The sequence below is a fragment of the Microtus pennsylvanicus genome, chromosome 13 (genome assembly GCF_037038515.1).
Source record: "Microtus pennsylvanicus isolate mMicPen1 chromosome 13, mMicPen1.hap1, whole genome shotgun sequence".
NCBI lineage: Eukaryota > Metazoa > Chordata > Mammalia > Rodentia > Cricetidae > Microtus > Microtus pennsylvanicus.
The window spans coordinates 45185187-45473544 of record NC_134591.1 but is presented as its reverse complement, the minus strand read 5'-3'; the positions used below and the strand labels follow the sequence as shown (position 1 = coordinate 45473544).

The following is a 288358-nucleotide window of genomic DNA, read 5'->3' as shown; positions in this document are numbered from 1 at the left end:
GGCGCTGCCCACATTCAGGGTGGCTCTTTGCACATCCATCAAGGCAATCGGGACACTTCTTCAGGTAAGGTTCCCGGCTTAGGCGATGATAATTTGTGGCAAATTGGCATTAAAACCAACCATATTAAAAACTGACTCCCAAAAGTTATTCTCTAACTGTGAGTGGACACATCAGCATCACCATATATAATTTACATTTATTTTATGTTCATTAGTGTTTTGCCTGCATTACGTCTGTGCGAGGGTGTCGGGTCTTCTGGAACTGGAGTTACAGACAGGTGTGTGCTGCCATGTAGGTGTTGGGAATTGAAGCTGGGTCCTGTGGAAGAGCAGCTAGTGCTCTTAACTACTGAGTCATCTCTCCAGCCTGGTAGTCTAATTTTAATATTGCTCTTTTGCTTGTTGAAATGCTTTAGTAAATTGACACTTCTCCACTTCTGTTACTTGGTCACCCAATGGTGCAGAATATGTTTAGAAAAGACACTATAATTCTTGACCTTCCAAAGCAACACAAATATCTCCTATCATTGAATGTGGGCCATGTTTTATCATTGTCAATTCATGAAATTCAGTGGAGTTGAGATTTGGGGGATTATAAATCTCACTGAAACGCAGTTCATCACATCTGGGAAAGTGAAAACCATGTCACATCCAGGTCTGTGTCCTTTTAACTCTAGAACTCATTGCTAGCTTCCTTGCTAAACAGACAGGCAGGATAGCACAGTCTATGGACTGTGCGTTGACCACTTAGAAGCCCTGGTTTCTTTAGGCAGCAAATGTCGTTGAAGACCACCGTCTCAGTTTCTGGCTGTGATGGTTGCCAATTCTTAGTTTGGAGGGCAGAGCTAAGATACACACATACATACATGATACATCAAAAGTTCATGCTAGTATCCTGAATTCAAACTGAACTCATATGCCCAACATGTGTGCAATTACAGGCTGTTAAAAAGCATTGGACATTGGCAATACTCAATCCAGTCCACCAAACCCAGTAGCTTAGCGACATAGCACACTATAGAGGATTGGCTGACAGAAAGCTACAGTTCATGGCTGCTGCCCAGTACATGAGACTATCGCATCTCCTATCACCAGCCTGGCCAAGATCAAAATACAGTTCCTAATGAATGCAATCAGTTTTGGGGCATTGTAGTAAAAAAAGAAAATCATTGTGTCAAACTACTACAAGTCAGGGATCACCTTTCCGAGCTTTTTATAAGGCCCCTTCAGTCTTCTGTATCGTTTCTCCACTTCCTTTCTTTCCTGCTGAGAATCCTGGCTTCTAAAAATACAGCAGATCTTCCCAGGAGTAACAGGAAACTTTAACGTAATTTGTCAGTAACTGATAAATTCCTGATAAAATACAATAGTATCAAATATTTACACATGGATTGACTAAATTAGCAAGGTTGACTTAATAGGGGTACTTAAAACATTGATTGCATCTTAGACTAAAAACTTGACCTTATTAGTCAGGGTCTCAGTAGAAAACAGCTGGTACATTTGACAGACGATAAATCAACGGGGCTTATTATCAAGGAATACTTACTCATAAGCTGAATAATAAGGACACCACAAGAGATGGTTCTGGGTTTAATAGCAGCAAAACTGTCATCATCCTGGGCCCAAAGACCCAGTGGAAGGAGAGAGGTCATTTGAAAAGACAGAAATAGACGGAATTGGTGACATTGGGCGGAACAATGACCTGTTGATGTAGAGATACATCCGGGTGGGGACACGGGACAATCTAAGGCAGATCTTGTAGTAATAAGGAGAGGGCGGGCTGCGTCCCCAACCCCCAGCCGCCTGCCCAGCTAGCTTATGCCCCGAAATAATTACACAGACACTGTATTCATTTAAACACTGCTTGGCTCATTTCTACCTAGCATCTTCTAGGCTAACACTCCCACCTGGACTAGCCCATTTCTTATCATCTGTATAGCACCGGTCTTACCGGGAAGATTCTAGCCTAAGTCCATCCTGGGTCAGAGCTTCATAGCGTGCGTCTTCCCTGGAGCAGGTAGCATGGCGTCTCTCTCTGAGGTGTCTGCTCTGGAGAGGAGAGCTGCGGAGTCTGACCTCACTTCCTCTTCCTCCCAGCGTTTTGTTCTATTTACTCCTCCCACCTATCTCCTAACCAATGAGAGCCAAGCAGCTTCTTTTTATTTAACCAATGACCTTCCTCCATCATTTCCCCTTTTTCGGTTTAAACAAAAAAAGGCTTTAACTTTAACATAGCAAAATTACATATAACAAAACAGTTATCAAGTAAAAGTTACATCAGAAACATTTATACATATAACAAAATTGACCGTAAATCTCTATCAATAAAGCAAAATCTATACTAATGCAAATTATTCATATCTATATCATATCCCCCTTTAAATGTAAAAGAACATTTATAAACCATATTTGGGAACATGGGCGCAGTTTTTTCTCTCCAAACTGCTTCCTGCTGAATGGGGGCGTCGATAATTAGGTCTTTCATGGTATAACCTGTGTGCCAGGGTCATCTCAGTTGGCAGTTGAGCGAAGCAATTTTCTGAAGATGTTCACAGCAACCCTTCAGGAGGACGTGGTCCATCATACCAAATCGGGATAGAAGAAATCCAAAGGGTCTGGTCCTCTGTGAAAACAAAAGAAGACCTTCTCCAAAGCATCATATCCTTAGACCCAAATCCTGAAATCATGCCCTCATGATATCCGTTCTGGTTCCACTTGGCAGCCCATATAATGAAATGTCTCTCTGTACTTAGCTCCTTCACAGTCAAAAATTTTAAAGAAAACACAATGTACATAATCCAGACTCTCTGTGAATTTTCCATTTTTACGTGGCTTATTTTTATTTATATCTATAACTATCTGTACTCTGTCTCTTTAAAGACTTTACCTTTTACTTTTTTCTTTTTAAACCATTAACTTTATTCTCTATATTCTTTTTCTTCTCTCTCCCAAGCCAACGTACATTCATCCAACAGTGTGACTCATTTAGTGGTCTGAATCTGTCCTATTGTGAATCTGCAATTTTTTACTATCCAGGAGCACTTTTGATTTGCGCCTTTAAATTACTAGGTGCTTAAGAATCTAAGCTGTGACATTCCTATATTTTTTTCCTATATTCCTTTTTGCTTTCTGAGCGTATATCTTTGACCTGGAATAGCTCTGTAGACCAGGCTGTCTTTGAACTCTCAGAGGTCCGCCTGTCTCTGCCTCCCAGGCATTGGGATTAAAGGTTTTTGCTACTACACCTTGAACTCACAGAGATCTGTTTGTCTCTGCCTTTTAGGTACTGGGATTAAAGGCGTGTGCTACCACACCTTGAAGTCACAGAGGTTTACTTTAAGAATTTTAACTTTTAGTCTGCATATATTTTAACACTGTAAATCATTTAAAATTTTTCTTTGTCTTTGACGTTCTCTCTTTACTGTATATCTCTCTTTTTCTGACCACATGAGTCTTTAATTTACCAAGCAATATCAGTAGGACTAAAGGCGTGGCTTTGCCAGCTAGATCCAGTCCGTTCCTTAGCTTTCCAGCCTCATGGTGGATATACAGGCTGCAGCCATATTTATAGCCACACCTCTACGGCGTTTCAAGGTCCCTGCCAGCCAGCAAGCTACACAGACAACACTCAAATCCTCTCTCGGTAGCCGGCCCTCCTGCCTCAAACAGTCAGAGTTTGCCCTGGCAGGATGGCCCAGAAAGCCGGCATTTTTAAACGGCACAGCTTTTTTCCTGCTACGGCTGAAAACCGAAAAGCATGTGTTCAGCTTTTCATCAACATTGTTTAAGTGTTTCGTGGCAGGACCTCTTAATGAGCTGCAGGCTTTGCAGCTGAAGCTGAGTCAGGAAGCCTCTCTTAGATGAGGCGCTTGCTTGCCTCTGGCAAGCAGAGTAGACCCAAGAGATTGCCACAAGAAACATGCTTTACTCTATTCTTTTCCAAGCTTTCTCAGGCTTTCTGTGGACTCAGTTAGCCACACGTCTGGGCGTCATTTGTTGTAATATGGAAGCGGCGGCGGGGCTGCATCCCCAACACCCCAGCCACCTGCCCAGCGAGCTTATGCCCCGAAATAATTACACAGACACTGTATTCATTTAAACACTGCTTGGCTCATTTCTACCTAGCATCTTCTAGGCTAACTCTCCCACCTGGACTAGCCCATTTCTTATCATCTGTATAGCACCGGTCTTACCGGGAAGATTCTAGCCTAAGTCCATCCTGGGTCGGAGCTTCATAGCGTGCGTCTTCCCTGGAGCAGGTAGCATGGCGTCTCTCTCTGAGGTGTCTGCTCTGGAGAGGAGAGCTGCGGAGTCTGACCTCACTTCCTCTTCCTCCCAGCGTTTTGTTCTGTTTACTCCTCCCACCTATCTCCTAACCAATGAGAGCCAAGCAGCTTCTTTTTATTTAACCAATGACCTTCCTCCATCAAGATCTTAGCATGAACTCAGTCTCCCTGCAATCTCCTGCTGATTTTCACCCAGCTTACTTGATGCAATAACCTCCTAATGGTGTCTATGTGTCTTCTCATGCTGTTTTCCAATGCTCCGAAAACAGTAGTAGCTAAGGCGACCTTATTAAAACACAGGGCATAGAAGGTCATCCTCTCAGTCTCCTCCAGTGATTTCCAGTTTGCTCACACTGAAAGTCTATGGGAGAAAATGCAGGCGTGATCTGCCGATCAGCCTACTTGGCACACTTCTAAATAAGAAGCAGGGCACACCATACCACAGAAGTCAGAACACGGAGTTCTGAAGTAGCATGAGTAGCCGGTGGCTGGCCTGCGAACTAGGCTGCACGCTCCACGTCTCCTTTAATGTGCTTCTTCCGCGTGGAGACCTGGCGGCAAGGGTCTCACTATCTAATCCGAGGCAATGTGCTAACCAACCACAGTCAATAGGTGTCCGCGGAACAAGTGGTCGTTCGCGTGCGCTAAAGCAGACGCCAGTCCCTGAAACAGTCGCTGCAGCGGTTTATCTCCTCGCCCCTTACCAACCCACCGGCATTGCAGTCTTGCCAGGGGACACTCCAGCCACGCAGCAAAAGCCAGAGCCCTTAGTAAGATTCTCAAGGCTCTTCAGGTTAGAGACACTCTCATTATCCTCTTACTAGCCCTTCTCCCAAATTCTGTCCTCGTCAGGCAGCCTTAAAGCCTCAGCTCTCCACGTCTTCCTACGACATCTGTGGGGCTCCGTCTCAGTCTTCTCTCTGGTACAGCTTTCTCTTGCCACCCTTTTCTAAATTGCAGAAATTCCCACACCCTTTCTACCCCCATTCACCAGTCAACTTTTCTACCCAGCAATTACCAATCAAGGTGCAATCTATCTTACCGGTGGTTATTTATCTAATTGTTTCCTTTTCCAACAAGAAAGTAAACTTCATAATGAGAACTTTCGTTCACAAAAGGAAGGAGCTAACAAACATTTATTGGATTCAAGAATGAAATGATAAGATTTAAGAAGCAATAAAGTTAATGTGTCTTCCATATTCATTCAAAATGTTCATGTATTTTCATCGGTTTGTATGTTTTCCTAACAGAATGGTTATTAATGCCAGACTCAGGCTGTTCTACTACATATTGTCTGTGGCTAAGTAAATTTGGAGGCAAAGGTCAGAAATAAAGGAAAAGGGACATGGGCCTAGGCCCACGGAATCAGACCTGGATTTGTATCCGGAAGATCCCACTTGATAGTGCATGCAATTTAACCACCATGTGTTTCTACTATTGGAAAGACTGCTACCCAGTGGAAAGAACAAGTGGCTTAGGATGCCCATCTAGCTATGACTCTAGGCAAGCTATTTATTGCTCAGTCTTGATTTCCTCACCGATGAAAGAGACTACTCCTTTACAGAGTTCCTGTAAAATGTGTAGTAAAGCATCTGAAACAGAATTCATCAGACTGTCCCTTTCTGTCCCTAATACAGGGCAGTCCTGAATTCCCTAAGATAACCCTGTTATTTGCTAAGGTATCTACTTGAGAAAAAATGTTTTCTCGTGACTACTGCCGTCTTAAAGATGCTGGGGGTAGTTGTGTTTCAATAGTACTGATGATTCATATCACTAGATGACAAAACCAGAAACATATTCCTATTAGCAAGATTTCACCCATGGCTACAGATTCCTGAGGTGTAGCGGCGTAAACGAATGCAGACAGATTGTAACAATATATATAGCTTTAATGTCGAAATAGACTTACAGAACCACCGTTCCAGCGGAGACCAGGAAAGCAGAAGCAAGGCTGGGAGCATGCTCGCCAAATTTATAGGCAAACATTAGCCCGAGGCGAACACGCCCCCCCAAGGGGCGGGACTTATCCCTACATCTCCCCTTTTTGTCTAAATAAGACAGAACCAAACCAAATACAACTATATACAATAACAACAAATAATAAATATAACAAACAATATTGAGAACAAAAGCTTTGCTAAACATTCTATCTCAAGGAGTCCAAATAATGTAGAGAGTAACTACAATTATATAATCTTCAACTCCGTCAAAGATCTGAGAAGGGAATAAACACTACTCAACAAACGAGATATATCCAAAATGTGCAACAATTGACAGAGACAACTGACTACCTGGGCAATCACCCAAAGTCTCATTTGCAATGTTGAGTCAACCAACTTTGGCTAAGGCCTAACATAACTGACATACCATTATTAAAGGCAAGGAACTTTTCAAAACTATCTTACCCTATCTTGGCAGGATATGACAGTCCTGTTTTATCCATTGATGCATGCTCTGTATCTCTGTCAGTGGTTGAGGTATGGGCATTTCTTTGCCCAAAGGCCAGTTCTGCCAAATAGAAAGGCTCCAGATGGAGTGTCTTTGGTGCTCAACATTCTCTCGGGAATAGAGCGGTGTTGCCAGGAGCAATTGTGTCTCACTATCACGAAACTCTGAGTTAGATTAAAGGCCATTTTCTACAGCTCTTTGAAGAGGTCAAAGATTATCTATCTATACTGAGTATAATCTCTATATATCTAGAGAACCTGATTAGTCTAATTATAAATGACAAACTTAGATGACTATTTATCTATATAATTCTCAATATCTATCTAACTTAAAGACTAAGACAATAAACAACTGTGTAACAAATGAGGATAATGACCTCCAAATATAAACACTGTACAAATATACATTGCAATATGGTAAATATATATCAATACACAAACATTATATAAGTATCTTAATCAGAGGTAGAAATGTACACTGCAATATGGTACCAATACCATACCAATACCGTCACACGCTGCCTCCTCCCCAAAGCTTTCCCAGCTCCCTCTAACCGTAATCACGCTGTACCTGTGTTTCTGCTTGTGCTGAACCTGAGCCGCAGCATTTAACAGCGTCCTGTACGGATAATTGTCTGCCTTGTTCCATCTTTCCCTCCACCCAAGACTGTGAGCTCAGACATTAGGACAAAGAATGATTCTATTTTTATGTCCAGCACCCAGCCTAGATCCCAAGACATGGTTGATGTTTAGTGAATGGAATCTAATGTATACGTGAAGTGATTTGCTCAGATTGAACATTTTACCTTATCTGAGTGCTCCTTGAGGGCAAAAAGCATTATTTAATGTTCTCAAGATTTGGTACATGGATGCTCACTGTTACACGTTGGTTGAAAAAACAATTACTTACCGAAATTAATGTCAAAGTTGATGAGACCAAAGCCACCTGTTTAACCCCTTATTTCTCCCAGGACTTTAATGCACACACAAAGTGATTGCATGCGTCTAAAATACTCTGTGAATAGCAGTGACCAAAATATGCCTGTGCTCCAGGAACCCAGTCTAGAGCTCCTCACTTTGGCCATTAATTAAATCACCTAGGAGAGACAAGGGTGACATTCCCAGGGCAGGGCCTTGGAAGGACTGGGTCTGATGAGCTGCCAAAGAAGGTTATCCAGAACCTGAGCCCAGACAGCGAACTGAAACAGGGCTAAGAGAAGGAGAAAAGGGACCGTGGCCAACCATTCCCCAGAAACAAGAGTTTCCGGTCTGAAACCCAGGTTTCCGGCCCATAAGAACTGGCTTTAGCCTCTTGCTAGCCCTGGCATTTCCTCCCTGGATTGCATCTTCACCCCTTCAGCCAGCTGCCGGTGCAAGGCTCTGGCTGATTTTCAGTCGGTCTTGAATGCACTGCCAAGTTATAAATGTGTTCAACTCTGACGCCCTTCTGATTGTCCTGGTTATCTTCCCAGCACCCCGCCCTGCCCACTCCAGTCCTTCTTTCTCCTTTTCTGCTGCCCCAGGAAGCTTCAAACTCTCTGGGGGAGCAGGGGAGACTCTGTTTCCTTTTCTCTGGTGGAGTCTGGCCACTCCAGGGTCTCCTGACAGGTCGAAGGTAACCATAGAGCACCATTTGGCACTCCCGCTTTCTCAACTCCCTTTCCATGAGTCCACTGGTTTGGGGGTTTTGAGGTCAGTGACTCTCCTCTTCCCCAGAGTTCCTGGAAGAACTAACAAATGCAACTCCTCTCTCTCTCTCTCTCTCTCTCTCTCTCTCTCTCTCTCTCTCTCTCTCTCTCTCTCCTTCCCTCCCTCCCTTCCTTCCTCTTTCTCCTCCCCTCTCTCCTTTCTTTCCTTTGTGTATGTGTGTGTTCATGCATGTGTGTGGGAGCCTGAAGTCGAAGTTGGGTTTCTTCCTGTAGTTTATTGATGCCGGATCTTTTCCTGAACCCAAAGCTTGCCAGTTCAGGCTAATCTGGTTAGCCGGCTTGTCCAGGGAATCCTCTGTCTCTGAATATTGAGTTCTAGAATTATAGACAGCCTGACTCTTTATGTAAGTTTTGGGGATCTGTTCTCCAATCCTCACGTTTGTTCAGCCAGCACCTTATCGGAGCAATAGCCCTAGACCCCTGCGGGTTTTTTTTTTTTATTGTTTCCAATAGACCATAGTAAGACATTATTCTTTTTTAAAAAAGAAAAATCTATGAAGCACTCTGATAAACTGGGGATATAAAAGACTGACTTAAAATCTCCCATTTGGGATAGTCACAACTGAGGCCAGGCATAAGTAAGACATTAAACACCTAAAGTGCCGCCATAGTTACTTCCCTCATTGCGGTGACAGAATAACTGACAGAAGCCGCTCACAGTATCAGAGGCTACAGTCCACCCTGGTGAGGGGGGCACAGCACTGAGAGCTCGTCTGTAACACGGGCGCACAGGATGGCAGCTCTCACATCTTAGCAGATGAGCAAGATGGTGGAGCTGGAGCAGAAGCGGGTAGGGCTTTCAAGGCCCACTCCGGGAGCTCATTTCTGCCAGGCCACACACAGGCCAAAGATGTCTGCGCCCTTCTGGAAACAGAAGCACCAGGTAGGGGCTGAATTTCAGACATGTGAGATTGGAGGTGGGGTCCATTCAAACCATAGCAAATATATGTTGTTATTATGACAGAGGCGGCCCAGGGTCTGGAAGAAGTAAATAGAAGGTGACCACTGTTGACCTTGAGAGTCGAGAACAAACACTTCCGGGGGAAACGGTACCTAAGCATAGGGGGTGTCTAATAAAGTAGAATCGGTTTGGAAGAAGGCAGAGCAGACTGTGTACAGTGGAGAAAGAAGTGTGTGTGTGTGTGTGTGTGTGTGTGTGTGTGTATGCATGTGCAGGTGTGTATGTGCAAGCAGTAATTTGGGGAGATAACTTTTCATTCTTTATTTTGTGTTATATAGATGTTTTGAGAGTAAAATGCAAAAAAAAAGAAAAAGAAAAATGTAGGCCAGGAGGTGGTGGAGCACACCCCTTCAATCCCAGCATTTGGGAGGCAGAGGCAGGCAGTGAGGCCAGCCTGGTCCACAGAACGAGTCTCAGGACAGCCAGGACTGTTATATAGAAAAACTGTGTTAGGAAGGAAGGAAGGGAAGGAGGGAGAGAGGGAGGGAGGGAGGGAGGGAGGGAGGGAGGGAGGGAGGGAGGAAGGAAGGAAGGAAGGAAGGAAGGAAGGAAGGGAAGGAGGGAGAGAGGGAGGGAGGGAGGAAGGAAAGAAGGAAGGAAGGATAAAGACCAGCACAGGAAGGAGAGGGGGCTACGGTTTCAGGGTGCCGGCATGCACAGCGCTCCTCAGCTCCTCATGCACACCGTCCCACCAACCCCTCAGACTGCACGACTTAGCAAGGACTCAATGGCTTCCATTTGAGGAGACGGTGTTTTGCAACCTTTCCCTAATTAAGCTAACAGAATCAGGCTTTCGTAAAAATGATAAATTTTACATGTAGTTAATTTCCTTATACATGGTTTAGATTTTTTTCCAATATTTTTACTATTTCTTCAGATTAAGAAAAATAATAACTGGGCACAGTGGTGCACACCTTTAATCCCAGCAACCAGGAGGCAGAGGCAAGTGGATCTCTATAGTTTGAGGCTGGCCTCATCTACATAGCAAGATCCAGGATAGTCATGGCTGCATAGTGAGACTGTATCTAAAAAAAAACCTTTTCCTAAAAGAGATGTAGAGAGATGGATCATCCATTAAGAACACATGCTGCTCTTCCATAGGACCAGAGTTGAGTTCCCAAAGCTCACATGGTAGCTCACAATCATCTGTACCTCCAGTTCCAGGGGATCTGACTCTTCTGGCCTCTGTTGGCATGTGATGCAAATACATATATGCAGACATATATATATAAATTTTAATCATTTTTTACTTATATAAATAAATAATTTTCAAATGGAGGAGAACTGGAGAGATGGTTCAATGGTTGATAGCACTAACCAGGTCCTCTGGAAGAGCAGCCAGTGCTCTTAACTGCTGAGCCTCTCTCCAGCCTGACAGTCTGATTTCATGTCTATTTCTTGTTCATAGTTAAGACCCAGGTGCAATACAGAGTGCCTACCGTGGCTCAGTACAGTTTGTAACTCCAGGGAGTCCGACACCCTCTTCTGGCCTCAAACTGAAGTACACATGTGGTACACAGATTCACATGCAGGCAAAACACCCACACGCATAAAACAAAATAAAAAACAAATTTAAAAAATTCAAGGGCTGGAGAGATGGCTCAGTGGTTAAGAGCATTGACTACTCTTCTAGAGGTCCTGAGTTCAATTTCCAGCAACCATATGGTGACTCACAACCACCGGTAATAAGATCTGGTGCCAACTTCTGTCTGCAGGGACACATGCAGGCAGACCATTGTATACATAATAAATAAATAAATTTTTAAAAATTCAAATAAATAATATAATAATAATTATTTAGTATTGAAAGCAAGATGATTTAAAACATCAACTTTGTTATGTTATGGTTCTGTTTTATAATAATTTTCATAACAAATAAAAGGGACTAATAATCAGAGTTAAGCTGAATTACTTATATGTTGGTTAGCTACTATTCAAAGCAGACCACTCTTCAAAGATTAAATTCTTTTAAGGTTGGGAGACGATTTTATTAGAACAGGTGGGGATTGGAACACAAAATATGAGATAAAGTAAAGAATTGTTAACAAAACCTTTCCCTAGAAATAGTTTAGAAACTGGAAAGCAAACAAAAAAATACCAATGAAAACATCTGTTTCCAGAGCCAGATGGAATGATGAACTCCTGTGATCCCATCTCTCAGGAGGCTGAGGCAGGAGCATGAAAGGCAAGCCTGCTCTGGGAAGGAAGACCTGTCTCAAACAAACAAACAAACAAACAAATGCATATTTACAAAAAATAAACAAATAAAAATCTTAATTCTCCTTTAATCATAAAAAAGGTAATATAAAAAGTGATGGAACATAAAGTTATCAAATTACATGTTACAAAACAGTGTCGTGTGTGCTTGCAACCACAGCAGTTTCTGGGTGGATGCAAGAGGATCCAGAGTTCAAGGCTCAGCCTGGTCAGTCTAGACTAGAGTGAGTTCCAGGAAAGTCGGGGCTATGTAGAGAGACCTGTCTTAAAAAAATTAATAATGTCTTTGTAAAAGAAGGTGGTTGACAACAATATCTGCTGAACATACTTTAATAGATATCGACAGTATGACCTTGTGGATGTGTTTAGAAAAGTCTTTACAAATAAAAAGGGATCCACAAATCTCTCAGCATTAAATTTAGCCGACTCTTTTCTTTATCACGTTTATTTCTTTCCCTGAGTGCAGGTATGTAAGCATACCACAGACAGGTGTGGAGGTCAGAGGGCAGGTGTGTGAGCATACCACAGACACGCTTGGCGATTAGAGGCAGCTTGTGGGATTAGGCTCTTCCTTTCACCACATGGCTTCCAAAGACTGGACTCATCAGGCTTGGCACCAACTGTCTTCATTCATGGAGCCAATTTTTCCAGAATGTCAGAAACAATTATTTCAAACCTACAGTGAAAAATAAATAGCTTTGTTTTCAGCTAACATTTTTTTAACTCAAATTCAGGGGTGTTTGAGAGCATTAAAAACTTATGATCTACCCAGTCACTTCCCTCAAAACCGTTTTACGTGTTAAACGGGGAAATAAAGGGGGTAGCTCGCAATGTTTTATATAAACATGTCATGAAGGGCTGTGCTCTTTACCGTTTGAGGCGATGGGAGTCGCGCCATGGTCACCCAAGGTCCCACCCGCACGAGTGTATTCCTCAATGTGTCGCTGTTGCTGCTTCCGCTGTGACAAAGCCCCTGGGAGAGTTATTTAAAAGAAGGAAGACTTAGTTTGCCTGTCTTCTTCAGAGATGTCGGTCTGTGGTCACTCTGTCACTACTTAGCACTGTGACTTACGGGCCCAAGCATCCTGACGCAGAAGAAGGAGGCAGGGAGGCAGAGGAAGCATCAGGGGAACACACCCTGGTGACCTGCTTCCTCCACTGCAGTCCGTTTAGCTAAGAATTCATGAATAGAGCATCAATGGATTAAATCACTGGTGAAGACAGAAGCGTAATGATCCAGTCACCCTTCACTGGCACCAAGGGCTGGGGATCCTCTCCAACACACACAGCTTTGCAAGGGACACTTCTCATCCAGCACCAAGCCAGCCCTCTGCCGCCCTGTAAGTAGCTTAATGGAAGAAACGCCTGACAAATTGTCACAGAAAAATAAAATTACCAAAGTTGACTTCCAAAATGCAAATATTACTGAATGTCCTTCAGTCCTCCTGACCTCTATGGACAAAACATCAACAAAAACTCGAGTCAAATTACACAGGATGCAGACTTGCTTGTTAGTAGGAAAAGAACTCAGGGATAAAGTAAGCTCATTGGAATGGTTACTCAACTTATTTTAGAGACTGAAAGAAAGCAGCACCTTCAGAATTTATTCAGGCAACACTACAAGCCTTATGCCTTTGAACCTGATTTTCAACCAGCAGAGAATGAGACTGAACCTCAGCCGTGTGACGGACTCCAGAACATTTTGGGTTTTTTGTTTGTTTGTTTGTTTGTTTTGTTTTATTTGTTTTAAAAGATTTATTTATTTATTATGTATACAACATTCTGCCTCGATGTATGACCGAATGCCAGAGGAGGGCACCAGATCTCAGTACTGATGGTTGTGAGCCACCATGTGGCTGCTGGGAATTGAACTCAGGACCTCTGGAAGAGCAGCCAATGCTCTTAACCTCTGAGCCATTTCTCCAGCCCTCCAGAACATTTTGTAAGCGCTCCAACTAGCTACCTAACATAGTTGTTAAAGCCAAAACGCTGGAAAAGAATCAGAAGTTGCCTGTGAAATGTTGAAACTGATAACTGGTGGAGTTTCGAAAAGAGATGCCTGGATTTTAATTGAAATTTAAACAAAATACACAGGTATAAATCTCTACGGTCAGCATCATATTCAAGCTATTATATCAGATTCAAATAATATAAGCTGGCATTGCATTTACGTGAAAATACCACCCCCTCTTTCCCTCTCCCCACCTCACCCACCTCACCCACCTCACTCCCACCTCACCCACCTCACTCCCATCTCACTCCCACCCACTGGGCAGTTTCATTCTGCCACATCCTGGTGCCTTGGTGCCCTGGAGTGGTGCAGGGCTACAGCCATGGCCCCAGTCAGTGACTCAAGGACCCTGAAATGAGGTGAAAACACAGTCCCCCCTCAATTCCTTCCTCTCGAGTATCTGTGACAGTGACTAGAGCTAGCTCACACACCTAGGTGATGGAGGAAGGTCATTGGCTAATAAAGGAACTGCCTTGGCCCATTTTAATGGTTAGAACATAGGTAGGAGGAGTAAACAGAACAGAACGCTGGGAGGAAGAGGAAGTAAGCTCAGACTCCACAGCTCTCCTCTCCGGAGCAGACGTCTCAGAGAGACGCCATGCCCCAGCTCCGACCCAGGATGGACTTAGGCTAGAATCTTCCTGGTAAGACCGGTGCTCACAGATTATTAGAGATGGGTTGATCAGGATATCAGAATTAGCCAGTAAGGGCTAGAGTTAATGGGCCAAGCAGTGATTAAATGAATACAGTTTGTGTGTTGTTATTTTGGGCATAAGCTAGCAGGCGGCCAGGGTGCTGGGAACGCAGCCCCGCCGCTCCTATTACTACACCTAGGTTTCTAGAGACATTACTTTCCTGTTCCTAGCCCAGAGCACCATGAGAACAATAGGAGCACTGCCTCTCCTGCGGGAAAAGTGATGGAAGTGTTTCCTCCTGCCCAAACTTCTTTCAGGTAGACTCATGATTCCTGACAGGGCTGTAAATGGTAGAGACTCCTTGAAGTAAGAGTTTGAGCAAGCAGCTTGCAAGGGACTCTCGTTGTGGGATTCATCCACGTCGTTCTTTCGGCATCATATTGTGGAATATCCTTAACTGTTTCCCCTTCACCACGTCAAATTACAGTTTCCACGACAAGTACACTACAGTTTCCTAAAGATGTCAAACCACAGTCTTTACCGACTCTCCTGCCCTAAGGAAGAAATAATTTTATTTTTTTCTCAAATATTTTTTATTTTTGAATATTAAAACAAAAACATAACAAAACCAACAAACCCTAGTGAGATGCCTCTGCAGAGCAAAGCACTTGCTTCTGAGCCAGATGACTTGAATCTGATACCCAGGACCTTCAAGGTGGAGAGAACAGACCCCTACAGGTGGTCCTCTGACCTCCACGCCTGAGCTAAAGAATGCACTGACCACCCCCTCAAACACACACACACAAATGTAACTTTAAGAAAAAATTAAATCAGCACCTACAGTAAAGGTTAAACTTCTGTCAATAACACTCATCTGCCATGTGACCAGGCTCACAGGCTTCTCCGCAGGGTACATTTTAAATCCTTTTCAATGCTAAAATGGTGCTTGCCTCCCTTGCTTTCGAATAAATAGCAAACCCATCGCGGCTGACTCTGCTTTAGCACGCACACATTCACGCTAGCCTCCTCCTATGCTTGAGGGGATTTTGTTTTTCCTTGAACACAGCATTTCTGGTGCAATCTGGACACCGTGGAGGACACAGAGCCGCACCTCGGAACACCTTTACCACTTGCGGGCGAGATCATCACGGCTGGGAAAACTCCTCATTTCCTCACGGGAAGGGAGTGTAAGAGTAAACATTCCGACTGCTGCGAGGTTTTGTGGATTCTCCCTGAAGCCCTGTCCACCGAGCAAGCTGTGCCGTGAGTTTTAGACTGTGTGTTTATATAGGAGGTTTTGGGAGGAGGCCAGCTGGAATTAAGGGAGAAGCGACCAGACTGCCTCTCACGCTGCCAGGGCCTTTCAGGTTCCAGTTCTGGTTTTCTGTGACTCTGTGAGGAGCTGGTACTCAGAGATAGGGTGATGGCGCCTGAGATAAGCTGTAGAGATGGGAAGGGGAGAGGCTGAATTAATTCCAACTGTTTAAACTGGGGTAGCTTTGTAGAGAAGGTAGCGTTTGACCACAACCTTAAAAACAGGCGCTCTTTCACGAAGGAGGACCGGGTGGAAGGCATTTTAGAAGGATACCATTCGGTAAACAGTAACCCAACTGAAAAGTTGAGCCACCTGGGCCAGAGCGTTTCCAGTTTAAGCTCAGCCTTGACTACATAGCCAGAGCCTGCTGAAGAGAGACAGAGACAGAGACAGGCAGAGAGACAGGGATGGGGAGGGGCTGGGGAGGAGGGGAGGGAACGTAGGGAAAGGGGGAAGGGGGAGAACAGTGGAGTATTAAAGTCATCATTATTGCTGTGTTGGGGTTAATCTGTAACTTCATATTAGTAGTGTTTGTCTTATAAAATTGGATGCAGCCATGTTCAGGGCATACATATTTAGAACTGTAATGTCCTCTTGATGGGTTGTTCCCTACATTGGATGACCTTTTTCTCTTCTGAGAACTTTTGGCTTGAAGTCTATGTTGACAGAGAGCAGAAAAGCGATGCCTGCTTATTTCCTAGTTTCGTTTGCTCGGAACTCCCTTTCCCATATCTCTGCAGACAGGGATGACTTGACATCTGCAAATCGGATGAGTGGACTGAAGGATAGAAGTCTCACCATCGTCTTAATGGATGCAAGAAAAGCCTTTCACAAAATACAACATCTCTCCATCACAATAAAAGTCCCGAAGAGACCCAGAATATTGGGGAAACACCTCAACATAAGAAAGGCCGTACACAACAAACCTGTAGAAAACATCATGCTGAATCAAGACCACGTAGCCTGTGTAATGGGCAGTAATCAGTAATACTGTACCACTGAAACTATGTACCAGGATTCTCTTCATGGTTGGCCTCACGTACCTCAGGCACTGCAGAGACTTCTTTTTTTAATTTATTAGATTTTTTTAAAAATACCAGTCCAAGTTCCCACTCCTTCCCCTCCTCCCATTCCCTCCACACACACTCCCACCCCACCCCTGCCAATCCTCAGAGAAGGTAAAGCACAGCACATTGCTTCGTGGAAGGTCCAAGGCCCTCCCTACTATATCTAGGCTGAGCAAGGTATACATCCAAAGAGAATAGGATCCCGAAAAACCAATACATGCAGTAGGGATAGATCCTGGTGCCACTGCCAGTGGCCCCTCAGTCTGCCCCAGCCATGCAACTGTCAACCACATTCAGAGGGACCAGTTTGGTCCTATGCTTGTTCCTTCCCAGTCCAGCTGGAGTTGGTGAGCTTCCATTAGCTCAGGTATACTGTTTCAGTGGGTGTCCCCATCAAGGTCGTGACCTCTTTGCTCATATTCTCATTCCTCCCACTCTTCAACTGTCTCTTTGGCAGCTCAGTCCAGTGCTCCGATGCAGGTCTTGCAGAGTCTTCTTTATGGGATAAATTAACAATTATCCCACTCCCCTTCCATATACAAAAATGTTTCCTTTGGCACATAGCCATAACCTTCCCTTTTCCCAAAGATCTATTTGTTTTTATCTTATGTGTGTGGGAGTTTTGCCTGCATGTGTGTCTGGGTGCCATGTGCATGTATGGTACCCACCGAGGCTAAAAGAGGGTGTCGGGTCCTTGGGATTGGAGTTACAGACAGCTGCGAGCCACCATACGGGTGACAGGAATGGAGCCAGGGTCCTCTGAAAGAGCAGCCAGTGCTTTTAACCACTGAGCCATGCCTCCAGCCCCACCTTGCTGTCTCGAAACAGTGGCGAGCTACCCTCCAGTTCTGCTCTCTGCCCTCTGGATCTAAAAAGATGAGGTGAGCTGGAGGGCCATCGGAAACGGTATGTTTTCAAGTTGTACATTATATCCTTTCTGTTTCCTTTCTTTTTTGTCTCTTGCCATTCCCCTTCTTACACAGTATGTCTATTAAATAGTTTACTGGTTACGTATATGTTCGTGTAACATAGAGTTCCTTATCACTTTGAATATGCTTATTAGTCTTCGCTCTCTAGTTCTGAGGGGGCAATGAAGCAGTAGAACACAGTACTAACGCTGCTTTCATTTTGCTAAATTCTCACCACTAAAGATTCTAGTCTCCCTTGGAAATATGTACTTTTAGTTAAAAAAAAATAAATATTTGTCTTATTTTAGGTGCATGAGTATATACTTACATACTTATAGGTATATGCATAGGTGGATGAGTATATACTTACATACTTATAGGTATGTATGTGTACCATGTGCTTAGAGATACATGAAGAAGGGGGTGTTGGATCCCTAGAACTGGAGTTATAGACAGTTGTGAGCAGCTGTGTAGGTGCTGGGAACTAAACCTGGGTCCTCTGAAAGAGCAGCAAGCACTCTCAAGCACTGAGCCATCTCTGCAGCCACTGCCTTGAAAATGTTTTAATTATTTTTCTATTTATTAGCATTTCAACACTATAAAGGGGGCTGGAGAGATGGCTCAGAGGTTAAGAGCATTGCCTGCTCTTCCAAAGGTTCTGAGTTCAATTCCCAGCAACCGCATGGTGGCTCACAACCATCTTTAATGAGGTCTGGTGCCCTCTTCTGGCCAACAGATATACACACAGACAGGATATTGTATACATAATAAATAAATAAATATTTTAAAAAAACACTTAAAGTATTAGATTCATGATCATACTTGTTAAGGTGATTATAGTAAAGCAATCAATCATAAATATGTACCTTATTGCCTTTGAACTCTCAGAGTATTTGAGAAATTTTAATTTAAACAATGGACCTTACTAAAGTATACTTTGCTTAAGGTCCTGCTAGAAGTAAATCAGAACATATTGATAACTCTAGCACTTGAAAAGTTGAGGTGAGCACATGCACTGATTGGAGGAAGACCCCAGCAGAGGCCCCCGGAGACACAGGCTCCACCTGCACCAATTGGAGGAAGAATCAATATCTGTACCTATAACTACCCCAAACCCAGATGTTGACGAAGTGTAAGAATACATTCAACAACATAAAGAGCAGTATGGTACCACTAGAACATAGTGGTTCTACAACAAAGAGACCCCACACAGATGAAGCAGAAGAAAACAACCTTAAAATAACTTTATGAAGATGATAGAGGCCCTAAAAGAGGCAATGAAAAATTTCCTTAAGGAAATCAAGGAAAAAACAAACAAAAAATTGGAAGAAATCAACAAATCCCTTAAGGAAAGCCAAGAAAAAAAATCAAACAAGTGAAGGAAACAGTCCAAGACTTGAAAATTGAAAAAGAGGCAATAAAGAAAACAAAAACTGAGAGAATTCTGGAAATGGAAAGTCTGGGTAAACAAACAGGGACTATAGATGCAAGCATACCAACAGGATACAAGAGATGGAAGAGAGAATTTCAGGCGTTGAAGATACAATAGAGGAAATAGATTCATTGGTCAAAGAAAATGTTAAACCCAACAAAGTCTTAACACAAAATATCCAGGAAATCTGGAACACCGTGAAAAGACCAAGCTTAGGAATAATGGGGATAGAAGAAGGAGAAGAATCCCAGCTCAAAGGCACAGAAAATATATTCAACAAAATCATAGAAGAAAATTTTCCTAACCAAAAGAAGGACATGCCTAGGAAAGTACAAGAAGCTTACAGAACTCCAAATAGACTGGACAAAAAAAAAGAAAGTCCTCTCACCATATAATAATCAAAAACTAAACATTCGGAATAAAGAAATGTAGCATGACTAATAAAAACCCAGAGACAAATATTGGGGTTCAAGCTGAAGATCAGAAAAGCAAAGCAACCAAGCTACTAGAGAGTTCTTACCTCTACCAAGGTTTAAACAGACAAAGGGGCAATCCTAACCTCAGCCTGACTGCAGACTGCAATGCTCTCCACCAGACCTCAGACTGCCATGAGCTCCTGGCTCCTCCTGCCTTATATTCCTCTCTCTGTTCAACCGTATCTCTCCTGTCTCCATCTCCCTAGTGCTGGCATGTGAGTTCTCTTTCTCTTTTTATACAGAGTCAATCTTGTGTAGCCCAGGATGGCCTTGAGTACTAGGATTAAAGGTGTGTGCCACCACTCCCTGGCCTCTACTGGCTTAACTCTGCATTCCAATCTTCAAGCAAGCTTTATTTATTAAAACACAATTAAACTACTACTTTAAAGAAAGAATATTGAGGCAGGCAGTGGTGGTGCACGCCTTCAATCCCAGCACTTGGGAGGCAGAGGCAGGCAGATCTCTGTGAGGCCAGAGCTAGTTCCCGGACAGGCACCAAAGCTACAGAGAAACCATGTCTTGAAAAAACCAAAAGAAACAAGAAAAGAAAGAAAAAAAGAAAAAAAGAAAGAATATTAAGAGCTGCAAAGGAAAAAGGCCAAGTAACATATAAGACAGATGTTTTGCAGACACTAAGAGAACATGGATGCCATCCCAAACTACTATATCCACCAAAACTTTCAATAACCACAGACGGAGAAAACAAGATATTCCATGACAAAGCCAGATCTAAACAACACCTATCCACAAATCCAGCTCTACAGAAAGTACTAGAAGGAAAACTCCAACTCAACGAAGTTAGCTGTGCCCACACAAACTCAGGCAATAGGTAATCCCACACCAGCAAATCCCAAAGAAGGGAAACACACACACACACACCAAAAACAACAAAACCAAATAATATTAGGAATTTAAAATCATTGGTCATTAATATCTCTTAATATCGATGGATTCAATTAGCCTATTAAAAAGTCACAGGCTAACAGAATGGATATGAAAAGAGCATTCGTCCTTCTGCTGCATCCAAGAGAAGCTAAGGCAGAAGGATCTCAAGTTCTAGGCCGGAGACAGAGTCTGGCAGACATAGAGAAAAGGACATTTAAGAGGGATGGGAAATAGAATCTGGAAGAAGCTGGACAGGTGGCAGGCTGCAGTAGGCCCAGAGGAAGAGGAGACCTTGAGTTTACTATTCCCAGTACAAATCCCACACTGAGGGTGGCCTCCAGAACTGGTCTATTGATGAATCTTTCCACTGAGCTATTCAGTTTGGTTTTCTTCAATATTTCTATCTCCTTTCTGAATTATAAATACTTTCTTATTTGGTTCAGCCGTTTGTATTCTCACAGAATTAATTTAGGAGTTTATTTGTGTGCTCTGGTTTCTTTGAACACATAACCATTCGTTCGGATTTTTAGTCAGGGATTTTGTTTATGTCATTCTCTTGGGAGCCATTACTGTTGGATAGCTCAATTTTGAGAGAGATTTGTTTTTTCATGCTTCTTGTGTTTTTGTGTTGTGATTGTGCATCTGGAGTTTGATCATTGATGTAATTTGGTTTTTATTTAGATCACCTTTCTTTTCTCAACAGAAGTGTTTGCAATGTTCAGGAGGGACTAGGTTGAAGTAAGATTATGGTGTTGTTTTTTTTCTCAGTTAGACTGGTCTTCAGTGCACCAGGCTCCACCCTTATCATTCCCCTGTCTGTGTATTAGTTACTCTTTCTATTGCTGCGATAAAACATCATGCCCACAATAACATATAGAAGAGGAGTCTGTTCGGAGTTACCATCCCAGAAGACTTGGGGTCCACAATGGCAAAGACAACATGGCATGGCAGCAGGCAGCAGACATAGCTGCTGGAGCAGGAAGCTAAGATCCGAGAGCTCACACCGCCAACCATGATGATTCAAGGCTATGAAACTTCAAATCCTGCCCCCAAGTGATGTACTTCCTCCAGCAAGACCACACTCCCTAAACCTCCCAAAACAGTGCCAAATAGTGAAATACATTTCTTGCCAACAAATAACAACTGGCCCTTGTTTTCTAATCCATTTACTCAGTCTGTGTCATTTAATGGAGAGTGAAGGCTGTTTAGATTTAAGTTGCCATTGAGAGGCTTGCTAATTCCTGTAAGTGTGCAGAGTGTTTTGTTGTTGTTTTCTGCTTGATTCAAACACTTTGTTCTGGGGGCCGGAGAAATGGCTCAGCGATTAAGAGCACTGACTGCTCTTCCAGAGGACCTGGATTCGATTCCCAGCACCCACATGGCAGCTCACAACTGTCTGAAAATCCAGTTTCAGGGGATCTGACACCTTCACACCAATGCACATAAAATAAAAATAAATAAATCATAAAAAAGTCTCCCCTTTGCAATCATAAGGGAGCTTTAAGAAAAAAACACTTTGTTCTTTCTTCCTTACTTGCCTTAGGAGTTTCCTGTGTTACTGTGTTGAACTTTCTAATTCGGTTATTTCATAGTTCCAAGTTGTTCATACTTTCTTCTTGTGAAATTTACTCTTTAGGGAAGCCACCTGCTTGTGACTATCTCTCTTCTTCATCTGTGTGAATTCCTTTACATATCTTCTGCAATATCATTAATTGATTTATTTTGTGATTATCCTAGGAGTTCTTTACTTTTCTGTTGATTTGAAGAATAACTTCCCTGGATACAGAAACTTTTGTTCATAATTGTTTACTTTCTGTGCTTAAACTATTATTCTATGTTTTATGACTTTTAGGGTTTTTTCTGGGAGTCTCCTGTAATTCTGATGAATTTTCCTTTTATAGTTTATTTGGCATTTTTAAGTTATTTTTATCAATAGAATTTCTTTGCTCTGTACTCTTGGTAGCTTAGCTAAAATGTGACATGAAGTTATTTTCTAGTTATATCTATTTAGGATTCTAAATGTCTCATGTACTTGGATGACCATGTCCTTTCCTAGATTTGGGGAAATTTCTGCTATAATTACATTGAAAAGATTTTCTTGCCCTTAGGATTTATATTACTCCTGTTTCTACTTCATAGGTTCCTAGGTTAGTGTCCATGATTTCTTGAAAGTTGTTGTATAATTGTTTTTCTTTGTATTGCTGTCTGAACTATTTGATCTTTTCTTCAACCCTCGTTATTCTTTCTTCATCTTAATATGATATGTTGTGATCTCTACTGTCCCTTTAAATTTTTAATTTGTTGAATTTTTATTTCTAAAATTTTTAGAAGGGGTTCCCCAGAATCTCAGATTCCTTACTGAACTGCTCATCCATGTTGTTGGATTTCTCATCTGGCTCTTAAAAGAAAAACATTATCTTTGTGTATGTATGATGTGGAGGGGCATACATGAGGCAAGAATCTTTGCCTGTCGGAGCATCTTGACACTGTACTGGCTAGTTCTGTGTGTCAGCTTGACACAAGCAAGCATAAGAGAGGATGGAGCCTCAGTTGAGGAAAAGCCTCCATGAGATCCAGCTGTAAGGCATTTTCTCAATTAGGGATCAATGGGGGAGGGCCCAGCCCATGGTGGGCAGTGCCATGGACTAACAGTTCTGGGTTATATAAGAAAGTAGTCTAAAAAAAAAAAAAAAAAAAGAAGGTAGTCTGAGCAAGTCATGATGAGCAAGTCAGTAAGCAGCACCCTTCCATGGCCTCTGCATCAGCTCCTGCCACCAGGTTCCAAGCCTGCTTGAGTTCTTGTTCTGACTATGTTTTGTTTTTTTGTTTTGTTTTTTTAAATATTTATTTATTTATTTATTTATTTATTTATTTATTTATTCTGTATACAATATTCTGTCTGTGTGTATGCCTGCAGGCCAGAAGAGGGCACCAGACCCCATTACAGATGGTTGTGAGCCACCATGTGGTTGCTGGGAATTGAACTCAGGACCTTTGGAAGAGCAGGCAATGCTCTTAACCTCTGAGCCATCTCTCCAGCCCTCTGACTATGTTTTAAAAGTGTAATCCAAATAAACCCTTTCCTCCCCAACCTGCTTTTTGGTTATGGTGTTTCATTGCAGCAACAGACACCTAACTAAGACAATTACCTCTCATCTAACTCCTTTTTAAATTAATTTATCTATTGTTTATTATTTTTACATGTTTGGGTATTTTGTCTGCACAATGTGCAATGCTCTTGAAGTGCCCATGGAGGCCAAAAGAGGACACTGGATCTCCTGGAACAGGAGTTAGATGATTGTGTGATGCTATGTGTGCTGGGAATTAAACCTGGGTCCTCTGAAAGAATGGCTAGTGCTCTTAACTGATGAGCCATCTCTCCAGCCCCAGCCTAATTTAACTCTTAAGTGGACTTCCTTACCTCATTTATCTGCCTGTTTGAATACTCTTTGAGATAGCCTTTCATTATTTTAAAATCTAGACTTTGTTTTGTCCAACCATTTCAACATCTCTTTTTTCCCTCAAATCATTAAAGTTTATTGTACTTTAAAGCTGTTACAATGATATGTGTGAGGTTTTCTATTATACATTATTCATATATGAAGAATGAATGAGTGGAAATGTTAATTGACTTTAATTGTGATGATTTTTTCTCAATATGTACATATATTACAACATTGTATTATACATCTTAAACATGACCCACAAAATATTGCATAATATAGTTTTTATTGTTTTTATTGAGCTATCCTTTTTTCTCCCCTCCATCCCTCCCCTCTCCTATTCTACCCTCTCCCATGACCCCCATGCTCCAAATTTACTCATGAGATCTTGTCTTTTTCTCCTTCCTATATAGATCCATGTATGTCTTTCTTAGGGTCCCCTTTGTTGTCTAGGTTCTCTGCTGTTGTGGACTGTAGGCTGTTTTTCTTTGCTTTATATCTAAAAGCCACTTATGAGTGAGTACATACTATATTTGTCTTTCTGATTCTGTGTTACCTCACTCAATATGGTATTTTTTTTCTGGATCCATCCAATTGCCTGCAAATTTTAAGATTTTTTTTTTTAACCACTGAGTAGTACTCCATTGTGTAAATGTTCAACGTGTCTTTTTAAATTTGGTTACTGAGGTTGTGGAGGAGTCCTATTTCTTTACCTTTTGCACTCCTTGCATCTCACATTGTGGTTCCATCTGTTGGGATGATATCAGTTTATTTTAGGAGGGTCTCCTTAGTGGGCAGCATTTTCTTGGAGTCACAATCCTCACAGCAACTCAGAGGAAAGAAAGCACACATCAGCAATAAAAACTAATTCAAAAGCAAACTAGATAGTTAAAAGTAGTAAAAAAAAAATAGAAACATGAACTTCATCCCCAGTAAGGTTAGAAAAGAGAATACTTATAAACAAAATGTTTAAAAATTATTCAAACTAAAGATGTTAATAATTAATAAGAACAGATGTTGGGAAAGAAAAGAGAAACAAGAAAGAGGGGACCAGCGAGATGGCTTAGTAGGTAAAGGTGCTTGCTGCCAAGCCTGCCAGCCGTGGTTAAATACCCAGGAACTATGTGGTAGAAGGTAAGAACTGACTTCTGCAAGCTGTCCCCTGTTGGAGGAAGCGGCTAGTTAGTTCCCTGTTGCTCAGCCCCAAAATAATCACACAGAAACTATTAATTAAATCACTGCTTGGCCCATTCGCTCTAGCTTCTTATTGGCTAACTCTTACATATTAATTTAACCCATTTCTATGAATCTGTATCTCACCATGAGGTCATGGGCTACCAGGAAAGTTTCAGCAGGGCTATCTCAGGCAGCGGCTCCATGGTGTCTAACTCTGCCCTTCTTTTTCCCAGCAAACACCCTAGCTTTCCCTATCAACCTAAGTTCTGTTCTTCGCTGCCATAGGCTCAAAGCGGTTCTTTATTCATTAACCAATAAAAGCAACACATAGACAGAAGGACCTCCCACACCAGTCCCCTGACCGCCACACATACGCCACACGCCACGGCAGGCGCCTGAACCCTTCTCCCACCCCTCAGGAATAAAATAACGGAAAGCAGAGCTGGAGAATCGGCAGCGTGCTTGAGAGCACTTGTTTTCTTTCAGAGGAGCCACGTTTGGTTCCCAGCACCCACGCGGCCACTCAAAACCTCCTGTTCCTTCAGTCCCAGGGCATTTGAAATCCTCTTCGAACTTTCCCTGGCACTAAACACGGACATGGTGCACATATATATACATGCAGGCAAAAATGCTCCTACACTAGAATAAATCTAAAAATAATTTTAAATAAAACAAATGGATATAATAAAAAAAGATAAAGATGGTAGAAATAATGAGAAAGAAAACAAATTTAGACAGAAAGAAAACACAAAAGTCATTATTTCTTCTTTGCTGAAGAAACGTTTTGTCTCCGCCTCCACCCCAGTCCTGTCCTTAAGCACTTTACTGGGAGTCAGAGCCGGCAGCTGTTTTCTCTCTGATGTCCATCCAAATGGATCACGCCACTAAGGAATATTTGCAGGGAAAGCTCTGGCCTGCTGCAGGGTCATGCCACCGGTGCCAGTGTCTAGGCTAAATTCCTGAGTGTTTCTCCGTGTGCGGTCCTGCAGAAACAGGGCAAACAGTGGCTCCTCTCCACTGCTCCCACCAGCTGAGACTAAAGCTCACGTTGCCTCCTGGATGCCCCCTCCCACCAGCCAGCACGTGTTTGACCCCAGAAAGCCCAGAGCAGCAGCTCCTTCCACCAAGTCTCTCGGGCCCTCTGAGAATATAGAAAGTAGCAAGGCGGTCCCATCTATGCCAGAGGGTCAAGAGTAATTTGCGGGCCCTAGCCCCATGCAGTCCCCGCGGCCATCATCTCTCCTTCTGCCACAACTTGAACAAAAGTTGCCCTGACATAATCACCCCTAGTTTCCCTCTTCAGAAAGACTCACATTTTCAGCCCAAGTAGATCTGCCTGGGGGGAAAAGGGGGGTGTAAATCAGAGTACTGGTGGCATCCAGGCTCCGAGTGATCACTCCTTTAGCTGGGGGTCCGGAACTATTGTCCTGCTTTCTCTGACCAAAAGCCAGGAGTGTAAGAATGATCGCCTTCCAGGGCAGTAGTGGGCAAAACTGGGAGATGCAGGGCCTCTCTCTCCAGAGCTTGCTGCGCCTGGTCGATGTCCTTTCTTGACCTGCGTTTCTGCAGAGCTGTCTGGCTTGTGCCCCTGTGGAGCCTAGGGAGGTTTATCTGCTCCTCTCACTTCCCCACTACCGTGCTGCGGGGGCCAGCATGTCTGGATTTCACCTGTCTCTGTCTGTTGTTTCCTGCCGTCCTGCCTCTTTCCACGCCACCCTTGCCTCGCCGCAGTCGAGTACCTGAGATTTTATTTCAGATTCTGGAGACCTAGGAAAGTTCTGGCATCTCTAATCTACCATCTTCTCCCCACCCCCAGAGTCATTTCTTTAGAAAGAGAAATCTATTGTCATACTAATGCGCTTTCTAGAGGGTCATTTACTGCTTGTAATATTTACTTATTGCGCAGTTAACACTTCAGATTTCATTTGCCCGCACTGACTTCAAAGGGTCGGATAGCCATCCGTTTAAGGCAATGATCTGGCAAGGATACAAAGTCACTTATTTCTCAAAGGAACTCAGTATATTTTACATGGAACATGCACAGGTAATAAAGTGGGTGTTCTACTTTGAGAATTAAGAAAGTTGGGTTTTATTCTCACTGGATTAATAGCAAAATATTTAATAGCTCTTTCAAGATTTAATTATTTTAACTCATTAGGTCTAAGCATCTCCCCAAGGTAGATGTCAAGATGCAGAGTCAGAATGCAGTCCAGTACATATTCCACTAATATTTGCCTCTTCTGGGGGGAAGAAATGAGTCTCTGGAGGCGCTTCAATGACCGCTACATTTTCTTTTGACCAGAGGACTTTCTCTTTGTAGTTTTGTTTATTGCAGCTAGTGTTTGGGTATTGAACATGGAATATAGTGTCTTTGCCTGGACTTTCATTTTATGGCAAAGAGTTATTGTTAGGTCTTGACATCTGTTACAAGACTTGCTTGTACTGAAATGCAACGCCATGTCCAAATTGACGCCTTAGGATGAGTTAGCTATGCAGCTTAGAATTGAAAACATGGGTCTAAAGAAAGAAACTGTTACATGGTCCATTTGGAAAATGGATAGTATTTTCTGTAACTAGAAATGTTAATTTGGTCATAATAAATATTGAGCTCTTCTTTCTGGTTTATGATGGTGAAGGTAGCACATTGTCTTTGACACATATGACATTTTTTTTGCATGGTTGTATGTGTGCATATGTGAGTCTAGGTGTATATGCACGAGTGTGTGAGTGAGTGTGTGCGCGCATGTGTGTGCATACGCATGTGTGTGTGTGCGTACACGTGTGTATGCATGTGCATGTGTGTGCATGCATGTGTGTGCGTACGCATGTGTGTGCATGTGTGTGCGTGCGCATGTGTGTGCATGCATGCTTGCATGTGTGCATGTGTGTGTATGCGTGTGTGTGTGCGTGTATGTGCGTTGTGTGTGCACGTATGCATGTGTGTGTGCATGCGTGCGTGTGTGTGCATGTGTGTGTGCGTGTGTGTGTGCGTATGCATGTGTGTGCATGCGTGCGTGTGTGCGTGCATGTGTGTGCTGTGCATGTGTGTGTGCACGTGTGTGTGCGTACGCATGTGTGTGTGCATGCGTGTGTGTGCATGCGTGTGTGTGCGTGCATGCGTGTGTGTGTGCATGCGTGTGTGCGTACGCATGTGTGTGTGCATGAGTGTGTGTGCATGCACACATGCAGAGGTCAGATGTTGATGTGAAGAGTCTTCCTCAGTTACTACCCACATGAATTTTTGAAGTATGGTCTCTCACTAAACCCAGAGCTTGTTTGCTGGCTAACCTGGTTGGCCAACAAGCCCAGGGAGTCCGTCTCTGCCACCACCATGCTGAAATGACATGTACATATTGTGGAACTCTACTTTTGTCATGGTTGCTGGACTCCAAACCCAGGCTTTTCTGCCCTATGTAATGAGCACTTTACTGACTGAGCCATCTCCCCACTCACCAATACTTCTTATGTCTGGAATGTAACCAATCTTAAAGAAGACATTTAAAAATACAGTAAGAACTCAAGATGAATAATTGGCATAACAATTTATAAAACAGAAAATTCTACAGATGTTTCAAGTAAAACTTCACTCTCAGTCTCCTACCAGGCAAAATGTGGAAGGAAACATGCTGACCACCTCTTCCACTTCTCCCTTGGAGACAGGGTCTCGCTATGTAGTCCTGGCTCACCTGAAATTCACTATGTAGACAAGACTGGCCTTGAACTCAAAGAGTTCTGACTACATTTAAAGGACTAAAGGCCTGGACCATCATGTTCAGACAACACATTCTTCTTGTTCAAAAATTATTTTACTCATTCCTCATGAAGAATTTTATTGAGGAACAATTTGGTGAACTGGAAAGATGCATCCCCTATGAAAATCTTAGTGTTGCCTATAAGTTCAGGCAGTTGTTCCCAAGTTATTGAAGAATCGTTTTAAGAGGGAAGGAAGGTTCAGATATCTACTTCTATAATAATTTGAGGATAAGTTTACCCAGCCAATGTAACTATAAGATTTGTAGAATTGGGGGTCTGGAGAGATGAGGTGGGAACACTTGCTACTTTTGCAAGAGAACCTAGATTTCCCAGCACCTACATCCTATGGCCTACAGCCACCTGTAACTCCAGCTCCAGGGAAATCAATCTGACACCCTTATCTGGCTTGTAAGCACCTGCACACATGTTGACAGAGGTTTCTGTCCAGTCCCATAGCCATTCAGTCCCAAAGAAACACACAGAGGTCCACATTAATTGTAAACTGGTTGGCCTATTAGCTCAGGCTTCTTATTAACTCTTTTAACTTATATTAGCCCATAGTTCTTGTCTGTGTTAGCCACGTAGGCTTGGTACCTTTTATCAGCAAAGCATTCTCATCTTGCTTCCTCTGTGTCTAGATGACAGCTGTAGACTGAGCCTCTGGTCACCCCGCCTATACTTCCTGCCTTGCTACTGGCCAGTCGGCATTTTATTAAACCAGTAAAGCTTGTTAGGAAAAAATCCTAAGACAGGTGGCTCTGCTGGCACAAAGAAATCCAATTAGGTCAAATCAAACCAAATTAAAATGCCCATCATTTTATTAAATACAGAAATCTTTACAGGGTACAAGACCATTGTCCCACAGCACATCCACATGGTACACTGTCAAGAAGCAGCCTCAGCAAAAACATCTCTTGCCAGGGTAAGGCTGTGGGAATTTAGAAATATAAGTAAAGAATACAAAGACGCATGAAAAATAATAAAGCAGAAACCATAGAATAGTACTAGGAAGGCATTCCAGTGAATATTGAAATCATCCGTGTTTAATTTTCCGTATGCTTTTATACCCTAATACAAAAGGGGAAGAAGGCAACAAAAAACTTCTTTAACATGATTCAAAGGACAACTAAAACAGTTAATTGCTTTAACACTTGTGAGACATCAAGTCATTAGCATTTTGTTGTTTAGACAGTAAAGTTACCCTAGACCAAGTATCCTGAAGGCAGTCACTTCCCAGGCATTCATAATTACAAAAGAAGGAACAGAAGTACATTTGCATATCCTGACCATCTGTCAAGATGGAATGGATCTCCTTGTATGAGCCATCTTAATGTCAAAAGAACCAGGTAATCACACCCTGAGTCGGTACCTGCAGCTATGCTTGTCAACCACTTTGAGCAACCTCCAAACTCTCAGACCATCAGACAAGATGGAAGTAGGCTCACATTTTTGGGCCTCCATAGTACACATGTGTAAATTATGGCCCATGAATAGTCACATAATTTTGAAAAAATTACTTTAAAAATATTTTTAACCAGGCTTGATGGAAAACACCTTTAGTTCCACCACTCTGGTGTCCAAGTAGATCTCTGTGATTCTGAGGCCAGCCTGGTCCACATAGAAAGAGTTCCAGGCCAACTAGAGTTTCACAGTGAGACACTATCTCAAAAAGTAAAGAAAGAAAAGAAAAAAGAAGAGACTGATAGCATTTTCAGATGCAAACAGAGGCACATAATTTGAGAGCATGCGATAATTCTGAAATTAGAAATAGTAAGTAGATGGCATTGAAAACTTTATAGTCACAGAAATATTCACAGGGAATAGCAGAAGGGGCTCACTGAGTGGTTATGTAATTCATTTGAGTTCATTCACTTGAAAAACAGGCAAAGGCGGCTGGGTGGTGGTGGTGCACAACTTTGATCACAGGACTCAGGAGGCAGAGGCAGGCAGATCTCTGAGTTCAAGGCCAGCCTGTTCTACAGAGCAAGTTCCAGGACAGCCAGGACTACACAGAGAAAGCCTATCTCAAAAAGAAAAAAGAAGGGAGGAAAAAAACTAGGCAAAGCAGATGTCACCAAAGAACTAATGGTTTATTTTTCGAGTTTGTCTCACATAAATTATTAGACTATGGGTTCTATAATTCACCAAGAATAAAACTCTAATCTTTTTCCCCATAAAATATACTAATGGAAAGATACCTTCTTTTTTTTTTTTGGTTTTTGGTTTTTGGTCTTTTTTGGTTTTGGAGACAGGGTTTCTCTGTGCAACATCCTGGCTGCACTTTGTAGACCAGGCTGGTGTCCAATTCACAGAGACCTGTCTGCCTCCACCTCCTGAGTACTGGGATTAAAGGTACGTACCACCACCACCAGACTTAACATCATATTTTCTTTATACTCATTAAAAATATTTTCTCTGTCTCCTTAAAATTTCTTTCTTTTTTTTTTTTAAAGGTTTATTTATTTATTATGGATACAGTGTTCTATCTGCATGGATGCCACCAGACCAGAAGAGGGCACCAGATCTCATTATAGATGGTTGTGAGCCACCAAGTGGTTGCTGGGAATTGAACTCAGGACCTTTGGAAGAACAGGCAGTGCTCTTAACCTCTGAGCCATCTCTCCAGCACTCCTTAAAATTTCTTGTTGCCCATAGGTTGTTCCAAAATGTATCATTTCCATTTACTGACTTTCAACTGTTTCTCTATATTCTACATTGAAGAACACAGAACATGCCCCTGCAAAGAATATGAAATTTTGGGAGGCTGAATGATGGTGGTCAGATCCAGTAGACTGATGGAGGTGCTATCGACCTGCAACTTCCACGGTTCCCTTGGAGATCACCTTGTCCACCAAGAAGGAGCTGCAGAAGGTTTTTATGACATCATTGCCCTCCACATCCATTGGTCAGAACTCTGTCATACTGTTTCACCTAATGGTATGGGAAGCTGAGACAGACTAGTTTTACACACACAGAAGAAAATGTGTTTGGAGAAACAGCCAGCAATGTCTTTCTGTTCTCTGGAAGAACTTGTATAAGATAAGAAATACTAACATGGGTATACAGTAGAAATTGTAACCTTTTGGGGACCACCAGTTTCTTTGGGGGAAGTTTGTAACTGTTGAGTCCGTGTAATGAACTTGTGTTCCCTTGGGTTTTCTGTGACTTCTTTCTTTTTTAATTCCCTTTCTTCTTATTTTGAGTAAAAGCTCCTGATGTTATTGTCTTCCTAACAAAGTCATCTTAGAACTGGATTCCTTTCTCTTAGCCTCCGGTTCACAGGGCTCCCATCTCTTACTCGCCAGTGCTCTCATAGACCTGCAGACAGGCTCAGCACAATCTTCGTGCGGTTTTTCTGCGAACATAGTCTTAGTCTGTCCATCGCAGCCACTCAGTTTCTGATCATAACGCCTTTCCCGCGGCATACAAGAATCGTCGCCCTTCTTGTGTTGCGTCGCTTTTGTGGGGCTGGTACTAGCCGCATTTCAATCAGAAAGTCCACAGGACTCGGGAACATTCCCTGTTGGAGCGCTGACCAGCAGGTTCTGTCACTTCTTCATTCGCTTTGTAGAAATCATTTTCTGGGGGGGGATATTTCTATATTTTAAGTAAACTTTATTAGTGTTTATTATTGATAGCATTTTCTTATTTCCCACTTTTGCTGTGTTTGTAACTGTGTTCTTCTCTTTTTTTTTTTTTTTTTTGGTATTTCAAGACAGGGTTTCTCTGTGGTTTTGGAGCCTGTCCTTGAACTAGCTCTTGTAGACCAGGCTGGCCTCGAACTCACAGAGATCCACCTACCTCTGCCTCTCAAGTGCTGGGATTAAAGGTGTGTGCCGCCACCGCCCGACTTCTTTCTTCATTTTTAATATATTAATTTATGCTTCAATTTTTTCACTTGGCTATAAGATTACTATAAACTTGTCAATTTTATTACTTTTCCCCTGAGTCTCAATTTTTTTTCTATTGCTGGAGATTGTCCCAGGACCTTACTTATACTAGGCAAGCCCTCTGCCACTGGAAGAAATTCGATAGTATAGAAAAGTTCCTATAAGCCTGTTCCCAGTAACAGCCCATTGATATTTTTCCTTATATAAATATTTTCTTTTTATTTCAAAATTTAGAACATCCTATTTTTATACTTTCTAAATAGTAGAGAAAAAATCAAATGAATAAAGTAGAAAAAAAGACAATAACAAATACCCATGCAATCTCCTAAATGAACATTTTTATCATAGCAACTGTGTTTCATTTGAAGGATAGAACACTGAAAAATCAGTGTGTATTTCTCCTGCTCACCCACAGATAATGCCCATCATAAATTTGATATGTTGCTAAGTATTGAGTGCTGAGGTTGCTGAAGTCTCGATACGTGTGTGTGTGTGTGTGTGTGTGTGTGTGTGTGTGTGTACGTGAACGTGTGTGTGCATGTGTGTGTGTGTGTACGTGCACGTGTGTGTGTGTGTGTGTGTGCTCATACCTAAGTCAAGAAACAGAACACACTCAGCATTGCCTCGCTTCCTTTGATATCTGTGTCTGAATGTTTGTTGCTGCCCAGAGTTTTGCCTGTGAAGTTTATCTTGCTGTGCACGGTTATAGTTCATTCTTTCCCCATTGTCCTGGGATATTTGTTTCTTTTCATCAATTCTGTCTTTAAGTTTATCCATTCGGCCACTGACATTTTTTTTTTGTGCATTTCCTAAATGTGTTGGATTACCTCCAATCACCCTGCTCTAAACCCCCGCTACAGATTTCATTGGCACATATGTGGACTTGAGTTGTGTGTGCGCCCATTGGAGGAAATGCTGAATTGCCAGCTGTGCACCTGTTCAGCTTGCTAATGGAGCCAGTTTCCCAGAGCTTCCCCAAATCGTATTCCCTCCAGCACTGAACGAGACTTCAGATCCCCGTTCCCCTGTCAACAGTTTTATTATTTTTCATTTTCCTTATTATTTTTTATTTTAATCATAATATTCTAATTTATTCCTTGAGAACCCGTCACCAAACCCACTAAATAAATAAATACATGTAAACTTCAAGTTTTTAAATTTTATTTTATTGAGACAGGGTGTCTCTACATAATGCTGGCTGTCCTGGAACTCACTATGTAAACCAGGCTGGCCTCAAACTCACAGAGAGTGGCCTGCCTCTGCCTGCTGAGTTCTGGGATTAAAGATATGTCCCACCATACCCAGCCCTAAAAGAAATAATGTTTTTTTTAAAGGTTTATTTTTCTCTTTTCTATCTAGATGTGTGTGTTCCTACCTGTGGGTATGTGCAGGTGCAACAGGTAGCTTTGGAGGCCAGATGCACAGGACCTTTTGAGCTGGAGTTTACAGATGGTTGTGAGCTGCCTGGGGAGTGCTGGGAGATGTTTGCTAGCAAAGAAAATAGAAAACCATCAGAACATTGGTGTCAATTGCTGTACAGCTCTGGTTCCGTTACCTCTGTTGCATGGGCTTCAATTTTGCCACCTCTAAAGTGAGATTCCCTGCAGGTTTTCCCAGTTGTACTTACGATGCGTCCTGTGTTGTTTTCTAACTCTGGGTCTTCCTGTTTACTTGGATTGTATAGGACAAGAATTCAGATTCCCCGATTTCTTTGTCAGTCTTAATATTACATATGTTATATCATTGTAACTATCACCTCATTTATTTACCTAGAGATCTGAGATGTGTACATGAAATGATATTTTACCATTTATTTGTATAGGTTTTATTAACTTCTTAACCTATTTTCTGGCTGCTGGTGCCATTAGTCTGGGAATTGGTTTCTTAGCTTTGTCATCTGCTTTGTGGTTCCTGATTTGCAAACGAAGGTAAGGTTTACTAGAAGGTTTGTCTAAGTCTTTTGTTGTTGTTAAAAATTCAGTTAAGGGCTTTCCACGGCTATTAAATTTAAATCATTATGATGGAATTGATTCTATAATCTGGGGCTTGGTTAGACCCTGTGGCTGGGAAAGTGTATATTATTGAAGGACCAGAGCAATACAACAGTGCTCTTTGTGCACTGAGAAATTTGAGGAATAACAAGTCCTATTTTACTTACTGGAACACATGGGTCTGATTACAATCTAAAGCTAGAAATTAAGGGGGACCCTTCCAGTTTGGAGGTTAAGACAAGACTGAAGAGCAAAAACCCCCTTTCTAGGAGCTAAGAGAACTGACACAATGGCCTGATGTGGTCTGAAAATGCTCTCCCCCCAGGAACCCACAAAAGACAAACTAATGCCTTCTTATTTTCAGCTCTAAACTTTAGTGTTCCTACTTAATTAACCAGCTCAGAATTTGCATTCTGGTATTTTAAAAGTATAAATTGTAAGATCACTTCCCACATTTTTCTCCCAGGGATCTGACCTCAGCGGCTGTCTTTCCACCATGTTCAAGTCAGAAAGTGTTCATTTCTTCATTGTTTCAACAAATAGTCAATATATGCACAATAAAACGTAAATAATAAAGGGAAATATTTGTTAGCGATCTTCTACTGTTATTGGAATTGAGGGTACAACTGTAAACAAGGCAGAAAGGGTTCTTTTTTCCAAGACTTGACAGGAGACAGATTAATAAGCAAACATATAAAGTCTACAAGGGAGGCATGTGCCAGGAACTTTTGTTTAGTCTGAGGCTTGAGTTAAAAGAATAAGACTGGGCCAGGCAGTGGTGGCGCACACCTTTAATCCCAGCACTTGGGAGACAGAGGCAGGTGAATCTCTGAATTTGAGGTCAACCTGATCTACAAAGAGACTTCTGGAACAGCCTGAGCTACACAGAGAAACCCTGTCTCAAAACAATTGAAAGAAAAGAAAGAAAGAGGAAAAAGACAGAAAAAAGAAAAGACTAATTAGCAATGAAGTTGATTATCTCATAACCAAAAGGAAGTATATAAGTAACTCAGCAATATTCAAACCGTAAATGCTAACTTTCTATAATTAGCTAGTTTATACTTTATGGCAAGTAGACATAATGAAATCAGATCTATGTTAAGTGTAAAAACTGCTATTTTTAAAGGTCTACAACATGCTGATTTCAAACTCCTATGTATAATGTTAGAGACAATATCTCAGTAAGCATATATAATCATATAATCTGATTCCTGTGTTATAATGTTTTCTGTACAATGTTTTCCAGGGAATTATTTCGAAGTCCCAACATTAAATCAATTGATGAAAAGCTGAAACAAAGACTATACAAACGGAAAGCTAAACCTCAGTCTGTTTTCATTTCCCGAAACTTTCACACTGGCCAACCTCAACCACAGGTAGACTGTCGTGTTTTAAAGTAGTCTCCTTGGAGATCCGTGGACCATGTTACCAGCAAGTTATCTTTCTTTTAGGAGGCTAATATATCTACTGTTATGTTTTAGTTTAAGATACAAAAGCATGAGGCCGGGCCGTGGTGGTGCACGCCTTTAATCCCAGCACTCGGGAGGCAGAGGCAGGCGGATCTCTGGGAGTTCGAGGCCAGCCTGGTCTACAAGAGCTAGTTCCAGGACAGGCTCCAAAGCTACAGAGAAACCCTGTCTCAAAAGAAAAAAAAATCCTGGCACCAAATTTTAAATTACCCAAACCAAAAGTTCATACAATAAGAGAGCTGGTTTTCTTTTATATTTTGAAGGGTGATGAAGTTTTTAAAAGAACAGAAAAATTGGGCTGGAGAGATGGCTCAGTGGTTAAGAGCACTGCCTGTTCTTCAAAAGGTCCTGAGTTCGGTCCCAAGCAACCACATGGTGCCTCACAACCATCTGTAACGAGATCTGGTACCCTCTTCTGGCCTGCAGGGATACATGCAGGCAGAATCCCAAGAATACTATATACATAATAAATAAATAGATTTTAAAACAAAGAACAGAAAAATTAAATGAAAATAAACTCTGTCTCCAGCTGCTTTTATATACCTTTCAGGGGGGGGAAAAAACTACACTCTCCATAGTGGCTTAGAAGAGGAATGAAGATAATGACATGTTGGGGGGGGGGTGCCTGCAAAATTCTCAGAACTACAAAAAGGAAAAGAAATTTGGAGATAAGAAATGCTCAGATAACCAGATAGCCGGTTCAAACCAGTTAAGTGTAATTTAATTCAATTTGGTAAAGATCTACTAATCCAAATTAATTTGAAGATCTTGCCCCTCCCCTGTTGGGAAGATTAAGATATTGTCCCTTCTTTCAAGGTGCTTTGTATGGTATTGATGAGCAAAGCAGACCACAACTACAATGTCATGTGTCAAAAGATCATCATAAGGACAAAGCCGAGCATGGCAAAGTCTAGTAGAAACTGAAAAAATTACTGGGTTAAATCAATCAATCAATGGTCTTACAGCATTCAGAGATAAAGACCGGGGACAGATAGGACGGCAGGCCTTTGTTACTTAAATTCAAGTTGAACTCAGCAGCCATGTGCCTAGTTCACCACACATCCGCATCAGCACTGGCTGCTGTCGCTGTGTTTAGGTTCCCATTGTAAGAGATGCCGAGAGACCACTCACTGTCGGCACAGTTCGCTAAGGACCTATGGTGCTGAATTTGTGTCTAGGTCTACTGGGACCCATTAAACGGTGGGCTCTGATCTCTGTTTACCATGATTTGTGCTGGTGCTGAGGAGCCTGTGCTGTGCAAATGTCTGATGTCAACCAGGGCCGTCTGCACATCAGCGGTGTTCCTTTCTCAGTCTGCGAGCTGCACAGAGTCTCCCACCATCCCCAGAGTCCCCAGTTCATACCCTCTAGACTGGTGAATGTTCTAGCTGACTACTTTCTTTCTGCCTGTTTCATCAGAGGTAGGGGTAGCACCCATAACACTGAGCTCCACATAGGCAAACCTGTCTCCATCTTCTCAAAATCCCTTTAGCAGGGTTGGAGAGATGGCTCAGAGAACATGATGCTATTGTAAATTAAACCTTTGTGTGTGCGTGGTGACACACATATGTGTGTTCTTAGCCAGAGGATTCAAGTCCTCTGAAGTTGGAGTTACAGGCGGTTACTGAGTCGCTTGACTTGGGAACCTGGGTCCTCTAGAGAAGTGGTAGCTGTAATTCCAAAGCGCCCCCTACTGTACAGCAGTTACCCTCGCAGCAGAGAGGTGACTCCAGGAGTTGGTTCACCCGCTGACTTCAAAGTTCTATCAAGGACACCAGCTCCCGGGGATCAATGGTGGAGCTAGCCGACGCCTGCACTTGGGGCTTCTCCATGTGCGTACCCCCCACACTCTACGGTTGTCTCTCAGGCTGGGGCTGTGACAGGTTGAATTCAGGCTGGCTGACATAATTAGACCCCACGGCAGTTCGGTTTTAAATAGTTCGTCCTCTCTAAAGATGACACCAGCCTCAACCCTCCAAGGCAGGGAAATTCCTTCCCATTGCTGGCCCATCCCATAAAAGAAGCCTCCAGTTTTGAGGTTTGTGGGCGCTGTGGGTGTGGCCTGTGAGTAGGGAAGCCAGTGGCTTTTCAGCAGGACCCCTGGGTGACTGTGTTGGATTTGGCCTTGTTGTTGCTGCCTCCTCCTCCTGGTTCTCTGCCCTCCACTGCTGTGCTAGCTCTCCTCTTGTGGGTTTCTGAAGCTCTTCCCTCACCTCCCGTCTTTGGAACACACTGTGTTTACACATCACGATTCTTCTTCACTTGGTCACACTGAGGCAGCTTCTAGTCCTCTATCTATAACCCAGAATCTCTCCAAAGTGGCTTCTTGAGATGGGGATTACTTCTGAGGTAGAGGCTATGAGCATTGTTGAAACCACAACAAAGAATCCAGAATATTATATAAACTTAGATGACAAAGTAGCAACAAGGTAAAGTTCTCCGTGCTACATGAAAAGATGAGTCAATCTACAAGGTCCAACACGGTCGTGGAGGGGGTGGCCGTGCACGCTCGAGCACGCGTATGTTCAGTGCTGATCTAGCACCTTGCACATGCTCAGCAAACATTCCACCACTCAGCCCCTTCATTATCTTACCCTAAGAAATTCTGGGCTAGTAAGATGGCTCAGTGGGCAATAATGCTTGCAAGCCAGTCTGGTGACCTTAGTTCTATCCCCAGGATACACACAGTGAAAGGAGAGAATCAAGTCCCAAAAGGTGTCCTCTACAGGTGTACAGTTGCACACACATACACACACACACACACACACACACACACACACGCCAAATGTAATAAGAATAAAAGAGAAAAGCCTCCACAACCACCCCAGCCTTTGGCAGCCACCACCCTGGTCAGTCAGAAGTGGTCCGCACCAAGGCAAGATCCACATCCTTCTCATATAAGACAACAAAGTATGTTTCAATTTAATCTCCCAGGAAATGGTTTTGTATACCTTTTCATATTTTTATTTACCATCTATACTCTTAGTAAAACATCTCTTTAAATCTGTTATATTTTCTAATTGGATTGTTTTCTTAACATTGAACTGAAGTATTCTTCATATATTGTGGATGCAAGTCCTTTGTTGGTTATGTGCTTTTCCATTTTCATTGCTTTTTTGAGACAGGGTCTTTCTTTGGGTGGGTGGGGGGGTGAGACAGGGTTTCTCTGTAGCTTTGGAGCTTGTCCTGGAACTAGCTCTTATAGATCAGGCTGGCCTTGGACTCACAGAGATCCACCTACCTCTGCCTCCCAAGTGCTGGGATTAAAGGCACGGACCACCACCACCCAGCTGAGACAGGGTCTTTCTATGTAGCCCTGGCTGTTCTGGAACTCACTATATAGACCAGGCTGTCCTTGAATTTTGGAGTTCATAAATATTCACCTACCTCTGCCTCCAGAATGCTGGGATTAAAAGCGTACACCACACCTGGCCTGCTTTTCAGTTTTTAAATCTCACTTGGTGAGTTTTTCACCCTTGTAACAGAGTTTCATAAAAGTTTTCAATATTGGCTAAGTATAATTTCTGTTGTTATTTCTTGGGTCATATTGTTGAGAAAATGTTCCAAAATTTTTCCTAAACAATAGAACTCAAGGATCATATCTACTTTCTCTTTGAAAAGCTTTATTTTCAGTACACCTTTGTTTTGCATGTAACAGCTTAATGGAGATGCAGTTGAGCTGCTGCCGACGTTTAGATGTGGCCTGCCGCCCAAAGGCTCATGGGCTGGAAGACTGGCCCTCCGGGGACAGCCCTGAGGTGGCAGAAGCCTTAGGAGGTGGAGCTCCCACAGGAGCCTCACCCTCATGAGTGGACGATGCAGTCTCTTTCCCCTGCCCTCGGGTTTTCTTTTCCATACTGTAGAAAGAAACATTTTTATCAAAACGTATAATATTGCAGTTCTTACTAGTATAAATGTATAAATATAAAAACTATACAAATTTCCTTCATTTTTAAATAATGCAAATGACTTTTTTATGTAGGTGGAGCACAGAGAAAGGGAAGCAGCACAAATGAAAGGTACTTTCCTCTTCTATAAATTGTTGGAAGTATTTGTGTAGCAAATGTTTTCTTAAATCTTAAAACATCAAGGAGATTCTTTCATGGAATGTTATTTATTTTATATTTTATGAAAATTTAAAAGAAATATCAATATAGTAGTATGTGAATTGGCATATCTTTTTTTTTTTTTTTTGGATTTTTCGAGACAGGGTTTCTCCGTAGTTCTTGGTTCCTGTCCTGGAACTAGCTCTTGTAGATCAGGCTGGCCTCGAATTCACAGAGATCCTCCTGCCTCTGCCTCCCGAGTGCTGGGATTAAAGGCGTGCGCCACCACCGCCCGGCTAGCATATCTTTTTTAAGAAGAAAATGTAATAACCTGTCTTAAAATGTGAAATTATTTTTTTCTTTATTGAATTCAAAGGCATTGTAATGGTGACCGTGCGGTGATGCCAAGGTTTGGGATGGGTCAGGTTATGGGAGAAAAATCTTGAGCATTTTTAGCCATTTATATGTGCATGCCATATCCTTATGTCTCAAAACTTGTCCTACACAGTTTTAGAAATGAATGTAAAATTTTGAATATAATACGTAAAGTATAAAAGTTAACATGTAAAGTATTATAAAATGTATTTTAAGAATTTTGTGGCATTTTTAAAACCCTAACTTTTTGGTTTAAGGGGCTTTACTTGTTTTTTATGTTGTTTTCCATTTGGGGTTTGTTTGTCTTGTTTTGGAACAGAATCTCACTATTTAACCCTAACTGGCCTGGAGTGATGGCCTCAAACTCTGTTCTCCCTTGGCCTCCCAAGGGCAGGGACTGCAGCATGCACCGACACACCTGGCAACAAACATCATTTTAAAGTGTCCACCGTGTAGTCTAATATGAAAAGCATGAGCTTCCTGAATGAAATGAAATGAATGCCCTGGCAATGCTGAAGCAGGCATGGGAAGCCTGCGAGGGAAGCATGTATGGGAAGCAGGCATGGGCAGCCCATATATGGCAGCTCTCTTGAACTTGTCCATATTGGGACATGGTCTAGGTTGATGAGGATGACTGACCAGGTCTCTTCCTCAAGAGGGCACCAGATCTCATTACAGATGGTTGTGAGACACCATGTGGTTTCCTGGGAATTGAACTTAGGACTTTTGGAAGAGCAGGCAGTGCTCTTAACCATTGAAATACACCTTGTGTCTAATTGATGGGGGGGGGGGGTTTCTCTGTGTAGCTGTGTGCTTGTTTGTAAAGTGTCACCAGCAATAACTACCCTAAAGAATTGTTGAGATAATAATCTCTGTGAGTTCAAGGCTGGTCTACAGAGCTAGTTCCAGGACAGGCTCCAAAGTTACAGAGAAACCCTGTCTCGAAAAACCAAAAAAAAAAAAATGGTCATGGTGGCACACTCCTTTAATACCAGGTCTCAGGAGGCAAAGACAGGAGGATCTCTGTCAGTTCAAGGCCAGCCTGGTTTATATAGTGAGATACAGGACAGTCACAGCTATGTAGAGAGACTCTGTCTCATAATTAATTAATTAAAAAATGCCTTCTACTGTTATTGGCAGAAAACCATCTTGTGCTTGGGCTCTTGCCACTCTCTGTGGACCAAATGCTTTGTTCTTGTTGTTGTTGTTGTTGTTGTTGTTTATGATCCTGCTCGTCAATTTTTTAAAAATAATGTAATATTCAACTAAAAATCATTAAAAAAATTTTTTTAACTGTGAAAATTTTTTTTTACCTGGAGCCATGGAGACATCCGGCATGGGCCACTGCCTAGGGCCATGTCTGGGTCCTGAGGTGGTGTCCAGGGCTCCAGTTGACACCAAGGACTCTGTGAATGCCTGGAGTCTGGCCAGCCACCTGGTACCATGTTAATGCCCAGTGACCATGCTGCTGCTGGGGGAAGAGAGCGTGCTGCCACCGAGGTCATGATGGCATCTGGACCCAAGCTGCTGCCCAAGGCCATGTCTGGGTCTGTGGTAATTTTCATGGCCAGTGTTAGCACGGAGTCATAGGACACATGTGCTGAGCCAGCCCTGCCCTTCCCCGGTCCTGGGACGGCTGGTTCTGACCTCCACAGGATACTGCCGCGGGAGAGCTGGTCTAACCCCTCAGGAAAGAGCTAGCACCTGCACTGGGAAAGATGGCCCCGCCCCTCACTGTAGGCCTGCACCTCACTAGAGGGAAGCACACTAGAGCTGACCCTTTGGTCGGGGACACAGATGAGTCAACTCTGAGGGCAGGAGATCAGGAGAGCTGACCCCACCCCACCCTGTCTGCCATGTGGTGACAAGGGTGAGGGAGAGATGCCCTCCCCACCCACCCACCCACTGCCACCCACGGCAGGTGAGAGAGCTGGTCCTGGGGTCACAGGAGTCAGAGTGCTAGCCCTGTCCCTCACTTGGCTGCAGTGCACGAGAAAGAAGCCTCTGTTTCCTGTCTGGGCAGCACGCTAGAGCTAGCCCTGTTGCTGGGGACACAAGTGAGAACTGGGGAGCTGATCCCATCCCTCCATGCAGTGGCATGGGTGAGGGGAAGATGTCCTCCTCCCTCTGACCCTTGTTCCCTGTGGCTCTCATGAGAGAGCTGGCCCTTCGGTCATGGGAGTGAGAAAACTAGCACCCAGGAGAGCAGGCCCTGCACCCTGCCTGGACACCACATTAGAGCTGATTCTGTTGCAGGTGAGCCAGCCCTGAGGGCATTAGAGGTGACCCCACCCCTCCGTCATATGCTCCCTACAGCAATCTGGAGAGAGGGCCCTGCACCTTGCCTGGGCAAAACAGTAGTCTGGTCCTGGTGATGTGAATGTGGGGGACCCCGATCTGAGGGCCCAAGAGCAACAGAACTGGGCCAGCTCCTTACTGTAGGCTGCCTTGGGTGAGCCAGCCTGGGCAGTGCTGGAGAGCTCATTTGGGTAGTGACAAGAGAAAAAGCTGGCAGGCTGACCAACCCAGCTACCACCTAGGCCCAGGGCTATGGGTTGGCTTACCCCCAGCATCAACCAAAATCCAGGAACTGTCAGAGCATGTGAAAGGGACAGACCTACAAATCCAAAACAGCAGGATTTCCATGACACAGGACAACAGGCTATCCGAGAGGAGCCCCAGTGAGAGCCCATTATAGGTGGTGTAGCAGAAGCCAGAGGCCTCGAGCCAGAACGATGACCCGTGGCAATGAACACTTACAAGAAAAGATGAATGGACTAGAGCAACTGTGTCTCAACCGGCCATGTTATAGCTTCCATGACAAGATTCTTCTTCTTGTTTGTTTTTGTTTTTATTTTGTTACTTAGTTTTGTTTGGTTTGGGGTTTTTCTTTTAAATTTAGTGTTCTTGGGTTGGGGAGGTTGCAAGGACAGAGAGCAAATGTGAGGGGACAGGGAGATGAGTGGGATCAGAAGGCACGGGGTGAAATCCACAAAGAATCAATAAAAGTTAAAAAATAAATAAATAAATAAGCCAGGCTTGTGGCACATGCCTTTAATCCTAGCTACCCTGGGAGGAAGACAAGATGATCTCTCTGAGTTAGAGGTCAGAATGGTCTACGTAGTTAAAGCCCAGTGTCACCCCAAAACACATAGAGAGACGCTTTCTCAAAAAAAAATTAATGGGGAGAGGGAGGGGGATGTGAGTAAGTTCAGTTGCCCAAGGAGTCCAGAAGGTGTTAAATGCCCTAGAGCTGGAGTTGCAGGTGGGGGTAAGCCACATAACAAGAGTGTCCTCGAACAGACTTGGGTCCTCTACAAGAGCAAGGGGTGCTCTTAGCCACTACGCCATAGTTATATTTCTCCCTTCCCTTTCCTCTCTCCAAATTCTCCTGTATACCTCTCCTCGATTTCCTTCAAATTCATGACCTCTTTTTCTTTGTTATTGCAAGCAAATGTGTGTGTGTGTGTGTGTGTGTGTGTGTGTATAGTCCTAAATACAGCCTGTTCAGTCCCTCTAACATTACTTGTATGTATGTTTCCAGGGCTGACCATTTGATATTGGGACAACCAATGTGTGCTCTTCCTTGGGAAAGCCCTTGCTGCTTCTCCCAGCTTTTCTCGATTTCCAATAGTTCTTTAGTAGGGTTGAGGCCTTGTGGGGCTTTCCTCTGGTTTTGGCAATCTTTCCATTCCCTTTCCCACAGTGTTCCCTGAGCCTTGGGTCTTCGGAAGTTTTATAGATGTATCCACTGGGCCTGCGCTCCACAACTCTGGTTTTCTACAGTGGTATAAGAAACTTTTTTCTTTTCTTTCTTTCTTTCTTTCTTTCTTTTTTTTTTTTTTTTTGGTTTTTCATGACATGGTTTCTCTGTGTAACCGCGCTGGCTGTTCTGGAACCCACTCTGTAGACCAGGCTGGCCTCAGACTTGGAGATCCACCTGCTTCTGCCTCCCAAACGCTGGGATTAAAAGCTTGTGCCACCACCACTCAGCTTCAAGAAACTTTTAAAAGTATATTGTAGAACTGAGATTTCCAACCTAATTAGAATATGTTCCTGGACTAGAATATTTAAATACCATATATTTAAAATTGTAAAGATGATAGTGATTTGGTGTTTTCTCTCCCAGCATTGTCTTACCCATGATAGCCCTAAAAAGACTCTTAATTAAGACTTGGCTTATCCGTTGGGCATGGCGGCACATACCTATAATCCCAGTACTAGAAGAGGCAGAGGCAAGTGGACCTCTGAGTTTGAGACCAGCTTGGTCTACAGAACTAGTTCCAGGAAAGCCAGATCTACACAGGGACGCCTTGTCTCAAAAAAAGCAAAATAAGTAAGTAAATAGATAAACAGACAAATGCATAGTAATTCTGAAAAAGTCACACATTGTGGTCCACACCTTTAATCCCAGATCCCGAGAGGCAGAGGCAATCTCTGAGTTCGAGGTCAGTCTGGTGTACGGAGCTAGTTCTGGGACAGACAGGGCTACACAAAGAAACCCTGTCTCAAAGAAACAGAAGACTTGTCAATATGTAATATTCACAGTAGACTTTTTTTTTTTTCTTAACAGCAGTCAGCTCTAAAGATGAACTCTGCCTTCCGGACCTGGTGGACAGAGAGTCCCCTGACATGCTCTCAGTAGAAAACAGCAACAGTGTGACAGTGAGCTTGTCAACGTCCGTCCCTAGTTCTTACTGTAGCCTAAGCGTGGAAGCAGCCGATGAGTGGTTCTCGAATGACTCTCTAGAAGCCAAGACTCCCCCAGAGCCTTTACTTGGGGAACCTCTAGCAGAAAAGGTGTTAGCATACCTGTCAAGCATCTCAGTAGAAGAATGGCCTAGAAACACAATGAACATGACGTTTTGTGGCATTCAAAAAGACGAAAACACTAAGAAAATGTTTTCACAAAGAAACACAGAGGCTGGCATACACAACCTTCCATGTGATACTGAATAAATCTTTTCTCTTGAAGCCTACTATACAGTAAAATCGGAAGTTAAAGCTGACTTACGAGCTTCTAGTCTCCTACCAAGTCCTTACTAATCTTGCTTTTCTTGTTTTTACCATAAAGTGGTTTTAGCCCTTACTGGCTTTTTTTTTTTAAGATTTATTTTATTATGAGTACAATGTTCCTCCTGCTTGTACACCTCTATGCCAGAAGAGGACACCAGACCTCATTACAGATGGTTATGAGCCATTATGTGGTTGCTGGGAATTGAACTCGGGACCTCTGGAAGAACAGCCAGTGTTCTTAACCTCTGAGCCATCTCTCCAGCCCTGGCTTTTATTTTTTATTATTTATTTTTATTGTATATGCATTTGTGTTTTGCCTGCATGCGTGTCTGTGTAAGGGTGTTAGATCCCCTGGAAATGAAGTTACAGGCAGTTGTGAGCTGCCATATGGGTGTTGGGAATTGAACTGGGTCCTCTGGAAGAGCAGCCGGTGCTCTTAACCACTGGGCCATCTCTCCTGCCCATTTATTTTTTTCCTCAGTGTCTCGGCTTCAGAACTTAAGGCAAGGACAGCACACAATAGACATATACATGCAGAATTCCCTTGAGGGTTCAGAATTGGTGCGTCTCTACCCTTGGATACACCGATTTGTTATTCTGTTTCTGTGTTGTCTGCTGCTCCCATCTGTGTCCTCCCTCTTGCCTAGATGACTGCAGGCCTCATCACCTTCTCTCTGCTTCTTTAACAGCTTACTCTATGCAATAACCACAGTCGTATTTTGAAACAAAGTTACCACAGCCTCCTCTTATGGCATCTTCCTAGTTGGCTAGAGCACTACTAAGCATCTTTGCTCTGTCGTAGGTAGTTTCATTTTCAGCCTTTCCTTGCTGATGGGTTGACGTCACTGCAAGAGGACACACCAGAGACAGTCCTATTTTGAGTAATGTAGAGCTATCACCAGAGTGTCCTGGTATTTTATGTGGTTGTCTGATCAGCTCATGTCCTTAGAAAAGAAGAGACGAGAGGGAGAGAGGGAAGGCGATCACTGTGTCAGCATGGAAGGCTTTTTATTGTGTTGTTGCTTGTAAGGGCTTTTTAAAAACTATATTAGTTATATATGTGTGTGTAGTATATGCACACTATTATATGTGTGTAAATTATGTAATACACACACACTCATTTACACACACTATTTTAAAATACCTGTAACTTAACATTATCCCTTTGCAACTAACATCATCTTTCAAGAAACAGATGCCAGGGCTGGAGAGAGGGCTCAGTGGTTAAGAACCCTGGCTATTCTTCTTGGGGGCCCAGGTTAAATTCCCAGCACTTACATGGTATCTAACAGCTGTGTGTAACTCTAGTCAGGGTTTCCCACACCCTCTTCTGGTCTTTGAGGGCACCGGGCACACATTGGGCACACAAGCATACATAAACACAAAACACTCATTTTTTTTACATAAAATAAGTAAATAAAAAAACGTAAAAATGAAAAAAAAATAATATAAAGAGAAGAAAGGGGGAAAAGATTCCTGATTCCCAGCACAATGTAAATCCAACCTACCTGAAACTTGATCCCTTCTATTCTGTCTGTTCCCTCCTTCCAAGGCAGTTGGCCACCTTCAAGTCTGTAGGGGCAGCCTTAGGTTTGCAGCAACGGGCTCCCTCTGCTGGCGATGCAGCAGCACAGAGCAGCCATTTGGTTCTCACGGAGGCATGAGAGTATTTCTTTGTATCTTCATAATAGTCGTTCTTAAGAAGAAAGGAGGGTACAAGACCAGACATGACTGACAGTGGAGTTAGGTTTTTGATGACCTCCCTTACTGTGCTCATCAGCACTTGGTCAGGAGTCCAGGTTAGTATGCGAAGCCAGGAGTACTATTTTCTTTTCTTTTTTTTTTTTTTTTTTTTTTTTTTTTGGAGACAGGGTTTCTCTGTGGTTTTGGAGCCTGTCCTGGAACTAGCTCTTGTAGACCAGGCTGGTCTCGAACTCACAGAGATCCGCCTGCCTCTGCCTCCCGAGTGCTGGGATTAAAGGCGTGCACCACCACCGCCCGGCTGCCAGGAGTACTATTATTATTGTGTTAGCAACAGTTGCATTAACTATTTCAGAAAAATTACTGCCTTTAAGAAGAAGAAGAAGAAAAAAGCTGGGTGGTGGTGGCGCACGCCTTTAATCCCAGCATTCAGGAGACAGAGGCAGGCAGATCTTTGTGAGTTCGAGGACAGCCTGGTCTAGAGCTAGTTCCGGGACAGGCTCCAAAGCTACAGGAAAACCCTGTCTCGAAAAACCAAAAAACAAAATGAAACAAAACCCAAAGCCCTCAAACTATGTTCATATCCATAATTGACATCCAGATTGGCTTTATGTGTGCATTTGGAAAATTTGCAACACAAACTAGCATAAGAACTCCTTATTCTGATGATGCACTTTTATGTATTTTTTTATTAGAAGGTAGAACCAACTTTAGATTTTCAGCTTAATGCATTTTCAATTTTTTTCCCAAAGAATTTTCTTTACAATTAGTCCTTAAATTGGATACCTTGTGCTGTGGTGTACTGCTCTGCCTCAGAGAGGACCGAGGACACCTAGCTCCGTCCTTAAGAGCAGTTGTGACCCTTAGGGTAAATTGTCAATGCTAAGGTATACTTTGGACACTGAAAGAAGAATTAAGAGATACTTGGTTTGGATGGGGTTATGACTAAGACATATATATATTTCTTTTTTATCTATAGAGTTGTTTTATAGCGCATACAAGCCAGCGGTCAGGCAGCAGTGCGATCCTTGAGCTTTCTGAAGCTCTCTGTTCTTTTGCCTTCAGTCTGTTATCTTCAAAACGACAAAAGCGCTTCCTCTTCCCCTTTTTGCTATTCTTTTCCCCTTTTGCTTGTATGTTCAAGGTAAGGCTTATTACACAGAAACCAGAATCCAGCCAGTGTTTTCCTAAGCCATGACATGAAATCGGTGACCCTGTGCTACGTGGCACAGAAACTAATTTTGGTCCCATGGCTGGAACTTGAGAATGACTGAAAGCCAGACCTATGAAGCATCTCCCAAGGACTGCCATTTGATCTTTAAGAGGACTTTTGTACCAAAAAAATATAAATAAAAATTTAAAAAATTAAAAAACAAAAAATAAGTTGTTCTTTTTTGCTTTGTTTTTTAAGAGGCAGATGGATCTCTATGAGTTCGAGACCAGCCTGGTCTACAGAGCTAGTTCCAGGACAGGCTCCAAAGCCACAGAGAAACCCTGTCTCGAAAAACCAAAAACAAAAAAAAGAGTTAGGTATATAGTTCAGTGGTAAAATGCTTGTGAGAGGCCTAGATTCAGATGATCCTCAGTACTAAACAAAAATTTCAGTAACAAAACAGGATAGCTATATATTTATAGTCCATACTAGAATTTTTCAGATATTTATCTGTGCCAGCAGCCAGATAAATAAACTTTGTTGGCATTTGATGAAATTATTCATTAAGACCATAAATTTTAATATGAAGGTATTGTTTTATGTGCATGTGGTGTATATGTGTGTGCTGTGTGTGCAGGTGCATACTCTCAATGGCATGCATATGGAATCAGAGAACATCCTTGGAAGTGGTCCTGCCTCCGGTTTCCTGGAGGGAAAAAGATCTTACCTATCATTGATTACCGTATTCTGGTAATAAAGGGCTAAAGGAGGGAGCATAGCTAGATGCTGTGCTCCTCTGAGACAACTTTCCATCAAGAGAGTTCACAAATAACTAGACAATCATAAGCAAGCAGATAGTGATACACATGTCCCTACGGCCACAATATCTCTAATAAGGGAGTAGAGGATGACTGTAGTGAGCCGGACAGGATCGCCATTACAAGATGGCGCCGACATCCTGTCTTGTTGGAAATAAACAACTCCATATTTGGCTGTGCCTTTGAGAGCTGCATGTCCCCCGCTTCCCGCATGTGCGGTGGATGAGGATCCTTGAGCCTATCCCGATGCGGTCTGATGTCAGCTGTTGGTGGCAGCCAATCACAGGGCGACCGTGTGCCAATTCCCTATTTAAGCAGCTGCCTCAGTGCCCTTCACCCCCTTCGCTTCATGCTCTCTCTCCCCTTCGCTCCCTGCCCTTCCCTTCCTCTCCCTCGTTTCCTGCCCCCTCCTCTCCTGCTCCCCATCAATCAAGGGCACTCCAGTAAAGCGTGTTCTGAGTGGAATCCTGGTGTGGTGGTGGTTCTTTCTCGCTGGTCGAGAGGTTCGCCACAGATGACCAAGATGGGATGGCCTTTTTAAATTGGTCTAGGAGTCTTTAACAGTTTTTAGCTGCATTAAAATCCAAATTTGTCTTATTAAACATATCTAATGTAGGACTCATTGACATCATGTATCATTTTTCTCGGATAAGCTCTAACCATTTTCTAACAAGCAGCATCTCCATGGTGATCCAAAGTAGTTACAAACATTAACAGGTCCATACCATAATATTCTAGTATGAAAATTAATAATAAATACACAATGTGTCAAGTTACAATTCTCATAAATTCATTCCAATCAAAAAACAAGAAAAGGTTTCTGTGATGGGTGAGCTATGAGTCATGTTTTCTCTCCTATAGTCCAATTGCATTGCTGCTCCTAACTTTTGAAGATAAGTTCAAACTGTCCCTGTTATGATTTCAGCCACAATAGGCTGACACTTCCAGGTTCTAGGGCCATGCATGTGCGTTCAAGCCCTCAGGCAGAAGTGCCTAATGGCCCCAGGGATGTTAAAGGGCCCCGTGTGACCCAGGTGCTGTGTGGTTGCATCATCCACAGAGGACTCAGCTAAGCCCTTGTGTACATCTGTGTGTGACATAGTCCCGTCAACCCCCTGTGTATGCGCTATAGGCAGCTTTTAAAAGCTGGATGCACGTCCCTCTCTCTTTTAAGTTGTTGGAATTCCTTTAAGAAGAGCATAAACTATTTTTTTTTTTATTTAAAGGATCGTTGATTCCTGGAGTAATTTGTTTTGAAATTAGAAGTTGTTAAGTACATTTATGTTGTAGTAAACTGTAGTGTGGGGTTTAAATCAGGTTTCCAGCAGGTTTCCGAGCAGATCTGCTATGTACACCCACACGCTCGCTTACGTCAGGGAGCACACCGGAGAGTACTTATTCCCACATGACCTGTGTCCTTGGATCAGACTCAGAATGTGAAACCTGGTCTGGATTTGTTTGAAAATGTTCAATAAAGATCACAAATGTTGCCGGGCGATGGTGGCGCACGCCTTTAATCCCAGCACTCGGGAGGCAGAGGCAGGCGGATCTCTGTGAGTTCAAGACCAGCCTGGTCTACAGAGCTAGTTCCAGGACAGGCTCCAAAGCCACAGAGAAACCCTGTCTCAAAAAACCAAAAAAAAAAAAAACCAAAAAACAAAAAACAACAAAAAAAAAGATCACAAATGTTTCTTAAAAAAAAATCCTATAGTGCCTTCTGGTAAAGGTCCATAAACCCCAATGGGAGAGCCAAGAATTAAAACTGTGTAGATGGAAGAGCTGAGATGAGCCCGCACAGCCTTGGGGTGCTCTGCAAAGGTCCTGAACGGATTTTCTTGTAGGGGAACAGACTGCTGGGTCGCCCCACTTGGGCCCCTCTGCTCCTTTCCCAGCAGGGGGGTTCCCTTGGGCATCTCTCTTTGATCTGCAGTCATTAGTCCAACGTTTCACTCCCTGGCATCTCTAGCATAATGCCCCTTCCTCGTTCCTGGGCTTACTCTATCTGGACACTGCCTGATCTGAGGTCCCCTAAGACCACACCCAAGGCAGCTTCCAGAAGGCCCTGCAGCCCACCTTCTCCCTGAAGTCGTGGCCCACCGCTGTCTGCTAGGCTAGGGCAGCTAGCTGCATTCTTCACCTCTAGGCCATCTTGCCAGGAAACAGGGATCTTGGCTGGCAGCTGTCTGCTGGGCCGCGCGGGGCACAGTCCACTCTCTGCAGCTCAGCGGTATGGTTGCAGACTGAAGACTGACTGTAGCTGTGGCCGCAGCTCCTGGAGACCTCGGAAGTCTCACTGGAGGCCAGAGGTGGCGGCAGCTTCTTGGAAAGTCAGCCACAGTGCGGGCACACCACTCTACCCTCTCTGAGCCCAGGAGCAGCCTGAAAATGGCCACAGCTGCGCCGCCAGCGTGGGGGAGGGAAATGGACAAAATCTACAAAATCTAAAAATCTCTGCCTTTATTTCGGCTCCACCCCTGTTCCTCTGGCTATCAAAATATACCCAAGTAAGTGTACATACAGTTCTCTACTCTTTCCTTGTCCCATAGCTACAAATTTTTATTTACAATTTTTTTTTACTCCTCATATTTTTCTCTGCTTTTTTTTTTTTTTTTTTTTTTTTTGGTTTTTCGAGACAGGGTTTCTCTGTGGCTTTGCAGCCTGTCCTAGAACTAGCTCTGTAGACCAGGCTGGTCTCGAACTCACAGAGATCCGCCTGCCTCTGCCTCCCGAGTGCTGGGATTAAAGGCATGCGCCACCATCGCCCGGCTTTCTCTCTGCTTTTCTACTTTATCTATTTGAGCACTCACTTCTCACCTCTACACCTGTGGTGAGATATTCATGCGCGGGATCCATCATATTCTCCACCATTGTATCCCTGACCACACATCCGGCGCCATCTGTCAGGGTCCAGCCTCAATTCGTTTGTACGGTCCAGGGTAAAGGCGAGTGGATTAGAAACGTTCGGCAGACCAAACAGAGATACAAAAGAAGTAAACAGAGGCACAGAACAGTCAGGAGCGCAACCAGTGAATTAAGAATTTGCCGGGATTTATTTTCCGTTTGCTTGATATATCCCACTCCAAAAGGGGAGTGGGGAGGCAAAAGACTTCTTTACCAGATACAAAGAACAAACACAGAAATTACCTCTTTGATACCTAAAATATCTTGAGTTGAGAGTATTTGTTGTTTAGGCAGGATGTGCAGCAACCACACCCTAGGCCAAGCGTCCTATAGGCAGCCACACCCTGGGTCAAATCTCCTGTTGTAACCTTGCAGGAGCAAGAATAGGCTCGAACTCTGACCAGATTCGCAGTGATGGGCTCTGACTAGACTGTCACCTCCTGGCTCTTCTCTAACCTGCTCTGTCTGGAGAAAGATGGCCAACACATCTCCTAAACCCAAAAGCCTGGTAGTTTAGTGGAGGAGACACTGACATCTGAGATGTCTACGTTGCTGAAGATAAAATAAATGTAATTACAGTGCTACAACATGCCACAAAAGCCAAAGGAATTTTTAAATCGATTGAGATCATTTATTTATTTATTTAGATTTATTGAGATCATATTCGGGCGGACGTCTTCAGGAAAGCACCATTTGTCCCTAGTTAGTAGTTGGACATGGTTCAAGAACAGAATCGTGTGAGAACAATTATGAATGCTTGTGAGAAAACTCCAAGAAAACAAGAATCTTGTGACCTCAGTTTCCTCAAAAGCACAGAGTTGCTCTTGGAATGTGTTTTCCTATTCCTCCCAAGTGTATGAGGTAGAAGTGGGTTTACTTCAGCTGTTATCCATAGGCCTCTGTGGGAAAAGCGTGTTTTCCCCATGTGCAGCTTGTCCTTGTGACTGTAGACCCCACTCCAAAAGGGAGTGGTATGTAAAATGAGAAAGAATTGCGTTCTTTAAAAAAAAACAAATCAATTAAAAAGTAAATAAATAATAAAAATAAAAGTGGGCCTGGTGTCTGGAAATGTTGGCACACACCTTTAATCCCAACACTTTGGAAGCAGAGGCCTGAGGATTTCTGTGGGTTCAAGGATAGCCTGATCTACATTGTAAGTTCTAAGCCATCCAGGACTACAGAGTGAGAGCCGGTTTCAAAAGTTAAAAAATAAGGAAGGGCTCTGGTGGGAGTGGAGAGATCCTCAGTGGTTAAGAGCACTTTCTGCTCCTCCATGGACTCAAGTTCCGTTCCCAGTACCATGTCAGGGGGTTCACAAGCACCTGTAACTCTAGTTCTAGGGGACTCCAATGCCTCTGACCTCTGAAGGCACCTACAAAGAAACACAGATAAACATATTCTAAAATAAAATAATATTTTAATCTGCAGAGTGAGTTCCAGGACTGCAGGGATACAAAGAGAGACACTGTCTCAAAAAAAATTAAAGTATTTTAAAAAGGAACCTGGTAGTATAAAACTATAACAAGCTACTAGGAAGGCTGAGGCAGGAGGATTTCAAATTCAAAGCCTGCCTGCATGGGTGACAGAGTTAGTTCAAGGACAACATTGGCAACTTAGTAAGACCTGATCTCAAAATAATTTGTATATATAACAAATTAATCAAGTCAGGCATAGTGGTGTTTGCTTGTAACCCCAACAATCAGGAAGCTAAGGAGGCAGGGGAATTACCACAAGTTTGAGGCTAGTCCTGGGTACAGATAAATCTCGTCTCAAACTGCAACAAATTAATTAAAAACCTTAAAAGGGGGCTATTCAATTAGCTCAGTAGGTAAAGTCACTTGCCACCAATTTGTTGGTCTGAATTTGATCCCCAAAACTCATGTTGGAGAGAACCAACTCCCACAAGTTGTTCTGTGACCTACACATGTGCACTGTAGCACACCCATTCCCCTGATCCTCACTAATAAATAAATAAATGTAATTTAAATTTTTAAATGGTTGAGGATGAAGCCCAATGGTAGGAGGCTTGCATAGAATGCTCAAAGCCCTTGGTGCAATTCTAGCACCATAGAAAGAAAGAGGAGGAAGCAAGAGGGAAGGTGTCTTAGTTAGGGTTCTATTGCTGTAAAAGGACACCATGATCACAGCATCTCTTACAAAGGAAAACATTTAATTGTGCTGTCTTACAATTCAGAGGTTTAGTCCATTATCCGCATGGCAGGAAGCATGGCGGCATGCATGGTGCTGGAGAGGTAGCTGAGAGTTCCACATCTGGATCTACAGGTGGCAGGAAGTGACTGTGGCACACTGACACACTGGCTTGAGCTTCTGAGACCTCAAAGCCCACCCCCCTAGTGACAGTCACACCTACTCCAACAAGACCACACCTCCTAATAGTGCCACTCCCCACTCCCTATGGGCCTATGGGGGCCATTTTATTCAAAGCTCCAGACTCCACTCCCTGGCCCCCACAGGCTTGAATCCATACCATAATGCAAAATGCATTTAGTCCAACTTTAAAAGTCCCCATAGTCTATAACAGTCTCAAACTTGTTTAAAAGTCTAAAATTCAAAGTCTCTTCTGCGATTCATGCAATCTTTTAACTGTAATCCTCTGTAAAATAAAAATAAAAAACCCAGATCACATACTTCCAATGTATAATGGCATTGCCATTCCAAAGCGTAAGAAAGGGAGCATAGTGAGGAAATACTGGACCAAAGCAGGACCAAAAGCCAGCCGGGCAAACTCCAAACTCTGCGTCCCCATGTCAACTTGCTCTTCAGATCTCCAACTCCTTCCAGCTTTGTTGACTCTAACACACTTCTTTCTCTTGGGCTGCTTCCACTCCTTGTTAGCAGCTCTCCTCAGCAGGTGTCCCAGGGCTCTGACCTCCCTGACATTTCCCCTTCTCCAAGGCAATTCAGGCTTCACCCTCACACAGTGGCCTCTCTTGACCTCCATGCAGGGGCACCCCTGATACATGTGTGCCCGGCCTTAGTGGCTTTCCTTATTCTCAAGGGAGATTCCATAAAACCTTTCTTCTATTATTGACTCTAAACTCAGAACCATGTGGACAAAGCTGCCAAGTTAAACTGCTTGCCGGGGTTGAAACATGACCCCTTATTCATATACATTTTCACAAGCTTTCTGTTTTCAATGGTTCACTGCCTAAGTTTGGTTGTCCTAAAACTGGATCTTTAGACCTGGCTGGCATGGAACTTGGAGGTCTGCCTGCCTCTGCATCTGGAGTGCTGGGATTAAATGCATACACCATCACACCAAACTCTAAGCTTTTCTTTAATTCCTTTTCATGAGTTGGAAACTTAGCCTAGTGGAATCATGCCCTGAAGTCACCACTTCGTTTATTCCATCTATTGTCAGGATTCTCTTTAAATTTGTTTGTCTCTTTGAACACAGGACTTAGCTCCACCTCACTTTCTAGAAACGGGGAGCAAAAGGGAAAAGGGAAGTTGAAACATAGTCATCGTATACATCTGTATTTCAAATTAGGATCCATTCTGTTGCAAGTAATAGAAAATGAATTCGAATTAGGTTAATCAACGAAAGACTCTTTTGGCAAATGCAATTGAAAGCATGAACCCTAGAGCAGTTCAATCAGGGCTTCTCTAGTGCTCCTCAGGTGTGCGAATCTATATAAATATTGACTATATCCTTGGGCTGCCTTCCCAGGGGGCACATACTATCTGCTAGCAGATAGGAGATCCACAGACTTTCTCGTTTGCACGTCGGGGAATAAAGCAGCATTTCTCAAAATCAGAGGATAAAGGTCCCAGTCTTGGGCTGGAGAAATGACTCAGCAGCTAATAGAGAAGGTTGTTCTTGCAGAGGACTGGGTTTCAGTTACCAGCCTTCATAACAGGTGGCTCACAACCAACTGTAACTCCAGTTTCAAGGAATTCTCTTCTGGCCTCCAGTTGCCCCCTCCCCCACATTCATAATAAAAGTATAGTTTTAAAAAGCAGGTTATACATTATTGATAATATATCATACTTTGTTTATGGGTGTTTTAATATACTTCTTTTATATGTATGGGAGTTTTACCTGTATGTGTGTCTGTGTGTGTACCATGAGGGTGTCTGATGCCCAAGGGGATTAAAGGCGTGCACCACCACCGCCTGGCCCAAGAAGTTCAAAAAGGGGTGTTGGATAGCTCTGGAGCTGCCATGTGGGTCCTGAGAACCGAACCTTGGTCCTCAGAAAGAGGATTCGGTGCTCTCAACTACTGAGCCATCTTTCTAGCCACCAGTTTGTGTTTTTAAAAATTTATTATTATGCACACATGAAGGCCAGAAACAACTTATGAGGAGTACATCCTCTCCCTCCTTCCCCGTTGTGGGTCCCAGGATCAAAACCAGCTGTCAAGTTCCAAGACAGGTGTCCTTACTTGCTGAGCTATATGACCAGTCCTTTGGTTTGTGGTTTTGTTTTGTTTTGTTTCTTTTTCTTCTTTTGAAATACCACGCAAAACACAGGTATGTTGATTTCATGACTTTTTGCTTGCAGTGCCAAATGTGACGAAATACAAAATACTGGTTAAGTGAGCACTGGTTCACATCTGTAAGGCAGCAACTAAAGGTTAGGTTTCAATTAGGAGCTTTTAACCACCTTCCAAGCAATTAGTAGCCGGGCAGTGGTGGCTCACGCCTTTAATCCCAGCACTAGGGAGGCAGAGGCAGGTGGATCTCTGTGAGTTCGAGGCCAGCCTGGTCTACAATTGCTAGTGCCAGGACAGGCTCCAAAGCTACAGAGAAACCCTGTCTTGAAAAACTAAAAAAAAAAAAAACAAAAAAACAAGCAATTAGTATTAGTCATTTTTTTAAGTAGTCTTTTTTTTTTTTTTTTAAGAGAGAGAGTTGCAAGACGTAGCCCTGAGCAGTCTGGAATTCACTCTGTGGATCAAGGGTCTCAAACGCACAAGAGCTGCCTGTTCCTTAGCACAAGAGTGCTAAGGTTAAAGGCGCACCCAGTCTGCCCGCCAGCTTTACATCTTAATACGCCATCAAGGCAACTTTTTTCAATAGTGAAAAAAGTTTAAATAAAAGCTATTACTTGTAAACTTTTATGCACAATATAATTCTCCAAGTAGAAATAAAAATTAAATTTTGAGCAGGTGTGGTTTTGCACCGTTTAACCCCAGCACTCGGGAGGGGCAGAGGCAGGCGGATCTCTGTGAGCTCAAGGCCTTAAACTCAGAGATCTACCTGCCTCTGCCTCCCCAGTACTGGGAATAAAACTCTACCATTCATAGCTTATATTCTTTTCTTTTCTTTTTCCTTTGAAAGATTTAAGAGGCTGGAAAAGTGGCTCAATGGTTAAAAGCACTGGCTGGGAAGACCCAAATTTCCAGCACCCATATGATGGGTCACAACCACAATAACTTCAGTTCAGTTCAGTTCTTGTGACTTCTGCAGATACTAGGCATACACAGGCGCACATACTACATACACACAGGCAAAACACTCATACACATTAATGATTAAATAAATAAAATTTTATTTTATTTTGTTTGCTTTTTTCGAGACAGGGTTTCTCTGTGGTTTTGGAGCCTGTCCTGGAACTAGCTCTTGTAGACCAGGCTGGTCTTGAACTCACAGAGATATGCCTGCCTCTGCCTCCCAAGTGCTGGGATAAATAAAATTTTAAAAAACATGTCCTTTTTAAAAGGAGAAAGTAGAGAGGCAAAAGTCAGGCATAACTATACCTACAATTTTTTTTTTTTGAGATGATGTCTTATCTACAGCCCAGGCTGGCCTCCAATTTGAGTGTTCCTCCTTCCTCAGCTCCCCAAATGCTGGGATTACAGGCATGTGCCACCACATCAAGATATCAGACGTTGGGATCGACAGGGTTAAACTCTGCCTCTGTTCTTCCTGGTTGTGACTTGAGACAAGATATGTAACTTCTCCCTTTCTTCGGTGGGGAAATGGAGCTCAAAATGCCACCGAGGGCGGCAGTGGGAGAGTCAGTGGACACAAAGCCCAGGCCCTCTGACCTCCAATAGCTCGGAGAATCGTGGGAATGGCATCCCCTAAAGAGCGGGAGCCATGACTATCAGTACTGATGGAACCATGGTGTCTTATGGTCAGAGAATGTTCCTAGCGTCTACAGTAGGAAGACTTTGTTGGGGAAGAGAAGCAATGAAAAGTCAGCAGGAGCCACAGGACAAAGGATTAAATCCTCTAGGTAATGAAGACAATCAAAGACTTAGGTACATTCATGGCTAAAAGCAAATTCTAGACGGCGTTGTGAGCATCATGAAAAAGGCCAGGGCAGCTGTGTGGGGCCATGCTAGCGAGTCGTTGAACATTATGGAAACTGACATGGGTTATACACTCAGGCTATAGCTACAGAATGTCAGCCTTTCAGATGGAAATGGAAAACTTCAGTGGAACATCTGGTTGTTTAGTCTACCCGACATCAAAGCAAGGCTGTTCTGGGGCTCTCAGATGTTCTCATCTTCATCTAAGGGGCCTGGGAGACATAACCGCTATGATCTTTGTCAGATTTAGGCTTGAGGGGTCTCTTTTCTTTCTTTCTCTCTTAATTATAAAAACATTTCTTCTGACAACATAAAAGAATTTTTTTTTAAAGAAAAGCAAAAATAATTTAACTTTATCTCTCTGACACAACTGGTTTTCCTTTTGCATACTTTATAAGCAAGTAAAGCTAACATTGCTAACCCACAGTGAACATGTGTTAGTGTGTTCATGTCCTTTCCATTGCACCAATTGTTACATTTTATTTTTAAAGCATTGCACATTCTAAAATAATTACTGTATAATATCCCCAACTGGATATGCTAGAATCTAAGTTCAGCAATTTGGGGTTGTTGGAAGTTTTGTAACTAATTTTTTTTTGTAAAATGAATAATGGATTTTGTTTATTGATATTTCCCTCCAAATAATTTATTTGAGGGGCTGGAGAGATGGCTTGGTGGTTAAGAGCACTGACTACTCTTTCAGAGGACCAGGGTTCAATTCCCAGAACCCACATGGTAGCTCACAACTGTCTGTAAATCCAGTTCCAGGGGATCTGACACCTTCACACCAACGCACATAAAATAAAGTTAAATAAATCATAAAAATTCTTTTAAAAAATTTAATTGATCCTCCCCCCTCCGTCCATATCTAGGAAGGTGAACATCCAAACTGGCTAGGCTCCCACAAAGCCAGCACATTACATAGGATCAAAACCCCGTGCCATTGTCCTTGGCTTCTCATCCAGCCCTCATTGTTCGCCATGTTCAGAGAGTCCAGTTTTATCCCATGCTTTTTCAGTCACAGTCCAGCTGGCCTTGGTGAGCTCCCAAAAGATCAGCTCCACTGTCTCAGTGGGTGGGTGTACCCCTCGTGGTCCCGACTTCTTTGCTCATGTTCTCCCTCCTTTACCACAGGGCAGAAAACCCTGACTGCTCTTTGGACTGGAGAGGGAGGGGGAAAGGAGTGGGGGGAGGGGGAGGGAAATGGGAGGCTGGGAGGAGGTGGAAACTTGTTTGTTTTTTTTCTCCTTTTCTCAATAAAAAAAAAATTTAATTGAGCATCCAGTTAAGAATGAAAGCATTTTTATGTCTCAATTAAGATTTCTATACTCAAGAAGGATTATACTAGTATCCACTGATACTGACATTGTACGGCTTCCCACAGAAGGTTCTACCACAACTTCTCATTTCTAATACTGGAGTTTGAACTGGCAGTCTCCCAAGCTAGGCAAGCACTCTACCAGTGAGCTATAGCCCAGCCGTCTTGTATTTGTTTATTGTTTATTCGGAGAGCATCTTATTCTGCAGCCTAGACTGTCCTAGAACATACTATATAGCCAAAGCTGGCCTTGAACTCACAGCATCCTACTGCCTTGTCCTCCTAAGTACTAGGATTAAAGATCAGCACCATGCCCATGTTCTATATTTCATTTTGAGACGTACACCAACGTGCCCTGTCTTGTCTTAATTTAGGTGTGTGTGTTGAGGAGATTTGTGTACATGAATTCAGTGCCCTAGGAGGTCAGAAGACATCAAATGCCCAGGGACTGGAAGTTACAGGCTGTTGGCAGCCACCAGACATGAGTACTGGGATCAGAACTCCAGTCCTCTTCAAGATCATGTGCTCTTAATAGCTGAGCTATCTCTTTAGCCCCAGGATTCCGCTTTTATCTTAAGTATTATTATATGTGAAAATGTTACTTTGATATTTACTTTTTAATTTTAAGAATATATTTTATGTGTATGGGTATTTTGTCTACATGTGTGTCTGTGCACTACATGTATTTGTGGAGCCTGCGGAAGTCAAAGAAGGCATTGGATCCCTCGGGACTGAGTTACAGATGTTTGTGAGCCACCAGCTGGGAATTGAACTCAGATCCTCTGGAAGAATGACCAGGACTAAGCCATCTCTCCAGCCCCTAATGATATTTATAAACTTTGTCAGATTTTTTTTTTGAAACAAGTTGTCAGGTTGGCCCCAAATTTTCTATGCAGCCCAGGCTGGCCTCCATCCCTCCTGCTTCATCCTTCCAAGTCCTGGGATCGATTACACATGAGTTCCACAACCTCCAGCTGAGAAACAGTACATCTTTCCCTTAAAATAATTTGTATTACCTGCAGGAGAGAAAAACTAGCAACCAAGTAGTTACTGAAGAGTTGTCAACTACTCTAAAACAGATGGTAACACAGTAGCAAAAGGCAGGCCTGTCTGGCTTTTCCTTGAGATAGATCTAATAGGTCTGTCTGCTAGATGAAGGGGCCATTACCTCAGCCCCTAAACAACTCTTACAGAGAGTTTCTAGGGAAATTGATTTGATGTAAACAGTTTGAAGATGTCAACAAGTTTCTTTTTCTCAGGTTCTCAGGTTTGTTTTGTTTTTGAAGCTCGAAACCATGTGATGTGGGATTAGAAGCAAATGCAACAGGTTTGCAGCCTGAAGAGGGCAAAGTCAAAGTGAGGAGAGCCAAGACTTGAAAGTGCAGAAATGTGCTTCCAAGAGCAGACAAGGAGAGCCGGGATTTTTCCAAAGCAACGCTCTCCCTAACAAAGGAAGCATGGGCCTTTTATTCGGGGACCTATAAATTCATATAGGGTTAGCCCACTCCCAAACTTGTCTGTTTACAGTCATGGAGAGTAGAGTGATGGGCAGACGTACCTCTGGGCATGCTCTGACTGCACGATCTACTCTGACGGTGTGTCAACCCAGGGATCTGCATAACGGCTAACATTGTTTGTCTTAGCCTTTGCTCTGTTCTATTTGGGTCAGGCACAGTTTTCTGGTCTCCCATGGACTTCTTTTTTTTTTTTTTTTTTTTTTTGTGGTTTTTCGAGACAGGGTTTCTCTGTGGTTTTGGAGCCTGTCCTGGAACTAGCTCTTGTAGCCCAGGCTGGTCTCGAACTCACATAGATCCGCGTGCCTCTGCCTCCCAAGTGCTGGGATTAAAGGCGTGCGACTTCTTTTAAAATTTATTTTCAGAGACAGGGTCTTGTCATGCTGCCCCAGATGGCCTAGAAGTCCTGCATTCCAGTGATCCTCCTGTCTCAGCCTCCAGAGTAGTTGGAACTACAAGTTGGTATCAAGACACCTGATCTCTGAACCTTAAAACAAATCCATCTTGAAAGCGAAGCTGAGAGGGATCTGGAGAGATGGATCATGCAGTGGTAAGAGCATCTGTTGCTCTTTCAGAGGATCCAGGCTCAGTTCCTATACCAATATGGTGACTCACAACTACCTGTGGCTCCAGAGAGTGTGATATCTCTTCTGACCTTTGTAGGCACCATGGCTGTGTGTGGTACGTGTGTGTGCAGGCAAAAGACTCATGTAACATTAAGTAAATAAATCTAAAAAGAGCTTTTAAACACATCTGAGTCTAGCTTTGATTTAGGAATAATGGAATTGCCTACGGAAGCCCCCTTGTGACAAATATAAGGCTATGAAAACACAGAAGGATTAAAACTAGTAAAGTATGTTTCTTTACTGGCCTTGGTGTGTCTGATTTCCCCCATATCCTGGTTAGTTGTTGTTGCTGTCACCTTGACCCAGCCAAGCTAGAGATATTTGAGAAGATGACTTTTGGCTGAGAAAAAGCCTCCATCAAGTGTCTGTCAGGCATTTTCTTGGTTAATGACCGATGTGGGAGAACCCAGCCTACTGAGCGCAGTGGTACTTGCTCCTGAGCAGGTGGTCCTGAGTGGGATGAGAAAGCAGACTGAGCTGGGCTGCGGGAGCGCACGCCTTTAACCCTAGTACTCAGGAGGCAGAGGCAGGAGGATCTCTGTGAGTTCAAGGCCAGCCTGACCAGCCTGATCTACAGAGTGAGTTCCAGGACAGGCTCCAAAAGCTACAAAGAAACCCTGTCTCAAAAAAAGAAAGAAAGAAAGAAAGAAAGAAAGAAAGAAAGAAAGAAAGAAAGAAAGAAAGAAAGAAAAAAGAAAAAGTGGACTGAGCAAGCCAGTAAGCAACACTCTTCTGTGGTCTCTGCCGGGTGCCTTGCTTGAGTTCCTGCCTCGGCTTTTCTTTATGATGGACTTCAACCTGTAAGCCAAAGATACTCTTTCTTCCCCAGTTGCTTTTGGTCACAGTGTTTTATCACAGCAACAGAAAGCAAACTGAGATGCTCTATGAGAATACTGAGTTACAAGCAGGACATCTGACCACCCAGCTGTGGAAAATGAGCCTTCTGAGCCAGGCCTGGAATCCCAGAACGCAGGAGGCTGAAAGTTTAGAAGAAGACTACAGACAGTTAAGGCCACCCTGGGCTAACACAGTGAGTTCCAGGTCATTGAGCTTTAATAAGTTACTCAGTCTTCAGAAGGTGTTTTGTGTAAGGTGTTGTCTCCTTCCAGGGACTTTAGTTGGCATCTGTAAATCCAACATTAAGGAGAGGGAGGCAGAAAGATCAAAGGGTAAAAGCTTACGTGGGATACATACAAAGACGCTGTCCAAAAAAGCACACTATAGAAATTATGTTGTATGGGGTGGTCCTTGGACTTCCCACAGGGCGGGGAACCCTGATTGCTCTTTGGGCTGACGAGGAAGGGGGACTTGACTGGGGGAGGGGGAGGGAAATGGGAGGCGGTGGCGGGGAAGAGACAGAAATCTTTAATAAATAAATAAATAAGAAATTATGTTGTATGATATTTTGTTTGCGTTCTGACAAATAAAGCTTCCCTGGAGATCAGAGGGTGGAGTTAACCTTAGAAGGTGGGCAGTGGTGGTTCATGGGAGATGGCGAGAGGAAGTAATAAGATGGACGGAGACAGGATCTGAGGCCTTTCCAACCAGGAGCGAGGAAGGAAGCAACTGGTGGTTGCTCCTGGTTCTTTAGTTCTTTAATCTTTCAGGTTTTTAATCCTGATATCTGTCTGAGTCTTGTTTTTTATTGATAAGACTAATTAGGTTCACACTTCAAAAATAGATGTTGGGCCAGGTGGTGGTGGTTCATGCCTTTTAATCCCAGCATTTGGGAGGCAGAGGCAGGCGGATCTCTGTGAGTTTGAAGCCAGCCTGCGAGTTCCAGGACAGGCTCCATAGCTACAGAGAAACCCTGTCTCAAAAACCATAAAAAGAAAGAACGAAAGAAAGAAAGGAAGAGAGAAAGAAAGAAAGAAAGAAAGAAAGAAAGAAAGAAAGAAAGAGAAAAAAAGAAATAGATATTAGATATGAAAATAAGCTTGAATCTTATAGTCTTTGGCTAACGTTTCCCCATCCTGGCCATCAGCATCCCTATCCAAGCCTCCCTATGAAGTCGCTGTGGCCCAGTTCTAACTACCTCGTCCTGCCTCCAATCTCTTCCACTGATCTGTTTTCCCTTGCCACCAGATGGTCCTTTTCAGTATATACACCTGTGTCACTCCTGATGAAAAACACAGAGGAAAAGGAAACCTGTTTCAGTGGCTCCCACTGCCACCTGGCTCCCTACTGTCACCTGGACCACGTCCAAACTATGTTTCCCAGCATTCAGGTCCTTGGCCCCGAACTACATGTCCAACACCCCACGACTATGGTCATCTCTCACCCTCTTGCCCCCCACTCGCGCCCACTCACACAACGCTCCCTAGATTCTAGCTTCTCTGAATACTATTCTTAGAGCACAGGGAACTCTCAAATCCTCCAATATTTGCATATAGGGTTTGTTCTGGTTTTCCCTTGAAAATAGCCTTTGGCCTACATTTTATTTTTGTTTTTCAAGACAGGGTTTCTCTGTGTAGCCCTGGCTGTCCTGGAACTCGCTCTGTAGACCAGGCTGGCCTCGAATTTAGAGATCCATCTGTCTCTGCCTCTAGAGGGCTGGGATTAAAGGAGTGCACTACCTATCACCTCCCAACTACAGATCTTTTTTTTTTTTTCAGATCTTTCTTATAGAACCAGTTTGACTGTCTCTGCTATGCCTAAAAATCATGACATCTAGTCCAACCGGGTCCAATTAAGCTTTGCTAAATTAAGGAGTCGCCTCAAACAAATTACCCAGGCCCTTCACCTCCTCCTTTGAGGTTTGGTTTTGTTTGTTGTTTGGCCTTCTTGCAACAGGGCTTCTGGTAGCCCTGACTGGGCTTGAATTTGCTAGTCACTAAGGATGACCTTGAACTCTGATCCTCCTGCTTCCACCTCCCACAGAACTAGACTTAGAGGCCTGCACTACTTCAAGCTGTTTGAATAAATTATGAGTTTGAAATATGAATCAAAGCTTACAAAAGAAACAACTAAGTTTTAAAATATAGCCTGGTGGTGGTGGTGGTGCATACCTTTTAATCCCAGTACTTGTGAGGTAGAGGCAGGAGGATCTCTGTGAGTTCGAGGCCAGCCTGGTCTACAGAGTGAGTTCCAGGACAGGCACCAAAGCTACAGAGAAACCCTATCTCGAAAAGAAAGAAAGAAAGAAAGAGAGAGAGAGAGAGAGAGAGAGAGAGAGAGAGAGAATCAAAGCTAAGAAAGTAGAAGCAAAGGGAAGGGACACCCAAGGAGGTATAAACAGAGAAGACCAGAAAGGTAAGGTAGCAAAAACTCATCTGTGGGCAGACAAGGATACATGGTTATGGGTTTTTTTTTTTAATTGAGAGTGTTTCTGTTTAAACTTTGTTTTTATTTAGGTCTTTTCCTCCTTATATGTATGCAGTTTCCCCTTCTATTTATTTTGGGCTGGGTCTCTCTGTGTTGTCTAGTCTAGTCTTGAAATCCAGAGGACAAGCAATCCTTCTACCTCAACTTCCTGAGTAGCTTGGACCACAGGTGTGTGCTACCATACCCAATTCTCTTTTTTGAAACCCACAATGAAAAAAAAATTAGTAGAACTAAAGGACAGGAAAAGAAAAGTCTATTTTTTTAAAGAAAATAAAAGAGTAATTTAAAAAATATGTCTATTTAACAGTTTGACATTTTCCCCTTTGATTAGGCCAACATTTATATCCTAGAAATGAAATGGTATTGAATTGTGAGCACAGTATAAATACCACTATACCCATCACTAGTCCCACAGAAAAATACTGTGGAATAATCATTCTATACACTGTGTGAATACATGTTGCTATGATTGGTTTAATAAACAAGCTTACTGACCAATAGCTGAACAGGATACAGTTAGGCGGGAAAGCCAAACTAAGAATTATGGGATGAGGAAAGACAGAATTAGAAGACTAGCCAACCAGCTGGAGAAAAAGTCAGACACACAAAATGGGATAGAGGTAAAAGCCACAAGACTCCTGGCAGCACATAGATCAATAGAAATGAGTTAAGCTGTAAGGGCTAGTTAGTAATAAGCCTGAGCTATTGGCTGAACATTTATAATTTATATTAATCTTCTGAGTGATTATTTGGGAGAGACCTGGATTCAATTCCCAGCATCCACATGACCACACACAATGGTCTGTAACTCCAGTTCCTTGGGATTGAACTCCCTCTTCTGTCCTCCATGGACACTGAGAGTGCACACAGTACATAGGCATGCACACAGGCAAACATCTATCATATTACATAGCAATAGATATTTTTAAATGCATTGGATATCCTTTCAAGCCTTACACAACAACCAGTTTATCGATCAAATTAGGCTTATATTCACAAGCAGACAAATCAGAACACATCATAGACATGCAGCATAGGGACGGCTGTGAACAAAGAGTTTGACACAGCACTGTCTCTGTTTCCAACACTCAAGTTCCCTCTTACAGAGTCATTCAAATGGACGGGAAAACAAAAGACTTTTTCCATAGACAGAGTTTTCCTGTCCTGACCACCTGCTCCCCTGCTCCCAAATAATCACTCATGGTTATGGGTTTTATGTTTTACCTTTGACTATGGGAAATACTGGATGCAAAAGTATCAATTCAATCTTCCATTTGCCCAGAATTGGAATATTTTATGGGGCAGAAGCGAAGGCTCAGCAATTAAGAGCATGGTGTGCTTTTCTAGAGGACCCAGACTTGATTCCCAGGACCTACCTGGGTGTTCACACCTGTCTATCTCCAGTTACAGGGGGTCTGACTTTCACCTCAGTAGGCACTGCACACACGTGCATAGACACACATGTAAGCAAAACACCCATACACATAAAATTAAAAAAAATAAATATTTTTAAAATGCAGGGTATAGTGGCACACACCTTTGATCCTAGAACTTGAGAGGCAAAGGCAAGTGGATCTCTGTGGGTTCCAGGCCAGTCTGGTCTATACACAGAGTTCCAGGACAGCCAGAGATTGAATATATATATTCAATCTCCAATTGAAGTCAACGGGGACACAGGGAGTCCTCTTAAAGAGACACTAAGCTCCAATTCAGTGTCTGTCTGACATTGTTCTGAGTGTCTCATGTATTATTATTTTATACCTCAACAGTATAAACCAGGCTTTTTTATATATTTAGTAAACTGATGAGAACATAGATGTACATACTCTGCTAGATCAGGCCAAAAGCTGAGAAACAAATTCTTCACATAAAGGAGGAACTGGATGTAAAGCTGAACCACATGACCTATTTCAGAAACATGCATTGCAATTGGACCTGGAAGCACATACCTGCTATCTCAATGCTTTGGGTAAAGAGGCAGAGGAGTACTGAGTTTGAGATCAGCCTTGGCTATGGAGTGAGATCCTGTCTCAAACAAAAGAAAAATAAAACTGAGTTCTTAGTTATGCATATTCCTGTCATCCGAGAAATGTCCAGATGCATTGAACTGTAGACCAAAGCTAGGAAGTCCCTCAGAAGGTAGGTGCTGTGCTCAACGTGGAGGCAGAGGCGGAAGAGGGCTGCAGAATGAGCTACAGGCTTGCCTGGGCTAGCTGCACCACAGTAACCTATCTCAAAAACAAGATAAGATGACCCACAAGGTCACCAACTTCCCTTTATGGTGCCCAATCTGGGGAAATAGCCCTAGAATGGAAACAGACCCAGGGTTCTTAAGCAACAAAGATTAAGTTTGATAGACTGATGTGCTCAGACAGATTTCCAGTGATCGGCTCCTCTAACACTGACCGTTCTCAACAGGGGAAGCTGAGACGGATCTATGGAACCTTCAGAACAAGGGCTGTTCTTTATGGAGTTTAGACGGTAGTGGGCTCTCTGAGCTTGGGGGTGGGTCAGGAATTCAGTGAACTAGGTGAATCAACTATGAAGTCAACAGGGACACAGGGAGTCCTCTTAAAGAGACCCAACAACAACCCACCGCTCTCTCCCCGTGTACTCAATATGTTGTTCCCTCCAAAACAGTCAAGATGTTATGGGGTCACTCCGTGTCATTTATTCCATAGTATCTCTTTGCTTTGCACGGGGGCAGAAATAACTAGGAAACCGGCTTTATTTGGCCCCCTCCTCTCCATACATGTAGTTTTAATGGGACCTGCAGAAGAGTGCAATGGTTCAGGGCTCTCAGGAAGTAGAAGTCCCTGGATTATTTGAGAGTGGACTGTCCAGCCACGCATAACCACCCAGAATCAAGGGTAGGAGAGAAAACTCTAAGTAGTGGCCCATGCCTTTAATCTCAGCACTTGGGAGATGAAGGCAAGAGCATCTACAGTTAAAGGCTAGCCTCGGCCCCATAGCAAGTGAGAGGCTAACCTGGGTTACATGAGACTCTGTCAAAAACAGAAAAGAGGTGTGGGGGGGGAGATACATGGTCCCAACTTGCCCAACGTCCTGCTATCTTTCATGTTTCATCACTTCCGCCTTCTACCCACACGTTATCACATTATTTATGTAACTTTCACAAGCAAAGCTCACTCAGCTCAGAAGGCCCACCCAGTAGACCCAGACAGTTACAGCAGAAGACTCAGGGCTCAGGTCTTTAGCTTACCATGTGGGCTAGGGTCCAGACACAGCTCCTAAAATCGTACTTGGTGAGTATGATCCCTTTCAGCTAGAAGACTGAACTAAAGAGATGCTACCTCTCTTTACACACTAAACTACAGTTCTGAGATAGAGGTAAGATAAAAGGTAATTAACTCTCCGGTTCAAGAGGGTAGTGGAAGAAAACACAAACTTTAACTAGTAAAGAGTACTTGCTGCTCTTCCCAATAGCCATGCGTTGGTGGCTCACAACCGCTCATTACTCCAGCTCCAGATGGTCTGACTAATGCCCTCTTCTGGCTCTGTGGACCCCTGCAAATGCACGAGCGTGTGCACACACACACACACTAAAAAGAATTTAAAAATTTAAAGTACATTAACACTCAGCAGACTTTCCTTAATCTATTGCTAGAAATGGTGGTACACATCTATAATCTCAGCACAAGGGAGAGGGTGTCAGGAGGATTTCATCAAGTTCAAAAAGTTCAAAGGCCTTCTGACCTGCCCAGTGAGTTCTACACTGATAGCCTGCTTCCAAAACAAACTTAGGCAAACAAAAAGATGACTCAGCGGGTAAGGGTGTTGCTGCCAAGCTTGATGACCTGAGTTCAGTCCTCAGAACCCACATGGTGGAAAGAGAACCAGCTCCTGCAAGTTGTCTTCTGAACACACACACACACACACACACACACACACACACACACACACACTGCTTTTTTAAAAAACAATTTTTTATTATTATTTTTTTAAAAATAGGGGTTGGGGAGTTAGCTTAGTGGTAGAGCTAGCTAGCCTAGAAGGCACAAGGTCCTGGGTTTAGTCCTGGGCACTGAAAAGATGGAAACAAATTAAGTAAATTTAAACAAAGAAACAAGACATTCTGAAGTCTGGCCAGATCTGCTGGCTGGCTCTTTAATTACAGCGGCTCTCCGCTCTCTAAGAATAAGCCTTTGTGACTGGACTTGGCTCTGTGAGTCGCTCACCATTCCCTTAAGAAACAGCCCGTTTTTGTCACTGAGTACTTCTGCAGTCTGTTTTGGCCATGGTAGGTGGGGATCCAGAAAACTCTTTGTTTTGTATTGTGTCTGTGGGTCTCAGAGGGAACTAATGAATTCTTTTTAAAAATCGGGGAGTTTCTGCATATCAATATACTCCACTCCACTAGCTTGGGGGGGGAAATACCATCAATGTCTTTTATAGTCTCAATATGGGCCCTGTGAAGCTGATGTGGGGACACACCTAGGAGATGCCAGGTCGCTTAGCAGGAAGGGTCTCTAAAGCACATAAAACCTTACACTATTCCCTTGGAATTGGTTTAGAAATGATCTTTACTTGTTTGGGGACTGGATCTTACTCTATAGCCCAGGATAGTCTCACACTTCACAGCGATCCCCCTGTTTAGGTATCACGGGCACGAGTCACAGTCTTCTTCAGCTTTGCTTTTAGTACCCCTAAGGTCTTAGAAGGTTTTCTTTTGCTTGATTGGTGTGTGTGTTTGAAACAGGGTCTTGAATGAAAAAAAAGTAAAGGACATGACTGCCCCTAGGTATGGTGGAGGAGGAAGTTTATTGTAGCTTTATAAAGGGAGAACAGAGATAGACACTGGGACGTCTGGGAGTCGAAAGGGGATGTGACCAGGCTGAGGAGGGCCATGTGGGGAGACAGAGAGGGGAAGGGAACCAGGTACAGCAGTCTGGAGGCCAAAGGTACAAAAAGGGGCAGGAAACCAAGGTCTGGATTATTTAGGGAAGAGCTCCTGAGCTGGAGAGTTCATGGTAGAGAAGGGATTTGCAGCCACACCCTGTAACAGTTAGGACTGAGGGGTGCTGGGAGAACCTGGCAGCCAGGTACGCTTTGATACGTTAAGTAGTTACCTCAGCTGTTTGTCCCGCGTTTGAAACTTAACACTAATAAATAAACTAAACAATAATAAATGGCAAAGGGTTTGATTCATCTGTGACTACTTCCTTGATGACATTGGGGTGTCATTGTTAGGGAACCAAACAGCTGGAGTGATGGTCAAGTCCAGGAAAGGCAGGCTGTTTCTCTTGCTGTCCAGGCTCTGCAGGACCATCTGGGGCTAGGGATATGCAGGCTGCAATCAAAAATCTGCCGGAACATGTGTTAGGGACAGGAAGTAAAGTTGAGGAGTTTAGGGGAATAGTTTCTTAGGTGCACATTTGAAACTTTTAGCCCATGCTCCTGGTAGTTGGGGAAGGGAGTCCCAGAACTAAGAAAGGAGGAGATCCCACCCTCGGGAATAGGTAGGTAGAAAACAGGCTGTTGTTGATGGGCAGTACTTATCTGGAGTCCATATGATCTGTGAGAGATGGATTCAAGCCAATTCCCTGAAGCTTACAGGAATTTGGTTGTTTTTTTGTTTTTGTTTTTGAGACAGGGTTTCTCTGTAGCTTTGGAGTCTGTCCTGGAACTAGCTCTGGTAGCCCAGGCTGGCCTCGAACTCACAGAGATCCGCCTGCCTCTGCCTCCTGAGTGCTGGGATTGAAGGCGTACCACCCACCACTGCTACACTTTTCCTTTTTTATATACCTTAAGTCACTTTCTTATACCTTTAGAATTACATAAACTTTAAACTTTTTCTATTCCAGTTACTATTTGCCATGAGACAGAGGTGGCTGATCACTGACAGCAGCCACAGTAAAGCAAGTTCCTCTAAATGAATAGTAAAGAGTTACTCTGAAACCAGTTTTGTGAGTTTATCTCTTTTTAGAGTCTGGTAGCAAGGTAAACTGTGTCTTTCTCAGCTGGAGGTCTAGAAAAGTGAGACTTGAGCCCTGATTCTTACACATGAAGAGAATGAGAAGGCAGCTGAAGCCTCGGCTGCTGCTGTCAAACTGACAAAGCTATCTTTGCCTGGTCATCAACACCATCAGAGATCTGAGAAGGAGAAATTTCACCTCAGTAAGCAGGAAATACAGACCAAGTAAGTCCTGAAACTATTAAAAGTGACAGAGACAGCCGGGTAATGGTGGCATACGCCTTTAATCCCAGCACTCGGGAGGCAGAGGCAGGCGGATCTCTGTGAGTTCAAGGCCAGCCTGGTCTATAGAGCAAGGTCCAGGACTGGCTCCATAGCTATAGAGAAACCCTGCCTCGAAAAACCAAAGAAGAAAAAAAATGACAGAGACTTGGTAGTTACCTGGACAATCACCCTAGGTACCTCAATTGTCATTGGGGGCAGGGTCACAGCAGGGTCAATCTTTGCCCACCAGGCCTAACAGACTTTCCTGTGGAGGAGGAATTTGGGGGACTGGCCTACACCTTGTCTAGACACAGTATGGCAATCAACTCCGCAGTGTCCTGCTTATCCACAGTTTAGACAGGGTCCTGGCAGCAGGCAAGGTGAGGGCAGTTTTCACCCAGTGGCCAGCTTTGCCACACTTAAAGCAAGGCTGCCAGGTGCTTCTCTCTATCGTGGGAAGCTTGTGGGTTTTTTGGTTTTTGAGACAGGGTTTCTTTGTGTAGCCCTGGCTGTCCTGGATCTAGCTCTGTAGACCAGACTGGCCTGGACTTTAAGCTTTTTTATTAAACCTTTTAAATGCTATATTCAGCAGTTTGAAGATCATCTACATATTAAATATACCTGATTTAATTATTAGCTTTAGGCCTAACTCTGAAAGTATATGTAGCAGACTAAATAAAGCTTATTCTTCTAATTAATTATATTAGTACTTAGCCTAACTACAAGTACAGTTCTGAACACATTAAAGAATTTGATCATTTGTATGGTGGCTACTAACTTGCATGTTCTCTTTAACAGTTTACAATAAACTAGTAGATTTTATAAGATTAAGAGTTTTCTGCTTTTTTTTTTCAAGACAAGGTTTCTCTGTAGCTTTGGGGCCTGTCATGGAACTAGCTCTTGTAGACTAGGCTGGCCTCGAACTCACAGAGATTCTCCTGCCACCACCACCGGGCTAAGATTTTTCAGCTTTATCTGTGAGGTTTATCCTTTAAAAAAAAAACAAACGTGCCAGGAGGTTGTGGCACACGCCTATGTATATGTTTTAACTGTAAGCCTTTTGTTATAAGTTTTATGTCAAATCAAATTTTGTTACAGATTTTATAGATTCTTTAACCACATCCATTGAATTTACAAATCCTGAGATAAAGACTGTTTACACCATAGTCTTAAAAGATTTTTTTTTTGAGCCAGGTGGTGGTGGTACATGCCTTTAATCCCAACACTCAGGTGGCAGAGGCAGGTTGATCTCTGTGAGTTGGAGGCCAGCCTGGTCTACAAGAGCTAGTTCCAGGACAGGCTCCAAAGCTACAGAGAAACCCTGTCTTGGAAAACAAAAACAAAGCCAACTGATACTTCTGCTTGGAAACTCAACAGAAAGATCTACAACTTCATTTAGTGCTGTGGAATAATCCTTCTGTACACTGTGAAGATGTGTTGCTCTTGTTGTTAATAAAAAGCTGATTGGCTCCTAGCTAGGCAGGATTTTCAGGGCAGAGAGAATATTGAGAAGGAGTGAGGAGTCAGAGAAGTCTTGAGTCAGACTCAGAAGAAGCAACAGGGGGCGTTCATAGATGAGGTAAAGGAGCCTCAGGGCAGCACACAGATGAATAGAAATGGGTTGATTTAAGTTGTAAGAGCTGGCTGGAAACAAGCACAAGCTATCAGCCAAGTGTTTATATTTAATACTAAGTCTCTGTGGTTGTTTGGGAGCCGGCAGTCCCAATGAAAAACTACGCCTACAATCTGGTGCTCGTGTGTTATTAAACTCCTCCAGCTGCCCAAAACAATTCCTTGGTGGAGCCGGGCGGTGGTGGCGCACGCCTTTAATCCCAGCACTCAGGAGGCAGAGGCAGGCGGATCTCTATGAGTTCGAGACCAGCCTGGTCTACAAGAGCTAGTTCCAGGACAGGCTCCAAAACCACAGAGAAACCCTGTCTCGAAAAACCACAAAAAAAAGAAAAAAGAAAAAAAAAACAATTCCTTGGTGGTGAATCCTCACCAATAACCCCCAGGCCTTGTCAGCTTTCACTAAAGAATTCAAGCCAGGACTGCAATCCAAGCACCTGGGAGGCTGAGGCAAGAGGATCACCATGACCTTTGTAGCCCTGGCAGGCCTGGGAACTTGCTAATGTAGATCAGGCTGGCTTCCAAATCACAGAGATCTGCCTGCCTCTGCTTCCCACCTGCTGGGATTAAAGGTGGGTGGGTGACACCTTTCCCATCCTCTGCCACATTTTGTTAGTCAAAACCACAGAATCTGGTCAAATTCAAGCAGAATGGCTACCAGAAACAGCCAGTCTAGAAAAGTCAGTAGACACAGTAGACATGGTCACCATCATGTTCCAAATACTAAGGGGGTACAGAGGACATAAAATATCTGTCGATAAAGAAATATCAGAGCAGGCTTCCCAGAGAACTGAGCTTCATCTTTTAAATTATTTCCTTTATTTTTTGAGATTATAATTACATTATTTCTCCCTTTCCTTTCCTCCCCAGTTTCATCTTTTTTTAGCAGAGTTTTCTTTTAAAGAAATATTTTTATTGTTATGTGTATAGTGTTTTGCCTATATATGTATATGCGCACCATGTGGGGGCCTGGTGCCCTCAGAGGTCAGAAGAGGCTGTTAGATCCCTTGAAACTGGACTCCCAGAGAGTTGTGAGCCTCCGTGTAAGTTCTGGAAACCAATCCTGTGAGGCAAAGCATTCAGCTGATGAACTATTCTCCATTCCCCAGGTTTCTTTCTTTTTTTTCTTTAAAGTACATTTGGTTTTTCGTTTGTTGATTTATGATTTTTGAGGCAGGGTCTCATAATATAGCCTTTGACTCTTCTGGAACTCACTCTGTAGACCAAGCCAACCTCAAACTCATAGAGATCCACCTGTCTCTGCCTCCCAAATGTTGGGATTAAAGATGTGTACCTCCACACCTGGCTTTTAATTACATTTTCATTGTGTGGGGGGACACAAGCAAGTCATGGCACATAGGCGGAAGTCAACCCCTCTGCCATATGGGCCTTAGGGATCAAGATCAGGTTGCTAGGTATTGGCATAAGAACAGACAGGAGGACCAATGGAACCGAATAGAAAACCTGGATATCAATCCACACATCTTCGAACACCTGATATTTGATAAAGAAGCAAAAAAATTACTAAATGAAAAAAGAAAGCATATTTAACAAGTTGTGCTGGCATAACTGGATATCAACATGTAGAAAAATGGAAATAGACCCATATCTATCATCATGCACAAAACTCAAATCCAAATGGATGAAAGACCTCAGCATAAATCCAGCCACACTGAACCGTATAGAAGAGAAAGTGGGAAGTACACTTGAACGCGTTGGCACAGGGAACCACTTCCTAAATAGAACCCCAGCAGCACAGACACTGAGAGAAACAATTAATAAATGGGACCTCCTGAAACTGAAAACCTTCTGTAAAGCAAAGGACACGGTCAACAAGACAAAACAACAGCCTACAGAATGGGAAAAGATCTTCACTAACCCCACATCAGACAGAGGTCTGATCTTCAAAATATACAAAGAACTCAAGAAATTGGACACCAAAAGATCACATAATCCAATAAAAAATGGAGTACAGACCTACACAGAGAACTCTCAACAGAGGAATCTAAAATGGCTGAAAGATACTTAAGGAAATGTAAAGAAATGCAAATCTAAACAACTCTGAGATTCCATCTTACACCTGTAAAAATGGCCAAGATCAAAAACACTGATGACAACTTATGCTGGAGAGGTTGTGGGGGAAAGGGAACATTTCTTTTCTTTTTTTTTTTTAAATATGGAACGCTTCACGAATTTGCGTGTCATCCTTGCGCAGAGGCCATGCTAATCTTCTCTGTATCGTTCCAATTTTAGTATATGTGCTGCCGAAGCGAGCACAAAAGGGAACATTTCTGCATTGCTGGTGGGAATGCAAGCTGGTACATCCCCTTTGGATATCAGTGTGGCAACTTCTCAGAAAATTAGGAAACAACCTTCCTCAAGACCCAGTAATACCACTTTGGGGTATATATCCAAAGGATGCTCAATCATGCCACAAGGACATGTGCTCAGCTATGTTCATAGCAGCTTTGTTTGTCATAGCCAGAACCTGGAAACAACCTAAATGCCCCTCAATTGAAGAATGGATAAGGAAAATGTGGTACATTTATACAATGGAGTATTACACAGCAGAAAAAATTAATGACAGCTTGAATGTTGCAGGAAAATGGATGGAGCTAGAAAACATTGAGTGAGGTAACCCAGACACAGAAAGACAATTATCACATGTACTCACTCATAGGTGGTTTTTAAACATAAAGCAAAGAAAGCCAGACTACAAACCACAATCCCAGAGAACTTAGACAACAATGCGGACACTAAGAGAGACATACATAGATCTAATCTACATGGGAAGAAGAAAGTAGAAAAAGACAAGCTCTCTTGAGTAAATTGGGAGCATGGGTGGAGGGGAGAGGTAGGAGGGGAGCAGAGAAAAATGTAGAGCTCAATAAATATCAATTAAATAAAAAAGATTAAAAAAGAAGCTCAAGAACTGTGTTTTAAAGGGAGGAGAAAATTGCTGTAATGCAGATAGAGTTCTGACATGTAGCGCTGGGGGAAAATAATGCTGAGTTCAGTCTTCAGCAAAAACAAAGAAAATCCCCTAACTTATGAGAACTTCCAGGCATGAAGGCAGAGGTGCTGAGAGCTTGGTGTGCTCTAGACACACTGATTTCTGGTGACTCGTGTGGTGTGTGAGGAGGACAAATTCCTTAGAAATTATTTTCATCATTTTCCCAAGTCAGAGATAAGGAAGAGTGATTGAAAAAAATCTCATATCTACCCTTTGGCGATTTTTTATGGCCCCAATGTTTCCGATTCCATGTTCCTTATTTTGAAGTCATGTGTGTGTGTGATCTATTGGGTGTGTAAGTGTCACAGTCCATTTGTAGGGGTCTTAGAAAAACTTGTGTAAGTAGCTTCTCTCCCTTCATCAAATCTTGACAGTAGGATTAGAGGAAGATAAGGTCATGAACTGTCCTGTGTGTGTACCAACACCCAAAGCGCTATCTTTCAACAATATGAGCAAGGCTAGAAAATAGGCTGTGTATGACATGTATTAGTCATAGCTTTTCATGTGGTTCTGTCAAGGCAACATGTTGAGTCTGACTCTAGTGCTCCTGGAGAAAAAGACTTCTGTGGCCGCTAAGGGGTTAGACCCCAACACACTAATGAGCGGCCTGCCCCATTACCCACGGCAGGATCTCTGCCATATTCTGCAATGCCTTTGTAGAAACAGGAACAGCGTGCAGTGGGCACATGGGCAGACTCCGCCCTCTGGGCAGTCTCAGGAGTCTGGAGAATAACTTCTGAATTGCAGCTGCCTCTCGTTCCCCGAGCCAGGCACCTTTACAGCACATACAAACTGTGCAGCTCAACCTGCTGGCGTGCCTCATTGTTAGTGTTCCCTTAATAAACTCGGAGCAGAGCCTGTGGACGCAGGCAAGAGGCTGTTTTCCATTTCTTCTCCCCACATCTTGTCTTTCTAATGTGTTTTGTTACTTACTGCTCAAACACTAAGCAAATCATTCTGCATCTTGAGCTTATTTCTTGTCTGAAAGCTTCGAGGACTGTTGCTTCCCGTCTTGAAATACAGAGGCCCATTTGTCAGGAACGAGTTTGGCAAGCAAACATAATGTTCCACCCATACCTGCATCATGACTTTTTAATGTTTTTGTCATTGCACAACACATTTTGAACCCATAATCCTTGGGAGGAGGGTTCACAGTGCTAGCAATTCGGCTCCCTATCAGATAAGCCTTTTTTGTTTCCTTCCATTGTTTTGTTGACTGTTCTCTGTAAGTTCTTAAATCCCAGTCTCTGTGAACATGTATGTGTCCTTTCCTTAATGTTTCAATGAGAGAAAGAACAAACACATAGCATTTCCTTTTCTTAATTCTTTGAATAAGTACATCCTAGGGCTGGAGAGATGGCTTAGAGGTTAACTGGCCACACTCTTCCAGAGGACTCAAGTTCAGTTCCCAGAACCTACGTGCCAGCTCACGGTATTCTGTAACTCCAGTTCCAGAAGACCCAGTGTCCTCTTCTGGCCTCTATAGGCACCAGGCACACAAGTGGTGCACAGATGTACATACAGGGAAATACTCATACACATAAAACATAATAAAATTTAATAAACACATCCAAAGATATTCTTGTTTTGTTCATACATAACAGTATCTACAGTTATAACGATGCTAGACACTATTTGCAAGACAGAGTAATGAATAAGTCAAAGCCCTTGCCCAGTCAAATTATAGTGTTACAGAGCCCAGTCCCGATGGATATACTCTTACGTCTAAGGCTCAGGGAACATTGTAGAAGAGTTGTGGTAAAGACTAGAGGCAGGGGTTTAGGGAATTTGCTGTGAGTCTGTGTCTCCTAGGAATGTCCGACACTATACTCAAAGTATCACCGTGACTGCCTAAACAGGAGCTGAACCAGGACAACAATAGACATTCCAAAGTGGGTGGGGTGGGATGGGGAGCCCACGAGTCCATGTGAGTCCCTACACAAAGAACTACAAGCAACTAAGGAATGCTGAGAGTGGGCAAAATGGGGAAGAGCACACCAATTAATGGTCAACCCTGCAAACATACACGAATAACATGATACAAACCGAGCAGGTTACATTTAGAAATATATGTGTATATACATATACGTGTGTAACTACAATTAATGAAAAAAAGAGGTCATGAATTAGGAAGAGAGAAAGAAGGGGCATATGGGAGGACTTGAGCGGGGACAGGGGAAGTGAGAATTGCTGTAATTATAATCTCAACAATAAAAGAGAAAATCTTTCCATATCAGGGTCCATATTACTTTGTTATTCCTGCGGGGCTGGAGACAGAACCTTAAGCACGCTAGACAAGTGTTTTACCACTAGGCTATATCCACAGTCTTCATTTTGAAGCGATTCTTGAGGAGATCACTCAAGTCTACAAGGCTTCCTCTCAACTCTTCTCTGAGTTTTCTTGGGACTTGTCTTTTTCTGACATTCACTTTTCCCCTTCCCATCTGCGGCTGTGTTCCTGTTCCTGTCAACTCCCATACCAGTTGCTAAGAAACCTCTCCTGGGAGCTCAGCGTCATCCTCATCAAGAGTTTACAAACACTGCTGCCTCCTCACCCTTGGTGAGTCCTCTGTAGTCCTGGATGAACCTCCTGAGTGTCTTATTCCAGATACCATGCATTCATACCTCAGTGACCTCACCCGGCCACAGACCAAGTTCCGGGTACAGTCAGAGATGTCACAATGCTTCCAGAATTGCATCAGCATCTTTCCAGCATCCCCCTCCACTGCAGCAAAAGCCCAGGCAAGGGTCCTCCTTGAGCCACAGGCCTCTCTAAAAGTTACTACAACTCCTGATCTATGGTTAGATAAAAGAGGTAGTCTGGGTGGAGAAACAGCAGCTTTGGTACTGGAAAAAACATCACTCATAGAAGAATTTATTAGAATAGTCTCAATAGAAAGCAAAAAGTATGTGACTGTATGTATGTGTGTGTGTGGGGGGGGGGTTCTAATACCTGCTAACCCACCTCTGAGCTGTACCTCCAGCCGCCTTGTTTGAGGTAGGATCTTACGTAGCCCAGGCTGTATAGCTGAGGATGACCTTGGTCCTATCTCCACTTCCTAGTGTGTACACCACGGGTAGGGCTTGTTGTTTGTTTTGTCGTTGTTGTTGTTTTAACAGAAAAGCAGAGTTTACTGAGGAAGAGAAGCAGCTTCCTGAGGCCAGAGAGAGTGCCACAGGGAGCCAACCTCAAAGTGGGTTGCCCCAGACTTGATTATTTTTAGATGGGCTTTCTTTCAGTGCCTTGGTCAGGCTATCCTTGAACTCACGGTCACAGCACAGACGGGGCTTCAACTTGTAATCCTCCTGCCTCAACCACTGAGTAGCTAGACTCACACGGCTGCTCCAACAGACCCAGCTAATAACCAAGCTCTTGAAATGTGCATTTTAAACAACAGTCCCTCCTTCTCACAAGCATAGCAATTCAGAAGATATCAGAGGAGCTGGCTCAAGATTTCTTGTGGCTCCTGATGTACCTGGGCATTGTGTACTCATCGATACGCTTGGAGACCCTGGGTTTTTCTCTAAGCAGTTCTCAAAGACTTTCCACATGCAACTGCGACACTGCTCCCAAGCAAGCCTGCAGCTCCATCCTGAAAAGCCTCGAGACTCAGCACTGACACCTGTTCGTTCCCAGAACAGGAATGCTTCCCCATACTGAAGATTCGCTCTGGTAGGTAATTTTCTTCCTCAGTCAGCTCACGTGAGGCTCCCCCAGATGGTCCTGCTGTTTTCACATAGCCCGTTAAGACTGGCTGTTTCCTTTTTTGTCATTTTGTTTTTGTCGTTATTTGGCTTTTGAGGAAACAAGATCTCACACTGTATCCCAGGTTTGCCTAGAACTTCCTATGTAGCCCAGGGTAGGCCAATATTTCTCTTTGACCACAACCTCATGAGTGCTGAGATTGTAGGTATGAACCAAAACAATTCTCTTGGGTTGTTTTGTTTTGAGACGGGGGTCTCAAATAGCCCAGGAAGGCCTCATGTTCACTATGAAGCTGGAACGGCCTATAAGCCTCCTAAGTGCCACACCTGGCATTTGTTTGTCAAAGCAGAGTCCCAGTGCTTCCCAGGATGGTCTCCAAATTATTATTATTATTATTATTTTAGTTTTTCGAGACAGGGTTTCTCTGTAGCTTTGGAGCCTGTCCTAGGACCAGGCTGGCCTCAAATTCACAAAGATCCACCTGCCTCTGCCTCCCAAGTGCTGGAATTAAAGGTGTGCGCCACCACCGCCTGGAGAAAATAAATATAATTTTAAAAGTCTAAAGATGTAGCTCAATGGTGGAGAGCTTGCCCAGCATACACAAGACCCTAGGTGTAATCCATAGTTCTGCAAAGAAACAACATTTTCTATAGCTAATATAGGGTCTTTTTTTTTTCTTTGGTTTTGGTTAAGTGTCATTGCCTTCAGTGAAGCAGATCTGTAATTGATTTCCACCCCTTTGTTCTACTCCAAGATCACAGCTGTCCTGGCAGCTATGCAGAAACAGGACTGACCTGATTAGTAAGCAGTAGCTGCCTTTGACTTTTGCACCTTTACAGTCCTTGGTCATGTTTTAAATGGAAGCCTTGCTGAGTTTTCTAGGCTGGCCAGGATTTCCTAAGCCGGAGCAGCTCTCTTGACTCAGCTTTCCCAATAGCTAGGACTAAAGGTGTGCGTCACTCATGCATGCCCAGCCTCTTAATCAGAGCGCACTCACTTCTAGGTCACTCGGTGACGGCTGGTAACATTTGGGATGGGTTTTGTGTGCTTGAACAACAGGAGATTAAGGCAAGAGGGAGAGAAAATTATGAAATCGAGGGATGTAGTAATCATGAAATCATGAGCTGTATGAGGCTGTAGCTGGTGTGGTACCGCACATTAGCCTGGTGTGTGTGTACATGCTATGGTGGAGGTGGAGGTCAGAGGACAGCCTGTGGGGGTTGGTTTTCTCTTTCTACCACATGGGCTCTGGGGATCGGTTTTGGTGGCAGGCACCTTACCAGCTGAACCATCTCACAGGCCAACTGTTTTGAATAATAAAGATCGCAGGTCTGGTAGAGATGCTCTGGATGGATCTGAGGTGAGTGCTTAATAAAGCCAACAGTGGAAGAGGAGGAAGCTGGGAGAGGAGATCTGACCACAAGCTACCTGTAGAACAAGGAAACTTTCTGTATTTACAGACTTTAGAGGGTAGTGTTTTCTGAGTTTAGAAGTGTGGTGGAGAGCTAGAGAGATGGCTCAGTGGTTAAGAGTACTGATTGTTCTTCCAGAGGTCCTGAGTTCAATTCCCAGCAACCACATGGTGGCTCACAACCACCTATAAAATGAGATCTGGAACCCTCTTCTGGCCTGCAGGCAGAACATTGTATACATAATAAATAAATAAATCTGGAAAAAGAAGCACTGTGGAACATTCCTTTATACTGTGATTGGGTTAATAAAAAGCTAACCTGGCCAGGGCAGTGGTGGCACATGCCTTTAATTCCAGCACTCTGGAGGCGAGGCAGAGACAGGCAGATCTCTGTGGGTTTGAGGCCAGCCTGGTCTACAAAGCGAGTTCCAGAGAAGCTAGGGCTGATATACAGAGAAATCCTGCCTCGAAAAACCAAAAACAAACAAAAAAAGCTAACTGATCATTAGCCATTAGCTAGGCAGGAGGTATAGTGGGAACTTCTGGACAAAGAGAACTCTGGGAAGAAAGATGGAGTTGCCAGCCAGACAGGGAAGAAATAGGATGGGCAAATGGAGATGAGGTAACGAGCGCATGGAAGAACGTAGGTTAAAAAAAAATATGGACTAATTTAAGTTATAAGAGTTAGTTAGGGGCGGTGGTGGCACACGCCTTTAATCCCAGCACTTGGGAGGCAGAGGCAGGCGGATGTCTGTGAGTTCGAGACCAGCCTGGTCTACAAGAACTAGTTCTAGGACAGGCTCCAAAAGCTACAGAGAAACCCTGTCTTGAAAAACAAACAAAAAAAAAGTTAGTTAGAAACAAACCTAAGGGGGCTGGAGAGATGGCTCAGTGGTTAAGAGCATTGCCTGCTCTTCCAAAGGTCCTGAGTTCAATTCCCAGCAACCACATGGTGGCTCACAACCATCTGTAATGAGGTCTGGTACCCTCTTCTGGCCTGCAGACATACACACAGACAGAATATTGTATACATAATATAAATAAATAAAATATTAAAAAAAGAAACAAACCTAAGCTAAGCTAAGGCCAAGCTTTCATAATTAATAATAAGTAATAAGTCTCCATGTCATTCTTAGTGAGCTGGTTGCCCACTATGTAGAGGAGTTAGTATCTCTAAATTTAGCAGATTAGTGAAGGAAGTTTAGATGGGATATAAAACACCAATTTAGGGAGTTAATCCCATTGTCCCACCCGACTTGGAGGCTATGCACATGGGGAGTTTAACACATTAGGGCAGACATTAGGTAGGCTGTCCTGGAACTTGCTCTGTAAACCAGGCTGGGATTAAAGGCGTGCCTCGAACTCACAGAGATCCACCTGCCTCTGCCTCCTGAGTGCTGGGATTAAAGGTGTGCTCCACCACTGCCTGGCAGTATTTTCTAAAATAACAAAAAGAAGAAAAACTATAAGAGATGCAAAGACCCACCCATAACCTAGCTGCTAGTTTGAAGTACCGTGTAGAGCGCGTGGCGCTGCCCTAGAGGACGGACAACACAGTAGGAGATAACACACAGCATTATCACAAATGCAGCCTTTATGTGCTGTGCTGTGACCTTACAATGGCTGTGACCTCATGGAGGCGAAAGGAATTTCCAACCCCGTTCTGGTCTTAAGGGATCATCGTGGAATATGCAGCGTATTACCAACATCAATAACCACTCAGTTTTTTAAAAAAAAAATTATTTTTAAGCTGTATATATAAGCTGTTGAAGAGGCACTCTGAAAGGCTGTACACCTGAAGTAAAAGATGAGGTTGTTACCAAGTGGTGCTGGCACACACCTTTAATCCCAGCATTCAGGAGGCTGAGGAAGAAAAATCTCTGGGAGTTTGAGGCCAGCCTGGACTACAGAGAGTGTTCCAGTATAGCCAAGGCCACACAGAGAAACCCTGTCTTGGGGGAAAAAATCGTGTCTGTGTCTGACGGGTGAGACACGACACAGCGATCCTGCAGAAACCGGAGGACAAGTTTCGGGAGTCCGGTCTTGCTTCCCACCTGGCTGAGGCAGGTTCCTCCTTCTCATGGCCGCCAGGCTGCATACCCCAGCTTCCTTGTTGTCCCGTCTCTGCTGCTCATCTCATTGTAGGAGTGCTGGGTTTACACCACTGAATCTCTGCATCTGGCTTTTATGTGGATTCCAGAGATAGAACCCGGGTTGTCAAGCTTGCGAAGCTAGTTCTTTCTCCCTCTCCCCCTTCTTTCTTCCCTTTCTGAGATTGGGTGTCCTTATGTAGCCCAGGCTTGCCATAAACTCATAGCAATCCCGACTATCAGGATTTAGGTCTGCACCATACACCAGGCTTACATTTCTTTTTCTTTTCCTATAGGTGCTGTTGCTGTTGCAAAATCATCCTCTCTATGGTGGTTTACAAGTAACAAACACCTGTCTTGAACTTCTGCCAAGTGAGAGGGTGACTAATATTTTAGTACTGTTCTCTAATTGAAATGGTAGTAGGCTCAAGGAAACACACACCAGTTTTCTCACCAGACACATGGGCCTAAAACTGTACCTTTATGAAGAAGTGAGTATATATTTATAGATCACATATATGGCATATGATGCATATATTTATATATATATACACACACACAAACACACACACAAACTCGTAGGAACAAGGTAAGAAACACATAGACTAAAGACAAAGAGTGTTGGATGTAAGGCCACACATCTATAATCCCAGGATTTGGGGAGGCTAAAAGGCAAAACAATGTGAAATTTCAGGCCAGCCTGAGCTACTTACTTAGTGAGACTATCTTTTGGTGGGGATGAGTTACTGACCAAAGGCTCTCATGTAGCTCAGTCTGGCCTGGGATTCATTATGAATCAGAAGGTGAGCTTGAATCTATTTCCATCTCCCAAGTGCTGGAATAACAGGCATGTGTCATCATGCCCAGCTCATGGTTCCGTCTTTAAAACAAACTGGTCAGAAGCCAGGTGTGGCCATGCACACCTTTAAGCCTAGCACTTGGGAGGCAGAAACAGGTGGATCTCTTGAGTTCAAGGGCAGCCTGTTCTAGGTAGGGAGATCCAGGACAGCCAGAGCTACATAGTGAGACTCTGTCTCCCAAAATAAAAAAAAAAAAATGCTAAATTGAAATACAGAAATTTTTTTAAGGCAGGATTTTCTTGTTAAGTAGCACTGGCTAACCTTGAACAGGCCATCCTCCTGCCTTGTCCCTCTGAATGCTTGAATTACAGGCATTCAATTCTATGCTGTTAACATAGAATCTGCGTGCACTTTGAGTTAGTGATTTTTGTAGAGTTAGGATTGAAAGTAAAAGGGTAGTACCTCTCAAAATCCTTCCTGACCTTTGCTCGCCCAAATGACATCATTGGACAGACTTCCCTTCAAACCTCAGGGGAGGGGTTTATTTGTTGTTCTTGATGAACCTGGCTTTATCAGACACGAGCCAGGTTTTACAAATCAGTTGTGCTGGCCTAGGGCCTGACAAAAAGAATAATAATAAATCAATAAAGGTGAATTGAAACAGGTCAAGGTCAACCCTTGCCTTCTTGTTGAAAGAACAACTGTGGAGAACACCCTCATCTGTCTTCTTTGCAAGTGCTGAAGAGTCTGCAGAGGCAACAAGCCAGGCCTTACCCAGGGAAGGGACAGATAATTCAGTTTGATCCACCTGACAAAAAGCACAGAGACTGTGAACTCAGGAGACAACTAACCCAGATTGGAGGGTCAGAAAAAGCTTCCCAAGGGAAATGAAATTGAGTTCGGGAAGCATGTATGGGAATAATGATTAGCCCAATGAGAGGTAGACGGGCAGGAGTAGTTTATCTGTGGAAACCCCAGCCAGAGGGAGCAGTCTTTGGTATAATTAAAAGCACGTTGGCCATCTTGGAATTTATCAAAGAGGGGGAAATACTGCTAATGAGATAGATATTTCTTTGTTCATTTGTTTTCAAGACAGGGTTTCTCTTGTGTAGCCCTGGCTGTCCTGGAGCTCACTCTGTAGTCCAGGCTGGCCTGGGTCTTTGAACTCAAGAGATCTACCTCCCTCTACTTCCTAAATGCTGGGATTAAAGACCTGTGCCACCACTGCCTGGGGAGATAGAGATTTCTTGAGATTATTCTGTGGGCAGTACTGAGAAGCCATCCGAGATTTTATTATTTTATTTTATTTTATTTCAAGACAAGGTTTCTTTGTGTAACAGCCCTAGCTGTCCTGGAACTAGCTCTTGTAGACCAGGCTGGCCTTGAACTCTCCAAGATCCGCCTGCCTCTGCCCCCCGAGTGCTGGGATTAAAGGACTGCGCCACCACCGCCCAGCAAGATTGTATATTTCAAATGCAATTATATGGCATTCAAAAACAAAAACCACCTCAAACGTTCAAAGGGTGGGGTGGGAGCAATGATGAATGCGGGGAAACAGAAGTGTTGGGATAGCTCAGTTTAGGGTGGTGGGATGGGAAAGAAACGGAACAATCGGAGAATCTCTTGGCTGTGTGATGCTGGGAGGATAAAAAAAAGATAGGAAAGTAGGGTGTGCCATTAATGAGTGTGGACTTTATTCTGAAAGGGTAAAGGAGAAGCTATTTTTTTCAGTAGCTAAGGAGCCAGTCCTCCAACTTGCTCTGGTAAACCAAGCTAGCCTTGAACTCACAGAGATCCGCCTGCCTCTGCCCCCGGGGTGCTGGGATTAAAGGCGTGCACTTCCAGGAGAAGCCCGGCACGAGAAGCTATTTAAACACTTCAGCTACCGGCCTGATCCATTGAGCTGCGGGCATAGAAACGTCACCTGGCAGGCAGGGGGAAGAGTCTCTGAGGACGCTGCGCAGGTGAGGGAGCGACCTCAGGCCGCCGAGCGGGGCTCAGGCAGGATGCCAAAGGGACGCCGAAGGAGCCGGAGCCGGGCAGGTACCCAGTCAGGACCTTAAACTCACAGCCCCGCTGGGGGCGGGGCGCGCGGAGCCCTGGGCGGGGCCGGAGCACGCACGGCGGCGTGACGTAGGCCCGGCTGGCCTCGTTCTGGCTGCTGCCGCCGCGCTGAGGCGGAGTAGGATGAGGCCCCGGGCCGCGGCTCCAGCGTCGGCAGGGGCAACAACAGCTGAGGCAGCAGCTGAGGCAGCCGCGACTGCCGCGCCCCCCGCTCCTGACCTGGATTAGGCCCAGCAGCCCCGTGGCCGCCGCCGCCCCGCGGGGGGCGGGGTGGGGGAAGCGCTCGGTCTCCCCGCCCCCGCCCCCCTCAGGCTCCCGGCACGACCCCTGCGCAGCCCGCGGCCTAGCCTCGCGCCCCCTGCCCCGGGGGCTGGCATGAGCGGCCCCTCGGCGGCGCCGGGGCGCGGGGGAGCCGCCGCCTGAGCCCCCGGGCCTGCCGCCTCGGACCCCGCGGCGCCGAGCTCGCTGGCCGCTGAGTGTGCGAGAGACCGGGTCCCAGCTTTCTTCCTCCCCCCAGGTCGCACGCACACACCCCAGCCCCGGAAGATGGGGAACTGCCTCAAATCCCCGACCTCGGATGACATCTCCCTGCTTCACGAGTCTCAGTCCGACCGGGCTAGCTTTGGCGAGGGGACGGAGCCAGATCAGGAGCCGCCGCCGCCATATCAGGTAGGGGAGGGTGTATGTCGCGGCGGGAGGGGAGGTGGCTCAGGCCCTCTGCCCTTGGCCTCCGCGGCCTAGCCTGGGGGGGGGGGGGGCAGTGACCCCTTCGGGGCTGGCCTTGGGTGTCTGCTGCCCAGTCCTCGGACCGACAGCGAGCGGTCTCGCCTTCCCCTTGGGCACCGTTTGGGGACGGTATTCTGTCCTTGAGTTGGGGAATCGCGTCTGTAATCATATCCCCCTTGGCCGGTGTCTGGTAGTTAGCTTCTGGAGTTAAGGATGACATGGTTTTCCTGCCTTTATGTCTGAGTTGTGTGATTTCCTCAAGAGACTGCCAAAAGGATTATGGGTTGTTGGGTAGGTTGTCACCCCCCCCCCCCTTTATATTTGTGTCTTCTGTGTAATCCTCCCCTCTCCCACCCTATCTGTCTTTGAGAATTGGTTCTGGTAGGACGTCTTTTTACCATCTACTTGAGAGGTAGAATTTCAAGTGGGGATTTTAGCCTTCGCTTCATGAAGAGTTACTTGTTTATATATACATATGTGGTAATTTTTAAGCCCCTCCTCTTTTGCTCCACCCCTGTGACACACCTTTTAAGTAAGTTGACTTAATAAAACCTTGATTATCTTGAACATTAGAGACCTTTCAGCACGACTTGGAAAACGCCATCTGTTACTTAAGGCCTTCTCTTTGATAAAGACTCTTGAATGGGTCTTTCTAAATGATACTCAGTAAACTCCCAGGTGGGCTTGAATGCAATTCTTTAGTATTTTCCTGAAGAGAGGCCAGTTTTCTAACTGGGTAGTCGCCTTTTGATTTTATGTGGTGACATCATTAGTTTTCTTTTCTCAATTCTGTGTAAAGCAGTTTCTCATCATGTGGGGGAAAAAGGATCATATATGCTGATTTCCTGACCCCCTTTAGGGCTCTTTGGTTAGTCCGGTCTTCATTGTAGCCTTGCAGAAGCCTCTGTATTTCAGGCTTACCAAACCAGGCTGTTGACAATTTTGTCTTCACACCAGGTGATCTTTCCGCTAGGATCCTTTTCCCCAAGGTTGCTCAGGTGAACATCTAATCCTCTTTAAGGACTCAGCTCAGTATCTGAAGTCCTGACATTCCCCTCCTTCCTCCCTAGATTTCCTGGATATGTCCCCCACGAACCTTCTGCACTTAAAGAAGCAATACCGTGCCTATAATAATTTAGTATCTTTGTTTAGGTAATGTTGTCTCATCCTTGAAATATGCGTTCCCCTCCCCTTGTATAAGCTGAGTTTTTTTTTTTTTTGATAGCTACATCTCTTGGTGAATCTACTCCTTTGCCATTATTTTTTTGTTTTTTGTTATAAGCTGAATTTGAGACATTTCCAGGTGCTTTTTTATACCCCAGCATCAGATTCATTGTAGATACTCGAACTGAGATAAATGAAGAATAAAAGCTTCGTTCTCAATGTTTCATGCAATTTCTGTCACATAAAAATGCAATATTTACTATATTTATGTACCCTGTTTCTCCCAGCTTGTTTAAGTTGCTCCAGGAGCAGATTCTATTTTATCAGTAGCAGGAATTGAACTGAGAGCCCTGTACATGCTAGCAAAGCACTACTACAGAGCTATGACTCCAGTCTCCCCGCCCCCTTTTTAAAAGTTTTATTGTCAGTGTCTCACAGAATCACCCAGATAGGTCTTGAACTTTGTCCTACTGCCTCAGCCTCTAGAGTTGCTGGAATTACAGGCGTATAACCACCAGACCTCTCTTTCACGTATCTGTCCATAACTTGCTGTTTCTCCCTGTACGATAGCTACTCAACAGATATATTTATTTAGGTGTCATAAGCAAACTTCCCCCCAAAGTCTATACTTAGCTTCTTTCTAGGAAAATTGAAATCTGACTTGTTCCTTTCTCTGTTACCACTACCATAATTTTAGAGTTTATGGGAACTATATTTTTGTCCTTTCCAAAGGGACAAAAACAGTACTTTTTTTTTTTGGAATGTGTTATTTTTGCCTGGAAATTATTGTGGTCGCCTTTTCCTGAAGTGAATGACCCAGCAGATACTGATCTGCAAAGTTAGTATGAATCGGAAGAAAATGGTTACCTTAAAAGGTGAGAACATAAAAAAAATTTTTAGTCTGACGTGGTAGTTCATGCCTGTCATCCTAGTACTTGGAAGGAGGGCTGAGGCGGGAAGATTGCTGACAGTCAGCTCTACATAGTGAGTTCTATTTGAGGTCAGCAATACATGGTGCATTCTATGCTGGTCTGGGCTAAAGAATGAGACCCTTTCTCTAGGTTAAAATTCTTTTAAAATAAAGCTGTAGAAATAATGTCCCCTTGAAGTCTTACTAATACTTGTTTTTACATGATTTGGGAAAGTAGCAGTCCAAAGTAAATTATTTATATCTGGACTTTTTAAAAGAATAGTATATTATTAACATAATAGCTACAGTGATGTTAACTTTTTTACAGAATAGCTTCAGACTGGCCATGGTGGCATACATCTTTAAATCCCAGCAGCAGGGAGTCAGAGCTGGGGCAGAAGTGGTGGATCTTGAGTTCCAGGCCAACCTGATTGACTATCAAGTTCCAGGCCAGCCAGGGATAAATAGTGGGACCTTGTCTCAAAAAAAAAAAGAAAAAGAAAAAACAAAGAATAGACTCAGTTGCAATAGGTCTTTAAGTGGGAAATACCTGATAATAACATTAAAAGAGCATATGTTTGTTCTCCTGTGACAAGTACTTAAAACATAGTTTTTTTTATTAAGGTTGTACAGTATATAGCTATGTCAAGGTAACAGTAACTGACAGACTTTATTTGAGCTTGACATCCTGGGTTGCATGTGTAGCTTAGTGGTAGAAATGTGCTTAGTATGTGAGACCCTGGGTTTTATATGTGCACCAAACAAACGAAGCATAGTTCAAAATAAAATAAAACAAATTATGCACCATTATGACCAGCATTTGCATGGAGCCCTTGTTTCTTGGGTGTTTGTTTCTCAATTTTTTTGTTGCTGATTTCGTTTTGTATTTTTATTTCACTTGTATTTTGAGACAAGGTGTCACTCTGAGACTTAAGCTCCTGACTCAGCCTCCTCAGTGATTGCAGGGGTGAGCATCATACCAGGTTCTGTAACCTATCTAGTTCTGGTTTCACCCTCTTCTCCTATACCGTGTTCTCAACCTAGCAGCTAGGGTAATGGGATCACAGTACTCTACTAAACTCTTTAATGGATCCATATTTGATTTTAGAAAAATTTCCTAAGTCCTAGTCCAGCTCTTCCCCTGGCCTTCTGACTGTACTAAGATAGTCTAGGTCTCAGACCTTTGTCCTGTTTGTTCTCTGACTGGATAACTCCCTGGGTTTCACCGTGAATGCATGACTGATTCCCTGACCACCTTCAAGTTTTTATTTTTTGTTTTTGGTAGTGAGGGAAATTTTGGATGAGGGACTGCACTGGAGATCAAACACAGGGTCTTAGACATGCTAGGCCAATACTGTACTACATTCCTGAACTTTAAAAGGCAGGGTCTCATGTAGCCTAGGCTGGCTCACAACTGACTATAGCCAAGGATGATCTTTAAATGCCTGATAATCAAATGCAAGCCAGTAACACCTGTAATCTCAAAAGATTAGGAGTTCAGGGTCAGCCTAGGCTGTCTGAGGTGTTTTTTTTTTAAAATATTTATTTATTATATATACAGTATTCTGTCTACACGCATGCCTGCAGGACAGAAGAAGCCACCAGACCTCATTACAGATGGTTGTGAGTCACCATGTGGTTGCTGGGAACTGAATTTAGGACCTTTGGAAGAACAGGCAGCGCTCTTAACCACTGAGCCATCTCTCCAGCCCCATCTGAGATTTTTGTCTCCAGGAAAAAATAAGCATACCTAAAAAGCCAAATGCCATTAATAGTAAATATAAGAATTGGTTTAAAAGTTATTGATTAAAATAATTTCACTTTTTTTTGCCTTACATAATTATTGGCTGCCACAATAAAGTATGCATTTTATGGGAGAATGCTTGAAATCTCTATCCAGAGTGTTAAGGATTACATTCTGTTCGGGAGCTTAGTGAATATATGTAGATTGGTGTGTCTCAATTTTACAGTATTTATAGATTATCCTGACTTGTTGGTTTCATCTCAACAGATTCATGGTGTATTAAAAGTAATAGATGATAGTCTATACTTTGAATTTTTATTTTTTTCCTATATTGGTATAGAGGAGATTTTTGATTTTTGTTTGTTCTGAGACAAGATCTTTATATGTAGTCCAAGCTTGCTCAGAATAAACTATATAGTCTTAGCTGACCTTGACTTCCTTCAGCAGCTTCCCAAGTGCTGGGATTACAAGCTTGCATCACCAGACCCTACTTTGTTACTTTTTAATGCTAGGCAACAAACAGTCTTCAGCTCTCCTTTAGCCAGGGTATCACAAGGATACTTTTGAACTCTACTACACAAATGTAGGCACAATCAACTTTTTATTTTTTTGAAAAGTCCAGGTGTGTCCTTAAGTTACAAAAAGTAACTTCTCTTTAAAAATCTAGACCAGCAGGACTGGAGAGGTGACTCAGCAATTAAAAGCACTTGCTCTGCTGGAGACCCATATTCCGTGCCACCATCCATACCAGTCTCTGGTTTTCTGCATGTGTGTGGGTCACATGCATAAAATAGATTTTTCTAAGTTGCCCTTGCTTGTCTGAAACTGGTTATGTAGAGCAGATAGCAATCCAGAAGGTGTGTGCTACCATACCTAGTTTAGCTGTTGGGTAATTTCGTAATTTTTGGTTTCCAGATTAACTTCCTCAAATGAGAATGATATATTAAACTTTTTATTGATGTACAGCACTGTAAATATTGTAGACATGCAGGAGGTGGAGGCAGAAGTTCAAGGCCAGCCTGCATGACATCAGACCTTGTTTGAAAGATAAATCAAAATATTGACACCTAGTGACTATTTGGCTAGCATAGAAGTATGCCTTTTCTGTGTTGTCATCAACTTAATTGAGATTCTCATTAATTCCTGCGACAATAGCTTAATTGATGTCTTCTCTACCCTTTCCCTTCTACCTTGCCCCAGATCAGATCCTTTGTGGATTAATCCTTAGTGGTTCTTTGACTAATGTTGATCTCTAAGTACTCTTTGTGTGGTTTTAACTCTGTGCCTTTCAGGCCTTTGTAGCCCTATATTTTCTCTGTCCAACTAGACTGAACAGTTTTGCCTTCTGTGTTGTTTTGTTTTGTATGTGTGTGTGTGTGCCTGACTGCTGAGGTACAGAAGTTCACCTGCCTCTCTGCTGGGATTAAAAAGACTTTGACCATTACTCCATTTTGTTTTGTTTAATGAAAATTGTGTGTGTGCACACTTGCACATGCTTACTCACACAACTTCGAGTGCACTTGTGTTATGGCATAGGTGTGATAATGAGAGAGGATCACTTTGCAGGTGTCTTCCATTTTCATGGGAATTTAAGGATCAAACTGAGATCTTCAGGCGCATATGTTTGGTCCCAAGTGTCATTACCTGCAAGCCATCTCATAGACCCCTGACTTTTTTTTTTTTTTTTTTTTTTTTTTTTGGTTTTTCGAGACAGGGTTTCTCTGGTTTTGGAGCCTGTCCTGGAACTAGCTCTTGTAGACCAGGCTGGTCCCGAACTCACAGAGATCCATCTGCCTCTACCTCCCAAGTGCTGGGATTAGAGGCGTGCGCCACCACCGCCCGGCGACCCCTGACTTTCATTTGTGACAATTGTTGAAATTTTTGTGGTTTGTGTCTGACTTTGAACTGAGTCTTTGAATTAAATGTTATTAAGGATGCCTGTTCCAGTCTGTGTCAACAGTTTAATTCTAGAACTAATTATAGAGTCACATGAGAAGATGGGCAATGAGATGAGAGTTACTTGGTATAAAAAAATCTGAACTTGATTTTCCTAATTTTTAGATAAAACTTGGTTTTAGATCTCAATTTCATAAAACAGAATACTTGCTATAGGACAGATTCTTTGGTGTTTTGAGACAAAGTTTCTCTGTATGACCCTGGCTGTATTGGAATTAACTTTATAGACCAGGCTGGCCTCAAATTAAGATTTACCTTGCCTCCCAGTGCTGAGATTAAAGGCATTTGAGAAATTTTAGATTTGTTTGTTTCTGTGCTTATTCATGACAGGGTCTGAAGTAGCTCAGGCTGGACTTGAACTTGAAATGTAATTGGGAATGAAAGGCATATGCCATCATACCCAGCATGATTCTGTTTTTCAGGGCTTTCTTTCTTCTTTTTTTTTTTTTTTTGGTTTTTCGAGACAGGGTTTCTCTGGTTTTGGAGCTTGTCCTGGAACTAGCTCTGTAGACCAGGCTGGCCTCGAACTCACAGAGATCTGCCTGCCTCTACCTCCCGAGTGCTGGGATTAAAGGCGTGTGCCACCATCGCCCGGCTTCAGGGCCTTATTTCTAAATGGAAAAAATTTTTACAGATGGCTACTATAAATGTTTTCTTCAACCCCCCCCCTCCAAAACCATGTGCCATTTCTTTGCTTTCCTTTTCTTTAGTTACTTTTTGTTGTTGTTGTTGTTCTTCACTAAATTTTAACCAGGGTCAATTCCAGAAATGGGGATAATAATTGGAGGGTACTCATAGATATAATCAGAAAACAGTCTTACTATATGGGCCTGGTTGACCAGGAACTTGCTGTGTAGGACAGGCTGACCTTAAACTTAAGAGCTATCTGACTGTCGCTTTCCAACTGCTGGAATTAAAGGTGTGCAACACACACACACACACACACACACACACACACACACACGTGCATGCATGAACGCACCCCTGCCCCTAGGAAGAAATGGTACATATTTTGCTGTTTTAAGTATGTGTCTTCCAAGTATTGCCTTCAGATACATGGTTAAAAATGATAGGTTTCTATTCTGTATAGCACAAATTCTATTTGGTATTAATAATAAAAACCCAGAGTCTGATATAAGGGTTAATGCTGAAGATCAGAGAAGCAAAGTGGCCAGCCACTAGAGAGTTCTTTTACCTCTCCCAATGCTCAGACCAAAGGAGTGATCCTGTCCTCAGATTGTCTCCTCAGACTTGTCATCCTCAGATTACAACTGTCTCCACCCAACCTTAGACTGCACTGAGCTCCTGTCTCTTCCTGCCTTATAGTCCTCTCTTTACCCAACCATATCACTCCCATCTCTACCTCCCTAGTTCTGGGATGGATTAAAGGTGTGGGATCCCAAGTGCTGGAATCACCTTTGTGTGAGCTGTTTCTCTTAGACAGATTTAATCTTGTGTAGCCCAGGGTGACCTTAACTAACAGATTCCTCTGCCTTTGTCTCTCTTTTTTCTAAAATAAAATAAAAACAGCTCTAACTAATATAAGAAACTATATCAATAAGTACAATAATTGTATAATAATTGTATAATATAAATATAATTGTATAATAATTGTATGATATAATATGTCAACAATGTCTAGTCCATTGACAAATTCAGAGAAAGTACTCTGTCCTTTGTGTTGTACAAATCTGTATTCAAATAAATTATCAAGTAAACGAGTTACTAGTAGGTGTTTTGACATTATGATGCCATCTGCAAATGTGTTAGACCCATATAGCTATCCTATGAAATGTGACCATGGGATACAGGTTGAACATGCGGATTGCTTGGTTTAGTAGATAGACAATTGAGTTTTAGAGGTAGATATGGGTAATGATTATATGTAATAGTACTGAGCTATAAACTTAAGTAATATTAAAGTGGTAAATCTCATGTATTTTAACAAAATGGGAAAATTGTGCCATAAAAATCTAGATGTTTCTTTATCATATTATTTAATGTTAGGTTGCAAGTATAGGATTTTTAGATTAATTTTTCTTTTGTGTGTGCCTGCATGCATGCGTGCGTGCGTGCGTGCGTGCGTGTGTGTGTGTTAGTGCCCACGGAGTCTAGAAGAGATCAGATCCTTTACAGCTGGAGTTAAGCAGTGTGTGTAAGCTCTTAAATACTGTGCCATATCTCCAGTCTTATAAACATATCTTTTAATTAAATAACCAGCCTGATGTGTGCTCTCAGGAGCTAGATAAGTAATTTTCTTGTTATTAACTAGAAAGCATACAGTAAAGAATCTGAAAGTGTGGAAATCCAAATATGTTTCTCAGTAGAAATTCTTTAAATTTCTAAATATTCAAAAATCAGTCTTCAAATTTATTTATGTGGTTTAGGGGTTCTCTCCTATGTGGGTCTTAGGGATCAAACTTAGGTCATCATGCTTTCTTATCCACCGAGGCTTCCTGTATCCTCTTTCAATATGTGTTATACACCAAGGAGAAAGGAGAAGTGATGAATCCCTTACTTTCAAGGAACTAGCTGGTTCAGGAGATAAAACTAGTATGAAATTATTAGTACTAGTTTATGGGCTTTTAGGTTTTTTTAAATTTTGCTCTGTATGAACGTATTGCCTGCATGCATATGTGTACATCAAATGCATACTTGTTTGATCCCCTGGAACTGGGTTTACAAGTGTTTAAGCCACCATGTGGGTGCTAGGAATAGAACCTGGGTCCTTTGCAAGAGCAACAAGTGCTCTTAGCTTATCTCTAGTCCCTAATACAGACTTTTGAAGTCTGTTACTGTATGATAGTGTAATGAATCATGAACTTGCCATTTAGTTGATGAGGGCTTCCTGTGAAATCTTACATGGAGCCTTACTAAAAAAGTGAGTAAAAACAATTGAGATGTTCTGGTTAGATAAGTTTACAGTTGGAAGAGTTATCAATAGGAAGAAGACATGAGTTATCGAGTTCAGGGAGGTATGGAATCTTGTACGGTTAAAGTAACACACAAATGGGGATGTGGCTCAGATTGACTGCTTACCTGGCACAGAGCCGCTGGGTTCTATCTCTGGCATCACATCTCAAGCGTGCTGGTACTATTTTGACCACTTAACCACACATACTTAAATGTAATATAAATATACATATATTTTATTTATTTATATAATTTGTAAGCATTTGAGACATCTTATTTTGCTAATAAAAACAATAGCAATTGTTCTCTATATAATACTAAGATAAAGGAAAGCCTGAGAGAGTATATTAAGATCTAGAACATAAAGATAATTCTTTTCCTGCTCTTACCACACTTGTAAATATGGCCAACATTCGCTGGTTGTTTGTGGTACATGGGATTGAATCCTAGGGCTTTGTGAATGCCAGGCAAGCACTACTGCTAAGCTGCCATTGTACTGTTAAAACATTTGAAGTAAAAATTTTCTTGGGAATTACTAGATTTGGTTTTTGGTTTTTTTGTTTTCTTCCAGACAGGGTTTCTCTGTGGCTTTGGAGTCTGTCCTGGAACTAGCTCTTATAGACCAGGCTGGTCTCGAACTCACAGAGATCCGCCTGCCTCTGCCTCCTGAGTGCTGGGATTGAAGGCGTGGGCCACCACCGCCCAGCTGTTTTGTTTTTTGATACAGGGTTTTTCCGGAACAATTCCTGGCTGTTTACTCTGTAGATTAGGCTGGCCTTGAACTCAGATCCACCTGCAGCTGCCTCCTGAGTGCTGGGATCAAAAGGTGTACAGCCACCAGCTGTGACTGGATTTATAAAATTCTTTTTTACATTTATTTATTTACTTATTGGGAGAAGTGGCATGTCACAGTACACATGTGGAGTTCAAGGTAACTTGCTGGTATTCTCTTTCCTCCATGTGTGTTCTAGAGCTCAAACTCAGGCTTAAGTTGTTTAGGAAAGACTAGGTATGGTGACACTTAATCCCAGCCTTTGGGAGGCAGAGCCAGATGGGTTTTTTAGTGAACTCCTGGACAGCAAGGGCTGTGTAGTGAGACCCCGTCAAAAAATATTTTTTAATTAAAAATTTAAAAAAATATTTTAAAAACTCTTTAAGATAATTGTACTTAGTTGTACAGTTTTGACCACACTAGCTTCAAACTCACAGAGGTCCACCTGCATCTGCCTCCTGAGTGCTGGGATTAAAGGCGTGCGCCACCGCTGCCTGGCTATTCGATTTGTTTTAATGAATTGAAAATACCCATAGCCACACGTGGTGGCACACCTTTAATACCAACACTCAAGAGGCAGAGACAGGTTTATCTTTATGAGTTCTTTGTAACCAGTCTCGTTTACATAATGAGTTCCAGGACAGCCAGGGCTAGAGAGACCCTGTCTCCAAAAAAATTAATAAAAGGGGGGAAAAGAATAAGAAATGACCATATGTTTAAGTCTACTTTGTCATTTGTATGTATACATGCATGCATCTGCATGTGAGTGCACACACCACCTAACGAGCGCTCAACATTTTATAACTTTCTTTCCTATGTTGTCCCACAAACCAGGGATACAATTTTTAAAACCTTGAAATATTCTATTAAATTGATAAATTTTTTGTTCATTTAGATCATTTTATTAATCTAATAAATTTTATGGTGGTAAAACTAGTGGTAGTAAAGATGGTAGAATGTTTCCCATCTTTGCCATTGAGCATTTTAAGAATCGTGCAAGCAGTTTCCATTTGACAATAATCACCGGTTTGTGGTTACACCATGTATAATCTAGGACTGGATAGGTAGGCAGGAGAGGCCAACTCAGCCAACCTGTGCTTGACTACTCTGGACTACATGATAGACTGTCTCGAATTAGAAACAAAACAAAAATCCTTAAAATAAATGGCAAATGGGCAGATGTCTTTACTGTAAACAGCTTTACATTTGCATTCCAGAGTTGTGTGAGCTTTAGTCTTACCTACATTTAGTCTTACCTACATTTAGTCTTGCCTAATTTGTTCTCAGAACAGGATGAGATGATTTTGACAGGGGGACTGGATTCCAAACCTTGCAGCATGTTGGCCAGGAACCCTGCTACTGACTGAACTATATGCCTCTGAAAATACAAGTTTTTAGTTTTAGCCATGTCAACTTATTTCATCATTTGAGCTTTTAGTTTTGACTAACCCTAGGTCATTTGGAACTGCTCTTGTAATTTTCTAAAGAGTTTTGCATTTTTTGACATGATCTCACCAACCCAGGCTATTCTGGAACTTACTATTTGGAGCTTTACCACTGAGCTGTACCCTCATGCCCCTGAGGAAAACTCCGAAAGAAAGTCAAAATCCAAATTTTCACTTGAGGACTTACAGAAACTGACATGGTAAAATGGAATTGTGTAACAGAAAGTACCTGCAGTACACTGTGTAGTACAATCTCAGCATTGAAATCCAATGCATTTCTATTGTGTAGGATAAAACAGGAACCACCTGCGTAGATTGTACGTACATCTGAATAGAAAGTATAAAACAATCTAGCTAGTTAGTCTAATTTTAAGTGACCTTGAGAAACTCAGGGTTTTAGGTGAGTATACTAGATCCATCTTTAAACCTTAATCTAAAATATTTCACTGGGGTTTAGGAAATGTTAATCATTTTAGTAAGTTTTTTTAAATGATTTAATTAAAATATATCATCCTTCCAGTTCCTCCCATGTCTTCCTCCTGCTCCATCTCAAATTCATAGCCTCTTTGTTTTTGTTATATATGTTCTTCCTTTTTTTTTTTTTTTGGTTTTTCGAGACAGGGTTTCTCTGTAGCTTTGGTGCCTGTCCCGGAACTAGCTCTTGTAGACCAGGTTAGCTGTTACATATGTTCTACATATAAATACAAACATGTAAATACAAACCCTCAGTCTTCTGTTCAGTGTTGCACATGAACATATGTGTGTATATATATATATACATATATATACGTATATATATATGTATATATATACATATATATATACGTATATATATGTGTGTATATATATACACACATATATATATGTATATATATATGTGTGTGTGTGTGTGTGTGTGTATATATTATATATATGCATATGTAAATGATCTTAGGGCAGACCGTTTGGAGTTGGATAACCAATTAGGGGGCTCGTCTTGTTGAAGACATCCTTATCAGTTGTCACACGTTGCATATAATTCTTTGTTAAGGGGTGAGGCTTGGTGAGAATTCTTTCTTCTGTGTTAGTTAGCATGTCTTCCCCCCCCCCAAAAAAATTTTTCAATATGCACATGTCAACCTAAAATAAAACTTTCCTTTTCTCTATCATAAAAATTAATGCCTCATGTACCTAAATGGGCTGCATTCTAAGCTGTGCAATATTGGTGGTGAGTATGCCGGGGAGGGGTTGTTGATGTGAATTTCCATACAGACTCTGGGCTACAGAAAATCAAAACCAAACTAAAAACAAAACAGTATAAATCAGAAAATATCCTCACGGCTTTGGGTTAGACAAAATTTTTTTAGATCTGATGCCAAAAGTTCAAGTGACCAAAAAATCAGTTTGTCTCATTAAAATTAAAAACATGTGCCTTGCCAGCTGGAGGTATAGCTCAGTGGCATGTTCAAAGCCCTAGGGAAGATGCCTGGCACTTTCAGCAAAAGTAAAAGGAAATGTACTAAGTGACTTTTACTGTTTTATTAAAAAAATAAAACCCAGGAATTAAATATTAGGGATAGGGAATAAACCTGAGAGATCCACGGAGCGATGGAGAAACAATCACATGCTTTCTTCTCCACCTTCCGGATTCGAAAAGCCTCGTCTTCTCCTTCCTCGTCTACTCCTTATTCCTCCTTTGTGTCTCTCTAGCTTCTTCTGAGTCCACCAGAAAACTCTGGTCAGCTCCGCCAGCTGAATGTGTACTCTGCCCTCCAAACCAAGGTCCAACTCCATTAACAGTATTGGAGCGCTAACACAGACAAATTTCCCACAACATACTACAAAAGAACAGTAGGTAAAAGATCCATAGAAGACAGGAAAATGTATGCAAGAAATGTCATTTCTCTAGACGGCGGTATTTGTTCTATAAAACACATGGACCTAATTTTAAAAAAAGCAGCCAGCAAACCATTCCATACCTACTGGAGTGGTTAAAATAAGACGACAGTTTTAGTGATGAGGAGGAGAAAATTGGGACTATCAGCCATTCGTTCCTAGTGTAAATTCAAAGTGGTACTGGTGCTTTGGAAATTGGCAGTTGTTCAAAAGCTTGTGGAGAGTTTCACTCCTGAGTAAGTACCAGAGAAATGTTAAGTGAATTTCTGTAATAGTGTGACTTTATGATAGCATCTAAATCAAAACAACCCAAATTCTGGTATATTCAGAGGGTAAAATAGCAAAACAAAACAAAACAAAAACCACCCTGGAGAGTAGGAGTTGGTGAAAGCATTCTGAGTGAAATAATAAACACAGAAATGGTTGTTACCCCTGCCCCTTTGAGACAGTATCTCTTACTGTAGCCCAAGTTAGCATAGGATTCACTGTGTTCTGGCAGGCCACGAACTCAATTCATTGCCTCAGGCTTCTGGAATAGAAGGCTTGAGCCACTACACCAGGCAACAGGTCATATAATGATACAATTCTGTCCCCAGGAAATGCTTAAAATAGGCAAATCTATAGACAGGTAATAAATGCAGAATTTCTGTTAAAGGTAGGACAAAATTCTCTAAAATTGACTGATAATTGCATAATTTTATAAATATGAAAGCCTACAAAATTAGTATTTAATTTTATCTAGGGGAGAAAGATGCCTAAGTACACATTTTCTTTTGTGTGGAGGGGAATGGAAGATGGCGGGGAGGGGAGTAGTGTGCTATGGTCAATGGCCAATGTGTGGACAGCGTTTAGAAGTAAGTCCTCTCCTTTACCAAATGGTTCCTGGGTACTCTGACTGGGTTTGACAGGCTTAGTGACAAGTTCCTTTAGCTGTTGAGCCATCTCTTTAGCTCTGAAATGAATTTCAACAGGATCTTGCTGTGCATCTTTGCTCTAGAACTCACTATGTAGACCAGGCTGCTCTTAAACTCACAGATCTGTCTGGGTCTGCTTCCCAAGCACTGGGAAAGGCATACACCATCATGCATGACTACAGTTTATTTCTTAATAATCCGTATCTGTGTGGGTATGTACGCAGAGTACAAGTACCCACAGAGGTCAAAAAGAGAGCATCATAGCCTCTGGAGTTGCAGGCAGTTGTGAGCTCCCCCAAATGGATGTTGGGAACTGAACTTGAATCCTTTGCATGTACTCAGAGTGTTAACTGTTGAACCATCTCTCTAGCCCCTTAAATTTAATAAAAAACAGGACTGAGGTTAGAGTTGAGTTCTTGTTTGCTTAACCTAAGTGAAGATTGGGATGTGAGAATGTGTTGGACACTAATCATAATCCTATAGGTATAGCATATAGCTAATTTCAACAACCCAGAATATAGAAGCAGGAGAATCAGAAGTTCATCCCTGGCTACTAAACAATAGTCTAGGCTACATGAGATCTGCCTTAAACAAAAAATACCAGCCTGCCTCCTTTGTTGGAGTACTCTTTTTCAAATATGCAGGCCATTTTGGCTTATACCATTAAATGTAATGTTTCAGTATCATAGATCTGCAGACCTTTTTTTCTCCATATATGTATCATTGGGAAACTACATATAAATGTAATTTGTTTTTTGGGGGGTTGTCCCTCACCCTTTTATGGTCAAAATTAATGAATCATCTGAACTTAAAACACATGCCGAGACCAACTATTCCAAATCTTACTTTTTATGGCCTTAAGTGTAAGTCTGGCAAAATTTAGGGAAAACATTCCCCGTAAGAGACTGCAGCTGGAGAGGAGGTGGTGCCAACAGCAGCGTGTAAGGAGAAAAATCAAGAGTGAGCTCTCATTTCCTACGGGCTGAAATATACAGCTGTTGGTGACAGACTGCATTCTTTAGTAGTGACTTTATTTTTCCTTCACCACAAGCCAGACTTGTACTATTTCCAGCCTTGGATATTATTTAGGCATGCCCCCATTGCATTGTGTTAGTTTCAGAAATTGTATCGTTCTCTAACTTGAAAAACAATTTTTGAGAGAGGATGACCTTGAACTTTTGATTCTCTTGCCTCCACCTGAATTGCTGGGGCTCCAGGTATACTCTACTACCATGCTGGAATTGAATCCTGATTGATAGTGCAGACACATTTTCTTTCTTGAGAGGTGGGAATGTAGACAAGGCTTGACACAGGGTCTCTCTGTGTAGGCCTGGCTGTTGTGGAATATACTGTGGCCTCAAACTCAGACCCTTCTGCCTCTGCCTCCCAAGTGCTAGAATTAAAACCACATTTTACATTTTCATTTGTTTCTTTCTGCATTTGCTGTCCAGCACAACAACAAATGTTATATAAATTTTTTTTTAGTGTGCCAGAACTTCTTTTTGTTTTTTGAGGAGGAAGAGGTGGGTATCTAACCCAACCATTTTCCTTTGCCCTGTGTGAGCATATTTAATCACCATATTTTACTACTTCCTGTTCATTTTATATTGTTTTCTGTACTGCTGCATGTTTGTTTTTCATGACAATGTTTCTTTGTACAGTGTTGACTGTCCTGGAACTCTCACACTGTAGACAAGGCTGGCCTTGAACTCACAAACTTGGAGGAACATTTTAATTTAAAATTATCTTTTGAGGGCAAATACTTTCCAAACCCCTCCTACAATGCAGATTCATGTGAGAAACCAAGTAAAGCCTTAAGGAAAATATTGTTTTGAAATTTATTTGCTTCTCCAGTTGTGAATATCATTATCTCAATTTGTGTTTGTAGAACAAATGTGTCGTTCTATCAATGATGGTTGGATAAGACTCTAATACATTGCTTGGGAAGCTAAAACAATAGGCCAGCCTGGGTTTACATATGCAAGACCTTGTCTCAAAAATAGGGGAGTTGGGCATGAGATGGCTGAGTTCAATCCCCTGAATCCCCACATATTGGAAGAAGAAGCCCAACTCACTCAATTTGTTCTCTGACCTCAAACACAAACACTAAATACAGAAATATAAGTAAAGGGGAAAAACAGAATAAAGGGAAAGGAGGAAGAGGAATGAGAGATGAGCTAGCCACCTTGAGTGACTAAACGAGGTCATCGTAGAGTGGACTAGAAACTGAGTTCTGTACTATTTGTGCTCTCTTTACCTCTTGTTTATCTTTATTTACTTGAGTTAGATCACACTATGTATCCCTGGCTAACTTGGCATATAGATCAGGCTGGTCTTAAGTTGGAAGAAATCTTGGCTCTACTTCCCCTGTGCTAGGATTATGTGTAGGTACCTCACCACTTGCCACTATAACATTCTTTTTGTTTGTTTGTTTGTTTTTTGTTTGTTTTTCGAGACAGGGTTTCTCCGTGGCTTTGGAGCTTGTCCTGGAACTAGCTCTGTAGACCAGGCTGGTCTGGAACTCACAGAGATCCGCCTGCCTCTGCCTCCCGAGTGCTGGGATTAAAGGCGTGCGCCACCATTACCCGGGCTATAACATTCTTTAAAAGGTGGGGAGAGGAGGACCTAAGGTTCAGAGGTCTTAAATAATAATTTGGAAATTCTCAGTTGAGAAGGTTATAGAAAAAACAGAAATATAGTTTGTTTTTGGACCCAAGTTAAATCTAAAGCAGTAAGCTAAGTATTGTCACTTGTAAAAGAAATGCTGATTGCAATTTACATATAGTTTTCTTTTTCCTTTATTGCTCCATAGTCTAAGACATTAATTTTTTATAACATTTTGTAAAATTCTGATGTTACATGATACAGATTACAGAAATATGAGTACCTTAAATTTTCAATTTTGTTTTGTTTTTGTTTTTTAGTTTCTCTGAATTCCTGGCTGTCCTGGAACTCATTTGTAGACCAGGCTAGCCTGGAACTCAAAGAGATCTGCTTGCCTCTACCTCCCGAATACTGGGATTAAAGGTGTACCACCACTGCCCAGCAGATTTTCAATAATGTATCTTGCGATGTTTGAGTTGGAATTATATGCCTGGGGTGCAGATTACTGTGTTAGTCCGAATGCAAAGTATTCTTTTGTATTCTTAGAAATGGTTATGTGGAGATATGAACCCAAGGGCCTTTCCATTGAGTACCAGCCAGTCTGCCCGTTTGTTTTCACAAATTACCCTACTGATACTTTATGCAGACTTTTGAAGGCCAGTGTTTCTACTAATTAGTGATTTAGATTTCATAAACTGATAATTATCTTTTTGTGCTGTTTCCTTGTATATAGGAAATGATTTATTGGTAAATATTTAAGGGTTATACTTTTTGAGGTAGGAGAAGGTGGCAAAAGTGAGCAGTAGAACCTATACAGGGTAGAGTTTACCTTTAATCCCAGCAGAGACAAGTGAAGTTGGCCACGTAGAGAAACCTTGGATTAAGCCAAAAAAGATGAAAAGAAACAGAAGCAAATATAGACATAGCCCTTGTCAGGTTTTATAAATTTACTTTCGCTATATTTTGTCAAAATCTCAAGTATAGCCCTGGCTGGCCTTGCTTCTTCAATCTCTGTTGGGATTAAAGGTGTGTGAAACCATATCTGGCTCCAGTACATCTTTGTTGATTTCGAAATGCTATTCTGCAGTTCAGAGCAGAAGTGTCTAAGGTCAGTGAGATACAGTTAAAACTGTTGCATGATTTATCCAGCCTCCTACTTTTCTCAGGGCCCATTTTCCTTCTTTAGCTAAGTAATTTAATATACCCTAGAAAATGGGTTTTAAAATAATTTTTTCCTGCACTTTTCATATTTAGGAACAAGTTCCCGTTCCTGTCTATCATCCAACACCTAGCCAGACTCGGCTAGCAACTCAACTGACTGAAGAGGAACAAATTAGAATAGCTCAAAGAATAGGCCTTATACAACATCTGCCTAAAGGAGTTTATGACCCTGGAAGAGACGGATCAGAAAAAAAGATCCGAGAGTAAGTAGTGAATTTATATTTTGAAGATTTGTGTAGCTTTTTTCTTTTTGATGATACTGGAGATTGGACCTAGGTGTCCACCACTAAGCAGTGTCAGTGGTAGGAGAGAATTCTTTCATAACTTCTGAAAGGAATTTTTTCAAGCCTAATGAGGAATTTCACTGTCTTGAGATTTAATAGGGACAGCGATTTTGAGGAATATCAACAGAGATCATGCAATTTACTGTGTTAATGTTTGTCTGTATAGCACCATTTAATTAATACCGGTACTTAAAAGCAAAATCTGCCTAGAGCACTGGCTTTGAGCTAGTACTCTAGAGTAGAACTGGATTTCTTCTTAGACTATAGAAAGTGTTAAGACAGTTTTAACTTAGAGCATCAATGTGAGTAGACCAGAATTAGTCATTCTGTTTTTGCTTTGTTTTTGAGTCAGTCTTTTACTATATAGCCCTGACTGGCCAAACTCACAAGAGATTCTTGCTTCTGTCTTCAAAGTACTGGAATTATAAGCGTGCACCACCACCACAGGCCCAGTCATTCTCTTTTTACATATAATGAAACTGTTGACTTGATTTCCTACCTAAAGCATCATAGTAGATGTGTCCTGTAATGTAACTGTTTTCAGGCACAAAATGAGTTTGACCCTTAATGTAGTTCTCTTTGCTCAGTTAGTTGCTCTCAAGGCTTATAAATTAACAAGAGATCAAAACAAAAGACTTATTGATGGATCAGTGCATGTTAGGAAAATTTCAGTTTGCATGCTTTGGTAATGAGTTAACGGGGTAGCTTTAAAATTTTTAAAGATTTATTTATATTTTGGTTTGCATTTTGCTTGTATATGTGTGTGTGCATTTGGGTTAACCCTGTCTTTGTAAAGAATTCTGGAATAGGCTACTTAATGAAAATTTCTGATTTCTTCCTTGTCCCCACAGGTGTGTGATCTGTATGATGGACTTTGTTTATGGGGACCCAATTCGATTTCTGCCGTGCATGCACATCTATCACCTGGACTGTATAGATGACTGGTTGATGAGATCCTTCACGTGCCCCTCCTGCATGGAGCCAGTTGATGCAGCACTGCTTTCATCCTATGAGACTAATTGAGCCAGGGTCTCTCGTCTGACTTCAAGTGAACCATCACTTTTGGTGGTTTTGATCTTTTGTCACTGAGCCCAAAGAGCCAGGGATTAGGAATTAAGATCATGCACAAAAGTTTCCTAAAAATTCCTGGATGGCTGCAGATGTTGAGGAAAGTATGTGATATTTTAGAAACTTACGGGGGAAAGTAGGATGGATCGTATTTTTATGTAAAGCCTTGACCCAGTGTTTATAATTGTTATTAGACCTTGTTCTTGCTCCACTACATAGGAATTGTGTAAAGTGTAACAGCAATTGTACATGTTTAAATTGTGTGTGTTGAAGATTAGGAAAAAGATAGTTGTTATTTTTCCTAAATGAGATAAGTTTGTTTTCCCTTCCATCCAAATTCTTTTCTGAAGAGTTACTGGCATTTGGGTCAAGGTTTTATTAAAAGCTACATTTTATAACACTGGCACAAAAAAAAAAGTAGTTTTAAGCTTGTTTGCACAGTTCTTTTTTTCCATTGGAAATGGAATTCATTGCCTTAGGTCTTTTTAAATAGTGTATTATTATCGTTGGGGCTGGCTCTATGCTTGAAAACCAGTTTATTTATAACCTGTTGTAAGTGCTATATTCTGTTTGCAGTTAGGAAATGCAGAATTCAAAGTGATCTCCTAGCTTGTAAGCAAACTGAGATGCACTATCCCTTTTCTATTAAAAATGAGCTGATGTGTCAGGAAATCAACGCAAGCAAAGTGGATTTGATATCCCCTTCCTTGTGTGACTTATTGTTTTGGTTGTTTATATGGTAATAATTGAAATTCAAGTTGAAATTTAAATATTAATATTTCTGATTTGTCGAGCTTTGAACTATGCCACCATGCTTATGTAAAAATGAAGGTGGCACCATGGTGAAACTTAACAAGAAGTAGTGTTTCAGCTCTTATCAGTTTTGATTCTCTTTCCTGTGACCTCTTTCTGGGCTGTCTGGAACCATAGCAAAAGGATACTGCATCTCTTGTTACTGTATTGCCGAGGTTATTGAAGTTACAGAAACATATCCAGTCTGTTTCTTAGAAAGGTGTCTGTTAAGTCTTGCTAGGTGACTGACAAGAAAAGTAAATGTGTTTCATGTTTCGCACACCAATGCAGCAGGATTTGTATAACCATATGACTTCATAGTTGTGATCTCAAAGGAACTTCTTCCCTTTTTCTTGCAATTAATGTAAGAATACTCTAAGTCTCTAAACTTCTGAAATGTTAGAGGTAGAGATGGTCTAGTAAAGATGTAATGTTTATCCATTTAGCATGTGTTTATTTCTCCTTCTGTTCTCAAGGTGATTTGTTCCTTCAGCTCAGTGATGCCGTAGTCAAAAATGATGAGCAGCAGTGCTCTCCACCTAACAAATCAAATGATTCTTTTATATTGTGTTGAGTATTTAACTAACACTTTTTTACATTGAAAAGGTTCTTGAAGGTTCTTCATAATTGCATCATAGAAGAAATTGTGTCATAAGTAGTCAATTGACATCCAGCTGAAGTATTCATATGTTGCTTAATTTCCCAACAAACCCCATGATGGAAAGACTTAAAAATGAACTTGGAAAATACTGAAATTAGATTTATCAGGTTCTGTTAAATTGTTACATATGTCTTGCTTAATTTCTGTTTATTAATTTATATCCACCCAATTATAAAGTAAATTTGGAGGAAACAGCTGAAGTTGTGCTATATTTTCAGTGATCATTCTTTTTAATCCTTATTTTCTAATTATACACATTTGTGTCATATATATATTATAGTCAGACTTTTTTCCTAGCTTCTCAGAGTTAGTAAATGAACTTTTCCCAGTTGTCTTTCATGATGCAGTCTTAGGTTGAAGAAAACAAAAACAAACTGCCACCTCTGGTGCTCTAATTCCTCTGGTGCTCAGCTCTGGTGCTGCACATTCCTTGTTAAGAACCATCAATTTTGGAGTCTACTAAATTGTTAAACTTTATAATATAGCCATGAAGGGCCTTAAGTTCAGACTAGTTACATGTTTCCCAGAATATCTAATTTAAAAAAAAATTACACGTAAGTATAAACTACTTTTAAGTTTATGTATATTTTTTTGAGAAATCTCCCCCCCCCTCCAATTTTTTTCTTTGCTTTACCAAAGTAGGTTTTTGTTCTGTATTTCTGTGTGTGTCAGGCAAAATAGGCAGGTCAGCTTAGGGTCAGCCTTTATATAATTTTCAGGCTTCATCCTGAATCATTTTCTTTATATATCAGTTTAAAGCTTAGAGAAATAGTTTTCATTGCTTTGTATTTTCTACCATCTAATCACATGCGTAGCAACTGGATAGCTTTGAAGCTTCCTAACTAAGTAGGTGTAACTGTATAGAAATGGGCAAGCTATGTTCCATCTTGGCTACAGGATTTGAAATGTCTGGGAAGCCTAACCAGAAAATGGGGGAGGGGAACTTACACAAGTAAAATGCTTGGTAAGTTGTGTTTCCATTCTTATAAGTCCACTCTTCAGTTGGTACTGGAAGACTTACCCCACCCTGTGTGTCTGTGTGTTATCTCACAGAGCACAGGACCTTAAGGCTCTTTACATAAAGTTCCTTATTAGGGAAAAGGCATCTTTAAATTTTTATTTCTGTGTATCGATATTTTGCCTGCATGTATGTCTGTTGTAACACCTTTGTTCCTGGTGCCTGTGGAGGCCAGAAGAGGGTGTTGGATCCCTCGGAACTGGAGTTACAGACAGTTGTGAGCCTCTATATGCGTGCTGGGAGTTGAGTCCTCTGGGAGAGCAGCCAGTACTGAGCCATCTCACCAGCCCCATAAAGAAGCATTTTCAAAAACAGCTTGTTAAGCCAGAGGTACCTGTGGTCTTGACTGAAAGTGGTAATGAGGAAAGAAGGTGAGTTTCTTAGATGGGCAGAACACCTCCCTACCTCACTAGAAGCCCTGAGTTCAACCCCAGGACCAACCACAACAAAAAGTAGTCTAGTTACCTAGGGAAAAAAACAATGGTACAGTCTGTCCTAGTGTTACAGTATAGTCCAGGTAGGTTTGTGGCAATCCTCCTGTCTTGGCTGCCTCAGCACTGGGATTTTGGGTATCAGCTACCATTTATAGCAGTAGCAATCATTTCTTAGTCACCTGCTTGCACCTGAATGCAGATGTATCTTAACCAAAATAATAAACTCAATTAACCTTTAGTTATGCACAAAAGGAAAGTTGGCTTTTTTACCTAATAACTCTGAAGTAATATTAAATTTACTTACTTGAATTTAATTATCTACTCTTCTGGGTTGGAGGAAAGAAACAGCAAAAAAAAAAATCAATATATGGTCCCTGTTCTGTTTATCTCAAGACTCTTAGGTATTAATTTTATGTTTAAAATACAAATTGCGCCGGGCGGTGGTGGCGCACTCCTTTAATCCCAGCACTTGGGAGGCAGAGGCAGGCAGATCTCTGAGTTCGAGGCCAGCCTGGTCTACAAGAGCTAGTTCCAGGACAGGCCCCAAAACCACAGAGAAACCCTGTCTCGAAAAAAGTAAAATAAAATAAAATAAATAAATAAAATACAAATTGCATTGTACCAGTCACTGATGGACCCACATGATATACAGAGCAGTATCAAAAGTGGTCCCTGAAAGAATTGTCACTGCTTTTCAGAGGCCTAAATATTTGGTACGGTAGCACATGCTTGTGACCTCAGTAATTGGGAGGTAAAGGCAAGAGGTAAAGGGTCAGGTCAGTTACTTCTGTGTAGGGCCTGAATTTAACAACACAGACTCTCAGCCCTTTAGTTGCAGAGGGAAAATAATAATATTTATCCTCTGAACCAAACTACACCCGTTTGTTTTTACTCTATGGCTAATTCTTTTTTTAACTTATTTATTGATGTATTTGAGTGCTCTCTGTATATACACCTACAAAACTCACAGCCTTTTCAGGCAGCCTATTTTTTTTTTGTTTTTTTTTCGAGACAGGGTTTCTCTGTGGCTTTGGAGCCTGTCCTGGAACTAGCTCTGTAGACCAGGCTGGCCTCGAACTCACAGAGATCCGCCTGCCTCTGCCTCCCAAGTGCTGGGATTGTAGGTGCGGGCTGCCGCCGCCAACCCCACCACCACCACTCCCACCACCACCGTGCGCCGTCAGTATTCTTAACCACTGAGCCATCTCTCCACATTATTAACCAATTCTTTGTGTTTTTATCTCTTCCTTATCAGAATAATGATACTTCTTTTGTAAATAAGAGGAACTTTAAGGGATCTGAGCGTTTCTGATAGGGATGGAGGTCTCTTAAAGAATTTGAAGCCAGACACAGGGGCACTTGGAAACTAAAGGCAGTTCTAGGTCAGCCAACAGCTAACAAGGATTAGGAGGTGGCAAGAAGGAACAGCAGCAGCGAATCTCTTGAATTTACCGTTTTTTTCATGAGCCCAGTTTCTTAGCCAGGGCCTCAGGAACTTGAGTGTGCATCAGATTCACCTGGAAGACTTTCTGGGCCTTAAGCCTACAATTTCTAGGTCTGTGAATTTCCTTAAGTTCACAGATGATGCCAATAGTGGTCAGAAACTTATACTTTGAACTTCTTGCCTGAGTGATAGACATTGAGCCAGGCTAAATTTTGTGCCTCCCTGCATTTTGTGTACTGGAGTTAGAAGACACCCTTTGTGCCACTTGTCATAAACTGTTTAGGATAGGAGCCCTGGAGTGCCATTCACCTTTCATGTACAAAAGCCACTTAAGAATGCTAAATACAGAAGCAAAGCCAAAAATCGTAGTAGCCTTAATGGTCTTCTCTTAGGGAACTGTGCTGTGTGGCTTATTTACATAATTTTGATCCTTGGTAACATTAGGAGACACTTGGAAGGCACGTGGAGGGCAGAGGATAACTTTGGGAATCAGTTCTCTTCACTGTGGACGCCAAGTATCAAACGCAGGTGGTCAGGCCTGCATGCCAAACTGAACATTGAACTATCTTGTTGGCCCCTGAGGACTTTTTTTCTTTAATAGATTCTGACCTGTGGATCATTTGAACTGGTAGGTGTTATGTGTTTGCTTAAGCAAGCATGCCTAGTGTTTGTTTTAACAATGAAAACGGGTGCCCCGTGGTGCACAGAAGTCAGCCTCTGAGTTTGAGGTCAGCCAAGGCTATGTAGTGAGATCCTGTCTCAGAACGAACAAAAAACACTAGGTCAGTCTTATTCTTTAGCCCAGGATTGCCTTGTACTCCTGAGCTATCCTACTTTGGCCTCCCAAATGCTGGAATTATAGGCAGGAGGCTACCATACCCAACTAAAAAACAATTATAATTGGGACCCAGAGAGAGCGCGAGCAGCTGTTTATTTAGCATATATACACATATATGTACTTATATATTACTATATATATTAAATTATTAATAGTTTAAATAATATATATGTTAAATTTCCAGCATTCACTTCAGTCAGCTCACTGTTTCTGTAACTCCAGCTCCACGGTATCTAATGTCTTCCTACATGTACTCGTGCAAGCCAACACAAGCACACAATAAAAGTGACGTCAATTTTATTAATCTTTGTGTGTGTATGTGTGCATGCACACACGCATGAGTATTTGCTGGTAGAACCATCAGATACCCCTGGAGCTGGATGGACCTGAAGATGGTAGTGGGCCACATAGCATGGCTGCTGGGAACTAAACTCTGGAAAAGCAGGAAGTGCTCTTAAACCTCTGAACTATCTCCCTAGCCCTAAAAATTAATTCTCTTAAGGTTTGACTGTCTAGCAATATATACATCCCTTACTGTTCCTATTTCCTACTGTAAACCGTCTCTAGCATATGTTGTAGCCTTGCCTTCCCAACCGTACAGGTGAATCTGAATTATCTGCCCAGATGGGGATCAATTTCCTCCATCATGCCTCAATGACTTTCATGAACAAGTATGTGTGTGTGTAATTTATAGGTCAGAATCTTTTTTTTTCTTTTTTTTTTTTTTGAGCTCCAAGGATCCACCTCCCTTGCCTCCATGGCGTTCAATTCCAGATGTGTACTTGTGTGTCTAGTTTGTTTTTGTTTTGTTATTTTTTTACATGGATGCTAAGGACCTGAATTCATGTATTCATATTTGTCAGCAAGTAACTTTACCCATTAAGCCTTCTTCAACCCCAACTATTTGGATGGTTCTTTTTGGCTTTGGTTTTTTGTTGTTGTTTTGTTGGTATCTCATGGTGTCGTCCATGTCTTACATTCTACATGTGTTAACAAAGATTTCCAAAGCTGGAATTAGTTATCCAGTGCTGCTTCCATCTTTAATTTTCCCAGGGCTCAGTGTGCGTCGGCCAACAATTTAGCAAAGTAGGCTTTAGAATTCAGCTGCCTGGCTTCAAATCTTTTTGATAGCTGCATGATGGTTCTATAATCCTAGGCAAGTTATTTAGCCTATTTTAAGTTTTCTCATCTTGAAAGCAGCCAGTCCCTACCGCATAGGCTACTTATCAGGATTACAACTAATTTGACAGCAACTAACAGATAGTGAGCACTTAATAGTATTGTCTGTAGAATACAGGTTTTCTTTTGGTGGGCAGGGATTCAAGACAGGGTTCTTTGTAGCTCTGGGGCCTGTCCTGGAACTCGCTCTGTGGACCAGGCTGGCTTTGAACTCAGAGATCCACCTGCCTCTGCTTCCTTAGTGCTGGAATTACCATTACTCCCAGCTCAACAAAAACTGACCTGATTTTTCCCCCATTTCAATGATTGAGTTGAATTCAGTACGTAGCAGTGTAGCACATGTTCTTTATTTTATTTATTTATTTGAGGCAGGGTTTCTCTGTAGACCAGGCTGGTCTTGAACTCAGATTCACCTGCCTCTGCCTCCTGAGTGCTAGGATTAAAGGCATGTGCCACTATCTCCCAGCATGATTCTTAATCTTCCTGCTACCACCTGTCAAGCACTGGGATTACAGGTATGTGTCACCACGCCTAGATGGATGGCCAGTATTGTGAAGTGTTCCTTACTGTGAAGGAAAACAGCCCTTCCCAGTTGTTTGCAAGGTGGTAGCTATGATGCCTCTGACTGAATGTCTGCTTATCAACTTAGCGACTGTAGGCCTTTAAAGAGCTCTTTCTCTCTTAACTGGCTTATGCACTGGAAACAATTATAGTTGCTCATTTAGGAATAAACTTTCAAGTTCCCAAATGAGGTTGGTTGTGGGTGTACACTGTTGGTCAGTACTGAACTGTTCACCTTATTCTAGAGAAGTTGTGCTAGCCCCAGCAGAATGGATGAGATGTTCCCATTTACCACTTGGATCAGAACCCATTCTTCTCAATTAACTGATTGTTATAAGGACATTAGGAAATTGTTGAAGAGGAACTCTGAAAAGCTGTATAATTGAAATAAAAGATGAGATTGTTGCCAGGCAGTGGTGGTGCATGCAGGCGAATCGCTGAGTTCTGAGGACAGCTAGAGCTACACAGAGAAACCCTGTCTCAAACACCTCCCCCAAAAAGGAGAATTAGAGAATTAAAGAACCTCAATAATTATAAGAGCAGTGGATTTATAGGTTCATTTGTTAAGTGGTCCCAGTGTGCCGTGCCCTTTTTGAAGGGCTCTTCTCATGTTGACAGTTCTTGCTGGGAATCTCCCACCTGGACCTGAGCCAAACCTTTTAGGGGCCTCGCTTTGGTATCAGGTTGTGACTTTTTGCTGTGGATGGTGATAGCTGTATTGGAAACACTTTCGCTCTGACTCAAGAGATGATATGGAACCCTGCCAAGGTATGGGAACGCTGATAGGGACCAGCCTACTGCCAACCACCCTGCAGACCATGTGAGCATCTGAGCTAGACAGCATTGCCAAGGGACCTTTCAGGTCCTGTGCTTCCCTGGCAGCTGTTCATATGGGGCACAGCATTTGGATCACTTGCCCTCTGGACTAACCAGCTGTCACAGTCTCCTCCTAGGCAGAGGTGCTATGAAAGTCTGCTCTAGAGAAGATGTGACCCAGAAAGACTCAGGACATGGAGCAGCTTAGGATAGGATTCCACCTTCAAGCTCCCCTACTTGAGGACAGGATTTAGAAGTCCGGTGTTCTTTTTCACAGATGAGCTCAGAAAGCTACAGGTGGATACAAGAAGCTTTCCATTAAACTCACTAGCCATACTGCAGCCAGGGCAGCTGAGGTAAATGCAGGCTAGTTAATGAAGCCCAGCAGGAGGAACACAGCAGCAGCATCTCTGGGTGTTGCAAGCAAGTCATCTGACCTTTTAAAATGGAAACAAAAGCACTTGAAGCTCAGTCTGGTAAGCTGCTGTTTTACAAAGCATGGTGGTGTCATGTGATGGGTGGCTTCGGTATACTGGCAGTCTCAAGGGCTCACAACCGCTGCTCTAATCACCACCCCCTCAACACTGCCAGGTTGGTTTCAGCATCTATGCTTTAGAAAAGAACAGATTTGTAAAGGACTTGTCTGGAAAGATCCTTCTGTGTAGTTCTGGAAAAAGCAGTACTAAGTATGAAAAGGGATCGTGAATAAAGGATTTTGTTTGGCCTTTTCCTTATTAGACTCCCAAGGCTTCATGCTGAATCACTTTTGAGAACAGGGTCTACCGTCTCATCTGGCTTCAGAGCCTCCAAGAATGACCGAACTGATTCTCCCGTCTTTCATTTTTTCAATTAGAAGACAAAATCCAAATATGAAAATTTATTTTTAAATGCTAGCAACTTAATTTGGTTGTTTTTTTTTTCTAGACAGTTCTGGCTGTCCTGGAATTCGGTATTAGAACTTTGAAGCCAAAAGCTCAGATGCTAGGAACTCCCCCTGTGCTACAAAAAAGGTCTGAGACAACTGAGACATCGCTGAGATTTGAAAAGCAGTTTGGCCTTGGCAGCATGTAGAGATTTACTTCCACTTTGTCCGAGTGAAAACAGATTTACAGGCAATTTTTTGGTTTAGTTTTTTTTTTAAACGCCAACTATAATCCCATCAGTATATTCTAAAGAAATGTAAACTGTTCATACATTCTCTTAAACATCACAGTGTAAAACAAGTACCCGTATGTGTGATAGAGGGCTCCACCTGCTCTGCCCTTGGCAAAGGCCTTGGCCAAACAGGTAAAATATTGTGTGCCATTCCACTGGAGCACCACCGGGTGGACCCCACAGAAAGGCAGCAAGAGGGGGATCTTTTGAAATGTTTCCAGGAGCTCTGTCCACCTAGCTGTGTGTTGTCTTCCAGCCCAGGAGCACAAAGCTACAAGGACACTGATGATACCGCAGAGCTGTTGCCATCTAGGGAAGACCTGGCCTGGAGTGTGGCTGCCTGGATTCGGAAATGTGTCCTTGACTCCATGGAGTAGTTCTTGTAGTTTTGTCTAAAGGGAAGCAAAGGATCAGACACAAGAAGCTTGGCCATTCTGGAAAATTAGGTGAGACACCACCACCATTACCACCCTCATCCATACATAATCTGAAACCTGAGCTTTTAGGACATTGAAGGGATCCAAGACGAAAAGCTGAGCCCTAGTGGTGTCACCTGCCACTACTGCCGTGCCTTCTGGCCCATTCCTGGTCCCACTGGCCCTTGAAATCAGGAGACTTGGGTCTATATACCAGCTTTGTAGGCTCACTGCTGCCTGGACACCTGTTCTGAGGGAACACAGGTAGAAAACATGGGGTTGACCAAGCCTTACTTGGCAGAATCAAGGAGTTTGATGGCCTCTTCGTTTCTGCCTTGCTCCATGAACAGCAGGGCCAACTCCAGCAGGGCATTTGGAATCAGGTAGTGGTCATATTTAATCTTCTTTTCACTGCAGAAGAGAAGCAGACATCCTTCAGGTCCTCTTCACTGCCTTCTTGGAAAAGCCGGATCCTCACACTGTGGGTCCTGTCATAGCCTCAGCTCACCTCCCTGTTTGTCGCAGCCGTGCTTTCTCCATGTTGAATGACTTTTAAACTGGGAAGCCTGTTCCTATCTGGCACCTCTGACCCATGCTCCATACTGTCCTGGAGACAAACTCCTGTGCATCCTTTCCTAACTCCATGTGTGGGGTAGCCTTCCTCATAGTTCTCACCAGGCAGGAAAGGTCCTCACCGTGTGCCCTGTCTCCAGACACTCTCCTCTTAAACTCTTCTCCTTTGATTTTTTTTTTCCTACCTGCTAAACTTCCAAGTTTATGTTTTGGTCTCAAACTCCAAGTGCTGGAATTAAGTGTGCACCATAAACATCCAAATTAAACGTTAGGCCTCTGGTATCTCACTTCAGCACCTGTGTGGTGGACGAGTTGGCTGGAGTGCGGTGGGGGATGAGCAGCCAGAAGCACTTACCTGGCAGAGATGCTCCTGAAATTTTCCTCTGCCTCCTGGATGCGGCCCAGGTATTTCAGGCACAGGCCTTTCAGCAGTTTGACCAAGCAGTCGTCATCTGTTGAGTACTCATTCTCTGAGAACAGGGGTGTGGGGGAAGAAGGTAGGCTTGCTCACTTCTGCAACAGTTACTCAGGGAGCCCCTCTGTGGAACCCAGGACACAGGTGAATCAGACAATTCACCTCAGGGGACTCACATCTGAGAAGAAAAGACAGATACTGAGATAATGGCTCCAGAGAGAGTTAGGAGTAACTGGAGGAATCTCAAGAGGAGGCCTGGACAAGGAAACAAGGGACACTTGCTTAGAGGAGCTAATACTGGTCTTCTAAAAGACTGGCTACTGGGATAGAGGACAAGAAAGGACATTTTTGGCAGAGGAAACTTTAAGACCTGACAGCCTGGCAGGTTCAAGAGCCTGAGGGTAATCACCTGGGCCCATAGCCAGGGTCTCTTCAGCCTTGGTGATGACCTCAAGCATCTCGTCAGTGAGTTTCGGCTGCTTCCCAATCACAGCGTAGCCGTTCCAGATGTACATCATTTCCTGAGAGCGAGTGGGGCAAGTCAGTCCTGATCTCTGCCTCGGCAGGGCTTCAGTTTTCCCATCTGTCAAACAGGCAGCTCAGCTCAAAGGTCTGAGGCCTTGCATCCCTGATCTTCCAGAGTCCAAGCCGATGGAGGTGTAAGGCTGAGGGCATTATGGAGGCAGCCCCACCAGGGATTTGTTACTGAGAGCTCCTGTGTTCCATGAGGATTTCGGGTGGCCTGACTACCAATAGGTTTCAGCTACCTTTCCTGCTGTGGCCACTATGGTTGCTATCATGCCCTCTCTATCCAAAGCAACCCTTCCTGAGGACTGGGCCATGCCCAAACTGTCCGGGAAGCCCTCTCTGCTCCAGCGGGCAGGACCTCCATACTGGAGGAAACTATTAAGCATCTCAAGACAGTGGAGCCTCAGACGGTCACTTCTCCCCAGCAGGAGTGGGCTCAAGGATGGTGGCCTCTCCACGGATATTAGAAACCACCCTGACTGACACTGAAAATGAAAATTTAATATCTGGGTTTCCTGTTAGAGTCACATTTCCTAAGTCATCAAGCCAGGTAATGGATAGGAATGCATTTATATAAAATTGTTACACAGATTCTTGTTACAGTGCACATTTAGGTCAGTGTTCTTTAAGTTGCTCTGTGGTCTCAAGATAACTAACTGTAAAGGCTCTAGGAAAAATCAGCAGTCTATATCCTGGTTTGGGCCTGTCCCTCCCAGTGTACTCAATCATGGACCACTTTCTACAGAAGTAGCATTTAAATTGTGGGTTAAGTCACATCTGTCCTTCCCATAATACCCTCTTCCTCATTCAATAGTAATAACTTTATTGTACATTTTAAACTAATTTTTTTTTGAGACAGGGTCTCATGTATCCCAAGCTGGCCTCGAACTCACTATGTAGGTTGCTAACCCTCCTGCCTGCACCTTCCAAATGCTGGGCTTACAGTGTGTGCTACCGTAGTCACTCTGTAAAATACTTCAGAACTTCGAGGATACACTTACACGTTCTAAACAGAACAAGTAGAAAAAGGTCAGCTTAGGAAGTATTTACACAAGTCACCAGTGGATTTTCACACCTCTGCAGGAGCTGGGCCAGGTGCCAATGGAGACGCTTTTTCACAGTAGAAGGCCCCTAAGCCTTTGCCACCATTACCCGGGGCAGCTGGGTCTACAGTTTGTCCAGCAAGCAGAGCAGGGCTCTCTACTCTTCTAGACTCAGCTTATCTGATGCCAGCTCCAACTATGCGTGGAATTAGCCTAACAGTGGCCCTGAGTTCTAATCTTGAGGCTCCACCTGTGTGGGCCTTCTCTCTACTGACCTGCTTTAAGCCTTACACCCCCTGCCCCCTGCCATGCAGGCTTTCTTCAGTCAAACATAACTGGCTGAAACGCTACCCTTGCCTCAGAAAAGGTTGATCTAATGAAGGCTACAGTAAATAGTGATTAGAATCCTGTCGCAGCAGAACCGTCATCCTAGGAACAAGACAGCCAGGTGATCCTTGGCTGATGCTTGGGGCTGGAGTGTTGTCTAGTACTTAGGAGAGTGGTTCTTCCTGCCTCGAGGTATCTGCAGCCTGCTGACACGTCTTCCCACCCTGGTGACTTGTGAAACCCTCTCCAGTCCATCCATCCACCTGCCCCAGAGGTTGTCTTCCTACTCACCAGAGCAGGGATCGGCAACGAGATGGGGTTGGGAGAGAGGTAGCGTCTGGACTTCCGGATGGCAAACTTCTCGGTGGGTAGAGATTTCCCAGCAATCTTGAGCTTCAAGCCTGGCACAGCCCTGAAAAAGAAATGGGGAAAGAAAGGCTAAGGCTCAGCAGACATGTTCAGTTCTCCAGCAGCAACAGGAGCAGGAGTATAGGGAGAACGGTGCAGGTCTCGAGCCTCAGTTTCCACACAGTGTGGTGAGGGAATTTAACCAAAAAGCATTTCAAGGTGTGAGCCAGCCTGTGGTTATGGTCTCATTTCAAAGCTTGCAAAGGCTCCAGAGCTGGCAGTGTGAAAATGTGCCTAGATATCCCTCAGGCCTGCCTCCTACTATCTCCCCTCGACGCCCAGGCCTTCCTGGGAGGGTCCACAAAAGTCTAATCCCAGTTTCACAGGCAAGACCAACACCCGGGGAAAGGGAGGGACCTGCACAAACAGCTCAAACCCTTAATTAGCTCCAGCCTCCTGAGATAGGGCCTCAGCTGTTTCAAGGATAGAATAAAATGCACACAGCTAGGCTTGCCTCGGCTGGAGCCTCACCCATGACCAGCTGCTGCCTGGCCACTGGGTGTGGCTGGGATCTCAGACCAGGAGCCGTGTGGGCTCAGGAAACAACTGGATGGGTGAGGCCACCCCAGATTCCTTGCTGCTTATTTATTGCAGAACCTCTCTCGGTCAGTTTTCCAATCTCAGACGCGTAGCTCATACCACCTCTCGAGCTTTCTGGGGGAATTCTGTGAGCTGGGACCACAGAGTTGGCTGCACTGCAGCAGGCACTCTGCGGGTAAGTGCTCCCCAGCACTAACCAAGGTCTGCCTCATATTCGTGGAGCAAGGCTCTAGAGTCCTTCCCCCAACTCCAGGCTGGCTTGCTAACACTGACTCTTCACAAACGGCAAGTAAGTGATGCAGAGAGCAACGAGAATAGCGGCACTCTGGGGACAGCCCTGTAGGCCCCAAGTTCTGCTCCGGGATCTTCAGATACATTCCCAACTGAAAACTATAGTTTGTTATCCCTCTCATAGGAATTGTCCAAGGTGTCCCAGCTGGGAAGTAGATTTAGTTCTGGGCTGTGCTTCTGGGGCTCTAGCTAACTCTCCGGACCTCAGTCTGCGGGCTTATATGAGAATGTCCCACATGGGCTCAGGCATTTGAGCTCCTGGTTCCCAGTTGGTGCTGTTTTGGGGGAGGTTTAGGAGGTGTGACCGTGCTAGAGGAAGCATGTCACGGGGCGCAGGCTTCACTCTCCCTGCAGCTTTGCTCTTGCTGCACCATGCCTGGCGCTTGTCACCCTGCCACTCTCCCGTGCACCTCACACCTCACCCCTGCCACCACGGACTCACCCTCTGGAGACATAAGCCAAAATAAACTGCCTTCCGTAAGTGACCTTGGTCCTGATATTTCATCAGGCACCGGAAGGGAAGTGTCCCCATCTGTCCTAGTGACCAGATGAGAGAGATGAGTGCTAGAAGCTTCTGACAAAACACATTCACAGGGTTCTAACCAGCAGCGACACTGGCATGGAGTGGTGGCTGGAGAGGAGTAAGGGCACAGGGCACTTGGAGCTGGGAGTGCCTTTCCTATCACTACAGAACCTGACTGATCTGCTAACAGGAAGGCCTGCAACAGGAGCACCGTGGTGGGGCCAACCTGAATAACTCCACCTCGTCATCCCCGAATGGCTTGTAGTCTTCCTTCCCAAACATGCTGAGGTAGGCAGCCTTCATGTAGATGTAGGTGGCCTGTGGGAGACAGCAGCAGGAAGATAAAGCAACCCTCCTTCTGATCACAAGTACCATGGCTGGCCCTCAATGGGGTCCAGAGGAGAGATGTATGGTCACCAAGTCCCCAGGGGAGGTCGCTGAAGCAGCTGCGGAATTGTGAGTTGTGGCTCGCCCCCTAACTCCATCAAGAGAAAGACCTGACTGACCCATGCAGGCCTGTTGAGACAGGGAAGAGGTGGGGTGAGCACGGAGGGGTGCTGCTGGGAAGTGGTGACCACAGGTGGTGCCCTTGAAGGATGATGGGAAGATCCACAGACTCATAGGTACCCATCTGAGTGGTATGCACGGGACTCAGGTGGCTTGCAGTAGGGACTTTCTATGTCAGAAGAGTGAACAGGGCCCTGGCAGGGCTCAGTGGGAGACCTGCGTTGCTCACTTTTACACCTTCCCCTCAATCCAGCCTAAAGAAAGTATCTAGAAGGACCCTGCCTGCTAGGTCCAAAGGCCACCTGATGGGACGTGGGGAGCTCTGCTTGAACTGCAGGCATCTGCACACAGCAGCACAAGCAAGGCTCTGGGGTGAGGGTTAGAGGCGTTCGGTTTTGTGCTGCCCTCAAGTGGCCAAGTTTGGAAAAGCCTGCCTCCTAGGGCAACTGCGGAGGAAAATACTTGCCAAAGGCCGAGTAGTGCATGGAGAAGGAGAGGGAATCCTGGAATCTCCTCCCGCACCATCCATGCTGGAACACAGAGGTGACCAACCCTTCAACCGGCGTCCAGGCTGGTCTTTGTGGGTGTATAATGGAGTCTCCTCATGGAACCTTGAACGTGTCACTTGTCCTCCATCTGCCCCTGACATTCCAGGGACGGTCCCTCTTGTCTAACCTTTTCCTTTTAGATTGAATACCTGAGATAGCGTCTGAATATAATAAAGAAATGGTGGTGGTACATATGTACCAGTCTAGCCAATGTCATAAGCAATGGAGAGTCCACAGCTTTCTCACTGGGGTGCAGCCCCAAATACAGCTTACTCAGGGTTTTGAGCTAAGAATTTAAAGCTGACAGAAGTTCTCTCCTTATGAAATAACCAGGTGAAAAACCTTGTGATGTCTGGGGAAAAAAAACTTAAAAAGGTTTGTCTCATTGGGTGGTGGCGGTGCACATCTTTAATCCCAGCACCCAGGAGGCAGAGGTAGGCCATCTCTGAGTTTGAGGCCAGTCAAGATTTCCAGGACAGCTAGAGCTACACTGAGAAGCCCCGTCTCAAAAAAAAAAAGTTAGGTGATGCATGTTTCAGACATGGTGGGCAAGTACATCATGAGTTCAAGTTCATCCTTCACTGTAAGTTTGAGGCCAGCCTAAACTGAGACCTTACACACACACACAGAGTAAAAAGAAGTAAAAACACAGGGTCATTCTAGATGGTAGAGTGGTCGCTTCACAAATGTGACAACCCGAGTTCAACCCAGGAACCCACACAAGGATAAAACAGGGAACAGATTCCACTAGTCCTCTGACCGCATACATCCCGGGACACACACCCACAACCACACACAATAATAATTAAAATACAAAACCGTTCTCAAAACAAGAGGTACAGGGGCTGGAGAGATGGCTCAGAGGTTAAGAGCACTGGCTGTTCTTCCAGAGGTCCTGAGTTCAATTCCCAGCAACCACATGGTGGCTCACAACCATCTAGAATGAGATCTGGTGCCCTCTTCTGGCCTGCAGGCAAACACACAGGCAGAACACTGTACTTAAATAAGTCTTGAAAAAGAGAGGTACAAATAGACAATAAATAAATGGGAAAATGTTCAATATCCTTAGCCATAATGTGGAAATGCAAATCAAAGCTACATTCAAGAAACGCAATGACAACAAATGCTGGAGAGAATGTGGGGAAGAGGAGCCCCTGCAGACGGCTGGTAAGAGTGTAAATTGGTGCAAAGCAGCGTGGAAATCGGTATGGTTATCCTTCAGAGATGAAAATAGAGCTTTTGTATGACTGAGCGATACACCCCTGAGCACACATCTAAAGGAGTAAGCTTCAACGTCTACCAAGGCCTCACTCTCTCCAGTGGTCTATCCTGGCCTCTCAGTGTCAAGCCCCAGCTGCTGTTCGTGACTCCCTCGTGCCTTCCAACCCAGTAGCATCTGGTGACCTACACATTATCAAGTTCAGCTGCAAGGGACAAACTTGGTGGCCTCTGGAGCACAGCCCGTGTGTGCTGACTGTGAAGAAACACTTCCCAGAAGGCTTCACCTCATGGATGCTGTCTTTTCTATCACCTCTGTAAGTGAAGGTTTCCCTTCAGTGATTCTGGTCTTACTCATCATCACTGATTCTCTGGCCCCAGCTAACCAGAACCACAGATTCTCAACTCAACAGATGGTCCTAATAGTCTTTAAGTGGCCTTAAACTTCCCTTTGGAACTTCATAAACCAGGCCTCCATCATCTACGTTCCTCTAAATTCTTACCTTCCTGGTGCCCACAGAACAGCTCACCAAGCTTTGAACATTCAGTGGCTTTTCTAGCCCCAAATTCCAAAGTCCTTCCACAATTCTCTCAAAAGCAATCAGGTCTGTCATAGCAATACCCCATGATCCTGATACCAATTTGTCTTAGTTAGGGTTACTACTGCTGTAATGAAACACTGTGACCAAAAGCGATTTGGGGAGGAAAGGGTTTATTTCACCCACACTTCCATATAACACTTCATCACAGCAACAAGGGCAGGAACTCAAACAGGCAGGAGCCTGGCAGCAGGAGCTAATAGAGACCATGGAGAGGTGCTGCTTACTGGCTTGAACATCACTACTTACTCTCCAGAACCACCAACCCAGGGTGGCACCACTAACAAGGGTGCCTGCCTCATGCCACAGGAAAGATTCTGCAGTCATATTTAATTCGGAAAGGTTCCTTAAGGCTTTGTTCTTGTTGGGAGTGGGGACAAGGAGGAATGGATGTGGCCCAGAGTTAGGCCCTAAGAATGGACCTTCAACAGCAGGAAGGCCTCAAGGAAAACCCTCTGCTCAGAAGGAAGTGAGCAGTTAGGAGAAAAGCAGCTCCCCGTGAATGACCCCAAATCCACTGTGTACCCCAACAACAGAGTTGGTCCCTTCTACCTTAGGGGGTACGGTGAAAAAGGAAGACAAACACTAGAGACACAGGGATTACTGGGGAACCTGCTTCCTCGGAGCTCCGTCAGCCCCAGGATTTCACTTCAGCTTGGTCTCAGTGCCCAGTAAAGTCCAGAAGAGCCACAAGCATGCACAGGCAGAGTGAGAGAGAGAGGAGATGCAGGTCTCATGATGTGTGTCAGGGCAGAGCTGCTCTAACAACCACCTGCAGTTCAAGTGGCTTCAAAGGTCCTGGAGGATGCTAGGGTTGATTAGCAATGTCTGCTTTGGACAAGGGATAAAGTCGCGGAGGTAGGTGTGCTATGTAGCAGGAGGGACACGGCAGACACTCGCTTCAGAGCTCTGCATTGCCCTCACTGTTACAGGCACAGCGCTGGCACTGTCTGCACTGACTCTAAGTCTGGCTGTCTGTGTTGGGCGGATAGATGCCTTGTTTGTTTTATTTTGCCTCCGTGGCAGATCTGTAATATTATAACTTCCTCCCCACCTTTTTCTCTCACCCCTTCCAGTCACACCGCCTCATTCTTCTTCTGAAAACACACTTCTCCCTCCTACTCTCTGGGAGGGAACCTTCTCCCCCCGCTCCAGATGCTGACCCAGATCTATGAGGCTTAACGACAGGCTCTGGTGGAAACTAAGAGGGAGATGTAATTTGGGGGCAGCCCCTGGCCACCTTGCCTGTCGTGTGAAGAGAAGCTGCCTGAAACACAGCCGTCAGAGGAGAGAACCCAACTGCGGGTGGGGTGGCTAAGCCGGATGATACAGTTTGAATCCCTGGCGTCGGGTGAGGCCCAGTTACTTGAATTATACAAGCCGCTGGTATTTTAGATCTGTTTGATTCCAGCGACCACCAGACCCACTGGGGCTATGTGATTAAACATAAATAAAATGTAACCATTCAGTGTCTCGGCTGTGCTGGACACCTTCCATGTGTCTTTGTGGCTGGCATGCTTGGCGGTGCCAAAGAAAAAAATCCCTGCCGTAGTGGGCAATTCTGTTGGACAGTACGTGCTTAGACAGGTGACCACACAGCTATACGGACACAGGAGAGTTGAAGGGACAGAGTAGCTTGGTGACAAGGAGGATGCTTAGAATGATGGACAGGGCCCGGATTCAGTGCCCAGCACCCAGTCAGCCTCTCTGCTTGGCCCAGCTTTCAGCTCCTCCCAACCCTGAGTCCTCCTCAAACATTTGGTTCCATTTAGAACCCAGCAGACACATCCGTGCTCGGTCGGGATCTGGCCCATCTGAGGGACCCCTGGCCACCCAACGCCCTGACCCACAGTGTCAGCCCACCTTGGACCAGGAGTTCTCCTTGCTCAGCAGATCGGCGTAGAAGTAGGCCATCTTCCACTGGCCCTTGTAGGTGAAGCACCACATAAGCTCCCAGTAGCACATGTGGTGGAACTGCTTCCAGTGCTGCTGGGCCTCGCAACATTCCTCGAACCGCCGGATGGCCTGTGAGCAGCTGTGGGTCAGCCTACCGAGAGTCTGCCGGGCCCCAACACCCTCTGCCCCCCTTAACTCCACAGCAGGGAGGCCTCCCCCCAAGGCATGATGGTCCTGAACTGGGCCAGGTCAAGGCGGAGTCTGGGAAGCCAGGGAACCTCGGCTTCCTGTCCTGGTTTCTGACTGTAGGGATTTGGTCATGAAATGAAAGCATGGGACAGAGTGCATTGGTGTGTGTTGGGGGGTGGGGGGACGGATAGGGCAGGGCGCACAAGGTGTTAATACTGCAATGTTTGCATTGGTGTGTGTTGGGGGGTGGGGGAGGCAGATAGGGCAGGGAGCACAAGGTGTTAATACTGCAATGTTGGCATTGGTGTGCTTATGTCGATGGATGTAGAGGCGGCCAAGGGTCAACCTCGTGTCTTTCTTCAGGAGCTGTCATCTTAGGGTTTCTCTGGAACCTGGGGCTCCCCAGTTATGCTAAGTTGGCTGGCTAGCAAACCTCAGGGATCCATTGCTTCCCCCACCCCCCTCCCCAGGACTGGGATTATAAACACAGGTCACCATGTCTGACTTTTTCACATGGGTGCTGGGGACTAAACTCAGGTCGCCTCTTACTGTGCCATCTACCCAGCCCCAGAGAGTGTCAATATTATACTGATATAATAGTCTGTGCCTCAGAGAAAACGCCCAAGACTCTAGTGGTTTCCATGGTTACCCCCACCTGGGGATTTACCCCAGCAGGACTAGCAGGAAGCTTCCAAGACCCTACAATGTAGTCTTCTGCATTGGCGTAGTGCCCTGGACTTGGCCCTGACTGTGACTTCCCTGTCTAGTGTCTTCTGTGGTTCTTTCCCCTCCGACATCACTACCCTCACCCACATTCACCTCATCCAGCCTAGTCACCATGCCCCAGACAGCTTTTCCTGACTAGGAATGCCACAAGCCCGCACCTCTCTATCAAAAGCCTACAGCACCAACGCCACCCCCTCCATCTCCCCAGACCACCCCAGTCAGGAGTGCTCCTCCCAGCCCTGCTCTTTCATGGGGTCCCCCTACCCCCAAGAATGCTCCTATGTGTCTAACTTCTCGCTGGGCCGGGACATCCCAAGGAGACCTCCACATCACTCACAGCATCAATATTTCCTTTGATAGCTTCAATCCGCCCGGCAAAGAACAGGAAGATGGCACCCTGCAATGACAGTCGTGAGGATGGAGTGTCCACCGGGTACAGGTGGGATGGGGTGACCAGCGGAGGTTGGTCTCACCTTGGGGTATCGGTTCAGGTAGGGCTTCAACAGCTTCTCTGCTTCCTCGATGTTGACATTTCCAGTACCTGCGGGTGGCAGGGAGACGCGCTGCTCAGGTTCCCACTGCGGGGGCCTGCGCTCCTCCTAGCAACCTGCCATGGCCTTCTTGGGGCCTCCGTCTTCCCTCTGTGAAATGGCACGATTCTCCCTATCTCCAGGGTGACAGGGTAACAGGGTGACTATCCAGGGACATCACAGGCTCACTATAACCTGGGGGCCATTTCTGAGTCTACAGCTGTCATCTTCACACCTTCCACAAGGTGGCACACTCACCCTCATTTCACAGAGGGAACCTGCGCAGACAGGCCAGGAGCAACAGGCCCAGTGGACCTGGTTCTGCCCAGTCCTGGGTGCCTGAGCAGGGTCAGCCTTTCTCGCACCCAGGAGCCCGCGGTCTCCTACCGAGCACGAAGGTGAGGAAGGTGTGGTAACACAGCAGGAGCATGACACACAGCACTGCTCGGAAGCTGTGCCCTGTCGCGCCCTCCTCCAGCTGCAGCAGCCCGTAGTCCTGCGGGGGACAAAAAGACAGGCTGGGGTTCCCAGAGAGTCACGGGGTCCAGGTGGGCAGTTATGAGCAAGTCTCTGCAGTTGTGAGAGAGTCTGTTCTCCGGAGCCAGGAACGGTGGCACCAGAATGGTGACCCTGAGTCAAGGGCTGCCCTCCCCCCAATCTCCCCATCTGCACCTACTCTTGACCCTATCAAGGGCATGAAAGCCAGCAGTGCAGTCTGCTTGGGAAGATGAACGACCTGACAACAATGACCCTAACTGCAAGTTGGTGCGGATGGTGCCGAGAAGCCTGGGGCCCAGAAAAGCTTCCTGGGGGAGAAGGTTCCAGAACCTCACTGGGACCAGCACCAACCTGTGTGTGTAGTCTCTGCTCCCGTCTACCTTCCTCAGTATCCATGCCCTTTCTCAAATACAGGCCTGGCGTGCCTCAAACCCTCCACAGCTGCCCTGGTTTGGAGCAGGCTCCACCCAAGCTGCAGCTGCGGGTGAAGGTGGACCTTCCTACCTCAGCCTTCCTTCCTGAGACCACCAATCCAACTGCCCGCTCCAGGGAGCAACCCACCACCTGGAGCCGTCAGCTGTGGACCCCAGACAGGGGACATCCCAGGGCCAAGCGTGGGCCTTATGGGGCCCTGAGCCTTGTGGCCTGTTTCCCTCCTTTGTGCTCCGTCCTTTTGGTGATGCCCTGGGAAAGCCCCCACACACCTCAGCCTTCACCCACAAAGGGAAGCTTCACACTCAGCCGTGGCCACCCCTCATCTATTTCTGATGACTTATGTGACTCTCTTTAGGTTTGTTTGCTGAGACAGGGTCTCGTATCGCTTACTGTCCTAAAACCCACCATATAGACCAGGCTTTGAACTCAGAGATCCTCCTGCCTCTGCCTCCGCACCCTGAGTGCTGAGGACCATCACGCCTGGCTCTCTATAGCACTCTTAATGCTTTTTTCATGATTAACAAAGATAGATTTGCCGGGCAGTAGTGGCGCATGCCTTTGATCCCAGCACTCGGGAAGCAGAGGCAGGCGGATCTCTGAGTCTGAGGCCAGCGTGGTCTACAGAGCTAGTTCCAGGACAGCCAGGGCTACATAGAGAAACCCTGTCTTAAAAAACAAACAAACAAAGCAAAGATGGATTTTGTGTAATAACATTTCCTTTTTAAAATGATGTCATTGGGCTGGAGAGATGGCTCAGAGGTTGGGAGCACTGGCTGCTCTTCCAGAGGTCCTGAGTTCAATTCGCAGCAACTACATACATGGTGGCTCACAACCACCTAGAATGAGATCTGGTGCCCTCTACTGGCATACATGCAGGCAGAACACTACATACATATAAATAAATAAATCTTAAAAAAATAAAAATGTCATTTTGGGAGAAATGACAGGTAAACCAAAAACCAGTGGTTCATATACGTGTCGGGTATCAGGGAGGGCCACAGAGAACACACACATCAGGACAAGGTGAAGCCTCTTATGTTCACAGAAAGGGGACTCATGGGAGAAAGGGAATTAATTGTCTAGGGCTACAGGGAGGAGGGAAGGAGGTGGGGTTGTTTCATGTCTTCCTGGACAGTGTTCCTTCTACTGCACTGGTGACCTGCTCAAGGGGACCTCCTCAGTCTGCTCCCTCCAGCCCCTGCTGGAGTGCAAGGCCTCGGCCTCAGTGAGTCCCCTGATTCCTCTCCAGGTCTGATGTACAGGGCTCTCTGAACACTCACAGATGAAATAGGAGCACCAAAAGATGACCCTGGACGAAAGGACTGGCTCAAGGCCTTGAAGTGAGCAGGTGACCAAGTGGGAGAGAAGACCAGGATCCTGATACAAGTCACGGAAGGACAGGATGTTGTGGCCTCTGATCCCTCCAGGGCTGTCCTCACATCTACCCTCTATCCTGCGCGGGACTGGGAGAGATCTGTGGCCTCAGAAATCCTGAGGGAAGGCTAAGGCTCAGAGAGGTCTAGACTCTCCCCAGGGTCACACACAACGGGAGCTAAGCCAGGATTGGCACCAGGCCCCATGGTCCCTCAGCCCCACTATGTCAAGCCCAGCTCCAGCCCTGGACTGGGCGGACAGAGGGCACCCAAAGGCTGGCAGTTACCTTGTTTCCTGAAAACCCAACGAACTCCAGCAGCCTCAGGATCCTGGTGGGAAGCATGGACAGCGTCTGTGGGATCAGAGGCAGTGGGTGTGTGGAGGGAAAGTCAGAGGGCCCCACCCATGACTTGCCCGTTACCCAGGCAACAGACTGGCCACCTCTCCCAGACCTGTACCAGCCTTTGTACCATCTCCCAGGACCAGCTCCTTTCTCCACAGCAGGCTCAGCATTTCCCCTGCTGCTCCTCTGCCTGGAACACCCTTCCCTGCCTGGAACTCTGGGAGGATCTAAGAGTCAGCTCAAAGCTCATCTCCCTCCCCTAGAGCTCTCTCCAGTGGCCCAAAGAGAACTTAGATCCCATCCCTGTCCCCTGTGGGTTACAGCTGTTTTCAGGTCTCTCCGTTCTGACCCCTGGTAATGTTTAACAGCTACCCGTCCGGAGCAGAAGCAGTCTGAGTTTCTGGGTTGCCAATATATATAGCTATAGTTACCCCACTCGGGGGTTCAAGCTGCCAAGTAGGCACACCGATACACACTTAGACTCTCTAGAGATGTCACCCTCTATGACACCCCAGTTTGAAACCCTGGTAATATTTAAGAATCATTTCTAGGTCCCATGCCTAGCACACAGCCAGGCACAGTGGCACACAGGGCTAACCTTGTGTGAGACAAGGCCATGCAGGGAAGCTACATCTGGCCCAGGTACTAAAGAAATGAGGGGTTCCCACTCACCAGGTTGAAGGCTCCTACACCAAGCTTCACCCCTCCTTCAAAGTGACTATGGCTCTCTCCCTTGCAGTATTGTGAGGACTGGACGAGGCTATCCAGCTCCCTGTGGGAAGGAAGGGTGGGGCTGAGTCATATCCCCAGGTCTCCCTCACAGGGTGAGCTCAGAACCCAGAGAGCTGATACCCAGTGAATTTCCATTGTTCCAGTAGTCACCTCCAGCTCTCTGTGCTAGGCACTAGAGGGCAGCAGGGAGCACAGTAACACACACACACACACACACACACACACACACACACACACACACACACACACTCTGTCCCCACCAATCATTTGAAAGGAGGAGAAGGCTGTATCTGGACTTAGTCTGGGGATAAAGGGGGTTTCTCCGATGGTATTTAAGTAGAGAGGTGACATGTAAGCTAGAACCTGGGTGGAGACAGATGATCTAGAACCTAGGTGGAGACAGATGATCTAGAACCTAGGTGGAGACAGATGATCTAGAACCTGGGTGGTGACATGTGAGCTTAGAACCTGGGAGGAGGCAGATGATCTAGAACCTGGGTGGTGACGTGTGAGCTTAGAACCTGGGAGGAGGCAGATGATCTAGAACCTGGGTGGTGACGTGTGAGCTTAGAACCTGGGAGGAAGCATATAATCTAGAACCTGGGTGGTGACGTGTGAGCTTAGAACCTGGGAGGAGGCAGATGATCTAGAACCTGGGTGGTGACGTGTGAGCTTAGAACCTGGGAGGAGGCAGATGATCTAGAACCTGGGTGGTGACATGTGAGCTTAGAACCTGGGAGGAGGCAGATGATCTAGAACCTGGGTGGTGACATGTGAGCTTAGAACCTGGGAGGAGGCAGATGATCTAGAACCTGGGTGGTGACATGTGAGCTTAGAACCTGGGAGGAGGCATATAATCTAGAACCTGGGAGTTGAGTTGGAACCAGCCCCGTGCAAACTGTTCTGACAGAAGCATGTCAGAAAGCTGTGGGGCACAGACCAGTTTGGCATATTTGAAGAGCCTAGAGCAGGCCTACTGGTCTTCAGCAGAGTCATGTGGGAGGAGCAGCAAAGATGGGGGAGGGGAGCTCACGGGCTGAATGAACCCAGGGCTCCACTCTGTAAGCGAGAGGGGCCTCTGGAGTTGGGAGGGGTGGCCTGACCAGGTGTGTGCTCTGCTGTCACCATCCTGGAAGCTGGCAGGACATTGGGGGGACTGAAGCACTTGTCTGGCTGTCCCTGAATAATCTAGCACAGGCCTTTAGGTGTCCTGTGCAGGGAACAGTCACCCTGGTCAGGGAGAAAAGACAGCAAGTGTTCTCAAAAGTGTAACGGGAAATAAGTTCTAACGTATAACTCCGGGGAGGGAGGGCGGGGTTCTCAGAGCTTTATCTGATTTCCGACTTGTAGACAAGGGACTGCAGTACCACACTGGGTAAAAAGGCTGCGGACTAAGTCTTCAGGCTTTTAGCCATTAGTACAGCTGTCCCCGGCCCAGAGAACTTTTGTCAGGGACCCAGACATACTGTGGAAATGATTCTGGCACAAAAGGAACTATTAGAAGGTGTGGCTTTGTTGACAGAGTAGGTATGGCCTTGTTGTAGGAAGTGTGTCCTTGTGGGAGGAGCTTTGAGGTCTCACATATGCTCAAGCCACACCCACTTCCTGTTGCCTCCAGGTCAAAATGTAGGACCACCATGTCACACCATGATGATACTGAACTAAACCTCTGAAAATGTAAGTTACTCCAATTAAATGTTTTTCTTTATAAAGAGTTGCCATGGTCATGGTGTCTCTTCACAGCAACAGAAACCCTAAGACAGGGAGCATGCATCTCTGTGTATGTGTGTCTATGTCTGTACACACACATGCCATTCCTGTATGTTAAAAAAAAAAAGGTCAAGGAAGAAACCGGGCGGTGGTAGTGTGTGCCTTTAATCCCAGCACTCAGGAGGCAGAGGCAGGCGGATCTCTGTGAGTTCGAGGCCAGCCTGGTCTACAAGAGCTAGTTCTAGGACAGGCTCCAAAGCTACAGAGAAACCCTGTCTTGAAAAAAAAAAGCTGCTGTTCCTTAAAGTCCTCTGTCCATCTGCCCCCTGCCCACCAGCACAGGCTGTTTGTGCAGACCTTGGGTCAGTTTCTTCCCCAGCAGACAAGACATTCAAAAAGCCAAACACACAAGTATAGCCAGAAAACCAGGAGAACATTGTTCCAGAAAATGGAGATTCCGGGGAGGTACAGAAATCTGTCTGAGTTCTCAGTTTTCTAGACCTTGGGCCTCCCACAATGCAGTCTGAGGGGACGGGTAATAGAGTCCTTGGCCCCAGGCTGGACCCACTTACTTGTAGGTCTGGTAGCTGTTTCGAACTTTGATGCCACCCTTGATGAAGCTCACCATGTTCTCGTCCTGTGGTGGGGAGAGACGAAGAGAACTGAGTCCAAGGCAGGTAACTGTAGGCTGCAGGGTCACACACGGCTGTGGGCCTTGACAGCCTTCCACCCTGTTCCCAGACATATGACAGATGAAGCGGGAGTGGTCAGCGGTCACCCAGAGCAGGCTGCCACAACCTCCCTTCTCAGACAGACAGACACACACACACACACAGTCAACTGCGTGCCCCTCTGGGTAGAAGGACCATGCCAGATAAGGAAGGTTGCTCATTTTTGGAACGTCAAAGGTAATTACTGTAAAGAATTATTTAAAGTCCCAGCAATCCCTAGCCTGTCTGGTGCCCCAGTCCTGGGTGTCCCCTCAGAAATGAATGGACGCAGGCTTAAAGGCATTATCTGGAATGTCCACAGCATCAGTGTCCATGAAACCAAAACCAAATGCAACCAAGGCTCACCATGGAAGCTAGGTAAACCAAGGCATGTTTACATAAGAGACATTATCCAGTCACTCAAAGATGGAGAACCCACGCTCCACACACCTGGAAGCCCCTGTGACACAAGAGCAGCCAAAGCAACAATATGCTGTTTAGACACAAAACGGGATCACCAGTGCAGGGTCGATGAGGAGAGTGATAGCTTCTGCGGGAAAGAGGCTGAGACAGTGTCAGGGGTGGAGGGATGAGTCTTGCTATGTAGGCTCAGCCTCCAGCAGAATCAGGGTATGTGTATGATAATAATATATAATAAAATCCAAATAAAATAAAATGCCATTCTTGTCCTAGTGATTAGGATCTGTTCAACTCCGTCATCTGAGAGCCAAAAAGATTTTAAAACCTAAGGATACCTGCCTGCCGTGCACCGCACCCCTGTGTCTGCGCTCTGTGTGCTAGAACCCAGTTCGTGAGCTTCGGGCAAGGGGCTGGAGGTTGAGAACACAGGCACAGAGACGGACCGACACGCAGACCTTTTAACACTGATACCAAAAGCCCCTCTTTAATAGCACCATGGAGGCTTAAATACACTGCAGTCAAAGGTCAACAGGTGATAATCTCATCTTCTGATCCTCTAACTAGGCCCAGCTTCTAGTAACTTATATTAGAAGGTTCTAGGAGGGAAAAGCAGCTGAAGGCCAGGACTCATTAATCCCAACACCTGCCCATGACGACGAGGAACCACAGCAGTGACACGGCCTAAGGCACACTAACGGCATGCATACCTTGGCAGTAACCAATAGCTCCATGATTGGACTGAAGACCCACTCAGTAAAAGGGACAGCACGCCTATTATTGGAAACCTAGCCATCTACGAGTGCCATTAAAGCCCTAAGTATGGCAGGAGAAGCCAGACCCACTGACTTCCTAAACCAGCCTAATCCCTGACAACAACTAGAAACATCTGTCTCTATACCCACAGATGTGTAGTCTTCACCCCTCATCAAGGCAGCGTTTTGCAACAGATGGAGACCATTACAGAAAACCCCAACCAACCAAAACACAGAGTGGTGGCAGCTAGTCCCATTGGCTACATCTACAGAACACTCCCACACCTAAGGCTCAGGGAACATTGGAAAGAGGGGGACAAAGATTGTAAGAGCCAGAGGGTCAGGGAGTTGGCTGAGATTGTGTCTCCTAGGATGTCTGAAGCCATTCCCTAAAGTCTCATCACCATGGCTACCCAACAGTGAGTTGACCAAGGATGACACCAATGGACACGCCAAAGTGGTCAGGGGATAGCCTGTGAGGCCTCAACCTACACACAGAACTACTGGCAACTGAGGAAATCTGGAGTGGGCGGGGTGGTCTTCTCCAGGAAAGAGCACAGCATTGGTTATCCAGTGCCAACTCAGCCCTGGAAACACAGATACAAGTAACAGTATACAGACTAAACAAGTTATATCTAGGAACATTTGTATATGCATATGTATCGTATATACATACATTTATTGCATGCAATAGCAATTAGTGAAAAAAAAGGTCACAAATTTGAAGGAGAGGTATATATGAGAGGGTTGAGAAGAAAGGGAAGGGGAAAATGTTGTAATTAAATTATAATTTTTAAAAAAGAGCTAGCCAGGGGGTGGTGCGCACCTTTAATCCCAGCACTTGAGAGGCAGAGGCAGAGGTATCTCTGAGCTCGGGGCCAGCATAGTCTCCAGAGCAAGTTCCAGAACAACCAGGGCTACACAGAGAAACTCCATCTCAGGAAGGAAGGGAAAAAAAGAAAAGAAAACATACATACACATACATACAAGTAATATTATATGGAGTGATACACTGGTTCATTGGCTGTCCTTCCAGAGGGCCTAGGTTCAATTCCCAGACCTACATGGTGGTTCACAACTGTCTTTAACTTCAGCTCTAGAGAATCCAAATGCCCTCTTCTGGTCTTTGAGGGCACCAGGCAAGCATATAATACACAAGACATGCATGCAGGCAAAACACCCACACACAAAAAATACAATAATGTTTTTTAAAATTAAAAAGAGCTAATGAAGCCAAGGCATGGTGGTACATGCCTTCCACCATAGCACTTGGAAGGCAGAGGCAGCTGGATTGCTGTGAGTTCAAGGCCGGTTTAGTCTACAGAGTGAGCTCCAGATCAGTTAGAGTTGTATAATGAGACCCTGTCTAAAAAGAATAAGAAAACAACAACAACAACAACAACAAAAAGCTAAAGAAAATAAACAGCACCCAACGCTAAAATGCATTTACCCTCCTCCAACACACGCACACACACATGCGTGCACACACACACACCAAACACACACATACACACACGTGCAGTAACAATGTGCATAATTCCCGCTGCGTAGGAACTTGGCCAGACGCAAATTCAAATTCCAGTTCTCTATTTGCTAATCCTGTGACCTTAGACCGTAGACCCCTCTAAGACTGCTTTGGTTTCTGTGAGGGCTTCAGTAACAAGTGTAAACACATCAGAGAGGACCTTGGGCTATGGGAGTTCTGCAAACAGGGCATCTCCAGGGACTAGGGTGATGGAGGAAGGTCACTGATTAATAAAGAAACTTCCTTGGCCCCATTTGAGGCCAGCCCTTAGGTGGGTGGAGTAGACAGAACAGAATGCTGGGAGGAAGAGGAAAGTGAGGCAGACATCATTTCCTCTCCTGTCCGGGGCCGATGCAATGCAGCCAGCCACCAGGTCACACATGCTAAATCTTTCCTGGTAAGCACACCTCGTGGTGCTACACAGATTATTAGAAATGGGCTAAATTAATACGTGAGAATTAGCCTAGAAGAGGCTAGATATAATGGGCCAAGCAGTGTTTTGTTGAATACAATTTGCGTGTTGTTATTTTGGGGCATAAGCTAGCCAGGCAGCCGGGAGCTGGGTGGCAGGAAGCGGACCGCAGCTCCTTCAACACTAGGGAGACACACAAGCCTACAGACAGAATTTGATCCTTGGAGCCCATGTGCCAAGCCAGATGCAGCGGAGTGCATCATAATCCCTACCAGACAACGGAGGCAGAGACTGAGAATCATCTGGAAGCTTTGAGGTCAGCGAGCCTGGAGTACACAGCTCAGCAGCAGAAATAAGGAGAGCCTCTGCCTCAAAAACAAAGTAGGAGAGAACCAATTCCCAGAAAGTTCTCCTCTGGCCTCCACACATCTATGGCATGCTTTTCCCCTCCCTGTCACAGGCACACATGTATACACACAGACACACACTCACACACACACACACACACACATGCATGCGCACACGTGCACACACACGCACACATACACACGTGCACAAAATACGTTAAAAGGTGGCGAGTGAGAGGAAGACACCTGATAACCTCTGCCCTCCATGAACACACACCACACACACAGGCAAAATGACAGATCTATAGACCCACAGAAGCCCACTATATCATTTGCTACAAGTATTTGTTGTATAAATCAAGCAAAGCAGCTCTGTGGCAATGCCTGTGTCCACGTGACTCTTGACAGGAGCAGCAGCACCGCTGTGAGAACATGGGGTGGGGGAGGAGGAAACACCTGCCCTCCTCATCCACCTTGCCCAGGGTTGGGTTGCTGAGCCTCAGGCCTTGCCACCTCTGAGGAGGCAAGTCTTGCTTGAACTCCTGGACTGACCCAAAATTCCAAGGCTCTCTGCACACCTCTGGTGTGATCTGGGATGAGGGAGCTTCCTTACCTGCAGGAAGGTCAGGGCCGCTCTCTGCAGCAGGCACTCCGCATAGCAGACCTCCGCGTGGATCTCCTCTGCCGGAAAAAAGTAAAGGCGGGAGGCTCAAGTAAAGCCATGTTCCCTCTGGGGCACATGAAGTCCCAGAGGCCCTTTCTACACAGTCCCAGGCCTGCGGAGCACAGCCACATTTTTCAGGCTTCCAGGTGCTTAGCTGATAATGTTGTTGGGGGTCTGGGCTTCTCCTATTCTATCCCTTCCACCAAAGGCCCCAGGCCATAGCTTAGCCTCCATGGGGACACGTGAATGAAGAACTTTTCTCTCCTCCCCTCTACCTTCCCCTCCTCTCCACACTGCCCTCCCCTCTCTGGGCCATCAGAGCCCATGCTTGGAAAGGCATCTCCGAAGCCCCACCTTCTGTGAACTGGTCCATGGTGGGACGGTGTACCAGGTTGCTGAAAGAGTCCGACACAGAAGACTTCCTCCGATGCCTGGAGAAGGAAAAGGGGCTTCGGTGATTCCTGAGGTTCAAAGAGGGGCCGGCCTAGGTCCTACTTGTCTTTACATAGACACCCTTTGCTAGGCTTTCAAATACTTGAAGGCTTGTAGGCACCTCCCACAGGCCCCTCCAGACTCCGGTCCACAGCTCTCCCAATCCAGGGCGGACTTGCCGGGATCCTTCCTCCCTTCTTCACCCTGCTGAGGTCCAAACTCAGAGCACCCCATATGCTAGACAGGAGTTCTACCAACTGAGTCACAAGCCGAAGCCCTAGTCCAGGCCTAAAGATTTCCTGGATCACGAGGGTCTGGGCCAACACAGAGGTGTGTGCCCCAGTGGCCAGCGACTGCACCGATGCACACGTTAACACTCCGGGACAGTTAGTTCACTCATAGACTGCTAAACAGCAGGCCCTGCCACTAGGTCACCAGGGCAACCCCGTTGACACACGCCCCTTTTAGAAATGAAGAAAGTTGAGTTCTGAGAGGGGCCTGACCAAGACAGAGTGAAAAAGTGGTAGACAGAATCCATTTACTCCCCAGCGATGGGCTCCGACAAGGCTCTACAGCAGTGCCAACAGGGCCAGCTCTCGGCACTGGAGGACACATGACCTCGGCGGTGGCAGCAGCAGCACTTAGCCGACACACCAGGCCCGTGGGCAGGAAGGAGACGGTGGGGTGGGCCTCGCTACCCTATCCTGCACCAGGCCCGTGGGCAGGAAGGAGACGGTGGGGTGGGCCTCGCTACCCTATCCTGCACCAGGCCCGTGGGCAGGAAGGAGACGGTGGGGTGGGCCTCGCTACCCTACCCCTGCCCCCACGGCTCCCACCTCTGACACAGCGACTGTGCTTCCTTCATCATGTTGCCAGCAAGCAGGATGTCCTGGGGGTCGAAGGTCATCATGGCCTGCATCTCCAGGATGGTGGCATACGTCAGTGAGTGGTACATGCTCTCCTTGGTTCTGCAGGACAAAGCGGACACTGAGAGCACCAGAGGTGGCTGGCTGGCTGCAGGGGACACAGACCCTTTCATGGCATCTCAAATGACCTCCATCTAATGAGGGAAGGGGAAGAGCAGGGCTGGGAGTGAGAGGAGGTAATGGGGGAGGGGGCCAATGTGGTAACGGATGCATTACAGACAAGCAGGAAACTGCCAAGGGTTTAAAAGCTAACAAGTTGAAGATCAAAGCCAAGAAAGGGAAAGGACCAATGTCAGGTTGCTGGAGAGCCTCTGGCCTTACCTGATTCCTGAAGGAGGCTTCTCTCCCTCGGGCCCAAAATAGTGCCTTTTGTCTTCCTGCAGATTTGTCAATCACACCCTGCCTCTGCCCTCTCAAGTCCACACCAAGTGCCCAAAGCGGGGTGGGACAAGGGATGCTGGGAAGCTTGAGCCTCCCCACAGAGGGATCTGATTCCCAGCACCCCATTTTGTTCTCCCCACCCTGATACCTGTTACTAAGAAAGGAATAAAATGACCTCACATCTTTTTCTCAATTAAAAAAAAAAATCTTGGTCCAGTTCCCAGCTCTTCTTCTTCCTGCTGAGTGACCCCAAGTGACCTTCCTGGGGAGGAGCCACAGGTCCTGGTGCTGGCCCGAGGCTGTTCTTCCCACACACCTGGTACCTGCCTCTTGCCTTCTACCCCACCTCCTCTGTCCTGCCTGTCCCCAGCACCATCTAGACCAGTCACCACCGGTTCCCCATCTCATCTGACCTACAGCTCCAGCTGAATCTCTCAGCACTCAAGAGTGCAACCCTGGGGTCAGCGAGGTGGCTCAGCAGGCAAAGGCACTTGCCACCAAACCCGACAACCAAACCCCGACACTTTCCTCTTCTGGGCCCTTGCCCAGGCTGCTCCTCCAGCTTGATCTGTCTTTCTGACTCAGTCACCACAGCCTTCAGGATCCCTGGGAATCCAGGTTTCTCCTAGGGAACCACATGCCTCTGACAGGGCACAGACCACACTTGGCCCACAAACACAAGTTTAACTCTCCTCTGCAGACTGTGGGGACCGTTGGGCAGGGCTTGGTGTGACTCACTTCTGTGGTCTGATGTGGCAGAGTTGCACCAAGCCAGCCTCAGAAAGCCCTCACCTCCTGCCTCCCCGAGCCTCCACTGACCCAAGCTTCTAAACTAAGGAGTATCCCACGGTATGAGGGGCAGATTTAGCCCAATGTGGAGACAGCAGTGGGCAGTAATAGCTGGAAAAATGCCAGTTCCTCATTGTACTTGAAGGGACCCCTTAGCAGCCTGGAAGTTGGCTATTACCCCAGCAACAGGGGGTGATGGTGCTGGAGGGCTGGGGCCGCTGAGGCTGGGGTCACTGAGGCTGGGGCCGCTGAGGCTGGGGCCGCTGAGGCTGGGGTCACTGAGGCTGGGGCCGCTGAGGCTGGGGTCGCTGAGGCTGGGGTCGCTGAGGCTGGGGTCGCTGAGGCTGGGGCCGCTGAGGCTGGGGTCGCTGAGGCTGGCAGGGGAACAGCTTGCCTGCCACAGCAGAAGCCTGCACGGTTTCGGTCCCTTCCCCAAGTGCCTTGGTCAATTATTTTCTAAACTCCTTAGTACCACGCCAATGCCGGGAACGTCAGAGGAGAGATGGCGAGGTTTCATAAAGGGTTTTATGGTTAGATCACGTGACTTTGGCCATCTTCCTTTCTAATTAAACTAGCAAAGCCTGTAGACATTACTCTTCTCCTTCTGGGTAACCCTCAGAGGTGAGGTTTTTGGTTTATTTTGTTTTGTTTTGAGGCAGGGTCTTAGAATTCACTAAACAGATCTCCCTTGCTTCCCCAGTGCTGGGATTAGAGGCATGCACCATTATCTACCTGCTATAGGTCAGAATTCTTGAGGACCAAAGGAACAGAAAACTGGATTTCTCCCAGTCCTGCCGGTTCCCAGCACCTTCCAGCCATGACTGTGTAGGAATAGTGGCCAATGGAAAGGATCTGGCTGCCTGTTGCTGGGGATACGGGTGCTGAACCTGGACTTTAGAGTCCCTCAGACACAGGCTGGAATCTTGGCTGTGACAGTCACCTGACTCTGGTAGGTCTCTTGGCCTCTCTGAGTCTCAGGATTCCCCTCTGTAGAAAAACAAATACGGCTGGGCATGGTGGAGCACACCTTTAATCCCAGCACTCGGGAGACAGAGGCAGGTGGATCTCTGTAAATTTGAGGCTATCCTGGTCGAAACGGCAAGTTCCAGGCCAGCCAGAGACCACACACATACACAGAAAATGGGGAGTGGGGGAGGAAGGAAGGGAAGAAACAAAGGAAAGAAAGGGATAAATGAATACAATGATCTTTCTGTTCGGGAGCTTCTTGGGTGACTGAAATTGTTTTCAGCTCTCAGGTCACACCACCCCTGCTCAGTAGATGTGAGTCCCTCTTCCCCCAGCGTCCAGAGTCATTTCCTTGAGGGGCTTCCCTAGCAGGACCACCAGCATCTATCAGAACATCCCCAGCTTCCCAGCCTCTTTCCCAGGGTCTCTCCCTGCTTCTCTCTCCCTCCCTCTTCCTTTGCATCCTGAGTCCCAGGACTCAACCCTACCCTCCCAGCCACACCTGCTGGGCCCGGAAGGAGGAAGCCCTGCCCAGGCAGCTGGCAGACAAAGTGGAATTTCTAGTCTGAGACCCAAGGCCCCAACATGTACCTGTGGCCAGGAATCCTGGCCCTCACCAGCCCACCACCTGGAATACTCCAACCTGGATTGGGAAATGGGATGCAGAGGTATGGTGACTCCCCGAGTTCAGACACCCAGAGTTTTCTGTATGCCTCACAACCTCTTGTTTGTACATGTGGCACTTGGACCCCTGAGCTGAACTCAGCTCTGTGAAAAGAGGCTCCTGGAATCCCACCTCCTAGGGCCCAAACCAGCTGTCATGATGGGGAGAGTGCAGAGGGTGAGCCCCCTCTTACTCCACTAGCAATCAAGACTGAGGCCATGTCAAATCCTTGCCAGCCCTCCTTCCCCACCTCAGCCTCAACATCTGGGGTCCCCCATCCAGAGCCCTCAGACCTTCTGCTGGACCCAGTTGGGAACCCTAGGCCAGGGCCACATAACTGCCCACTCCCCAAACTGCCCTGAGCAAGGTTGCAGGGAACCGCCCTGCAGACAGGTGACTTCTGAGCTGAGTCAGCCTCCGCTGAGACCGTCATCCTTCTCAGAGAGCAATTTCCTCTCCTTGCCATCTCCTCAGAACTACCTGGCCCGTCTCAAAGAAACTCCAAGACATGGCATGGCCATACCCTGAACTTCCTGTACCGGGAACTCACCTACCTCTCTCGGTGCATGCCCTTTTCCACAGCCTCCCTCCTCTCTGGGAGGAAGCCACATGAGGCCCTTCCAAGCAAGGTGACCATGCCACCCTGCATGAGACCTGGGAGAGCCCAGCAGTCAGAATGCAGCCTGCAGCACAGGGTGGGCCTGGATTTGCATCCAAGCTCTGCCACTGACAAGCCATGATCACTTATTCAACAGGAAAAATTACTGGAGTTGCCTCCGTGTTCCAGACAGTGCCCGGGGACAGTGCTGAGAATCATAAGCCAGCAGGACAGACACCCTTATTCAGAGATGTGGCATCTGGATAGCAGAGGCAGAGAAGGAAGGGACTGTGGCAAACCCTGTTAAGCCCAAGGAGCACAGAAAGGTGCTACCCACCTCACTAGGGGCAAAACGGCCAAGCAGACCCGTGTTCAGCATGGAATCAGGAATGGCTGTGGATCCAGCCTTCTCTGAAGTTATAAATGAGACCGGGGACCTGTGGCTGTTACTGGTGACCACCACTCTAGAGCCGTGGTTCTCAGGGAAGGTGATGAGGGGCTTCTGTCTCTGCTCTGCAGAAGGAAATCTGACAGTTTCTGGAAAGAGTCTTTGGTTGTCATGGGTGGGGTTTGACTTTACTTCCCTGAGACATATGATAATTTTGGTTGCCCTAAGGTGAGGTGCAGGGAGTGTGCTACTGACCCTCCAGACTGGCACAGGGAAACAGCTTGTTCTACAAGTGGGGCAGGCATCCTGGGCTCCAGGTGTGGTGGCACACACCTGCAATCCCAGAAATGGGCAACCTGAGGTAGGAGGATCTCAAGTTTGGGATCTGGACTAAATAGTAAGATTTTTGTCTCCAATAAAAGGAGATGATGGCTGGATATATGACTCAGTAGTTAAAGGCATTCACCTCGCTAAGAACCCAGGTTCAATTCCCAGCACCCACATGATGGTTCACAACTTTTTTAAACTCCACTTCCAGGGGGTCTGAATCGCTCTTCCGGTTCTTTGCCTGGGCACCAGGCACACACATGATGTACAGACACACATGCAGGCAAACACCAACATGCATAAAATACAAGTAAAAATATAAAGGGGGACTGGAAAAACAGCTCAGCAGTTAAAACAGTTGCAGTCTGAGTACGGGGACTGGAAGATCCCCAGAGCCCCACATAAATTCTGGGTGGCGTGGTAGCCCACCTGGGATTCTACCCCAAGGATGTGGAGATCGGGGACCCCTCAGAGCAAGCTGGGTAGCAAGACTAGCCACACGAACAGGCTGTGAGCTTGATTCCAAGACCCTGCCTCAACCGATGGGGTAGGAGAGCAATCAAGGATGAGTCCACCATCAGCCTTGGGCCCCCACATGCCTGCACACACACATTTACACAAACCCTGACATATGCACATCACACACATGTACAAGAGTAAAAAAAAACAGAAAGAAAAAATAGATATTAAGGACCAAAAAGAATATGCAGAGAAACAGTGAGCACTTAGGAAATTACTCATGGCATCATGGAGGAAACAAAGTCAAGAAACGAACTTAATGACACTCCAAGGGAAAAGGCGGAAATGCAAGGGAGGGCTCAGCAAGATGGCTCAGTGAGTAAAGGCACTTGCTCCAAAGCCTGAAGACCTGAGTTTAATCCCTGAGTCCACATGGTAGAGGGAGAGAACAGACTCCTGAAAGTTGTGCTCTGACCTCAACATGTGTGCAGTGCCCTCCACGCGCGTGCATGTGCACACACACACATACACATGCGCTCACACACAAACACACTCTTGCACACATGCATACACGCACACACATGCATACATGCATGATGGAGGAAGGTCATTGGCTAATAAAGAAACTGCCTTGGCCCATCTGATAGGGCAGAATTTAGATAGGCGGAGTAAACAGAACAGAATGCTGGGAGGAAGAGGAAGTGAGCTCAGAAATCCTGCAGCTCCTCTCAGAGCCAGAGGCGATGAAGCTCTGACCAAGGATGGAGGTAGGCTAGAATCTTCCTGGTAAGCGCACCTTGGGGTGCTACACACATTAATAGAAATGGGTAATCAAGATGTAAGAATTAGCCAGTAAGAAGCTAGAGCAAATGGGCCAGGCAGTGTTTAAATGAATACAATTTGTGTGTTGTTATTTTGGGGCATAAGCTAGCCAGGCGGCCGGGAGCTGGGCGGCAGGAACGCAGCCTGCAGCTCCTTAAACACATGCATACACGTACACAGATGCATACATGCACACATGTGCATACACACAGGCACACACACATGAATACACACACACATATATGCACGTGAGTGCACACACACAAACACACACACATGCATACACGCATACACACACATACACGCACACACACACATACACACATGCATACATGCGCACACACGCACACACCTTTGAAAAGACACGTAAAGGAGAAGGGAGGGAAGGCGAAGCTTAGAGAAGGCTCACCTGGGAAGGCCAACACCTGGCTGAAGGAAAGGGAACAGAAGAATAAGGAAACTTCCTAGAACAGAAAGAGTCGATTACAAAACTACAGAATAAAAGAGACCTTTGTCCCAGCCCACTGCTCCGAAACCTGGACAGACAGGAAGAGTAGAAGACCTGAAACAGCTCTGAGAAGGCACACACAGATCACACTGGAGGAGGAACCAGGATTAGGGTCACTTTTGCTGTGACGAACACCATGACCAAAGCGACTCGGGGAGGAAAGGCTTTGTTAGGCTTACACTTCCACATCACTCTTCATCACGGAAGGAGTCAGGACAGGAACTCAACCAGGGCAGGATCCTGGGGGCAGGAGGTGATGTAGGGGCCATGGAGGGTGCTGCTTACTGGCTTGCTCTGCCTGCTTTCTCTAAAGAGCCCAGGACCACCTGCCCAGGGATGGCCCCACCCACAGTGGACTAGGCTCTTCCACATCAAAGTAATCTAATTAAGAAAATGCCCAACAAGCTTGCCTACAGCCTGAAATTCTGGAGGCTTTTTCCCAAATGAGGCTCCCTCCTCACAGATGACCCTAGCTTGTGTCAAGCTAACAGAAAACTAGCCAGCACAACAGCTATGGTAGATTCGCTCGCAGTTCACGTGGTATGTTTGAATATCTGGGGTCATCCTGTGGAGGGGGTAAAAGACATCACACCAGGAGATAAGGAGCTAAGACCACTAACAAGTCCAGCAAGGAAACGCCATCCAAGCTCATCAAACACACAAGTCATCCTGACAGTGAACGATAATAACGAAGGAAAACTCCTGAAATGAGAGACTGGAATGTCTCGGGTCCAACAGGCTAGTTACCTTATCTAGGGCTCCAGCCATTCCTGGCTCACGCCTGTGCTGGAACTAACACGGAATCTATGACCTCAGTGAACCACCAGCTCCCACCAATCCAGAAGCTAAGACTGCCGTAAGAGCATCCTGAGACTGTAGCAAGGCCTCCCTCATCTTGTTCTGTCTCTCTGATGTACCCACCAATGTATTGTGCACTTGCCTTGATTTACGATTTTATCTGTTCTGGAAAACTATGAAAAATTTTCATGAGACTGCTTCCATACTGGAACATGGAATTTGGGGTAACCTCAATCTGTGCTCCCAGGATACGGTCACTCAAAATGGGCGCCAGAATAAACTCTCTCCTGTTCCGTTTAGGATGAGAGCTGTGGGTTTGGTTTTGAGGTGTGTGTGTGTGTGTGTACTGACAAAGATGAGATGCAATGATTATGAAGGTATAATAATCTCAATTAGTAATTTGGTTAAATATTGTAATACAGTAAGGGGACGAGGGAAACAACGTGGGGCCTGTGGGTAAGAATTCTTTTGTTTTTACTTTTCAGGGTAAAGAGCTCATGTAGCCCAGGCTGGCCTTGAATTTGTTCTCTAACAGAGGATGACTTTGAACTCAAGAACTTTCTGTCTCTGTCTTCCAAGTTCTGGGGTGAAGGGCACCATCATATCCAGGTAAGAAAGCTAAATTCTCTTCTTTTTAGAAAGGATCTTTCTGTGTTACCCTGGCTGTCCTGAAACTCACTACATAGACCAGGCCTAGCCTCGAACTCACAGAGATCCACCTGCCTCTGCCTCCAAGTACTGGGAGTAGAGGTGTGCACTACACACCCAGTGACAACTACAGTCGTGTCTACTAAGAGATGAGTTTTTAAAGTGACAAAGTGGTGAATTTTGGGATAATGAGATCGCTCAGCTTTATGCAGGCCTGAAAGACCAAGTTTAATCCCAGGGCCACATAAGGTGGCAGCAAGAGACCTGACTCCCTAGAGTTATCCTCTAGCCTACACACACACACACACACACACATGCATGCACACAAATTTTTTTATTAAAAGTGAATTTTATGGTATCTGAATTATACCTCAGCTTTAAAAACAGAAAAGATGTGGGAGATTGGGATTAGGAAAGAAACCCTGCACGCGCATATTATTTAGAAACAGTTTGCCAGGCCTGGTGGTACATGCTGGGAATCCTAGCCCTTGGGAGGCGGAGGCAAGAGAATCTCAAGTCAGAGGTTGGCTCGGGAGACCCTGTCTCAAAACCAAACAAACAAACCAAGAGCAAACACTGGAGAAATGCCTCAAAGCGCAGCCCTTGTCACTACCCAAAGGCCCAGGGAACAGTCCTAACGGGGGAAGGAGCAGTTCAGACTGGCTGGAAAAGGGAACAGGAAATCACCTGCAGTGGATTCAATGGGCTAGGAAGTCACCAGCCCTCAATGACTGTGCAAACCACCTGGCTGCTCACAGGCTGTGGGAGAGGGGTGCCTGGGCCATTTGGATAAAACTTTTCAGGGGTCAGTGTGACGTATTCACGGGGTTCCCCCACCCATGTCCGTCCCTATGTGGGCACCTGCATGTGTGCACACCCACCCCTTGAGCTCACCTGGGTTTGAGGTAGCTGAGTGCTTCTGAGAACTGATTGGTGAGGAAGAGGTCCAGGGCTGTCATGCACTGGTCCAGGGCCTCATGGAGGCTGCTCACGGGAGACCTGAGAGAAGAAACAGACACGTGACTGATGGGGTCTTTGGCCTCTCCTCACCGGCTTGGTTGAGCTGACAACTAAGCCTCTTCTGGGCTGAGACATCCTCTTCCGTGCTAAACACAGGGACCTCTCAGCGTCCCCAATGGTGGAAGACGTCAGGGTGTCATCTGGGACTCAATGGCAGGGTAGGAACGGGATTGAGGATGGGGGGCAAGGAAGCCATAAGAAGGGATACTTCTTACCCTTCACAAGTGTAAAGGGAGTCCTTGTGGCCCTTCTGACCCATTGGGCGTTGCTGACCCCCGGAAGGGCACCACCCAACATGGATTCCACGTTGTCCCTCTCAAGGTATTTCTTTCGCCAGGTTCTTACTGACATCAGGCCTATACTCTAGAACTGACCCTGTCACAATAGGCCGTGGAGGGCAATGGTTCTATATGAGCATTCCAGAGCCTTCCATACTTAAGTCACCTTCCTGATGCTATCTCCTACATACCTGGCCCTCTTCTGGTCCTCAAGTTCCCCTATAGCTCTACCTACATATTTAAATTATTGTCTGTCTCCTGCCACTAAAATACAAGCTTCTAAAAAGCAGGAATCTTGCTTCTACCCCTTCTGTGTCCCCAGCTCTAGTGTCTGGCACAAAGCAGGCTCCTAACAAACTCATGAGGGAGTGAGGAATGAATGAATGAATGAATGAATGAATGAATGAATGAAGTTCAAGGCCGGGACTTTCCTGGGTCTCAACTTTCCCTTCAGAAAAATGAAAATGCCACTTCTCCAGGAGTCTAATTTGAATGAAAGAAGTCTTGTTAGTTTTTTGAGACAGGGTCTTTCTATGTAGCCCCTGGCTATCCTGGAACCCTTTCTATAGGTCAGGATAGCCTGGAACTCACAGAGATTCACCCGCCTGGGTACTGGGATTAAAGGTGTACACTAGAAGGAGGTTTTTATAGAAGCTTGCCGCACCGCTGGAGAAAATCCTGATCTTCAAACCCCAGTGAAAAGAAGTTCTCCACTTAGGCCAAGTCTCACACCTACCCTGAGGCCTGGCAGCGGATCCTCCCAGGCAAACTGAGAAGCAGTCAAAGCTTGCCTCTTGCACCTTCTCTCTAGCCTGTTCCCTCTCAGCCTTGCCACTTTAATGAGTAACACACCTCCACCCAGTTTCTCATGCCAGAAGTCTGATAGCCATCTTTGACCCACCCCTCTCCCTGGGATTCATCCTCACCTACCTGTCTCTACATCTGCATCTGCGGGCCTCTGGGCCAAGCTGCTGTCATGGTGACCCAATTCTGCCAGGAAAGCTCCCCTCTCCTCTTCTATGACCTCCTTACCCAGTCTTAGCCCCTTTCATACCACATTTCATGTTCCATAAGGTACCCTTCCTCCATCTCTCTTAGGTTCTGCACCCATTTATCGGTGGTGGGTTTTGGTACTTGTATTTTAAATAATAAAAACCCTTTCCAAGTTGATAGAGAGATACGCCATGTGTGGAGACCACCTGACAACCTTTGGGAGACAATCGTCTCCTTCCCTGTATGTCACAGGCATCGAACTCAGATCCTCAAGCTTGGCAGCAAGCCTCTTTACCTGCTGAGTCATCTTGCCGGCCCTTGTCTTTTAAGACAGGGTCTTACTATGTAGCTCTGGTAGTTTGGATGTGAAATGTCACGTATGGGCTCTTATATGAACACTCAGTTCCCAGCTAGTGGTGCTGGTTAGGGAGGTTGTGAATCCATTAGGAAACGGGGTTTTCCTGAGGGAAGTGGACCACTAGGGGTGGCCTTCAGGCTCTACGGTCCAGCTCTAGGGGTGACCTTCAGGCCCTATAGTCCAGCTCTAGGGGTGACCTTCAGGCACTATAGTCCAGCTCTAGGGGTGACCTTCAGGCCCTATAGTCCAGCTCTAGGGGTGACCTTCAGGCCCTAGAGTCCAGCTCTAGGGGTGGCCTTCAGGCTCTACAGCCCAGCTCTAGGGGTGACCTTCAGACTCTACAGTCCAGCTCTAGGAGTGGCCTTCAGGCTCTATAGACCAGGTCTAGGAATGGCCTTCAGGCTCTATAGTCCAGCTCTGCTTCCAGTCCATTCTTTTGCTTCCTAAGTGTGGATGTGATGTGGGCAGCCAGCTTCCTGCTACCACACTTTCCCCAGCATGACCGGCAGCAAACCTCAGGAACTGCAAACCCAGAATAATCCCTTTCTTTCTTAAACTGCTCTTATCAGAGTTATTTTATCGCAACAACAGGAAAAGAAACAGGAAAAGAAAAGATAGGGCGGGGAGAGGTAGCTCAGCAGTTTATAGCACTTGCTGCTCTAGGGGAGGACCACGGTTCAATTCCCAGCACCCGCATGATGGCTCATGACCATCCATAACTTCACTTCCAGGGGGAAGAGGCCCCCTTCTGACTTCTGCAGGCTTTAGGCACACATGTGACACACACAGATACATGTCAGCAAGACTTTGTTTAGAGAAAATGAGTAAACCTAAAAGAAGAAAGAGACTAAGACAGCGATCCAAACTGGCCTCAAACACTCACTCAGCTCAGCCCTCCTGCCCCAGTCTCCCAAGAACTGGGGTTACAGGCTGAGCACTTCCTTTAGGGATCCCCTTAACACACAGCTCCCCACTCCCTTTGCAGGGCATTCTTGTGCTGGCTCCTCTTTGGGTGTGGAACTTGCTAGTTGCTTGCTGGGTTCTTCATGTTGATTGTGGTCTTCATTTCCAGGGATGCCACTAGACCCTTATTTCAAATCTGGTCGGTTATTTTAGACAGCCACTGACTGGTTCCCAGCTTATTGTTTCCGATTCAGCTTCAACTTCACATATCATAAACACAACTAATTGTATATTAATTTAGCATTTTAGATCCTCAGAGAAAATAATGTTGCTAATTATTGTTTCTGGCGCCTGTCACTCGCAGTAGCTTGTTTCCTTGTGTGTTTTGTACTTTTATTGGTAACTCACATTTGAGTAATTCCAAAAGGGACCTTGGGATGAGGACCCATCCCTTCAGAAAGGGCTCTGTTGACTTTGGCCAGGTTCCCTGGGTGCTGCCACCCTGACACTGTAAAAATAAAAATCACTATTTTACTTTAGGATTCTAGGTCCTCAAAGGTAACGTGGATTTCCAGCTCTTGCAGGAAAATCAACCAATGTTTGTCATTTTTAGGGAAATACTTTCTCCACTGGCAGATTCTTCCCAGCCACGCCCCCTCCTGTTCACTGAGGCTGGAACTCCAGGGGCCCCTATTTAAGTGCAGAGGAAGGAGGTTGGGTTTTGAGTCTTCATGCAGTGCAAGCTCCAAACCTCCCCTCCCCTGCCTTGAGTGACCACCAGAGGTTCCTGAGTCTCAAAGGTGCAGTGACCACAGCTTGTTTCCAGTCACCCTCCAGCTCCCACCACTAGGGAGGACCTGTGGCTGTCAAGGGGTTCAGGAGGGCATCTTAGAGGGTGCCTAGTGTAACCCACCCAGCCCCCAGGAAATCGTTCCGAAGGCAGAATTTAGGAAACACTCACCCTTCTAACTCAACCCTGTCTTAACTGCCATGGATACCTTCTGAAAGCACAGATCTGACCATGTTAATTCAAATCCATCATGGCTCCTCATGTCTCTGAGAGCGAAGACCCACTCACTTCCTTTCCACGGTCATAAAAGGCCCCACCCAAAGCAGGCTGACCTTCCTCTCATGGAGCCTGGCAGGCCTGTCTTCCTTTGTGTTCAGGGCCCAGCCTAGCAACCAGTGTCCAACCCATTCATCTCTGCTGTGTGAATTAACTAGGAAGCTGCAAGCATCGTGCTACGAGTGCTCAATGGCATTCTTCATTTGTACCCTCGAAGTGCTTTGTGATATGGGGCTATGCACACTGCAGATGAGAAAACAGAGCCACAGAGGCCAAGTTGACTTGGCCGAGACCACAGAGTCAAGGGTTGGGCTCTCAGTTTCTGCCTATGTCAGTATCCATCGGCTGAGCCTCATGGATCAAGAGGCTCACATCCACCAAGTGCAGAGGCAAAAGCCTCCCTCTCATTTTTGCCAACATCCTACCCCTCACCACATCCCAAGGAGAAGTGGGAAAGACACACAGCACCTCTTTGTCCTAACTGAAGTGAGGAAGGTCTACAGTGACTCCCCCCCCGCCCCCAGAAATAACCTTGAACCCATTTTTCCTCTGTCTTCCCTCCCACCACACTGACTGAGCTCTCTCTCTTAGTTGCTGCTCAGTCTGGGCTCTGGGAACAGAGTGGCCCCAGACTGGAACCTTGCCCTTGAGGAGCTCAGTCTTCTGAGAAGGTCCTGAGCTACCAGAGCAGTGACGGCCACAGTTAACAGGGCTGTGGCTGTAGAAAGCATTGGGACTGAAGAGGCCCTAACTCAGCTTGGGCACAAGAAGGTATCTCAGCCAGATGGCACCGCACTGAACCCAGGGCACAGAAAGAAATCCATGAAGGGAATGGAGCGGGTAAAGGTGGCAGTACCACAAGGTGGTTCGGAGGCCAGGCAGGCTCGACAGGCTGAAGACAGTCCAGAAAGCCTACTGGGTGGAGAGATGAGGCAGGGCCTGGCCGGGGAGCCCAGGAAGACTCCTATGGGATTAATAGCACAGACAGCCGCTCCATCCACCAAGAGATCACTCAAGCTTTATCTAAATTAGCTGCAGGATGATTTCCCTCAATCCTCCTCCCAGCTGAGCTGTTATCTGCCTTTGACAGATAAGCACAAAGACACAGCAGCCTGGACAACTCCTCCCAGGGCTTCTACAGGGGCAAAGCACAGGGTTTTCCCCAGGCTTCCCCTGCCCTGGCTAGGAAGGAGGCCCCAAGTCCTTTCTGTTCCAGGATACCTTGTTCTGCCAACTTACATCCTTGTGGTGATGGTGGCCTCTCTGCTGTGCCTTAAGGACATTCAGGCACGGGTAAAGGATGGGGATGCGTGGGCACTGAGTTGGAGAGCTCCATGGGGTGTTAGGCACAAGGATGTCCCATTCAGATACATACGCGTTCACCCCCTCCCCCCAACCCCCCTTCCCCCAACCCCCTTCCCCCCACATACATGCACACACAGAAGGCCACAGTGAGAAGCAAGCTGCGGGGTGGGGGTGGGAGGTAGGAGAGAGCCAGGCAGCTGGGGCCACTCTATTCCTCTTCCCTTCCCATCTTCCTGTGTCATGGGCTTGGGCTGGCGACAAAGTCCTGGGAGACCGACCCTAACCTCAGCCAGGACAGTCACTCAGGGAGTAGACTAGAGCCAGGCCTGGATTTTTATCTCTGTTCTGCCCTTTTGTGGTGCAGGACTCTCTAGAAGTGAGTATCCACAGGGGGTTGTGGCTCTGAATTGACCTTTCTAAGCTTCCAGTACAGTCAAGAGGTTTCATTCAAAGCCCCACACTCCTGCGGCCCTTAGCTACACACAGCCTGTACTCCAAGGCATGACTTAACATGCCAAGGTCTCTTAGAGCTTTGAAAGCAGACAGCCTTGGTCTGGCCAATGTAGCTCTGCAGTCTCTTGATCACCCTGTAAAGGCTTTGTGTTTTCAGTCTTTTGAGACTGGACTGGGTCTCTTATATCGAAGGCCAGCCTGGAACTCACTATGTAGCCAAGAATGAGCTTGATCCTCTTGCCTCCGCCTCCCATGTACTAGGATTGCAGGCATGTTCCGTCATGCCCAGCTTTATTCTGTGCTAGGGGATCAAACCCAGGGCTCTGTACATCTAGACACGTACCATACAACTGAGCCTCACCTCAGCCAGCAGAAAGTTCTTTAGCCTTACAAGCCTTTATTTCCTTGTCAATACAATGGGCCTAATGGTCCCTACACTCCAGGGTTGTGAGGAAGGACAGAGGTGGGAAGTACTCATGAACTATTACTGGTTATTCTTTTTTTGTTTGTTTTTGTTTTTCAAGACAGGGTTTCTTTGTGTAACAGCTCTGGCTGTCCAGGTACTCACTTTGTAGACCAAGCTGGCCTCAAACTGACAGAGATCCACCTGCCTAAATGGGTGCGCCATTGCCACCCCTGTATGGTTATTCTTTTCCATTGCTGTCAATTCTCTCCCAAGCACTGATTTTGTAAAGGAAGAAGCCAGGTGTGGTGGCGCACTCCTACGGTCCCGGCACTTAGGAACGCTGAGGCAGAAGGATCTGGAGTCTGAAGCCAGACAAGGACCACACATTGAGATCCTAACAGAAGGAAATAAAGAGGGGCGGGGGAAGAGGAAGAAGGGGATGAGGGAGGCGGTGCTAGAGTGTGTACCAGTAACCCTTGAGGGCCACCACAGAGGCAAAAGACAGCCATACAGGAATATTCTGTGTTTGAATAGCAGGACACAAGGAACCACCCCAATGTCTAACAAGGGGAGTAAACACGTGGAGTCTTTACACAGGGTGATGAAGCAGGTATAGGGTGACAGAGACCAGCCTGTGGGACCGAGAAGGCAAAACCTCACAAACCCAAACTTTAAAGAAGTAAACAAACAAAAAGCGCACACCTTTAATCCCAGCACTTGGGAGGCAGAGGCAGGTGAATCTTTTTGGGTTCAAGACCAGCCTGGTCTACAGAGCGAGTTCCAGGACGGCCAAAGATACACAGAGAAACCCTGTCTCAGGAAAACAAACAAACAAACAAAAATACTCCCCATCCCCAAACTGGATGTTTTTTGATTTTCCTATACTCAGCAGGAGGATAAAAATGGGAAATGATAAACCACGATTCCGGCTGGCAGTTACCTCTGGAGAGGGAAGGCAGGAGGGGGGCTCCATGAGGGCTTTGTGACGCTAACAAGACTTCTCTCTTAAATACAGAATAAAGTGTGTGGGCACAGGGTTAATGTCTGGCAACACAGCATGACAAGAACATGGGGTCAGCTTTATGATTATTGTTGTTGTTTATTTTCGAGACAGGGTTTCTCTGTGTAACAGCCCTGGCTATCCTGGAACTCGCTCTGCAGACTAGGCTGGCCTCAAACTCACAGAGATCCACCTGCCGCTATTTCCCAAGTGCTGAAAATAAAGGTGTGTGCCACCACCACCTGGCTTCCATTTTATTATTTACCATAGGGACTAGGGAGATGGCTTAGTGATTATGAATGTGTGCCATCCTCACAGAGGACCAGAGTTTGGTTCCAGGACCCACATAGGTGGCTCATAACTGCCTGTAACTACAGGCACAGGGGCTCTGATGCCCTCTTCTGGACTTTCTCTTTATACATATACACACGTGCACGCACGCGCGCGCGCGCACACACACACACAGACACACACACAAAACAAACTATCCTTAAAAATTATTTATCATATCCTCTGAAGCCTTAAAAACATTTCACAACTTTTTATCTGGGCATGGTAGCATAGGCCTGTAGTCCCACCTGGGTGGGAGGTAGAGATGGGGACATCAGGAGTTCAGGGTCATCCCCAGCTACATAGAGAATGCAAGGGTAGCCTGGACTACATGAGACTGTCTCAACCCACCCATTACCACTACCAAGAAATTATTGTTATATGGTGGAAATCTGAGACTTGACCATTCTTTCCCAGAGTTAGACCTAGACGAGGTCTGACTGTTTGCTGAGTGACTAAGTAGGTAAATGTCTGTGGTGGAGATGGAGATGCTTCTGCTTTGGCCCTCTTCTGCTCAAACCCCGCGAGGATAACACTGACAGGGACAGGGGAATGGACAGATGAACCTGTTTGGCATCAAAGAGTGGGCCCTCAGGCATACAAGAAGACAGTTGTTCTGTTTGTGCTAGAGATTTGTGCTGTCTGGAAGCTTAGAGCAGGGCTGGAGAAGCCCAGGGTCATTCCAGGGACTCAAGCATAGACGTGGGTGTGTGAGCCAGAGGGATCAGGGTGGCTTCCAGCCTGGAAGTCTGGGATTCGTGGATGGAAGCCTTGCTCTGTGTCTACCTTATGAAAAATGGGGTTGTGCAGAAAAGTACCCGGCCAAGCTCCAGATGTGAGGCCTTCAGTCCTCGGCAGGGAGGGCACAGCTAGCCCAGCCTCTTTGTGTTTTCCAAAGGAGGGGCCAGGAGTCAGGGAGGTGAAGGCCTTGACCAAAGTTATACAACAGAAATGAGGAAGGGAAAACTTAGCCTTCCTACAGGCCACCATATCCCCGGCACCAAACTTCCAAGCACTCAGACCCATACTACCATAGCGGGCCCTGGGGAGGCTTCCAGCTGTCCTGTGGCACCAGGCTCCTTTTCTCCTTGCTCACCTGTCAGGCCTCAGGCCCTTGGCAAATATTGTCCCTGTTCTGATCTCCAAGTAGGGCGGGCACCCCTCCCAGCTCACCTGAGCAGGATCTGCCCAGCAACCTCCCACAGCCAGGGAGACTCGCCTCAAGCACTGAGACCCAGGAACAGCAGAGCTGCTGATTGTCTCCAGACAGCTGCTGGCAGTGCCTGGGGACAATGTAGGGGGTCTGACCCGGACTTCGGCGGGGTGGGGGTGGGGCCGACCAAGATAGCCACGTTGATAGTGACAATACCCACCTTGACAGCCAAGGTTCCTGCTACACCCAATATTCCGGGCCGGAGCACACCGCTTAGAGCCCTTCAAACACCTTAAACAACCCTAAAGGGGATGCAGTGTTCAAATTTCACTCCCCACTCTTACCTCCTGGATAATGGAGGGCAAGTCACTTAAGTACTATGCCTCAGTTTCCTCATCTGTAAGGAGGGTTGATCGTAACAAGGCCCACCCCATGGGTGCACACTCCACAAGGAGGGAGAGAAAGTTGGGACCCAGAGGGACAGTTGACTGAGCCAGGGTCCCTGGGAGGCAGCGGGGCGCGGGCTGCCCAGCGGCTGGAGCCGCAGTGCGGTCCTGGGGCTCCTCCTGGGAGGTCCCGCGGCATCCACCCCGCACGGCCCGCGCCCCGGGGCTGCCTCGGCCACTCACCCCGCGGGCAGGGCTCCCGGGCCACCGGCCGTGGTCATCGCTGCGCGCGCCTGACGCCAGGCACGGCCCAGGTGCTGCGGCCGGATCCCCGCGACGCGGCGGCAGGGGAGGGGCGCGCCGGGGGGCGGGGAAGGCGGCGGGGCCGGGCCGGTCTCGGGCTGCCCACCCGCGCAGTGGGGCCATGGCCGCGCCCTGGCTGCGCAGCGCCCGCCCTCTCCACCCCCCCCCCCATCCCATCCCTCCAACCCCAGGTGGGACTCTGGCGCTCAAGGTCGGCGCGGCCGGGGCTTTAGAGCTGTGGCGCAGACAACAACTACGGAAACTGCGGGCGCCTCCACCCGTGGGGCCGGGAACATTCTCCGCCTCTTCTCCGCCTCCCCTAGGCCACAGCTCCCGGTCCCCGCGCGCCCCGCACCTGAGCTCTCGCGGTCCAGCCGCATTGCCCAGCTATCTGAGCAGAGAAAGTCTAGCTTCTGCAGTCAGGCGTGAACATTCATTCATTCTAACCACTTGTCCAACGGGAGGAGCGGAGGGGATACGCGGGGGGGGGGGGGGGGGGGCGGCAGTGTTTTGCCAGAGACCAGAAGGCAGGAAATTATGCGGGTTAGCGCTCACCGCTAGCAGGCGGCTTCACACTCGTCCTCTCAAACAATCCCTACAATTGCCATTGTCCAGATGTGGCAACGGGGCCAGTCGCGTCCATGTGACCTGTGTTGAGCCACTCCAATAAGTGGCAAGCAGGAACTGCAACTCAGCCCTCCTAACTCCAGAGCTCATACTCAGTCCCTTCTCCCTTCGGTCTCCTCCCCTCTCACTCTTAGAGGGCAGTCCCCAGATGCCCACTATGCACCCAGACCTGGGGTGGCTTTGCAGACTCCGAGGAAGCCTACAAGATCTAGCAGAGAGTCCTGGCCCATTAAGAGTTAACGGGCCACCACCCTGGGCCCCAGATGCTCTTAACTGTGACTCATCATAACACGTGGCTACCATTAGATTAGAGCTGTCCCTTCACAAAGGCAAGGGACAGGAGGACAATTCCAATTGCCTGGATTGGCCCTGAGCTCCAGGATGTCACAAGAGGAAGCAAGAGAGGACAGCCTTCAGATGCAGCAGGGGTGGGAAGGACTTGGACCAGATCCCAAAGGAGACAGGCAGGTTCACATTAGGAGCAGGGAGAAGTGAGGGGGGGGGGGTTGGGGGGGGATTGCTGTTCACATCAAAATAGGCCGCCTGGGGCCAAGCGGTGGTGGTGCACACCTTTAATCCCAGCACTCGGGAAGCAGAGGTAGGTGGATCTCTGTGAGTTCAAGGCAAGCCTGGTCTACAAGAGCTAGTTCCAGGACAGGCTCCAAAGCTACAGAGAAACCCTGTCTCAAACAACAACAAAGATAGGCTGCCTGAAAAGGCTGTGAGTTTTGTTTTGAATTGTTTATTTTTATTTTATGTGTATTGGTGTTTTGCCTGCATGTGTATCTTTATGAAGGTCTTGGGAACTCCTGGAGCTGGAATTATCGACAATGCCATGTGGGTGCTGGGAATTGAACCCTGGTCCTTGGAAGAGCAGCCAGTGCTCTTAGCTACTGAGTCATCCCTCCCCGACCCGACTGTGAGTTCTTATGCTGCCCTGTGTGAGCTGAGGCCAGAAGCTGCATTGTGAAAATCAGCCCAGATCTGGTAGCCTCACATAGAAGCTGGCCATAATGACCTCTGTTGACAGCAACTGTTATATAAGGAATCCAGGTGAGGGTGTGTGTGTGTGTGTGTGTGTTTGTGTATGTACACATGTATGCACATGCGCACACACATATGTGGAGTGAGGGTTTCTCTGGAGCAGATGGGAAACAGCTGAGCCTTGACAGGTGGGTTATTAATGAAGTAGGGAGCGGGTGTGTTAGATGAGGGACCAGTGTAGACAAAGGCATGGGAGTGTGCAGGGGCACACTGAGGATAGCTGGAGTTTGTGGTTCTGGGGTGAGGGGGGGGTGAAAGGGCACACTGAGGATAGCTGGAGCTTGTGGTTCTGGGGTGAGGGGGAGAGAGAGAAAGAGAGAGTGAGAGAGTGAGAGAGTGAGAGAGAGAGAGAGAGAGAGAGAGAGAGAGAGAGAGAGAGAGAGAGAGAGGAGTGTGCAGGGGCACACTGAGGATGGCTGGAGTTTGTGGTTCTGGGGTGAGGGGGGGGGGTGAAAGGGCACACTGATGATAGCTGGAGTTTGTGGTTCTGGGGTGAGAGAGGGGGAGGTGAAAGGGCACACTGATGATAGCTGGAGTTTGTGGTTCTGGGGGGAGAGAGAGAGAGAGAGAGAGAGAGAGAGAAGAGAAGAGAAGAGAAGAGAAGAGAAGAGAAGAGAAGAGAAGAGAAGAGAAGAGAAGAGAAGAGAAGAGAAGAGACAAGTCCTGGATGAAGCCCTGCCACATCCCTGCAGTCCTGTCCCCAGGCCTGGGCATGTGCTGTTCCTTTTGCCCAGAACACACTCCATTCATCCGTGTAACCAGGGATGGAGCTAGGAGTTTATCATTGAGAGGTTGCTTTTCAAATAAAAAGACAGAACCTGTCTTGATGTCACCCATGTGTAATTCAATACTTGGGAGGTAGAGGTAGAGGCAGGAGGCTCAGGAATTCAAGGTCACCTTAGCTACTTCAGGGCTTCCAGGCCATCGAGGTTATACAAGACAGAAACAAACACACACACACACACACAAACACACACACACACGAGGGGCTGGGCAGACACAACAGATGGAAGAGGTCAGGTGGATAGGTCCTGATGCTTTCACTTCCATTAGTTCTGATTCTCTTTAGCCAGATTTTATTAAGAACGTGTATCACTTCAGATGCCAGCTCTCTAAGGAAGTCCTGGCTGGGTCCTGGGCCCCCATCTCTTACCTCCTTTGACCGGCCCTGACCCCTCTGGGTGACACTGTCTATGTGAAGTAGGGGAGGAGCAGGAAGAGAGGTTTGTGTGTGTCTGACTGTCATGGACATCACTCAGGGTGGGGCCTGGTCAGATTGTCACTGTGTCTCTGTGTGCGTGAGTGCCTGGCCGTGAACACTGGGCCTAGGGAGGTAAGAGCTCCTTCTGAGATCAGCTTAGCAATGGCTAACTCATGGCAAAGGATTCTTACAAGCCACATGTGATGGAGGGGGCCTAGCAGGTGGTAGCGCCAGTGCCTGGGGATGGCTTCTGGGTTCTACTCTTCTCCCCACTTTACAGGGAAAATGAGACGCGTGAGGTCAGCAGGAGAGTCAGAACTCTCCCCATCACCACCGTGGTCCTGAGGCTGCAGCCAGGCAACCAGACCTACCTCAGCAGGATGCCCCCCAGGCATTCCTGACCCTTGGAGTCCTGGCCTAGCTTCCACTCATCTCATCATCCCTGCGCAACTCAGATCACCTGCTCAGCCCCACCTTGAGCCAACAACTGAGCCTGAAAGACGTAAGAGAGCTTCCCAAGGCCCAGTCCCCTCCACACCTGACAGGACACCTGTTTCCTGATTTTTTTTTCTTTTTTTCTTTTTTCTTTTTCTTTTTGGTTTTTCAAAACAGGGTTTTTGTGTAGTTCTGGCTGTCCTGGAACTCACTCTGTAAACCAGACTGGCCTTGAACTAAGAGATCTGCCTGCCTCTGCCTCCTGAGTACTGGAATTGATTGAAGGTGTACACCAACACTGTCTAACTTTTTTTGCAATGTAAAATGTGTGTGTTTGTGTGTGTCTGTGTGTGTGTTTCTGTGTGTGTCTGTGTATGTGTCTGTGTGTGTGTCTCTGTGTGTGTGTCTCTGTATGTGTCTGTGTGTGTGTATAGTGTTTATGTATGTACATGTAGGCTCACACACTCGTGTGGCGGGCAGAGGACGACCTGCTGGAGTTGCTTCTCTCTTCCAGCACAGCCTCACAGGCTGTCACTCCCACATGGAGTTACATAACAGAATGTGAGGGTTGCAAGGATTTCAGCAACAATAAAAGGCTTCTGAACGCATTGCGACAAAAATTAATTCAAAATCAAATCTGTCGTGAATCCAAGGTGTTTCTGGCAGCATTAGGCCATGTCTCACCACGTGGCTTCACGGCAGCCCTGGCTCTGAGCACACACGCACACCTTGCTGTCATGCCATGCGGCACAGCGCTCTTGCAGTGCACGGGTTCATCATGACACACAAGGGGATGCGCATGTTCCATGCATGTGAGTGTGCCGGCGTGTGCACAGGTGGGGACTGGAGGATGCCGGGCATCCTTGTCTATCACTTGCCGCCTACTGCACTGGGGTTCCAGGCACATGCAGCCTTGTCTGGCTTGTTATATGACGGTTAGGGGTTCAAATCAACTCCTCAAGCTTGGGCAGCAAGTACATGCAGGACTGCGCCATCTCTGTAGCTCCCCAGAAACTTCCAGTATCTCCCCTCCATCATTCCTCAGTATCAAGCTAATACATCTTTGGGTTAGGTTGTATTAGAATATATGGCTTCAAAAACATGCGTGCAAAACATTACACATAAAATAAATAGAAAACAAAACACAGGAGCACATCCATCTTGCTGCTGTGCAAATTTGCGTTCACCTTTAATAAACGGTGAAATTACATGTGTGCTAAGAACTGTTTTAAAATAAATGTCTTTATGTACAGTGGAAAGGAAGAACCAGGTTCAGAAAGTTGTCCTCAGACCTCCAGAAGCGTGCGTGACACACATACACACATACAAGTATAATAATGATAATGACAGTAATAACAGCCAGGCCTGGTGGCATGCACTGGGGAGGCAAAGACAGGAAGAAGCTTCCTCAGGCTCGCCAGCTCACCAGCCTGGTCTACTTACGGAGCCCCAGGCCCCAGTGAAAGACAAGAAGGGCATCTCCTGAGGGACAACACCTGAGGCTGACTTTTGGTCTCCACACACGTGCAAGTACACACCTGCACACACAAATACACACACACACACGCACACATATATGTGCACATGCGCAGTCCCCACTGTTTCCTGACTGTGGACACCATGTGACCTGTAGCTTGAAGCTTCTGCTGTCTTGACTTCTCCGTTGGGACAGACTGCACCCTTAACCTGTGAGCTGGAGTAAACTTTATTCCTGGAGTTGCTACTGTCAGAGCGTGCTGTCTCAGCAACAGGGAAAGACGTGGTTTTTACAGAATACGCCCAAGACAGACTCACATCTGCCACCAGAGAGGGCAGAGCACAGCATCGCTCTTGAGGATGGCGTTCACCAGACACGGGATCGGCCTTGCGGGCTTCCCAACTTCCATGATGTGAGAAATGCAAGCGCGCGCACACGTGCACACACACACACACACACACACACACACAAAGCAAACGGCCCTGGGAGCCATTCCAGCGGGCATGATCTATACAAATACAGTCACTAAACACTCCTATAAAGTCCCTCATTACTCTCTTCCAAATTCATGAATTTTTTCATTAATTGTAGTTAGATACATAAATTCCTAAATGCATAAGTACAGCCTGCTCAGTCTGTATAATGTTACTCATATGTATCATTTTCAGGGCTGACCATCTGGTATTGGATAACTAATCGGTGTGCTCTTCCCTGGGGAAGGCTAGTTCTCCAGATCCCTGAGGACCCCTGGTTTTCTGTGTAGGGCTGAGGCCTCCTGGACTTCCCCCCATCCACATTAGCATGTCTACTGTCATTTCAGCTCCCCAGGGCTTCGTGGATGTCGGAGAACCTAGAACCACCATTTTACTAAACCAGCATAATCCCTAACTGTATTCAACATTTGTCCTCATCAAGGAAACCTCTCTTTGCAACAGACAGACACCACCACAGAAAACCGCAAAGGATCAAGACGCAGAGCTGTGGAGCCCAGTCCCGGCGGATACATCTACGACACCTCTCATACCGAAGGCTCAGGGAACACCATGGAAGAGGGGACAGAAAGGCTCTAAGAGCCAGAGGATGGGGCGTTTTCCCTGAGATTGTTTTTCCTAGGCGTGCCAGAAACTACACCCACATGATCGCCTAAACGTGAGCTGAACAAGGACATATCCTCCATTTGACAGATGAGGTCATGTCACCCCGCAGCAGCCCCAGCACTCGGAGGGCCCTGGCAGGATTGCAGAGAGTTCAGGGGCTTCCTGGGAGAGCCTCACAATGAGACCCTGTCTTGAAAGCAAAATGAAAACTCGGGGCAACCAAACAAACAAGCAAAGGAGGTCTAACACCCTCTCCAAAGTCATACTTGCTATCTCGAAGTTAGGATTCCCAGAAGCCTGTGCGGTCTCTGGGTACGCTGCTTTCCGGCACTGTCTGAGGGCTTGGTAGCCAGGGAGCTACAGAAAGAATCAGATGAGCATTAGGAGACAGAGGAGCTGGCCACTGAAAGTGAGGTGATGAGTATCTTTCAGGGATACTGGCAGATCTCAAGCTGTGACCCCAAAAACCTATTTCTTGTGGTAGCACACACCTTTAATTGCAGCACTCGGGAGGCAGAGGCAGGCGGATCTCTGTGAATTTGAGGCCAGCGTGGTCTACAGAGCTAGTTCCAGAACAGCCAAAGATACATAGAGAAACCCAGTCTCGAGAAACCAAGGGAAAAAAACAAAGCTCCTCACTGTTCCATGTTTTTGTCCCTGCCCTCAGAAAGCTGGACAAAGCTTCCTCAGAAAGGTTTTCATGACGTCACCAGGGACTGAGGCTCACGCGGAGCACGTCTCCTCTCAGTCTCTTATCTGAGCATCGTGGGAGGCCGAAATCCCAGAAGGAAAATAGTCAACACTATAGAAACTTGGGGACTTAAATCACAAGCCTGGGAGTCACCTCGACTTGAAGAATCTGAAAAAAAATGAGTAAAACCTCAGCAGTGGCCTCCCACCTAGCTCTGCCCAAGGATGAGATTAAACCTTTGCAGCCCAGGCCTTGAAGGCCCTCTTCCCAGCACATGCCATACCTGGCGGCTGTGGTTGAGCTGGGCTAAGGAGTGGATTTCAGGTCAGGTAGGGGGTGACGCCCCTGTTGCCCCTGTTAAGGTGTACAGGCTTCAGGGCGATCCCATTCATTTCCCTAATAGTCCTGTGGAAAATGCCACTTCTGACCCCCTGAAATTGTCCAAATCTCTTCTGTTCAAGGAAAAGATCTAGGATGGAAGATTTTCTAACACTCCACCAAGAAGGAAGTGAACCTGCCTTTACTCAACACCAGCCACGCCTCAGTGCTGTCTGCAAGCAACTGCAGAAGTCTGAAGTCACGGGAGGGCAGGCCACTCACACAGAGGCGTCTACTTGACCAGAGCCCCGCCCTTTATCCCGGTGACTCTGCGGTCTGCTGCTTTACCAAATCTTTGCTCTTTCTGCTTACTTTCTCTCTCCCAGTCCCACCATTCTCATAATCCACCCTACCCCCCACCCCCGCAGCCTCCCTCTCCTAGGTCATCAATCTGCCTCCCTTCCGGTTTCCCTGCCTCTGGTCTCTCCACACAATGACACAAGAAACATGCATGCATCCTATGAATATGCATTCATATGCATTCTCACTGGCGGGGCCTAGACTGGGAGAAATCTTCCCAGACACCACCCAGCTTCTTTATGTCTGTCAGTCGGGGTATCTTGTCCTCCTCAGCAATCAACCTACTTCTCTGAGCTCCCGGACCTTTGATACTCAGCCCCTTTCTGCTTCCTCAGATATACTTTGGGCTTGGACACGAACCTGTTCTTACTCTGGGAGGCTCTGAGCATACTCCATTTTTATGATGCTTCCATCATCTTTTTTTTTTTTTTGTTTTTTACTCATTCTTTATTGGATCTGACAAGAATAGGAATTGCCTAAAAACAATGGCAAAACAACAACAACAAAATAGAAAAAGTTTCATTAACCCAAATGAAAAATCCATAAAGAAAAGAAGATATAGAAAAGAACATATACAGATGGTATTCTGAATTGCACACTGAGGACGTGAACATTTATTTCACATTTATTTCCCACAATTGAGGGGGAAAAAGGTTTCCCAGTTTGAACTACAATCACTCTTTACAACTTTGTTTCCTCACTATAATAATCTGTTTCATTTTCACTAGAAATAGGCCGTTTAATTGGCTGCTTTTAGACCATAGACCACAGCTGTATCTTTATCAGAAATGACAACTCATTTTCCTATATTTCAACATTAATATTAATTAAGCAATATTATATACAAGAAAATCTTTATTATACAACACTGCATACATATCTATCATCCAGCATAATCCAAAAAAAAAAAAAAAAAAACCAGGAAGAATCTCCCGCTTTGGGAGCAGCAGTTCTATATCCTTACTTATTATGTTGTCTGTGTGTATGCCTGCAGGCCAGAAGAGGGCACCAGACCTCACTACAGATGGTTGTGAGCCACCATGTGGTTGCCAGGATTTGAACTCAGGACCTCTGGAAGAGCAGGCAATGCTCTTAACCTCTGAGCCATCTCTCCAGCCCACATCTATCATCTTATTGCAAATTTTACGCAGCTCCTATTTCTGATGTCCCTCGGTCTGCTTTTGTTTATGTTGGTGTCTTTTATGAGAATATGGTCTCCAAGATGAGACGCCTCTGTGTCTGAACTCAAACTGTGGCCACAGTGCCTCACACAATGCTTAAAACAAGGCAAGAGATCCCCAGAGTGTACTGAGAGACTGAGTGAGAACCATAAAGAGAGCAAAAGGTGCGCATGTCCTGGACTTGAAGACTCAGCCACCAGATGGCTCTGTGGGCACAGGTGCCTGCAGTCAAGCTGACCTGACTTCTCCCCCTGGGACCCACATGGTCTTCTGACCCCCACAGGTGTACTGTGGCACGCAACTAACTCCCCAAGAAATAAATACAATATAAATTAATTTTAAAAAGATGGTGACTCAGATGGAATTTTATTTTTTCCCAAGACAGGGTTTGTCTGTAGGTTTGGAGCTTGTCCTTGGAACTCGCTCTGTGGACCAGGCTGGCCTTGAACTCAGATCTGCCTGTCTCTGCCTCCTGAGTGCTGGAATTAAAAGCATGCACCACCACCACCTGGATCAGATGGCATTTTCTTACTGTTTTTTCAAGACAGGTTTTCTCTGTTGTACAGTTCCAACTGTCCCGGAACTCACTCTGTAGAACAAGCTGACCTCGGACTCACAGAGATCCACCTGTCTGTGCCTCCTGAGTGCTAGGATTAAAGGCATGTGCTGCCCCACTGCCCGGCTCAGATGAAATTTTTAAAGAGGATACCTCAACTGAGTTTTATAAAGTGTCGAAGAGTGGAGAGATTGTCTTCCAGGCAGAGCTGAGCAACTGCAGCCCAACCGGAGTGCTACAAGGCAGCAGCCACTACCTCAGTTTCCAGGAGGAGAGCCGCCACAGGCTGTGGTGGGAGTGCTTGCTTGCTTTCTAGACAGAGACTTATATAATCCAGGCCAGTTTCAAACCTGAACTCACCAGGTCCTGGACCTTGCATGCTAGGCAAACTATATACTGAGCCCTGGAAGAGTCTTTAAGAAGAAAACTGAGGTGCATCTGGTTTGTACTTAAGAAGGATGCGTGCAGGGGGAGGACTGAAGGCACGGGGAGAGCCAGGGGCTGCTGCAACAGTGTAGCAGAGTCCTGGACATCCTGGAGATAAAATCAGCAGGATGCGGAGACTAGGGAAGGGATGAGGAGGGAGGGGTCAGTGATGACTCCCAGGTGTCAGGCTTGGGCAACTCAGCGGATGACTGTGTTATTCGCTGAGACAGGGACGTGGGATGAGGAACAGGTTTGGGGGTGAAGATGTAGAATTAAGACTGGGGCTTGTCAAGTTAGGGGGGTTTAGGACAGACGGATGGACGGAAGACAACAGCGTGAGCAGCAGCTGTGCAAGGGTGCAGGACTTGTGAGGAGATCAGGTCAGGACTGTTCCTTCTGATAGCAAACACACCTGAAGGCACCAGCTCAGTCAGGATCTGGGGGAAGCTGGGGAAGTGACACCCAGAAGAGAGCAATGGTGCATCCCTGCAGGGTTGAACGTGGAGGAACTTTGGCGCACATCTTTCCGAATTGGGGCTGGGGATCAAGATGCCCCTCTCAACCCAAGAGGATGATGAACTTGTGCGGGGAGGTGGGGCACAGGGCTGTCATTGTCCTCCTTCCTGCAAGCCCCAAGGGCCCGCTCAGGGACACTAGCAGCTAGGCTTAAGTGGTGTGAAATGCAACCCTTTATCCTTAGACCCAACCGACTCCAGGCTAGTGCAAGTGAGCAGGGAGCAAGTGGGGACGCAGGAGGCCCTGGGCTGCCCTAGGGCAGCAGTTAGCCGCAAGCTCAGCAGTGACTCGCTGTCTCCAACCCGCTCTCTAGCTGTCCCTCCCGTCGGCACTCACGGCCCTCGCGGAGTTCCCGCCCGCCCGCCTGCCCGCCCGCCTGCCCGCCCTGTACCTGCAGTCTTTTTTCCTGGATGCCACCCTCTTCCAGGTGGTCAAGGAGGCCATAGGCGCAGGCTGGCTGGGACAGGGGCGCTGGCGGCCCCTCGCGGTGACGGCTGTGGCAGGGACTCTCAGGTGGCAGTACCTGGACGTCTCACGCTGGGCGGGCCCAGTTCCTCCCCGCCCTGGCAGCCGCCTCGGTTGCAAACATCCTTGCAGCCTGGGGGACAAGAGCCCATCCACCCCATCCAGAACCAGACGCGGATCTCCAACTGATCGAGACCCATCCTTGGGCACAGAGAGGGCCAAGTTTGTCCTGGACCATGCACCGGGCCATTGGAGGCTTACAGCCTCGCCCCTGTACTGATGGGTGGCGATGGTCTTATCTGGGTTTCTACCTGACAAAGGTGGCTCCACTGCCTTTCCAGGGCTAACCGCTTCCAACTGGGCCAAGAGACAGGCACTGAGCACAAACGGAAGCGGGGAGCAGGGAGCAGGAGGGGTGAAGCTAGGATGAAGGTTGCAGGCCAGAGCAGGCGCCAGTTTACAGATTCGGCAGGGGGTGGGAGGATGGGGGGTGTGAGACAGCCTCTTGGTGGGTCATGTGCGTTTTCAGCATCTTCCACAACCACTAACAGGAAGAATGGGCTCTGGCACCCCACCAGTGCAGTTCAGCAGGCAACTGTGGGGCTTATTCAAGCTCAGTTATCGAGAGTAGGCAGGGGAGCAGCTTGAAGACACTTGGATTCATGACCTCCTGAAGGCTTTCTTGTAAGAGCCTGGGGGCTGCGTCTGCTTCCCAGGAGCCTCCTGTCCGCCCATGCATCATGACTGAGTCTCTCCCCAGTCAGGAGTTTCCAATATGCCAACCTCTGAGTCACACATTTTACACCAAATCCTAATCTTCAACTTACTAAATACCACATACCTCCCTTTTGCAGTAGGCAGAACTCAGGTACAGAGAGGGGTTGACTTTCCGAGACCACGTTGAAGAGTTGAGCTAGGTGGCTCTCATCCGTATGCCCCATGGTTCCATTCTGCCTGTGGTCTCTGGCCCTGCTTGGGGATAGCTGCCCCAAGTAGACCATCTGGGTAGTCACTCACTCATCCCTGCTAGGCAGAGCAGAGATGACATTTCCCCCTTTCCCTGACCACACCTCAGTGTCCAGGGAGACCAATAAGAGCCTGAGAATGCTGTCTATTGAACTACAAAACTAGTGTGTCCAGACGTGGACATTCCAGCTCGCGTATAGCCACAGGCTTTAGAAACCCCTGGGTCCAGGGGCTGGAGAGATGGCTCAGTGGTTAAGAGCACCGGCTACTTTTCCAGAGGTCATGAGTTCAATTCCCAGCAACCAAATGGTGGCTCACAACCATCTGTAATGAGATCTGGTGCCCTCTTCTAGCATGTGGGCATACATGGAGGCAGAATGTTGTATACACAATAAATAAATAAACCTTTAAAAAAAAACCCCTGGGTCCACAGAGCCTGGTTCAACTCAGCAGCACTGAGCACCGAAGACAGCCAGGGCTCCCCTGGACTCACACAAGAAACCTTGGGAATAAGGACCCTGGTCTCCTCCAGACCCAGACACCAGTCTACTGACAGTGGATTTCTAGGCTCTCCTCCTAGAAGTGTCTCCCTGTACAGAGGCTACAGTTTTGTCTACTTTTCTCAACTTTTTGAAAACTAATTTTTAATTATAATTTAACATTTTACTGTTGTGCATGCATTTGGAGTTCAGAGGCAACTTTCCAACTAGCTCTTCCCCCCACGTGTGTTCTGGGGACTGGGTTCAAGGCAGTCTTGGTGGCAAGTGCTTTTCACCCGCTGAACCATGTCACCAGCCCAACACTACATGCTTTTAGTAGTAATCCACAAAGTTGGTCTCATTCTTCATATCTCCTTTTCCCCTTCCTTCCTCCCCTCGATTTTTGTTTTGTTGAGATGGGTCTCACTCTGTAACCTAGGCTGCCCTTGTACAATCTCCCTGCCCCAGCCTCCCAAGTGCTGGGATTCCATGCAAAAACCACCATGCCAAGCTCCAACCTTTGGGTTTTTATCTGCGGGCACAGAGGAGGCACCCCTATCTGTCTTTCCTGGAACCTAGTTACACAGTTGAGCGAGTGAGGGAATGGGTACACAGTTGTTATCAGTAGCAGGCACTACAGGGAGGGTTTACACACCAGCTCCCGTGTGGAAAACAAGACCTACCTGGGCAGTAGTCAGTGCCCCCCGCCCCCTTCAGCTCAGAAAGCTGAGAAATGCTTCTCAGATTGAGTCAGAAGCTTGGGTTCAACCTAAGATTCTGAACCTTCTGGGCGTTTCCCACTTCTCAGTGTCGATTTAGAACAGTATTTGGCATTATTTTAAACTCAACTGGCTCTTCAGAGCAACCCTATCACTTGTGTCCTTTTACATCTTGGGTTTTTCTCAAGGTTTCTTCTTATGAGTCTGGGTGTCCTGCTGCATGTACTAAGTGTACCACATCTGCACACTGCCAAGAGGCCAGAAGAGCATGTCCAGTCCCCAGAACTGGAACTACAGGCTGTTGTGAACTAAACCCGAGTCCTCTGCAAGAGTAGCAACACCTTTTAGCCACCAAACTGTTCATTTGTCCAGTCTCCACAGCTCAGCTTTAGTAACTGAGTCAGGTGGGCAGAGAGTTCGTCCAACAACACACATGCCGGGAGGGTGTTAGAGGTAGGATTGAATAGTCAGGCAGCCTGCCTGCCATGCAAGTTCTGAGGATGTAGGCACTTAGGAGCCACTCTGCCAAGCTCATATTAGTTTGCATCTTGTAATAGTCCTGAGGTAGAATATTCTTCCCACCCCTTGGCTTCAGGCCAGTTACTTAACCTCCCTGTCCTGCTTTCTCGCCACTGAACGTAGGACAGTAACAACACAGACTGCAAGTGTCGTTATGCAGGTGAGCAACCACCTCCAGAGCAGTTCTGGTAGCGGTGTTCTGTGCACCTCCTTCAGTGATAACTTCATCCAGGATAAGAAATAAAGTATTCTATATAAATGACTTTAAGGGAAATCCGCTTTATCCCCTTTATTCAGAGATCAACATGTTCTTAAAATGGATTATCACATTCTCTATCTTCTTTTCATCTTTCTCATTTTTGAGTGTGTGAGTAAGGCAACTTGTGGTAGTCAACTTTCTTCACGAAGTGCATCCTGAGTACTGAATACAGACAATCCTCTGCCTCAGCCTCACAGTTCAGACTATAGGCATTATACTACCGTCCCTGGCTCAAGATGATTTTTCTATCATTCATTCATGCAGAACATATACAACGTTAGGACCGGAACTTGATATGATTTTTTAAAAGAGCTTTAATTTTTGTCTTGTGACCCAGCACATATTCAATGACAAATTCTATCTCCTGAGATCTAAAACGATGCCCTTTAACACACTGAAAGAGACATACAATGACTCAAAAGCAAAGGTATGCAGTTACTCCAAAGAGATAGACAGCCAACCAACCAGCCAAACCAGGCGTCAGCTTGATCAACACATTCATCTAGAAAACCATGCCTGTGACCCAGGTAGCTGAGATCAAGACGGGCCTGTACACCAGGAAGGAAGAACTCATTCAATCTACTGTGGGCAAAGTCCAGTGACAATGCTAAGGGGAAAGTGGCATTCCGGTTCTTCCATCTGTTCTTGCCAACTTGATTAATAGATACTGCCTTGGTTACTGATGAAATCAAGTTTCTGAAGAAAGGTCCGACCTTAGAGCAGACTGAATTTACTAAAGCAAAAAATGCCACCGATGTGAAGCGTCTTGGAGACTCAACCTTTCCAAATACACATCAGACAATGCGTGGCCTTGGATCCTACACTTGATCTAGTAGATCATAAACTGAGGGTGGGCTCCAACCATCCATTTGATATGCCTTCCAGGCCATCCTCAGCTGCCAAATCTAGTGTTAGCCCTTTCCTCTCACTAACATCTACTCAGAGCCTATGAGTTTTGTTTATTTCCTGATATAGGCTTTCTCTATGTAGCCCTGGCTGTCCTGGAACTTGCTCTGTAGACCAGGCTGGTCTCAAACTCACAGAGATACACCTGCTTCTGCCTCCCTAGTGCTGGGATTAAAGGCATGTACTACCATGGCCTGGTGATCATATAATTCGTTAATCTTTTAGGATTCAGGCATAACACTTAGGGTAAACTTCTCAACTGGATGACTTCATAGTTGTTTTTTTTTTTCCCTAAAGCAATTTCCTCATTTACCAAGGAGATCTGACACATCTTGTTCCTTACCCACAAATGCAATGTTAGTTGCACTAGGCTACTTGAAACTTTTTAAAAGTAGATATACCGCCTTTTTTTCCCCCTAAACATTTACTTATTTATTATGTATACAACATTCTGCCTGTATGTGTGCCTGCACACCAGAAGAGGGCGACAGATCTCATTACAGATGGTTGTGAGCCACCATGTGGTTGCTGGGAATTGAACCAGGACCTCTATTTCCCTAGTCAGGACTTCCTACGGAGCCATCATCACTTGCTATTCTACATTTTTTGCCCAGTGTTTTCTTTGGCCTTCTGGTTTTAGGTCCTTCCCTCCCCAGCTCTCCACTGTTTGTGAGACAAAGTCTCACTATGTAGCCTTAGCTTGCTTCAAACTTGTAACCCAGGCTGACCTTTAATTCCCAGAATTTTCCTGTCAGCATCCAGAATGCTAGTCTTATTAGGAATAAACCATCACCTGGTTTAAACTTATACTCCTTTAATAAAAAGCAAGACCCTTTCTGTCATACAGTTTTAGGGTAATGTTAATAATTAACAATTGAATTCTCATGTCAGCAACTCATGTAAGGTAAACAAGACTATTAATTGGATAATACTTTTATCCAAAATTTATTTTTAATCCAAAATTTATTTTTAATTATGTGTATGTTCATATCTGTGCCTATGAGGCCAGAAAAGAGCATTCAATCCCTGGGGCTAGAGTCACAGGCAGTCGTGAGCAATCAGTGTGGGTGAACTGAACTCTAGTCTTAGCAAAAGCAACAAATGCACATGACCACTGGAGCCATCTTTCTAGGCCCTTGGAGAATCAGTGCTTGCTTGCTTCCTTCCCTTCTTTCTTGATAGTCTCGACATGCAGCTCTGGCTGGTCTGGAACTCTATGTAGACAAGCCTGACCTCCAACTCAAGATATCCACCTGCCTCTGCCTTTTTAGTGCTGGGATTAAGAGTGTGCACCACCACACTGGGCTCTGAAGAATGCTGGGTCTTAGGAACGATGCAATTCCACTAAGAGAGACGCACGGGCTCCTGTGGCATTTTTTTTTTTTTTTTAGTTTTTCGAGACAGGGTTTCTCTGTAGCTTTGGAGCCTGTCCTGGCACTAGCTCTTGTAGACCAGGCTGGTCTCGAACTCACAGAGATCCGCCTGCCTCTGCCTCCCAAGTGCTGGGATTAAAGGCGTGCGCCACCATCGCCCGGCTTCCTGTGGCATTTCTGCTCTGGTTTATCTCTATTAAGAACAGCCAGTAGCAGTGAAGCTCTGGAGTTAGTTTCTTGGGTTCTCATTTGGGTGTTTCTGAAAAAATGGAGACAGTGCCTGTCCTTTTCAGTGATGGTAGTGAAGACCAAGTAGACAGATACCTGTTCAACATGGAGGATCATGATGGCTTTAAAAATGTGACCACTATGTCCAGTTCCTATCATTTTCTATAAGCATTTTTTTAACACAAAATGAGGGAAGGTATGCAAAATACAACACTGGAATCAAAGGATCAGGACTCAATTCACCTACCTGTTAGCTATGTAAACATATATTGCTTTAACCTTCTGAGCACTAGGTCCCCCATTTCCAAAATATGATTAAAAACTTTCCCTACTAAGTCCTACCATGAAAACTAGACAAGAAACACAAGCACACACACAAAATGCTTGCCATAGGGGTTCACATCCACGTCTACTATGTGAGGCTGGGACAAGAGCTCAGAGGGAAGTGCTGGTCTGGGAGGCACGAGGACCCAGCGTGGTGGTGATGATTTCCTTAAAAGAAAAAGAGCTAATATTAAATAGGCATCAAGCTGAGTGGGGTACTGCATGCTTATAGTCCCAACCACTCATGAAAACAAGGCAGAACTGAGTTGGAGCTTAGCCTGACACAGCAAGGCCTCCATAATCTACCAAAAAAAAAAAAAAAAAAAAAAAAAAGAAAAGGAAACCATCCAAAGTTAAACTGTCTAACTCATTAGTGAAGAAGATGAAGTAAAGGGAACCAGAAGCTAAAGAACTTTCTTTTGTTGTTATTGTTGCTTGTTTTTAAGAGGTCTCTCTATGCAGCTCAGGCTGACTTGGAACTAGCCATATGACTAGCCTGGTCAGAACTCCGAGGTCTCTTTGCTCCTTCCTCCTGGATTTAAAGGCATGCACCACCTCGTCTGGCTTAAGGAATTTTTTTTTTTTTTTTTTGGTTTTTTCGAGACAGGGTTTCTCTGTGGTTTTGGAGCCTGTCCTGGAACTAGCTCTGTAGACCAGGCTGGTCTCGAACTCACAGAGATCCGCCTGCCTCTGCCTCCCGAGTGCTGGGATTAAAGGTGTGCGCCACCACCGCCCGGCACTTAAGGAATTTTCTGAAAGTTACTTTCTCAAAAATGGCAGAACAGGATTCGAGACCAGGAGCTTCCTAAGAACACAGGCACAGGTCCTTCTCAACAGAGCTACAACCACGGATCTCAGGCTCTATCTCTATGTAGACACATTTCCTAGCTTCCTTTCACAAAACAGGACAAAGTAACAAAAAGGGATTGTCAACGTTTATTTGTTCTAGATAACACTGTCTAAGACACTTCATACAGGTAATGTATACTGATGGCACACCTGTCCCTCCTCAGAGAACAGTGCAAAACTTCAATGCAAAATGATAGTACATTTTTTATTTCTTAATGTTTATTATTCTTATAATTACAACTATAATTTATAAGTTTGAAACATGAGAAAAATTCTATGAAGAAAGCTCAAATAAAGCTGAACAAATAGGTAAAAGATGGTTAAAATTTCATCTTTATTTCAAGCGCAGGCTTTGGAGCCAGGGTCAACACCATAAAACATCACAAATGACTCTTAAAACATTTGTCCTATACAATCAAGCATGAAGATATAGATATGTTTATATAATATATACACATTTTAGTATGATATTGGCCCACGGAGTATACACATCTTAACCAAGGATGAGTCTCTAGGACTCAGCTAAGAGCATGGAGATTAGGGCAAACTTTACTGCACATCAAAAGTTGCTATTTATAAGTTACAGATATTTAATATGTCCAGAGTTTTCTTTAATTAAAATTTTTTAAAGCATTTCAAACATTTTTCACTTCTCTCAGTGCAAAAGAAGATTATTCAAGTCAACTTACCTTTCTCCTGAAGCGTGAGAGGAAAGGAGAACAGAGAACACTGCCTACCACAACTCCTAGCCTGACCTTCGCCGTCACTGTCTGCAGCAAATACTTAGGCCACTGGATTAGCTATCACCACTAAAGCCTTGGGATTATGATTCAGCCCTTACTTCACATGTATGACTTTATGCTGAAATATTTATTTACAAAAGTAGAAAAAAGTTAGCAGTGCAAGAAAGTGGTTTAAGTTTGTTTTAAATTCCAGCCATCCAATAGTGTGTGTAAAGAAAGAAAAAGCACCATTTCAAGATGGACTGATTAGCCGCTGTAAATTTATTTACAGGACAGGCAGTAAATTACTGGTCAACACAGTTCAATACCACCTTAACTTGTGACTTTTTAATTTTAAAAATTAAAATTTTTGAATTATTTTATAGGGTCATTTTTATCTTGGTGTTGAAAACACTAAATTAGTAACTCGTGTTAAAAAAAAAGATACAATTTATAGTCTACTTCACAGTCCATTTCAAAGCCAGCTGTCGGCCAGTCGAGCAGAAGATGGGCTTTTAACAAAGGCAAGGTTCTGATAATTTGGCAAGTCTGTTTAATTTTTTCTCAATTTAAAAACCAGGATTTTGGGTGGGGGGCAGTTTTTTAATTTTATAAGTAAAAAAAAAAACCAAAGCAAGCAAACGAAGTAATTGAAACTACTAAGATGGACAAAAAGTAAGAGGATATGTGTTACTTCTTCCATTAAATCACTGCAAATAGCTGGGCCCCACTAAAGAAACAAAACATAATGAAAGCCAAAGTACTTTCCAATTCTAGTTCAGGACACTTCTGAACTAAGGTCAGTGCAGCTGCTAAGGTAGACGGGTTCAGGCTAAGTGTTTGCTTAAACTAACAGGTTGCATTTTAAGTCACAAGTTTTCCTCATTAGCACTTAAAATGAACATTTCCTTACAAATTTTATTTGTAAGCACTTTTTTTAAACTAGGAAATACGCAGTAATTAATCTTAAAATTCTTTAGGTCCAGAGAAAATTGTTTTAAAAATGTGTTTCACACACAAGGCTGTAATGCTTTTATTTAGGAATTACTTGAGCCTGGAACCATAATGGTTTAACGTAATTCATCTAGTTCTCAATAGTGGAGAGTGTGTCCCCGTCTCTAAATAACAAAATGTATCTTCTCCACAAGTACATATAATGCACTTTGCTTTTTTAATGTTTTGTACCGATCAAAAGAAACAGGATGATCTTTCCCTTCCCTCCTTCAACCACTCAGCTCAGGGAGAATACTTGCACACTTTCAGAACTACAGAACAAGGGCAGCACAGCGCAAAACTAGATCTGCTAGGTTCTAGAACGCAGAGGCTTAGCTCTAGCTTTACAGGAAATAGTATAAGCAGGCAAGAGCTCACTGTAAATGCACACCAGAACAGGGGTCTAGAGGAAGCTGTCTAATTAGGGTACTGCTTTTGGAAGAAGAAAATAAAGGACACAGTTGAAATAGAACCCCCCCCCAAAAAAAAACAGTAACAAAAACCAAGTTACACTTTTGTCACATTTATAGGACTCTCAAACTTTTTGTATCCCGTGCTCACAGGTAGTTTAATGCACATGGTAAATAGCTTCAGTATTCGAGAACAGCACTGCTGACTTCATGCTTCAGAGATCTCCGACTTGCTAAGTGCAATGGCCAGTTCCAAGTCTTCTTGTTCCTGCTGATTGAGTCTGGCAAGTCTTTGCTCTTCTTCTCTCTCACTTTCTCTCTTTGCCCATTCAATCATATCTTCTTCAGAGGGATACTGCCATTTAAAAGACCAAAAGATGAATGAATAAGAAAAATAATGAAGACTTTTTATAAAAGAACATTCACTACTTGTTTTACCTAGAGAACTCTGGGAATAATGTTACTTTCTCGTTTTTCTGAAAATAGGTTTTACCTAGTGAGCTCTGGTTGAGTTTAAAATTTTAATGCAATCTATGGGAAGAAAAGTTTATAAAAATACAATAAACGTTAAAAGCATGACTTTATTTTTTATTTTTTTATTTTTTGTTTATTGAGACAGGGTTTCTCTGTGGTTTTTGGAGCCTGTCCTGGAACTAGCTCTTGTAGACTAGGCTGGTCTCGAACTCACAGAGATTAAAAGCATGACTTTAAAACATAGAAATTACAGGCATGGTGGCACATGCCTCAGTCCTAGCATCTGGGAGATGGAGGCAGGAGGACTGCAAATCAGAAGTCAATCTGGGACATACAGTGATATTCTGTCTCAAAAGAGGAGAAATATTTAGTGTAGACTAGGAGATTTAAAAATAGGAGTGGTGTAGTCTTTCAATTCAATGTAAAATGCTTGTTATTTAAACTTTAGTGATCACTTATCACATAGCAATTTTTTTCTTCTTTTCTTTTTTGAAAGTTAGGATCTCACTACATGGGCTCAACCTAACTTCAAACTCATGATCCTCCTGCCTGTGTCCTGAGTGGTAGGATTACATGCCATATGTATCATTATGATGTATCATTAAGATTTATGCCACTGGTGATACGAAAAGCTGCCTTACCTGGCCTTTCAAGGGTACCCCAAAACTATAAAGCAAAAACAGGTAAATTCTGCTATATATAAGAATATTAGCTAGATTAAGCAGTACATGAACCAAATTATTTTTTAAATATTTTGAAGATTCTGATAATATTTAAAAACTTTTAACCCAGTTTTATATAACTAAAATGACCCAGTTTAAGCAAAACCTTAATACTGATGGTGATTAAATTGGAAAAAATATTTGTAATTACAATTAAATTTCAACTTCAGTAGAAACTAGATACAAAGCTCTACCTGGTTTCAGTCTAGGAGGCCATCAAAAGAAGTGAAATTAACTGGAAGGCTTTGGCAGTGTGCATGAGACTCTTGGTATACTTTCCAAATCCCTCACAATGAAAACAGAGGACTTTATTGTTAGCTACTTTATGCTGTACTGTACTGAGACTCTGAGCAGGAAATAAGTAAAATGCCTCTGCTATTGTTTAAGACTCATTCCAACCAGGTTTTGACTTGCAGAACCATATTTAACATAATGAACTGAACATCACAAACTTCCAGAATGTTATTTTACAACAAGGATCATAATCTCCTAAGAAAGTCAATTCTTAGTTCTTCTCTGCTTCAAACAACTCAACCTCCACCTGACATAGAAGATAATTCTGCCTTGCCACTTCTTTTCAATATTAAAAATAGGATTTCTATCATGTTCCTTCACACTCAGAGATGCCCCTGAAACCTGAGAGTACAGACCAAAGGTAGGTACTGCAGCTGCCTTAGGTGCACAAAGATCTCTGCACATCTCTTCTCTAGGTAAGCAGAGTAGCCACAGGGACAAAATAACTAGTGAAGGTTCCCAAATAATACTTAGAGGAAGAAAACAACAGGCAAGCTGTGACCAGGGGCACTCGGCCACTCAATCTCCAATTTCCAAAGTCAAGGATAAAAGGTAATAAGCAGAGAAATTCTTATAGAATAGGCAGCGGTAATGAATGTTACTTTGTGTGAAGGAAAAATCTGGAAAAATTAAACTTTGTTAGCTATTCTAAGAATTTCATTAAAAAAATCTGTTTAATCTGAGCAATGATGAAATATATGATTCTCCATGATTGGTTGCTCCATTTCTATGATCATAAAGGTCTTGCTTAAGCTATTCTCATAGCACTTCTCCAACCTTTTTAAAGAATTCTTCCATCTTAATGACAGTTTATCACGGGTTCACAGACGGATCAAAAGAACCACAACAACAGACCATGACAACGACTGTGAATATAGTAAATAAGGAGTTGACTTTGTACAAAGAACCTCTGCACTGTCCTCTTACAGAAACTGCTAAAGCTTTGTACACAAACACTCATACAGTTACAAATAGACAAGCTTGTTACTGGCATTATAAACAGTAGGCAGACAGCAAACTTTAAAATCACCATCATGCGCAACCATCTGCCAAATAATAACTGTCGAGATTTTACTTATATTTATATTACCAAGACTGAAAGATGGGTTATAAAATAACTTATTTAGAAGAAACAAGACAACTAAAATCAGCTGAGCAATGCAATCATCTAAGAACCAGCAAAACCAAACCAAATAGAATTTGCTTGGGGGAAGAATAAAAGATACTTTTTAGTATGTTTGTAAAATGATGCAAATTTGGAAGGCTACCAAGAAATCTTTGTCAACTCTTCAAACTATAAATGCAAAGATTTTCCCCCAAACAGCCCATTCACAGTACTTACAGCACTGAAGTTAGCAAAATTGCTTGGGTCAGCCTCTTTATTGGTAGTGGTAGTAGAAGTGAATGGATCACAAAACATATCAGGATCCTTTTCTTTGGGACTATCATTGCCTGGGAAAGGCTGAAATGGATCATTCAGTTTAAAGGGATCAGAAGAATCCAATTTGTTGATGGGTCTTTTCCCTGGATCAAAATCATTACAATTAACCAGCAGACACAGCAAACACAAGCACACAGAACATGTTCACAGGAGCATTAAAGAGCTGCAGGCAGTGCACAGAGCAAGAGTCCACGGCATATTCTCAATACTGCCTTAAATGGCCACACCAACTGTGCTCAAAGTCTTCACACCTCTCTCAAAAACCAGGGGCAGCTAAATGGATAAGTCCAAAAACAAAAACGAGGAAATGGGCCAAGAATTATGATTTTGTCCAAAGATTAAGTCCTTCTCCATTTAAAAAAGCACGGTCCTAAGGAAGGTAGTGAGACACAAGGAAAATGGGTAAAGGACAAACAGCCTGGCCTCTGCTGCTGGAGCCACAGCCTCACACTAGCAGCAGCAAAAATGAGCGATTCTGAAATGTGGCAAATTTCTTCCGTCTTTTCTCTGGTATAATTACACATATATAACGCCTAGTAGCATAAAATATAAGATTAACTTGACAAAAACCTCACTTCTGTAAAACTTCAAGCTGAGAATGACCAACATTTAGAAGTTCACAGTCTATACATGTACTGCTGACTAATCTTTGATCAAATAACAGCACATTGCTCTGCTAATTCATAACCCACTGTTTCAATACCATTTATTTATATATATATATATATTTATTTACTCTTTATTGATTGACTGCTTGATTGGTTTTCTGGAGATAGGGTTCCTCTGTGTAGCCCTGTCTGCCTTGGAACTTGCTCTGTAGACCAGGCTGGCCTCAAACTCAGAGCTCTGCCTGCCTCTACCTCTCTAGTGCTGGGATTAAAGGGGTGTGCCATTATGGCCAGCTTTCTCCAATTTTAAAGTTTTACTTAAAGTGTGTAACATTTTTTGAAAAAAAAAAGAGAGAAATTTAAGTTTCTTCAAATGTGTTCTTCCTATAGCAGTATGCTCATAGTCATAATTGATTTTTTCATAAGCATAGTTTACAAAAGAGGCTTGTATTGCATACCACTACACTTGCCTTCGGAAAGTGCTGTGAAGGCATGCAGGATCTGTGTCACAACCACCATATAACAACGAAAGCACTGAGGCTTAGATATAGGAAATAACAGGCTTAAGATCACAAAATAATGACTCCAGGTACAGCTTATGAATCCTTAGGTTTGCTCTGTAGTACCACTAGAAAAATCCAAACAAACCAATGAAAATCCCAAAGGAAATCAAAACCAAAGCCAGGCAGTGGTGGCGCACGCCTTTAATACCAGCACTTGGGAAGCAGAGGTAGGCGGATCACTGTGAGTTTGAAGCCAGCCTGGTCTACAAAGTGAGTTCCAGGACAGGTAGCACTATTATACTGAGAAACCCTGCTTTGAAAAACCAACCAACCAACAACAGCAGCCAAAACCAATAAAAACCAAAACCAAGCCTGGGGTTAATACTAGCACTTGGAATGTGGCAGGAGAAAGGAGGAGGAATTCAGTTTGAGACCAGGTTGGACTACATGGGGCACAGTCTAAAAAACAAAATACTAAAGCGCTGGGAATGTAATTCAGTGGCAGAGTGCTTATCTAGCATTCATGAGGTCTCAGATTTAATTACTAAAACTGGGGGTGTGGTGGGGTTCACAAACTCAGGCTAGAACCACCTGGACAGTGACCTCTTCAACAAACCATTCTTTTCCTTGGCTCTTTCTACAGTAATGGACGTCTGAATGTTCTCAGCCTTATTATTATTGTGAACGTTACAGATGGTGTGTGTGTGTGAACATGAGTGCCACAGTACATGTGTGTATGGCATGTAGGGCCAGAGCAACTTCATGAAGTTAGTTCTGTTGGGGAATATTATTTTAAAGCATATTGCTTCAGCTTCTGCAGAATATGTTTAACTGTGAAGCTGTGATTCTTTGCCTGATGGTCTAATAAAGAGCTGAATGACCAATAGCAAGGCCAAGAGCAAGGCTAGATGAGGCTGGCAGGCACGGATAGAAGGAGAAATGAGGAAGAGGAGGAGCAAGAGAACAAGGGGAGGAGGACATCAGGGGCCAGTCACCCAGCTACACAGCAAGTACGGAGAAAGATGTAAAGAAAGGTATACAGAAATAGACAAAGAGCTGGGAGGTGGAGGCACAGGCTGTGAGTTCGAGGCCAGCCCGGTCTACAGCGGTAGTTCCAGGACAGGCTCCGAAAGCTACAGAGAAACCTTGTCTCAAAAACAAACAAACAAACAAACAGAAATAGAGAAAGATAAGTGCCTAGGGGCAAAAGGTGGTCGTGATAACTTAAGAAAAGTGGCAAGAAACAAGCCAAGCTAAAGCAGGGTGTTTATAAGTAAAAATAAGCCTCCGTGTGTGTGTGTGTGTGTGTGTGTGTGTGTGTGTGTGTGTGTACTTGAGAGCTGGGTGGTGGGCACCCCCAAAAGAGTATAAAGAGTAAAACCTTGCACTACACGGTTCTGTCTCTGAACATTCACATAGATTCTGGGAACTGAATACAGGTTACCAGGCTCATGCAGCAAGTAAGTACCTGTGCCCTATTAAGTTATCACATTAGCCTTGTTCTCAGCTTTAATTAAGACACCAAATTAAGGTATTTGGGTTTTAAAAGTATACTCACACAGGTGTAAAAGCATTTGAACAAAATATTACTTTCAAATATGAAGACTGATCAACTTACTTTTAACAATGTATAATATAGGTGACTCTTTAAAAGATGAGAAGCACTTAACTCATTTACATAAGTTCTGAACAGATATTCAACCAAATACCATGGGAAAGTTATTATGAAAAGGCAAAATGGTTATTCAACAAAACTTAAAAAAGTGATCATCTAACTTTGGGGCTGAACTGCTACCCAGCAGTGAGCTGGCAGCACTACCCACACTCTGGGGAATTGTCTTCATAGATACTTTATGCTGCATAGAAACAAACCTTTTCTTGGTGTAGTGCTAAACACAACACCAAGCAAAAAACAAAACAAAACAAAAAATCTACAATTTGTTCCTAGACTAGACAAAGAAAATTTTAAAGTCAGATGTCTGGAGCCAGGTGTAAAGGTACACATCTTTAAACCTCGCATTCAGGAGGCAGAGGCAGGTGGTTTATTCAAGAGTTTTGAGTTCAAGGCCAGTTTTGTCTACAAAAACAAGTTCCAGGCCAGCTAAACAAAACAAAACAAATGTCTATTGTAAACTAAATGAGTTTTAAAGGGCAAGCAGTTCTTTTTGTCACTCTTGCCTGCCACTTCCTTGCTTTTTTCTAAACAAAAATAAATAAAAAATAAAAGACTTACAGAGACTTTGTATTTGTTTTTTTTTCTCAAGAAAATTAATTTAAAGCTAGTGCCAGGACAGGCTCCAAAGCCACAGAGAAACCCTGTCTCGAAAAACCAAAAAAAAAAAAAAATTAATTTAAAAACCAGAGTACAGGAAACTGCTATCCAAATATTAATCAATGGGTTTCCAAAAAACAAAAAAAAAACAAAGAGATGTCACCCAAATTTTATCTAAATGGGGAGGGGAAGGGGCACATGCCTAGCTGGAGAGGTCAGCAGCAAGCTTATGCTAAGTGCTTGGTTCTTGTTCACAGCCTTTATGTAATACGAAACAACGTAAGAAAGGCCCACACAATACTTTCTAGAGGGAAAAGGCATACATTTGTCCAGGAAAGGCCCCAACTCTCATACCAGGGGGTGGCGGGCAGGGTCTTGTTGGAGTTCCAGTCTTGGGCGGCAGTGCTGGAGGTACATCCTCACTCTTGGTGGATGTTTCCTCTAACACAGTGTTTGGAAGAACCACATTACTGGCAGAACTTGATGTGGAAGGATTAAAAGGATCTTCATTGTTGACCTTTGTTTAGAAAGAAATGTTTAAACAGTTTGATATACACATGGTCATATAGTATTCAGATGAATGATTTACGTATCAGCAGTTTTATTTAAATTCCCCAAAGTGATATTTTACCCTTTACATTCAAGAACAAACAGGATTACAATTCATCTGCATGAGCAGGTATTCTCATAGCTTTACTTATCAAGAGCCAACAGACATCAAAACAAAAAGATTAAAGACTTATTAAGTAAGCATTAAACAACACAAAACTTCTTGAGGTACAAAAAGATCGTCTGAGTTGAATGAAAATGAAACAAAAAGAATGGCTGATTCTATGCTTCTCAGTGCACTTACATATAGGCAAGACAATAAAAATTAGAGAAAATGGCTTCTAGAAAAACTATGCAGATAATCTGAGAGTCAATTTTTCAAAAGTAAACTGATCCTGTGGAATGTTGTCTTTTTAAAAATTTATTTATTTTTACTTTATATGTGCATTGATGTTTTGCCATGGGTGTCAGATCCCCTGGAACTGGAATTACAGACAGTTGTGAGCTGCCATTTGGGTGCTGGGAATTGAATCAAGGTCCTCTGAAAGAGTAGTCAATGCTCTTAACCACTAAGCCATCTCTCCAGCTTCAAATATTAAGTCTTAATGTTGGTTTGAAAACCCTGACTTTTAAACATATGAGAATTATTGGCTTTCCTGTAACAAATCAGATTATGATTTATTTAGGCCAATGATAAACTTTCTTTTTTTCTTTTTTGGTTTTTTGAGACAGGGTTTTTTCATGTAGACCTGGCTGTCTTGTTCTGTAGATCTGCCTGCTCTGCCTCCTGAGTGCTGGGATTAAAGGCGTGGGCCACCACCACTGGGCTAGTCCAGTGTTTTTCAACAGTTGCACAGCTAACTTTTTGGGATGGAATAACTACATCCAGGGAGTGGGAATGGTGGCTCTGCAGTGTACTGGAGGATGAACTCACTAGATATGAGCAGTATCTTCTACCTAGTTCTGAGAACCACAAATGTCTCTGGACACTGTCAAGTGTTCCATAGGGATAGACAATTTTGCATATCTTCAAATATTTTTCTCTTAGCCTGAATCAATACTACAGCTATGCTGGACAACAGGTGGCAGACACCCAGCACTGGATTTTATCTTGGTGCAGACGCTAATAACTTCAAAGGATAAAATCAAATAGGTATACAGGAGATGGAATGAATGTTGTGGCTAATGACCCAGAAAGGACACAGGGAAAAAATGTAATTCAGCTGGAAAAAAAACATTTAAACAGAGAGACAACTCTAACGCTGACACTGAGTAGACCTTTCAGAAGAAAATGAACCACCTGTACCACTGCCTCCTACGTATAGAAATTCGATTGCTTTACAGCTGATCTGTAACATCCATCTGAAATCAGCCCTGCTACAGACTGACGCAGTTCTATCCACATTTGTGAGAAGGCTCTAACTATAAGAAGGCCGCTCATTTGATGGAACATGATGTATTGTTTCTTCCTATTAATCACTGCAGATTACCTTTGACAATGTGCTGAAGTCAGCAAACCCATCTCCAAATGATTCATTTCCAAAAACAGAAGCGAAAGGGTCTGCGGCTAGAAGGAGCAAAGAAAAATCAGTGTAAGACACTATATCTCATGTCTGTGTTTTGTTTGGTAACATTCAGAATAAATATTCCTAAATTTATGACTGATGTCTATACAGACAAGGTATATACTGAAAATCCCGTATGGTGTATGCCTTTGTATAAACCAGCTGTAAATGACCCAGGAGCAAAGCAGGTCTAGTTGAAGGTGGGGTGTTTAAGCTCTGGAACACATGTCATACAGCTCCTATGGACTTCATTTAATTGCTGTTTGTTCTGAGGAAAGTAGAGCCCAGGATGGCATATAACTTTTTTTCTGTCTATCAGTCTCTCAAGTGCCAAGATCACAGTCATGCGACATTGTGCTTGGCCAAATCATCTCTCATAATGGTATCAAACACCTTAAAGGGTCATTAGCCACACATTTCAAATGCTACCTCTTCCACAAACCCAGGGGGTTTTCCACAGCAAGAAGTGAGTTCTTCATTCACTACCACAATGACTGTACTCTACTTTGTTCCACAGTTTATCTATAATTGATAAGTAGTTTGAATTTGTCAGATATTTCCCCCATCCTAGCCAGCGGTCACAGATCTGAGTGTGTATGCTGGAAGAGGAAAGGCACACCTGCTCAAGTTTCCAGGATGGATTTGCACTAAGAACCTGTGGTTAAAAATAAAAAGAGATGGCCAGTCGTGGTGACACACACCTTTAATTCTAGCACTCGAGGTAGAGGCAGGCGGATCTCTGTGAGTTCAAGGCCAGCTTGGCTCACAGAGTAAATTTGAGGACAGTCAGGATTGTTTCATAGAGAAATCCTGCCTTGAAAAACCGAAATCAAACAAACTAACAAAAACCCAACCAACCAAACATACAAAAAATCCTAAAGAAAAAGTTCCCTCAAAGAGTAGCTGCTTACCAAAGAATCCTAAGATGAAGACCTCCCCCTCACCTCTATACCCTTTAAATGTAAGATTATCAAGGTCAACCTCACAGTCTTCAAGAGATACCCTGAGTAAAATGTACCTGCAAAGAAACACTCGTATCTTACTGGGCACAGCTTTAGTCAGCACCTGGAAAGACACTGTATTTCCTCAATCTGGGACTAGTAAGATATTATACACAGTCACACAGACAGACAGACAGACAGACAGACAGACAGACAGACAGACAGACAGACAGACACACACACACACACACACACACACACACCCCAAAACTAATCTCATCTAAAGTAGAAAAATCACGCTTACAAGTGAGAACAGAGTATAAAGAAACAGGTTCTGGACTGGCTTTTCCTTACTACTTTTCTTCCACAGTGTGCAGTGTCTATCCACCAGGAGCAAGCAAGTGCTGAAAAGAACTCAAGCACTTAATGTACTTTCATAACAACCATATTTTAGCAGTAACAGAAGACAATGATTTTTAACTAATATAAATTAAACATATATATGAAATAAACAGAAATTTACTCATTTTAAAAACTGATTTTGAAAGCCCACAATTCTAAATGTGCTTAGTACCCAGCATTAGAGTTACTTGTCTGTTCCATATCTGCTTTTTATTTCTCATTCTTGCTACTCATGCTGGGGTTTAAAACCCAATTCCCTGAAATTCAGTCATGCTGAATCTTATGACAATTTATTCAACAGAAGAGATCCAATTTGTTGAGGCATTTGTACTAATCCCTCTATATCATAAACTACTTGGTCACATCAACAACCTGAGAAAATAACACATCCTACTAGCCACATGACGTTCAAGCATTATGTCTGGATTTACTTTCCTCTAATTTCCTATGCTCCCAAGCAGTAGCCTTATTCTTAATGAAGAGTGGAAACAAAGCAGTTACTTAGCTGAATCTATTTATTTATTTATTTATTTTCGGTTTTCTCTTCCAGCCTGTCCTGGAACTTGTTCTGGAGACCAGACTGGCTTCAAACTCACAGAGATTCTCCTGAGGGCTGGGACTAAAGGCATGAGCCACCACAAGCCGTTTTGAAAATGTTTTAAGATTCCATCAGACCTAGGATCGAATCTAGTCAACTGGTTTACCTTTTCATAAACTGTAACCTTGATCAAGTTAGTTATTAATATTCTAGAACTTAGTTTCCTCGTGCTTAGATTTTTCTCTGTATTTTAACAGAACCTCTTTATATTAAAAACAATTTTTATTACTCATTTGAAGCCACTCACTTTTAAACTTAGGCTAAAATCTTTAGGAGTAAATGCCAAACAACACTTTATAGGGTTGAACACCAGGGTTAAGAGAAAGAGGTGCTCACAAGAAAGTAAAATATACTGGAGAATATTTATGTGGGCCTCGTTTTAAGATTTATTTCATGTAGAAGAGTGTTTTGCCTGCATGTGTACATGTGCATCACATGTGCACCTGCTGTCCATGGAGGTCAGAAGATGGCGCTGGATCCCCTGAACCTGGAAATTAGGACTGTTGTGAGCCAAAAGGTAGGTTCTAGACCTGAACATGGGTCTTCTGCAAGAGCCGCAAATGCTCTTAACTGCTGAGCCATCTCTCCAGTCACCTCCTTTTTTCAAAAACAAAACCAAAAAACAAACAAAAAAGAAGTTCTTATTTATAGTCCAGGCTAGTCTGAAATTCACTATGTAGTTCATATTATGTAGCTCAGGCTGGCCATGAACTTATAGCAATCCCACCTCATCCTGAGAAGTAGGATTTTAAAGTGTTATCATCACACCCTGCTAATTTTTAATATTTTTTTTCCTTTCATATATTTGTGTGCATGTTTATACATGTGCATATGTGTGGTTTGCACATGAATGTTCATGGCAAGGTCAAGGTAGAACACTGGATGTTTTCCTTTACTGTTCCCTACCTTATTGCCTTAAGACAAGGTCTCTCATTGAACCAGAAGCTCATCATCTTGAATAGACTAGCTGGCCAGTAGGCAAGTGTGCTGTCAGTATCCACCCGTCTCTGCTCCTCAGTGCTGAGGTTATAGTCAAGTGCAGTCAGCTTTTTATACAAGTCTAGGATTCAGACTCAGGTCTGAAGGCTTATACAGAAAGTGCTCTTACCCACTGACCGATTTTCTTTTCAGCTCAACACTATACTGTATAAAGCAAAAGCTTCTTGGTTTTACTGAACTGAACACAGTATGTAGTCTAGAAAAACCTTGAAGGTGAATGATAAACGAGATAATGAGTAAGGAAAGTAAAAAGTGATACACAAATACTTGTTGCTGCTATTACCAGCATGTTATAAATGGAAATAATTACACATCAATTTAAAAGTCATAATGAATAGGGCAAAAATGTTTAGTGAAGAAACTCTTAAAGAAGAAGCAATGATGAGCACTAATAGAACTGACAACAAAGGTCTTTACCTGAATCACTAGCTGCAACAACTGTTCCACCAGGAGCAAATGGATCATTGTGCTTCCAAGTTTCTACCTATAGGAATGGTACAAATCTATGACTGAGAGGCAACATTTCATAGCTGGAATTTTACTGTCAAACCTAAAAAATACTTTACAAAATTCTTTATTAGAAAATATAAACATCTGGAACACAGTTTTCCCTTTCCTTATATGTAGTCTCAATGAATGAAAATACTTACTCTCTTTGGCTGTAAAATATTTATTCTAAAAAGTATGAGGCATATGTATAATTTAACAAGTTTTATGCAGTCATCTCTCAGGAAGGTTCCAACAGTCAGTTGCTTCATGTGCCTCTTGCCAACCACAATTCCAACCCCTCTTCTGCAGATCACTTTTTGGTAGTACTGGGACTGAACCCAGAGCTCACACATGCTAACTAAGCCCTGTCACTGAGCTGTATTACCCAGCCCTGTAGAGGTGACCAGTATCCTGACTTTGATGGTATTCAATTCTTTTGCTTTATAAGTGCTTATGTGAACTTTTTAGTGTGAAATGATTTAGACTTACAGAAGAATTGTAAAGACAGTACAAAGTTCCCACATGCACTTTTAGCTACCTCTAATATTAGTATTTCATGTAATCATGGCCTATTTACTAAAACTAAGGATATTTATTTATTTATCTATCGAGATAGAGTTTCTCTGTGTTGTTTTGGTGTCTGTCCTGGAACTAGCTCTTGTAGACCAGGTTAGCCTCGAACTCAAGAGATCCACCTGCCTCTGCCTCCTGAGTGCTGGGATTAAAGGTGTGTACCACTACCGCCTGGCCTAAAACTAAGGATTTAACACCAGAAGAAAAACCTAAATTACAGTTACAGGCTTTATTTAGACTTTAACAGTTTTTCACTACTATCCTCTTTTTACTCCAAATACTACCACTTTCTTTAACACTGTGTAACAAATCTAGCAGGGCATAGTGTCATAGGCCTTTAATCCCGGAATTTAGGTGTCAGAGACAAGTGGATCACAGTCAATTTGAGGCCAGTCTGGTCTACTTAGTGAGCTACAGGACCACCAGGATTGGACAGAGAAACACTGTATCATAAAACAAAACAAAACAAAATCAAAAATAAAAATTTAGGATTCTGCCCTTAAGAGGAAGGCACATACACAACACCCAAGGAGGGGTAAGAAGTAATGCACTTATGGATGTCAGGTTTCCTTCTACTTCTTCATCAAACAGTGCAGCCACTCTAACAGGGATGAGACAGAGTGGACTGCCCAGAAAAGAACAATGGTCATGCTGGACATGGCAGCCTACTCCTTTAATTCCAGCACTCAGTAGGCAGAGGCAGGTAGATCTCTGCGAGTTCAAGGTTAGCCTGGTGTACAGAGTAAGTTCCAGGCCAGCTGAGGTTGTTACATAGAGAAACCAAGTCTCAAAACAAAACAGAATAATGGTCAGATATGCCTGACTTCATGGTGGTACATGCCTTGCAATCCTAGCACCAGGGAGGTAGAGGCCAGAAGATCTAGAGTTTAAAGCCAGCTTCAACTACATAGTAAGTCCAAAGCCAGTCTGGTTTACAGAGAAAGTTACAGGATAGCCAGATAGAGAAACCCTGTCTTGGGAGGTGGGGTGAGGGGCAGGGAGTACTATTAATCTAATCTCTGTTAACCTCCCATATATTACATTATTTTTCTGTTCATATTTTATCTCATATAGCCCAGGATGGCCTCAAACTCACTAACAGCTGAGGACGACCTTGAACTCCTAATTCTCTTGACCCTACCTCCTAAGCATTGGAATTACAGGCCTGAAACACATCTGGTTCATTATTCTTTTAAGGAAGTAATCTTCACCTAAGAATAATAAATGACAAAACAGTCATGTAAAATGCCTATCAATTAATTGTGCCCTTCTAGGTCCAGTTTACTAATAGAAATGAGACTGCTGCCTCAAAAAGTCTTAAATAAAGAACAAACAAAATAAAATAAAAAATAACACAATTTCATTGTATTATTCTGAGTATTTCTAAATATCCAGGATATAAGTTTTTAAAATTTATTCTTATTTTACGTATATGAGTGTTCAGGCTGTGTGTGTGTGTGTATTCCTGCTTGTATGCATGCCGGCCTGTAGTCTGTGGAGGCCAGAAGAGGGTGTCAGATCCCCTGAAACTGGAGTTACAGACAGTTGTGAGCTGTTGGTGGGTGTAGAGAACTGAACCCAAGTCTGTTACCTGCTGAGCCATCTCTTCAGCCTCTCTCTATATAATTTTTTTAAAACTTATTTTTAACTTTATTTTATGTGCATTGGTGTGAAGGTGTCAGATCCCAGGAAACTGGAGTTATAGACAATTGTGAGCTGCCATGTGGGTGCTGGGAATTGAACCTGGGTCCTCCAGAAAAGCAGCCAGTGCTCTTAAACACTGAGCCATTTCTCCAGTCCTATATAAGTGTTTTTAAAAAAAGTCTTCAGACACAAAATACCCAGAGCAAATTAAAGTAACATGATTTTTTTAAAAAAAGATTTTTTTTTGTTTTTGTTTTTGTTCTTTTGTTTTTGAGACCGGGTTTCTCTGTGTAGCTCTGAATTTCTCTTTGCAGACCAGGCTGGCCTCAAATTCAGATATTCACCTGACTCCACCTCCCCAGTGATAGGACTAAAGGCATATGCCACTGCCACCACTGCTCAGCATAAATAACGGGAAAAATGGCTCAGTCACTAAAGGATAGGCTTACAACCAAAAATGTCTAAATTTTTTAAAGCAGGAGTATCAACATCTGCCTTTTAAAGTGAAATTGAAGATTAGAGACAATGACCATGCAGCATTGAGAGGCTTTGGATCAGCCTGTGGCTACTAAACAGAGTTGTAGACATGTACTCAAGAGAGCCTGACAGTCAGTGGGAATTTATACTTTTCAAGATTAACATTCCAGGTATAACTATAAAACAACATGTATTCCTTTTTATATTTATATCAACAGATATTTATAAAAAGTTTTACTTAAAGCCGGGCGGCAGTGATGCACGCCTTTAATCCTAGCACTGAGGAAGGAGGCAGAGGCAGGTAGTTGGATCTCTGTGAGTTTGAAGCGAGGCTGGTCTACAAGAACTAAAAGTTCCAGGACAGGCTCCAAAGCTACACAGAAACCCTGTCTCGTTCCCCCCAACCCCAAAGTTTTACTTAAGACAGGCTTTTGGATTTCCAGTCTCTTTTATTTAATATCAGCAATGAGATAAAGATGGACTCCATTTTTGGACACGCTAAAGCATCCTAGTCATCTCCAGTGGATGATCAAAGTATGAAATATTCCATTAGACAAAAACTTGCATGGGTGGAAGCCAGACAAATTTCATATGGACTGGGGCTGGAGAAATGGCTCAGAGGTTAAGAGCATTGCCTGCTCTTCCAAAGGTCCGGAGTTCAATTCCCAGCAACCACATGGTGGCTCACAACCATATGTAATGGGGTTTGGTGCCCTCTTCTGGCCTTCAGGCATACACACAGACAGAATATTGTATACATAATAAATAAATATTTAAAAAAAATTTCATATGGACCATTAAGAACAATTAAAAGGCAGGTTCTATCACTGTATATTCAAGAAATTTCCTTAGGATATTTGGTTTAGCTGTCTGAATTTTTAAACCTGACACTTACCGATGTATTACTGCTATTGTTGGATGCACTGAAAGGGTCAGCATTTGATGTGGTAAAAGGGTCAGTAGAAGACTGCTTAAAAAAGCAGTCAGATGCAAATGGATCTGAACCTTTGAAAGGATCACCACCAAATGGATCTAAAGAGAAAAAAGGAACAAATATAAAAAGCTGAAAACCCATTATAATTCACTACTACTTTATAGGCATTATCACTATTTCAATTAAAAGACATTTTGAAGCATTCCCTATCAGCCACTGTGAGGTTGGGCTGGGTCTGTCCACCATTCAGACTCAAAAAGCCAAAACCATTTCTTTTTACTTCTTTTTTGCCCCTTTCCAATGCTGGCCATATTCTGATACTTGGAGTTCTCTTACTTTTTTTTTTTTGGTTTTTCGAGACAGGGTTTCTCTGTGGTTTTGGAGCCTGTCCTGGAACTAGCTCTTGTAGACCAGGCTGGTCTCGAACTCACAGAGATCGCCTGCCTCTGCCTCCCAAGTGCTAAGAATAAAGGCGTGCGCCACCACCACCCGGCTCTTACTTTTTTTTTTAAAGCTCCTGTCCTTACAGTGTAGCTGGTTTGCCCATTAGACGACTGACCTCCATGCTAGCTTACTGATAACACTGCCTATCCCTTCTCTTCTCCATTCCCTTCCTCTAAGAAATTGTTTTACAGCTTGCCTGCCCTGGTGTTTTTCTTTCAAAATCAACAAAACTGTCCTCTTTGAACAGACTTTGCTTGACTTTCAAAAACTAAAAGGTCACTTGAATTCCTGCAGAACCTCACATTCCCTTTTTTATGAGTTCAAGGCCAGCCTGATCTATAAAAGCTAGTTCTAGGACAGGCTCCAAAGCTACAGAGAAACCCTGTCTCAAACAAACAAACAAACAAAAAAACCCAAAAAAGGAAAAAAAAGTGAGGCTTGGGTTGGAGGTGTAGTAGAATACTTGCCTAGCATGTGCAAAGCCCTGAGTTTAATCATAGGTGCGCGCACGCACACACACACACACATACACACACACACACACACACACACACACACACACACACACACGCAAGCACATGCACACTCACAAGGCTCTAATCACTCTCTAAATATTTTAGCATCTTGCCTTGGCTTTAAAGCGGTTTTAATAAAAAGCAGTTCCCCTCCTAGGACAACCCAAGCTGTGTGTTCTTGTCTCAAAATACAGTAAAAGGTTATAGTTAAGCAGAAAAGAATTAAAGAAGAAACTAAAAAAATATACTGACCAATTTTTCCAAAAGGATCATCCTTGAAAGGATCACCTGTTACAAAAGAAGAAAACAGAGATGAAAATACAGTTCATGCCTTTAATCCCAGCATTTAGGAGGCAGAAGCATGTGGATCTCTGTGAGTATGAGGATAGCCTGGTCTACAGGAATGCCAAGACTACACAGAGAAACCCTGTCTCAAAAAACAAAACACACACACACACACAAATTATTATGTATATTGTTGAAAAGAGTGATTTTAAAAGGAAGTTTCTTAAGTTAAACAATAACTTAATGGATTCAATAATTCTACTTCAAAGTAAATAAAATTATGTTATTCACTTTAGAAAAGATTTAAAATAATGAAAAAATAAATGATGATTCAACACACCTCATATAAAAAGGCAAATTAGAACTATGGTGGTTTAAGTGAAAAATGTACCCCATAGTCTGTGGCATTTGATCTCCTGGTTCTAGTTGGTGTCACTGGGGAGGTTTAGGTTAGGTATGGCCTTGTTAGAAGAGGTGTGCCACAGTAGGAATGCTCTGAGAGTTCAAAGACCTTGAAGCCTTCTGCTGCCATGCTGTCCCTGCCATTACAGCCTCCAACCCTCTGGAATTGTAAACCAAGTAAACTCTTTCTTCCGTAAGCGGTCTTGGTCATGGTGTCTATCATAGCAACAGAAGAGTAACTAATGTAAAAACCAAATAAACTTACCCTTGACCAAAAGAGGTTACAGGGAGTAAAACAAAGACTGAAAGAGGCTATAGATAGAGACACAAAAGTGAAGTTTTACCAACAAAATCTCTACTCCTGGCTACTAGGTAGATATTACCCTTAGCACTTCATGAAATAAAGAAAGACTAAGGTAAAAACAACAAAACAAACAAAAAACCCTCATAAATTGAAGAAGACAGAGATAAACTCTCAAAGTTAAGGCCACTTGAATTTTGACAAGAATATCAAGAACACATGATGTGGAAAGAGTGAAAGGATAGTTTTTTTTCAACCACCGGCATTTGGGTGCTGGGGATGTAGCCAGGTTAGCTGAGTCCTTTCCCAGTAGAACAAAGTCCTGAGCTTCATCCCCAGAACTCCATACATCTGGTGTGATGGTATACATCATAATCTCGGCATTTGGATGTGGAGGCAGGAGGATCAGTAGTTATATAGGGAGTCTGAGGCCAGCCTAGACTACAGGATAGCCTGTCTCAAAACAAAACAAATGGTATTTGGACAACAGAAAAGATTTCTTTCTTTCTTTTTTTGGAGGGGGGTTGGCGTTTCAAGAGAACAGGGGTTCTCTGTGTAACAACCCTGGCTGTCTTGATACCAGTTCTTGTAGACCAGGCTAGCCTTGAACTCACAGAGATCCACCTGCCTCTGCCTCTCAAGTGTTGGGATTAAAGGCGTGCACTACTACCACCCAGCTATCAGGAAAGATCTTTACCTCATACTAGATATAGAATTAACTAAATCAAAGCTCTAAAGATCAATAATCTCTCTCTCTCTCTCTCTCTCTCTCTCTCTCTCTCTCTCTCTCTCTCTCTCTCTCTGTGTGTGTGTGTGTGTGTGTGTGTGTGTGTGTGTGTGTGTGCATGTGAGCAAGCATGCATGTGTGCAGGTACCCACAGAGGCCAGAGGGCATCGGATTCCTGGAGAGAGCTATCTGATATAGGTGCTGGGCACTGAATTCAGGTCCTATGGGAAAGCAGCAAGTGTTCTTAATCATTAAGTCATTCCTCCAGCCTCAAAGTTCTAGATATAACAGCTATAAAGTTCTTGGAAGAAAAACAGGAGTATAAATGCTCATGCAATCAGGAGGATGAGGCAAGAAAACTGTCACTAATTTCAGGCAGCCTGAGCTACATAAAGAGAAACTGTCTCATCTCAACACACATACACACAATATTTTCAGATCATACATCAGAAGAGTTTACTTAGAACATGTAAAAAGCTCTTATAAATAAACAATAAAAAGACAAACAGGGCTAGAGATATGACTTAGCATTTAAGAGTGTATACTGCTCTTGCCAAGGAGCAATTCCTAGCACCAAAATTGGGCACCTTAAGATATTTTATGCTGTTTGTGGCTATCGTGAATGGAGAGGCTTCTCTGATTTCCCTCTCTGCTTCCATATCCTTTGTGTATAAGAGGGCGACTGATTTTTTGGAGTTGATCTTGTATCCTGCCACATTACTAAAGCTGTTTATCAGCTGTAAAAGTTCTTTGGTGGAGTTTTGGGGGTCGCTTATGTACACTATCATATCATCTGCAAATAACAAAAGTTTCACTTCTTCCTTTCCAATTCGAATCCCCTTGATCCCCTTATGTTGTCTTATTGCTATTGCTAGAACTTCAAGCACTATATTGAAGAAGTATGGAGAGAGTGGACAGCCTTGTCGTGTTCCTGAGTTTAATGGGATGGCTTTGAGTTTCTCTCCATTTAATTTGATGTTAGCTGTCGGCTTGCTGTATATAGCTTTTATTATATTTAGGTATGACCCTTGTATCCCTAATCTCTCCAATACTTTTATCATAAAGGGATGTTGAATTTTGTCAAATGCTTTTTCAGCATCTAATGAGATGATCATATGGTTTTTTTCTTTCAGTTTATTTATATGCTGGATTACATTGATAGATTTTCGTATGTTGAACCAGCCCTGCATCCCTGGGATGAAGCCAACTTGATCATAATGGATAATTTTTCTAATGTGTTCTTGGATTTGGTTTGCCAGTATTTTGTTGAGGATTTTTGCATAGATGTTCATGAGTGAGATTGGTCTATAATTCTCTTTCTTGGTTGAGTCTTTGTGCGGTTTTGGTATCAGAGTAACTGTAGCTTCATAAAAGGAATTTGGCAGTGCCTCTTCTGTTTCTATATTGTGAAATACATTAAGGAGTATAGGTATTAGGTCTTCTTGGAAGTTCTGGTAGAATTCCGCATTGAAACCATCTGGCCCTGGGCTTTTTTTGATAGGGAGTTTTTTTTGTTTTACTAATTATTTTATAACCACAAACTCGTACAGAGGATGATGCTCCGCACAAAACACAACAGATTCAAACGAGGTGTTCCCTTAGCAAAGCTAAAGAGTCAGTCTCTGGTATTTGGAATTTAGGATGCAGTCCTTGTTTTTGGATGGATCACTGGGTGTTTGGCACAGTCCATGCTTTTAACCAGATTTGAACAGAAGAATGGCCACCTGACCCAGGTAGAAGTAGATGAAGTGTTTGGTTTCATGTGTCACATAACTACCGAAGTTCCGCCCCACAATGCAGTGCCAGGTGGGGTTGTACTTCTTGTCAAATTCCTTCTTGATATGGGCCGCAATATCCTTTTCTATGTTGTACTTCTCCAACGCCTGAGTAGCGCACTCCACCGAGTCCTGTTGCATCTCTTCCGACATGTCTGCATTTTTGATCACCGCCTTCCGGTCGCACATGGTTGCCTTGGAGCAGGGGCCAGCCGGCTGCTGCGAGCTCCTGAGGAAGGTGCTGGCGCCGCTCAGGCAGCAAAGAAGAGCCGGTCACTACCGAAGCCGTGGCGCATCTCGATAGGGAGGTTTTTGATAACCTCTTCTAATTCTTCGCGACTAACAGGTCTATTTAGATTGGTTTCTAGCCATAAATAAGGGACACGGAGCCTACAATTGGTGATCCTAAAGAAGCTAAGTAAGAAGGTGAACCAAAGGAAAAACATATAGTTATCCTCTTGGCTATGGGAAGTAGACAAAGTTGCCGGGGAGAAAATTGAGATCTTGGGGGTGGGGTGGGATGGGGGTAAGGGGAGATGGGGAGAGAAAACGGAGAAGGGGAGGAAGGGGGGAACTTGGGGAAAAAGGAGGATTGGGATAAAGGAAAGTTGGATAGGGGAGCACGGAAGCACAATTCTTAGTTAAGGGAGCCACCTTAGGGTTGGCAAGAGACTTGAACCTAGAGTGGCTCCCAGGTGCCCAAGCCGAGGTCCCCAGTTAATTCCTTGGGCAGCTGGGGATAGGGAACCTGAAATGACCCTATCCTATAGCAATACTGACGAATATCTTGCATATCATCATAGAACCTTCATCTGGTGATGGATGGAGATAGAGACAGAGACCCACACTGGAGCACTGGACTGAGCTCCCAAGACCCCAATGAGGAGCAGAAGGAGGGAGAACATGAGCAAAGAAGTCGGGACCACGAGGGGTGCACCCACCCACTGAGACAGTGGAGCTGATCTATTGGGAGCTCACCAAGGCCAGCTGGACTGTGACTGAAAAAGCATGGGATAAAACTGGACTCTCTGAACATGGCGAACAATGAGAGCTGATGAGACGCCAAGGACAATGGCAAGGGGTTTTGATCCTATGTAATGTGCTGGCTTTGTGGGAGCCTAGCCAGTTTGGATGTTCACCTTCCTAGATATGGACGGAGGGGGGAGGACCTAGGACTTACCACAGGGCAGGGAACCCTGACTGCTCTTTGGACTGGAGAGGGAGGGAGAAAGGAGTGGGGGGAGGGGGAGAAGGGTAGGAGGAGGGGGAGAAGGGTGGGAGGAGGGGAAGGGAAATGGGAGGCTGGAAGGAGGTGGAAACTTGGTTTTTTTTTTTCTCATTTTCTCAATAAAAAAAAAAGATTAAAAAAAAATTGGGCACCTTACAACTGCCTGCAACTCCAACTAGAGAGGGATCCAATGCCTCTGGCTTCTGTACTCATGTTCACATACATTAGGAAAAAAGACAAGACTAATTGCAAAGGAGAAAAAATGATGGACTGATCAATATCAACATACATGTTTTTTACAGCCTGGCCTACAGAGTTCCAGGACAGCCATGGCTACAAGGAGAAAGTCTGTCTCTTAAAAAAAGGGGGGGGGGCTTGGGGGGAGCAAGCAAAAACATACAAGGTTTTATGTGGGTATACGTCTATTCCTCCTGATTACATATCAGGTCTTACAATAATTCTGTTTAATTACTGGCATAGAAATTTCCAAACCATTTTCCAAAGACAAAAAATCATTTAATATTCCCACCAGTAGTGTATGGTGGTTTTAATTTCTATATATCCTCAGATATTTGTTATCATCCATCTTTTGTGGTGAAGATTATAAAACTGTAAATGTTCTTCTACAGATCATGTCTGCTAGACAAGTACTGTCGAGTCACAACCTCAGCATGTTCTCTCTCTCTCTCTATATATATATATGTATGTATACACACATCTCTCTCTATGCCTATATACAGTATATCTCTATATATGTCAATATAGAGAAATAGAGATACATATATATGTGTATATATTAGTTTTTAAAAATTTATTTATTATGTATGCAGTGTTCTGCCTGCACATATGCCTGGGAATTGAACTCAAGACCTCTGGAAGAGCAGCCACTGCTCTTAATCTTTGAGCCATCTCTCCAGCCCAAGCTCTATATATTTTAAGTATAAAACTTAAGTTTATTCCTGGTGCTTTATACATTTCAAAAATTGTTTTGTGTTTGTTTATTTAAAGAGTTCAAATATTTGGGCTCATTTCTGCCATGACTATTAGGTAAGTTATTTTGCCTGTGTGCCTTAGTTTCATATCTTTTGTTTTTTGCTTGTTTGTATATATTTGATTTACTTTTATTTTTTAAAAGATTTATTATTTATTACATATTCAGTGTTCTGCTTGCATGTATCCCTGCAGGCCAGATCAGATGGTTGTGAGCCACCATGTGGTTGCTGGGAATTGAACTCAGGACCTCTGAAAGAGCAGTCAGTGCTCTTAACCTCTGAGCCACCTCTCCAGTCCGATTTACTTTTCTTTTAGGTGTATAAGTGTTTTGCTCACATGTCTATGCACCATACGCATGTCTGATGCCAAAGAAAGATAAAAGTGGGTATCAGATCCTCTGGAACTAGAGTTACAGATGGTTGTGAGATGCAATGTGGTTGCTGGGGACTGAATACAGGTCCTCTACAAGAGCAGCAAGTGATCTTTATTGCTGAACCATCTCCAGTCCTTTTTGTGTTTGAGCTTAGGGTTCACTATGTAGCACTGGCTGGAACTAGCTATCAGATTGGCTTCAAACCTCACACTTCTGCTTACCAAGGGCTGGAATTAACAGCATACAACCATGATACCAAACTCACTTTACTTCACAAGATAGCTCTAGAAATATACATCGGGGCTGGAGAGATGGCTCAGTGGTTAAGAGCACTGACTGCTCTTCCAGAGGAACTGGGTTCAGTTCCCAGCACCCACATGGCAGCTTACAACCGTCTAAAGATCTAGTTCCAGGGGATCTGACACTTTCACACCACTGCACATAAAATAAAGTAAATAAACCATGAAAATATTTACAAAAAAAGAGAGATATACATGGATCTAATCTACATGGGAAGTAGAAAAAGACAAGCTCTCCTGAGCAAACTGGGAGCATGGGGATGAAAGGAGAGGGTAGAAGGAGAAGGCAGAGGAAGGAAGGGGAGCAGAGAAAAATATATAGCTCAATACAAACAATTTTTAAAAAGGCTTTCAAAATTGAAGCCTCAATGCTTATATAGTTTATACACCAGAAAGCCTTATTTTGAATATACTTATAAAAGAAAGATACTTACTGCCAACAAAAGGATCAGACTGGAAAAAATCCAAGTTTGTATCTGCAACTGGATCTGTCAGTGAACTTGATTCTACATTAAATGGATCTTCCTAGAAATAATTTTAAATTAAAACAGATCTTTTAGTAACCAAACATTTAAAAGATAATACTTCAAGTGACACACATTTAGATCATATACAAACTTTGAAAACTTAGTAAATATTCTTGCAGCTACAAAGAACATTTAAGACATGAGTGACAAGAACAATTGAATATATAATTATCTTCACCTCTTTTGACTGCTTGTCATCATCAAATCTGGGACTAACTTTTTCGTTACCAGCTGCAGTCACAACTTCGTTTTCCTCAGTCACATCAGAAGGTGCTATTTCAGGACTACTTCTCACCTACCAAAAATACATATGTGAGTATGAAGGTTTAAGAATCTTTTGTCTCAGGCTGGCGAGGTGGCTTGATGCTGCAAAGCCCAACAACCTCTGTTCAGGACTCACTTAGAAGAAGTGGAAACAACTGCTGCTAGTTTTTGTCTAGATTCCACAGAATATTGTGGCATGTCAATACCAGCCCCCTACCCCCAACTGTGTGATACTCACTGGCCTGGAACTCACTATGTAAACCAGATTGACCTCAAACTCACAGAGGCTCAATGTGACTCCTGAGTGCTGGGATATAAAGGTGTGCATTTTTAAAACTGTACATATATGGTGTTTTAAAATTTATTTAGGTATTGGGGATTAAATCCAGGGTCTCTTGCATGTTATGAAAACTATTTGCCACTATGCTACATGCCTAGCCCCTTTAAAAACCTTTTCATATTCAATGCTAAGTGGTAAGCTCTGAACTTATAACACACATAAGTAACAATATATGGACTGAACAAGTGGTATTTATATATTTAGGATATATAAATAATAAATGGGTAGAGTGCTGTATGCACAAGCATCAAGAACTAACTCAGTTCAGGTTTAGAGCACCCAAATAAAAGCCAGGAATAGTGGTGTCTAACTGTAGCCCCAATGCTGGGATGACAGGGACAGGTAGACACCACTGGTCTAACTAAAACAGCAAGCTCTATTTTCAGTGAGGAGACCCTGTCTCAAAAACTAAGGTAGAGAGTGGCATCAGAAGACCAAAACTGAACTCTGGCCTCTACACTTGCACACGTGGATGAATGCAATCACAGGTGAACACACTAGATAACACACCCCACAGACACATCAAATTAAAAAAGAGCTTAACACCATCCTTAGCTTCATATTAACGTTGTGGCCAGTATGATAACACCATAGCATTTAAAAAATCTTTAATTTTATTAATTAGAATAATTTGAACATTAATTAAAACTGAAAAAAAGCTGGGTGTGGTGGCACATACCTCTAAACCCAGTACTTAGGAGGCAGAGACAGGCAGATCCCTGAGCTTGAGGCCAGCCAGAGTGAGTTTCAGGACAGTCAGAGCTACACAGAGAAACCCTTTCTCAATAAACAAAACAAAAAATAAGCAAACAAACCAAAAAAAAAAAAACCTTGAAAAGAAAGAATTTTAATTATTGAGGCTAAAGGGATGGCTTAAGAATTAAGAACACCAGCTGTTCTTCCAGAGGACCCAAGTTCGAGTCCCAGCACCACACCAGACAGCTCAAACTGCCTGTTAACTCCCGCTCCAAAGGATCTGACACCCTCTTCCAGTTTCTGTGGGCAGCTGAACACATATACATAAATAAAAATTAAAAATATCTTTAAAAAATTGTCATTCTTTGTATCATACACAATGCTAACAAAGCTTGGCTATGGGACTAGGAAGCTATCCGAATGGATAAAGTGCTGTAACTCAAGCATGAGGACCTGAGTTCAGATCCCCAGCATCCATGCGGATGCATTCCAAGCCAAGCATGGTGGTGTGGGCTTGGAATCCCAAGACAAGGGAGGTGTCGATAGATACCTAGGGCTTGCTGGCCAGCCATTCTAATCTAATCAGTGAAGATCAGATCTCAGTGAGAGATCCCGTACCAAAAAAAAAAAAAAATCTGAGGAATGACACTTTAAAGACCTCTGGCCTCTACACATGTGCATAAGTATATTCACACAAACTTTGATCTTCATCAGTCTCTCTCTCTCTCTCTCTCTCTCTCTCTCTCTCTCTCTCTCTCTCTCTCTCTCTCTCTGTGTGTGTGTGAGAGAGGGGGGGAGCAGACGCTAATTATGAAGACCACGGAATAAAGACTCACTGATGACTCCTGGTGTATGGGCTCAGACTCTAGATTGTTCTGGTCTTCAGCATGTTCATTCAGGTTGGCTGTTTCACTGCTGCTGGTGCTGAGGCTACAATAATCTGTAGCACCATTTACAAGAATGCTTTGTGGGCTATCGCGCCAACCTGATTGGTCGTTATGATTTTCCAGATCTTTCATCTCCATCAGTCTCATTTGCATCTGCCAATACAAAGCAGAAATACAAAACAATTTAATATTAGAAGTATATGTATCATACAAAGAGGTATGCCCCTAGACTTACTCAAGGATGAGTTTGCTTTCTATTAGGAGAATCCTCTGGGAATGAAGTATGACTTAAATATTTCAATAATCTTTCCCAATGAGTCCTCCTGCAATTTTAGCAGGCATGTATTTGTTTTGTAAGTCTTGTGAAATCTCCAAGAATTCTGTCTCAGTATCTGAGAACTGGCAGTCTTTCAGGGTATAATTAGAAAACGACAGACCCAGGATACCAGAGGAAAAGATAGCCAAGTAACAGAGAGGATGAAGATTCAGCAATAAAGCTGTAGGGGAGCTACAGGAAGTTAAAGAAGGTAAGGGTAAGGCAAGTGAATGCCCTGTGTTCTAGCACTATCTGTTAATGAGAAAGAAGAGTCCTAAAAAGTATCTTCAAATATTGAGTCACACAAAACATAAAGCTGTTTCAGCCTCAACTATTCAAATGAATTCCACAGTGGGACATAAAAGGCAGAATTCAATTATAATAGATTAAATAATAGATTTTTATGCTTATTTTATATATTTACATTTAAAATTATAAAAATATATAATTTTATGTTATATTAAGTATATAAAAAAGCAGAAACAAGAAAACTAAATTATTTCAATGAAAAATCAGAAACCCAAGAGAAGACAAGATGTTCCAACTTAGTGAGGGTTATCACTGCTGTGATGATACACCATGACCAGGGAGGAAAGGGCTTACACTTCCACATCACTCTTCATCATGGAAGGAAGTCAGGATAGGAACTCAACCAGGTTAGGAACCTGGAGGCAAGAGTTGATGCAGAGGCCTTGGAGGAGTGCTGCTTACTGACTTGCTCCTCATAGCTTGCTCAGCCTGCTTTCTTATAGAACCCAGGACTACCAACCCAGAGATGGCACCACCCACCATGGGCTGGGCCTTCCCCCATCAATCTTGAAGAAAATGCCTAACAGGCTTGCCTACAGCCCATCTTATGGAAGCATTTTCTCAAAGGAGGCTACTCCTCCCCATGACTCTGGCTTGTGTCATGCTGACATAAAACAAGACAGGGCTGGAGAGATGGTGCAGAGCACTGGCTGCTCTTCCTGACGTCCTGAGTTCAATCCCCAGCAACCACGTGATGTCTCACAACCATCTATATATAATGAGATCTAGTACCCTCTTTTGGCGAGTCAGAACACATGCAGACAGAACACTATATATATAATAAACAGATAAATCTTTAAAAAACAACAAAAATATCCGGTGCCCCAATGGATGGAGGTGGGGGTTCCATGGACTTCCCACAGGACAGGGAACCCTGATTGCTTTTCGGGCTGAGGAGGGGAGGGGGACTTAGTTGGGGGAGGGGGAGGGAAATGGGAGGCGGTGACGGGGAAGAGACAGAAATCTTTAATAAATAAATAAATTAAAAAAAAACAACAAAAATACCTGTCAGACAATATTTACTGAGAATTTGTGTCAGACACTATGTTAAACTACCTCATCTTTTGCCTCATATAATCCTTATAATAGCACTAATGTATTGTTAAATCTTCAACTTTAAAGATGAAAAATCTGATATTCAAAGGTGATTTGTCTAATAAATGGCAGAACCAGCATTTAAACCTGGACAGTTTAACTCCAAAGCCCATACTCTACTCACTTATGTAAATGACCATCAGCTGTCCAACTGGCAACTGTAAGTATTAAACAACTAAAGAGAATCAATAGGTAGGTAAAGAAGGAGAAGTCAGACAGTACAAAAAGGACAGACAGGGGCCCTCCAGGCATGCTGTTGGCTTCCACTTACTGAACTGATCTCCTGTTGTGATTCCTGCAGGTGCTGCTGAAGAGGTTCCAGTTGAGCCTTTCCTGACTCCACACTCTCTTCCAATTGTGCTGTTTCTTGCTGTAGGCGACTTAGTTCTTCTCTAGCTTTTGACAGCTCTTCCTCATAAGTGGAGATCTGAGTTTCTTGACTAGTTATTTCAGCTTTCAGGGAAGAGATCTACAAGTGGAGATAAATGAGAGGAAAGGGAATTAAGCGAAGAGATATCTAGTTTCATGGTTTGGATTTAAAAAAAAAAAAGATTATTTATTTATACAGTATCCTGCCTGTAGGCCAGAAGAGGGCACCAGATCTCATTATAGGTGGTTTTGAGCCACCATGTGGTTGCTGGGAATTGAACTCAGGACCTCTGGAAGAGCAGTCAGTGCTCTTAACCGCTGAGCCATCTCTCCAGCCCGGTTTGGAATTTTTGATGTATTCTTTGGTAGCAGAAGGGGCTAGTAGAAACTTGGAGGCAAAAGTCTCATGTGATCAAGATCTGGAAAAACAGAGCTCCTCTAATTTCTACTACAGAGAACAGTAACTTCAACTCTTTCATAAAGTTACTGCAGACGAGACTGCTGCTTAACAAGTAGGGGATGCTTTCTTTGTAACCAGGAAAGCAATGGAAGCAGAGAGTCAGTAAACAGCAAGGTTTTACCAGCTGGGCCTCCTCGGCACACTTTTTCCTAACTTCCTTGAGCTGCTCTTCGAGCTGGGCTTTCTGCTCATCCAGCTCATCAAGGAGTTCCTGCACCTGCTGCTTCTGGGCCTGTAGTTTTTGCAAGTTAACACTCTCCCTTTGAACCTCATCTTGAAGATCCTAAAACACAAGAAAACATACACATTTATCTTTGAGGGCATAGACAGGTGAATTTTTAAGCCTATTTTAAGGGAAAACCAAATCTTGTTTTATTACATATTTTTTATTGGGGGACTAAAGCTTTCTATTTTACACTCAGCCTTCAAGTAATCGTAGTCAGACATAGTGGTTGAGTAGTCTCCCACCCAGCAGTTCCCATATGATCACTCAGAGGCTTAATATTACTTATAAAAGCTCGACCGATAGCGCAGGCTTGTTACTAGCCCACTCTTACACTTAAATTTACCCATATTTCTTATCTATGCCCCCACCACATGGCTCATGGCTTGTGACCTTATTTTCTACAGGTCCTGCTTCCCTGGAGGCTGGTTGGTGTCTCACCCTGACTTTGCCCTTCTTCATCCCAGTATCCTCCATTCGATTGTCTCACCTACACTTTTTGCCTGGCTATCGGCCTGTCAACTTATTAAACAGTGAGAATAATACATATTCACAGTATATAAAAGGATTATTTCACAGCAAGTAACCTCTTGAAGATCTGGACATTTAGTTTGCTTACTCAGATCTGTCCTTGGATGTCTGTCTGACTTCTCTAGCATGTCAAAACAGAGGTGTACCATTTCCCCGCATCTGCGTTAGCCTTTATCTTCTGGTCAAATCCATGGCCTCTTCTTCCACTCTTTCTCTTTTTGTCTCTAGCCTGCCAGCAAATCCTCCCCGAAATGCTGGTGTAAATCCCCTTTCAGACAGCTACCTTCCAATGGGGTATACTGCCTCCACTGAGCTACCTTTGCATGTATTTGCAGCACGTCAGCCACTCAAAAAAAAAAAAACCTGTCAGCTGGGTGTGATGGCACACACCTTCTTTAATTCCAGCACTCCAGAGGCTGAGGCAGGCAGATCTCTGTGACTCTGAGGGCAGCCTGGTGTGCTGGCTAATTTTATACCAACTTGACAGAAGCTAACGTCATCTGAAAGGAGGGAACCTCAATTGAGAAAATATTGTCATAATATGCAGCTGTAGGGCATTTTTTTTTTAATTAGTAATTGATGTTGGAGGGCCCAGCCTATTGTGGATGGTGCAATCCCTAGGCTGGTAGTCCTGAGTTCTATAAGAAAGCAGACTGAGCAAACCATGAGGAGTAAGTCAGTAAGCAGCCCTCTTCCATGGCCTCTGCATCAACTCTTGCCTCCAGGTTCCTGACCTGGTTGAGTTTCTATCCTGACTTCCACCATGATGAAGAGTGATGTGGAAGTGTAAGCAAACAACCCTCCCCCACTTGCTTTTTGGTCATGTTCTATCATCTCAGCAATAGAAATCCTAAGACACCCGGTTTACACAGTGACTACCAGGACAACCAGTGCTACATAGAACACAGTGGTCCTATTTTTTTCTCTACAACCCAAACAAAAATCTAGAATTTCACATTCTCTAATAATTTTTGGTCTTTATAATCACATAAATGTGGTCTTTTAATATAAACTCAAAGAAGGAAAATATTATTTTTTTAAAGCTGAATAGAAAGGTATATACAGTATGATCATATATATGAAACCATTTATGTATATAAAATACAGCAAATGTTAAGGATTCACTGATAAAAAAAGCTTCCTTATTTCTCATGCTTTAATGGTTACATTTCATTAACTGTGTGTTTTGCTTTTCGGTGTATGTGTCTGTTAAGAAGGGGGCAACTTGTGAGAGTCGAGTCTGTCCTTAACTATATGGGTCCCAGGGACCAAATTCAGGTTCCCAGGCTTTACCCGACGAGCCATTTTGCTAGCTATGCATTTTACAGATTTACTGTGACCCATTTTATTTTCTGTAATTATGAAATTTTGTTGGTGGCACACGCCTTTAATCCCAGCACTCAGGAGGCAGAGGCAGGTGGAGCGCTGTGAGTTCAAGCCCAGCCTGGTCTACAAGAGCTAGTTCTAGGACAGGCTCCAAAGCTACAGAAAAACCCTGTCCTGAAAAAACAAAACAAAACAAAATTTAAAAAAAAGTTTTTAAAAATAGTTCAGTATATTGAAGGAACCAATATTGATACTGTTTTGGGAATTCTTACATAAAAAGAAATCAGTAACGTAAGAATATTTTTAAATTAGTAAAATCACCAGAGATGTGATACTTTTATTTTAAAAGTGTGGGGGGGGCTGAGCTGGAGAGATGGCCTAGTGGTTTAAGAGCACTGTTCAAGAGGACCGAAGTTCAATTCCTAGCACCCATGTGGTGGCTCATAGCTACCTGTAACTCCAGTTCCAGGGGACCTGCCCTGATGCCCTTTTCTAGTTGGTTCTTTGAACACCAGACACATCTATATACATAAAATAACAAATTAAGATCTATATACATAAAACCTATATACATAAAATAACAAATTAAGGTTTTTAGAAAGGCAAACTTGAAATTCCTTTTTTTTTTTTTTTTTGGGTTTTTCGAGACAGGATTTCTCTGTGGCTTTGGAGCCTGTGCTGGAACTAGCTCTTGTAAACCAGGCTGGTCTCGAACTCACAGAGATCTGCCTGTGATCCGTATTTTTAGTGAGCAATTTATAACCTCAGAAGAGAACCTTTATATTTATAAACTTTATAACCTTTATATTTATAACCTTTCACAAGAGAAAAGAGAATAAACACATCAATATAATATATACTCAGTCCTCGGGAGGCAGAGGCAGGCGGATCTCTGTGAGTTCGAGACCAGCCTGGTCTACAAGAGCTAGTTCCAGGACAGGCTCCAAAACCACAGAGAAACCCTGTCTCGAAAAACCAAATAAATAAATAAATAAATAAATAAATAAAAATATATATATATACTCAGTCCTACCCTTTCTCTTGTAAGAGCAAAATAGTCTCACTCAGTTAATCCAATCTTACTGCCTTTCCTTTTTCCTTCACTGCAGTGAAAACCTATCTTGTAATACAAAAGTACAGGCCTTAAAGAAAAGTTTACTGATAAAATACCTCTAGGAAATACTTAAATATTAATCAATGACCATATAAAAAATAGTATTTCTAAGGCTGGAGAGATGGCTCAGAGGTTAAGAGGAACTGGTTTTTCTTCCAGAGGACCTGTGTTTAATTCCCAGCACCCATATGGCAGCTCATACTAGTCTGTAGCTTTAGTTGCAGGGTTTCTGACACCCTCACAAGACATACATGCAGTCAAAACACCAATGCACATACATAAAATAAAGAATAGTATTTCTCCATGAATCAGCATGAAAAAAGGAAGCCATCTCTATAAAAATTAAAAAATAATGCAGGCATGCTGGCTCATGCCTTTAATTCCAGCACTTTCAGGAGTGAGGCAAAATGACTGCTGTGAGTTCAAATCTAGCCTGAGCTACAGTAAATTCTAGATCACCAGAGGCTACAAAGTGTAGCCTTAAAAGCTGAAAATAAAACAAGAGATGACCTAGCAGTTAGGAGCACCTGCTGCTCTTTCGGAAGATTTAGGTGTTTCCTGGCACCCACATGGTTGGTGATGGCTCATTACTGTTCAGAGCAGGAGAAATCCCAACACATACTTCACTAGCACCAGGTATGCACATGGCCCACATACATACACATTCAGGCAAACATGCACTCACTAAAAAAAAAAATCTTTACAAAGAAAGGCTAAAAATAAAATAATATTAAGAAAATATTTCCAACAAAAGCCCACAGCAAAAGGATATTTGCTTTTAGTAAACAGATTTAAAATTAAGTCAAAACAAAAAGTTACAACTTATATGCTAATAAGACTAAGAAAGAACTTTTACCACTAACTCACTTAAAAAGACTACCACCCCCCCTGCCCCCCCCCCCCGCAATGCAACTTCTACATTATTATCTGTACCTAGATCTACTTGGCTATTTTATTTTGGCCCATATTTTCTTATCCTTTGCTTATCCTGGAACTAGATAAAGGCACAAAAGCACAGCTCTCTGTCCCTCCTCCTGCACTCTCCACCCCCAGCACACCCTCACTCAGGGAGTGCGTGTTCTCCTAGCACTTGGATAATCCATGAGTTACTGGAGACTCCGGAAGGTGCTCTCCTGCTTCTCTTCTACCAGCCTCATGATGCTCTGGACCACAAAGGGAAGAAGGGTGGCAGCAAAGGGGAGTAGCAGGGTCAAAATGAACAAGAATGGTGAGACAAGGTGCCAAAGTTTACTTTAAAAAAACACCAGACTCATCTAAGATGTATCATTCAGGAATAAAAGAATATATGACCTGGGAATCTTGGATTCATTGAGAAAGAAATTTCAAGAAAAATGTTCTGTTTTCTAGAAACTACTCAAGATACTGAAACTGACAAACTTATTCCCACCCCTCCACACATCATGAGGAGCTTTGTATAAATAAAATTTAAACACACAAAACTCTTAAGCCATATTAAAGATATTAAAATAACTCATTTCAGTAACCTGAGTCTGATGTACTACTGAAGAAGTAATTTAACAATTAAACCTATGAAATATTAGCAACATGGAAAGGTATGTCTATTTCATTAAAGAACAACATGGAGTGAAAGAAAGACAGTGACATATGCCTGCATTTCTAGCATCTGGGAGGTGTAGACGGGGACCTCTAGTTCAAGGCTAATATGGGTTACATAGTAAATTACAGCAATTCTGGATTTCATAGTGGGGTCCTGCCTCAAACAAACAAAACAATAACAACAAAATCCATAATACAAGAAAACCCCACTGAAGTCAATAATAAAGCTTGTTTATCCAACTACAAAACTTTTTTACGTGGAGATAAAAAGTCAAATAAGTGAATTAAAATAAAGCACTCGGGAGGCAAAGGCAGGCGGATCTCTGTTGAGTTTGAGGCCAGCCTGGTCTATAGAGTGAGTTCCAGGTCTGGCTCCATAGTTACATCTTGCAAAACAAACAAATAAACAAAGAAAAAATGAAAAAAATGGACAATTAGTCTGAGTTACTAACTCGTTTTCCAAGTTTAAAAGTCTTTTAGAGATTTTTTTTAATGTATGTATGTGTGTGTGTGTGTGTGTGTATGTATGTATGTTTTTCAAGACAGGATTTCTCTGGTTTTGGCTGGCCTGCACTAATGATGGCCTCGAACTCACAGAGATCTGTCTGCCTCCCTCCCAAGTGCTGGGATTAAGGGCGTGCACCACCACGGCATGGCTTAGATTTTACTTTATGTGTATAAGAGATTTTCCTCTATGTATGTATGTATGTACACCACATAAGTGCTGGGTACCTACAGCGGCCATAAAGAAGGCATAGGATCCTCTGGAACTGGAGAAACAAATGGTTGTGAACCACTATTTGGGTGCTGGGAATTAAACCTAAGACCTCTGAAGAGCAGCAAGTGCTCTTAACTGTTAAGCTAATATTTATAATTTATATATAATATATATATATAATTTATTTACTCTTATGTACATTGGTGTGAGGGTGTCAGATCCCCTGGAACTGAGTTACAGACAGGTGTGAACTGCCATGCGGGTGCTGGGAATTGAACCTGCATCCTCTGGAAGGGCAGACAAGTGCTCCTAACCACTGAGCCATCTCTCCAGCCCCTACTAATTCTTAACTAATGAAATATAAATATCCAGGAGCTTCCTTTTATGTGACATTACTATGAACCAAGTCAAATAAAAGTAGAACTTTATAACTACTTACTATGTTCCCGATCCTTCTAGCCAGTGGGATCTGGGTGCATTCTGTACTATTTTTAATTTCATGCATAAGAACAAAGTTTATTTTTATTTAAACAGCTACCTTAAATATCTAGCAATGTATTTCCAAATACAGTAGAAGACATATGTGATCCAAAGTAAAATTTCCAAGATCAAGAAACATATAATATAAGATGGAAATCTGGAATGTGTGTGTGAGCACATGTATATATGATAGTATATTTATCTGTATGTTTGTGGTGTATGTACACATTTATGCTTGTGCCTTCTGGTGCCCATGCAGATCTGCAAAACTCAGAGAAGGATTCAGATGTCCAGCTCTATCACTCTCCATCTTAATCCTCTGAGACAGGGTCTCTGACTCAACCTAGAGTTAGGTAGGTGGTTAGCAGACCTGTTATACTGTAATGGGGTTACAAGTACATGCAGTAATGCCTCGGGTTTTATGTGGGTGCTGGGAATTCTAGCTTGGGTCTTCATGCTTGTATAGCAAGTACTGTTATTCACTGAGACATTTCCTCAGCCCATAAATCTGAGGTAAGACAGTAATAAGGAAAGTACTGACAGGAATAGGAAGTCCAGACTTGAAGGCATTTTTTTTTTCCAACAAGATTTATTTTAAGACAGACCAACTTTTAATGATAAACACTAAAATGGCTGACTGGAAATGTACAAGTGCACTCAAGAGGCAGAGATCTAATTGTGAGCAGCCATCAGTGCCAGAGTGACAGGGATCATAGAGAAGAAAGGAAAGAAAATATTTCAAGGTGTGAGCTCATAGATCACACAAGAAAGAAAAACCTAGAAAAGCAATATTCTACTTTAAAGTAGTGAGCATATATAAACACAAACCAACAACTTGGATGGAGTGCAGCCCAGTGAGGAAACACGTGAGGCCTTGAGGTCAATCACCAGCATCAATAAAAAAACAAAAATAAGACCAACAAAAAAACTCAAGGTAGGGTTGGTAAGATGGCTCAGCAGCTAAGAGTACTTGCTGCTCTTGCAGAGGACCTAGGCTCATTTCCTAGCATCCACACAGTGGCTCACAACTGCCTGTAACTCAAGTTCGAGGGATCAGGCACCCCTCCTGCTCTCTGCAGACACCAGTTACATGGCGCACATACATACTTGCAGGCAAAACATTCATAAAATAAAACTAAGTAAAATATTAAGGCTTTTGGTTTTAAAACTTTAATTTCTATGCTTGAGAACTGAGTTTATGTAATCATGTTATTTAATTAGCTGGAGAAACACCAACACTCAAGGTAGGACACTCAACAATAAACTGAAATGTCTTTACTTCCATTTCTCATTAGCACCTCCTTTAGAAAGTAGAGTCAGGAAGTAGCCAAGCATACATTTTGAGATTCTGCTATTTGAAATAGCTCTAGTAAATGGCCTTTTACCAGAAAAAACAGAAAAGTAATATTGAAAGCAGGCCATGGTGGTGCACATTTGTAATCTCAGTATCTGGGAGGTCTGGGTCATCCTCAGTTACACAATGAGTTCAATGTCAGCCTGTTTGAAACTCTGTTTCAAAAAGGAAAAAAGAAAAGAAAGTGCTGAAAGATGGAATGACAGATTTTAATTGTCAGTGTTGCTCCTAGTCTGCACCTCGTTATGACAGGGTAAGTCAGAGCTAATTCAGTAGGAATGAATTCCACTTGTCTGGGTCTAGCATCTCATTACCATTGATAACACAGAGATGACTCCACTAACCCAGAACTCCATTAATCTCAGTGTTACTTTTCAGTGAATTTAATTTCAGCCATCACAACTTGTTCTACACTACGCAAGATCTGAGATGCCTCATATTAGAAGTACCCTATGCAGAAGTCAGTCAGATTTCATGTGTCAATCATACATTTTGGATATCACAAAGTTTAGTGATATTCTACTAACACCATTAAGGAAGATGAGCAAGAACATTATGGAAAAATTTTAGCAATAAAACTTCTATAATTATAAATATTTGAGGATATTGAAGGACCAATATAAATTTTAGATCTTTCCTAAACTGGCTATTTAAATGTCCATCCTGTTTGTTTTTCCCCAGAAATGTAATAACAAAATATTATCTATGATAAGAACTTGTGTATTTTAGGATAGCAGCTGGTTAAGTATAGAGGATGTCTATGACTATACCAGTGACTATATCTATTTCATATTTAAAAAAACCTTTGTAGATTTTTATCCTGTTCCCAAGCTGTGTCCAGCAATAAGTTTTACTGTTGGCATTTTTTCAAGAGGCTTACACAAAACAACGAAACTCAAGCAGCTTACCAGTCCACACCCATTATCAATAGCAGAAAGAGAAATGTTGGCAATAAATCTCTTGACTTTCATACCACTTTTAGGAAAATTCCAAAAAATAAATTAATGCAGTCATCCAATCAGAGTCAACTACCAACCACAAGTCTCCTTGGCTTCCTCAATCCTTCAGTGAATCATCTTCCCCACCCTAGCATGGTTTTCCTCTATCAAAACAAAATAATGATCTAGCAAACCGCAGTTTCTACCTGTTTAAAAGTACAAGTAGGAAAATCTAACACATAAGTAACATATTAGGAAATGCCTATCCATGAGCTCCTGTTGGCAGCTGCTACCAGTGCCCACACATACAGCACTCAGAAAATGCACCCCAGAAACATGGCCACTTGAAACACTGTTCAATACTGTCACATTTGTCAAATAGAAACAGGTTTATTATCTCCTCTATTTATAAAATATAATTACTAATACAACATCAAAAATGAATTAAATTTCTTAATGAAAAGTTTCAGGTATTTTAGCTATAAAGCAATTCATAAGATGTTATTTTAAATTGCTCTCTATCATTCCCCATTCTAACAGTGACATGAGAAACACTCTTGAAAATAGTAGGTCTCCGAGCTGAAAAAAACCTTACGTGCATGAAAAAGCAATTTGGTTTTTGATGATGCTCCAGTTTAATTTTATTGGTGTAATATTATTTTTATCAAGTCATTCAAAGTTATCTTTATTGAATGATATGTAGGTAAATATCATTAAAATATTCTTAAATCTATAAACATGTGCTTAAAGAAACTGTTTTCTCATTGCAGTATAATTTTTAAAGGGCAGAATTTAGAGCAACAATCATCATTTTAAAAAAGAAACATTTATGTCATACAAATTTTAGATATTCTCTAGACCTAATATCATACCCATCAAATAGAAAATACATTTACAATGAATATTCATTCCTACATTAGAAATGGGGCAAAATAGCTCACTTACCTGAACCTCACTTGTCCTCTGCTTAACTGTGTCTTCCTTCTCTTTAAGGTCCTGTTCCACATTGTTCTTTTCCCTAGAAGACCAGCAAACAATGCAAGAATATCTGAGAACATCAGCTACAGCTGGTATGGCTATCCATCCTCCTAAGCCTGAATCGCTTTTTAAATACATGTTGAAACATTCAATTTTTAAATGAAGGGCAGAATTTTCTACCCTCTTTAAATTATTTATGGGATAGAAATCAATATAGGCTCTATTTGTAAAAAAAAAAATTGCTTCCTCACTAAAATGTGGTGAAAAAAGGATAGATTAAAAAAGGAAGAAGCAGAAACTAATCAATAGAACACTCAGGTTTCACTGATGTCACTGTTGCTATGGTGATACTGTCCAATGAAAAACGCTGGTGAAGAAAAGGAGGAGTTGCATCAGCTCTGTATGCTTAACCCTTAACTACCACTGTCCTATTAAATAAGAATGGCTGAGAAAAACAGTGAAAAATATTAAGAAAAAGAGGTATTTCTGTGTTAATTTCCCTTAAATCACCAGTGTGCATCAATTTTAGAATGCAATAACATAGAAAAATGTAAAAGATTGATAATATACAGATAGCATGCTGTACGATATATCACACTTACTCCAAAAAGGTTTTTTTTGGGACTATCTACGAAACCCAATTGGTCAAAAAACAAAATCATATACATTATATTTAAAAACACAAAAGCATTAAGTTTTCCCCTCAAATCAAACTTACAAGGCTCTTCCTGTTTTTTTTGTTGTTGTTTTTTTGAAAACAGAGCTGGAATCATATAAATGTATCTCAAAAAACTTAAGATTTAAATTATAAAATAAAGCTATTTCTTTTCCTATAACAAGTTTAACTTCCCATGTTTACTAAAACCACTCACATGTACTGCTCTTATTTTCTATAAAATGAGAGGTAAAATGCCAAAGAATTCTCCAGCAATACATGGGGTGGGAGAAGAAGGCAATATGGAGAGGGAAAGACAGCATTTAAGAAGTCTAGTATGGCAGTTACACCTTACCGGGTCATTACCATGTTTCAAATAACTAACATAGCTCAGTAGCTAACAGAACCTAAATGTGAGCTCAGATTACATTTAACTCTGTCATAAAAAAATAGTAAGGAAGAAACTACACGCCTTATTTGTGTATCTCCTCTTGTTAAAGTGAGGCAGCTGTTTTGGATACGTAGGTACAATGATCTTAAGATTTGTATGGAAGAAAAAGGCACTCCAATAAAGCTATTATTTGTACATTGTTACTGTCAAGTACTTGAGATGGCCAGGGAGCTCACTAACTGTTTGTCAGATGGAGATTTTAAATAGTCCCTTACCATTCGAATCATTGTTGCAGTCTTCCTTCCATCCCTCACTGTATGAAAAGGCCACCCCCCACCTTCAACCTTTATCAAATTAGGTGAAATTGTAAAATAGAAAATCACAAGGGAGAAAAATCTGAAAATACAGCACAAATTCTGATAGCTCAATCTTGTAATGTGAGCAGATGAGTGTTTTCAGTCCTGCTGCAGTATGTCAGAGATAAGTCACGTGAAAATCTAGCGCTCCCCCCCCCCCCCCCGCCCCCAGCTCCATCTCTCAAATCCTCAGAGACATTCCACACAAGGTCAGTAACACTTCAGCTCCATTTCAGACAGCAGGTAACAAAAATAGAAAACATTATACAGTATCGGAGAGATTGCCACCGCAGTCTCAAATGTGAATGTGCATCATTTAAAGTCTTTCTGCTGCTCTTTTAACTCTTGTTACTGACAGTGTCTGCTCAACCCTCCCTACGCTGCTGTTAACTCCTGTTACTCACAGTGCCTGTTGAGGAGACAGAATGTGCACAAGGAAAATAGAGCTGCAAGAAGGCAGTGAGCTGACTTAAAGTAGTGGAGACAGGAGACAGGAAGCTCACTTGGTGAGAAATGGAGAGCACCAAGATTTGGGCTTTTACCAGCAAGCATCGATTGAAAAAATGGAGGATGATTTAAGAGTACAAACTGCTGCTAATATTTTTAAGGTATTGGGAAGGGGGAGCAATAGAAATATCTCTAAACGTATGTTGACTCCAGTCTCCAAAATAAGAGAATCTTTACATATTAGCTCAGAGATCAATAAAATTTAACTTCTAATTCATGTTTATCTAAGTAATATTCTGGTTCCTTTAATAATTTCTCTTATGGTCAAAACTAAGCAGCATAACATTGTACTAGCCAGACAATGTATAAAAATTTAGATTGTAATTTCAGAAACACCAAATTGTTATTTTGTTGTCTTGAAATAGCTGCTAACCTCTAACTACACTCTTATTTTAAAAACATTTAAACATACATTTAGATGCTTGAAAATTGACTGGCTGATTTTCTTATATTCTTCCTTTCTAAAAAAAATAATATATAGGGGCTGGAGAGATGGCTCAGTGGTTAAGAGCATTGCCTGTTCTTCCAAAGGTCCTGAGTTCAATTCCCAGCAACCACATGGTGGCTCACAACCATCTGTAAAGAGGTCTGGCGCCCTCTTCTGGCCTTCAGGCATGCAGACAGAATATTGTATACATAATAAATAAATAAATTAAAAAAATAATATATAAATAACCAATACAAAACACCTTTAAAATTTTTATGTGATGTCAGGTGGTGGTGGTGGTACACACCTTTAATCCCATCACTTGGGAGGCAGAGGCAGGTGGATCTCTGAGTTAGAGGCCAGCCAGAGATATACAGAGAAATTGTTTGGAAAAAACAACCCCCCCAACATTTTAGTGTACTTTTATATAATTATATGCATGTATATGTGTGTGTTCCTTTGTATATGAACAGGAAGACATGTATGCATGTGGGGAGCAAGGTAGACATATCTTCCCTGATCACTCTCCCTCCTTATGCATATTGTGGCACAGTCTCTCACTCGCACCTACAGCTTGAAGATTTGGCTAGTCTCTGCCTCCCATATGGAGATTACAGGTAGACCACCATACCTACCCAGCATTAACGATGCCCCCTTATATATGCTCCCATGTTAACTGATAAGCCACCTCCTCAGTCCTCAAGGCATTCTTAACATACTTTAAAAACTATTCAAGGCTCTATATCACAATTAAAAGTGATATATTCAGCTTCCCAAGCTGCTCAGATACATTATGCGAAAAATAAAAAAGTAATTTCCAGAAAAGAGGAAAGAAATTATCCTACTCATCCTTCATTTAGACTACCCTCTGCCCTATTCACTCTCACGTGCTTGCACGTACTGAGATCCACAGAACCAATACTACAGACAGGAAAGGATGGAACTCCTGGCATTTGAGAGGCTAGCAGTTTTGATTCTGTGTACCTTCACATTGGACCCATCAAGGAAGTAAGGTTCAAGCTAGGCTTTTAGGCGTCCACAGTGGATAAGTGTAGAAACTTAACATGAAGTGGCTCAATGCAAGGGCAGTCAGGTTAAGAAAACCTGAGGCAACAATTTACTTCTATTTTTGCCAGGCTCAGTTTATAGGGAGAATAGAGGAAACCATTTGTCTTAACGCTGATATGATGCCAAAAGTATCACAGACAGGATTAAATCACTTTCCACATCCTTCCCAGATACATATTTATTGTCATTTTTCTGAACATAGCATCTTTCTAAAACTAAAAATCATTAGAAACTAGAAAGCCTGTAAAAACTCACAGAACTATTTTTTTCAGTCTTGATATTTCTTGTAAAACTCCTTAAAGTGTAATCTAAATTTAAAAATGCTAATACCAGGAAGCAGAAGCAGGCAGATCTCTGTGTATTCCCATCAAGTCCCAGGCCAGTAAGAACTACCAGCTTAGATCTGTCTTTAAAACGAACAACAGCAAAAATCCCACACCTGCCGGGCGGTGGTGGCGCACGCCTTTAATCCCAGCACTCGGGAGGCAGAGGCAGGCGGATCTCTATGAGTTCGAGGCCAGCCTGGTCTAGAAGAGCTAGTTCCAGGACAGGAACCAAAAGCCACGGAGAAACCCTGTCTCGAAAAATCCAAAAAAAAAAAAAACCAAAAAAAAAAATCCCACACCTGACCAAACTGGCCTTAAATTATTCCTAGATAAACAAATAGTAGTAGGGCTGTCCTATAAGAAATGGTAACAAGAGTCCTTCAGATGAAAGTATGATAAGCAATCAGCTCAAAGGCATATGACAATGTAAAGGTTTTCGGTAAAGGTAAACACACAAGCAAATACAAGAAATGGCACTACTACAATCTTGATTCAAAACTTAATTTTATACTTTCTGTAAGATTTAAGTGACAAAAGCATTAAAACCTGTATGTTTGTTAGCAGAAACACAATCTATAAAAATATTTTCTGTAACATCAGTAAACTAAAAGGACGGGAGTTTTATATGTGACTAAAATAGGTTATAGGGAGCTATGATGTAATTCAGTTGGTAGGCTTCATGTAGCATGCATGAAACCGCATACAGGATAAAACTGGACACCTTAACAGTCATATCTGTAATCCCAGCATTCAGGAGGTAGAGGCAGAGGTTTAGAAATTCAAGACCATCCTTGGTATAGCAAGTTTGAAGTCATACTAGGCTATGTGACACCATGTTTCAAAATAAAAGAGGGTCTGGGAGTGGGGAGCTAAGTGGAGCTGGTCAGGATGCTCATGGATGTGCATCAGGACGTGCAGCCTGTCACAAGGTGGAGGAGACAGGTGCTCAGCGCATTGAGTCTGAGGATTCGTGGAGACAGGATCTTGCCCAGTTTGGTATGCAGACTGGGCAGAGGTAAAAAGTCTCTATAGTGGCTGGCTCCTTTACTTTTCTGATATTTCAGCAAGCTTTATTGTTAGATCACAAACAAAATATCATCACGCAGATGGGCTGGAGAGATGGCTCAGCAGTTAAGAGAACTGATTGGTCTTCAGAGGACCTGGGATCATTCCCAGTACCCACATGGCAGCTTATAACCATCTGTAACTCCAGTTCTAGAGGATCCTATATCCTCACATAAAACATATACAGGCAAAACACCAGTGCACATTAAATAAATAAAAAATAAAAGAAATTTTTAAAAATAAATAATTTATGAACTTAATCTGTATTAGTTATTTACTGCTGCATAATGAATCACATATGTGGCCAACAATATATCTCTCTGTCTCTGAGTTGGGAATTCATAAGGCTCTCTCTCCCTTCAGTGGTGAGAGCTCACTCAGTATAGGCCCTGATCCAAGCACTGCAAAAGAACAAAACAACAACAAAACTCCTGTGGGCAGACAGAACTCAAGTACCTCATGAGAGGTTGAGACCCAGATGATGACAGAGTATGGAACTAAAAGACTCATTTCCAGGGTGTCAAAAGCTGTTATTGTTGTTTTATATCAGTTCTTGAATATAAACAAGACAGAAGCCTATATATCGAGGAACATATTTACATGGACATGTCTAGACCAATGCATTAGCCCCATGGAGAACTGGCAAATCCACCCCAGCCCAGCCCATTCCTGTGAGGCTCAAAGGGATGGTAAAGCCTTCCTCTAGTCCCCAATTTTACCACCTGCAGACTGCTCCTACAGAGATTCGCTAGACCTTATTCCTTGTTCAGTTGTGTAAAAAAAGCCCTGCCTCCTTGTTCAACTGTGTTTAATAACCCTGTCCCCTTCTGCAATTTTATGGATAATCCTACCTCCTGACCAACTTCACATGATACACTGAGCTTCCTGGGTGCTGTGGCTTCTCTATCTATGAACTTGGCCCACCCAACCCCAGCTTTTTAGTCTCTGGAGGTCTCTCTGTGTCTGTCTTTTCTTCATTCCCTCACTGACCCAATTAGGTCAATTCCTGGGCAAAGACATGGCACCGACTATCTGGCTACAACGGTCCTAGTCTGTCTTCACCTAGGAAAAAGAACTCACTTAGCTATTCTAAACAGTACTTACTGAGCAACGATTTAGTAAGTCGTACACGCTGAAGTATGAGCTGAGCATTGAGGATGACAACTAATAACTTGTACTGATTTACCATGTTCTCAGCATCCACATAGAGTTTGCATTTCCATTTTAGATATGAAGAAACTAAGACATAGTAAGTAAATCTGACCAAATCAGGCTAGGATGACGTCTTAGTGAATGAAGGAACTTGCAGCCTAGCACGGCAAGAGTTTGATCTCCAGGACAAATATGGTAGAAGAAGAGAAAAAGCCTCATTCCAGAAGTTGTTCTCTGACCTCCATGTGCACACACCATCCCACATATTAAATGAATGTGAAAAAATTTTTTTGACAAAATGGTGTCAGATAATCTGGGAATCTGGTCAAAAGTTCTACCACTAAAATCCTCTACTGCACAGCCTCTCTGCAATAAGACACAGGAGCTGGAAAGGTGGTTCAGTAGGTGAAGGCACTTGTGACCAAGACTGACAACCAGGTTCTAGCCTACAAGTTGTCCTCTGACCTCCACCTATCTCTGTGGCATGCATGTTTATATACATGCATATGCATCCTCATGCCCCCACAGAATAAATAATTTAAAAACTATTAAATCAAGATTAAAAACCTCTTCCACTTCAGGGATGTTGCAAGAATTAAAAAAAAAGAATTTATATAAAGTTGATGTAGCACAATCCCAATAACTACTATAATTACCTATTGCTTATTGGCCTCAAACCAGGAAAACAAATAGGCCTGACAGGATGTGGCTTTTGCTTCCTTATGCTTTGCTAACAGGACAGGCAAGAAGGAAGTAGAAGCTAGCAGAAGTCAAAATATTAACTTTTGCCTCAGCATAAATTACCATGACCATGCTGTCCAAGAGATTGAAACAGTCTCATTTTCTTGCACCTTTCATCTGTCCAGAACTTCTCACAGCGGACTGGAGAGATGTTGAGTGGTTAAGAGCACAAGCTGCTCTTGCAGAGGATCTGAGTTCCATTCCCAGGACCCATAACACCACCTCTAATTCCAGTCCCACAGGATCCTAAACTTCTGGCCACCACAGACACCTGATTCACCCATACACACATAATTAAAAATAAATCTTTAAAAAAAAACCTATCCCCAACAACAACAAACAAACAAATAAAAAAAACCCAAAACTTCTCTGAGGCATTTTACTTTAGGAGTAAGGATTCTTTTGTTTTGTTTTCTGAGACACGGTTCTTTGTAGCTTTGGAGCCTGTCCTGGAACTAGCTCTTGTAGACCAGATTGGCCTTGAACTCACAGAGATCCATCTGCCTCTGCCTCCAAGTGCTGGGATTAAAGGCATGCACCACCACCGCCCGGCTCAGAGTAAGGATTTATGGGATCCAGCTTTTAAGAACTGGCTGGGCATGATGGTATACACTTATAACCCCAGTATTCAGGAGGCAGAGATAGGTAGAAATCTGTGAGTTTGAACCAGGCTGGTCTACATAGTGAGTGGTAGGACAATTAGGGCTACACAGAGAGACCCTGTCTTGAAAAAATAAAAATAATAAACAAACGGATCAAGTTTCTGGAAATAGTGGCAGGCTGAGGTGAGAGGTAATATGCCTACCTGTATCAGGTGGTTAGAGGAACGGGATTAGTATAGTTTGAATGTGAATGTCCTCACACACTGTTACATTTGAGTATGCGGTCTTTAGTTAGTATTGCTTTTTGGGGGTCTGCTGTGGCTAGAGGAGTTGGGTCACTAGGAGTGGGCTTTTGAAAGTCATAGCCCAGTCCCACTGCCAGAGTAGTCTCTGCTTTGTGGTCTGGTGGCTGCATGAGAAGTTCTACAACAGATGCCTGCTTCGGTGGACAGAGCCACTCACACCATCCAGCTTGCTTTGCTATGATGGACTGAACCCTCTGAAACTGTGAGCCAATATAAATCCTTCCTTGCTTCAGTTGCTTCTGCCATACATCTCCTCAATAAGAAGAAAAGTGACTAATATAACAATAAAGCAAAAGATGGTTAAAGCACCTTGCTTATTTCTGAAGGTAGAAAGAGTAAATACAGTATCTGCTCTTATGAAATTTTAAGGTGTCCTAGGAGAGAATATACTGTGGGAAGTAAGAAGAATGGTCTGGGTGACAGGGAAACGCTATGGGTTTTTGTTGTTGCTGCAGTTTGGTGTTTTGTTTTAGACAGACAGGGTCTCTCTATGTAGCGCTGGCTATCCTGGATCTCTCTCTGTAGACCAGACTTTGAACTCAGAGTTCTGCTTGCCTCTGCCTCCTGAGTTCTGGAATTAAAGGTACACGCCTCTGTGATCTGCAGGGGAACACCATGAAGGAAGAGCCCTTCATTCTTTGATCAAAAATGAAAATAGAATTAAACTAACAACAGTGAGTTACTGGGAGTCTGAGTAAGTATATCCTATGTCAACCGGAAGTCTTTGGAATTGAACATCTTCATCTCTAACCAATGAAAGAGCCAGTGAGATGGCACAATGGGTAAGGCACTTGCCACCAAGCTTGACAATCTAAGTTTGATCCTCAGGGCTCGCTGGTGGAGGAGAGAACTGACTCCAGAAGGTTGTGCTCTGGCCTTTGTATACGCACCACAGCACATTCACACACATGTGCACACACAATGCATAAATAAATAAAAATGGTAAAAAAAAACAATAAAAGTGAAATCTTGTGTCAAAAAGCAATTTAGTAAACATCACATACACTGTTTGAATTCTTTCCTATATCATAGTTATACACATTCATTCTATTAAAAAGACTCAAAAACAAAACCTCAAGAGTAAAAACTTTTGTACAGAAAAAAAATACTGAAAGACTAGGTATATAATGAAATACTAAAGACTTGGTGATCTAACGAAAACTTAAAAATGCTAGGCATGCTCCTCATAGGTTATTAGTTATCATTTACTATATACAACAGCCATAATATCTCAATTATCAAAGCTTGGTAAAAGCTTAAATGCCCAAATGTAATAACTATTAGAAATGGCAACAAAAGAGTATTTTATCTATGGTGCTAATTCCTATTAAAGTAACTATAAAGGCATATTATACACTAAACAACTGTGCAAGTCAAGAAAGCAAGTGTAGAACACTGAAGAATGTGTCTGTCTACATCAGCTTGAGAGGCACAGAGACAAGTATTTTCCTAATTAGCGGTTTAAATAATACACACATAAGCAAGAATGTTTAATGGGGCATTTACAGGCCCTGTGAAAATAAAATATAAACATGATTATAGACACAGTAACCCAATGTTTACTTCTGTCTTGAACCAAAGTAATAAAAAGGTATAGGCGTATGTTTGTGTATTTGTGGGTATATGCACAGATGTGTGAGTGTGAAGGCAAGAGGTCAACAGTGAGTGTCTTCCTTTATCATTTGCCTTATATTTAATTTTGTTTGTTTGTTTTCAAGACAGGGTATCTCTGTATAACAGTACTAACTGTCCTAGAAATTGCTCTGTAGACCAGGCTGGCCCTTGAACTCACAGAGACTTGCCTGCTTCTGCCTTCTGAGTGCTGGGATTAAAGGCATGCATCACCACCACCTAGCTTATATTTGATTTTTTAAAAAAGCATTCTGATCCCATTTAAGCAGAAATATGGTATTTAAAGAAATAAAGTAGTATTTATCAAAATGTGCATAGAAAATGAGGAAGTTTATGTAATACACATATACTATACATATAATCTGTATGTGTGCCTATACAGTTAGCTATAATTTTATTTTACATACCTCTGGAGGTCAACTATTTCATTGTTAAGAGTATCTAGTTCCTTAATAGCAGAGAAATCTGCAACAGGACTTGATCCTATGATGGTCTAAAAACAGAAAATTCACAGTTATACATTACTACTATAAATGCTAAGCACTCAAAATGCTAAAGCCATACAGGGTAACAAGGTATTCCATTTTACTACATATTATCGCTTTTAACTCATTTAATAAAATACTTTCCACAACCATATATATATATATATTTGTAATTATATATGCTCTTGTATATTAAGACAGCTCCCTTATACCCTCCAGAAAGCTATTATTCAATAATATAAACTCACACCCCAGATTCCATTGCCTTTGTCACATGATCCTAGTTTACCCAGAATTCTGCAGTAAATAAACACATGCAAGATTAGAAATTAATTCCTCCATTAAGATGTGTGATTTAGCAGCAACAGGGATGATGATATATTTCTATTTACATTATCTAGCACAGAATAAGTACATAAATTTTGTTGAGTCTCAGAATTATAATGGTGGTTGACTTTACTCAACGAATACTTTTTGTTAAATGCTTTTATTATCTAATCTAACCAAAAATCAACTGACCAACTGCTCAAACATGTCCTACAATAAACACTACTATCACCATGTATGTAAGTCTATATACAGAAAATATTTCTTCTCACTTTTTAATTTTTTTAGTGTGTATTAGTGTTTTTCTGGTTTTTTTATAAACAGATTTTTAACTCTGTGTGTATGTGCATACTAGAGAGGCCAGAAAAAGGCATCAGATCCCCTATTACAGGTGGTTGTAAGCAGCCTGACACAGGTTCTGGGAGTCAAACTCCAGTCCCTCTGCAACAGCAGTTTACACACTTAACTGTTAAGCCATCTCTCCAGTCCATTTTTGTGTTTTTGAGGCAGGGTCTCATTTACCCAAGACGGCCTTAAACGTGCTGTGGAGTCAACGGTGACCTTGAATTCCTGATCCTCCTGCCTCTACCCACAAGTATGGGGATTAAATGGGACATCATATACCAACACATTGCTTTCTTTTAATAAGGATGATATCAGAATTGGTTACCAAATGATACTTAGATAGATACAGAATCTAGGTTTAATCTACATCCTGTTATTTTGCTAATTATATCCTCTTCACCCGGAAAATGGAGAAATAAATCTCTGCCCTGCCTACTTAGATCAAATGAAGTAACTTTTTCTTTTTTGAACTGCCACTGATGTCCGGTTTGCTTTCTAAAGTCAGAACAAGAGGATGACTGCTCCTTTAAAAACCCGACTTATACACACCATTACAATCAGATTAACAAATAACAGAATCATCAGCTTCTGGAAATAGTAAAACTAAAACCTGACTGTGTGAGACCTACGATTAGAACATAAAACTGAGTTGATAATACTAATGCTGTGACTTTCATGTGTCACCACGCACACAGCAGAAGAGATCTAAATGCTCCATACTATTCTATTCCTCACCCTTACACAATCATTAAAATTTACCAGGCACTGCTGAGCCTATCAATCAGTTCTCAAAAGTAATCTAAAAAGTGAATCACTGGGAGGTGAGTATTAACTAAATTTAGAGCTGGGAAACAAATCAAGGGACTGCTCAAAGTTGAACCTATTAATTTGATCAAAAATCTTCAGATTAAATACAACTGTCATTTTATAACATGACCTTTGGCATTTGCATGCCAAAGTAACTTAGAAAACATTGTGCTAAAAGTAAACTTAGCAAACTGGTTAATAAAATTTGACAAATAATTCCTTCTACTTTTTTTTTATTATCACATTGCCTGCTAATACTGAGTTGTTTTGACTATTAGCATTAAAACTCATCTATAAAGATTCAATTAATTAAACTTCAAATTTTATATTAGTTACAACCTTACATCAAATATAATTCTTTTAGAGGGGCAGTTGAGACAGCACTTCCCTATGCAGCCTAGGCTACTCTTGAGCTCACTATGTAGCCTAGGCTAGTCTTAAATTTACTGTAAACCTTCTGGCCTCAGTCTCTGGAGTGCTGAGGTTAAAGGTGCACAGTACCATGATTCTCAAAAATACTTAACTGTCTTATTAAGCTCCATTAATATACAGACCATTACTGAAGCCATATTAAATTAAGAATCTTAAAGCAGATTTCTGCAGGAGACAGTTATTCACTAAGTTTTAGTTTTATCTAAACTTGACCTATGGGTTAGGTTGAGTCAGATATCCAGACAGGTGAAAAAAAATGAAAAAAAAATAGAACTTGATCTCACATTCATTACTAAGAGTAATTTCTATCACTTAAATGCTACTGAGAAAAGTTCTATTAGAGGTGCAAGTACACCAGGAAACACATGGCTTCCATACCTCTTCTTAAAAAGTGGATTACATTTTGCAGCCTTTGCTATTAAAACACCAATAGGCAAGAAGATTAAGTTAAATAAATTAGTTTAGCCTCAAACAAGTTAGAAGGTAATAGCTTTATATTATTAAAATGGCATGCAAGCAAATATGGAAAAGTTCAACTAAAATTATGTATAGTACAAGAAGGGTACACAAAGAAAAATTGTAGCATGCCTGTCTTTTAAAATTATTTTATTCATTTATTCAATTTTGAATTATTTTTTATGTGTATGGGTGTTTGCTTGCTTACAAGTCTGTGTAGAAAATGTGCGCTTGGTGCCTGTGGGGACTAGAAGAGGACTTTGGATCCCACAGACGGTTGTAAGCTGCCATGCCTGTGAGTGGGGAACCAAACCTGGATCCTCTGGAAGAGCAGTCAGTGCTCTGAACTGCTGAGCATCTCTGGCCCCACATGCACCCTACAAATATTTTCTCTCATGTTGTTTTGTGCATTTTATCAAAGCCTCACCTTAATAATTTTAAGTGGATTGAGGAGTCCAGGGAAGTCAGGCCACAGTGCATGTAAGTATCAAACGACACATGACAAAAGCATGCTGATCAACCGTTTTCACTGTTTATCAACTTTTCCACATAAAAAACACTCTAATTTCAAAATATACCGTGTAAATAAAAAACTGTAATGCTAAAATACAACAAAGACAGCATAAAATAAAGCTCTAACCTTGAGAGAGAGGGGAGTTAAGAAACTGACAGTACAAGAAAGGCGAAAGCAGAGTGCGGCAGAATGGAAAAAACAGTCCAAACTAGAAAAAACACAGAGAGGAGGAGAGCGACATTCAAAATGGTTTAGTTGAAGCTACAAAAAAATGCAGTTCTTTTAAATAAAATAAAAAAATAGATGAGAAGAGATTATTTGAAAGTCAGTACAAATTTTAATATTTTTGATCAATAGATAAGGCAACAGTTATAAAATATCAAAACTAGCAGTTATAAAATATTTCAATGAATCTGGCACCAAGAAATAAGCATACCTTAGCATGCTCTAGTAAATTGTTGTAGGAGAGGTGGGCCGCTTCCCACTGCTCAGCCCGCACGGCTAGCTTTATCCGAAATAATTACACGGAAACTGTATTCTTTTAAATGCTGCTTGGCCCATTAGTTTTAACCTCTTATTGGCTAGCTCTTACATATTAATCTAACCCATTTTTAATATTCTGTGTAGCACCACAAGCTGGTTTACCAGGAAAGATCTTAACCTGCGTCTGTCTGGAGTGGAAGAATCATGGCGATTGCCTGACTCGGCTTCTTTCTCCCAGCATTCTGTTCTGTTTACTCCACCTACCTAATTTTCTGTCCTATCAGGCCAAGCAGTTTTCTTTATTAGTTAACCAATGAAAGCAACAGATAAGATACAAGACCCACCTCCATCAGTAAATGGTCTTCTGAGAAGTCTACTAATTACAAACTATGTTAACAGATATAACCTCAAGTGCATACTTATAAAGATTCCATGAACAACCAAAATTGATTCAGTAATTTATGTTCTCTTGGAAATTAAGAGTTGGTGAAAGTTTCAGTCATTATAAATTAAAAATGCAGAAATTAAACCCTACATGAATGATGTCTACAGTGTTACACTGCTGAGATACAGAACAGAATGCATAGGTATAAGTCTGTACCCTACATCTTTCTGTGCAGCATCACTTTCAGTTCGCTCCACGACCTATGAGTTCATGTCACACATCCAAGAGTTTAAAAACACTCACAAAGTACAAAACCTCATTCATATAACTAATTCTCAGGACCTCATTCATATAACTAATTCTCAGGACCTGGCAGTAGTGAATTCCATTTACTTTATTTGGAGGGGAAAAGTCCATTTTTGACTTCTGTTAGGTTAAAATGGAATTTTTAACTATCTTATAAAATTAATGCAAAATCAAAACATTTTATTGGTACTTGAAAGTGAGTTCTTAATAACACACATTTGACAACCCTGAAATACCACCACAGCAGTATTTATGACACAGGTGAGAAGAGATTTAAAGATGGAAAGTTTGGGTGAGACGTTTTATTTTGTTTGGGTCTTTTTTTAGATGAGGTCTCCTTGCACTGCCCAGGATAGCCTTGAACTTCTGGATTCAATAATTCTTTAGCAGGGCAATGGTGGCAAGATGGTGGCACACACCTTTAATCCCGGCACTCGGGAGGCAGGCAAATCTCTCTGAGTTTGAGGCCAGCCTGGTCTACAGAGCTAGTTCTAGGACAGGCTCCAAAGCTACAGAGAAACCCTGTCTCGAAAACAAACAAACAAAAAGAATTCTTTAGTCTAAGCCTTCCCAGGAGCTGAGACTACAGGGTCAATCGACACCTGGTTATTTAGTTTGAAAAGTAACTAAACCCACCATATAAGTCTTTTGAAAGGTCTATTACAGACCATGATATTGTAAATGTGCTATATTAAAAAGAGCTTCTAGACAAGGAAATAAAATTCAAAGTGCAACTTGGTTAAAATGAAAATGCTTTGAAAATTTCCACTGCTGACCAGAAACCCAACTAACTTCTAGATGTTTAGATATGAAGCTCAGATATATACTTAAGAATGAACGCTCATCCTATGACAAAGAAATGCATACAGATTTTCCTCAACATACAGTTTTTCTTGAAGGCTATTTTGATGTAAAATTGATACTAAGCAATCACTATCTTATGGATTTTGTTTCCAAATTTGTATTGTTTTCTGTAAGATTGAAATGTAACAATTTAATTATTATAGCTAATGCTTCCTTCTTTAGTTTTTCATAAAAATTGACTAGCCATGGTGCGTGCTTATAATCCTAGCATTTGGGAAGTGAAAGAAGAAAGGATCAGAAGTTCAAAGTAATTCTCAGCTATACAGTATTCAATGCCAGGCTGGGCTATATGAGACTCTGTTTCAAAAAAAAAAAAAAACCCACAACTTCAATTTAATATAATAAAGTACAGCAGTCATATGTGTGATGGATAGTAGGGTTGGCAGTTCAAGGATGCTATATTAGGGATATATAAGGTCTGTGAGCATGCTCACAGATATACTAAACCAAATGGGAGTGCTCTGCCCCTCCATGTTTGTGACTAGACACAGCATTGGTTCCTTTCTATCAAGCATGCAGATCCTCTTTAAAGTTTTCTTACCTTTTGTAAACTTGACCTGTCTGACGGTGGAATCATTTCAGGAGTGAGAATATGTGGAGGATCAATGCCCTTTATTAACTTTTGATTGATTAAGTGAAAAGCCAAGGCAAACTGGTCTTTTGAAAGCTTCCCACAGTTCTTTGTGTCACACAGTGCCCTATACAAATAAACAAAATGAACAGTACATAAGTGCTACATTATTACTCCCAAAACCCAGGAGAAAAACATATGATTTTAATGTTTTAAAAATAATTAGCTGAATTGAAAAAGATCACAGGCTGCTCAAAACTCACATAAAAAGTTAAAGAAGTGGAGCACATTAAGATGCTAAAAAAGAAACCAGGCAGTAGTGAAGCACACCTTTAGTCCCAGCACTTGGGAAGCAGAGGCAGGTGGATCTCTGAGTTTAAGGCCAACCTGGTCTATAGAGCAAGATCCTGGACAGCCAGGGCTGTCAGAAAAACAAAGCAAAACAAAAACCCCAACGCTCAGAGAAAGTAAAAAGAACGTATGAGCAGGAAGATGGAAAGGGTGCTGGGGAATGCTGTCTTCTGAACATGACACAGCTGCTGCACTCACAAACACAGCAGTGGCCACCCGGCTAAGGCTGAGCCCATCAGCACTGCAGCATGGCTAGGAGAGGGGCACAAGAGGCCCAACCCTTGCCTGGGGTAGTTAATGGCTGCCGGGGAAGGGAAGTCATTTTTCTTCAGTAAAGTAGTCACTGGCAAGTTACACATGATCCAGTAAATAATCCTACACCCACGTACATGCAAGCAACCCTAATTAAGCTCAGGAGGTTATTAGAAAACAAACAAAAACATAAAAATTGAAAAGAGATATATTGTAAAGAAGAGCTCCAGAATGTGGAATGGTGATACAAGATGGTAATGGAGTATGTGAATGACCAAAACTTATTACATACATACGAAATTGTCAAATAATAAATTTTACCAGAAAACACAGTAAAACCTGTCAATTGAAGGGAGAGAATAAATGTTTCATTCTATTTGCCTTTTTTTCTTCTCTTTAAAATTCAGCTTTACAAATGTTTAATTCTCTGAAAGTCAGGGTAGCCTGACAAAAAGACTGGATATCAGGGTAGTTGACAAAAAGACACGGTATCAAGCCAAATGTGGAGTACAGCTTTTATTTTAAGTCCTTACAACCTGGAACAAAAATTTTTGAGGTCTCAATCTTAGTTTCTTCCTCTGTAAGTAAAGAAACTCCTTTTGTGAGGTACCATAAGAAAGAAAATGCATGATTAAAGCCTGAGCACAGCACCAAACCTATTTGTGACAGTTACTTTGTTCTGTGTACTTAGCCTAGGCACTCAAAGGCTTGTAGATTCAGCTATGCAAGCTTAATCTTTTCCAGTCTGGATATTCATCTCTCTTAAGACAGACCTACTATGCTCTGCTCTCTTCTAAGTTTCTCTTTGCAACTTTTTGTTGTTTGTTGCTTCTTAAAAACCTCAAGATAACATCTGACAGAGTTAGCCAGGGTAGGGGCAGGCACAAGACAAAGCAATTTCATATGCATTATTATATGTACTATGAAATGCATTACCAATGAACAAGTGTCATACAAATATATACATCTTACAGGATTAGACATGTACATCACTGTTTATTTTTTAATTAAAAAAAACCCACTATCTTGTACAAATGTTACAAACAAACCCCCACACAGACTAATGTAGCCATTCAAACAAGCAACTGCCTAGACCAAAAGTCTATACACCTCAATGAACATATTCAAATCATGAATATACACAGCCATTCTGAAGCTATAGGATTTTGCTTACATGTTTATGCACAAAAAATTAAAAATCCATGATAGAGTTAAAACTAGAAACCCAAGTTTTATACCCTCTTTCACGACTCATCTATTTTTTATTTATTTATTTATTTATTTTGGCTTTTCAAGACAGGATTTTTCTGTGTCTTTGGAGCCTGTCCTGGAACTAGCTCTTCTAGACCAGGCTGGTCTCGAAGTAACAGAAATCTGCCCTGCCTCTGCCTCCCAAGTGCTGGGATTAAAGGTGTGCGCCACCACTGCCTGGCTGACTCGTATTCTTTACTTGCACTCCACCCTTCCTCATCACCCTTTCTTCTTCTCCTACTACCTGTGATACTTACTGTTTCTATGTGTGTATCTGTTTGCAGATGTCCATGTGTAAGGTACAGGCAAGGATGCACAAAAAGAACACACAGAATTTTTCTTTCTTTCAAGTAACCTCAATATGATACATCTATTTTCTTGCAAAGATATTTGCAACCCTGTTTATTGCTGCTCTATTCTCTATGGGAATGAAATGATACCAACAGATCTCCATCAATAGATAAGTGGCTAACAAAAATCTGTATATATAAAAAATGGAATACTATTCAGCTCTAAAGCAAAATGAAAGCATTTTTTTTCTTTAGACATGGTCTCATTATTCCAGGCTGATCTTGCACTTCCATGAGTACTGGGATTGCAGGTGTATGTCACCATACCCAATTCATGTAACACAAGGGATCAAATCCATGCCCTTCTGCATGCTAGTTAGGAACTCTACCAACTGAGCTATATCTCCAGCACCTAAAGGTATTACTTATTAAACTGTTTAAATTTCAGATAGCTGGATTTTCGTAACAACATTCTATGGGTTTATAATTGGTATAAACAAAAAATGCTCCACCTGTTTTTTTAATACCACTCCTGAATTTTTGTTTATTATACACAATAATTCTTCATATTTGAATTTTCTCTATAAAAAATGAAACAATTACTAACCTGTTCTCAAAATCTAGAAAAAAGTATAAAAACTAGATATAACACTACATACACATACACACACGCACACACACACACTTTTTAAAAACTATTAAAATAAAGTCTTACCAGATGTGGGCTAGTAAGGCAGAAGGTAAACCTGTTTTCAGGAAGGTTTCACGGACCTCTTGACCAGACACATATCCATCCATATCCTTATCCGTTTTCAGGAAGATTTCATCATATTTAGCCTTTTCTGCAGGGGATACAACCCACTGGAGAGGGAAGAGAAGTTTCTATCAAAATGAAACCAACTTTGAAATAATATTTCTTCAAACCATAAGTGTATTTGTCACCAATCTGAACAAATATACCCAAATAACCTGATGTGCACTGGTTCCCATACATCACAACCAAAAAGTATGAAGAGAAGGCAGCAGAATTACACACCAGTTAGGACATTTACAGGTGCCAATTTAACACTTTTTTTTTTTTTAAGAAACCAGTAAACTCAAGCACAATTAAGCCCTGGCCTACAAATTCTAATACTAAAAGTAGTATCTGGGAAAGCCTGCATAAATAAATAATCTACATACTCCCCAAGCTTCATTTTCTATGCATGCAGCATTCTTGCCCAGAGCTGAGCTGTACAGGCTGTCATTATAGTTGCTATTACACAACCTGACCAAAGATAGGTCAAAGGAAGTAAGAATCGATCAGAATTAGTAACGTGATCTAAAGAATCAAGAGTTAACTACAGATTAAAAATTATTATTATGACAGGGAGAGCATGCATATTAGCACACAGTATCTTCTATCTCCATCTTTAATCTCTATAGATCAGTCAAACACCCACAGGACATAAGGAGCATCTGCCTCCTCTGTGGCATCACGTCATGCAGGCTCAACTAGAGCAAGTGCAGCATCTTTGCTCCTCTAATTTTACCAATCACATTCATGCACTTTGTTAAAGTAAAATCCTTTAACACTGACAAATTTTTCTACCTGTCTTAACGGTGCTTTGGTAGGTAAAATGCCTACAGGTGGTAAGGAGTGGTAAGAGTCCTTGGCTGCTGAAGAGGGGACCGACCACACGGAGCCTGATATACTGACCATTGTTCTCTTAGACGGTGGCACCAAGGCTGGAGGCAAGGACATTGGCACAGGTTCTTTCTCCAGTGCACAGTACACCAAAAACATGGCCTTGAAGATAAACAAAACAGAATCAGATATATTTTTAAGTATCATAAAATTCACTCACCATGGCCTGGCTTCTCAAATCTTTTTAAAAAGTAAAATTAAGAACAAGAATAGGAGAAAAAGAGGAAGAAACAAAAGGAAAGAGGAAGAAAAGTAAGAACTCAAGGCTAAAACATTCTTAAGAAGAAATAGTCATAAAAACTTAGAGGCACACCCTTCAACTGAAGTTCTTGTAACAGCAAAGAATGAGAATTTGAATTAAAAATGCTATCTATAAAGAAATAATCTAGGTCCAAATCAGGAGCAGAAGGAGAGAGAGCACAAGCAAGGAACTCAGGACCACAAGGGGTGCACCCACACACTGAGACAATGGGGATGTTCTACTGGGAACTCACCAAGGCCAGCTGGCCTGGGTCTGGAAAAGCCTGGGATAAAACCGGACTCTCTGAACATAGCGGACAATGAGGACTACTGAGAACTCAAGAACAATGGCAATGGGTTTCTGATCCTACTGCACGCACTGGCTTTGTGGGAACCTAGGCAGTTTGGATGCTCAACTTACTAGACCTGGATGGAGGTGGGGGTTCCTTGGACTTCCCACAGGACAGGGAACCCTGATTGCTTTTCGGGCTGAGGGGGGGGGGACTTAATTGGGAGAGGGGGAGGGAAATGGGAGGCGGTGGCGGGGAAGAGACAGAAATCTTTAATAAATAAATAAATTTTTAAAAAAAGAAATAATCTAATATACAAAATTTTCCTAGAAATTAATAATTTAATTTCAATTAAAGATGAACAGACAATTTAAAAAAAGAAGGGAGGGACACCACAAACGGCCCATCCTTTAGTATCTCAAACAAAACAAAACAAAGCAAAACAAGCAAACAAACAAAAAAACCTAGCAACCAGAAAAGACAACAATTAAGAAAGAAAATCCTAATTCTCAAACATAAACTTGCTTTGAGCTCCTATCTTAACTCCTAAGTTTGAGTTGTTTTCAAATCAATATTCATTGAGTACAGAATACAAATGTGATCCATATTTCTATAATGGCTAATATTTTATAAATCAAGAAATTGAGGTTCAGAGATGCTAACTTGCCTAATACAACATTTTAAAAAATGCATAGGCTACAGTATACACTAAACCAAGCATCATTTCACAATCCTATAACCTTAGTACTCAAAACTGGGGAGCAAAGGATTGGGTTTGTGGCCAGCCTAGGTTATACTAATCTGTCTTAAAACATAATTTTTAAATGCTTATACACATATATAAATGTATATGCTACAAACTAGGCCATCTTAACTACAGCATTCTTGATTGATCAAGCTTTAATCAGCATTAACAGCACCTGTATAATAATTCACACTGCCATCCTTTCCTTTATAATTAGAAAAACTAAACCTGACCCATGGACCCAGATTATAGTGGGCACCAGAGCTGCCTGGACGGTTTAGTAGCTCTATAATTGGAACTCTGAACTCAGTAAAGCTGGAACTGGGCCAAAGAATCTGCATTTCTAACAAGTTTCCGGTGATTCTCGTGCTGTGTATCCAGGGTAGCACCTAATCATTTGACCCGAACAAGCCTTTTCCAGAGATGAGCCAACTAATAAGAATTCAGTGTCAGCTTTAAAACAAATGAAGACTATGTCTCCAAAAACCTGAAGCTCCAAAAAGAAAACAATCTGCCTAACACATCCTTTTCAGACAAGCTGACAATGTATGTAGCATCAGATTGGCATTTGCATGCGACAAAGGACCCGCAAGCATATAAAGGTCAGCATTTTTCTTGTTGCAGATGGAAGTCATTTCCTGGAAAAGTGGAAACTCAACAACAGCAGCAATGTCTGCCATCTGCTGCCAAGAGACAACACATTTTTTTTTCTGAAAGTTAAAGTTCTTAATTTCATGTGTCTTGAAAATAGTTTTCCCAAGAAAATCAATGCCAAATTTTGTTCACTAAATATAATATCAAAAGTGAACAGAGTAATTTTAGTACTGCTGGACTATGATCTTGTATTCTTATTATATTGTACTTTATCCTATACAATGTCTACAACTGAAACAAAAACAGCAACCAGATCAAATGATGCCCTCCCAACCTCACCTGCCCATGTGTGCATGTGGGGGAGGAAGAGAAATGTTAGCTTTCAAGCTGGTATATACTAGGTGAGTATGAATGAAGTTATATAGAGAGACGCTAAAGTAAAAAGCTTTTAGGATACTTCTTATTTAAAAATAAAATCACTGCAAACAGACCTAAACTTTACACAGAGTGCAACATTAACTTTCAGTGGATGTCACATCAACCTGAGGGGCTTGCTTTGTTTTGTTTCTTGTTTTTCAAGACCAAGTTTCACTGTGTAGCTTTGGCTGTCCAGGCTGTGTAGACCAGGCTGGCCTCAAACTCACACAGATCTGCCTACCACTGCCTCTGGAGTGCTGGGATTAAGCAGCACCATGGGCTCTGAAGGCCTTTTAAAATACAGAACCTGACCAGCTTCTGGCTGGAGATTTAGTCCAAGGGCTTCTGGGTATTACTGATGGGCAACAATACTTTCAGGAGTTTCCTTAGAGTTTTGCGTGCTCTCTGACCTACTGAAGCAGTGGCAACCACAGCTGCTATAAGGGATGAAAATGAAAACACCTTTTGTGTTTTCCAAGTAAATAAGTTTCCTTCGCTACCTTAGTTTAATGGAACATTTACTGAAAAATGTCTAACCACCAGGCTAAAAACACAAAGGGGAAAATACCCTTCACTTTCATAACACAAGAGTGCAGCATATGAGCAAAAGTTAATTTCAGGGCTTGAGGTGTAGCACAGCAGCAGAGCACCTGCTTAGCATATGTAATACCCTGTGTTCAATTCAAAGAAACACTCACACTCACGCTAATAACGAGTATGTGATGAGATGGATGGCAGTGGCTGCACTCAGGAGGCAGAGGCCAGCCTGGTCTACAGAGTCAGTTCCAGGACAGTCAGAGCTGTTACATAGAGAAACCCTGTCCTGACAAACAACAACAAAGAGTACGTGATGCATGCTAGCATATACAAGTATAGCTCCCTCTTACATGTTCTAGTGCCACATGTTCCTCACAAAATAAGAACCCAATAAATACTAGTGACAGAAAACATTAACACTTGGAAAGAAGAAGAGAAAAAAACGATACAAAGACAGTCAAGTTCACTTTTACAGGAACAAAAAAAAAAGAGAGAGAGAGAAAAACGGGAGCTGGAGAGATGGCTCAGAGGTTAAAAGCATTGGCTGCTCTCCCAGAGGTCATGAGTTCAACTCCCAGCAACCACATGGTGCCTCAAAAACATCTGTAATGAGATCTGGTACCCTCTTCTGCTGTTCAGGCAAACATGTAGACAGAACACTATATATAACAAATAAAATGAAATTAAAAAAAAAAAGAAGAGAGAAAAACCTTAAGTTACTTTTCTGGGAAGAAATCTTGCAAGTGCTATCTTAACCAATCCCCATGACAGAATATATCCCTGATACTTGAATAAATTCATTTTGCCTCTAGACAGATCTAAACTGGAAGATATTCTACATGCTATTAGGCCAGAACTCCTTTAAAAAAAAAAGTCAAGGTCATAAAAATAAGACAAAAATGACAAACTGCCAAAGATTCAAGAGACTGAAAAGACACAGCAATTAAACGCAGCAGAATACTAAAGAGCAGATCTTGGACCAGAAAGCTTTAAGTGGTGAAATCAAAAGAAAATGTGAAGTTTTTTAAAAGTAATTGACCAATGTAGGTTTCTAAATTTGACAAAGGTCATCCTTGGATATATAGTGAATGTAAGACCTGACTGGGCTAATCAGACAGTTACAAAAAAAAGGGGGGGGGCCTAGAGCAGTGAGATGCCTCAAATGTTCAAGACACCAGCTGTGCAAGCCTGGCAATCCGAAAGGCAGAAAAAGAGAACAAACTTTGATGTAATCCTTTAACCTCCACACTTATGGCATGTCACCTCTGCCCATATATACCAATAAACTTTAGAAAAGGTTTTTGAAAGTGGGAATAAGTGAAGGTAAAAGCTGAATTAGATGGAAATTTAAAATACGAACCACCAAAGGATAATCTTAAAGAATGATTGTTTTGAAATATCACTGACCTAATGATAGATTGAACCAAAGTAATAAAAAGGACTATGAACATAAATGTGGAAGATTCAAAATTAGAAAAGAGGATAACTTCAGGCATAAAAAGATTTTCAAAAACACAAGTTCATGGGAACAAGTCTAAAAATTAAAAAAAAAAAACAACAAGCAATTGAGCTGGAGAGATGGTTCAGCAATTAAGAGCTTGTCTACTCTTACAGAGGACCTGACTTCCGTTCACAGCACCCATAAAGTGGCTCACAACTAACTAAAGCACCAGCTCCAGGGAGATCTGATACCTCTGCTCTCAGCAGGCATCTGCCCTCATATACGCATGTACACACGTACACACACACGAAAAACCCAAACAATTCTTTAGAAAAATTCTTTAGAGGTAGAAAATTTAAGCAGATTAACATCCAAGTAAGAGCACACAGGAGATTACCAGTTTATCCCAGGTAAATTCACAGCAGGTTATGTATGTGTGTGCATTGCATACATGTGTGCATGGGTGTGTATAAATCAGAGGTTTCCATCTTATTTTCTGAGCCAGGGTCTCTCACTGTACCCGGAAACCTGCTGATTCAGGAGCATCCTGTCTCTGCTTTGACAGCACCGGGATGATACACACTCACCACCAACCCTTTTTCTTTTTCTTTAGGGTCTAGAGATTGAAGTCAGGTGCACATGAGTTCATGAACTTGAACTGCAAGCACTTTTAACAACTGAACCACTTCCCAAAGCCTATTAAAGTTTCATCTAATTTTAAGGGAGCAATAAATGCCATATCTGACATTAACTACCTAACTACTAAAATAAAAAGATCTTTAAAATAAGGGAAGATGCCAAAATGTTCCTGCCCCATCAATTGAAATGAAACTAAATTGTTGTGCATGTTTCCTTTTAATAAAATAATGAGAGATATAGTTGAAACAAAATTGAAATAATTTAAGAAGACTGAAGTAATTTAAGACCCCCCAAAATTACCACACCATCATCTTTACAGTATATTAACCAAGTATCTTTCCTAAGTATGGCAAATGATGTACAAAAAAATGACAGTAAAACATACACATCCTCTTTTTCATTAAAAATATGTACTTACCTATAAATCCTAATAACTACAATCTGATGGGCATATTACTAAGGATAAACTAAAACAGGAAATGCTTCCTGGGGCAGGTGGCACACACTATAATTTAAAAACTCAGAGTCTGGGGTAGGAAGCTTGTAAGTTCAAGCCCTGTTTAAATCAAATGGTAGAAGGTATGGGTGAGAGATAAAATGAAGACCCTTTAAATTTTAAGAACATTTGGTTACTTACAACTGCAAATTCATCTCTGTCAAGCTTTCCATCATGGTCAATATCGCTCAACTCCCAAACCTTAAAAAAGAGAAGTAAGAACAATTAGTGCTCTTTTATTTTATGTTCTACTTAGGGACAGGAAGAGAAAGTATACTGGTGGAATACGAGAGTGCCTAGTCATTAACTGCCTTAAAAGGATCCTGATCTGAACTTTGTCTTAATTGCAATGAGAAGTTGCTAAAAGGTTAGTTTAAAGAAATGAAATAATAATAATCAAAGTTTAGGAATCTCACACTGACCACACAATAGAAAAAAGAATGGAAATAATACTAGAAAAAAGCTTTTTAAAAAAATCAGTGTTTTCCAGGCATGGTAGATCTGAGATCAAGGTTAGCCTGGTCTACAAAGAAGAGGTCCAGGTTAGCCTGGGCTACACAGAGAAACACTGTCCAAAAGAGAGAGAGAGAGAGAGAGAGAGAGAACTTATTGACCCAGGGGCAGCAGCAGCACAAGCATTTCTGGCAGTGTGATGGTAGTCACCACCATCACCACTATAGCACCTAACATTCTCTAACAGAGTTTGTAACATGCATTGTATTAAGTACATATACTATCACATTTACTCCTTGGAAGCCTATTAACTGAAAAATATACCCAATTTAAAGATTTAAAAACCAACACACAATTTTTCTAAAGACTTTCCCCAAGTTACTTAAAAAAGCAGGGCAAGCAAGATTTGACACAAGAGCTGGGAGCTTAGAGAGAGTGGTTATGGTTTAAAACATCAAATAAAGAAATTACTTTGGAAAGAGCACAAAAGTGGCAAGGAATATGGAGAAACCCAGACAAAACTAGTGATCATGAAGTTATTTTAGCATTTCTCAAAAGTCTATATGCAACAAAAAAGAGGCAAATAATTAGCAAATGCAAGCTTGACGTTTTAGTAAAATCAAACACTTATTAACAAAGTCAAAGAATTAAAAGTCTTAAAAACATTTAGGAAAAAAGATCTATATAGGAGCAGGAAATTCAACTTAGAATCTATGGTTTCATCAGATAAGATACTGAAGAACAATGGAGAAAAAGAGCTAAGAATAAAGGTATGGAACTAAGCATAAACACATACTAATTAAATAAAGAAAAAATAATTTCTGAAGATACCAAGATAAAGCTGAAAAAGCCATGGAGACGATAGTGATGGTGGCTGTACGGAAATGTCACTGTACTCAACATTACTGAACTGCATATTAACACGTGAACTACATGGGCATGGGAGCTAACTCAGTTAATAATAAAGTACTTTCCATGCAAGCATGAGGGCCTTAGTTCAAATCCCAGACCCACATAAAAAGGTTGGTGTGAGAGCTGGAGGGATGGCTCAGCAATTAAATGCATTTGTTGCTCTTGCAGAGCACCCAAGTTCAGTTCCCAGCACCCACACAGAGGCGTCACAGCCATCTATAATGCCAGTTCCAGGGGATCCAATGGCCTCTTCTGACTCTTATGAGCACAAGGTACACACATGGTGTACATACATACACTGAGGCAAAACGTTCAAGAACATAAAATAAATACTTTAAAAAAAACAAACCCCGTGTCTAGGTGTTAGATTGCAACCCCCAGGCCTGGAGCTCCAGGATAAGGAAAGAACATGTCTCAAAAACAAAACAAAACAAAAAATAAGGTAAGAAAACACAACAACAGTTCTTGAAGAGGAACACCTGAGGCTCCCATGTGTATACACATGTGCAAGCACACACAGAAAATCCGTCAACTAGATCATTCAAGTATACATATGTAACTAATACCAACTATTCATATTTTACAGGGAAAACTAAAACCAGAAATGTGACAATAATATACATGTTAAAAATATAGAAAATCCTGTATTAACACAACTTTTAAAAGACCTGTATATCTTTTATTGTATTATTGTTAATATTGTTATTAGTTATTAGTGCTCTTGCTATGTGTAAAATTAAAACATACAATAACTGCATCTAGCACAATACTATGATTCCAGCACTCATGAGGCTCAGGCAAGAGGTCTGTGAGCTCCAGACCAGCCAGCCTGAGCTGCACGTTAAGACTATCTCAAAACAAACAAACAAACAAACAAATTACATTTAAAATTTGCTATCTTACTCTTCCAAGGATTTCCACAGGTAACTTAGAGTTGAGCAATACTGGTTTCACTTTATCACCAGATAAAAATCCATCCACTGGGCTTAAACTATCAAAAATTACATCATATTTGGCTTTGTCTTCAGACTACAATATGAAAAAAAAGATAAGTTAAACAATCATGAAAAGGTTTTAATTGCATATATAAAAATGAAATATTCAAATAACAAACAGGCTTTTAAGAAAACATTTTAAAAAACCATTTTTATCAAAATGTATTAAATAATTTCAAAGTGTCTCTACTAAGGACTAGTTGGAAGACCATTTTGCTTTTCTACTGTCAGGTTAGACTCACACAATTTCAGAGACAGAATGCTGTGAGGAGCACTTGGTCCACTCAACCAGACCTACAGCAAGGAAGTACCTTTCTCAGAAGACATTGGCAGTGACATTCCATCTTTCAATTCAAAGAAATAAAATGTTTTTAAAAATTGTCACAAAATGGCTAACAGAGCTAAGATACTACTCAACATTTTCCATCTCAGTGTTTTCCCTACACTTTTGAACGTGTATATGAAAAGTCCAATGCAGAACAATATATTTTGAGGACAGGGAGGAAAGCATTTGAAGTAGGAAGAAAAAGAAATGCAAGAAACTTATTTACCTTTACAGCCCAAGGGAGCTCAGCTGCTGAAGTCCCACTGGTCAGCAAAGGACTACTGGAGTCAAGCTAGGAAATAGAACAATGAACTGTTCAAGTCCTCATACCAGGAACCAATGAAGAAAATGTGTTTTTCCATGTAAATGCGTTTGTGCAAAATGCTGGGTATCAACACTACTTTACTTTAATTAGATCTTCATCTATTGTCTACTGAAATAAAACCTTTTCCCAATACTAATTAAGGAAAGTAGACCCAAAAAATAAACTTATTAGCACATTACCTAATGGCAGCACATTCAAGCTATTATTTTATCTGGCTCCAGAGACACGTAAATACATTTGAAAAATCTCAGTATTATACCTAGGCAACAAATACTTATGAGAACCCTTGTAAGTCACATCTAAACAGAGAAATACAGACATTCTCAAAGTGAAGCTAATTTTTTTAACTTTATTATTTTATTTTATGTGTGGGTATTTTGCCTGAACTTATTATGTCTGTGTACCATGTACACCATGCAGACCAGAAGAGTGTGTTGGATTCCCGTAACTTGGATTACAGACAGTTGTAAGCTACCATGTGGGTACTGGGGAAGCATAAATGTTAGGTGCTTTTCTTCCAATCTACCTTGTTTTATATCTACTTCATGATCTGAAAATATAAAATGCACAATTATTCCACAGTATTGTGTACCAACAAATATTAAGTTTTAAAGAAGAGGGGTTGGGGATACCTCAGTGATAAAACACTTGTCCAGGAAGAGCAAGGCCCTGGGTTTAGTTCCAGCAGCACCAAAATTAAATTTGAAATTAAAACAACAGCCATTAAATTTCTGAAAAAGTTGGGGGTGAGGTTGATAAGCTGTATAGTATATAAAGACATTTCCCAAACAATGATAATCAAAACACTGCAAAATTGTCACACAGATAAACAAATCAATGAATAAAAACAGGAAAATACAGAAAGACATCAAAATGCATATGGCAATTTAGGTCATCGCGGATATGGCATTTGAAATTGGTATAAAAAAGAATAATTATTCAATACCCTGTATTCTATATTGTAGCTATCATGATAGAATGAATTTGAATCCACACTCAAATTTCCAAAATAACAAATATACAAAATGAAAAAAATAAGTTTTAGCTTTGCAATTTGTTTACATAAAACAATTTCATCATGGGGGTAAAAACATAATTCAGTAAAAGATAAATAACAAATTGAAAGAGTGTATTTGCAAATGATATGGATGAAGATTTAACTTGCTAATTTTTAAAGAAACTCTAGAATTCAGTAAGAAAAAGAATAATCACTCAAGAAAAAAGAGTCGCAATCTAGAATTAGACATTCCCATAGCAGAATAAAAACCATTTAGTTCCTTAAAAACTAATCAATCTTACCTATAAGCTAAAAAGAGAAATCTAGACACTAACATACCATTTGCCACCAAACTGACAAGGATCTATATAATCTGACAATAGCACGTGAGAAAAAGCACAAGGAAACTGACAAGCCAACCAATTGCTGGTAAAAGTAAAATACATACAAAAACTCTTAAAGACAATTTTACTTTTGAGATGCTGCAACTACATTTCTGCGTATGTCATAAACAAAATTAATATCTGTCACAGCATTTTTCCTTAAAAAAATCTACGTATCTACATTGGAATTTATATAAACTATAGTAAACATAAACAAAGAAATACCATGCAAGCACTAAATAAAGCTTATGTTACATCTCTAAAATATATTCGTTTTAAAGCATATGGAGTCGAATACATAGAATGCCACCATTAGAAAATTAAGAAATACATATTTGTACTTTTATATGCACATATAACTCTGAAGTACATACACATAACTAGTAATAGCAGTAGTTACTAAGAAAGAAAACCAGGTGGCTAAGTGATAGGGATTAAAGCAGTAAGAGTGAGTATGTTACTTTTTATTTTGAATCATGTGGTGTAATTTTTTGTTAAGTATGACTGTAATTTGTGTCTGTGTGTGTTTCTGTAGGTAGGATTTCTCACTTGACTCAGAGCTCACTGATTCCACTAGTTTAGTGCCAGCTATGCCCTGGAGAATCCCGTCTCACCTCCTGAATTCTGGGATCACAGGCAGGTCACTATGCCTAGCCAGCCTTTAATATGAGCACTAGTGACCTGAACTCTAGTTCTCATTCTTACAGCGGCAAGCACTTTACCCAATGAACCATCTTCCCAGCCCTAATCTTTCTAATTAAATAAATTTTACATATAAAATCATTTCTTACAAATCTTGGTGGAGGAACAGCCAGATTCAAGCTACTCAGGGAAACGTCCAGTCCATTCTGGGCACATGCCACAAGTCGCAAAGCAATAAAGAATTCCTGACAAAGAAAAGCATAAATGTTAGGTGCTTTTCTTCCAATCTACCTTGTTTTATACCTACTTTATGATCTGAAAATATAAAATGCACAATTATTCCACAGTATTATGTACCAACAAATATAACAGTATATTTGCTTCAAAACCATTTGCTTTAAAAAATTGCTTTAAAATGGAGAAAAGAAACATGTATAATGATTTTTTCTAACATTATTAGCAAAAAGTAATTTTAATAAAAATAAATCATGGTATATGAAAATGGAAACTGTACAGAATATTTGCATTTTAAAGAATATTCAATTTTACTAAAAAATGTTGGCTGTTAACTGAAAGGCCTTTTGGGTAAGGGGTCTAAATTAAAGTGAGATAATAACTTATCAAAAGCCATCTGAAGTGGACATGTAATTTTGATATTGGATCAGTAGTACAAGAGTCAATCACTGCTATTCCAGAGGAGCTAGGAAAACAACTGAAAAACAAGCATCTAAAACAATTTTAACTGCTTGACTTAAAGATATTTACAAATCATCCAGGTGCAGTGCCATACACCTTTAATCCCAACATTCAGAGGCAGAGGCAGGAGGATCTCTCTGAGTTTGAGACCAGCTTGGTCTGCAGAGCAAGTTCCAGGACAGCCAGGGATACACAGAGAAACCCAAACAAACACAAAAATTAAAAATCTTCCACAAAGGTCCTTGTACTTTAGGTCTTAATTCAAGCCTAATTAAGTAAGTAAACACATGTAAAGAAGCTCAATTTATTGGTTTTCAGTTGTTCTAAGATAGGCTTGAAAATAGACACAAGAATGGTGTTTTGTCCCAATAGTATTTTTTTCCAGTTTTTCAACACCCCAGGACTGTTGCTGATTCAACAGTTCACTCTAACCATGCCCTATTCTCACATAACCCGTTCTTACCTATTTCTTCTTATTCTTTTACCCTTTCTTACCTTGCAAGCTATCTGCTTTATTCAATACTTGCCTCTTGCAGTTTTTCAAGAGACTCCCCTTGGGACTGGAAATGTAACTTAATGGTCAACTATTTATTTGTCTCACATTCTTGAGAGATCCTTGTTTTCATCTCTAGCAACACACACAGCCAGAAGAGGGCACCAGATCTCATTATAGATGGTTGTGAGCTACAACATAGTTGCTGGGAATTGAACTCAGGATCTCTGGGAGAGCAGCCAGTGCTCTTAACCTCTGACCCATCTCTCCAGCCCCTCTTAAACTACTCTTAAAGAATCAGATCCATTTCCACACTGCAGATGAGCTCTGAAGTAAAATAATTCATTAAATTCTAGCTCTTAACTTAAAATTGCAATGCCACAGGCAATTTAAATAAAATTCTTTCCTAAGAGGAGGATAGTCTAATACTATCTACCTTGCAATGTATTAGGAGCAATGAAATAAAACTATTCTGTAGGTGGATAGCACCAAGGGTCATTTTTATCATACAGACTCTCAGTACAGTATTATCTTTGGGCTGGGGGGATGGTTCAGTGTACTTAGCATGCAAACGACTGTGAGCTGAAATTTCTGTAACCGCTGAGTCAACACAAATCTTTCTTCAAAAAGCCAGAACAAAACACTGCCTTCAATGTACACTCAAACTTCAATGGCAAACCCAGATATCTAGCAGCCTGGATGCAGCAAAGACAACTCAAACTGATCTGATATCCAGCACTACCAGTGAAGAAGTTACTATACTACAAATTTCCCTTAATTACATCTGTCACATTCACCTCTGTACTTCTAAAGTCTGGCTCTTAACAAACACTTGCTGAGTGGACCATACCAGAGGGCCCCTGTCTTCAGTGTCTTGAATTGGCCCTTCTACCCAGAACCTCCGATGAGGACTACTAGCAATCTAGTCCTAAAATCCTAATTAAGAGGCTGGGTATTCAAGAGCCCAGTCTTTAAAAGACTCAGTCATTAAAAACACTGGCTGCTCTTGGGAGAACATGGGTTTGATTCCTAGCACTCACATGCAGTTTACAACTGCCTGTAGGTCCAGTTCCAGGAGATCCAAAGCCCTCTTCTGACCCCTGCAGGCACCAGGCACACATGTGGTACACAAACATGCACATACATGCAGGCAAAACAACCATACACATAATCTTCCTATAAAAGAGGCTGGGTATTTTGATTCTATCATTATTTATTATTCTCATTTCTTTCTGTTTTTGACCTTGTTTTAGCTATGCTTATAAGGAAAATGAGCTTTACACAGTAGTGCTAAACAAGAGTATGAAGATAGCAAACTTCCAACACACCAAACATTAAAGTATATATACATGGCATTCAATACCTTTGGCAATAAACACTTTCACATATTTATAGAGTGTACTTCCATCCTGTGCACCACTTTTCGGTTGACATGTCAGAAATAAACCCACACAAGAATTTAGGTTTGATTAGCCCAAGACACCTTTCAAAGGTCTGGGCTTATCTACAATAACACTTACTAATAAAATCAATATTTACTTATGATCTTGTATACTCAAGAAATTTAATTAATAAGATACTAAGAACAAAGTCTGTAAGAGATATAAGTAGTATATAAAAGCTTCAGTAAAACAATGTTACTAAACTTTAGCATTCAGATAACTAAATGTTCAGTAGTTAAAAATATTTTCAATGTTAATACACATGGTCTTGAAAAACTAATTTTAAGCTTAAACATAAAAAAATCTGCTACTTTTTACTTCAAATTGGACCAAGCCCACAAAAAATTTAGATGAATCTCTCAATCTTACTTGTTTGCTCAGGACACCTTTGCCATCTGTATCAGCTAAATCCCAAATCTGAAATATAACAGGAAAAAAGAATCAATCTCTATATATTTTAACAAAATCTTTAAAAGATAAATTAAATCCCCGTAACTAATAACTTCATGATCTGTGTAAACAGATCTAAAAATCATTAGAAATTATTCAGTGCAACCCTTTAACAAAGACATGAAGACCCAGGTTAGGAAATCTGGCTTAAGAACATTAAAGGAATGAGGAGAAAATTGAATACAAGTTCCAACCTCTAGTCAAATGTCCTTTTCACTAGCCCAAGGTTTAACTATTGTCCACTGAAACATACTACCCTGGTTTTGATTCTTATTAAGGTAATTTTTCCCCCTATGGATGGTTAGTTAATGCTGTGGAATAATGTTCTTGTACACTTTAAAGATTTGTCACTCATATTGTTTTAATAAAACACTGATTGGCCATTAGCCAAGCAGGAAGTATATGCGGGACGACCAGACTAGGAAAATTCTGGAAAGAGGAAAAGCAGAGACACAGTCATAAGCTAAAAGCAGAGGAAGCAAGATGAGAATGCCTCACTGAGAAAAGGTACCAAGTCACATGGATAAACTTATATAAGAAATATGGGTTAATTTAAGTTGTAAAAGCTAGTTAATAATAAGCCTGAGCCAAACAGCTTATAATTAATATAAGCCTCTGTGTGTTTCTTTGGAACTGAACAGCTGAGGGACTAGGAAGGACAGAAACTTCTATCTACAAGTTAGTTTTTCTATGAGTTATGAAACTATTAATATTATTTTTAAAGACTTTTATTATATATCAATATCATGCATAACAATTTAGCAAGAAAGGAGCTTTCCACCTCTGTTCTTTTCAATCCCTAACTCTGCTTTGTACATTAAACAGAGGCAGTTTTATTGAGGAAACAAGGATAGGTCCAACTGTCTGAGTGGATAGCAAGGTTCCTACTCTTCACTGCACCTCCCCACAATACACAAATGTACAATTACTTTCTCATTTCATCCTAGTCAAAAGTAATGTTTCTAAAATGCTCAAAATTACCTTAATTTCTTTTTTTAACTTTTCTTTTTTAGCTATGCTTTGTCCTTCACATCACACATCTCTATCCTATTTCTTTCCCTATCCCTTAGTATCTTCCCTGTGCCCTTGCAACTCCCCCCATCAAATAAAATAAAATAAAATTTTAAGAGAAAGAAACAATTTTGACAGGGAAGCTGTAGTTGTGATACAGCAACTCACACAGTAAACCCTTTTGTTCATATTTTACCTGTAAGTGTGCACTGCAAAGAGTCATTGGTCTGGTTCGAGGTCTCTGGTTCTTGCTACACTATCAATGCTGGGTCCTCACCAGGACTCCTCTTAGTTATCCTGCTGTTGCCCTGTGTTGTGGAAATCCTGCGGCTTTGGGTCTGCAGGACTGGTCCCTTCATGTGCTCCAGCAGATCACAGATGGGGTGGATGTTGGAGTGGGCTAACTCATATCCCTGGCTCTGGGCCTGGGTAGTTGCAGAGTTGGTGAGCCTTCCAGCTCTCCCTTGCCTCACCACCAGAGTGAGCTTTCCAGCATGGCCTGGCTAGTTCATCCCTAGAAGGGGTGAGCGAGAGGAAGGGCCAGTTCTCCCATTTTCACATCTTCAGAGTCTCTTCACCCACACTTACACCTTCAGGATCAGTCTGCTGTGCTGTCCAAGTATGGCGTAGGGGTCACTCTCTGAGTGAGTGGTAGAGACAGCTCTCCTGCTCTTATGACCTCAGGGCCAGCTCTCCCACCTGCCTCAGTTGTTGGGGGGTGGGGGGAGGGGGGTGGGGGTGGGGTGGGGTTGAGGGTGGGAATGGGGGAGAGTATCTTCGCTGCGCATGCTACCACATGACAGATGAGTAATGGGGACAACTCTTCCATGCTCACAACTTAGGGGCTGGCTCACTCAGACCTCCACCAATGGGGCTGTCCAGGCAAGGTGCAGGGCTGCTCTCTAGAGTGTTGCAGCTTGTGGGGGAAAGGAACAGCTCTCCCATCAGGAAAAGTTGGCATCGCTTTAATTTTCAAAAGGATAAATCACTACACCACAACCCCATTCCATTACAACTGCTCCTATGACTCAGTTCTAATTTGAATGTTTCTTGATTGCAACCTTCTGAATTTATTTGCAGTTCTATTATGCTTCTCCATATTCATTATAGTCTAGTTATAATAAGCACATCCTACCTTTCCGAGAATCAAGGCTGGAAGCCCTGATTTTTTCAGGAATGCAGCAGCATCTGAAGCCAACACCCTTCCAGTATTGCCTGTATCAACCTGAAAAGAAAAACAGGAATCTGACAGTAAAACACAAAATCAAAATTGTATCACTTTCCATGTCTCCTCCCTAATTCATGAACTGGAATCAGAATCCTTCTGCTAACAAGAGCAAGACCTCTGCAGATTCTTCTAAGAATGGTATCATCCAAACAGGAGTCAATTTGCAAAATAAGTTTATCATGTCTATTATACAAGCAAAGAAACAAGTTCATGGAAAAGCAAGTAAGTAGAATTGGAACATGAACACAGATCTAACTCCACACTTTCATGATTGTCATTTAAATGGCAATATAAGAAAAAAATATTTCTTAGAGGTCTTCTGAGAACTGGGATAGCTGAGCATGATTTAGATTAACTTCTGCTTCTGTATCTGCTCTTAGAAATTGAAACACTTAAAAATATCAAAGCAGTATCAGCTTTAAGTCATGTCCAACTTAAAAAAACCTGTTTCATTTCTACAGTGCATTAAGAGGAATACATTATTTTGACTGATGGGGACTTATCCTTTAAGACATAATGAGGTCATAACAAACAAAAGGATGGAAAAAAAGCTTGTTTTTGCAAAGACTTCCTAAACTTCTATTTGTAAATATAAAAAGTAAATCTTAAAAGCCATGGGAAATAGGATATTCATGAAGTAGCTATGTTTCTAGTTTAGTTAAAAGACTAAGTTTACTGTAAACACATGAAGCATTTACATAGCCTAGTCCCAGAATGAAGGGGAAAAACCTCTCTCAAAGGCAAGAACAGGCTAAATCAGGCACTCAGAAAAAGAAAAAAAAAAACTGCCTAATCCTTCAGTTTTGGAAGAAGGAAGTACAGAAGTATAAGGAAACATGTCTGTAAAATTCTCCACAACTATTTTTCTTTACCCACTTCCTGACCATGATAAGAAAGGAACATTCACGCCCAGCATTACCTACATATCAATACACTCAAAGTAATCATAGACTGAATTCATTAAGTATTTACATACTGTATCCTAGTATGGAATCTTATCTTCCATTCTTGCAATCACAGTAACAAATTAAAAACTTCCATCTACATTCACCTACAGGATGTTTCTACAGTCCTCTAATCCCTGCAAAAGGCTCTGCTATAAACTACAAGCTAGAATTGATGTCAACAGAGTTCCATTATTTTTTTCCTTTTTTTTTCTGTTGTTTTTGAGGATGGGGGGCGGTCTTTTTAAATCAAGAAAAATTTTGAATTATTTCTCTGTGTGTGTGATGGGGGCAGGGGCATGATATGTGTGTAGAGATCAGAGGACAACTTTTGAAGAGTGTGTTCTCTCCCCGTACCATGAATTTGGGATACTGACTCGGGTTATGAGTGCTTTACCCCTGCAGTCATCTCAAGTCCTCTTCCCTATTCTTTATTAAAAAAAAAAAACAACAACAACAAAAAAAAAACCCACTTATTTCAAGAGTCAAGGCCTCATATAGCCCAGGCTAGCCTTAAACTCCTGACAGCCTACCTCCATCCCCACTTCCCAAGTGCTGGGATCACAGTTTCACCACCATGACCAACTCTTCAGACAAAGTCTCAATGTATAGCACAGGCTAGCCTCAAATTTATGACGTTCCTACCTCAGTCTCCTGAGATGAGGTTACAGACATCATGCCCTACGTTTAAGTTCTATTCTCTTATTGAGATACTGTTTCATGTACGTAACCGAGGCATGTAACAAACTCCAGTGTAACCGAACACGATCCTGAATGATCCTCCTGCCCACCCCCCACCCCCCAAGTTCTAGGATCATAGGAGTGTACTACTACAACTGCCTTGGGAAACCAGAATAAGAACATCATTCACTCACCCTCACCACCCACCTCCCAGTGCTTGGGACAGAACCCAGGGCTTTGTTCATGTTAACAAGCATTCTACCAGTAATGTACACCCCAACTTCAAAATGTAAAAAAAAAAAAAATTCTTTTTCTTCTTAGGCTATCTCAATACAGTAGGCTACACTATTGTAAACTGAATAAAAAACACTTTCCAATAGAACCCAATTTCTCTGATTCATCAAATACCAAAACAATAATTTTTACTGAAAGACTACTTTGTATGACAATATAATCACAAAGATTCAACAAGTTCTTCAGCTTTTTAAAAGGCTGTAAATAAATTAGTCAAGTGTACAACACAAGTTCATTTTTAAAAACAATTCTCTTTTATTCTGATAAAACAAGTTATCTGTAAAGAACAGTAGCTTGGTGTGGAGTATCTATATAAACCTCTCCTACAATGACTGGGCATGCATGGGGGTTGTGTGGGAGGTCCTTCTGTCTATGTGTTGCTTTTATTGGTTAATGAATAAAGAACTGTGTTGAGCCTATGGCAGGGAAAAACAGAACTAGGTGGGGAAAGCTAGGCTGTACGCTGGGAGAAAGGAGGGCAGAGTCAGAGAGGCACCATCGAGTCACTGGAGACAGATGCTGGGAACTTTAGCCATAAGCCACAGTCATGTGGCGACACACAGATTAAAAGAAATGGGTTAAATTAATAAGTAAGAGTTAGCCAATAAGAAGCTAGAGCTAACAGGCCAAGCAGTGATTTAATGAATACAGTTTCTGTGTGATTGTTTTGGTTCTCAGCTGCCAGGACAAACAAGCAGAGAGCAGCTGGGAACCAACAAGCAGCTTCCCACTACAACTCCGACATGGGGGAAAGAGATGGCTCTGTCAGTAAAGCACTTACAAGAAGTAGGACCTGAATTCAAACACCCCAGTTCGAATGCCCCGAATGCTTTAAAGCATGAGAATTTGAGTTTGGATGCTCAGAACTCAAGTAAAAGGCTGGATAAGGTGGTAACCTACAATTCAGAAACAGGTAGATTCCAGGAGCTCAATAGCCAGCTAGCTTAGACTATTTGGCCAAAGACACAGGCCAGCAAGAGAGACCTGGTCTCAAATAAAAGGTGGAAGGCACCTGAGTAAAGACACTTTAACTTCCATATGTATACACACATATGTACACAACACACACACAGAAAGGAAGGGAGGGAGGGAGGGAGGGAGGGAGGGAGGGAGAAGAAAATTGGTTTACTATCTGGTTTTATAAAGTCCCACCATCACAGGTAGTAAACACTTTAACTAAGAACTTCAGCATGGGCAAAACTCAGTTCTAATTCATATATACAACGAGAAATATGGTGGAAAGAATTTCCAAGGTTTAGCTCCTAGCCTAAAGACAGAAAAACAAACAAAAACGTTTAAAATTTCAATAAAAAAAAACAGGCATGAGGCCAGGCAGAGTGGGAAGCACCTGTAGCCCTAGCACTTCGAAGGTACAGGTAGGAGAATCAGCAGGCCAACTTCTGTCACATAGCAAGTTTGGGGCCAGGGTGGACTACAATGACACCTTGTCCCTACCCCATCCACAAAGATTACAGGCATGGTGGTATATGCCTGCAATGCTAGCACAGGGGAGGTTGAAGAAGAAGGATTTAGAATTTAATGAACGTCTGACTACATAGCAAGTCCCTGTCTCTAAGACAAAACAAAAAAATAAAATCAACACTGGCATGGTTGTCCACAATAACCTCAACACTTGAGAAATAAAGAAGAGGATCAGAAATACAAAGCTATTCTCAACTACATCATGGGTTTGAGTCCAGCCTGAAAGCTCATCTCAAAAAGACAAAGCTTAAAGAAGTATAAATCAAACTGAACATGTTGGCATATACTTAGAACCCCAGCTACTTATGAGGATGAGACAGGATGACTTGAGCCCTGATCCAAGACCAGTTTGAGCAACATAGGTTCTTAAGAACCACACTTGTAAGAAGTATATATGCAATTTAAAATGAAAAATACAATCAGACTCTGCAAATTTTTAAGAATTCAACTTAGAAGCTGCTAAGTAGTACACAGTGCTAGACTTGCAAGTCAAAACAAAAGGGATCTCTATATCAGCTAATTGGTATTTGCTAAAATGACGTGGACAACCAAGCTAAATGAGACCACTCTTTTCTATAATTACGCAAATGTTCCGTGAAAACAATCAAATACACAAAAATGAAGCTGGTCATGGTGGCACACACCTGTAATCCCAGAACTTGGCAGGCAGAGGCAGAAAGGACTGAAAGCTCAAGGTCATATTCTGCTACTGAGTGAGCAAGGCCAGCCTAGGGTGCATAAAGATGTCTCAAGATTTTTTTTTTAAAAGGATAAAGAAAGAAATGAGCAATGAAACCATTTAGAACATTAGGACATTATCTGGTCTAAAATATTTATTTCTGATTAGCTTTTTAATAAGACTTTTAAACTGTAGAACGAGACATTAAATTACAGAATACTGTTAGCAATACAAATGATTCCTATCCACACAAATGCAAATAAATTTTTTTCTGGTTGAGTATGAATCACTACAATTCATATTTTCATTTTCAATGCTTTCTGAGGCTGGGTATCACATAGCTCACACTGGCCTTAAACTCATTATGTAACCTAGGATGATCCTGAACTGCTAGGATTAACAACTATTATCACACCTGATTTTTGTATTTTTAATTTTATATCTGAATGTTTCCCTAATTTATTAACAAAATGCTTGATACATTTCTTGTTTGTTTGGCTGGTCTGTTCTTTGGTACGGGGAATTAAACCTAGGGTCTTTTGTGTGATGAACATGTCCTCTACCAAAGAACTACATCCTCAGCCCCATGCTCACTTAATATGTGTGAAATGATGAACACCAAAATCTCAGCACTAGAGGCTGAGGCAGGAGAACTCTAACAAGTCCAACACAAAATTGAATTACATAGTGAATACCAGGCCAAACAGGAAACAAGAACTAACCCACCAAATAAATAAACAAATAACACACAAAAGTTATTCCTATTTGGCTTATACATTAACTAAGATATTTATATCTGAATGAATATATCTAATGTTTTATAGATTTTTTAACATAGATATTTAGGGTAATTAAATTCTCTTTCATTTTTTCTGAGTGTTATTATCTAGTTTTGGTGTGTGCCTATAATCTTAACACTCAGGAGACCGAGGTAGGATTATGTACTGAAAGGCCAGTTGAGACCACCTAGCAGGACCTCTCAAAAACAAAACAGTATCAATTACTCAAAGTTAGAGGCTAAACCCAAAATGTTGAATCATGACACAACAAACTTATCTAGTGACTCCTCATCTACATGCATATAATCAACAATTGACATCATATTTTATGCTTAATTCAGAATACAAATATAGTAAAAATCTTACCTGTCTATAGTATTTTTCATATACAGGATTCCCACTTGACAACTAAAATAAACAATAAATAGAAATTATATTTTATTCAATAATTCTTTGTGATACATTTGGTATTCATTCAAAAGATATTTGAGAAACAGACAAAAAGATAAAAAACATCCTTCACTTCGGGGAAAATATTTTCTTCTTTGGTGACAAGGAGGAGAATGAATAAACACAGTCAAAGAATCACAAAAATTTAGGAAAGAATCTAAGGGTATTTTTCATACATAATTCTACCCAAAAACCCAATACAAAACAAAAGTAAGTTTAAAGCCCTCTTCAAAATGTTTATCCTCTACCCAAGCAGTACTTAAAAATCAATTCAAAATCTACTTCAATAAAGTAATAAAGGGATGCAGTACAATAGGAAAGCATTTGTCTAGTGTGTAAAAAGGCGTAATTGTGACCACAGCACCACAACAAACAACCTGGGGCACACAAACTGGTGTCCTGATGATGATCTGATGTCATCAGAGTTGAATTGCTTATGTGCAGGCAGTGCCACTCATTTCACACCCACAGTTCAAAGGGCTCCTTGTCCAACTGATGACCCTAATAGCTCATTTGAAAGGCAGCTGAAGAGTATCAATGCTCAAAAGCTCGGTTTGCCTGTTTGGGAATATGGAAGAATGTTCAGGACAAAGAAGGGCGTCTAAGAGGCTTAAGGGATGACACGAAGGCAGGAACGTAAAAGTATGGGGAAAAGAGGGTGACTCTACTTAGAGACAACATGTGTGCCTGCAATTAGAAAAGCTCAGCTAAATCTGTACAAACTAGGAAGAAGTATGGACATGGCGGCACATCCTTGCATATCTACTACAGGTGAGTCTGACCTATATAGCAAGATCATGTCTCAAACACACACACACACACAAAGTAATGAACAGAAATAACAGTTTAATATTTTGCAGATGAAAATTTATAAAGGGCCCTATCTAATTTAAAGAAATGAGGATACAAAGGAAGACATATTCAAGAGTGATTATTTGTACATGTGTCTATGTAAAGATAGGAAGAACATAGGGGGTAACTTAGGGAATAACTTAAATGATTCAGTTGAGGATCTAAATGTCAATGAAGACAAAAAACGAGGGTATGATTTAAGAAAAATTTAACAATACTTACTAAGGGGTGAGGGAAGAAGGGCATGCGTAGAAATACATGAGCACAGTGTGAAGTCTAGAAATATTGTCTAGAAATCAATATATTGTTAAGATATATTATGTATATACCAAATATGTACACATATCCTATAGTGTCTACTTCTCCAGCAAAATATTTTACTTGTTTTGTTTGGTTTGATTTTTTGAGACAGGGTTTCTCTCTGTAACAGCCCTGGCTGGTCTCAAACTCAGAGATCCGCCTGCCTCTGTCTCCCGAGTGCTGGGATTAAAGGCATGGGCCACTAATTTCAGAAGTCACTTATCAGAGAATCAGGATACACAATTTGGTTTTCCCCACTCCAAGCATCACTGTGCTTTCTAAAATACGCTAATGGACTACCCCATAGAGTCTTGATTCAGTTTATTGTCCTAGCAGCCATCTAGCTCATTACTGTCTCAGATTTCTCATTTTAAAAAAATTCATCATTACACTGAAATACTAATGTAAACCAGGATGGACTTAGTATACTTTGACTGTATAATAACTCCTAGCTGAGGTATCTGCTAGAAGGGCTTAAGTATTTTAACAACATAAACAACTGACATTTCAAAGGTGAGTGGTAATTCCATTTCACTGTCCTGAATCTTTACAGACTCAGAAGGAAACCAAGCAGAAATGGCAAGATGGCTCATTAGGCAAAGGAGCTTATGCCAAGTCTGCCAACCTGAGCTGCATCAACCTCCAGGATCCACATGGTGGATGAAGAGAACTGACTTCTGAAACAAGTTGTCCTCTGACTCCACACATGCAAATACCTCCAACCATATACAAATTATTTTAAAAAAATTTTTAAGAGAAAGAAAATCAAGCAAAAACTCATTGAAAAATATACCCCAGACACAAGACATATGGGTAAATTGCCTTATAAATCCAGCCTAAGTGTCTTAGTGGTAATCTTTCTAAAACGAAGTCCTCCAAAAGTTGTTTATATACTTACAAACCCAGTTGGAAGTCCTTAATCAACGACTAAAGTTTGATGAAAAGATCATAAGATGCTGTCTTTAAAACAACAACAACAAAAAAAAAACAAACAAAAAAACAGCACTTGGGAGTCAGAGCTAGGAGGATCTCTGTGAGTTCGAGGTCAGCCTGGTCTATAAGCTATAAGAGCTAGTTTCCAAAACTACAGAGAAATCCTGTTGAAAAGCAAAAAAGAAGAAGAAGAAGAAGAAGAAGAAGAAGGAGGAGGAGGAGGAGGAGGAGGAGGAGGAGGAGGAGGAGGAGGAGGAGGAGGAGGAGGAGGAGGACGAGGACGAGGAGGAGGAGGAGGAGGAGGAGGAGGAGGAGGAGGAGGAGGAGGAGGAGGACGAGGAGGAAAGAAAAAGAAACTGAGCAGGGAAGATGTCAGTGAGGAATGCTTGATGTGCAAACATGAGAACCTCAGTTCAAATCCCCAACACCTACATAAAAAACAGGCATGACTTGTGTGCCTACAAGCCCAGCACTGAGGCAAGAGACAAGAGGATCCGAGGAGCTTGCTAGCCAACAAGCCTAATGGAACCAGAGACCCTGTATCAAGGGAACAAGATAGAGCACAATAGAGAAAGACACCAGGCATTCTCCTATGGCTTCTGCATACACAAGGGCACACACACATATGAATATATCATACACCCAAAACACACACACACACAGAGTTAATGACTAAAGTTCCAAAAGGAACTTAGCTTTCAAAACAGCAATTATCAGTTTTATTAACAAAACTTGCTAAGACAATAAATGCACACTTCAAAATCAAAGAAAGAATTGAACAAATGAAATGATGAGAACTAAAACAGGACAGATTTCATTTTGCAATTCTATATTTTGCTTTGGAATCAATTCTAATAATTCCATCAAGTCTTTCATTTTTATTTTATTTTAGTTTTTCATGACAAGATTTCTCTGTGTAACAGCCCTGGCTTCCTGGAACTTGCTCTGTAGACCAAAGCTGGCCTCAAACTAACAGAGATACACCTGCCTCTGCCTCCCGAGTGCTGGGATTAAAGGTGTGCACCAGCACTGACACCCTGCCCAGCAAAGACTCTTTAACTGGATAAATTTCTATTCTGTACTAGAAAGGAGTGAAATATAAAAGGTATCCAAGTGTTCGGGATCTAAATGTGGTAGAGCATGTAAAATAGAGCAAGTACAATATAACTACTTCTTCTGGAGATTGAGGCAAGAAGATTGATGCAAACTCAAGACTGTCTGAGCTACATAATGGTGTCAAGGCTAGCGTAGGCTACAGAGTAAGACCCTGTCTCAACAAAGAAAAAAGGAAAAAAGAAAAAGAAAAAAATAATAAAGCTGAATGACGGAATGAAACTATTTTACTTATCTGCCAATACAACAAAAATAGTATTAATAGAAGTATTCTCCACATCTGTAGAATGTTAAACAGTCGTAGCATCCTCTTATCATTCTTTAAAGAAAAAAAAGCATATGGTTACATACCTAAAGGCAAAAAACAAAAACAAAAAAGTCTGTTTTGAGAAAGAAAGCAACGATAATGAAGAGGTATTGATGTGGGAGTGTCATATATCAATCTGTTGATTTCATTGGTTAAGCAATAAAGAAACTGCTTGGCCCTGTGGGTGGAGTAAACAGAACAAAATGCTGGGAGGAAGAGGAAGTGAGGTCAGACTCGACAGCTCTCCTCTCGGGAGCAGACACCTCAGAGAGAGACGCCATGCTCCCAGCTCCCAGGCAGACGCACACTATGAAGCTCCAACCCAGGATGGACAGAGGCTGGAATCTTCCCGGTAAGCGCACCTAGGGGCGCTACACAGATGATTAGAAATGGGTTGATCGGTATATCAATTAGCCAGTAAGGGCAAGAGCTAAAGGGCCAAGCAGTGATTAAATGAATACAGTTTGTGTGTTGTTATTTCGGGCATAAGCTAGCCGAGCAGGCGGCTGGGGTGTTGGGGACGCAGCCCCGCCACCGCTCTTATTACTACAAGGTATTTTACTCAGCTAGTATCCAAAGAAAAACCTGTAAATTATATATAAGAAGCTCTGAGCTCCAACTTTACCTTATTATTATAATACAGATTCACTAGTTATGGCAAAAACCTAAGGCGGCAGGAGCTTACTAAGGAGACTAAAGCACATGTGGGCTGATTACAACACTAACGTGAGACAGATAAATGGGGATGGAGAAAGCCATCCAGATTGTCAAGTCACTCATCAAGTAAGACAACCAACACTACTTTATGTGCCTCAGACAGCTCTTGTTGTCACTGTTGCTAGACTATAAATATGATCGCGTTTTAGATATTAAAAAAGCACACATCATGAACACAGTGAAAATATCTGAAAAGAATGACTGAAATGATCACAGAAATTTTCTCTGATTAAAGAATTATGAATGATTTTTTTACATTCATGATAACACTGTAATTTCTGAAGATCTTTTATAGCAAGCATCCTTATATAGTGAGAATAAAATAAGTTTTCAATTTAGAAAAATAAAAATATCTAAAAGTTTAATTGTACAAAATTGCACATGAACCTTTTTAGTAATGAAATTTCTAAAGGTAAACTTTTAAGCCACAACTGTCAACAAAAAAATTAAATTCTGTTGTAAATTAAAAGCATTTCTTTATCAATTATGACAAATAACTATTTGTAAGTATAAGGGAAATTTCTTTTAAAGAGCAAAGTGCAGCCAAACAGTGGTGGTGCACGTCTTTAATCCCAGCATTCAGGAGGCAGAGGCAGGCAGATCTCTGAGTTTGTGGCCAGCCTGGTCTACAAGAGCTAGTACCAGGACAGGGTCCAAAACTACGGGGAAACCTTGTCTCCAAAAAAAGAAAAAAAAAGTTGCTTTTTATATTTGGTTTTCTTAAAATACTTTTTACTCTTTTGTTCTTTGCTTCTTTCAGGATCCCAAATAAATACAGACAGTGACTTATTTCTTTCTAAATGCCCAGCCTTCTTAGCTTGGTTTATTTCTAGACAGTTTTCTTTTCGTTTTTTTTGTTTTGGTAATAAAAGCAATAAATCTCACAACATTTATTGTCACCTGTTAATAACATAAGGGTCACTAAAACAATATGAATAAATGTTTCAGACTGTGCTCCCAACAGAAGACACCTTTAAAACACTGTACTTCTTCTTCAACTTCTTGAGTGATGGGCTCTAGCTGGAAATACTTTGGAGCACAATATTATTATCTCCTTTCAGCATGATCTGACCCAATTGTTTCCTGACTTTGTTTTAGAGTGAATCTCTTCTGCATAATCTAATGAGGTTCACGTACTCAGCAAAGCCAATACAACCTTCTATCGGCATATTCACTTGCTCATACAGCCAGACCTGAACTTGAGAGCCATTTTGCAAGTATCTGAAGATGAGGTTGATGGGCTGCACCATCACCTTCTGCGCCTTCTATCCCTGTCCATGGTATGCCATGATGGAAGTCATAAAGACCACATGAGTAGGAAGGCCTCCTCCGCCAGCCTTCTAAACAGCTTTTCTTAACTCAATCACCCCTTCTATCTTTCTCTATTTCTGTATACCTTTCTTTACTTCTTATTCATGTCTTGCTCTGTAACCAGGAGGCTGACCCCTGGCGTCCCCTTCCTCCTCAATCTGTTTCTCCCAGATTTCTCTCTGTATTCTCTGACTGCCAGCCCCACCTATCCTTCCTCCTGCCTTGTTATTGGCTGTTCAGCTCTTTATTAGACCAATCAGGAATTCAAGACAGGCAAAGCAACACTTTACAGAGAAACACACATTCCAAGGCCTAAACAAATGTAACAAATCTTAAATTAATATTCCACAACAAGCAAATTACAGTGTAAAAAATACATATTGTTTTCAGTTTCTCTCTGTAGGTGCTCAAGTGTAAGGCTATATTATATACATACATGGTTTTCCCCCAAAACTAGCACATCATGTCTGTTCTTGCCACATCTTTTCATTATTATAAGGGAGGGGCTAGCAAGTGAATATAGACAAAAAGAAATAAATGGCATCCAGACTAGATGATGTAAAACTATCCCTATTCACAGAAAACAAGATCTTTTATAAAGCAAAGTACTAAAGAATTCATTAAAACAAAGTTATGAAAGTTGTAAGATATAAAAACCAATATATAAAAATGATCATACTTTATGCACTTGCAGTAAATTTGAAAAAACAAAAGCAAACTATACATACATATATACAAAAATGCATACATACATAAGAAAGCATCTTATATTAATGAATTACAAGTATTAACATTGTTAAGATGGCAAAACTTTTCAAACTCATCTACAGACTCAATGCAATTCCTAGAAGTCCAGTCAACATTTTGTAGAAACGAACATGCTGATTCTAACTAAAGTTTATATGGAGTTCCAATGACTTCGTAATAGCCAAAATAGTTCTGATTAAGAAAATGCAAAGCTAGATGTCAGACACATCTCAATTTCAAAATTCACTATAAAACAATTATTTCTCAAGATAACATTGCACTGTACATGGATAGACAAACATTTTGAGTTGGACAGAATTATAAATTCAGAATAAACTCATCCATCTATGGTTTTTTTGACAATGACATCAAGATTATTTGACAAATAGTGCTGGGATACTGCAACACAAGCAAAAGAATGAAAGTGGACCCTTCACATCCTATATAAAAATTAACTCAAAGAACCAGAGAGATGGCTCAGAGGGTAAGGGTGCTTCTCCCTAAGCCTACAACTTGAGTTCAATCCCTAGAAGCCATATGATGGAATGAAAAAAACCTACTCCCACAAGTTGTCCTTCGACCAACATCTACACACACACACACACACACACACGTAAAAAAAACTTTTTTTCATTACCTAAAAATGCATCAATCAAGGAACTATTTAAGACCTGAAACTCTTTTAAAAGCAAAAGCAAACAAACAAAAAACAATCTCTAGGCCATGTCTTTAATCGCAACATTCAGGAGTTAGAACCAGAGGGATTGCTGTGAGTCTGAGGCCAGCCTGGTCTACACAGTTATTGAGTTCCAGGCCAGCCTGAGGTAAAACCTGTCTTTTTTTTTTTTAAAGTGTGTTGGGGATAAATCTTTATAATCTCAGATCTGGCAAAGGATTCTTCAACATCAAAAGGACAAGCAGAAAAGGAATGGTGGCACACACCTGTAATCCTATCTAGCCCTTTGGAGCTAAGGAGGGTCAGGAGTTTAAGGTCATCCTCAGCTATAAAGCAAGTTCAAGACCAGCCTGGGCTACAAGAGGCCTAGTCTCTAAAAAAGAAAAACAATGTGACTGTCTTGGTTTTTATTTTTTTTATTGCTGTGAAGAGAATCATGACCATGACAACTTTTATAAATAAAAATATTTAATTGAGGTGGCTTGCTTACAGTCTCAGAGGTTCAGTACATTATCATCATGGCAGAGGGCATGGAAGCATGCAGACAGATGTGGTGCTAGAGCTCAATTAAATATTCCACAATAACCACCACCATCAATTAAACAAACATCCTCAATTATCTTTAGCAGCAAAATGAGTTTCAGAAACAGCTCCAACTTTTCATTTGAAAGCATTATTTATATAAGAAAGGTAAATTTATTCTACCTGGCTCCGAGTTTTGGTACAGAAGTGTCAAAGTTCAGATTTATGTAACAGAAAATTACAGAGCACTAACCAAGGTATCTTAAACAGAAAACTACAGGAAGCCTAAAAAAAAAATTATCGGCAGCTTCATGTATCGTGATGGCTATTCTCCATCTCTGCCCCTCCCCCACTCTCCCCATCTTCCTGCCCAGACAGGGTTCCTCTATGTGCAACTCTGACTGGCCTCAAACTCAGAGATATACCTGCCTCTGCCTCCTGAGTGCTGGGATTAAAGGTGTGTGCCGCCACCACCACCTAGGTACGATGGCTATGCTTGGTTATCAACTTGACTATAACTAGACTTAATTAAAACCCAATTGACTGGGCACACCTATGAGGGTTTTTTTTTTCCTTTCTTAATTAAGTCACTTGAAGTGGGAAGACCCACTTCTAATCCAGCTCTTTTGTGGTAAGAAGATGCACCTTTAATCTGGACCACACTTTCTGCTGGCAAACCATATAAAGAATATGTAAGAAGGAAACTGGCTTTTTCCTTGCCTGCTTGCTCTTGCTAGAGCAAGTCCATTCCTTCACTGGCATTAGAGCCTACTTTGGGATTCCAGCACATGCTGAAGACCAGCTGAGACATCCAAGCTCGTGGAGTGAGCTACTGGATTCTTTAGCCTTCCATTGGTAGACAGCCATTGTTGGATTAGCTGGACCAGTCTATAAGCCATTCTAATAATCCCCCTTTTCTCTCTCTTTCTCTCTCTCTTACACACACACACACACACACACACACACACACACACATATATGGTTCTCAACCTTCCTAATGTTGTGACTCTTTAATATAGTTCCTCATGTTGTGGTAATCCCCAATCATAAATTAATTTTGTTGCTACTTCCTAACTGTAATTTTGCTACTGTTATAAATCATAATGTAAATATCCTGCAGATATGCAGGATATCTGATATGGGATCCCCCCACCAAAGGGGTTACAAACCAAAGGTTGAGAACCACTGCTCTAGAGAACCCTGACTAATACAATTATTATCTTTTTTTAATTGCTTGGTTCATTTTGTAGTTACAACATGCCTAAATCATAGTTTATTTCTACTACACAAATAAACAACTGAGCTAGAGATTAAACAGAATGTCCAAGATCACGGAGCTGTTTAGGGGCAGAGATACTTTAGAAACTATATATATATAATTCTGTCTCTGCTTCTCAGTGTGATGATGCACTCTTTAATCTCAGCACTCAAGAGGCAAGGCAGGCAAATCTCTGAGTTCAAGGCTGGCTGGTCTACATGGTCAGAGAAGTTTCAAAAGTATCAAAAAAACAAAAATATCTACATTTAGTGCTAGAGACAAGGTTCAGCAGTTAAGAGCACTTGTTGCTCTTACAGAGGACCCTGTTGTTGCAAGGAAAGGGCCCACTTGTTCAACCCAGATGTCCGGCTAACTTACACCCGAAATAACAACACAGAAACTGTATTAATTTAAACACTGCTTGGCCATTAGCTCTAACTTCTTATTGGCTAACTCTTACATATTAGTTTAACCCATCTCCATTAATCTGTGTATCGCCACATGGCTGTGGTTTACCGGCAAGATTCTAACCAGCGTCCATCTGAGGTGGAGGATTCATGGCTTCTCCCTGACTCTGCTTTCTTCCTCCCAACATTCAGTTCTGTCTTCTCAGCCTACCTAGGTTCTGCCCTATCAGGCCCAAAGCAGTTTCTTTATTCATTAACTAATGAAAGCAACACATGAACAAAAGAACCTCCTACATCACCCTGTAGCACAAATAATAAAATCCCAGAGACAGATAATGGAGTTCAAGCTGAAAGACCAGAGAAGCAAAGCAGCCAACCACAAGAGAGCTCTTACCACTACGAAATCTTCAGACTGAAAAGACAACGAGTTTCTGTCTCATGCCGCCTTATATTCCTCTCCAGTGCTGGTATTAAAGGCATGCACCATCACCTCCAGGCCTCTATGGATAACTAGTGCAGCTGCTGGGATTAAAAATGTGTGCCACTACTGCCTGGTTTGTATGGAAGACTAGTGTGGCTGCTTTGCACTCTGATCTTAAGGCAAGATTTATTTGTTAGATCATACACAAAATAAAACTATAGGACCCAGATTCAGTTCCTGGCATCCACATAATGGTTCACAACCATCTGTCATTTCAGTTTTAGGGAATCTGATGTTCTCATCTGAACTCCATGCACGCACACACACGCACACACACACACACACACACACACACACACGCACACATATTGTACATATGTACATGTAGGCAGCAAAAACACAATTTTTTAAAAATATATATAGATCTGGGGTTCAATGGTACAGCACTTGCCTAGCACACCTAAGGCCTTGGGTTCAATATCCAGCAATGAAAGAAAAAAATATATAGATCTGGCAAAAGCTGAGAGAAGGGCTATGAATTTTAAACACAGAAAATTTAAACAGTTTACTACTACTATTACTACTAATAGTACTACTAATAATTTCAACCTTAACCATAATTGAAGAAATGACAAAATGGTGAAATCTAATTTTTATGTCAAACTGACACTGATCAAAAAGTCTAATATACATATACTATATTGATGAAGCTATGGAAGATAGTGTTAGCAATATATAGCATAAATATACCCTTTGAGGGAGAGAGAGATGGCTCGGTGTTAAGAGCATTTGTTGCATTAGACCTAAGTTTGATTTCCAAGCACCCACATGGCAGCTCACAACTTTTGATAACTCCAGTTCCAGGGGTCTGATGCCCTGTTTTGACTTCCACAGTCACTAGGCATACACATGGTCGAAAAACTTTACAAAAAAAAAAAAAGAAAAGAAAAGCTAGCAAGCTAGCAAAGCAGGTGTAGTGGCACAAGATCCTCAACTGAGGTGCAGGCAGTAAGACCAGAAGTTCAAGGTTATCCTCAGCTACACTACAAATTCTGGGCCATCATGGAATAAACAAGGGCCAGCAGGAGGATGGGGAAAGAAAGAAAAGAAATCTAAATGTAGCTACAATCTTAGAATATAGTTTTACTTTGTTATTGATGTCAATTTAAAGGGGTAAATTTTCAAGTGTCATATAAAAATGCTAAATCAATTGCTAACAGAAAGAATACATGCTCGCTATTAAAGGTGAGGTAATTAAAAGCTATAATTAACGATATTATAAAATCTTAAGTGTTTTTTTTCTTCCAGCCTTTCTCCTGAAATCATTTTTATTTAGTTTTCCACTTACGCATCAAATTACAAAATCTTCAGTCTATTTAAAGCTCCTAATAATTAAGATAACTTTTCTCTTTTATTTGTTTTTTAGAGACAGGGTAACTCTGTAACTTTGGAGCCTGTCCTGGATCGTGCTCTGTATATCAGGTTGGCCTTGAACTCACAGAGATCTACCTGTCTCTGCCACACAAGTGCTGGGATTAAAGGCATGCGTTACCACTGCCCAGCTACTTCTTCTTATTTTTTTTTTAAATTATTACCACTGTATGTGGCTGTGTCAGCAACACACGCACAGATACATTAGTCCAAACACAACTGGCAGCAGTCAGTCTTTCTTTCCACCATGTGGGTCCTGGGAATCAAACTCAAAATTATCAGGCTTAGCAGCAAAGGTCTTTACCGACATTGAACCATTAAACCATCCCACTGGCCCCTAAAGATAATTTTTAACAAAAGCACATTTTTTAGTGAGAATTAAAATGTTTTAAAATGAAATTCTAAAATATGGTTTGCCTAACATTTCCTTTTCTATTATTATTTTCTACCAACAAGCAAAAAAATTAGGATTTCTGAAAAATTATTTTTCTGCTTTTGTTTCCAGAGTACAATTTTACAAAAACTTCTTTGCAAATTTGGGTTTTAATTTCTCTGGAATGCAAGTAAAATGCCCTAATGAACATTTAAAGCGAGGCAACTGGGGACAGTCTATCAGCCTGTTGCTAACATTAGCTTGTAAACAGATGAAAATAAAGGAATGCACTCTTAATTGTCCCTGAGAGGCTACTGCACAAACCCATGTGATCCTAATTAATTCTAACTAAACCAATCCTTCCCAAGTGCTGCCCATCCTGAAACATTTTAACAATGACTAGTTGTCTCTTGAGTAAGCAGAGACTTCCTGAGAATACGCCATATACTCAATATAAAAAATATAGCAGGCAAAAAAGGGAAACATTTTCCACTGCACCTTCCCACACTAGAAACTTAAATCTGTCATGTTGAGAAAATATTCTTTTCCTGATTGTGGAAACAGTTGTAATTTTCAAACTCTACCCTGTATTTACTGCTATAATTGTTAAATTGAAGTAATAAATTGATATGTTTACCTGTACATGTAGTGGTTTTGTTTTCAGCCCTATAGAGTTCTTTGTGTAGCCCTGGATGTCCTGGAACTCGCTCTACAGACCAAACTCACAAAGATCCACCTACCTCTGCCTCCCAAATGCTGGGTGTAAAGGTGTGCACCACCTTCGCCCAACTACACATTCTAGGTTTTCATGAAATAAAAATAAACTCAAAATAACACACACCTGTAATATCAACAGGAGGCTGACACATGAACTCCAAAACCACCTTGAACTACAAAGAGAGATCAAATCTCAAAATAAATGAATAAAGAAATAGCAGAAATTGAAGTTATGGGAGATATCCCCTTCCAATTTCCAAATTTTCTGTAACAAAATTGTATCATTCTTGTAATTTTAAAAAACAACAACAAAACTACATATCCCAGCACACTAAAAGATGAAGCATGAAGATTGCGACTCAAGGTCAGTCTAGAAAACAGAAGGAAACCCTTTCTCAAATAAACAAAGCATCTTATATTGCTTATTGCATTTGAGGCTTATGCATTCGGTTTGGGATCTTTGTTGTTTGTGGTTTGTGGTTTTGTCTTAAGACAGAGTTTTTGACATAACCCAGACTATGAATCTGCCATGTAACCAAGAATGACCTTGAAATCCTGATCATCCTCTGCCACCACACTCAGTACTTAAAATTACAGATGTACACCAACACACTCAGTCTCGGTTTTGTTTCATTTTCTTTTAAGTTATCATCTCACTATGCTTCTAACCCTGGCCCAGAACTTTATATGTTGCCAAAGCTAACCTCAAACACAGGATTTTCCAGCTTTGGCCTGCCACAGTACTTACTGGTTTTAGGTCATACAAAGGGTTTTTGGTTTATTTATTTATTTATTTATTTTAAGAAACAACTTACAAGCCCCTTTGGTTTAAAGTGCTTGTTACAAGCCTAAGGACCTTAACTTGATCCCTAGAACCACATAGTAAGTGAGACTCAATTCCCCAAAATTGAGATACACAGGCATAGAGCTTAAACACACAGAAAATAAATACTTTTTAAAAATTAATATAAAGCCGGGCGGTGGTGGCGCACGCCTTTAATCCCAGCACTCGGGAGGCAGAGGCAGGCGGATCTCTGAGTTCGAGGCCAGCCTGGTCTACAAGAGCTAGTTCCAGGACAGGAACCAAAAGCTACAGAGAAACCCTGTCTCGAAAAATTTAAAAAAAAATTAATATAAAAATTAAATACTGGCTGGGCATGGAGATGCACACCTCTATTAATCCCTGTACCCAGAAGGCAGAGACAGGAGAATCTCTGTAAACTGGAGATAATCCTGGTCTCCAGAGGAAGCTCAGGACTAGCCATTACTTCACAGTGAGAACCTGTCAAACGAACAACAACAAAGCTGGACCATGGGTTTAGCTCAGGGGTAGAAAACTGGACCCAACAAGCAAACACAAAGCCTTCAAAAAAAAAACTTTTATATACTAAGTAAGAAAACTTCAATTTAATCTGAATAGTAAGTATTTAAGATATTCATTATATATTTTTTATCAAATAAAAAGCTCATAATGGAGGTACTAATACACTCACAATCGTATCCAGATACCAACCAAAGCACACAAGATCTGTGAGTCAAAGCTCCCTTCTTCAAGAAATTTACTACTGGGCTAGGCATTTTTAATCCCAACATGCAGGAAGCAAAGACTGATCTCTGTGAGACTGAGGTCAACCTGGTATACAAAGCAAGTTACAAATCACAAGAACTACATAGTGAGACTATGTCTCTAAAAGAAAAAAGAAAGGAAACTTATTATCCAACTAAAACAAAGCATATACTGAAAAACAAAGAATTTTTAAAAGACATTCATCAGACAGTCTGTACATCCAGAACACAAAAAAAGTATAATGAAACAGCTTTTAATTTCATGTATCTTAGCTCCAATCTTAGATATCAGTGAGGAATTGTATGTGCCTGTTATTTCAGCATCTGGAAGGCTGAGGCAACAAAGATCCAGAGCTCAAGGCCAGCCTTGGTACTGAGCTACAGTTAGGGGCAAAATAACAACAAAATCACCCATACACCAACAACAAAAACTTAGATCTACTATTTCCTGCCTTATATAAATTACCTCATCCATTTGTAAAATGAATTATTAACTGAAGTACCACTTGGGAAATAGACATTAGAAAAAGAAATGGACAGATGAAAAAAAAATTGTTTGGTTTTGTTTTTTTAAACAGCATCTCTGTGTATCCTTGACTGGGCTGGCCCCAAAAGCAAGAGTTCTGCCTGCCTCTGCCTCCAGAGTGCTAGGATTTAAAGCAAGAAAAAGTTTTACATCAACTTGACACAAGCTTAGAGGAGGGAACCTCAACTGAGAAAATGCCTCCATAAAACCTGGCTTCAGGCAAGCGTGTAGATTTTCTTAATTAGTACTGATGGGGGTGAGTTCACTGTGGGTGGAGTCACTCTTAGGCAGGTGGTCCTGGGTTTTATCAAAAAGTAGGCTGAGCAAGAACCGCCTCTGGATGAGCTCCTGCCTTCAGAATCCTGCCCTGTTTTGAGTTCCTATCCTGACTTCCTTAATTGATTGACATTTTCTTCATTAATGTGGAAGTGTAAGCCAAATAAAACCCTTCCTTCCCAACTTGTTTTAGGTCATGGTGTTTCATGACCTAAATTTACTAGGCCAGGCATAGTTCACATCTTTATTCCCAGCATTCTGGGAGGCTACACCAGACTGATCTCTATTGAGTGCAGGTCAGCAGGGCTGCGTATCAGGGAATACCCAGTGGTAGAGTGGTTGGTTGCCTAGCATTCATAAGGCTCGGGTTTGATACAAAGTGCTCAAAAAGAAAGAAAACATTACCTGTCTTTTCTATAATCTACCAAAAATCCAAAAATAGGATCTTTCTCATTCAAGTTTTTCCTTTTCCCAATTTTTTTTAATTTCGTATGTGTGCTGCATTTACATCACTTCCCCACCCCCTCTCCCACCCCTCTCATGTCTAGCTCCTCCCCTCTAATTCATGGCCTCTTTTTCTTTTCTTATTATTGACATACACATATATGTACATGAATAAATATGTAAATACAACCTGCTGAGTTCATTTAGAATAGCTCATCCGCATGTTTTTCAGGCTGATGACTTGGTATTAAATAACCAATTAGGGGGGTTCATCCCTAGGAAAGAAATTCTCCCTCTCTCTACATTAACTGCATGTAGCTCTTCATCTAGGAACCAGGCTTGGATGTTTTCGTCTTTTCAGATACAAGCTCTCTGTAGCCTAGGCAGACTTGCAGTTTACTTTGTTGCCACTCTGGCCTCAAATTCACAATAATCCTGCTTCAGATTCCCACAGGCTAGGATTAGCTTGTACCATCATGTTTCTATTTGAATTTTACTCATCAACAAGAAAACAATTGAAAGGAGAAACATAAGGCTGTGCCATACTAAACACTGAGGAAAATCAGCACATTGTCGGGTAAGATTTACAAAACAGAATGTTGGGGCTGGAAAAGTATGTAATAGCCTTCAAACTCCCCTATTAAAATCCAAGCTCCACATTTTTGTCTTTAAGTTTCAAAAGTTACTATTTTGTTTGTTGGTATATTTTAAGATAGAATAATTCTTGGCAAAAAGCAAATACTCAACATTATTTGTTGAATAATTTTTAATTCACTTATTTTTATTTTATGTGTATGGGTGTTTTGCCTACAAGTTATATTGGCACCTTTTAGCAGTGCCTGGGGAGACCAGAAGATGGGGTTGCATTACCTGGAACTAGATTTATAGAGCTCCGTTAGCTAGCTACCAGACAGGTGCTGGGAATTGAACCAGGTTCTCCTGAAGAGCAGCCAGAGCTCCTAACTAATGTAGATCAATTTTTAAGGCTAAGAAAGCAGACACGGAGAGATTTTACTCACTGCCATATCTACTGGCAAAGCTAAAAATGTCACTCATTTTCTTAATTTAGTAATCTATCATCTCTAGAAGGCAAAATTTCATTTTAATCTTTTCCTAAAGAAAGGATTGTGGCAGGCATTCAAAAGGGAAGGGAAGCACAAACTAAAAATTTTTCACATTTTTCTCCAATTTTTTATTTCTCTTTAAGTGATAAGGGCTAAAAAGCTAAAAACCAACCAAATGCAGTGTGCTACATCTAATATTTTAAAAACTGCATAGCATATTTGTTTAATTTTAGCACCTGGGAGGTGAAGGCAAGCTTACAGGAAAGTTCCAGGACACTCAGGGCTAAAGACCCTGTCTCAAAATCAAACAAAAACAATCTCTCTCTCTCTCTCTCTCTCTCTCTCTCTCTCTCTCTCTCAATGAATGAATGAATGAATGAATGAATGAATATAAATGGGTGAACCTACTCCAAACTGATCATCTAACTGCTGGAGGCAGAAACTAGCATCTGGCTAATCTTCATAACTGCCAAAGAGCCCTTTAACAGTTTTTGCATAGTAAGCAAGAGTTATCAATCACTTTCTTCCAAATAAAAGATTGGGGAAAGAGATGAGTTTTAAAATATCCTTTGCTGGGCCCAGTGGCACACACCCATAATCCCAGCTTCCTGGGAGACTTGGGGTGGAAGGATCACTTAAGTCTAAGAACCTGGGTCAGAACAGCAACACAGCCATACACTGCCTACCCTCCACAATGTCTCTGCCCTGAAGAATCTCACTTGAGTACACCTGTCTCTGTGTGTTAGAAGAGCAGAACACAGAACAGACGGTGACATAAATAGATCAATAATGAATGTGAAACCAGGTTACACCACTATCTGACTTGACGTAGTTCAAGCAGTTAAAAAAAATTTTTTTTAAATAAAAAATTTGAGGAACTGAGAAGATGGCTCAGTAGGCAAAGCATGAGGAACAGAATTCAAATCCTCAGTACCCACATAAAAAGCCCACTATGGCTGAGTATGTCTGTAACCCCAGCACTGGAAAGCAAAGCAAGCAGATCTCAAGAACCCACTGGCTAGCTGGCCCACTTCCCCAAAATGCAAGTCCCATTCACTCAGAGCTCTGTCTCAAGGAAGCACACCTGACATCCTCTTCTGGTCTCTTCATGCACTCAACAGGCACACGCACCTGTGCACCACACACACTTTAGACAGTCTCTCTGCACTGCCTTGGCTTACCTCACACATTCCATGTAGCTCACACTAGTCTTAAACCATCAGCGTTCCTCCTGCCCCAGACTCACAAGTGCTGGGATTATAGGCATGTGCCACCAGACCCAATTAACCTAACTTAAAAACAAAACAAAACAAAAAACCAAAAAACAAAAAAAAAAGGTGAAATCTAAGAGAGAAGTAGGTATAAACACTATGAATTTGAGGCCTGCATGGTCTACAGAGTTCCAGGCAGCCAAGGCTACACAGTGTGAATGTCTCAAAGTGCACGCACAAACACACATACAGACACACACACACATAAAGAACACAAAGAACAGGGGCTGTAGAGATGGCGCAGCTCAGGTTAGGAACACTTGTTGCTCTTGTAGAGAAATCAGGTTGGGGTCCCATTACCCACGTGGTGGTTTATAACCATTGACAACTCTAGTTCCAGGAGACTTATGTGGGCACCAGGCATGCACATGCCCTTATATATATGTATACATGCAGGCAAAACACTCATACATGTTAATTAAATCTAAGAAACACAATTTACTAAGTTTTAAAGGAAGAAGACACATAAGTAAATATTTTAAAATAGGAGTTCCTTTACAATATAATCTCACTGTATCTTGGTATTTTAATAGCAAAATATTCTAAATTGACTTATTTGAATTATCAATATAAATTCAAACATGAAACACTAAGGACAATTCCCCCTTGGTGATTCAGCACTTGCTCTGGATACTGTTAACACCTAAATACATACCCACAAGAATATATGTAAATTGTGAAAGTGACTATAAAAAGAAAGAGCCCGAAGCAAACTTCCAGAGATGAAGCAGAAACTAAAAACACAGTCCCATGGAGGAGAAAGGCGAGTCGGCACAGAACCGAGAAGCAACTGTACACAGGTCTTCAAGGGAACAAAATCTTTGAGAGAGGGGAAACTGCCAGAATTAGCCAACAGAGTCAGAACACAACAGACTGCCAACAGAGATCATGTTTAAGGCAGGGCACTAACTAGACTCACAAAGTCAACACCCAAAACTCAATGTTTCCATTCCTCAAATTTGAGTTTCAGAGGGATCCTTCCAAACAGATTCATGACCAAGACCAGTTAAAGGCTCCATCTTAAAAATTCTTCCCTGCTATCTGCTGATCAAAACACAGTGACCCACAGGAAATAAGGTTGGAAATGTAAAACGCAGTTTGGGAGGCCATTCCTGGACACTGAGACTCTTTACCTGAAGAGCTGTAAACACACACATACTGTTTATATAAAATCACCTTTGCTGGGGAAGTGGCTCAGTTACCAGAGAAGCCCTTGGGTTTGAGCCCTGGTAATAAATAAACTTAGCATAGTGGTCCAGCCGTGAGCCCACCACTTGGGAGGCAGAATTATCCAAAGTTCAAAGTCATTCTTGACTACATAGTGAGTTCAAGGCCAGCCTGGTCTACCTGTTTCAAAATAAGTAAGTAAATAAAAATCTCCATCCTGGTTCCTGGGGAAAATACTTCTTTTCTCTCTATCCCGAAATATTAGGGAGAAAAAACACCTCAAGAACTCTTTATCATAACACAAAAATGTCTACTGGCCAAGCACATGCCCTAAGTGTAGAGCTTTAGCTTAAGTACAGGCAAATCTAGGCCGAGGAGGCAAGATGGCAGGGAGCTATCACGGGGCAGCCTGTAAGGTTGAGGTGGGTACAGTCCCCAGCTCTGGGGAGAACAAACTCCTGACAGTGGAGATGGCTGGACCGGCAGGTGTGTAGCGCCTCATCCGCCTGGTAGTGAGAGGACGACTCGGGTTTTACAGAGACGGAGAACCCTCCTGAGTGAATGATCTTCAGAGGTTTCCTAGGAAACTCGAGGACGGGGCTCTGAAGGAAGAGAAAGCGAGAGGCAGAGACGGAGAGACAGACAGAGAAAACCGCTTTGGGCAGAAATCGTCCTGGGAAGTTATCTCCACTGTGGCCCCCCGCGCCCGCCGGGGCGGACAGAGCCGCCCACCTGCTGAAGGCTGGCACTGTTGGTCCCCAGGACGGCGACCAGAGCCTGCCCCTCACGGGTAGGAAAGTCTGCAAGGGGAGCAGCGCAGAAGTTAACATGGGCGGGCAGAGCGCGAGTGGGACAAGCGCCCGGGCGGGATGAGACTGGGGGACCTGGGGAAGGGGGGGGGGGGCTCGGCAGCGCTCTCTCCCGCCCGTGAGTAAAGCTGAGCGAATCCTGCTCTGCCGAGGTCGAGCCTCGCACTGTGCGAGCTCCGCCGGAGTTTACCTGACCGCCGTCAGGCCCGCACAGAAACTTCCCGAGACGGCGAGCGCTGCCGGGACCCGTGAAGGCGGCCGGGTGGGAACCGCGCGGGGCGGAGCCGAGCGCCAGGCGACCCCGGGGCGGGGACGCGGTGGCCGCGGCTGGGTGGGGGGCGCTCCGGTTCGGGATGGCGCCCGCGCTCCTCACACGCGCTCCCGCCGGGCGGCCGAGAGCGGCCGCCGCGCCAGCGCCCGAGAGCGGTGGGGGGAGGGCCGGGGAAGCCCGGTGGGTCGAGCCGGGCGGACCGGCGGGCGGCGTTACCTGTGTCAGGGAGAACTGGGCTGCCGCAGCCATGGTGTTTCCATCATGCACGGGAGGGGAAGGAAGGACGGGCGGACAGGGGCCGGGGCGGGAAGGAGGCGGAGGGACAGGCCGTAGGCGAGGCCGGCGGCCGGGCGTCTCCCCGAACTTCGACAACTTCCCTCTTCACGCCGCCCCGCCCCGCCCTGCCCCGCCCCGCCGGCCCCACAGGCCGCGGCGGCGCGCAAAGCCCGGCGCAGGAGTCTGAAGCGCGGAACCAGGCCCTGACCCCTGCCGCCCTGGAAAACCCGGTGCGGATGGAGCACCGGGGCGGACCGGAGGCGGAGGCGGCGCCCTGGAGTCCTAAGAGAAAAATGTAGGCAGAACACGGACTTTCCTGGGCTGCTGCTTCTGAAAAGCGCGGAAGATATACCCGTGCCCAGGTGGCTTGTGGGAACTAAAAGAGTAATGGTACTAAGTAATGCTAGTAATGGTTTAGTAATATTAAATAATACTGATTTATATGGGATTGACTGCACCAAATGCTTTATTTTTATTTTCTGTTTGCTTTTGAGACAGGGTGTCTATGTAGCCTTAGCTGTCCTGAAGCTCACTATATAGACAAGGCTGGCCTCGAACTCACAGAGATCCTCCTGCCTCTGCCTCCTGAGTGCTGGGATTAAAAGCGTGCGCACCGCCACACTTTTTTTTAATTACATGACTAGGGGATTTGAAACAGAAAGAAGCTATACAAATCAGGAAGATGAAACCCAGCTGGGCACGGTGGCACACATACCTTTAATCTCTGTGAGCTTTTGTGTCTGCCTGGTCTACATAGTGAGTCCCAGAACAGCCACGGATATGTATAGGTGACACCCTGTCTGAAATTTAAAAAAAGGGAATACAGCCCGCCCCCGCCCCCCCCCCCCCCCACAGAAAGTATCTTACCTGAAGTTAAACAGCTGACTAGGAAGCCAGATTACAATTTAACTCCAAAGCCTTACCACGGGCTGTCCACGGAAAATGAAGGCGCGTAAATCGTTTTCTCCTAAAGCCAAAATCTGGGGCGCAGAAAGAGACTGCTTCCCTTGCCTGCTGCCTGCCCCTCCTGGAGTGTTAATAAAAACATGTGTAGTATAATAAAAACACAGTGGGACCCGGTGTGCACGAAGCCCTGGGTCCCATCCCAAATTCGCCTCTTGGCAAGGTATCTCCTCTCCAAACCAGTGTGGACACTCTTTGTGTTAATCCTCTCTCTACGGGAGGAAGTCGGCATCCCCCTAAGGACTTGTCTGTAAGTCTACCCCAACCAGATCGAGAACTCCTCAATAACAAGAACTTTTTGATATATATGTATTTTAATATAATAGTACAGTTTATACTTAATAAAGGCCTTCATCCTGCCTCTGTTAAACATAATATGCCTTACACTTCCTCATGTTACTACCTTTAATGGAATAACCAACCACTAACTTGAAATTTTCATTTGCAAAAGCTTAATGTCTTAGTTAGGGTTTCTATTGCTGTGATGAACCACCATGACCAGAAAGCAAGCTGGGGAGAAAAGGGTTTATTTATTTGCCTTATGCTTCCATTATTGAAGGAGGTCAGGACAGGAACTCGGACAGAACAGGAACTTGGACAGAACAGGAACCTGGAGACAGGAACTGGTGCAGAAACCATAGAGGGAGGCTGCTTACTGGCTTGCTCCTCATGGCTTTCTCAGCCTGCTTCCTTATAGAACCCAGGACCACAAGCCCAGAAATGGGCCCTCTCCTATCAATCACTAAATTAGAATTTTTAAAAAATGCCCTGCTGTGAGATCTTAAGGTGGCATTTCCTCAACTGAGGTTCCCTCACTTCCGAAACTCTACTTGTGCCAAATTAACATAAAGCTAGCCAGCACATGTATGAAACCTATCTCAAAAAGCCTTCTAGGAAATCTGCATACCTTTTAAATTGAGTATGGAGAGAGAGAGAGAGAGAGAGAGACAGAGAGAGAGAGAGAGAGAGAGAGAGAGAGAGAGAGAGAGAGAGACTGGGATTAGATGTGGGGGTCTCAGGAATGGAACTCAGGCTGGCCGTCTTGGCAGACTTTGCCCTTATCTATTAAGTTGCTCCACAGGCCACAGCCTTGCCTTGTTTTAAGAGTTAGTTGAGGGCCTGTCTGCGTCTCACTGGCCTGTAAAATCCTTGAAGGCCGACTACTACTCCATGTTACAAGTCCCCAGCCCCAATATATATTTGCGCAGATTGTTCTCCCTTCCTCAGTCATGGTTGTTTCCAGGGGAAATCCCAACTGTGAGGACCACATGTCTATCATGCCCATGGCTGTTGGCGTTATAATAGAATATCCCTCAAAATACTGAGCCAGCTGGGAAGACCCAAGGTCTAGTTACCTCCATTTCTGTTTTTAGACTTTTTCCATCACAGGCAAAAACCAAAGAAGACTCCATAACTCCTGGCTCTACCCAGATTCCTCTGACTTAGTCCAGCCTCAGAGAGCAAGTTATACAGGTCTGATGAGCAACCACTTAGTCAGGAATGTCTCCTTTGACCTCTTTTCGCCTTCATTCCTTCTCCTTTTAAAGGAAGAAGAGGAGAAACTATCGTGCTCTGAAGCATCAGCTGAAACCCAACTGATGTTGACTTTGGCATCTTCTGCTTCTCATTATTAAGTCTGAACTTCACACACACACAAAAACTCTAAAAGGAAGCAATTATCATACTCACTTCACAAATGAGGTACTCAGTGTCACAGAGGTCAAGTAATTTGCCCGGGGTTATATGGTTAATAGCCAAAGTAGTTGAGATATCAAAATAAAACTTAGGCATCAGAATCACTGGGTACAACGAAGGAATCACTAGTTACAGACTTTAGAGGGGCTACAAAATGATGGGTGAGAAATGCTTTAAGTTGTCGGTACACAACTCAAGTTCAGAAACCGGAAAGTCATAGAGCATTCTGTATTGGAGGATAGCTGGAAGGAAAGTTGTTCTCTGACCTTAGCATACACACCATAGTATGTTAAGGAAATAAAAGGAACTATTACTATGCATTTGCTTTAAGTAAAAAAAAATGAAACCTCTTATCTATATAGTACTGCTTTAGCAGTTATGTCTTTATTTGCAAAATCTAGCACACTAACTCCTAGTAGCTAACAGCTAACTTATAAAAGTTTGTTGAGCTAAACTAAATATATAATCTCAGGCATACTTATCTGTATCTTCAGTTTATCCCCATTTCACAGATAAGAACATTGAGAGGCTGGGGAGATGGCTCAGTTGATAAAGTGCAAGCAAGAAAACCTGCATTATTTGATCCTCACCATCCATGCAAAACTGAATGAGAGAGAGAGAGAGAGAGAGAGAGAGAGAGAGAGAGAGAGAGAGAGAGAGAGAGCGCCAAGCAAAGTGGCACGCATCCACCTATAATCCCATCACTGGAGAAGCAAACACCTCAGGATTTCTGAGGCTTGATAGCCGGGCAGTCTAGGGAAATGGGTGCCTGGAACTCAGCGAGGGACCTTCTCTCAGGAATAAGGTAGACGTCACTAAAGAAGACACCCTGCATCACCCTTGTCCTCTGCAAGACGTATAAGCAGTTTGGGTCTTCCTGTAAGAAAAAAACATGCTCTGAGGGTATAGCTGAGCAGGCAAACTTACCCAGGCTGCACCAGGTCCTTGAGTCAACCCAAAAGAAAAAAATGAGGAAAGAAAGGAGAGGAGGAGGGGAGGAAGAATGAAAAGGAGAGAAGGAAGGAGCACCTAGGAAAGGAAGACTGCCTTCAATTCATTCTATAGGAAATCCTCCCAGTCCCTTTGGGAGCACCAGTGATTTAGAGTGGTTTCTCCACTCATGAGCTCTGGTTTCAATTACTAGCCTGTAGTAGGAGATGGAAGCAGGTCTGTGGGGATAGCGCTGACGGGCCAAACTCCCAAGGCCTACAACTTCTGAGAATGGATTTTTTTTAATGACATACCAATGATAATTTGCAAATGTGTGTCCCAGATCTCATCAAAGCACTGGGTCACATCCCAAATCTATTTTGGGAAGACAAAATATAGATAATGAAAGATATATTATGATCTAATTCATTGTAGCAGGAATGAGCTACACAGGGCAGACAAAAAAGACTTATTTTTTTTTTAGGGCAGCTTTAAGTGTCTCTCAGGCTCTAAGCTTCAAATTCCTGGTGTGTCCTTCTAATATAATAATAACCACTTTGTACGGATAGTATAAATATTAGACATCATTCATAAATGGTCTATGACAAAGACTGGCCTGGACTCTGTATCTTCAGTAACTGATATTTATACAATACCATTATGTAAAGTCACCACTCACTCCCTACTTTTCAGGCAACCGTCTAATTACTAAGTGGCTCTGTAGTTACAAGTTATTAGTTACAAGAAGGCGGAGGGACTGTCTTGAACACCCGACATTTGTATCCCTGTCATTAAGAGGTAGATGTTCCCTAAGAACTAAAGTTGTATCTGATGACTATAATCTGGGCACTAAGAACCAAACTTGTCTTTACAACAACCCGATAAGGATTGCTTCTACCTAACTATACAGAAGAGAAATTTGTTCAAATTCATAATTCACAGGTCTTCTGACTCAAACCTGATTTCTTTAATAATGTGTATTGTTAGCATCCTGGAGAAATAGCCCCCAAGAAGACAGCATAAACTGGAATTCTGAGCCTGGAAAACGGAACATGAAACGCGGATTTGTGATAAGCCTAAACTTGGGATGAGCCTGACCAGGAGCCTTTAAATCACACACAGCTTTGCCCTTGGACATGTCCCTTTGCTATTCTAACTTTCCCATTCCTGAACCTATCCTTAAAGGAAATCTTCACATTTCTGTTTCTTTGTTTCCCAACTTTTGAAAGCAGATGTCATATCAGTCTTTCATGAACACTACGCATGTGTGATGTCAGCATCTGTAAAGCCGAGAGATGCAGGATAACTGAAACGAGGAGGGGAGGCGGTGAGGACCTCTGGATGTACAAAGAGTGGTTTGTGTGCATGAATCTCTGTGACAGGCCTTCCACGGAAATGGTGCTACGCTGGAAAACAAAGTTGTACTGCGATTGCAATGGTAATGTAGAGCTCATGCTTCCAAGCCGCTGGCTCCATAAATATAGCTCAGCATTCTTCAGAATTACCCAGGGCCTCAAGAATGTGTGAGACTATACAATAATAGCAATTGTGCTACTTCAATAACTGTCCTGTACCAGGGTCTGGACCATGAAGAGGACAAACAGTAAAAGATTTTTAAATGCTATAGACACCCAGGGTGTCATAAGACAATTCAAAATTGTCATCACCAAGACTTCAGTACAATGGGATGTCCTGGGAACAGCTGAATTTAGAACCGGGAAAACCCAACCAGGTCCATTCTTTGCTCTCTCTCTCTCTCTCTCTCTCTCTCTCTCTCTCTATATATATATATATATATATATATATATATATATATATATATATATATATATATATATATATAACTTTGGACAAGTCAGTGGGTGGCACCAAGCCATGGTTGCCTCCTCTGCAAACTGAAGGTCATATACCAACTTGATGATAATATTATGATGACTAAGGTTACATGTAAATAGCCTGGTGCCTAGCATGCAGCAGAGCCTGTATTCGTTAGCATGAGCTTTCTTGCCTACTGGAGAATATTCAAGGTTTGAGTAACCTGAACTGAAAAACAAAATCATTTTTAAGGTTTTCAAAAACTCTACTTAATGATTTTTTTTCATCCATTAGTGATATTTGTTAAATACCCTAGAGTTAGGGAAATTATTCAGTTGTTGTTCCCAAAGTGTCATTGGCTCTTAGTGAGGCAGCAACTGCAGTTCTACGCTTGCCCTATTTCCTTCCTTTCATTTCCCTCTCTTATGTAAGGTCCTGGAAACCACAAGAAATCAAAAAGAGTACCCTGGGAAAGAAAATATTTGTACTCGTGGCTGCAGGTCCTTTCATCTACAGATTTCAAAGCTTTTTTTCCCCATAAGTAATTACTAGCCCTGCTCAACATGTGTGAATGCTGAGGCACCATCAAATGAAGAGGCTTGTCTTCAATCACAAGGCAAGTCAGAGGACAGGCTACAAACAGAACAAAGCTGTCTAGCTTCCCAGCTTTGGGCTCTAAAGTAGGACACATGAAAATCAACAAAACTTAAAGTGTTGAGGGCAAAAGTTTGAAGAGGACTGGAGATGTAGCCCAGTTGGCAGAGTGCTTGCTTAACATGAATGAAGCCCCAGGCTGTATCACAAGAAATATATGAAACTGGGCATAGTGGTATAAATCTATAATCCCAGTGTAATGTAACATTTCACTCTTTTGACATTTTGGGGGGCCTACCATCCACCTCCCAAATAAATCACACACAGAGGCTTATTCTTAGTTATAAATGCCCTGCCTTAGTTTGGTTTGTTTCTTGCCAGCTTTACTTAAGTTATCCCATCTGCCTTTTCCCTCTGGGCTTTTATCTTTCTTATTTCTGTATATCTTACTTTCCTTCTTACTCCGTGGCTAGCTGGCTGGCTGAGTGGCTGGGTAGCTGGCTGGCTGGGTGGCTGGGTAGCTGGCTGGCTGGGTGGCTGGGTAGCTGGCTGGCTGGGTGGCTGGGTAGCTGGCTGGCTGGGTGGCTGGGTAGCTGGCTGGCTGGGTGGCTGGGTAGCTGGCTGGCTGGCCCCTGACGTCCTCCTCCCCTTGTTCTCTTGTTGCTCTGCTCCTTCCTCTCTTCTTCTATTTATACCCTCTACCAGCCCTGCCTATCCTTGCTCCTGCCTTGTTAGTGGCTGTTCATCTCTTTATTAGACCATCAGGGGTTTTAGACAGGCACAGTAACACAGCTTCACAGGGTTGGACAAATGCAGCGTAACCAAAAGTCACACACCTTAAAATAACATTCCCCAACATACCAGCAATTGGGAGGTAGATCAGATGTTCAAGCACTCAGACTCAGTGACATAGAGTTGACATCCCTGTCAAGAAAAAAAGAGACAGAGAGAACGGCCAAATTTTGAGAGTTTAGTGTGTTTCTGATGCTGTAACTTTGACTCAATGCAGTGAGAAAAGCATAAGTTTCAGAGTCAAATCTGACTTCAAATCTCAGCTCAGCCCCTTACTGTCTATGACCTTAGTCAAACCACAAGCAAGGATATTTTTCTTGGGGTTCAGGGGAAAACCCAGTGATTTCTGTAAAAGAGCCGAGCTCAGTGCCAGGTGCTTTTCAAATGATGACAATGTTGGTGCATGCAGCAGGGAAGAAAATGAAAACACCCTTCTTAAACATGCATAATGAAAATAGACAGCTCTTTCAGTCGAAGGTCTTTTAAAGCCACAATCACTGTTGTGTCTTAGCTTACACATGACTGTATATTGAATATCTCACATTACAACACAGATAAAGCCTGCTTTGTCCAGGCTCCTGATCCCTTTCTCCCTGGATTCTGTGCTGTCTCCCACAGCCTAAGCCCAGTCTATCAGCAAGTTCTGGTAACTAAGTCTCCAGTATGTATCCAAAGTTCTAGCTTTATTTTCACAGCCTATCCATACCTGATAGCTCCTCCCTCTTTCCCTGGCTGCCCTCTTTCTCCTGGACCAGCATCTTAACTAATGCTCCTTTCTGTGTTGATGCTCTTTGCCACACCATGATCTTCTGAAAACATCATTCTGGTCTTATACTTTCCCTGTTTAAAACTTACAGGGTAATGGGAGGGGACTGTCAAGAACATTTACTGCTCTTGCTGAGGACCCAAGTTTGGTTCCCAGCACCCACATCAGTCGGCTCTCAAGTACCTCTAACTCCATTTCCAAAGGATCTGACGCCCTCTTCTGACCTCCACAGTGTATGTGGTACACTGACAGGTGCAGACAAAACATTCACACACATAAAATAAATAAACTCTTGAACAAACAAAAGACAAAACCTGGGGCTGGAGCAATGGCTCGGCGGTTAAAAATACTGGCTGCTCTTCCAGAGGACCCAGTTAGATCCTGATAATCCCCACAGTGGACTCCAGTCTCTGGGGAAGCTGACAATACCTTCTGGCCTCCAGAGACACTGAATGCACATGATGCATAGACACACATGCAGGCAAAAGACCCATTCACAAAAAATTAACATTTTTAAAATAATAAACACGGACTTCTCATCGACCTTATAATACCTGGCTTACAGTAGGGGCCAGGTCTTTGGAGGTAAAGGACGTCTAGTACAGAAAAACAAGTGAATTCTGACTATGCTGAGATGTTTGATAAAATGAAACATAGTATACAGGGAAGAACTAACAGGATAAAAGACAAATTAGAGAATAACCCGGACAGAATCAGGTGTAAGCTGGGACAGGCTTTAAAGAATTGAGTCTCCACACTGAACCTGATAGAAGAGAAAGTGGGAAGTACTCTACAACACATGGGCACAGGAGACCACTTCCTACGTATAACCCCAGCAGCACAGACATTAAGGGCCTCATTGAATAAATGGGACCTCCTGAGACTGAGAAGCTTCTGTAAAGCAAAGGACACTGTCACTAAGACACAAAGGCAACCTACTGACTGGGAGAAGATCTTCACCAACCCCGCAACTGACAAAGGTCTGATCTCCAAAATATATAAAGAACTCAAGAAACTAGACCGTAAAAGGCTAATCAACCCAATTATAAAATGGGGCACTGAGCTGAACAGAGAATTCTCAACAGAAGAACTTCAAATGGCCAAAAGACACTTAAGGTCATGCTCAACTTCCTTAGCAATCAGGGAAATGCAAATCAAGACAACTTTAAGATACCATCTTACACCTGTCAGAATGGCTAAAATAAAAAACACCAAGGATAGCCTTTGCTGGAGAGGTTGTGGAGAAAGGGGTACACTCATCCATTGCTGGTGGGAATGCAAACTTGTGCAACCACTCTGGAAAGGAGTGCGGCGGTTTCTCGGGAAATTCGGGATCAACCTACCCCTGGACCCAGCAATACCACTCTTGGGAATATACCCAAGAGAGGCCCTATCATACAACAAAAGTATATGCTCTACTATGTTCATAGCAGCATTGTGAGTAATAGCCAGAACCTGGAAACAACCTAGATGCCCTTCAACGGAAGAATGGATGAAGAAAGTATGGAATATATACATATTAGAGTATTACTCAGCAGTAAAAAACAAGGACTTCTTGAATTTTGCATACAAATGGATGGAAATAGAAAACACTATCCTGAGTGAGGTAAGCCAGACCCAAAAAGAGGAACATGGGATGTACTCACTCATATTGGGTTTCTAGCCATAAATAAAGGGCATTGAGCTTATAATTCATGTTCCAAGAGAAGCTAAATAAGAAGTTGAATCCAAAGACAAACACATAGGCATCCTCCTGAATATTAACCTTCATCAGGCGATGAAAGGAGACAGAGACAGAGACCCACATTGGAGCACCGTACAGAAATCTCAAGGTCCAAATCAGGAGCAGAAGGAGAGGGAGCACAAGCAAGGAACTCAGGACCGCGAGGGGAGCACCCACACACTGAGACAATGGGGATGTTCTATCGGGAACTCACCAAGGCCAGGTCTGAAAAAGCATGGGATAAAACCGGACTCGCTGAACATAGCGGACAATGAGGACTACTGAGAACTCAAGAACAATGGCAATGGGTTTTTGATCCTACTGCACGTACTGGCTTTGTGGGAGCCTAGGCAGTTTGGATGCTCACCTTACTAGACCTGGATAGAGGTGGGCGGTCCTTGGGCTTCCCACAGGTCAGGGAACCCTGATTGCTCTTCGAGCAGATGAGGGAGAGGGACTTGATCGGGGGAGGGGGAGGGAAATGGGAGGCGGTGGCGGGGAGGAGGCAGAAATCCTTAATAAATAAATAAATTTAAAAAAAAAAGAATTGAGTCTCTAGAGATTTTGATTTATTATAATTAAACCAGATAAACAAAAATCACCACTGGGAGCAAAAGTGGTACCTACTGCTTTATGTTGCTGGCATTTTCAAATCTAGTTCCTTTTTAAAGATGTATTTATCTGTCTGTCTGTTGAGCGTATGCACACATGTATGTGCTTGTGCACAGAAACTAGGAAGGTGTCCTCCTCTACTGTGCTCCAACTATTACTTGGAGACAAAAGCTCTCCTTGAGCCTGCGGTTTGCACTTTCTATGTTAAGATGGGCACACATACAATAAAGCCAGTGTAAAAAAATGAGCACAACTGAACTGAAATCGACACGCATGCACACACATACATCCACACACATATATTCATACACACTATTAGAATAAACCAGTTCTACTGGACATGGTGGCACACATATAATCTCAGCACCTGGGGGGTAGAGACAGGAAGATGAGGAAAGAAATTCAAGGCCATCTTCAGTTAGAGAGTTGCAGACCAGGTGAAACGGCTGAGACCCTGCCTCAAAAAATCCAAATAAAGCCAGGTATAGTATGACACACCTGTGATTCTGGCACTTGGGAGGAGGAAGCAGGAAGGCCAGGAGTTCAAGGTCATCTTTGGCTACACAGTTAATAAGAGGCAAGCATGAGCTACACAAGACTGCCTCAAATAAACCAAATAGACAAATAAGTAGATAAATGTAATGCAGCACATACATAGGCATTAAGAATAGAAGTCACATAGTCGGAATAGATGCAAAAAAAATGGGCTTTGAAAGTGTTCAGTATCTCCTTATAATAAAATCCCTGAAGAAAATAGGAATAAAAAGTTCAACCTATATAGCTCTGTCAGACATACAGAGCCAAGATTATAGAAAATGGGGGAAAAGCAGAAAGCATGTCCTCTAAACCAAGAGTGAGCCAAGGGCCTTACGCTCTTCAGTCCTATTCTGCAGAGTGCTTCCTCTGTTAGTCAAAGCAGTACTGCAAAAGAAAGAAAAAAACAGGATACAAGCAAGGAGGCCGAAGTCAAAGTCTTCCTGTTTACAGATTGCATGGTCCTATATCTAGAAGGCCCTACTGGGTTATTTTTGCAATTAGATTTGATAGACACTTACAGCAAACAAGCAAGATGCAAAATTAAAACACAAAAGTCCATGGCTTTTGGCTAGTAAAATGGCTTATCTGGTAAAGGTGCCTGTTGCTAAGTCGAACAATCTAAGGTGAATCCATGGACCCCACACATTGGCAGCAGAGAACCTACACCCATAGTTTGTCCCCTGATTATATGCACGTGTGCACACAAGCACACATGTTTTAAAATGTAATTTTTTAAATTAATAGGGTAGAGTGTAGTTCAGTTGGTAAAGTGCTTGCCTATCATGTATGAGCTCTGAATTCAATCCCCAGTGCCACACAAACTGGGTGTGGTAATTCCAGCACTCGGGAATAGTAGAGGCAGGAAAATCCAGTTTAAGGTCACCCTCACTTTCAGGCCAGCATATAGACACCTGGTCCTGCAGCTATTCAGTCCCAAAGAAACACCCCAGAGACTCATATTAATTATAAATTGCTTGTCCTACCAGGTCAGGCTTATTATTAACTAGCTCTTACAACTTAAATTAACCCATAATTCTTATCTATGTTTAGCTACTTGGCTTGGTACCATACTCAGTGAGGCATTCTCGTCTTGCTTCCTCTGCATCTGGCTGGGGACTGACTCTCTGCCTCTCCTCTTTTCAGAATTCTCCTAGTCTGGTTATCCCGCCTATAATTCCTACCTGGCTACTGGCCAATCAGCGTTTTATTAAACCAATATTAGTGACAAATCTTTACAGTGTACAAGAGCGTTATCCCACAGCACCAGCATGGGATACATGAGATCCTGTCTCAAAAAAAGAAAATTATAGGAGCTAGGTGTGGTGGAACACACTGGGGGTATCAGCATTTGGGAAGCTGAAGTGAGGGCATCAGTTGAGCCCAGGAGTTTGAGACCAGTTCAAGTAAAACAGTAAGGTTTCACTTGAAAATGACTGTTGAATGGAGCAGGTATGATGAGTGCATATACCCATCCAGCCCAAGAGCTTGGGTCAGACTGAGGAACCTAGGCTTCCTCTTTAAAAAGAAAAATGGGTCAGGTGGTGGTGGCACACATTTTTAATCCCAGCACTTGGGAGGCAGAGGCAGGTGGATCTCTATGAATTCAAGGTCATTCTGATCTACAGAGTGAGTTCCAGGACAGTCAGGTTTGTTACATTGAGAAACCCTGACTTATAGCTATACAAAACTGGCAAAAAATGAAAACTAAAATCAAACATTAAACCAACACCATTAGTCATCAGGGAAGTACAAATCAAAGCTGCGATGAGATATTGCTGTATGCCTGTTAAATTTGCTATATATTTTTAAAATGGGAAACCACTCAGTATCTTTATATGAAAAGAATAGTCAACATTATTTTGTTATCCAATTTTGGCAGAGACATGAAAAAACTAGAACCCTCAGGTCAGTGAGATGGCTCAGCAGCTATAAAGCATTTGCTACAGAGGACTGAATTCAGTCCCCTGAACCCACCCACTGTGGAAGGAGAGAACAACTCCTGGAAGTCTTTTCTTTTTTCTCTCTCTCTCTCTCTTTCTACACACACACACACACACACACACACACACACACACCTATATACCATTAATGCATGAATAAAATAGCCTTTAAAAGTCACTAGAATCCTCACATGTTGCTGGTGAAGATGTGAAATGGTACAACCAATAGAAAACAGCTTTTCAGTTCCTTAAAAAGTTACACAGAGAGTTAACATATGCCCAAACAACCCTACTCTTAGATACATAGCCAAAAGAATCAAAATTTTTGTCTGCACAAAAGCTTCTTTATGAATGCTCATAATAGTATTATTCATGATTGTCAACTGCCCACTATCTTGTAAACAGATAAATACATTTTGATGTCTAGGGCTTTTTGCTTTGTTTGAGACAAGCAAGGTCTCATGTCTTCTGGGCTGTCCTCTAATAATAATACACTACTAATAATATAAATTATAATATAGTCAGGTGTTGGTGGTGCACACCTTTAATCCCAGCACTCAGGAGGAAGAGGCAGGCAGATCTCTTTGAGTTTGAGGCCAGCCTGGTCTACAGAGTGAGCTCCAGGACAGGCTCCAAAGCTCCAAAATTACACAGAGAAACCTGTCTCAATAACCCAAAAGAAAAAATTTATAATATAATAATAATAATATAGCTGAGGATGACCTTGAACTCTTGATTCTCCTGATTTCTTTCCTAAGCACTTACTTAGATTATAGGCATGCACCACCACACCCATTAAAAAACACCTGTATGTCTTCATACCATAAAATGTTATTTAACAATAAAAAAGAATGAAGCATTTGATGAGACCCTTTACTTTGTGTAATGGATTTTTAAAAAAAATGGAGTACTGGTTCATAACATAAAATAAGGTGTGAAAAAAATGTCATAAACTTTGAGAAGAAAACAAGGGGAGGGGCATAAAATGAGAATAAGACATGAAAAATGAAAAATCTTGACAACAATTATGAGCAACTATGTGACAAGTGTTTAGGGAAAGCGTGTGGACTTGTCAATGTAGCATAATTCCTAGGCAACATTAGGATTTTCTTTTCTGGTTTTGTTTTGTTTTGTTTTGTTTTAGATAGGGGTTTCCTCTGTAGATCAGACTGGTCTCAAACTCAATATGTAGCTGAGAATGACCTTGAACTTCTGATATTCCTACCTCTATTTCTCAAGTGCTAGGATTATAGGCATGAACCATCCTGCACTGTAACCTGGGCTTCATGCATGGCAGGCAAGCTCTTTCCCAGCTGAGTCTCATCTCTAGACCTTACTAGTGCTGTCAAATTGTCCTGATTCTTCTGATTGTTCTGTTCAGCAGATGAAACAATAAAACCAGGAAGATGCAGCATCATTTAGCACTGCCCTCAAGTGGTGATGGCCCAAATGTCTTCTGGTTTCATAAACATAAAATATGTCTTCAAAGGAACTAAAGGTGTCTATAGAAAGACAAGCAAATCAAAGGACTTAAGGGGCTCTTTCTCCCCTCTCCGCCTTTTCAAAAAGGGCTTAATTGACATGGTGGCACATGCCTGTAATTCCTATATTTGGGAGGAAGAAGACAGGAAGGTCTGCAGTAATTCAAGGTCATCCTCCCTACATAAAGAGTTCAGTTTAAAGCCAGACTGCGCCTGATGAGATACTTCTTAAAAAAAAAAAAGAGTTGAGGAGATAGATGGCTCAGTGGATAAGGTGCCTTGCCGTGCAAACATAAGGACCCAGTTCATATCCTCAGAGCCTACATGAAAGCCAGGCTCAGTGATATGTGGCTGTAATCTCAATGCCCGGAAGCAGAGGCAGAAGGGTCCCACGATGGCCAGTTTATCCACATATACTTGCACAGGTAAACATATGTATCCAAACATGCACACACAGAGACAGTACCCAAGAAGAGGAGAAGAAAAAGGAGAAGAGAAAAGAGCAAAGACAGAAGTGAGAAAAGAAAGGTCCGAGAAGTGCCTGGTTTTCATAGCGATCAAATCTGTTTTAGTATCTGTGAACTTTTTATCTTGTGGCAGGGGCAGGATCTTAATATGTTTTCTATGACTTTAAATCTTTGATGCTCACCAATTGGTGATGGTGCATGCCTTTAATCCCAGCACTCGGGAGGCAGAGGCAGGTGGATTTTTGTGAGTTGGAGGCCAGCCTGATCTACAAGAGCTAGTTCCAAGACAGGCACCAAAAACCACAGAGAAACCCTGTCTCATAAATAAATAAATAAATAAACAAAGAAACAAAACCCTGTGATTCTCCTGCATCAGCCTCTCTGTATCTGGGATCGTGGAGATAATCGTGTGCCATGACATCCAGACAGTACCTTTAGAGAGCTATTTGGCCGTTGTATGACCATTGGCTCTCACTCTGGGTCCATTTCTTTGCTTCCCCTCATGGCTTTTTCTCTTTGTCTTTGTAGTGCTGGGGATTGAACCCAGGTCTTTGTGCTTGCTGGCAAGCATCCTACGACTGAGTTGCACTCCAACCCTCACTCAGTGTATATTCTCTTTTTTATTGTCAAGTTTTTGTTTGTTCCAGGCAGGGTCTACTATAGTCCAGAGTGGCCTTGAACTCGCTGTGTAGCTGAAGATGGCTTTGAAGCTCTGGTCCTCCTGCCTCCATCTGTAGAATGTTGGCATGCCCAGTACACACCATGAGGCAGTGGTGAAGATCAGCCATGGAGCTTTGTGCATGCTAAGCAAACATTCTGTCAACTGAACCACATCCCCATTCCTATTTGTCTTTTTTTCCCATTTGTATTTCCTAAGAACAAAGACATTCTTTTCTATATCTATAGAGCCACCTAAAATTATGAACAAATTCAGAAAATTTTAATTGTTCTAATTGCGCATGGCCTTACTGTACTGGCTAGTTTTAGTCAACTTGATATAAACCTAAATATACCTGGGAAGGGGGACTCTCTATTAAAGGGTTGCCTCCATCAGATTGGCCTGTGGTAAGTCTGTGGGATATTTTCTTCATTGCTGACTGATGTGGGGGGAGCATCCCCTGTGCTCAGTCCTATCTCTGAGCAGATGGGTTTGGACTGCATAAGAAAGGTAGCTGAGCAAGCCAGTACACACCTTTCCCTGGTGGACTCTGTGCTGTTTCTGCTTCAGGTTCCTGCCTTGTGCTCCGGCCTGATTTCCTTCAGTGATGGACTGTGGCCTATAAGCTGAGGTAAACCCTTTCCTCTCCCAAGTTGCTTTTTGGCCATTATGGCATTTATCACAGCAAAGGAAACCAAATGAGGAAAAAAAAATGGTTCTAGAGAATGCTCTGATGAACTCAACTGTGTTGTTTTGGAGGAAGATTATAAAAGGATTTTTGGAGTTTTGGGCTGGAAAAGCGTGGTTGATAAGAATGTCAAGGGAAAAGCAGATGGAAGTCTTGTTTGTGAAATTGCAGAGGAAAGTTTGAGACCCCCCCCCTCCAAGATTTTATCATGGATGTTCATGTGATATATTTGAATTAAGAATCTGTGGAAGCAGCTGGGCATGGTGGTGCAAGACTATAATCCCAGCAGAAAACTGCAGAAGGCAGGGGCGGGCAGATCTCCGTGAGTTCCAGCTGGGGCTACACAGACAAACCACGTCTAAAAATAGAAAAGGTGGAAGTGAAACCCTTGCTTTAAAGGGACAATGGATATTAGTTAGCTGGGGCTAGAAAATCATCTGTGATTAACAGGAGACAAACATCACTGAGGTGAAATCTTCTAGGAAGTGGTTCCTCAGGGTAACACAGAAGCTCAGGTCCAGTCAAGAAGCAAGGCTGCGTATCAAGCTTGCCGTAGAATTTGGTAAACAATAAGAGTTTCCCAACCGGTACTAGCTTTCAAAGTTTAAAGCGGGTAATGGACAACATCTGAAGCTTGGTACTGTGTGACAGGGTCTCAATCTCAACAAAAGAGGCCAGGAGATGCCTGATACATCCTCAGTCGTGAGGAAACTCCTGGACTGAGGGGTGGGAAGTCATGGAGAGAAGCTGGAGCCTGGCACCACGGGAAGTGTCAGAGTCCCTGAGAGACCAGGGAAGGCAGTGGTTGAAGGATCACGGGGTGTCCATCCCTCAGGATAGCAGCAAGCATGGAGTAGAACAAGTCTGAACCTACCAGGAAAAACAAGCTGTGTGTGCTGCTGGTATTGGAGCAGAAGAACTGGGACTGCCCAAGGTCTTTGGAGCCCAGAAAATCTTGATTTGAGTTCCAGACACTAAGTAACTTTCACTGTTACATTTCGAGTTTGCTTTGATCTGACTGTGCCTGGTTTTTCCCTCTTGGGATAAGAGACCATTTAACTTGTTTTTAAGCTTTTGAAAGTTCGCGGAGCAAACAAGAGAAAAGCGAGCCAAAAGGCGCACCATCTCCTTGGAGTTCTGTGCTTCGGGTTCCTGTCCCGCATTCCTGCTGAGTTCGCTCAGGAATGGACTGGGACCCCTAAGCTGAAGCAAACCCTTTCCTCCCCCATGTTGCTCTTGGTTAGTGTTTTTTCTTCTTCTTCTTTTTTTATTGATAAAAGGAGAATAAAAAAAAAACAACAAATTTCCACCTCCTCCCAGCCTCCCATTTCCCTCCCCCTCCTCCCACCCTTCTCCCCCTCCCCCTACTCCTTTCCCCCTCCCTCTCCAGTCCAAAGAGCAGTCAGGGTTCCCTGCCCTGTGGTAAGTCCTAGGTCCTCCCCACTCCGTCCATATCTAGGAAGGTGAACATCCAAACTGGCTAGGCTCCCACCAAGCCAGCACATTAAGTAGGATCAAAACCCCTTGCCATTGTCCTTGGGGTCTCATCAGCTCTCATTGTTCACCATGTTCAGAGAGTCCAGTTTTATCCCATGCTTTTTCGGTAACAGTCCAGCTGGCCTTGGTGAGCTCCCAATAGATCAGCTCCACTGTCTCAGTGGGTGGGTGCACCCCTCGTGGTCCCGACTTCTTTGCTCATGTTCTCCCTCCTTCTGCTCCTCATTGGGGCCTTGGGAGCTCAGTCCAGTGCTCCAGTGTGGGTCTCTGTCTCTATCTCCATCCATCACCAGATGAAGGTTCTATGATGATATGCAAGATATTCGTCAGTATTGCTCTAGGATAGGGTCATTTCAGGTTCCCTATCCTCAGCTGCCCAAGGAACTAACTGGGGACCTCAGCTTGGGCACCTGGGAGCCCCTCTAGGGTCAAGTCTCTTGCCCACCCTAAAGTGGCTCCCTTAACTAAG

General features: G+C 42.9%; 5 protein-coding genes, 1 non-coding gene and 1 pseudogene across 11 annotated transcripts; 2 read left to right on the top strand and 5 right to left on the bottom strand.

The window, feature by feature from the left end:
* Positions 1 to 31495: 31495 nt before the first annotated feature.
* Positions 31496 to 45454, top strand: C13H1orf185 (chromosome 13 C1orf185 homolog). The gene is made up of 7 exons (XM_075944591.1): positions 31496 to 31661; positions 32007 to 32195; positions 34437 to 34542; positions 35852 to 35981; positions 40057 to 40093; positions 41080 to 41092; positions 45076 to 45454. Exons 1-7 carry the CDS (start codon positions 31496 to 31498, stop codon positions 45452 to 45454), a joined length of 1020 nt encoding a protein of 339 aa, XP_075800706.1.
* Positions 45455 to 75145: 29691 nt separating this feature from the next.
* On the bottom strand, positions 75146 to 75252 carry LOC142834552 (U6 spliceosomal RNA). The gene has a single exon (XR_012907635.1). It is a non-coding gene; the product is annotated as a U6 spliceosomal RNA (small nuclear RNA).
* Positions 75253 to 86453: 11201 nt separating this feature from the next.
* Positions 86454 to 107308, top strand: Rnf11 (ring finger protein 11). The gene is made up of 3 exons (XM_075945107.1): positions 86454 to 86728; positions 104337 to 104506; positions 105439 to 107308. The coding sequence occupies exons 1-3, from the start codon at positions 86606 to 86608 to the stop codon at positions 105608 to 105610; spliced, it is 465 nt and encodes a 154-aa protein (XP_075801222.1). The 5' UTR covers positions 86454 to 86605; the 3' UTR covers positions 105611 to 107308.
* A 6953-nt stretch (positions 107309 to 114261) lies between these two features.
* On the bottom strand, positions 114262 to 154555 carry Ttc39a (tetratricopeptide repeat domain 39A). Of its 3 annotated transcripts, none has more exons than XM_075945596.1 (18): positions 154353 to 154555; positions 145353 to 145457; positions 137021 to 137152; positions 136107 to 136183; positions 135702 to 135769; positions 131495 to 131559; positions 129153 to 129252; positions 128424 to 128489; positions 126218 to 126326; positions 125774 to 125841; positions 125638 to 125697; positions 124353 to 124514; positions 119844 to 119935; positions 118147 to 118267; positions 116367 to 116478; positions 115898 to 116012; positions 115264 to 115380; positions 114262 to 114945 (listed from the first exon to the last, which is right to left on the bottom strand). In XM_075945596.1, the coding sequence occupies exons 1-18, from the start codon at positions 154388 to 154390 to the stop codon at positions 114825 to 114827; spliced, it is 1728 nt and encodes a 575-aa protein (XP_075801711.1). In that variant the 5' UTR covers positions 154391 to 154555; the 3' UTR covers positions 114262 to 114824. The 3 variants fall into 3 exon arrangements, with proteins under 3 accessions (XP_075801711.1, XP_075801708.1, XP_075801709.1); XM_075945593.1 differs by lacking the exon at positions 154353 to 154555 and adding an exon at positions 154068 to 154180 and having other exon boundaries at positions 114685 to 114945; XM_075945594.1 differs by lacking the exon at positions 154353 to 154555 and adding an exon at positions 153944 to 153960 and having other exon boundaries at positions 114685 to 114945.
* Positions 154556 to 171497: 16942 nt separating this feature from the next.
* Eps15 (epidermal growth factor receptor pathway substrate 15) lies at positions 171498 to 270858 on the bottom strand. 4 transcript variants are annotated; one of them, XM_075946047.1, is made up of 25 exons: positions 270672 to 270858; positions 250893 to 250934; positions 245575 to 245664; positions 243348 to 243395; positions 240497 to 240592; positions 238227 to 238292; positions 237584 to 237709; positions 235457 to 235516; positions 229929 to 230018; positions 228945 to 229090; positions 226056 to 226212; positions 220518 to 220603; positions 210851 to 210923; positions 201765 to 201926; positions 201086 to 201283; positions 199044 to 199247; positions 197086 to 197202; positions 196815 to 196905; positions 190250 to 190285; positions 189000 to 189136; positions 185339 to 185405; positions 181907 to 181983; positions 180222 to 180384; positions 176386 to 176567; positions 171498 to 173908 (listed from the first exon to the last, which is right to left on the bottom strand). In XM_075946047.1, exons 1-25 carry the CDS (start codon positions 270702 to 270704, stop codon positions 173762 to 173764), a joined length of 2694 nt encoding a protein of 897 aa, XP_075802162.1. In that variant the 5' UTR covers positions 270705 to 270858; the 3' UTR covers positions 171498 to 173761. The 4 variants fall into 4 exon arrangements, with proteins under 4 accessions (XP_075802162.1, XP_075802161.1, XP_075802164.1 ...); XM_075946046.1 differs by having other exon boundaries at positions 229821 to 230018; positions 270672 to 270853; XM_075946049.1 differs by lacking the exon at positions 176386 to 176567.
* LOC142834054 (dynein light chain 1, cytoplasmic) lies at positions 193339 to 193789 on the bottom strand. The gene has a single exon (XM_075946050.1). It carries the CDS (start codon positions 193674 to 193676, stop codon positions 193407 to 193409), a length of 270 nt encoding a protein of 89 aa, XP_075802165.1. The 5' UTR covers positions 193677 to 193789; the 3' UTR covers positions 193339 to 193406.
* LOC142833679 (small nuclear ribonucleoprotein E-like) lies at positions 255586 to 257425 on the bottom strand (annotated as a pseudogene).
* Positions 270859 to 288358: the final 17500 nt, after the last annotated feature.

Bases quoted from the DNA above. Each gene is read 5' to 3' on its own strand.
- C13H1orf185 (XM_075944591.1), top strand. From the start codon at position 31,496: ATGGTGGTCAGATCCAGTAGACTGATGGAGGTGCTATCGACCTGCAAC. The intron at 31,662-32,006 runs GTATGGGAAGCT...TCCGGTTCACAG, and splicing joins TCATACTGTTTCACCTAATG to GGCTCCCATCTCTTACTCGC. The intron at 32,196-34,436 runs GTACTAGCCGCA...TTATTTGTATAG, and splicing joins GCGTCGCTTTTGTGGGGCTG to GTTTTATTAACTTCTTAACC.
- Rnf11 (XM_075945107.1), top strand. From the start codon at position 86,606: ATGGGGAACTGCCTCAAATCCCCGACCTCGGATGACATCTCCCTGCTT. The intron at 86,729-104,336 runs GTAGGGGAGGGT...TTTCATATTTAG, and splicing joins AGCCGCCGCCGCCATATCAG to GAACAAGTTCCCGTTCCTGT. The intron at 104,507-105,438 runs GTAAGTAGTGAA...TTGTCCCCACAG, and splicing joins TCAGAAAAAAAGATCCGAGA to GTGTGTGATCTGTATGATGG.
- Ttc39a (XM_075945596.1), bottom strand. From the start codon at position 154,390: ATGACCACGGCCGGTGGCCCGGGAGCCCTGCCCGCGGG. The intron at 135,770-136,106 runs GTGGGGCTTCGG...TTTTTCCGGCAG, and splicing joins CATGGACCAGTTCACAGAAG to AGGAGATCCACGCGGAGGTC. The intron at 119,936-124,352 runs GTGGGCTGACAC...TGTCTCCCACAG, and splicing joins AGGAGAACTCCTGGTCCAAG to GCCACCTACATCTACATGAA.
- LOC142834054 (XM_075946050.1), bottom strand. From the start codon at position 193,676: ATGTGCGACCGGAAGGCGGTGATCAAAAATGCAGACATGTCGGAAGAG.
- Eps15 (XM_075946046.1), bottom strand. From the start codon at position 270,704: ATGGCTGCGGCAGCCCAGTTCTCCCTGACACAG. The intron at 235,517-237,583 runs GTAAGATAGCAA...CTCTTTTTTAAG, and splicing joins CTGTGGAAATCCTTGGAAGA to GTTTGGGAGTTGAGCGATAT. The intron at 185,406-188,999 runs GTAAGTGTCAGG...CCATTCCTATAG, and splicing joins ACAATAGCAGTAATACATCG to GTAGAAACTTGGAAGCACAA.